The sequence below is a fragment of the Calonectris borealis genome, chromosome Z (genome assembly GCF_964195595.1).
Source record: "Calonectris borealis chromosome Z, bCalBor7.hap1.2, whole genome shotgun sequence".
NCBI lineage: Eukaryota > Metazoa > Chordata > Aves > Procellariiformes > Procellariidae > Calonectris > Calonectris borealis.
Window position 1 is genome coordinate 84,408,672 of NC_134352.1, and position 287,476 is coordinate 84,696,147.

The 287,476-nt window shown below is 45.3% G+C and overlaps 6 protein-coding genes and 1 long non-coding RNA gene across 10 annotated transcripts in view; 4 read left to right on the plus strand and 3 right to left on the minus strand.

The window, feature by feature from the left end:
* Positions 1 to 2,828: 2,828 nt before the first annotated feature.
* LOC142076065 (3-ketoacyl-CoA thiolase, mitochondrial-like) lies at positions 2,829 to 20,596 on the minus strand. 2 transcript variants are annotated; one of them, XM_075138432.1, is made up of 10 exons: positions 20,536 to 20,596; positions 16,043 to 16,209; positions 13,880 to 14,008; positions 12,348 to 12,464; positions 10,756 to 10,903; positions 8,608 to 8,783; positions 7,499 to 7,628; positions 5,204 to 5,274; positions 4,413 to 4,567; positions 2,829 to 3,492 (listed from the first exon to the last, which is right to left on the minus strand). In XM_075138432.1, the coding sequence occupies exons 1-10, from the start codon at positions 20,549 to 20,551 to the stop codon at positions 3,408 to 3,410; spliced, it is 1,194 nt and encodes a 397-aa protein (XP_074994533.1). In that variant the 5' UTR covers positions 20,552 to 20,596; the 3' UTR covers positions 2,829 to 3,407. The 2 variants fall into 2 exon arrangements, with proteins under 2 accessions (XP_074994533.1, XP_074994535.1); XM_075138434.1 differs by lacking the exon at positions 20,536 to 20,596 and adding an exon at positions 20,437 to 20,492.
* Positions 20,597 to 21,155: 559 nt separating this feature from the next.
* Positions 21,156 to 25,164, plus strand: LOC142076081 (uncharacterized). Its single transcript, XR_012671108.1, has 4 exons — positions 21,156 to 21,282; positions 22,781 to 22,815; positions 24,608 to 24,744; positions 24,862 to 25,164. It is a non-coding gene; the product is annotated as an uncharacterized LOC142076081 (long non-coding RNA).
* A 1,028-nt stretch (positions 25,165 to 26,192) lies between these two features.
* LOC142075843 (unconventional myosin-Vb-like) lies at positions 26,193 to 141,946 on the minus strand. The gene is made up of 40 exons (XM_075137826.1): positions 141,941 to 141,946; positions 141,367 to 141,510; positions 137,887 to 138,058; positions 135,476 to 135,620; positions 119,613 to 119,769; positions 116,876 to 117,019; positions 115,912 to 115,993; positions 111,728 to 111,835; positions 109,462 to 109,571; positions 107,655 to 107,920; positions 102,818 to 102,899; positions 101,123 to 101,263; positions 95,188 to 95,310; positions 93,835 to 93,918; positions 88,409 to 88,558; positions 87,639 to 87,736; positions 83,101 to 83,187; positions 74,414 to 74,525; positions 72,960 to 73,171; positions 70,217 to 70,373; positions 67,753 to 67,992; positions 62,653 to 62,892; positions 57,875 to 57,959; positions 57,227 to 57,375; positions 56,384 to 56,503; positions 55,140 to 55,277; positions 52,481 to 52,543; positions 47,783 to 48,034; positions 46,869 to 46,966; positions 40,135 to 40,212; positions 37,290 to 37,488; positions 36,347 to 36,440; positions 35,004 to 35,147; positions 33,726 to 33,877; positions 33,296 to 33,385; positions 31,130 to 31,280; positions 29,681 to 29,966; positions 28,312 to 28,486; positions 27,268 to 27,348; positions 26,193 to 26,494 (listed from the first exon to the last, which is right to left on the minus strand). Exons 1-40 carry the CDS (start codon positions 141,944 to 141,946, stop codon positions 26,342 to 26,344), a joined length of 5,568 nt encoding a protein of 1,855 aa, XP_074993927.1. The 3' UTR covers positions 26,193 to 26,341.
* A 33,158-nt stretch (positions 141,947 to 175,104) lies between these two features.
* On the minus strand, positions 175,105 to 194,583 carry LOC142075260 (cilia- and flagella-associated protein 53-like). Of its 2 annotated transcripts, none has more exons than XM_075136379.1 (8): positions 194,407 to 194,582; positions 193,528 to 193,757; positions 191,017 to 191,190; positions 184,094 to 184,397; positions 180,463 to 180,681; positions 179,158 to 179,374; positions 178,545 to 178,647; positions 175,105 to 175,990 (listed from the first exon to the last, which is right to left on the minus strand). In XM_075136379.1, exons 1-8 carry the CDS (start codon positions 194,467 to 194,469, stop codon positions 175,975 to 175,977), a joined length of 1,326 nt encoding a protein of 441 aa, XP_074992480.1. In that variant the 5' UTR covers positions 194,470 to 194,582; the 3' UTR covers positions 175,105 to 175,974. The 2 variants fall into 2 exon arrangements, with proteins under 2 accessions (XP_074992480.1, XP_074992479.1); XM_075136378.1 differs by lacking the exon at positions 175,105 to 175,990 and adding an exon at positions 176,483 to 177,070 and having other exon boundaries at positions 194,407 to 194,583.
* A 6,458-nt stretch (positions 194,584 to 201,041) lies between these two features.
* On the plus strand, positions 201,042 to 221,957 carry LOC142075258 (tetraspanin-36-like). The gene is made up of 7 exons (XM_075136375.1): positions 201,042 to 202,370; positions 217,386 to 217,577; positions 218,427 to 218,501; positions 218,973 to 219,068; positions 219,646 to 219,798; positions 220,527 to 220,610; positions 221,854 to 221,957. Exons 1-7 carry the CDS (start codon positions 202,311 to 202,313, stop codon positions 221,938 to 221,940), a joined length of 747 nt encoding a protein of 248 aa, XP_074992476.1. The 5' UTR covers positions 201,042 to 202,310; the 3' UTR covers positions 221,941 to 221,957.
* Positions 221,958 to 224,735: 2,778 nt separating this feature from the next.
* Positions 224,736 to 243,588, plus strand: LOC142075416 (SKA complex subunit 1-like). 2 transcript variants are annotated; one of them, XM_075136694.1, is made up of 8 exons: positions 224,736 to 224,823; positions 225,773 to 225,897; positions 226,630 to 226,721; positions 230,245 to 230,382; positions 235,232 to 235,401; positions 239,999 to 241,144; positions 241,569 to 241,697; positions 242,825 to 243,588. In XM_075136694.1, exons 1-6 carry the CDS (start codon positions 224,736 to 224,738, stop codon positions 240,145 to 240,147), a joined length of 762 nt encoding a protein of 253 aa, XP_074992795.1. In that variant the 3' UTR covers positions 240,148 to 241,144; positions 241,569 to 241,697; positions 242,825 to 243,588. The 2 variants fall into 2 exon arrangements, with proteins under 2 accessions (XP_074992795.1, XP_074992794.1); XM_075136693.1 differs by lacking the exons at positions 241,569 to 241,697; positions 242,825 to 243,588 and adding an exon at positions 230,105 to 230,155 and having other exon boundaries at positions 224,759 to 224,823; positions 239,999 to 241,508.
* An 18,351-nt stretch (positions 243,589 to 261,939) lies between these two features.
* Positions 261,940 to 287,476, plus strand: part of LOC142075253 (mitogen-activated protein kinase 4-like) — a 43,719-nt gene continuing 18,182 nt past the window's right edge. Inside the window, exons 1-2 of the mRNA XM_075136355.1 lie at positions 261,940 to 262,034; positions 283,502 to 284,927. Of these exons, the coding sequence (XP_074992456.1) occupies positions 284,382 to 284,927 (546 nt within the window). The 5' untranslated portion in view covers positions 261,940 to 262,034; positions 283,502 to 284,381. The remainder of the gene's footprint in view (positions 262,035 to 283,501; positions 284,928 to 287,476) is intronic.

Genomic DNA, 287,476 nt, shown 5'->3' on the forward strand with positions numbered 1-287,476 from the left:
GAAGGTTAACCTAGCATGCACTTACAAGAAAAGCTGTGCTACTACATGGAGGACAAATGCCTTTGTAATAGAGTGAGAGCTGCAGGGTGTTTAAAACGCACCACCCAGTGGTAGAAAGCTACATCTACATTTATGAGTAAACACCGCACAGCTTTACACGGGCAATGAATACTTTCCACAAGTGCTTTCTTTTCTCACACGTTTCAAGAAAGACAAAATCAACATTTTCATTGTACTGTATAACGGAGACTACTCACACAAAAATAAAGAATACACCTGAGCCTAAAAAGAAAGAAGGAAGTATGCACTTGGTACAATCAATGTATGTAATTATGCCTTAAAATCTAACACATTTCTTCCATATCCTCTGCTCCTTCCAGGACACTGTTAAATTGCCCTAATCCCGATTGCTCTCAGCAGAGATGCCTTCATTTCCCAAAGGCAGAAACACAGTTCTACCATTGTTATATCTGGAAACCGGAGAACTTTGGAATGATGTACAAGGATCAGATACTACTGCTGTTATTCTGTAATAAATGATTGGACTTGCTAGTAAAGACAGGCTCAGACCAAATCCTCAAGGCTAGGCACCCCTACATATTGTGGAAGATTGGCTCAGGAATCTAATGTCAATGCTTGTGCTCATCTTTAATAATAACGTGGTAAGAAAAAGCCAATATTCTTAAGCGCAGCAAACTGTGTGTGTGCACGACCTAGCACAGGACCTGGTTTTGCACTTCTGGGAATACCACGCTCTAGGCTTAAAAGTGAAATCAGGAGCTACAGAAGAGGAATGCAGCATGTTCCCCCCAAACCCAGAGCATCCATGCACCTTGCAGAAGAAGGGCTTGTCACTGACAACTCGATGACCGGTAGCCGACACAGAGCAATTGCCAAGGGTCTCAACCATTTAATTCAACGGTTTAATTGACACAAAGGACCCCTTTTGGCAGCAGTCTAACAAAGCAGCCACGTTTCAAATGGGCAACAGAGAGCAGAAGCACGTGTTTGGACAATCCACACATAACTCACCCTAACTAGAACACCTAGGTTGGTTTTAAACCTAAAGAAGGGATTGCATTCTCCCTAACCAAACTGAACTTGTCCTTTAGAGGGAGTGTTTATACCACCAGGCACTGCAACCTGAGACCACAGACAGGCAAAAAGAAAGAAATTAAATTTACTCCCAAAACAAGAGCATTTTCCCTTACTGCCCCTGAAAGCAGACCCCGAACTTTAAGACCTGGAAGTTGTGGAAGAAGTTGCAGGTACTAGAAGTGCAATACAGTAAGTCCCAGTAACTTCATGGGAAAGGATTTCACTGTTTCACTTTAGTGTGACAAAGCCCCTCATCAGAGGCTCTTACAGGAAATGAACAGGGTAAAAATGAAATTATATGGGAATAAGCAGTTGGCTAACACAGCAAAGAAAGGTTACTAGCAGGATGTACAATCATCTGTGCTGATAACATCTTCATAAGTTATCTGGAAAATGAGGTGGGCATCATGATGCATTTTGCAGAAAATACACAATTATTCAGGATGACCAAATTCAATTCTCAGCTAGAATTACACGTGGATTTCAAAAAAATGAGTGATAAAAGGGGGAAACGAAACATTATGTGCAAAATAAAGTGCATGAAGGGGATTATTCTTTACTGTACCTATACAGTGATGAGCTCTGAAAGAACTGTTACTACACAGGGATGAGATCTTGGAAAAACTGCGGCCAGTTCTCTGAAAATAAGAGTTCGGTGATTACCCACAGTCACGAAGGAAGAGGGAATTAGTTATTGGTTATTATGGAAGGAACTAAGAATAGAAAACATCCTACTTTATAAAATCCACGTGGCAACTGTATCTTGAACAGAAAACCCCCAGAAACCCTAACTTACTAAGATACAGTAGAACAAGAAAAACCGATACTGTGTTAGATGAACATCGGGTTTGCTGCTTCATGGCAGCTGGGTTTTTCTGAATCCATATAAACAGCGCTAAATATTTCTACAGTCATTAAAGACACTGCATGCATAAATACCCCAGGAATGGTAATCAGCATACTTCAACTGTTATCCACCAGTTGTAACAATACTTGCCTTGACCTGAATTTCTTGCTAGGCTAGGCAGTCAGGTTTTGAATAACCTCCCATCTCACAATCGTCACAGGTCATGCCAGTGGAGTGGCAAGAAGGAGTTGTAGATAAGCAATATTTTGACAGTGGACAGAGGATGAGAAACAGTAAAGGCTGAAGTCTTTGCTACTATTTTAGTCTATGTAGCACAGTACAGGCTATGGAGAAGTGCGTGCTGCCTCTGACATGGATCCAACTAACCGAGTATCTAATGTCGACATCTACATCAGAGCAAGCTGCAAGTTGCTCTTGACAGTAGAGCGAGCGTAGAGGACTTAAGTGAGTACAGTCAACGGAGATCTCGTTTCATCCAAATGTCATGTACACTATGTCAAATGATTCATAACTTCAAATCCACTGCCTGTGCAAGGCAAGACAACTTGCTCAGGTGTGCACTTCTCAAATTAGCTAAGAACAGCCCCACATTAAGCGACCCAAGAGATACAGATGATACTGCCAGAGGAAGTTAAGAAATGAGTTGCTGTACGTAAGCAGTTACCACGCAGCAACACAGTTAGATGCAACTACCCCCCTTCTGGCAGATTTGCTAGAGTTCTCTGGAAAGTACCTAGTAAACACCAGTTACTTCTCAGCCAGGAAAAACAGTCTCTCCAAAAACAAACAGTGACTTACCAAAAGTAACAATTCTCACAGTGATTTACTTTTAAAATAAACAAACAAACAAACGAACACCAAGCCCTTTTTTCTGTTACATTTATTGTTCTTTTGGGAGGCACAATGGAAATTTCAGCTTTCGCTCGTTTTCTTTTCCCTTGCAAAACAGCAGGGTACAGGTTATAGCCATCAATCTGCAATCAGTATATACTTCAGAAGGTCTCCAATTAAATTTTCACATCTCCTGATGATATAAGAGGCACGTGTGCCAGACAGCAGCAGTAGCTGAAATAAGAATAGTTTAAGCAATACTTGCTTAAAAAGCTGCACTGACTGCTATTTTAAGGCAGGTTTGGTGAAAGTTTGACAGGCAATTTCCTCAGGAAATGAAAAGAATTTTGCCTACAGAAATACATTAACTTGGATTCAAAAGAGGCTTTTAGAAAATACTTCATCAGTATGAAATTATATTGATATTACACGTCCTTTAGTTAGAAAGACATTAATGAATCTTTTTGTTCAGAATTCAGACTTCTAAGCTATTCCTTTACCTTGCAGAAATGGCACAAAACGAAGGCAGGTAGTGATGCTTATTGTCACAAAAGGCAGAAGTTTCTCAGGGAATTAGTAATTCGGGCAACACTGCAGTCTCCATAACCTCTCAGGCTGTGTTCTCAATGATAAGAGCAATACCTTGTCCACCGCCAATGCAAGCTGACCCAACCGCATATTTCCCACCACGCCGCCTGTACAGAAAAAGTAACAGTGAAAATTATTTACATTTATGAAACCATAGTACTGTTGTCCTGATTTTATGAAAGGAAACTAGCTATCAACTAGGTACTACTAAAGATGATGTTTTAGAATGTGTATGTTCTTCTTTTTCTAGAAAAGTATCATGAAGCCTCAACTGATGTTGAAATATTTCTGTAGAAAAACAAGGAGTTGCAGGTCTGAGTCTTTCATCATCTAAAAGATGGTAGTTATATTGTTTTTAGGAATACAAAATGGCAACGAATGACATTACGGGATACTTGTGGTTTCAACACATAATAAAAATGGCACAAGTAAAATATAATTTTATTGCCAAGGTAGTTTTCAAAAGCTAAGTTTTCTACAGCTACACTCCAAGAAACAGTTTTCCGCAAGGTGCTAATTAACTGAGGCTTTATGGTTGAACACTAATACAGTGTTGCAAGTACAAGCAAAAAGATACAGTGATCTCTGCCCTGAGGGGAAAAAAAAAAAGCAAAATTCAGAATAAAATGGTGCTACGCATATCAAGCAAGCCAAAAGAATCAAAATTTCTGAAAATGGACTAAAGAAGGTGATGACAAAGCCTTTTAAAAAGACCCTGTTAAGAAAAGGCTCAAAGGCCATTTCAATAAAGGAAACCTTCCCACTGACTACTGAGGGCTTGGATCGGATCTAGACGAAGCAAAAAATCCCGTAATGACAACAGAATGGAATAAGAGGCAAGCTGCAGGACCTGGGCTACAGCACAAAGGTAACAAATTTGTACAGAAAGCGATACACTTTAGCGTGGAGAGTTTTAAGTCAGCAGACTGGAAGATTTTAGTCACACAGTATCCATACTAAAAATCTTTTGCAGGCGTAAATACATCAGCATTGCATTCACAAAAGCAGGTATTGGCGACGTACGTACCTTAACTCATGAACCAGATGAGCTGTGATCCGTGACCCTGAAGCACCCAAAGGATGACCTACAGCGATGGCACCTCCGTTGACATTGGTTTTTTCAGGGTCAAGGCCCAAAACTTTCTCGACAGCTAGATACTGAGGTGCAAATGCCTCATTCACCTAAAACATCAGAGAAACAATACAATTGTTCACGTCTGACTTTCCAGACAAGCTTTCAGCAGCATGTGTGCACACAAGATTAAATGAGGTGTGCTTCTTCTCCAGGTCATTTTGATTGAGAAAAATATTAAACATTGTGTTTAGAAATGTGTACTCAGACAACATACCAATTGTCAGGCCAACCCAATGTAAATTCAAATCCTTCTGGCACATGTGATATAAAGCAAGTATGTAGTATATTTTATAAAAAAAAAAGGAGAGGTATATTCTGATGCAATGTGTTCATGAAGAGCCTAATCTCTGACAAAAAATGGCCTTGTTCACAAATGGAGACATGTGAGTAACTTAAAACATTAACAGTCCAGCCACAGAGCAAAACCTCATGTCACATGAGGATTTTTTTCCCCATGGAATGCTACCATGCCATTTTCAATTTCAATGTGCCTGAGATTTTTGTGATGACCGTGCAACTGTGTGGTAGAAACTAGATGGATAGAGGGCAGGCAGGTGAGCTAAGACAGGTGGGCTCCAGACATGCAGAACACCTACCTTGTGATGACGGGCCACACGTACGAGTGGAATGTTTCTGCTAAAAAGATCAGGAATAACCTCACTGTTCATGTTAAAACTCCTTACCTCTACCAAATCCATGTCCTTCAGGGTCAATCCTGCTTTCTTCAGAACCTCGGTAATTGCAGGTACAGGGCCTATTTGGAAATTGTATGCAGGTTAGTTAAATAAAAAATAAATAAATAAAGGCTTATAAACATGTTATACATAGGAGAGCTTCATAAAGCCTCATCAGATCCCCTCCCATGAGCCTCTGTGCAGCCAATGAATTCTGGCTATGGCACTCACCTGCTTTATTAGGTGGTAAGAGAACTCCTAAATCTCCAAACTCAACACACTGCCAGGGAAAGTTAGGAGTGTCACTACTGCTGCACAGCTATGTTGGTAAACACACGCATAGCTTTCAAGTCAAGAGAACTGACAGTCCCCAGCCAAATAAAACAACATCATGACAGTTTTGAGGCATCTTCCTTCCCAGTACTCTTAGTTCAGCTTATTTTTTCCTCACAACTTGCAGCCTCCAGGTATACAAAACAGAAAAAGGCAGGCTGTTCTAGAGTTTGCTGGTCATGTGTTTGGTTATGGGTATTGTTGTTTTAATATAATTAGAAAATCTTCTAGTCAAAAAACCTAACAATAAAATGTTCCTTTGGACCCAGGTCCCAGCCAGCTGAGGACAGTAAGATTTTTTTTGAGACTATTATGGGACAGTTTGGCAATAAAACTGTTCTCTGGAAGAAAGCTGACGTCTACGACCTAGTATAATCCACTAACGGAGATTAATCTCAAAGCACAGCTACCTAAGGAAAGAGACACTCAAAGAGAATTTGAAAGGGCTAATTAGATATGTGCTTGTAGGAAAAAAATATTGAGATGTTAGATGGCAGATGATCATTAGACAAAAAAAAAATATATCCTAAAAGGTTAACAATCCTAAATGCTATCTCACTACCAAAAAATGGTGTTGAAAACTCATAGCTCAAAGAATAAAAAACATAAAAATAAGTAAATTACCAAAGAGACAGAAAAATTAAAAGAAGGGCCCAGTTCAAAGCTCAGTGGATGATTAGAAAGCCTCAGGCAGCTTAAAACTAGACTCTAAATGCATCTCATTATGGACGGATTTTAGTATGCCTGTTACGCGTGAGAGTAATGGGAGGGTCTCATGTGGATAATACAAAGACCATTAATGACAGCCCAGCCAAGTAGACTTTTCCCCCCCCTCTCTCTCTTTTTTAAAATAATGAATCCTCTCACTAGACATTGTGAGGCAGGACTCCCTATCACTATCAGTATGTGAAAGGGCGGTTGCTCAGTCTGAGCTCCTGTTCTCAGATCTGTTGCTGTCATGTCGATGAATCTCATCTGGTCTTTTTGAGTTGCTGGGGACAAGCTGTGGTGTTAAGGAGTTAGGATACTAACTGTTTCTCCATATGATTTATGAAGTTTTTAAACAAGCTAAAAGAGTTGCCTGACTTAGAAAGAATGGGCTAGTTTAGAAAGGACAATGACAGCATGAAGTCTAGCGAAAGAAACCCTCCCTCTACATTTGCTTTGAAGGTTGTGTTAGTCAGATAGTCTGATCAAGAAAAGAAATCTGACAATGCTTCATTTGCATTTCTACTGACACATGGAACCAGTCAACAATGACCTCCCTGAAAAAAATGGCAGAAAGGAAAAGCGATGCTGGGATACAAAGCTGTCTACAAACTAAAAGAAGGGAAAAATCCTGGGGTGTCTGGATTGGCTTTGAGGGTTTGTTTGCGTTAACAGCTACTTGATTAGGAAGCATAAAATATGGGACTAACAAAAAAAGAGAAGTTTTTGGTTTGCCAAAATAATACCTGAACAGATGTGTATCCTGGAATCCAATCTTAGCTTGAGCAGCTGAGTAACTGGGTACACCTAGCCAGTACTCCTTCAGCAAGAGGTGAGGAGGATAACTCATAGTTACACATTTAATAATGGGATTTAAAGCTTACAGGAAACTAAAGTGAATTTCAGGAGAAAACTGGTTTTAAAAAAATTGAGAGAGTACCTATTTTCTTGACTTACTAACAGAGCGAGTAAAAAAGGAGGAAAAAAAGATGCCCGGGGGACTATAGTTCAGTGCTAATGCTATAGGTCAGGCACCGCACATACCCGTTCAGCCAAACTGAGGAGTCAGTCAGTCCCTCTGCATAAGAGGGATGGGCTGATGCCGTGGAATGGACAGGCTCTCTGTAGTTAGCCACACAAATCTCTTCAGAGCTACCAGGCTCAGCACACGGCAGCCTCCCTTTCTTTCCTTTAGAATGCCCAACACAAGAATACTTTAATGCTGCTCGATGCTATAAAATAACGTGCTTTATTGCAACTTACCAATGCCCATTATGGAAGGGTCACAGCCAGCTGAGTGATAGGCTACCACTCTTGCCAGAGGAGTAAGACTGTGCTTTTTAAGTGCTGATTCACTGGCAATGATGATTGCACCAGCTCCATCACACACCCCCTTGCAATAAGAGAGAAAAGCCTTCTTAGTGCGGAAAATACAAACAAACAAAACCCCTCCACACTTTAAACTAAATATGCCCCTCAAAAAAAGCTTGAATCCAAGACACTATTATTAACGTTTACCAGACAATTGTATTGGTGTTTATTCAAAACAACAAACCGCAATCTTTCACTATTCTGTGGACTGTGAAAGGATGTTAAATGTAGATGTCTAATTAATTTCAATGTTTTAGGAAAGTAAAATATGTTTTTGCCACTTTAAGTCTCCCTTACACTGGAAACATCATTCTGTAGACTTGCAAGGACACTACTAATATTGGATAATGTATGTACTATTAATTATAAAAGATACTTTACAGACACCCATACTTACTGTGGCTATGATGTATTTTAGGCAGGAATTCAGATTATATGATCACAGTGGTCCTTCTGGCCCAAAGAACATTAATCAATTGATAAAGATAATGACTGTAAGAGGAACAGTCCGTAATGACATGCTGCTAAGCACCCAGTCTACTCTGGGTAAGAGCAAAATGTGGTTTGGACTACAGAGGATACTAATTGTGGTACAAAGATGAGCAGCAGCAGCATGCCCACTAATATAATGCACAATTTGTAAAGCAAATGCTCAGTAATCATTGCCCCCAAAAGAAAGCAGAATGGCTGATTCTACACAGCCACTGCAGATATCAACTGCATAATTCGAGGCTGTTGAGGAAGCGTCAACGCCTCACTAAAAGAACAGTGACAATCCACAGAACCGTATTTTAGGACGTAGGAGCAGACTGAAGGATCCCCTGCCATCTTGGGGCTGGAACAGTCAACCAGGGATATTCAACTGCAGAATTAGAAATCATTTTCGTCAGCAGACACCGCTGACAGCCAAAGGTTGCTCAGTGAGACATAAATACAGTGACAATAAATTTGGAGAACCTTAGAGGTGACACTTTCACAACCCAAGGCTTTGACGTACTCACTGAAGCATTCCCAGCAGTCACCGTTCCATCCTTTTTAAAGATAGACGGGAGTTTTGCCAATTGTTCCAGAGTGGTCTGGGGTTTCGGGTGCTCGTCCTTTTGCATACTTTCTTTCCCCTTTTTCGTTTTCACTTCAATTGGTGCCATCTCAGCATTAAAGTAACCAGCATCATGAGCTGCAACCACAAAAAGGAAAATAAAAGGACTCTGATAAAAATATCAAGATGATTGTGCAGCATGACCAATAATCCTATTTTCATGTGCACCCAACTTTTGCTCTACTTTAACCAAGAGTTCAGGGACAGTACTGTTTATGCTTTTTTTTGTTTAAATAGGCTGGTTGGTATTTTATTGTTTGTTTGTTTTTTTAGAAATTGGGCAAAAACTCTATAAATACATTCTCAAACTTCTCCAAAGAAAGTCTCAAATATTAAAGTGTTATTTCACCTTTAAATAACTGAACTCTTGTTTTTTTTTTTAAGCACTAGATTTATTTTTGGTACACATCCCCCTGTATTGTTGCTTTATTCTACAGCTCTGTCACTTATCAGAGGGCCAAGAAGCTGTAAATCTCACTGAGAGAGGAATGTGAAAAAAATCCTGAGCCACATTTTCTCTGTTGATAACCAGCATAAGCTGTTGTTCATCAATTACAATCCTGTTCAAGCTACTCCTCCACAGCATCTCGCAGTCCAGTTATGATCTTAGAATGGGATTCAGCTGCCTAAACAACCTGAGACAATTCAAGGCATCGTAGGTATCTAAGATGCCCATAAGAGTATCTGGCCACATCACCTAAGATTACATTAGACGCCAATATTCAGGCAACTAAACGCTACCTTTTGTGTCCACAACGTTGATCTGAACATACAGATTTAAAAACAAAACAACCCCTATCTCCCAAAACGGAACCAAGACTCCCAGTCTATTCAAATTATTCCACAAATGCAACTGTAAGGGATTTAAAACTAAGACACTGAAATTGCCATATCTGATGGTTTTCAGCTACCTCTGAACTTTCTCAAAAAATTCTACAAAATCTTTTTCTTTCCTGTTAGCCACAAGACTCTCTTTTTTGTGTGGAATAAGATGAACTGGTCATAACAAGCAGAAATAAAAACAGCAAGGCAAAAACCCAGAAAACAAGAAAGAAGCAAAAGTCTTTTCAGGGGCACAGTTTTTAGCAAAGGTTCCAGGAATGGCAGGAGTTAGCTAACAAGACCAGCAGGGAACGAAACACACAACTGAGAAAAGTTACAAAAAGCACTGCTACACCCATTGAAAAAAAATACAAAATCTTCCTTCAAGAGTAGCCACTGTTAAAAAGCACCATCATTAGAATCTAAAAGTATGCTTAGATCTCTGCTTCTTATGTTCACCTTTGGGTTGCAATGTATGTTGAAGCCCCAGGACGACCACTACACGTTGTACTGACTTTTGGCCTACCACCCTGTTCACACTATCAATCGATTTCACAGTAACCCAATGCCTCTGAGTTACGGCTTTGGCCACGTAAACCATCCAGAGAACAGTTTAAACGCAGGTCCTGAACAAATATCCCCCTCTTCAGATTCCATCTGCTCTAACTGTGCAAGGGTTGTAGAATAGCATATGATTTGCAAAAGGAAGAAAAAGGATTTAGATCAATTATAGCACATGCTGGCACGCAAGGAGGATGTGAGTCGCTGTGGGAGAGGACTGTTCTGCAGTGAAGTGGAAAGAACGGAGAGGAATCAGGCATGCCTGGGACAATGCTGCTCTGCTGCAGGGAAGACAAGGTCAAGGTATCCCACCAAAGGGGCACCAACGAGCTACGTTCAGGAACATGAATCCTGTTCAGGCAGGAGGTGACGTGTGACAGGCCAACTGCTGCCTGAATGGCTACTGAATGTCCACTAGGAAGATGCAGCAAGCCAGTGGAAAGGGGCTCGTTACTTAATCTGCACAACACCTGACTCAGTATTTTCAAAGTCAAACCCCGCTAGGAGTGGCCTACTTGTATCACAGGGCAAACAAAAGCATGAATTACAGTGCAAACACCGAGATGCACAAGCTACACAAACTTAAAAATACTTTGAATCAATGCTAAAAACTGACTAGGTTTGAAACCAGTATCATATAAACACTTCCATTCCTAAATTTACTAACCAGCTTTGCATCTCTGTTGCGTTTTGAATGCGTATCGGTCACAGTCCTCTCGCGTGATGTTGTATTTTGCAGCCAGATTTTCAGCTGTAACTGCCATAGGTATTTTAACATGCGTATCTGTTAGACCTTCCCACAACGTGTCTTCCAACTGCATGGAACATTATGAAAAGAAAATTATACAGCACAGCAATATGAACATTTATTATTGACAGTTTCTAATTATTCAGCAGCCTGTTGGGAACTAACGTCTCTTTGTAAAATTAACTCCGGTTACCTACAGATACTTTATTTAAATTAGAACAAACACACTGCAAAACAGTATGCAAGTTCGTGTGTGTTATTTTAGTTAATCTATGTTGTGCTGTAGTGTGGTTCTTTCCACTCATACGTGGCCCTGAGAGGCTTGGGAAAAGCCTATGATTCTCAGCATTTCAGCATATTTCACTGCTGCATGAATTATTTATTAGAGACCTATGAAAAAACACACCTGTCTGTCTTCTTTCTGGTTACCAAGAAGGAAAGGTGAGGAACTGTGAAAAGGCACAGTAGCCTACTGATTCTTTGGCTCCTTCTCTGCTGTCAGGTAAAATCACCTTACTTGAGTCAAAGGTTTCTGTGGGTAAAACACCTCAGGTGAGAAAATACCCAAGTCTAACTTCACTTAACCTGATAAAGGCAAGCCCACTCAGCTCAGATGGGTTTTGTCATCTCTCTGTCACCAGTGAAGTTCTGCAAGATAAATCACGCATTCACCTGCAACTGCGTAATTATCTTCATGATAAGAACCCAGTGGCACCTATGGAGACTCAGTGTTATCAGCAACCTTGTGAAGGTTCTCTGCAGGAACTGAGGGTTAGCCACAGTGCCACGCAAGACTGACAGAACAGAGTCAAGCACACTTCATATTCACCACCTTCATAATGGAGAAACATCGTAGAAAAAACAAAGGGCTGAAACACTGAAATATCCTAATTCAGCATTTTGATGTTGGTTATGACCCACTGAAAAAATGGTAATTATCAGAGCAGGACTGGATCCTGCTGCAAATTTCCCACAGTATTCACTAAGGATATATCTTCAGAAGAAAATGTAAAAATAATTTGTCAATGGATTTAATTTCAATTTACCATTTTTAAAATTGAGAGATGCTTACAACTTGGAGGTATACATGTTCTTTACCAGTCTATTTACCATTGCTAGCCTTGCTAGCTTTACCTAAACTGTGTATGCCTCTATTTCACAGCCCCCGACATCAGAAAATTTTTTATATTATACACAGTACTTTGATGGGATGTATCAAGTGAACTAAGTGTTATGTCTAAGAGTTTATTGATATGTTCAACATGGAACAGGAGTTCAAATACAGTTTCGGAAAAGTCAGAAAACTGGCATGCTTAACAAAATTGCCTGAACCTACTGTTTTGGTAATGTCTGAATACTGGATAAACGCTTTGAACAACTAAACCCAGACCTAATCGCCAATAATTTCATTTGCAAGGATATAGTGTCTACAGGCCCGATACTTTACATTGCTCTGTAAACATCACTTTATACACAGGAGAGAAAAAAAAAGTAAAAAAAAAGTACTAGACCTTGAGTTCTGCTCCTAATCTGGTCCCAAATCGAATGTTTCGAACTGCATAAGGAGCCTGGCTCATATTTTCAGCTCCAGCACACAGAACAACTTCTGAATCATTAAGGCAAATTTCCTGTTAACAGAAAAAGAAAACAGATCTAGGATTTAGTTTGCTGTTTTTGTAAGAGAATAACAACTGTTTTAGAAAAAGACCTCGTCACCTACAAAGCCACGCACAGAGAATGAATTCATGCTTAGCCATGTGTATGTTTACGAAGGGTTTACCCTTCTATGAAGATTGGGGTCTCTCTTTCATTACTTGTTCCTTCTTCTTCCTTTCAGCAAGGAATGATTATATCAATGAAGGAGGAAGAGAATATGTGTGCACACGTATGACAGGACTGATGAACAAAGCCATTACATATCTGCATGCTTGTGTCGTTAGGTTCTGTCCTGGTTTCGGCTGGGATCCCAGCCGAAACCAGGACAGGTTCACGGATGGGTTTTTTTTTTGAGCTGCCAGTCTTCTCAAAAGGAACACAAATTAAACCTCAAAGCCTGAAACTAGACCTTACAGTTCTAAAAAAAATGGGACATCATTTTAGAAAACATTAGCCAGGTAAGCTGCCAAAAGAAACCCCCAAAACGCACTAATTCATCATTGGCAAAGCATACAGAACCTAAAAGCCCTAGTTCCTAAACGCACCACCAGACCACTCAAAAATTCTGCTTCCTTAAAACGATTCACTCAGTTGGACAGTTAAGGTTATTTGTGTACTGGAATGGAAGCAGATGAAATCATCTTGGTATGTATTTGAGATGACTAGTTAATAATTACTATGACTGATTTGTAGTGATACGTGCTGAGATGCTTCCTATAGTTACCGAAAACTTTGCGTACATTTAAGCAGCTCAGAATAGAATCTGCAGCTTTGTTGTGTGCCAGAGAAATACAGAAACCTTAGCTGCATTGATGAAATGCCTTCTTTGGAAAAGACCTAACAACCATACTTTGGATATATGTGGTCAAATTCTCCAACAGATTTTTTCAGTGTAGACCAACGTGTGTATAGCCTTTGCCGAAAGCACTAGAAAAAACAGTCAGATGGATATTATTGTAAACACGTAACCTTAACTCTACATTGTCTTCCACATTTTTTCCTCAGAGGATCAGACCTAAAATAATTCTCTAGCCAATGGGAACTTTTTTAAAAAAATAAAACAACTATGTGGTTGCTCAAATATTCATAAACTATTGCACAGCTGAGCTCTGTTTCACTGGCTAACGAACACTTGTTGCATTCCTTCTATTAAACTCAAAATAGCTGCAGTGATGATTTTTAAAACCAACCACAAAATATGGCACTGTGGAGGCTGAACTCCTGCACAAAACCACACAGGACAATAGGAAGTCTCTACCAGTGGTACCTAAAAATCCACGTTAAGACTCATCCCGAACACAAAGTACATGTTTCTACACCCGTCTCTTCTCTCACGTTAACAGTCTGATAAAGGTTACAACTAATACAGAAAAAAAGAGCTTTGTACCTGACATCCACTGGCAATGGACTGGAAACCAGAGCCACAAAGTCTGTTGACAGTGAGGGCTGGAACTGGGACGGGAACTCCCACACGTAAACCAACATGTCTTGCAATATAAATCGCATCTGCGGCGCTCTGCAGACAGAACGAATAGGAGGTTTTGTTACACTCTCATTTCTCTGGAAAGTAAAAGTCTTGATGAAAAGCCGGAATGGTGTAACTGCATCACTGATAGAAGACAGTGTACGTTCAACAGAAATCCTACTAGTCATAAGGAGCACTTTGATTTACTTCAAAAAGACACCATCCTACATGACCAAAAAGGGACAATATCTTAACGTGTATTTTAAAGAAACTGTGTGTCGCAAAAGCTAGACATCAAGTCAAAAATGGTACTGCAGATGTTAAGAAGGAAGTCAGCAACTTAGTAGTCTTATGTCTTCCCTTATTTTCAAAACAGCATGCACACAACAGACTGATGTAAGACCAGATCCTGACTGGCAAGCAGCAATTACTTCAAGGTAAATTAAAATTGCTCGGACTAATAGGGGAAGGCCCCCAGAAACCAGACAGCGTGGAAAATGCGGAGATGACATTGCTGCTTCATATCCACTTGGTGAAATTTCATAACTGTGATGTTCTAATTGGACACTGGCCTGTTCTAACAATGAAATCTCATTCCTCCAAGGCTTTCCAAAGACGGTTCTATCACATTTCTATTTGAAAAGCAAAGTACTGCACACAGAGCAGTTTGCTTCAGAACCCACTCCTTTAATAAACCAGGCTCCAACATGAGATGAAATAAAAACGATTAGGCTTCTGCATTTCAACTACTGAGTCAGCAGATGATGGTGAGCACAGGTACAGAATAAAAAATTATAACAGCACTGCTATAGGTTTGTAATGGATCTTTTCCAGAGAGAACACCTATGCTCTTGGGGATCATGCCCTAAGCTAATATGTATTATAAAGACAAAGTTCTGTGCACAATCCTACTTGTCAATGCAAGTTTGGAAAAAAAAAATTAATCAAGCCAATTCTGCTGAAGAAGGGAAGTTTAAAATGGTCATACATTCATAGTTATTTAAACTTATTCATATAATAGTTAAAAGGAATCCAGGACTAAATAAAAGAAAATCTATTGGGATGGGGAATTATGATGCAAAGGAAGAGAAAATGTAATTTCAACATGAAAAGACTTTTTTTTTTATTAGGAGAATGCTATTTTTTATGTGAAAGCATTACAAAAGATTTGGATGCAGCAATTTTTTTTTCCAGGCCACAAACAGTTCTTACAAAACATAAAAAGTTGAATAAAAAAAGCTGAGATGGTAGCTGTAGGAGACAGAATAATCAAAAGCTACTCTTTTGGCTGAAAATCCTTAAGAAGGAATACTACACGTTTGTTCACTTATCATGAACATTCTCAGGTATTTGTTTCTTCTGCACCCTTGAAACACTCAGTGCAAAATAAGACTGCCTACCCTTAATAACAGTGAAGTCAGAATACAACACAAAACCAAACCAGAAATGCTCTTTGCTCTCTTGCCTAAAACAAAGACCCTAATCTAGATACGTGGATAACTGCAGTTTTGCAATGCTGCTGCCCTGCATACAATAGCATCCACACCACAAGCTCTTTGGAAAAGATACGCTTGTCCAAATGTCTCTGCCAATCAAGGCATGTATTCCTTCAGCTCAAAGTAAACTTATATTCACTCAAAAAAAATTCTATTTAGAAAACTCAAGGGAAATGGGCTCATATCAGTTACAGTCTCCAGAAAGAAAGGGATTTATGCAATTCAGTGAAAACTCACTGATCATTGAGTTCCACAGCTCAAGTCATTAAAACAGGAAAAATGTACCAGGGATTAACAACTTGCCATTTAATGAATCCACATTTTTTAGAAGATCAGCTTGCCTTAGCTTAAACTACCTTTGGTACTAAAAAAAGAAAGCTAAGCCTTGCTCCCAATAATACCACAAATCATGCAGGGTATGTCCCTTAAACATGAACAGGAAACACTACACTAGAAAGGCTACTTACCCATTTCATTTCCACCCCTTTGGTTTATTCTTGGCTGCAAAGCAGAGGTAACTATCTATAGGACCACACCAAAAGAGACGACTGAAATAAGCACTGACCAGCAAATTTTCCATGCTACCAACCTGCATGACGCTGCCGACAATGACGCTGTCAATGATCTCAGGAGAGACCTTGCCAGCAGCCAACGCAGCTCGAGCAGCGTGTTCTGTCAGATCGGTGGCTGTGAAGTCCTTCAGCAAACCTCCATAGGTCCCGAAAGGAGTTCGCTTCGCTGCGACAACGAATACACCTGCAACAGAAGCGAGAATTATCCAGGGGTGCAGAGTCTAACAAACAGAAAACCACCGAGTCAGCCTCAACTGGGTAACATCCTAAATTCACAAGAGGCTTTGTAAATAAATATAGACAACGTGAAGCCACGCAGTTCAAGATAAATAAGCTACAGGATATAGCAATACTTTAGACTGGGAAGGTACGTAGAATTAATGGTCAGAAAGAAAAGCTGGGAAGATTCCAGAAATACATCTTTTCCTCAAAGAGGTTTGAAAAAAACAGCTAGTTGGGTACCAGGCAGACAAAGGAGGCTGCCGCAGCACATCAGACATTACTGCTAAAAGCATGAAAGTAACATCCATGAAATCCCTCAGTGGACACCTGTGAAATAATCAGACGAGGAACAGTTCTTTTGAGAAACAAAGAGGCCATTCCCTCATCCTAGAAAAAGCAGCTGATTTTTGGCTTATATTCTGAAACAGTTTTCAGAAAGAATGAAAAATAAAAAGGATAAAGCAAAACAAAAAAACTTTTTTATTTGCATTTTAACTTTGATTCCTTTAACTTAAGAGGAAAAAACATTCCCTAATCAAAAACTTCATGATATTTCCAGAACTATATAGGTCACCTAAACTGCATCAGCATCAGTCTTTCAGTCTCTGAGAAGAAACTCCAGTTTTCAACAGACAGGAGAGCGTGTGCAAGCGCATGAGTACAAATGCACGGGCCAGCAGTAGTCTATATGAACTTCAGCCTGGGAGAAGCTGCCTCTGAACCAAACCCAACCTCTGCTGACTGCGTGTCCCAGCGGCGCTCTGCTTCTGCGGGCAGGAACAAGCGGCAGGCAGCCCGTGAACTTTCCCCCAGTTGAACAACCGAGCTCGCACACCCCTTTTCTACAGCTGCCATGAAGCACCCACAGCTATTTTAAGTAACGCTAGAAGGATATATACAGGTGTAAGAATGAAGGCAAATGAAAACGCCTGTTCGTTAAGCTGCTCATGAACGCTGTTTCCAGGCCTTCTGTTAGAGGCCGTGTGATCCATCCTCTTTGGCTGGTTTGTCAGAGGGAGGGTGCTCCTCTGTCTCTCATGTATTTGGATCCCAGACTACGTGATTTACAGAAAAGGACTTTCCAAACTGGTGAAGGTCAAGCTTGCTCCACTGACAGGGACTTGAATACAACGTTGGGATCTGAAACAGTTAATGAATATGCTCAGAAGATCATCTGGGAAATACCCTGAAGTAGACTAAGCAAGAATTGCGGCTTCAAGGACAGGGGTGAATGCTAAAACCAACGTGGCTTTCAAAGCCATGAAGATCGCAAAACAGAGTAACACCTTTCTCGGGTACTCAGAAGACCCTACAAGTCTTTGCTAAGCGCACTACTGCTGCTCCCTTAAAACGTAGTGCTGACATGGTAACTATTCAAAAACTGTGAGAAGCAGAATTTATTCTCTCAAAGGAATAAATAGCTGCTAACTATTACACATCCAAACAGCCCACTCTTCAGGTTTTTAAGTGGAGAGTCACTAAAAATATGTATCTCAAGAGGCCTCTGTAGATTCCGAGGTCTGAAAAGTACCAAAGCTGGTACTGCGGGGAAGGTCCTGTACCCAGGCTTGGAAGAAATGCTCGGAACTGACCCCTTGTGTACACACAGTGTATGCTATATTGGTCATTGCTTTCCACTCTTCATTTAATCATCATTCAACTGATACCAGCAAGTAATTCAATTTAATCCAAAACAATTCTTAAACCATTGACTGAAAATTTTTTACTTTGGTTGTACATATTTTTTCGAAAAAAAGCTGAAAACTACTAACAGACACAACATGTGAACCCCTACAAGTTTTTTTAACAAAGGTGAGGATGCTTTAACTGATTCATGTTTATGGAAAACGGGTGTGTTCAACACAGGCACTTTAGGAGTAGTTCCTGGACTTTCTAAGTATTCAGGTGACAGATTTAAATTTACACCAGTAGTTTTCATTTAACTATCCAAAATGTATTGTATTAACAATAATTTATTGAATGTGAAGTTTGAGTCTTCATTAAATGTTAACAACGCTTGTAAAAAAAAGACCCTTAGCTCTTTTAAGGGTGATCTCATGTTCCTAAGCTTACTTTCCCTGCAGAAAGCAGGCCTTGACGCTCACCTTGCCACCATTCCTCCTGCCACTGATTCCTGTCCCTCCATCTCCTCCAAAACTGTGCCAGCACAGCTGGTTGCAAGGTTTTGCTGCAGACCAGCTCAGGGACCTGACCAAGCTAAAAGAACTTGTTCTCCTCCCTTCTGGCCAGGTTGTGGTTATCCACATTATTTGCTGAATCAACACCACGTTGCCTTACAAACAAACAGTCCAGGAGTGAGGATGGAACTTTGCCCCTAAACCTTCCTTTCACAATAATTACAACATCTCTTTCACAGAGGCTGCTCACTGCTGCCCACTTCTTCACACCAGCACCGCGGGGCCAACGCGTAAACCAGAGCAGATCGCACCACTGCGGTAGCTGAAGACCTAACCCAGAGTGGGCGGAAAATGAGTGGCTAATTTTCATTTGGATCCGTCCTGTGGCTGAGTTCACCTTCTGGCTGCTCAATAAAACAGTAATTCCAGACTAAGAGAGAAGGCTGGACTGAACCAGGTTGGGAAGAAGAAGCAGCACAACCCGTGTTGTGTTATGCTGAATTAAACTGACCACAGAGCCATTCCCCTAAGGGTGTATTACTCCAGAGCCTGCCTAACTTTGCTTGACTGGAGAGACGTCTACAAACGCTACTCTCTCCACAAAACTTCAGGAGGGGCAACAAGAGGTGACTGAAGTTCTGACAGAAAGGACTCCATGGCCTTTGTCAGCTCTTCCTAAGTCCTCATTAATGTTCTACATTACCATGACAAGACTTCCAGAGCCTCTGCAATTTTCCAAGGTGATAAACATTGGATGTTTAACTTTTGGGGCTAGAAAGCAAAGGTCACTTTGAATCCTTATCAAACACTCAATACAAGACACCTTTTAATCTGGTTTTGTCAGCCACTTGCTGCCAAACGGGGAGCTACTATTATAGGTCTGAAACATTCTCTAACCCTCCAACATTTCTCAAATGCGCTTGGTATGAAATGATTTCTTTGTCAGATTCTATTTTGAAGGCCTAAAAACCAATCATTAACCTCAAAAAAAAATTAAGGAGCAAGAACAGTGTATGAAAAATATTGTTGCAAGAGATGAGAGAAGATTCTGAAACAGACACAGAAAACAAACATCAAACAAGTATGGGCAAAGCTGCTCTCTGTATTATCCAGTTCAGTAGAGCAATACAGAATTACTGCAACACTGACTAGACAGGCTTTCAGCACTGAAACCTCAAACCATGACTTACACATATGTTATTATTTAGGTACAGTCTGCCAAGTAGCAAAGCACTGCCTAATAGATAAAAAGCCCTATTTCAATAAATTTCAATTTTGTTTTTAAACAAGATCAGGTACTAAAGGGCATATTTATCTCATTTTAAGAGGCACAAAATTTAAACCATGTAAAGGATAAAGTACTTCCATACACAAAACACTTTTAGGAACTGTTGGCACTTACAAACCGAGTTTATCCTGCACTGTTACTGCTAACACAGGCAGGGGCTGGACGTGACAAAAGAAACTTTCAGTCACTGCCACTTCAAGTGTCACTGCACACAGACGTGGCCCGTTATGGCACATATATACACACCCTTTGCTATAGGTTTGTCTGTACCATAACTGGCTTAAGCACCGCAGAAAGTCAAACACGGTATATTCTGGTGTGCAAAGGGTTTGCAAACCAGTGCTCGAAACAGAAAGGCTTGCGACTGACACCGCGTACCCCTTCTCCACCCTCTGCACCTAACGCAGTTCAGTGTTTTTTGAAAGGTCGCGTTTATTTCCAGCTGTTTATGGCACGGATGCTGACACAGCACGGACAAGGCAGCGGGGAGGAAAATCCCCCCGGAGGGACAGGAACGGCTTCAGAGGCTCCATTTTGGATTTTCTGACGGACAACGCGAGCTGCCGCCGGGTTATGGGCCCCTACAACCGGGCCGCCCTTTCGGCCAGGGCAGGGCCTGCCCCGGCGAGGCCCACTCCCGCCACCCCGGGCAGGACAGCGGCGGCACGGCCGGTCACCTTTCCCTCAGACCCGGCCCAGCCTCCCTGCCAGACCGGTCCGCCCTCAGGGAGCCTGCCCGGGCCCCGCTCCCCCCCTCAGGGACCGTCGGCCACTCAACTCCCGCTGAAGAGCCAGGGACCCGCTATTCCCCACACGGCGGCGGGGAGCCGCCCGCCCCGCCGCGGGCTGACAGGAGCCTCACCCCGCAGGAGCGCCATAGCCGCGCCGCTCCCCTCCGCTCCGCCGTCTGCCGCGCCTGCGCCTGCCGCGCCGCACATTCGCCACGCTGGGGGCGGGGGCGGGGGGGGGGGGGGGGGGGGCAGGCATGCACAAGCGGCACTTTTACATTCATTTAAAATTTCATTTTTTTAATTTCACTTCTACTGGATTTGATTTCTCCCTCCTCGCCGTCCACGTCCCTCGCCCCGCGCCTGGAAAGGGCGGCGCGGGCTTTGGCGAATCGGCGGCGGAGGAAACGGCGAGAGGGCTGCGCGGACCGCGCGGCGTTGCCCCGGCAACGGCGGCCGCGGCGGAGGCAGGCCCCGAGCGGCGGCGGGCGAACCGGGCCTGCTCCGTCCCGCCCGGCCCGGCCCGGCCCGTGGCCGCCCCGCCGCGGTCCGTGATGAGTAGCCACTGCGCAAGCCGAGTTCCGCGGGACCGGTGAGGAAACTTGTGCTGGGGAAGGTACCTGAGACCCGCGGGCGGCGGACAGGGGCGGCCGCGGGAGCCCTGAGGGCAGCTGCCCTCCCTCACGGGGCGAAGTCACCCCTCGTCTGGGCTTTTAATGGAGGTTTGTAGCGCTGAGCTGCTGCGCAGTCCAGAGCCCGCCCAGCGCTGCCCTTATTTCCAGGCTTTATCCTTTCTGGAGCTGCATGGAGACGTCCCCTGTGCGCAGGGGGTCCATAAAAACCACCTTTCAAAGTTCTGGTGGTTGAAAATGCATGCTGAGGTATGATTTATGTGCATAAGATCTTTAGTGGAACTATTCAGACCGTCAGGCAGAAGATGGGAGGATCAGTAAAAATATTTCGCGGACAAATAAAAATTGCCAAATGTCTTCATTGATGCAATTTAAGTTGCATCTTTATAATTAGCAAATTATAAATTTTCTAGAAGAAAAAAATGTTTTTCTGTGAACAATCCCATTCTTGATTAAAAAAAAAAATCTTTCAACTGCTTTCCCTACAAACTCCAATGATTTCATGAATCTAGAGAAGAGCAAATGTACAGCCACACAAAACTTTGTCTTTAATAAAAGTAGAGGATTTTACTGTATTTGCTCTCTCTGCCATTGACTTACCTTATCTCATCTAACCACAGGCACAGGGGCTAGCACTGCATCTCCATTCATTTGCAAAGGCATTCAAAGCCTTAAGATTCCAAGCTCAATTGGTTTCTAATTAGCTCACAATATTTAAGCACCTCTGAAATTAAGTTATAATTTCTAAAGCTTTCAAAGTCTTAAGTAAAAGACTGTTAATTTGTGTTCATAAAGTACGTTGTAATTTTTAAATAGAAATATTTCCAATATACAGAAGCAAATATTGAAAGGTGTATTTTTTACATTCCCATTCTTGACCAAAAGTCACAATTTCTTCAAAAGTGTTTATTTCACAAATTTTTTTATCCACAGCTGAATATTACAGTGACTATTACAAGCAATTTCCTATAAACAAAGGTGTAGTTTACAGATTTGTTCAAAATGGAAAAATATTTTATAAGCAGTAGTATTTCATCTACAGTATTCACTCCTGTATATCATTCAACTTCAAGAGCAGCTATACTTTCTGCCTGTTAAGGTAATGAGACTTCACCTCCCCCCCCCCCCCCCCCCCCCCCCACCCAAACAAAATAGACATTGCACTGTAGTAGCACATTTTTTGATAATTTGATTTTTTTTTTCCTAATTTCAACTTAACTTGAAAGTTTTTGTCCTCTGGCATTTATATTTTTATATAAATTGTATACTCGTTGGGGAATATGTCCTCCAGATTGTTTTACTTAACATCTACATTACTAGAACTTGTTTCAGGAGGAAAAAAAAAAATCAATTTAGTTCATTTTAATTAGGTTATATTTATATGCAATAGCAAAATGCTAATTTTTCCATTAAATACAGTTTTATTCCTTTACTGTTGAAAATTGAGGAAAACAACCTGTTGTTTCAAGTGCATCTTTGTCACTTGTATCTTTTGCGAATCACACAAATGCAGGCTCATACCTTGCAAAGACTTTAGGTAGTGTTGCGATTTCAGCGTTTAAGTTACAGTATCAGGAAAGGTAGCCACTAGGTATGCTTAAACTCTGCAACACGCCCACATTTTGTTACTGCTTCACTCATATGAGAAGTCCTTTTAGACACAGTGGATTAAGGTGTACGAGCAAAAAATGTTTATGATGTAGGATTGAATAAATTCAGTCTTAAGGTCTAACGTTCTTTTCTACAGTCAACTACTACAACAGCTTTACCAGCTTTTGATAAGTAACCTCAGCTACAAAATGCCAATAAAAGAAAAAAGAAGAAAAAAAATCAAAACAAGTTTTTTGGTGAAAATGAAGTGTGTACGTTGTTCTGGATGCTTTTTGTAGGTCAGACAGCACATGCCTGAACTCACGTTTGAAGTGGTGGTTTCACAGTCGTGGTGGTTTGTGTGGTTTGGTTTTTTGGGGGTTTCATTTTTAAGTTTTGTTTTGTTTTTTTTTTTTTTATTCCCAATAGTGCTTTTCTGAGATAAATTATACATGCAAAAATCAGTATGGGTCAGTATTGTTTTCTTTCCTAGGAACTTCAAAGTGTTTTTGCAGACCTCAGAGTGAGATTTTATAAGCAGACTTATAAATCCACAGAAAACTTTTTATGACAGAACAATAAAAATATTCCCACATTTTAACGCTTGTTTCAGAGAAACAGCAGTTGAGAAGTCAGTTACCTTAGTAACAGCTAAAGGCACACAGTGGGAAAAATGTTCAACTTAATAACCAATATTTAAAAATAAAGACAGATCTGGAAAACAGCCAGCTTTCTCAAAGCCATGCTTTGTGTTAAATTTGCTTTTTAAAGAACTAAGTGCCAATCTGAGGAAAGAAAGGCATGCTTGAGCACAGCAATTTAAGAAAATTAACATTTAAAAACAAATTTAAAAAATTGCTAACAGAAAAGATAACATATTAAAGGTATTTCATAGAGTTCTCTTCCAGATGGATTTTAATGGATAAACTACATTATCACAGCTCAAGACATTAAGTCCCAGTTCCCATCTACATGTACAAAAAGATTTTAAAGAAAATCTCTTTGTTGTACATGTAAATTACGATCCTGAAAATGCCAGTGAAAGACCATTAACCACATCTTGTAATTGTGATCAGCAACAAAACCTTTGACGGAAGAGGATTCTGCACCAACCTGTCATTTCGTCTGAACGATAAACATTGGTTTAATCAATCTGTTAGGAATTGTACTCTGAATAATTTACATCAGAGAGAGGTAGAGACCTGAAGAGCCTGAGAGGAAACTGCTGGCCTAAGACAAATTCTGAGAAATAGCTCTTTGTTAAAACTGCCTTACAGACTGAATTCTGCTTTGAATTATTTTTTATTTTCTAAACTGTGATGACTACTATAATGCAGAAAAAAGGGATAAGATACAATTAAAAAAATTAAATTCAGAGCACTGCAAAAACATTCATTTGCAAAATGTGGAAAGAGGTAGGTACAATAAATAAAAATATTGTAGATGAGCAAGTGACAGAAGAGCGTGAGCTTGCTGGGCACAGGCAGCAAAATGGTGGCGTTATCCTTACTGTATATGAAAGGGAGATGAAGGCACTACTGAATATACGCAGTAGATGCAAATGCTCAAGGACTGTAGTTTGGAGGTAGTGCTGGTACTATACAGGCAATAAATTTTCTTCTATAATTAGTTGGGTGATGGTTAGAGGAAAAGATAACTTCTCCCTAGGGAATGGCCTTAAGTCTGTCCTTCACTGGTAACAGCCGTAGTGAACCATAGTCCATTTGAAAACAAGGTATCTACCCACTGGCATAGACCAATATAATTCTTCACAGCACTCAACTTTTTCTTTAAAAATGTGCTTTTGGATAGTAATATACATATATAGTACATACAGGACTATTACAGTTTGTATATACATAGATTATATACATGATGTTTAAATCAAAACATACTCCTTATCTAATAAGGTGACTGCAGCATGATGGGATTTAGTGTATCTTTAAGAGACTTCACATTCTATTTTAATCCTCTGAGCAGACAGGGTACCTGATCATAAATTTGCTGTTTGGATATGATTTACACCAACTAGAAGTAGTCAGATGCAGAGAGGGTTTTTTTTGAAAGCTCTTGATCATCGTGGAATTTCTGAGACTTCAGGAACCGCAACCACAAAAGCTGGTAAGTTAAGATCTACTTAGACAAGACCATTACGGAAGCGGAAAGGCCAAAATGCTCACAGTGCTGGGATGAGCGGGGCTTTCACTGCTGCCAAACATCCTCGCCGCACTTTGGCAGGCTGAGCTACCGCAGCAGCATCGCCACTCGGAACAGTTCTGCAGACCGATCACCACCAGGATCGTGGCACAGCATCACTCGGTCTCGGGAACCTGCCTTTTCCCTTCCTCAGCAAGGAGAGCGGCTGAGAAAAATCAATGACTGCTTTTGTAAGTAGCTGGCCCCTTTCAACGTCTACCTGGTGAGGTCAGAGGCTTGGTTTGTTTTAATTTATAAGTTAGGTAAAAAAAAATCCTAACAGAATTTGAATTGATTGCAATTATTCATTTGAGGTTGTAGACAGTTCGTGTTCACTCTTAAAGAAATGGCTTACATTACTAACACTGTCTTACATTTTTTTGTGTTGAAACATTTCATTGCTTATCCATTCCCTTTTGTTTTAAAACTTTTTTTTTTTAAAGTATTCTTCATTTATCTAAGCCCTGTATTTGCATAACTGGTAAAATTTCAGGTCGCTATTGAACTGAATAGAATTTTTCCATGGACTGCTATGGCTAGGACTAACCCACTGAACATAAGTAGGGCTGGGGACCCAAATATTAAACTGGGTTGCCTTAGCATGTCTTATCTATGCATGAGATTCTGATACAGGCCATGGGAGAGGCCCAAGAACCTCGACAGCCACTGCACAGAAGTTTTTGACTTTTAAAAGCACAGGGAAAGCCACCAGTAGGGATCAGGATGATGCTCATCTATACTAGAAGCGGGAGGCCTCAGGCAGTCCCTTGTCTCGAGATTATTTCACTAGGACAAAACCTTTGCAAGTCACTAATGTAAATTTGGTAATGGAAGAAAGTCCAAACTGCCAATTTATTTGAATTCCCATGAAGCAGATGCACTGGATGTAGTTAGGAGGAGCAACAGCATTTTTCAAACATAGAATTTGTGACAAATTCCACGTCAGTGGAAACAAGCAGCCGTTACCTTAACCGGCGTGATAAATATGTATTGCATCTTCTGCAATTTACTTTCTGAACTCACTATCATGACAGTTACTAGCAAGAACAAGAGGCAGAATTGCATGTCCCGTTATTAATACATACAAACCCACCTAGCTATTAGACAAATTACACGTCCTTCAAGGCAGCATAAGTGTCTCAGATTTTGTTTTTGATTTAACTGTCATTTCTTCATAGACACCTATGAAGATCAAAGTAAGTTGTCTCCCACTCACCATTCTTCTTTGTTAGTGGCTTTTGGAGATGATTATGGGCTTTGAACTACGTCAACATAAAAATCAAGCAGTAAAAAATAAATCTACATTTCAAGTATCCTTATTCTGAGCTGCAAATTACCAAAAAAATCACATACAGATCAGTCTCTTTTTACTGTACAGTTTAGCATCCATTTATTACTGTGTATTGGTTCTTCCATAAACCTGTTTGGTCCATATTTAAAGAGCTCCTTAATTTCCTTTCATGATTTTTCTTTCTTCGCTGGAGGTCTCTGGGTAGGAGAGGTGGGCTTAATTATATTTTCTTCAGACTTTATTAAGAAATTCCAAGTTGAGAGAAGCAGGGAGATGAATCGAGTCCATGGTTATGGAGGATGGGTTGAACGGAAACAAAACTGGGAACATGTGCTTGAAGTCTAACAGCAGCTGCGGAGGGTCATTTCGCTCTTGCAAGTGCGTCTATGAGGTGTGGGGGAAAAAAACATTTAGTATCAGTTATGGCCTTTTCTTTGCATTTGTCATGTTTAACAAAGGTTTCAGACTGTACACAATTTTAGAGATACTGCAAAAAAGAGCAAGAATTATTTTGTTCTCTATTGCAGCAGCCTTCCTCTGAGCAAATATTTACAGGAACTTCTACACAGACTGCTGCAGAAGAACCTGGCTATGTTTTCTACATGACCACGAAGCAAGACGCAAGACTTGGAAACAACATGACCCTCTTGCACAGCAAAAGCAGCACTGCATGATACCAGCAGACCACTTTTGATTCAGCCGCTCAGCGATGGAGATATATTCTAGGAGTGGCTGAACACGTTTCTGTTTCCATTTCCTGCCTCCTTCTTGCAAGCATTAAAAGAAGTTTGGTTTTCTTTTATTTATTTTTCCCTTAGTTACCAACTTGTCATGGTTAAACCACGACACTGCCGTGTATCTCAGAAGTAACTCCATTCCACCGATGCTTCGCTGACTCCTGCAAGCTTACTTCTGAGTTGTGTTGCTATTAAAGAGTGTTGCATTAACTGAGCTGGGAACTTAGGTGCTTATTGCTCTTTGTGATTAACAGCCTGGTTATCCCTGCAGCTGTATGTTGCAAGTAAGCGTGCACACGCAGAGCACTAAATTCAGGACAACGTGCAGCAGCACGCCTATTACAAAATGCCTGAGTTAGTAATGATTTAATACAGATGTCATTAGTACCATCTCCTGTACTTTACAGCCCTTTAATTTACCTGTATGTCTCGTATGAAAGCTACTGTCACACGTTCTTCAAACTCATTCACAGGAGTGTAGAGATTAAGTATCTTTACAATCTGTTGAAAACAAAATAGGATTACAGACAGTCAGGAGAAGCCAAACTTTTCCAGAATGCAAAGCGCCACTAACATTTTGTTTTGATATGGCCATAACAAGTCTCCTATGACACTACCGAGAAGCAGAAGTAGCACAAGTATCATCCTGGTGTTCCTTTGTCTGCTGTAAGGTACGGTAAGCACCTATAGACCTGTCAAAGTCACTTATGGCAACATCTGTAAATTGGGAATAGACTTGAACATCAGATTTATACAGGGACTCCACTTGGCTGGCACATGGTGACATGGGTGACCACTTCCCAGTACTTCTGATGTCACCTCTACAACACTTCTCATGCTACCTCACTCCTGCTCCTCCCTTACCACCCCTCAAGAACACGTTATAGACAGGGAGATAGAGATACAGGAGAAAGGATCCCCAAGAATCACTGGAGATCAGCTCACACCTCTCACTTCTCCCTTGCTATGACGTTATCAAATTACGGCCAGGCAATCCAGCAGCAAAGAATGTGAGTTTATATCCTCCTGGAGTGGAGTCTCAAAGTTTAAGGTCAGATCCAGCGAGCCTAGCTGGAGAGTTCTCAACAACCCGCCCCAAATACGAGTCCTTGCTGGGCATCCTGCAGACCTCGCCAGGTTAGACCCTGGCAAAAGACAACAGGTGGGTTTAAAATCCCGTATAAGTCAGACGACTTATACCATGAACTCCTCAGGGCTGGTTTCATCTTTGAACATCTCTGCTGGAGCTCCAGCGCCATCAGCAGCACTGTAAGAGAGGAGCCGCCGCAACGACCACCTCTGACGGGTCAATACCAAACGTCAGTCCTGAAAAGGACAAGTTGTCCCCACCGCGTGAATGGCATGCTGAGTCTGGGCAGTGAAGAGCTGGCACCGGGAGACCACCCCTTCCCACTCCTTTAATTATCAGTACCCTCTGGTGTAAATCTCTGCCCTGCTCCCTACCTGCTGCGTCGTGAGCGACGTGCACAAGGAGCAGATGGCCTCGGCATCTTCCGAGGTTTTCTTTTTCAGCTGCAGAAGCTGTGCCGCCTGAATCAAGGGCTCCAAAGTTTGTGCCGCTCCACTCTGCTGCAGATTCTTCCCACGCAGCCATTCCTCCAGCTGGCTTATGTTAAACCTGGGTAAGCAGCCAAGATAAGACGTGAGCTGAGAGCTAAGAGATAAGACGTAGCATCTCAAAAATCCTCTATGAGACTTGAAGTATGTTGCAGTGCTGGTATATGTGGCTTTTTGTGATGCGTATTTGTGATACACATGGCAAGAGAAAACCAGAACAAAGCCTAATGCTCAACAACTCAAAGCAAAATTTATTGTCCATGTACCTTAGAAATAGATGAGCCATGTTAACAGCTGAACTGCACAAGGAACGTGCTTTTCTACGGCATTCAGATAAGTTCAAAGTTTCAAAAGTCAATTAAAATTAAGCTTTTAACAAGCTTTTAAATGCTAACAAAATCCTGCAAGGTACCCAAGTACCTTTGAAAATATCTACACAAAAAATGCCTTTGCCTGGGCCCACTCCCAGGCTCAAGGGGAACACGCAAAGGATCCACCACGGGAAGGGAAGAGGGTAGCAAAAGGAAGGTTTAAATCATTTACACCGACAAGTAAGTTCATCGATTTATGCCAGGGCTGATAAACATTCATGACCCCTTTCTGGCAGGTTTGCACTAGCTGCCATTTCAAATTTCAATCCTTATTACAACACTATGCTAAGACAGCGATAGGACACGCGGGCCCCTGATCCCAGCCCAGCAGACATCCGTGCTGCCGCTTGCCTGCAGCTCACGAGAGGCCAGAGGCACTTCACACAGCAACAGGGGCTTGTCTTCAAGATCCACCTGCAGAATCGGAGCCTTTGACGCTACAACACTTGTTACGTTAAAACCAGCAGACGTGGCAGCAGGAGGGAATCATGGAGACTCCTCCATCCCAATATGTAATCCATCCTACATCACCTGGTGTAATCTTTCGGCTGTGCCGCCTTCCCTTCGCTCAGGCTGGGTGAGGAAAGGCCGGGGAAAGCCCACCCCAGAGATGATTACTGTAACACGCATTTAATTCACAAGTGGCACAGCAAACTGCATCGCACAGGCATTACAGGCTTAGTTTTAACTGCCACTGCATCGGACGCCTGCTGAATCCAAACAGTTTCTCCCCTTACTTACACCGCTGCGTTTTATTTTCCTATTTTCCGTAAATTTATTCCTATTTTCCTATTTCCACAAATAGATTAAATTTCCATAAAAGCTTATAAAATTAACAAAACTTCCTTAAGCAGGTACATTCGCGCCCCAAGCCTGTGTCCCACCTTAGCTGCATGCCCGTGCTCCACGAGCAGACATCCTTCCTCAGCAAGAGGTTGTTCAGGGCGACCGCGTTGATCATGTAGAAGAGCTGCTTGAAGACCTGTTGCACGATCTCTGGGTCCAGACCCTGGTCACACACGATGCTGTGGAACGTGTTCAGCTGGCGAATGATTGCGTCTAAGCTGTAGGAGCTGTCACCATCTGCCATGCTGGAGGAGCGATTCCTGTAGCCCATCGGTTTGACACCAGAAAGCCCTTGGATACTCTCATTTTCCAACACCGCAGACACTGAAAAAGGGGGGGAAAATGAGCCAAAAAAGCCTGCATCCACCTATTAGTCATTAGTGGTAAGAAACGCTCCTTCATGAGTGGTCATAAACATGCAGCAGTGTTAAAGCGATGCAATGCGATGGATGTTGGGAAGTCTGAAAAGGAGGACAGATCCATGAACTGCTAGTTTATTGTGATAATATGCAATAGTTGATGCATATAGAATATCTGTAAGATCACACTTTTTTTTCACTCAGTGTTACTACACAGAAATCACTTACCATGCTGCAGAAACTGGGAACACCTCTCCTTCGAGCTGTAATCAATTCTCCCTCTATACCCACCACAGAGCCTTGAATTCTACAGTTAAAGTGAGTGATTGGCTCAAAGGATTGGGAGAAATGAAAGTAGATTAAAAGTAATAAAATTCTTACAGCCTGAGTAACTGATAAAGGAACAGGACAACCTTCTGCAAGGAGCAGGAGGTACATGCAGCGATGGTAGGAGGTGATGCCATCGGATACAGCCAGAATTTGTGCAATGACATTTGGAGGGTAAAGGGAAAGAGTCCCAGATACAGAGGAGTCCAGGCTGGGAGCTGAGGGAAAACACCAGCAGCTAGAAAATATAAATCACTGAGAACAGCCCCTCAATTAGCTTAGCAAGGAGGAGGACAGATTTAGCTGAGGAGGTAACTCTTCTCATACTGACTCACCCTTGCAAAACAAGGTCTTTATTAGTCTCTTTTTCCTCTTCCCAATTCTCTCCTCCCTCATAATGCACATTTCCACCCATAAAAAGCTTAACCATGAACCTGGTCTGGAGGGGAACGCTGTTCCTACGGACCCACCAGCACCACCTCCCTCTGTCACTACCTCCCCAACAGAAAGGAAGGAGGTATCTTGTATCACGGGGGAAAAAAACCTCATCCCTATTAGTTTCTATCACGGGGGAAAATGAAAACTCATCCAAGGTCTCCCTCCCTAACTCCAGGTCACTGCTAACACAAGGACCTGCTCCAAACCAAGACTTATTTTTGCAACATATGCCTCTCTACCAACTGCAGGCTTTTCCTTTGGGGAGAAGTCATGCTAGCACCATACAAAGGTCTAGAAAACACTCAGAGTAGAAAATGACAGCAAAAAAATACCTTCCTAAAAGCTAACGTGCCGTGAACTTACCAATCATGGGCTGGAGTATGCCCTCCGCTATCCTAATGAGCTGCTGGTAGATCTGGATGGAGAGGTGGCTCAGCACCTGGCGGTACTCGGTCAGGTCAAAGTTCCTCAGACAGTGCTCGTTCTGCTTAGGCGTGTTTTGTGTCATGAAACCCTGAACAGGAGGAGATTAAAACACCTGGTTTCATTATTCCACCTATTTATAATCTTGTAAAATCACTGTATTAAAAAAAGCAAACCACTTAGAGTACAATATATCCAGATATGGTACCAAAGTACATTTTTACTCTCTTATAGAAAAGATCAAGACTCATAAATCACCTTTGATTTACTCAGCCATTTGTTCATGAATTATTACTAGGGGGTTGCTTTATGAAGAAAAGCATCATTAAGCACTAAGTTTTCCATTTTAGCATTAGCAAGGAGTAACATTTGTATTAATTGCTATATATGAACTAGAAAATGACATTTCAGTCCCCAAGAAACTTTTTTTAGTTATTTGTTTATCCCTGTGAGTTGCAATTATTTATGAGAAACCAAATATTTTGAGGTTAAGATATTAGAAAATGGGAAAAAAATTATGACAACGACATGCTATATGCTCTGACAATGTTTTAAACTGATCTGAAGTTCAGAAATCTCTCCAAGTAACTGAATTTATTCCCTGCCTTTTGCTGAAGCAGCAGCTGATCTCTGATCCTGCAAATGGATGCTATAAGCCCCTGAGTTCTGGGCTCAGACATTAATGCCAGTTTCGCTGGCAGAAGCAAATGTGATCTAACTTAATTTTGTAATTAACACAGACGTTTTAATTGCCTGTTCATACAGTCTTACCAATTTGGTGTCAAAATGAGAACTATGCAACTTTTTTTGTTGTTTGCTGACTAGCAAAATGTAAAAATACAACATGTACAATTTGAGTTGACTTCAGAATTTCTCATTTTTCCTGACTAATGAAAAAGCGTCGTGCTCTTTGCACTGCAAGATTGCATTTAATTTGGGTTTTTCTTTTAAACCGGTTTTCTTAAAAATAGGTTGGATTTCAAAGTAAAGATAACAGTATTTTGGAAACTGCTCAGAATGATTTTTCCACTCTGTTTTTTGAGCCAAATTATCAACTGAATTTGCAAATAGCTGGTTCATTTAACACAGTAAATCATGGCAAAGAATGTGAAATCTAAGTTTGGGGTTTTTTTTTTTACCCTGCTGGTTTTCTGGGGAGGATTTTCTTTAAATGTAATGTTGTTATCCGAGCAGAAGAGGGCAAATAGGAGCATAACTATTAGTAAGTATTATCTAAATTATTATTCTTTTAATTTAGATCTTGGAAGTCCAACACTGAGGTTTTACACACCAGTCATTGGTTTGTGAAAGACCTGAATAGTTAATTTGATTCCATGAAAATTTTTTTATTTATTCTTAAAGCTTGATTGCCTAATATATCTAACACAAATCAAGACTAAATAAGAAACAACATAATTTGGCTCTGTTGAAAATTTTAATACCCAGAACATATGGCTATAAGGATGGCAGCATGTAATGTACTAAGAGCACTGTGATGATCTGATTTTTGTCGGAAGGGATCAGCTATAACAAAACTTATTTCAACTTATGAAATATTACTGAAGTGGCAAGAAATGAATTTCCTTTCTAAATCTTACATTATGATCATGCATTTTTACTCTCAAAGCGTGGTTATTTTGAACTAGTTGAACAGAACAAGGAAAGAAAAAATCAGCAGAAATGTTCAGAAAAAAATTGCAAGATTTAGAAGTTTTCCCCTCTCTAAAAATGATAGTTAATGAAAAGCTGCAGGACCTACTAAAACAGGGGAACAGCCTTCAAAACAGCCTACCAGAAGCACATCCCCTGTTCAGACAAATCAAAGTGCATGGTTGGCTATGAAATTAAAAAGATTCTGGGTATTAGTCAGACAATGTTGTGTGTTACGTTGTAAGGGTCCTGGTTTCAGCTCTCAAATGTCTCGTCTCGGTGCAATGCCCCATGAACCTCTATTGGAGCTGCCTCACATTATATCCAGATAAACAAAGGAGGAACGTCAGAGATGACCCTGTGTCGTAGCGAGAGGGAAGCCACCAGACCCCGGAGACCTGAAGACCCTTCCTGGAGGAATGCCAACATGCTCAAGATCAGCGCCAAGTTTCTTACCGCATCTCCGCTGTACTGCTTTAAACAGTGCAGGAGGCGACAAGTATTCGCCAGCCAAAACGACGTCATCTGAAAATCATCGTTGTGTTTCTGGAGGAGCAAAATGAAAGCATGTCAGACCCCTCCTTTGGTGGGGGAAGCTGGCATAGCAAGACAAAGTGATTTAGAGTTTCCCCACCTAGATCAGGATGCTCTCTCTCTGCAGATGGGCAGTATTAGTCATTTGTTCCCTGTAAACATTTTTTTTTTAATCTGTAAATGCAAACGATTTTATTGCTAAGATCATAATTCTCCTTGTTTTTCTAAAAAGGGAAGCTATAAGAGTGATTAGGTTGAAAATCACTACGAGTGCTGAATATCACACACTTTGACGTGGTTATAACCATCTTACACCATCTCAACCCCAGGGCAAGAGAAAATGGACACCTACCTTCAGCACTTTCTTAATGCCATTGATGGTGGAGGTGAGCAAGGAGTGCACTTTCTGGTCATCGTTGATGTAATCCGCGTGTCTGATGCACATGTAGAGGATGTAGGCGGGAAGGCAGGGAACAGTAGCAGACACTGCCTGGGGCTTGAGATCTAGAAGGTTTGGTTTGATTTTTTTTTTTTTTTTTAAAAAAAAACGCTCTTAAAATTCACCAACTGCCAGGTGAAACAGGGAACACCACAGCTGGAGACATACCCAGGCAAATCCCTCTTCCCCCAGCCCTGGGGAAAGCTGAGATTTTGGCAACTTGCATCCCTCTCTGCAGCGTGGACACAGAACCAGAGGTCCAACTGCAGGACAGACGGACCTGCTGGAGCCAGCCAAAGAAGAAAAGCTAAAGCAGCAGGGCTTGAGAGGGTAGCACAATCTGCACTGAAGTTTGTGACACTGTGACATTATCCTTTAGGGATGCACAGATGTGCACAGGTGGCACTAGATCTTCTTTTCCATGTAAAAACCTACTCAAGCAGCACACGAATAACCTTAGAAAAGCTCCCTGAAGCTTTCAGGAATACCTCCTGCAGGTTATAAACCCCCTCTCTGAATTCACAACTCAGTAAATCACTCTCTCCCTCAATACACTGAATCCTAATGGTAGCTGCAGGAATCTGCAGCCTCTAAAGGAAGAGCCTGTCTGATTAGGGGAACTTCAAAGACCACAGCAATGGGCTAGTACTGCTCTTTTTAGATTCCCACTGGGCTCTGGGGTTAAGAGAGTGATAGTAAATACTAACACTTAGCCAGGGAAGCATGACTTCTCTAACAGCATTGAATAAGGGGATGCTGGCAGCAATTCTGATCAGACCTTCCAGCGTAAGAGAGCTCACAAGTTTATTATCTGTTATCTGTTATTACCTCATAAATCAAATTACCTTTGTTCCATTACTGTGCAAAATCCCTAGGGTCTATCCCTTGCTATCCCCTCCCCATCTATCACCACATCGTATCAAGCTCAGCAAGCTACTGCCTGCTCTAAAAACTGCAGCCTCCTTTCTGCATTTTCCATTTTTTGCTCACCCTAAAGAACTATATCGATGCTGGTCTATCTTCTTAGTGCTGCGCTGCTTTACCTACCAAAACTGCTGTCACCATAAACGTGCAGCCCCAGGAGGGATTAATTTGAGAAGATCTATTTATCTGTCCTGAGATCCCAAGTCTACAAACTCTTCCAGGCAAGAGAAGAAGCAGCCAGGCACAAGAGCAGAGCAAGTTCCTCACCTGTAATGAGGTTTCGGATGAGGAGTGGCTCATCCTCTTTATAATATTCCAACATGCCCTGAAAATCTTTCTCCTTTCTCTGGACAGCAACTTGCATGTTACGCTCGTGCCGCCTCCTCTCCGCCGGTACCATGGTTTGGGATGCTGTGAAGAGAAAAGAGCGAGAAAGGTGGTATCTGGTGATCGAGAACTATTCATGTCCTCTGTTGGCTTTAGAGGAGACACCAGGTCAAAGAATTATATACTAAGTTTCAATATGTCATCAGCTTTGACAGACTTATAAAAATATAAAGAACCAGGTCTTGAATTACCAGTCAGCAGTAGTTCTGACTCTGAATGAAACAGAGTGCAAAAGTTAGACCTAAAGAGGAAAAGATGAAGTCATCTTTTTTTTTTTCCCAAGGAACCACAGGCTAGAAGAGGTAGTAACCCTACGGGAAGCTTTTTAGTGTATCATTTTCACACAGGGGAAAAAAATAGCCAGGCAATGGAAAAATACCTAAGCATCACATCTTCTGGCTGGCTATAAAGCTGAAGAACCGCGGTGGCACACCGTTGAGCATTGTGCTTCCACAAAAGTTTAATAAAACAGAAGAGACCGCCATGCAAGTACTGCAGCAAAGAGCAGCCTGCTGCATGCAGATTACACTGACGGAGACCAGCTGTGCTAGCCGTGGAAACCTTCCAGTTATTCAGCTTAATTTCACTTAATGCCTACTTTTCAGAAATTAGCTCATGAGAACAAGGTTATGTGATTAATCACGGCATCTCCAGAGAATGGGAAGCTCCTTCTATATAACACAGATGTCACATTTGAGGTTTTTTTTCTGATCAAGCAGAATATACATACATATTTTAATCCTACATGGTTTTAATTCCCTTCAAAATTGCTAGAACAGAGCAGTTGCCTGCTAGCCGCTGGTCTCTCTATATCTCTGTTTGAGTCACAGCATTGACAGCAACAAAAGCAAAAAGGTTTCTTAAATGCCCTCCGAACCCTGGCAAATCACACGTCAGACCAACGCCTCCAGCAAGCACTCGCCCTCTATCACTTCATGGACCTTCTTCCAAGTTTACCATGTTCAACCACATTAACAAGCTACAGCAGCGCAACTGTACTTGCTCAAAGGCAGCCGAAGCATGACCCAGGAGCTTCATTTGGACTTTCGGTTCCCTGCTGTGACGCAACGATGAGCTCAGGGCTAGTTCAGCGTGCCAGAATGAGCAAAATCTTACTTTAATAGAAAGAAAAAAAGAAAAACCTGCAGCTCTCCGAGGCCGGCTAAAGGAGTGAAACCAGAGTGCTGTTCCCCCACCCCAATGTCTACCAACAGCCAAGTCACCTTCAAAATCTTGGACCTTCTTCATGTAAATCTTCAGCTGCTTCTTCAGCTTCTTTTCATTCTTTTCCAACTTCTCTAGCAATTCTTTAAGATCCTGAAAAACAGAAGATGCATTGGGTTAAAAAAAAAACCAAACCCAAGAACAACTCATTTGGGGTGAGTTTGAGGCTGAAGTCACTTGGCCAGAAGCTCACAGCCTGCACCACTACCGCACAGTGTGAGCATCTTGGTAGAAGAACCACTGTGTTATTTCTGGGTCGCTCAGAGAGACCCTTACCTACACCGCCATGACTGTGGATGTTGTGCGCCTGCTTCTAGAAGTAGTCTACAGCAGGCAATACTCAGAACACGCCACCCAAAGCATTTTTACTCCTGGTTGTTAATCATATTTAAGCAGTTCCAACGCTATTTAGATACTGGAGTTGAGAAAGGCAAGCAGCCCTCACCTCAACTGAGGAGGGGCCAGTGTTCACTCCAGACCTTGCAACACAGATACAGGAGGTGAGAAAGGAAAAATTTATTATCAGCCAGGCCAGCTTTTCAGAGTGGCAACTGCCCTCCACACTCCCAATAAATGCAAGTAAAAAGAAAGGATTGTGTTATCTTTGTGCATAATTACAGAGTATAGGGATCCCCAGCGACTTCAGCGATCTCGTTTGGTAGGCAGTGCCACAAAGTAGGCAGGCTTAAAAAAAAAAAAAAATTAAAAAATAAAGTATCTAGGAAGTCACAAGAGTCATACAGCCAATGAACAACAGTTCAAGGCCAAGTAATAATGCTCCCAAATGCACCAGTGGGAGATGTTGAAGGATCTTGCAGAGTTTAGGAGGAGTAGAAGACACCCCAGTGCCTTCTCTTCGCCTTCACATTTCCTATCTCCTTTCTCTCAAGCTGTCTTTTTTTTCCCTCTTCCTTAGGCTGTGTTTTCAGTACAGCCTCTTACCAGATTTTCATTGGTGAGACGTGTAATTTCTTGCTGAAGTCCAAACTCCACCTGAGCCTCCGGAGACAGCTGCAGGGTCTGCAGGAAAGCCTGCTGCTGTTTCTCCATCTCTTCTTTCATTGCATCCACCTCGTTTTTCAGAGCTTCTACCTCCTCCTCATGCTCCCTTCTCTGATCCTGGAGCTGTGCTTCCAGTAACCTGAGAAAAGAACCACACCGATCAGCCTATGATCTTAGCCTCGTGGCAGTAACCTGTTTGAGTTTAGATCCTTCAAAGTCAGCCAACTTGGGAGATGTTCCTTGTCAACATCCCTATAAAACTGACACACACAAAGGGGTGCTACAGCTAGTAGTGCCACATTAGTCTGTCATCTGTTATACTGCAGATTAAACATTCTTGAAATTAGAGCCATAAGATCAGAAGTTTGGGGTTTCTTTAAATAAAAGAAAGGGGCGGGGGGGGGGAATCCAAGAGCTCCCTTTTTTCTGCAACTGTATCACAAATTTGGATTCCTTTAGTCTTCCTATTAGCAAAAAGGAAATGCATGGCAAGAAAGCAGTGCAAATCAACACCTGCGGGTTTTCCAAAAGCTCAGCTTGAAGTCACCAAAACCAGACCTTCTCCCACGTTCAAATGGGTACGCGACTTTTTCCTCCAATAATTTGTCCTGCCACCCTCTCCTGCCCCTCTTTCCCCTACACCAGGTCTCCTTCCAGCCCTGCCCTGAGCCTGTGCCCAAGGACAACCCCGGGGGCGAAAAGCTGAGCTAAAAGGTTACTAAGGCATTTAGTTAAAGCATTATGCAGCCATTTGCTAAACCAGAATGCCTTCGTTAATCCAGTGGAAGAATGATTCGTCGCCCCTGTACACACCCGTGCTGATGGGGATGCTGACAAACCTAGCGAGTGACACGGTAATTGATTTTTAAGGGTATTGCCTACCCTCTGCTAGATGGAAATCTCCTCGTTCATCCACCAGCTCTTTCAAGACGACCGAAATAAGTGACTCCAGAAGGTATAAGGACTCTGAGGAAGGGGCGTCAAGCCAGAAACGGCAAAGTATTGGTCCCAGACTACACAGGGCGATGGTGGCAAAGAGGAGAACGACCCACGGGGTTACCCAAGCCCATGTCCTTGCTCATGGATGTGTTCTCCTGGGCAGAGCTACGGACAGCCGCACACCCGGCTCAGGGTCTTCATCTCTTCTGGCATCGGATGCAAACGGCAATCCCCAAAGGTGAGGAAGACTCTGGTGTTGATAGCTCAGCATTTACCCAGGACATGCACAGACACGGAGCTGTGGCAGTGGGGAAAAAGCTACAACTCTTTCGGGTCCACTGGGAAATTAATGGAGATTCACGCCTGTGAACTGCTTCCCTGCAGGAACAATTAAGCATGGGGTTTTTTTTTGTTGTTTTGGTGGGGTTTTTTGTTTTGTTTTGTTTTTTTAAGGATTGCATAAAAGAACACATGCTTTCAATGGAAGATTTCTGCATGAAAAGCATTAATCATTCTCCAGTTTGGTTTTTTGTTGTTGTTGTTTTTAGAAGATCTAAACAACCCAATCTGTACTCCCATTTTCCAGCAAAAGATAGAAAAAGATATTTTCCAACTATAGAAACACGGGCAATAACACACGCAGCCTCGGAATCATGTTGTCAGGAGTTATATTCTTAATAGGCTTGGAAAATACAGGCCCACCATGAAGTAAGTATTAAGCACTTAATTTTCATCTTATTTCTTCACGTGGGTTCAGATTAACCATGAGTCGCCCTCAGAAAAACATGCTCCTTCTACAAACGTGGGTTCCTACACTGCTTTGAAAAACAAATGAATCATCCCTGGTATTTTTCCTGTTATTGTCTGGTTTTACTCTGATCCCGCTAGATGTGACCGCTTTAAGACTACTTTATGCAAAAGATTATTTTAACTTTTCCTCTCTATAGTGCCCTTCATCAGCTCATTTCATGTATTTTATAAAAAACATATATATTGGAGCCTCATAACCACCCTGCAGGAGAGCAGAGACCAATTAACATTTAATAATCAGCTCTTCCAAGCACCAGGTTGAACCAGGAGAAGAATCCAGGAGTCCTTCTGCCTTGCTTTAATCTCCATTTGTGTTTCTAAACATTCGTTAGCTTGGAGATGAGAGATCATCACAGAATCACCAGCATCCCCAGGAGGTATGGAGGTTGCAGGTACTGCCCTGGTGTGTCCCGCTGGGACATTTGCCCACCAGTCCAGGACATGGGGAGAGCTGTGGAAGGATGGCACTGTGTGTCCACCACTCACCTTCCTCCTTATACCTATAGGCAATGCATGGATGGAAGTGCACAACCCCTGGGAGCATGCAAAGCAGACGGCATCGCAATACAAGTACACGGACTCCACTTCTGACACATCAAGGATGGGGAGAAAACGCTTTAGGGGAGGTGCTATATCTTAGTACAAATTCAGGAAAAAACATCTAAAATGGTTTTTTTGAGCTTCCTGGAGATTACAGCTTCCCAACACCTTTATCACACAATTTCCCATTAATGTAACATAATTCTTACTGAATCACAGCTCAGGCATTAGTGACAACAGCCACCATCAGCAATGCCCAATTAGAATTGCAACGACTCCTCTGAAAATTAGAGGAGGGTCTCGATCCCTCCAGTTTGGATATCCCACCCTCCAGCTGCTCCCAGAGAGGACAACAGGTCCTATAGAGGACAACAGGTCCTATAGAGGACAACAGGTCCTATAGAGGACAACAGGACAACAGCAGAGAAAGAGGAAGAAACAAAAGGGCAAGCGAAAGGGGGAGAGGAAGCGGTGGGGAGAACAGAAAGTGTTTGACCTGGCAACTTGCTTTAAACCTTGATAAGCCAAGCCGAGCTCTCCATCTTCATTGAGATACCCCCAGTCCTCAGTCTTGCTAGAAATAAAGGACAGAAAAAGGAAACAAGAGGACAGAGAAAGACAAAAGGTCAATTGCAATAGAATGGGAAAAGGTGCAGAACCCTTATTAATTTTATTTTTTTAAAGCACACTTTCATTACATTGTATTTCCTTTCCCACCATGGTGAAGGAGAACCATGCCCTGGTCGTGCCTCCTATGACACTCCTGACTAGTGGAGCTTCTCCTCCCTCCCCAGCTGTGAAACGTGTCCTTGTGAAGCCCTTTCCTCTCCGACCCACCGCAGCCAACACGGGAACCCAAAATCATTCAAGTTGGAAGGAATCATCGCAGATCACCCCGTCCAACCTCCTGGCAGGTTATCATCATTCCTGAGATGTTACTGTTTTTACCAAAAAGCTCAACTCCTGGAGGTCAGAGCCGGAGTTTTCATTTCTGTACAGCTAAATGGTTTCCCATACGATTGTAAGGAAAAGCTGGCAAGCCCAGGCCACACCAGCTAGCTCAAACCCCCGTTAAAACCTTATGCTTAAAAACCAGGGAGGAGAGACAAGGACCATGAGGGATAAATGAGAGAGCAGAAGTCAGCACGAGGGGTAAGGAAGAGCTGTCCGAACACAGCTGGTGTAAAATGAAAAGCACAGAGTGGTCCTTAGCAGCTCCCAACAGGCTTCCCTGTTTCCCCTGCCCCAAAAATTAACTACTTTTGAGCCGGAACAGCCCACGTGCACTTCCAACCCACAGCACAAACATAACCCTACCTCACTGTTTATTGCATACTGATAGCTTGGAACAGCTCACTCCTCTTCCAGACCTTCTGCACTCTAGCACATCTCACTAACAAGACATTTTTAAGACAAGTTTCTTCATTTCCTTCCTTCTGCAGCAACTGCCACTGGTCTAAAATAAAATCTCTTCCTTCTACTTCAGTTGAGGATCTCCTCCATCACCACGTCAAACAACATCAGCCTTTTCTCAGAGCAACCTTCGGTCCAAACACCCCCTGGATGTTTGTTTCCTTACACCCATATGAGATCAAATCTCCTCTGTATCCATTCAGGCAGAAAAATGCCCAGAAAAGTTTCATCTCACTTTAATACTAGAAGTTTCCTTTTAACAGTTGATTTGTTTTCTTTTGAGTTATAAAAGGCAGGAAACTCATTTGTCTTCTTTAATGAGGTGTTGAACACATTACAAATGAGTGATGTAAGCTGGTCAACCTGACCAGGAACACTTGCTACAGCGAAATTTTACTTGGCTTTGATGAGAGTTAGAAAACAGTTTTTCTTTTTGGAAATAATAATTAAAAAAAAAAAAACCAACAAAAAATATCACCTAATATATCATTAAACTTTCAGAGAAAAAAGAACCAAGCCTGTATGCATCTCCTATTATGAAAAGAGGAGTAGCAGGCATTCCCCAGCAAGGAAAGCTCTGCATATTTAAGTGGAAAAGCACAAATATTCACACAAGGAAAGCAGTGAGAACTGTGGTGTTGCAGCACTACCACGAAAGGACTCAAGAGATGTCTCACCGCTGCAGACAGCTTGTACGTCCTTTCCATCTTGGTGTACCAGCATGGCGTTTCTCAAAAGTAGCAAACATTTCAGACATTAACATTTGGAAAATTCATCTGTTAAAGCCATATGTATGAATTTAGATTAAAACCTTATTTTTTTACCCATATGTAGCAGGCTTCCAAAAGGGTCTGTAGGCTGACAGATACAGGGAGGTTTATTGGTCTGATATGGGTCAATTTGTTAGTAAGGTCTTTTTTTTGGTTCAGAGAATCTTAACAGAACATGTACTTCAGCACTGAAAACCAAGGAAAAAAGCAGGAAGGGTCCTCACTATCTATTACGTGTCAGTAACCTGGGAGATCTCACACGATGAGCAGCATTTTTAAGATAGACATTTTCCTGGATAACCTCCTTTGAAAAAAAGCTTTCCTTCCTTTCTTAATCATATGCATTGTGGTAAATGAGGAAAGCAGCTCAAGGGGGTGCCATTATACTAAGATAAAACTGCCCTGGGAAATAAGCATTCAGCCCAAGTGCATCAACACGGCACTGGCTCAGAAATCTCTGAGCTTCCCTTCTCCCAGAAGTTCATATTAACCAAGACATTAAAAGTCAATAGGGGTCCTTTCTAACTAATTAGATTAATTAGTATGTGCCAAAATACTTAAAGCACGGCCAGCAGGTCTAGGGAGGTGATTCTACCCTTCTGCTCTGATGAGACCCCACCTGCAGTGCTATGTCCAGCTCGGGGGTCCTCAGCACAGGAGAGACATGGACCTGTTGGAGAGGGTCCAGAGGAGGGATCAAAAATGATCAAGGTGATGGAACACCTCTGCTATGAGGAAAGGCTGAGAGAGTCGGGGTTGTTCAGCCTGGAGAAGAGAAGGCTCCGGGGAGACCTTATTGCGGCCTTTCAGTACTTAAAGGGGAGCTTAGAAGAAAGATGGGGACAGACTTTTTAGTAGGGCCTGTTGCGACAGGACAAGGGGGAATGGTTTTAAACTAAAAGAGGGGAGATTCAGACTAGACAGAAGAAGAAATTGTTTACAATGAGGGTGGTGAAACCCTGGCACAGGTTGCCCAGAGAGGTGGTAGATGCCCCATGCCTGGACACATTCAAGGCCAGGTTGGACGGGGCTCTGAGCAACCTGATCTAGTTGAAGATGTCCCTGCCCAAGGCAGGGGGGTTGGACTAGATGAGCTTTAAAGGTCCCTTCCAACCCAAACCGTTCTGTGATTCTAAAATAATTTCCTAAAGTGCTAGGTAAATCCTTCTCTCAAACAAGTCTGAAATGAGATGAAAGGACATGATTCACAAAACCTCATTTCTCCTTTATGCTTATCTTGGAGATATGGGTCTGGAGGAGCAGCTGGTGACCTGCAGGGGCAAACCGCTGTCATGAAAGGGAGAGAAATTCCTGCCCAAACACCTCCCTCCCCTCCTCCAAATAGCTTAAAGGAGGTGCACATATACCAAACCCCAGAGATGTTAATTTTAGCGTCTTCAGATAATTATCATCTCTTAATAAAGAAGGGGCATTTCATTTTCAGAGATATCTGCTTTTTTTTTTTTTTAATTAAATGGAAAACTAATGCACATCACAGATTAGATGTACGACAGAGTGGGAAGCAGTGATAAGAGACACATTGGAGAGTGGTAAGCAGAGATATGAACCCTTTCCATGTGATGGCCTCTTCCAGCCGCAAAAGCATCCTCCACATGAAGCCAGCGTCAGCCCTTCACTTCGCACTGCAGCTGGAGGTGGGACTTACCCAGCAGCAAAAAAAAAAAAAAAAAAAGAAAAAAAAAGCCATGTACTCTACAGAAATCACTTGGAAGTTATCACAGAAGTTAATTTCAAAGCCTAAGTCTGATCTGCTTTGAACTGCCAGGTTATTATCTCTAATATCATCACCTAGTCTTTTGTTGGCTCTACGTTTCCACCAAGGTCAAACAGGCTTGAAAGAAAGATCCCAAGAACTTAACAGGGAACAAAGAGCCTACTTAGGTTTACATTCAGTTACTGAAGCAGAAAATTAGCTGGAAACTAACTTGATGCTTTTCCCTTTAGCAGTTGAAAGTCAGCAAGAGAAGGGGAAAAAAAAAAGTTGAGTTCACTGCATTTATAAGGGGCTGCTTTTAATTCAAACTTCCCCTTGACCTGGCATCAAAGAGCTTTCCCTCGAGAGCGGCGTGGAGAAAGAGAATTGCTACGTGAGCAGGGTTAGCAGCACCTGGAAGATGTTCCTGTTTTCTTCCTGCTGTATTTAAAAGTCCTGGATTATACAGACATAGAGTGAATAAAAGGTCTGTCTTCCAGCCATGCTCCATCCCCAGCCTGAATAGCTAAGACAGGATGGCTTTGAGCCAGGAGTGACCCATGGGTGGACCAAGGCTTTTTACCACATCGGTCAGACTGACCGATGGAAGAGCATCCACCTCGGTTAGAAACCGCCAACAGAATCAGAGGTATTGGGGTAAAGAGAAATGGGAGTGCTCCCTGCAGCGCAGGTGGGAGAAAAAGTGGCTCTTGCTTACTAATCCCACTTCAGAATTGCAATCCCACCAGAAAAGCTTTCCATGAAAATATTTATTGATCAAGATTAGAAAGAGAAAGCAGTTTTATTTCTCACGCTGACACACTTCGGTACAGAGCTGCATAAGTACGAATGCAAATTTGTGCTGGGGGGAGGAAATGTTAATTTATATCAACAAATACAATAATCCATGCTCCCCAAGCATTTGTTTTCATCTGTTTTATTGCCATCGACTCCAGCAGTTTATAAACCAACACAATATACAAACACATGCACAGGGAACCATGTAACGGGGAAGCTGGTGGTGATTAACGAGCCATTGGATAAATCACCGCAGAAAATCAGGGTGATAGTACATAGAGCTACTGCTACTGCAGTACAAGAGCCAAGCTCCAGCCAAGCTTCATATGAGAGGTATACAAGAGAGGAAACAGGAAAATGAGCCTGGAGACTACAGATTTCCCCTCCTAAATCTCAAAAGGCCAAAAAACACCAAGGCCTGATCACATGAACTTCTTAAATTGCAGTTCACCTGCGCAATGGCAAGGAAAAAGATCTGCATACTGTGGAAAATAAGATCATTGCAGCATTTTTGATGATTTCTCTGCGTGATTCCATCCTCACTGCAGAAGCTGTTAAGTCTGGAAACCAGAACAGCTGAAGAAGGACCAGAGTCTCCCGGCAGGTTGAGTGAAAGTGGACAACATCACTCCAGGGTGACCAAATACCGATGACTACTGGGGACCAGTGATAGAACCTGGTCAGACGCGTGCCCTATGAAAGCAGCAACTCTTATTTTGACTCCAACTCCTTCACCAACACCTGAACACAAACCAACCATCCCTACACATGCACACCGGAAAATGCAGGTTAGGGAAGAGTTAACTCTGTGCCTGACAATGGGATTTTGCATCTCATACCAGTGCCCATAACTCCAGGAGAAAGTCGGAAGGAAATAAGAGAATATCCACAGAATTCATTAAGTGACCAAAAAAACACAGCTTGCAGTAGGAAGCACACTGAGCCCCACTGATTTACCGACAAAAAGGTGATGTTTAAATCAATCTCCTCACCTCTACTGCAGAAGGGGCAGGAATTTCATCAGCAAGTTCACTTCAGGAAAGCAAATATTCAATAGCAACAAACTGAAAAACAAACACTGGTCCTGATCCAGCCAGACATGATGCCCAGGTAAGAAACCAGTATCATGAGCGTCCTGGACCCCAACACTCCCCACTCCTCCAGGTCCCCATGCCAAAATGAAAGCTGGCAGTACTGGTGTGGGCAGAGCCTCAGGGTCCAGCCATCAAGGTTTTAAGCTATGTTTAAATGCAATGCATGTGGAACCCAGTCCTTCCATCAAGCCCATCTCTGTACTCACACCGGGTAACTGGAGACATCTCCACAGATTCTCCTAGGACTTTCCCAAGAAGTAAAATAGATGCAAATTCAGAAAATCCAGTCCATACTCTGGCAGGAATTTGGGGGACATACAGCATGGCTACGATGACCAAAGTTGACCGCACAGCTATATATACATTGAATTTTTGCACATCAATCCGGGCACATGGATTTCCCATTGCACCTTTTTGGCATCCAGTTCTGAAAGCATTAAGCAACTCTTCACAATTTTTCACATGCACTTAAAGATAGTGTGTCTTTGCTCATATTCACACAAGTATGAATAAAATCCTAATTAAATCATGGTCTTTCCCAGTCTGGACTGCTAACAACCTTCTGCAACCAGTTTATAAAGTGTCAAAGTATACTGTGTTATTAAAAGCCATTAATCCACAATAGTTAGGCCTTCTGACTACCTTGCTGAACACAAATTATTCGGGAAAAAGCCTCAAACGTCTCTATTTGTCAAGAGAAACGGAGATAAACATTCAATTTCCTTGCAATAAAATATTTACTTACTTTACATATTATCTTGCTGTTTAATCCATGTAATTTTGTGTTCTTGCAAGATACTACTTTTTTATTTGATGTCCTCCTGAATAGCTGCAAGGATTGATTTAATGCCTCGCAATATAAGCCCATTGTTACTGTAAGGACAGACACATGTTCACAATATTAACCCTTGCTATGGGAAACCTGTAATCAAACGAATGTTCCCGACTCTCAGGTCAGATGCAAGAAAACCAATAACGTGTGTTGCCAGAGAATACAGCATGTGTTCGTTAGCTCAGTTCACCATCATAGGCTTTTGCCTCTGGGAAAACAAGAGGGGAACCGTGCTCTCTTCCCAGCATAGCATGAGGACTTACTTGAAATAAGTAACTCTTAAATATATCCCAAATACTAGTCTTGCTACTGTTTATGTACTGGAATCAAAGTCAAAATCCAGTTTTGCTTACTTCCATGTTGGCTTTCCTACCTGCTCAGTATCTCCTCTCCCTTGGGGACACACTGCCCCAAAGATGAGGGCTCCTCACCCATTACAAGACCTGCATCTTTCGTCCCATCTTTATGGTCCATCCTTGACCCAAGGTCCAGAACACAATTCAGAAGCTGGTAAACTCTCTAAAACATGTTGTTAATTTTGGTCTGGATCCCATCTCTCACACTTTGGTCAGCCCCTCCTGCTGCTGGAAAAATTTGGACCACACTTACCGGTTCGTCTCGCACATCCCCTGGTAGGCTTCAATCGCGTCCTCCTGATCAATGTGCTTGTCACTGTTCGGCCAGCTGGCATTGGTGGTGATGCTTTCCTAAATTCAACATGCAAAACACAGCAGCATGACATCCTACATATCTCCTCCTGTCTTTCAAAGTTCCTGATACCAAACAACTCCCAACCATCGTTAATACAGCTTCCTCAGGGCATCCATCAGACTGGAGAGTTTCTATGAATTCATACGCATGCAAACAGACAGCAGCAGAGATTATGAGATGGAAGGAAGACGCACGGACCTGGGAGGGAGATAAGGGGTGTGTGTGGTCTGAAATACAAAACATACCAAAATCTCAAGGAATGATAAGGCACGTGAATTAAAAAGCCCACGTGAGAGTTTTCAGAAAATGTACTCTTCCATCAGAACAGGCTCTAAACAAAAAGAGCCCTCAAACGACTGTGATGGGACAGGCTCTGCTTCTTGCCTACAAGCCATTAGGAACACATTACAGCTGCACCAGCATCAAGTGAGCAGAATCTGGTCCAGAAGTTCTTTCTCCCCCATCCCATTTCCTTGCAGAATAAGCCTGTTGTCACAAAACACCACCAGGAACCATCTCAGACCGCCACACCTTGGTGCAGGGCTGGAGAAGTTGTTCCTTGGTGTGGGCTGGCTAGACCTCACCAGGTCTGGGGTCAAGCACCTTAACAGCAGTATAGACCACCACGGGACATATAGTCCTGGGCTGTCTGAAATCATGTCATGGACTCTATCTTATCCATAGGCAGAACCTCCTATAACCTTCCCCATGCCATCCTGCCACCCAGAGCCTACCAAAGCAAAAATGGCATCGCTCGGGCAAGCAGTGAATTTTCAACAACGGAATAGGAAAAGGAAAGGAAAATCCATTACCCTCTCAATTACCATGTTTTTGCCTGCCTCTTTTTGCTGGGCTGCCTTCATAATCTGCGTCCTCAGGATGAGCACCTCTTCCTTCCGCACTTCCAACTCCTCGTTGGCCGATTTCAGCTGATTCAGTAAGAGGTTATAACTGTCCTGAGTATCGTTGGATGAGTTGTTCAGGGTTGCTCTGTCTGCGATAGCCTTCCTCAGCTCATTAAGTTCATTTTTCAGCTTCTTGTTCTCCGACTCCAGTTCTTGCCTCTGGAAAATATCAAGTCATTAACCAGTTTAGATAAAGGATGAGGCGCTGCAAGAGAGTTTATCTGAGACGCTTCTAAGGTAACTCAATTACCGATGATCACAGCCAAACAATCAATTCATGCCAGGATCTGGATTTTGCTGCCCGTCCGGCCATGCACAGCTCAGAAGAGATCTTTGCTGTAATCAGTAGTCTGTTGCCATTTAATAACAACGCTACAGGGTGACACAGGGGAGATTTTTTTATTTGTTGACATTATATTTAAACACAAAAGCAATCCATTAGAGAAGCCAAACACGTTTGTTTCTTCTCCACCCCTTTTCCTTCTCAATCAAGAAATCACCACAAACCCCACAATGTTTAGCTCATCTTTCATATTCATTAGATAAGCTGGAAGATGCTGATTTACATGACCCTTCATCACGGCAGACATCCCATTAGGTGAACTACGGCTGTGTTAATTCCCGCTACAGCTTCTTTTCTCGTAGATTTTGTAATTCCCCTACCCCGGTGCAACATTTGCAGTTGGATGATTTTCTTGCCCTGACGTCTCATCAGCTGCTGGCATTTGACAGGCAGGGGCAAGACAGTACAAGTTTGACGCCAACTGCTTCTCCTGAATAACGATGTATGAGCATCGCCGTATTTGCTGAGACATCTGAAGGGCTTATTTACTTTTGCATGACAGTAGAAGACGGAAGAATAAAACTCTGGCAGCTAAGACAGTCTTTATTTCAGTAGTTCACCATGAAGCTTTGTTTGCAGGTGGTAACACCACATTTGGCAGCTCTTTGCCAGCACCCAAAACCCACCTGGAGCATCCCAGCTAGGTCAAGAGCAGCTTTGCTCCTGTGGATGGTGCAGTCCTTGCTATGGGTCACAGACAGGGAGGGAGCCAGACTCCTGGGGTCCTGCTCACAGCCCAAATCCCAACAATTCACCTTCTCTTTGCTCCAGAGCTGCCATCACCAGCTGCTGCATGGTGGCACCCAGGACTGCTCCCTCCTGTGCCCATGCACCCAGGCCTCTCGGACAACGCCAAAACCCAGCAGGATCCACATGCAACTACTGCATGGCAAAAACCGAGACATCTGTGAGGGAGCTGACAAAGTCTGGTGTCTGGCTGATTTGGGATCAGCTCTTTCCTAGGGACCGACCCCCCATCCATGTGGATTCTCTAGCGTCTACAATAGCACAAGCTCTTTCCCCACTGAGATCCAGGTGCTTCCCTCTCCCCACTACCTTTTGAGCCTTTCCGCAGCTTTGTTGCACGATCCCTCTTATCTATGGGATATCTGCTTCATTATCAGCTTTGGCTGAGGCGAGCTAACAAATCTGAAAATGGCTGGGGGGGATGGGAGCAATTTATACAGTGTGTAGCAAGCACAGCTGTGTAAACCACGTTTCTATAGGAAACGGGTGTTATAATTACAAATCCTTACAAATTATAAATAGCATGCATTATCACAGCAGAGGTGTGAACAGAATAGCTGATCTGGCATCTGGACATACTCCTAGCTGAACAAACACCATCAGTAACAGAGCATAGTCAGGTACTTTATACCATCTGTCATAAAAAAAAAAAAGAGGATAAAAAATGCATTTGATCCAGCAATTCCTCCACATGCACATTAACCACAGCTCAGCAGAGGGAGCGTATGAGCCACTGGCTTTTCTGTAACTGTTTTTTAAAACAAGAGTTTGAAAAGCGTGCACGTGGTGGAGAATCGATACCAAACTGGGTTTAACTCTTCTTGCTATGCGGCTAAGGCATCGGCCTGCTCTCCGCTCTTTTCTGATCATGCTCAGGGACAGGTGAAGGGTAAGAAGAAAGCGGTTAAGTGTTTTTCTACACAAATGGCTCTTCTGCGATTTTTGTTATTTGCTGGATAAGACCCCTGCTTTTCTTATTATTCCCCTTTTTTGCCTCCTCCTTTTTTTTTTTCTCTCCTTTTCTTCCCCCTGCCCCACCTTTTTTTTTTTTTTTAAAAGGGTAAGCCGCACTTGTAACTCCAGGAACTGGTTGTATCAAGCTGTGCTCTGGTTAGAAATGAAGCCAGAAAGATCAGGAAAGAAAGTTATAACCGACAACCCCGCTCCAAGAGTTCATACTCTGGACTCCTTTCAGAGCTTACAATTAAATTAATTTCCTACTTCTTAGTGGATTTTGGGCATGCAGCAATGTTAAAGTATCTATAGACATGGAGGAGACACCTATCGTCCCCTGCCCGTACACCCTTTTTGCACCAGCATCAGTGATGGCAGAACAGAAGCTAAAATAAACTGCTCTGAATATGGAAAGGGAGATTTCTACTTGCACTGTGAGAAATGCTCTTTCTTCTGCATGGTCCAATAGTGCTAATTTATTTGAAAAGTTATACAGTCAGAACATCCTGAACTTGAACTCACACTTGTCCCACACGTACAGTATTATGGAGGTGTGAAAGGGGTACCCGAGCACTAACAGTGATGGAAATAGCCTTGCTTTTTAGGAAGGGGCTTATATAGCAGTGCTGGGTGAAGTATGAGCCTGTGTAAATCAGAGGTTACCACTGCCATGCCAGGAATTTGCCCTCTCTTCTATTTCTGGTACTCGATAGGAAAAGAAAAGAAAATCCTCTAGAAGCTCATTTTATGATGAGCTTCCAAGTCTAAGGGATGAAAGAAACATCCCAGCTATGTGAAGAGCATGAAATCAAATTATGCACTGTGCTCCTGCTAGGAACACAAAGTCAGGGCAAGGACTCTTTGGTGCTTTCATTCCCACTCGCACTTTTCCCAGCCTGAAAAAACAAGTCGGAGAATACACTTTTAACTGGGGAACTTTTTGTTGTACAGGCACGACTCAGGGACACATCTCCCACCAGGGAGATATTTCACATACCTCCAGCCCTGCATCATGGCTAACCTAACCACCACGGCTGGGCATATTTTGGGACAGCATCTACTGAAAACTCTATTTATCCATTACAAAGGACACGTAATTTATGCCTGCTGTAAATATATCAGTGTTAGCCCAAGTTTCTCACATCTCTTTGCAGCGTTACAAAAAGTAACAACCAACCCTTACCCAAATGAGCCTCCCTAAGGAAGGACTGTGCCTCGCTTGCTTCCCTCCATCAAAATCTGCACCAAGAGCAGGCTCCCCACCAAAAGCTAATCCCAAGGCAAATCCCTGCTATCGTGGGTGCTGTGACAGTACAGGACAATTACACCGAGACACGAAGCTGGATGACAGTAGACACGTATGAAGCAGCAGACCATGTGCTGGTTGCAAAAACCAACGGCCATCCACTAACACCCACACTTTATATTCTCCCGCTCGAGGGGCTGTGCGTGCCAAAACCATCTTGAATGGGACCCAAAAGTGAAGACTCAGGTCGCAAAGAACTGAACAAGACCCAGAAACATCCTTAACCCCCAACAAAACCTGCTCTTCAGCAATAACCATATTTATTACACTTACCCAAACTGATATTTGTATGCATTATTTCAAAATAATGCATATACTTATAAATATATTTACATTCGCACTGTTTATTTTATTTATACTCATATTTATCCAAACCATACCCTGCCATTCATGACCTTATCCAAGCATCTCTTGCCCCACCCAGTGCAACACGTGGTGTAGGTCTGCACTACCAAAAAACAAAAAAAAACCCACTCCTACAAAGCCTGTCCCAGAAACTAGTTTTCTAAGGATGAGCAGGACACAAGAATCGGCCCAACAGTCAAGACCAGAAGTATTTGGGTACAGTTAGAGCAGGAGGACACAACTCACACAAGCCGCAATAGGAGCCCAGCAGGTTTCAGTCGCTCTGTATGTCGTAGGGAGAAAATGACGGAAGCAGAACTGAAAGGATATAGAGTTTAGGGACAAGAGGAATTGCAGGCTAGAGCAATAGCTGGGAAGACATGTGACAACTATGGTCCACCAGCACTGCTGCTGGGAGATGGAGGCTGTTACTACAATCCATGCAGATTTTTTTGGTTTTGACTTGACTGGCACCTTGGGAACGCAAGGAAAGCAGAAAAGTAGCAGAGTTGGAGCATGGAACAAGAAACACATTGGGCTTCAGCTGCAAGAACTCACACCTACTGCAGAGCAAACCGCTGAGACCTGCAGTGTCACACCAAAGGAAACCCAAGAAAGTCCCAGTTGGAATATGTGGGAAAAAGCACCCTTCACCATAAGTGGGCTTGTCACCGCCATGGAAGACTCAAATAGGTAGATCAGAGCAGAACAGATGTTGCCCCAGAGAGAAAGATCTATAAGCCCACCCTATGCCCAGGAGCTGATGGAGAGCTACAGCTTTCAAACTGCTATCTCTAATAGTCAGAACCGATTACAGGAGGTTTTGGGTCATTGCCACGTTCAGACAATTTGTTTGGGCTATTGGAGCCATGCAATAGGATACAGCACTAAGTAGGAGCTCCTTACCCACCTTCAGACTGTTGTATGCAAAATCTTCATGGTCCGAAGTCACTTCAGTCTTCATTTCAATTACCTGCATGGATTAAAGAGATAAATTAATATTTAAAAGCAGCCAGAAGAACCCGCACGTGGCACAGGATGGCTAGGCATGCCTCCATCAACAGCCAGCCCTGCTGCAGCTCAACCATAACAATGTTATTAATTGCCATTAGACGGAGTCCCAGCAACACGTAGCGGGGTAGGGTCCGCTTCAGGAGAAAATGGTTTAATCTGTCATTAATATCTTGACAACTGTGGCTCACTGCAGCTTTCGAACAATGACAGTCATTAGGGGAATAATCTTCAATATAGTGGTTGCAAAGTAGGTTTTTAATCTGCCTCTGCAGCAAGGATGAGAGGCTGGGGAAGTTTATTATTTCATGTGTTTCCTGCAAATTGCTAGAGGTGATCAGTAAGAATATCTGGTGAAGCAAGTAAATAATTACTGTTGATGATTTTGTTGAGTCTCTTACTGCATTTGTCCACAGACACATAGATCTCACGCCGGAAGGAAATTAACAAAATAATTCCCAAACAAAGCAACAACAGCCCCAGAAATTTCAATTATGAAACCAAGAATGATGGCATCTGCTCAGCATTTTATATAAGAGCATCTTTACTGCTTCACGACACCATGCACGCAGCACTGCTGTTTCATGGCGGGCATTGCCTCCCACACTCTGGCCTCTGAACAAGCCACAAAGCCTCAGTTACAAATGGCAGGGTGAAATGTATACAAGACATCTGCTATTAAAAGCCCCCCATGCTAAACATCAGCTCATCAGCAGCTAGAAAGCTGTATTTTCAGATTCCAGTTGCAATTCTGGATGGACTCCTGTCTCTTAAGTTACCACTATGTCATCAGTAATCTTGATTTTTTAATTTTTTTTTTTTTAAAATTACTTCCAAGCAAACAACCCAGACTGTAGGAAGACATTTTTTCACAAGGAAGAAAGAATATATCAAAGGAATATCCCTGCCCTAGAGATAGAAATCCTGCAATAGAAAGGAAGAACCCATTCTTCTAACAGCTACCTTGCTATTTCTGATTTACTATACCATTTTTTAAGCTACATTCCTATATGATCATTACTGGGGGGAAAAAACAACCAAACCAACCACACAGATTATAACAATACCGAACTGAGGACGCAAGCCTGACATGTCTGTGAAGTGCTTATCAGCTCACGCCACACACTGCTGGATGGGGCTGAAGCCAGGACTGCAAAGAAGGACTTGAATAACCCAAATCAACCAAAAGACATGTGGAGATGTGGGGTACCAGGGCCTTTCTCTTCATGGCTCCTGAGCACTGACATGCCTCTAGGTTTGATTCAGCCAAAAGGTGGTATCTGTGTCCGTAAGGCTGCAGCACCACATCCATCTGCAATCCTCCAAATAGATTTATAGAATCGTTTGTTGGAAAAGGTTGGAAAAGACCTTTAAGATCATCGAGTCCAACCGTTAACCTAGCACTGCCAAGTCCACCACTACACCATGTCCCTAAGCACCACATCTACACGTCTTTTAAATACCTCCAGGGATGGTGACTCCACCACTTCCCTGGGCAGCCTGTTCCAAGGCCTGACCACTCTTTCAGTAATGAAATTTCTCCTAATGTCCAATCTAAACCTCCCCTGGCGCAACTTGAGGCCATTTTCTCTTGTCCTATCGCTAGTTACTTGGCAGAAGAGACCGACCCCCACCTCGCTACAACCTCCTTCCAGGTAGTTGTAGAGCGCGATGAGGTCTCCCCTCAGCCTCCTCCAGACTAAACCACCCCAGTTCCCTCAGCCGCTCCTCATCAGACTTGTGCTCCAGACCCTTCACCAGCTTCGTTGTCCTTCTCTGGACACGCTCCAGCACCTCCATGTCCTTCTTGGAGTGAGGGGCCCAAAACTGAACACAGGATTCGAGGTGCGGCCTCACCAGTGCCCAGTACAGGGGCACGATCACCTCCCTGCTCCTGCTGGCCACACTAGTTCTGATACAGGCCAGGATGCCGTTGGCCTTCTTGGCCACCTGGGCACACTGCCGGCTCATGTTCAGCCGGCTGTCAACCAGCACCCCCAGGTCCTTTTCCTCTGGGCAGCTTTCCAGCCGCTCTTCCCCAAGCCTGTAGCGTTGCCTGGGGTTGTTGTGGCCGAAGTGCAGGACCCGGCCCTTGGCCTTGTTGAACCTCATACATTGGCCTCGGCCCATCGACCCAGCCTGTCCAGGTCCCTCTGCAGAGCCTTCCTGCCCTCACGTTCCCCTTCTTCGTTCTGACCTTCACTAACAGAACTCAGTCCACACTTCTAATTTCTCAGAAGAGAAGGAAACAGGATCAATGCAGGCAGAATAAAATGTGCCAAAATTGATTCTAGATTTCATTGCTTTCAAGATACTTAAGATACTGTCCTAAATCTGTTATAACCAGTTTATTAAAAAAATATAATTAAAACAAAAAATCAGTTCTCCTGTCCAATTGTCCTTAGCTGCCAAAAAAGCTTCTCTCAGCTGGATTTGCTGCTTCTTAACTTGAACTTGTCACTCTCAAACCTCAATTCCTACATTGCGTGTCCTCAGGCAATCAAGGAAGGCCAGTTACCAACATGAAATATTAGTATCAATGAAAAGACATATCTTACCTGGGATTTCTTGCTCTCTTGCTCCTTTTTTTCCAGCTGGATTTGCAGCTTCTTCCTCTCCTGCTCGAGCTCCCTCACTCGCTTCTGTAGCTTTAGGAAGAGGGTCATGTCCATGGCAGCTTTCTCCATCCCAACCTCCTGGAGAAGAACAGGGAAAAAGGAGAAGACCTCAGTCAAGTTTTATAACCACACACAGTGCCAGATACGCCCTGACCCCATCAGCACCAACCCCAGCAACAGCCAGTAACAGGAGCATCCCAAGAAAGGCACGTTCTTTCAAAGACCAAACCCCTATTTTAAGCACCTATTTTAAATGTCAATAAACAGTTGACTCATTTTAATAAATCATTGAATGTTTAACAGCCCAACAGATAAGCGGGCTGATTTGGGCCACAGCTAAGAACATTAAAAATGCCCTACTGAGGCCCTTCTAGCCAAGTATTTATTAGTTGTTTTTTAATTGGCTTCACCTGGAATATTTTATATTAAAGCCTGGCCAATACTGATTCCTTTGACTTCAGCAAATGCTCTCAGAGCAGTTCAGAAATATTAAAGCAATGTAACACAGCAGCCAGCAAAGGGAAGTGGGGGTTTCTGCAGGCATGTTACGTGGGACACAAAATATGGTCCTGCCAGTGGGGTGACAGATCCTAGGAACATTCATCATCCACACATGCTCTCGAGTCATGAAAGTGGAGTTTGAAAAGCAGCCTATTCTAGCAAACGTAAGCAAAACACATTTCCCTTTTCCATGTGATTCTTGATAGCCAGGGAATAATTTATGCTGCTCTTTTCTGTATTAAGAGACTGCTGATTACAGGGGCTGTGCTGGCCAGCAAACCATCCGTGAAGATGCATTGGAATGAAAATGCTCGGGGCGAAGGGGTAATGAACTCTGGTATCCTTGCGGAGAAGGATCAGTGCTAGGAATAACTACATGTAACAACACCGACCGCTTTGATGAATTTTCATCAGTCTTTAAGCTGTCCAAAAGACAACGCTTTATTATTTTAGAGCCCTATTTAAGCCTGATGCCACAAACAAGTAAGCATTTGCCATAGCACCGCAACCCTGCAATCCCTCTCACACAATTAACGATGTATTTCTGTAGCACGAAATCAATTTAATCCGTCACACCTTATAATCCAACCTGCGTTCCTCCTATGTGCTCCAAGACCCACGTCAATCATCCCTGCAGAGCAGGGCTCTCCCTCCTCCCCCCGAGCCTGCCCGACTTACTGTACCTCCACTTGTTGTATTACACCCTCGGTGTCTCCTATCTCAGAGGTTGATATGGATGGATAATTGGAATCGGACTCCAAACTGCTCTGGTTGGATGGGTTTCTTCTGTGCCCCGGTGCTTGCTGCCAAGGAGCAATGCAGATACGTAATACATTCAGTGTTTATGGAAGGATTCCTCACAAAACATTGTTTCTTAGAGAAAATCTGTGTCTATATATTAAGGTTACCTTTACAAAAGGCTTGACTGTCACCTTATAGTGAATTCCATTTTCTAGTTCTTATGCCCTACCATAACATTCATATTAACACAAGGGAATAGTTTAAAATGTGAAGGGATACAGAAGCTCAGTTGAAAAATTCTGCACCCTCTGGGGCTCCCTTTAAACGCTCAGCCTTCCACCTAATCCAGCAGCACTCTAACTATTATCTAATTTCCAACAGTTCTTTTAAGACTTTAGCAAGGGTGAACCTAAAAACTTTGCCTTTGAAATTCTGAAGCCACGTTGTTGGGATTTTTTGGGGGTTTTTTTTTTGTTTTTTAATCCAACACCTACACATGAACATCACTGAAACAAAAAGCAAAACAAGAAGCACGAACGAGCTTTTGCTGAGATTCACAGATATCTCTAAGTAGTTAACTGAGAAGCGTGAAAGATCAGGTTCCTTTTTCAAGGCACATATACGGTTTGGCTTCAGTGCAGAAGTTCAGTCTTAGAAATATCAAGCACAAACTGCACAATAATGTAACTTCTATTAAGTGTTTTGGGGATGAGTGAGCCACGTTATCCAGTCACCAACATCGTGTCCAGGACACAACAGAACAGGGATAATTTCAATTTCATTACCTTTACAATAGTCATTTCATCCCGCAAGTTGTCATATCTCTGCTCCAGCCTCGAATACTCTTTTACCAGATTCTGATAACGAGACCTCTCTTCTTCCAGCTCTTTCTTCATCTGGATATTTTCCTCAACCGTGTTTAGTGCAAATTCATCTTTAAAATAAGGAAAAAAGAAAAAAAAAAAAAAAAGAGAAAAGAAATTATGAATTCATCTTCAAAGTGAACTTGTAAATATGTGCAATAACAATGACTAATTAACAAAATGTTCTCTGCCAAGAACCTTTAAAATACATATAAGCATTCTCTAATATTTAGAGACTATTATAATCTAGATCTATCTCCTCGCCATTTGGAACAGCTGGAGTTGTTTTTCCTCGGAGAACAGCGTCGTCTGCCATTTGAGTTAAAGCAAGATCTCCAGCCCCTGCAAAACCATGAGATCTGTTATGCTCAACTCAGCTGTGCCAGCTCCAGCTCCCACGGGCCAGCCATAAATCCACTTGAGAAAAGACCAGCACAGTATGGAAATACATTCATTTGCAGAATATTGCACAGTTAAGTAGTGGTACTCGCTGCATTTAAAGACTTCTCTGCCTCCTTCCCACCACCAGATTTGGCATAGGAGCAAATCAACAGCAGCATTTTTTCTTACCTTCAGATTGACACAGGATCCTGCTGTTAAGCTCCTCTTTTTCCTGCTTCAGGAGAGCATTTTCTTCTTCCAAGTCGGATATGCGCTACGAAACAAGGCAGAGAATTACTGCTTGCTGCAGGTCAGACCCTCTGCAGAGGGATTACATTTCACCTGGCTGGAGACAGTAAGCTTTGTTCGGGCTTTCTTTGCTGTTTAAAAGATCTATCCCCTTGTGCTTTGCCAGTTATCCTTTGTACATCAGGAGTTGAAGCGTAAGAGAACCACACTGCAACAACAGAGACTAATTTTTCTTTTCCTGAGTGCATTTCTCCCTTAAATTAATGTTTTTAGCAGAATCTTATAAAATACTGAGCAGCTGGACTTAGCGACCATGATCTGCAGGAGTGAAACTCCTACAAGTGATCAGGTCATCAAACCAGAGTTTTATTTCCATACCTAATGGGCTTCATTGCCATCTTCCAGTCATAGCACTGACTGCTGTTGGGGGGAAAAAAAAATCTGATTGTTTCAGGCAATGTGGCACTTTAGTAGTTAAGAGGGACACAGTTAATGTGCGCACCATGGAAGACTAATACGAGATAATTCAGGCTTTTTTAACTTCATGTAATAAGATCATAGTCAATTTAAAGTGACTTCACACTGCTGCAGAACCTCTAGCACAGTGATGCACAGTGTGTACAGAGCCTTTGGTAATACAACAGGAACATATATAGGAATTAACACCAATAAGTGCCTGGCAAAAATTATTGAAAACAGAAACTAAATCCTGCAAAACAGTATTTTTTTTTTTAACTACCTCTATTACAAATGAAGGGAAGCAAGGCCACTTGTCACAACAATAAGGCTGGACTGGCGCTGACAGCAACCTATCCTGTAATTTTGTTCATCCTCAGGAATTTTGATGCATTCAACAGCGTTATCTCAAAACACAAAACCAACACGTTATCAAGTGAAATATGCTGCTACGGTTAAGCAGGATGGTTCTGCTGCTGTCACGTAGGAGAACAAACGGACACATCATCCCAGTGTAACGTCATTCCTTGTGCCTGCTCCATCGCATCCTGCAGCCACAGTTTAGAACACAGCTACACACAGCAGAAGGATCTCCAGATGCCAAAGATAAACAACACTGTACACACCATCATAAAAGTTTTCAGTGCCCAAGAATAATAATTTTGCTGTCACCACTCTATAAAATTTATAGGCAGCCCAGCTGGCATGCACTCCTAGCACAGACTTCAGTCTTCCACACAAGCATCCTCAGGTCAAGGTATTTTATCAACTACTGCATATGCCAAATACATACTAATGGGAGGGTAAAAGCACAATGAATATTTTACTATAAGTCACAACTGAAGCCATCACATCCTGTGCACAGAAATTGGAAGTTCCCACTACCCCTCGCTCTCCAATCCGTTCATTTACTCCAGCTGTCTGCATAAATACCATCTCCTGCATCTCTAGATATAGTAGGAAAGCTGGACACTGGAAATAAAACTAGAAAGGGAAGAAAACACAATTTAAGGCATGCAGAGCTACTGGTTTTTTAATGCTCTGAACTGAGCTGTGATTTTAACATTCTGTACCAAAACCAACTACATTCCTTCATTTGTATATCACTTCAAATAAATATCATGGCAGACCATTAGATCAGCACTAGCGTCTTCAAATTAGGAAGAATTCTTAAAAAAAACCTGAAGAGCCACAAGAGTGATAGAAGGGAAAGAAAATCTGCACTGCAATGGGACAGCGAGGAACTCAACTCATTTATCCCATCAGAGAAAAGATTAGGGGTGATGGGATTATTTCACTAGTGCTCTTTAATGGGCACTGATAATGAACTCTTCTGTCCAGAAAACGAAGTTATAGCAGTTGGAAAACAAAACTAGAGAAAAATTGTGAGTAATTTCTCTCCCACTGTGCTGGGGAGATATTTTAGAACTGAAAGACTTGGTAGAATCTGCAACAATTATTCCCAGGTTTAAAAATTTCTAATCCAGATTGGATAAAGATATTTTTAAGATATGATCTTAAGCGATTGAGGCTTGTTTATCTCATTCCTGTTTCCATATGAAATAGAAACAAGCTGGAATTCAACATTTGTGTTTACAGAAACCCCATGGGAATGAAAACAGTCCATTAAACACAGGTAGAGGTAAGCGGAACAGGTGACACAACAGCCAAGCAGCACAAACTCCATCTCTGGTACCTTTTGTACCTCGTGCTCATCTTTCTTTAGGAAACATCTTTGAAGGTGCTTCAAATGCAACAGCACCTGCTTTGAAGGATTTCTATGGAAAATGTTGAGCAGCGAGCACTCGTGACAGCTTCAGCCCTTATTTAAGTGTTACACTGGAACCACCTGCTCATGAGATCTGGCCCCAGTCCTCCCCTAATCTTGTGAGGAAAGGATGATGGCATTTAGGATTTTCCTAATAAAAGTCCTGGCCAGGCTTTGAATCATCCTACCTCACCAAGTGAGAAGATTAGGTGCTACCGAAAACCCTAAGAAGAGCTGTTGGCACTCATCCAGATCTCATGTTTTAAACTTTATCACTAAATGGAATAAGAGCTATTCTAAAATTAAGGAGTTGGAGAGAAAAGCTATAAGGAATAGATTAAAATTTTTTCAGTAACAAAATCATAACTAATATGGATTTGCAGAAGCTGCAGCCCCAGCTCAAGTCGATAAAATTAAGGCTGTCAGTCTCACTCAGAAGTGTCTGATGACTTGGGGTATCATCTCCAGAGCGAGCGCTGGATCCCACCACAACCACGGTGCAGTCTTGCTGTTGAAGGCGAAAAGTGCTTCTCACTCCTGAATTCAGTTTCACAACGCTCCCCACACTTTTGGTAGTTATTAGAACTACTCAAAAATCTCTATCAGAATTTTTCTCGGAAAGTGTTTTGGCTAAACAAATGCTTCCAGGAAGGAAATAGGTCTTCTCTGTCTTCCTACTGACGAGGAACTGAAGGGAGCAATTGAAAGCCAATGTCAGAAATGGGAGCCTGCACTGCTCCGTAGAAATGTTATGTTTTATAATTAAACCATTTATTGTCATGGTAAAGTACATAGTATTTGTTCTGCTGTAGGCACTTCTACAACAAGGGAAAGCTTTTGCTTTGTTTTCATGCTTTTTGAAAGCATTTCTTCGGTCATTAAATCAACCTTTCTTCTGAGTGCTCGAAGGGGATTTGCAATCAAGAACAAAGAGAAGCAGTTTTTCCCCAGCTGCATCACCTTCAAAATAAAGCATCCTTTCAGGCTCTAAAAGCTTGTACTGCAGACAGCTAATGAACTGAGCCCTGTGCCAAAAAGGATCATCTAATTTGGTGCTGGAGAAAAGAAAATCACTGACTCCATACGTCCCTGTGTGGGTGCAATACATGTGCAAAGAGCAGAGTAACTGCTTTTCTGACTGCTCTTGGTCCAGCCAAGAGACAACACACATACAGGCTGAATGCCCTTGTGAGAACACACCCAAAAATGCATTTCAGCTGTGCCAGTTGTTCAGATTAAGTTGTCCTGACCACACAGTCCCCACAGCTTCTCACCCAAACCCACCATCTGAGGGCTTACCCCCAAGGGGAGGTTGGCCAGGGCAGGTGCTGCTGAGTGAAGTGCCCTAGAAGAGTCCCGCCTGGGCACTCTTTCACCATAATTAAAAACACAGCTAATCCCAGATCTCTTTTTATCCCCAAAATCGACTCATCTTCAGGTTGCCACACAAAAAGTGCTATTCTAGATTAACAGCTGCAAAATAGCTTTTTCTATGCAACGCATTAAGCAGAAAAGCCCTAAGTTCTTTCCAATAGCAGGATCAAAGAAACCACTTCAACCACCAGTGCAGAAGAAGAAAGATCACAGATTTAACCTGAGCAGTCATAAGCATTCGCAGCAGGAAACTGAATCCATACCTTAGTGCCTTAGGTTATGAGCATAGGCGTGAAGGTTATTCAGAATGAACCGGACCAAAGAAATTCAGTGTAAAATGTCCAGTTTTACTATTTGCAAAAAACCTCTACACTCTGAAGTCTCTTTCTCCCATTAGAACGCTTTCTTGTACAATGGTGGCAGCGTTGGGCCACCTTCACCTCAAGAGATTCAGAAAGCTCAGGAGTTTGCATGAAGGAGGGGAAGAAAATAAAAAAAGTTTAGTCCACATCACAGCTCCAAACCCTATAAAGGCTTGTAACAACCAGCCTAGCTGGTGTTGGAGCAGTGCCTCTGCTTGGGGGGGATGAGTTGGTCCCCACACAGGTCGTACTCTGCACATAGCTACACCACCAGCCACTATGACCAGCTGCAACGGCCATGGCCTGCGTGGCAGAAACCGAACCCTCATGTCCCATACCCAGAGACTGTGCTGAGGAAGGACATCTTCCTAATATTCACAGCATCTATGACAGCCTTCTCCAATATTTTGCATTACACGCCATGAGGAATCACTGTATATACACGAAGCTCTGGCATATCCACGGTTGTTAAGTGCTCTTATTTCAGGGTCTGGGTTTGGGGAGTTTCTTCATGGTTGGTAGTGCAAAAGGCATGGAGATGTGGCATCCTCCTGACACGAGGCAGTCGCTGCTCCTGCAGGGACGTCCACCTGCCCTTGCTGCCCCATGACCTAGTTAAAAGGCAAATTCTAGGGGCATTCAGTTACAAAAAGAAAAAAAATTATAATTAAAGAAGAGAAATTAAGTCTTTCCCCTTCAGACTTGTGAAGAGCGAGCTTTCACCACTACACAACACGAGACGTGACAAATACACGTACCTTTCTCAGTAGGTCTTTCTCCTTAACGTAGCTGTCTTCCACGACCTTCCTCTCACCATGTGCTTTTTCAAGCTCCAGCCGGAGGTGCTCCATCTCTTCTTGCAAGCTGACAAGCTGGTTGCCATCACCCCGGTGGCTCTGCTGATATTGCACCAGTTCCTTCTTCAGCTTTTCCACCTCGGAGGAGTGGGCAGACGTGAGTGTAGAGAGCTGCTCATTCAGAAGTTTGTATTCCTTGTTCTGCAGCCAACGTCCCAAAAAGAAGAAAATAAAGACCGTAAGCAAGATCAGTGCATCCACTGATGCACTACAAAAGTAACCATCAAAAATCCTTGAGCATGGTAACAAACTTCCAATAACCAACATTTCCACACATATGCTAATAAAGCTCATAAAGCTAAAAACAATTTCAAAACTGTCACAAAAGCTCAATAATATTTTGGTAATGATTATACAAGCATTTGTTAAAATTGATGTTACACTTGAAGCAAAGGCAAACAACATGTGATAGCACTGGCAACCAAACCAAAAAACCTACACTTTTATTACAGCTTCCAGACGATGTTGCTTAATGCAATTGGCTTGCAATTTTTTTGGTTTGCAGTATTGGATTTGCGGTTTATCCTTTTATTCCTGACTCCTATGCCTGCAGGAGCCTGGGGTGACAATGCACTGTAGTGTAATTGCAGCCTTGAGCACAAAGAGTTCCCTAAACCCCAGCTTTAAGTCACATGCCAGCTCAATCGTCTTTTTATTCACTCAGATTTTCTCTTTTAAAGCACTTAGCAATGATTTACTCCCAAGTTTTGAGACCTGAAAATTCAGCTGCTTTGATTTTTGTGGTTCAAATCAAAGTCAATGGGAACTACGCTGTGACTAATAAAACATCATTATTAGCCAGCCCCAGAAACGACAATGAATTCACAACAGACCAAGAGCTTCAGTAAAGAGCCTACCATGTAGCTTTGCTAACATTAGGTAGATAATCACGACAGCAAAAGAACCATTTTGAAATTTAAAATGTAGTCTGTTTTTTAAAGTTTCCTTTTTGAAAGCTTTCAATACAGCTTTAAAGACCTGGGTTCATATCACTCACTATACAAAAGATTCAAAAAGCTTTTCTTTCTTAAATGGGACTTTGGTGGATATTTCACTTGAGCATCGGAAATACCAGTTTCGGTCTCTCCTGGTCTTGCTGGAAAATATTTGGCAAGAGACTCGTCCAGACCAGATGCGTGTCCTGGTAATCTGCAACTTAGCCTTTTGCTGTTTCTCAGAGCTTTAGTCACCTCACACCAGCTCATGAGAAACTGCTCCTTCCACCCAAAAGTTTTTAATTAATGTGGAGGTTAAGAAAAGCTTGAGGTGAACAAGCCAGAAGACAAAAGTCTTAAAAGACACAAATGTAAAGACACAAATTAAAAAAAGTCAATGGACTACAGAAGTCCTGATATACAATTTTTGACTGGTCAGGATAAGCAGTAAAGGCGCAAAGTCACAGATCCCGAGCTGCAAATTCTTCCTTGAAGAAGGAATTTCTTACTTGACCAGAGTCAAGTAAGCAAGAAAAAAAAAATTCAATGCAAAGAAGTATGATTGATGTCTGTAATAGGGTCAAAGGCTCCCATTAGCTCCTGTACAACAGAGTTTTCAAAGAACCTTACAGCCTGGAAAAGAAAAAAACCCATGAAAGTAGAGAATTTTATCTTTAGGTCTACACAGGTTCTTCTAGACCCGACAGACCCCTGTACAAATGCATGATGAGTTGGTGGATACTGAAATCCCCACACTTCGGATTAGTCTCTTTTAGATTCCTAATGTGGCTCATAGGATCATTTCTTCTACCATCGCTCTGGTCATCCTTCAGGCCCCTCTCTAGGTGACCTCCCAAAGCACCCCTCTCTCGCTGCAGTCTCAGCGCTCCGAAGCAAGATTAACATGTCTCAAATGGAAAAACAAGTAATTGAGGGACATTAACACCTTTTCCTTTGCTCCCTTGTCATGAATTATTAGTGAACATCAAAATTCAGCGTTCGCGTGGTATTAAGGAATTAACATTTCTGCATGACCAAAGCCATTTCCAGAGAGATACATTTGGAGAGAAAAGCTTTGCCTATGGAGAACGGCAATAATGACTCTAGTTCACTAATCACTGCTGCTTCCCCCACCTGTAAAGGCTCCCCCAGTCTCTGCTCATTCTCCAACACGCAACGTTTTATGGCTTTGTGTCCCAAGGTCTATGTATACGATTTTACATATCAGCCAACTGAGACTTCAATCCAGATATAAGATAAATGCACAGGAATGCTTTTTCTTGTTGTTATCTACTAGAGACATGAGAGAGCATTTACTGTCTCATAGCAAAACGGCCGGTCCCCACTGCAATCAGATATTGCTCAACAGACCCCGTTAAACTTGAACTTGCTTTATTTTAAATCATTACCCAGCCCAGCAGAGCTGTGACAGTCCCAATTTCAACCCAGGCTCTGTGCACCAATCTAGAGTTTATTTTGCTACCAGTGGCAGAGACTACAACTTCATCACTACTGTTACCCAAACTAGTTTTATTCACAATAAATGCTCACAGAGATACTGCCGCTTGCAGAGACAGCGTAGGGAGCTTGCTGAGTCTAAATATTGGCTGCACGAACACATAATTCTAAATTAGGTAACAGCCTTAAAGGTGTCTCAGGCAGCTACAACATACACGTTTAAAAAACCTCACTGAACTGAAAAGAACCAAAAAAAAAAAAAAAGAAGAAAGTGGTCCAATGTGGATAGAAAAAAGTAGTCCAGTGAGGATATTTCACGCAAAACATATTTAAAACTTCCTTGTGTGTGCAAAAAATCCCTCACATGATTTAGACACTGAATTAAATAGGCCCAGTTATGGATGCTAGAGCATGTGAGCTGAGGCTGACATACAATAATAGGTTTTAATGTTTTCAGAGAACGATTTTCTTTTCCTCAGGGGCACACGGAGTATTGCATCTCTCTATTCATGCATGAACTAAAGTAGCAGAAATAGAAACATTTTCTTCCACGGCTAGTCAGAAAACAATGCAACTGCAGCTCTCTAGGTTACCTGCAAATTTTTTTTTCCTCTTAAAAGGTTAATTGGCATTTTAAAAGGTCGTGTTTATAGATTAGCAAGGACTGCCATCAAGATACTTCAGGGAAAATATGATGCAAAAAACTCGCTGCTGCCAGAAAAAATCCAGTGCACTGAAAAGAAAGTCCACTGGAATGGTGCTTATTAACACATCCAAAGCACGCCAGAGAAACCTGTCAGTCCTGAAATGGTGGTTAAAATTAGCTCGCTGGACAGACTACCACGAATAATACAGAGCAGCAATTCTTTCCTGCAAAAGTTACACAGAAAGCAAAGTAACTCCTTCAAAACGGTCTGCGCAGAGACCAAGGGAGATCAAGACAAGCTCCAGCGCGTTATTTAAGTAGGCTCCAGCCTACTTAAAAGCTCTCCATGTCTCCCTTCCCTAAAGCAGACCTTTCTGCTGCTTTCATAATCCACGACAGGAAAGCCAACATTAACCAAAGATTTTTTTTTCTTTATTGTTCCACCCCCCCACTTTTCCTAGCAGTAAATGGCAAGGAATTAAAAAAAAAAAAAAAAATTAATACTGCTGCTCCACCGCCAAGTCCAGCGGCTCAGCAGACCTAACACAGACATTCATGCTCATTGCGTGAGTTCAGCCCAAATACATGGACCTGAAATGACTCATCCTCATTAATTCCATCAAATACCCTCCAGATGAAGGGTCACATCAAACAGGTTTCTGATATATAAATATATAGAAAACCTTATGCCTACCTGTTTTCCATTCCTAAGCTACAGTTTTTCTGCAAAATCTAAGTATGCAAGAAGGCATTTGAAAATTAAACACCGCGGTTTAAAAGTCAGACTGTACTGCGGTGCATGCTTTGCAGCCAATTAATACAGCAACAAAAGCGGCCAGCAGTAATGCAAATCCCTGGGTGTCTTGGCTCTGCAGTATCTGAGCCAAGGCAGAGTCATTTCTCATCTTCTTCACGGCAGGACCTCTCGTGTCATACAGGGATGGGAGAGATTTAAGGCTGCAAGGAAACCGCATGTCATCTATAACGGTTCCTGACAACATCCCAAACAGAATGATAAACTGCAATTAATAACTGGTACTACAAAAAAGCAGGTATCCTGACTTACAGGGAATGTTTCTCCTGCCTGTAAAAGGACAGTTTAAGGCTATAGGTGGATCCGCATTTCCCCGTTGAGATTAGTGGACACAACTGGGTCTACTCAGTATTTCTTCTACTCCTCCCTGAAGTCCTTGTACAGCATTGGAAGCAACACAGAGGGTATTTATCAGATTACTCGCATTAGTAGGTGGGAGAAGCCTCCTTCTATACATGTGTAATCAAACAACTATTTTGCAGCTCGTTAATGACACATGGCATTTCATGAAGACTCCTCTGTGATCAAGTAGTCACAGGAAGACCATCAAGCCATCCACACAAGCACCTATCACTTACATCTCACCCCTCATCATGGCTCTTACTTCTGAACAGTTGTTACATCCAGTAACACAAACATGCTCAAACTACTTTGCAAAGTGAGTATTTATCCAATTTACCTTTTACCTTTCAGGTAACGTGACTCACAAGACATACGGTTCAGTACAGCAGACTGTGGCAGAGGCTCTGCATCCTTAGTGCTTGCAAAGCAGAAAGTGTAATGGCCAAAGCCTGTTTGACATAGGGTTCTCACATGGAGCTGGCTTGGGTTTTCAAGCAACAGCTCTCAAAATTGCCATTTCATCTTCCTCCTCCAAGCCCTTCTGGGCAGTTCTTACAACAATTACAATGCAGCTTTTGCAGCTTACTGAGCAAGCTCTTCAGACAGCAAGGTGGAGACCTAAGTGCATTTGCACTTCCACGGTGGTGTCCCACATTACAAGTGTCTGGCCAGCAGCAGAAGGCTGCTGCCACCACCATGACAGCCTTCCCAGATGCCATGGGAAGATAAAAACTTTCCCAGAAAGGACAGCAAGAAGGCAAAGCAGAAGCAGGACCACACTTGTCCCAGCACTGCTCAGGACGCACCTGCTCATCGATCTTCCTTTGAAGCTGGACCACCTTGTTCTCCATGCCAATATTGAGCTTCTTCAGGTGCTGCGCTGAGCGGGCCTCGATCTTCAGTGCCTTCAGCTCCTGCCTGGCCTTCATGCGCCGGTAGTAGCACTGCAGGACGATGGTGGCACCCCTGACCCGGCGGAAGCGAGTGCGGGCCAGCCAGCCACGGGCGTACTTCTGGAGGATGGTGGCTTTGTGCTCCGCAAGGATCTACAAAACATGGGCAGAAACAGGACAATCAAGGGAGAAAAGTCACCCACAGAGGTGGCAGCAGCCTTGGTTTGGCTGCAACGTGGCACTCGACACTTCCCGATCTGCCTTCGAAAGGGCTTCTCCTCCAAGCAGGAGTGTCCTGGTAGGTCCAGGGGGTGATGGCTGGAGACAGGGGCTGTTATTTTGCATCCTCTTTTATAGACGGGAAGGGGGGGGTTTCTTCGGTCACTGTACTCAACTGAAGCAGGCAGGGCACATCCAGTCCTCTTAGTGCTGCGCTCTAAAAAGAGGCAACATCTGCTTGGCCAGTGAAACAAGAGAGGATATGGTCCTGAGTTGGTGACTAGGAGACTCAATGGGGACAGGAGACATCTGGGCTGACATACTTCATGGAATAGAACATACATTCCACCTCGGAATAATACTCAGATCCACAAGATCCATAGCTAGCAGAACAAACAGCCATTAACAGACACACCAACACTTAGCAATAAACTTACTGTCCCTTCAGCATCAAATATAACTCACAGCAGAACAGGTTTTTATGGTCTTTTTTTTTTCCCCTGTGTTCTGCCCCTGCATTATGATAATTTATACTGCGGATAAATGCTGTCCTGGTGGGATTTCTTATCATATAAGGATAACCTTCAAATAAAACCTTTCACTACAGTCTGCAGCCAGTTCTCTTGCATGATTCAATTTTTAGAAACTTGTATCTGGTTTTGTGAAACTTCTGGCACTTTTGCATTGGATTTCTCCCCAAAAATTTACAGCAATCTTTTCAGTAAGTAGCAGTTCAATTCCTTCCTCTAAAACTGAAGGCTGATATATTAGAGATACAACCAGCATGCTGTTAATAACTTTCTTACGTTGATCTATGCTGCAGTATTATGAGGAAAGAAATACCAGGAGAATTTAAAGATTACAAGACACTTTGCTGTTATTAGTTCGGGATAAGTTGTATCAGAAACGGTACCATATCAGCTTCTCACAAATCTTTTGTTTCACCCTAAGGCGTTCTTCGCACTTGCAAATTTTAATTCAGAATAAAAGGATTGTGCAAACTTAGAATGAGTAGGAGTTACCCTGAAATGAGCTTTGTCTGTCTCCACCCTTGGCACTCTTACCAGTGGAGAAAGCTGGGGGTCCCCAAAGAGCTAGAAGAAGCTCTACTGCATTGCCTTGGGGAGCATTGGGCATGCCCTGACCCCATTAAGCATCACCTGCAGCCCTGCATCTGTTGTTGAACATGCACTTGAACCAACACCTATATCCAACACCTATATCCAGGTGCTCCAGCAATTAAGGATGTTCAGATTTGAGAGTCCTGACCTTCCGCCAACTTCTACACCTTGTTAAGATTTTGAATCTCAGAGCGTTTAAATGCTGGACTAACTGCCTCCGGAGGCTTCTGATTTAAAAAAATAGATGCTGAAAAAGCAGTGGCAGCACAAATTCCTGATCACCAGCATCCAGCTGCTCTGTTTCAGAGGACAGCCCTGATCTCTCTGGTGGGTCACCAGGTGTCCAGGTAATCTCCATCATCTCCAGGAGCAGTCTCTCCTCTCCTAGCTCATCGAGCCTCTGACTTCTTAGAGTACTGCCATGGCCACCCATTAGACATAAATTTAGGTGACTACCAAAGTAAGGCTGGGTCTGAAGACTGTTTCCCCAAAGCTGTTCTCAGTTTCCTGACAGACAATTTCTCACTGTATCACTTGCTGTTATCAAACCTTTACTTCCTTGCTTTCAGCTCCTGGTTTAACACAGAAAGCTAATGGAGAGAACTAATTAAAGAGGGATTTATATCAATAAATGACTTGGTGCCTTCCATGACAGACCCTACTGGTCTTCCTACCATACTGGAAATGGCACCTGCAGCACGGCTCAGACACAAATTCGGTTTGCCAGGGAGGTTTTTGCAGAGCATGGGTTAGATCAAGTGACATTTCCAGATTTCCACAACGCCTTCTGGCATCCAAATGACTAACTTGGTTTAGCTGCTCCACTGCGGTGCCGCTGCCAAAGTAATTTTTGCTTGCACAGCTTTAAATGGCAATGCTTGCCATCACCGTGTGCTCTCCAGAAACAGCAGAGGCAGTCAGCTTCTTAAAACATCAAAATGGCCACAATAAATACGTCATCGTGTTATGCCAGCAGAGATAAGTATAAAGGCTCTTCCTACTCATTTCTAATGCAAAGACACACCGTGGAGTCATACCTTGTGATAAATCCTCCTGACAAACATGCCCCGAGCAAAAGCCTGAATGGTGATGGTTGCGTTGCGGACCCTCTGGAAAGCTCGGAGGATCCTCAGCATTCGATACTGCTTCTGGAAAATAATGGCAGCTCTCGTCCTCCTCAGGTGCTCGGCAAGCCTGCAAAGCACAAGAAAAAGGTTAGCAGTAAAACTGAACTCCCCTTTTTTTTGTCATAGTAAGTTTTAAACAGGGCAGAGAGAAAAATCTTTTGGACAAAAGTGGCTTGATGGTATTCAAGAAAGACCATTCCAGCAGTAGGGCTAAGGAAAGAGCAGCTGATAGCATGTCTCCATTAGAATAATGGGAACACGTATGCAATCAGAGAGCATCCATGGCACCCAGGAGAACTAGAACCAGGAATCAATACAACTCATTATTCCTAAACAGCAGTAAAAACAAGTATTTTCCAGCTTTTCCCTTGGTTTGAAATCTCTGCCTTAGGTACTTGAGCCAATCAACGCCCAGGTTGGCTCCATCGCTTCCCTAACTACAAAAAGCAAGCGTCGCACAGGGTATCTACCAACTCGGTGAAAACGGCTGCAAATTGATTTGACATTTAAACCGGTGTGCACTGGTTTGGCAACATTCATGAGCAGAGCCCCAAGCAATTCACAGAGAGTAAATAATGAGGGATGTGGTCAACTCGGAGCCATGTTGCTCCCATTCTCCAACTGAATTCACGTTCATTTTGCTGTTACACAGGTTAATAGATGCCCATAAAACCTCCATTTAACTCGATAATTAGCTTGCTTTGCTGAATTTATGATTCGTTTCTTGCTCTCAGCATGAAGCATTATACAGATAGTTGGTCCACTTCTTTATTTTGTGAAAAGCACATCAAAACTAAAAGAGCCATATTGGATTGGCTTATATATTCTCTTAGTCAAGGCCAACAGTTTCTCATTAGGACCCACTGAACCAGAGCTTATTAAAGAGGACAAGGGATGGTCCATTTCCAAAACCACAAGGAAGCAGTTATTCAGATGATATGACATCCCTATGAAATCAGCACAAAGACGTGAACTGAAAAATCACGTTGAAGAAACACTGCACATCTGCTTCCAGCCTCTCTTTTAGCTCATACCCTGTCACTTCGGCATCACCAGGGATTCCTCCTCCCCTCCATCGAGAGATGGTTGGCTGATGCAAAAGTAAATATAGAGTCCAAGTCCGGAGGTGTGCATGGAGAGCCCACTGGAGAGGCTACAGTTAATCACCAACTCCCCCTTTTTCTTAACCTTCCTCTTAGTGCTTAGATCTCACTCGTCTTGTCTTCAAGTGAGCTGTAAGACTGCCGAGAGCCTAGAGAAGTACATGGACCTCTGGGGACAAGAAAAATCTGTGCTCAGTTTTAAATAAAAGTCACCAAACTGCCCAGCTTTGCTCATTTGAGACCTCCTCATCCCTGGATTCTCCAAGAGGCCAATCCCTTTCACAAGAGCAAATAATAGCACAAATTCAGTTAGCATCTCTGATGTTCTTCCAACATACAGTGTGATTTAGAGGAAATCCTTGAAAGGAACATGGAAGTTCTTCACCCTTGGTTGCTTCAGTAATTGATAGAAATCAACATTTATCCAGCAATCAGGAACGAAGTGACTGTGCAGGAGCCTTGTAGCAGTCAGGCAGCATCTCGTGTTGCCCAAGTGCAAGCAGAGTTAATTGGGCTGCAGATTAGGCAGCAGCACTTCTGATGGGCAGATGCTAACTCGGAGCCAGGGAGAACATTGCTGCTCAAAACCAAACAACATAGCTAACACACCTCAGCCTCTCTAAGCAGAAAACAAGAAGGGAAACAAAGCTGAAAGGACCCAAATCTACTCCTTGTTCCTATCTGCAAAGTGTCTGAAGCCAGCTTAGCTAGAGCAGGAGAATAGCAGCGTTTGACGTGAATAAGGGGCACAAGATGCAAGGTGACCTGTGTGTTGGGATGCTATTACATTGCTTTACTGCTCCCTCACACCCATCCCACATCTGCTACCAGCAACCTACTCTCCAGTGCAGCATTATCTACAGAAACCCCAGCAAGCCACCGACACGGGGAAGCTTGAGGTTCCTGCACACAGAGTTAAACATTGAGCTCTATTATTCTGTACTGTAAATAGCCCCACTGCCAGTGATTTTGAGCGATTTTTCTCATTACAAAGGATACAGTAAATCAATTCTGAGAACTCCCCTTGGATACCGAGGAGGTACAAATCTGGTCTCTGCAGAAGAGGAGTGCATACCAACTAGCAAAGTGCTCACTGGCTGATCCAAACGCCCTTTGCCAGAGGTAGTCCCAGAAAAATATTAGTTCTGTGAAACCCTTTCACCTAAATATCTCAGAGTACTTTAGTCATCTGATTACAGCCTAGCTGCCTATGCTCTAACCCTGGCCCAGCACCTAGAAATTAAATCAATACAGATATGAAATAGAATAGAGACAAAGACTTTTGATCTCTTCCCCTGAATAAAGGTGGAGAGAGGTCCTGATATGAGCACAGAAACGTTCACTGTAGTGGTACCCACGTGCACAAAACAGCCTTGTTTTCACAGGGCTGAAAGCCAACACCTCATGCAGAGCATTTTCAACGTTTCTCCTATGAAACCCCCAAGTATAAGGTCTACAGGATGGAATGGATTGAGAATACAAGTGCCCAGAAGTGTGTTCCCACTTGACCTCCCAGCTAGCCCTTCCTCGGAGGGCTTCCTAGGACCCACCTCCGCGCCAAGCGACCACGCGTGTAGCGCTGGATGACAACTGCAGCTTGTCTCAGCCTTTTGTACTTGACCCTCTGCAGCCAGCCCCGCACCGTCTTCTGAATCATGATTGTGGCAGCTCTGAACTTATCTGCTCGCAGTTTCTCCAGATATGCCACCTGGCCTGCACGGAAAAAGATCTTGGTACGTCCAAACTGGAACTTGTCTGGATCCTTTTCAAAAGCATAAAGGAAACTAAATTTAATTCAGGCAAACATTTTTTTTTCTTTTCTTCAGTCTATGTTGCTCAGTAGATACCGATTTAAAAAACCACTTTGAATCAAATTTATCAGCTGAGCTTACATCTCTTCTTAACTAGGTGATGAAGATATTATTAGACTCCAAACTACTTGAGTGTCTATATACCCATTGAGGAATGCAGCACTAGGATTCAGTCTTAACTTTCCATTATTTATAGAAATTTTGAATGTTTTTTGGTTGGTTAATTGGGTTTTTTTTTGTTGTTTTTGGCGTTTTTGGGGTTTTTTTTGTTGTTGTTGTTGTTGGTTTAAGTTAAATAGAGCAATGCCACGCCAGCGAACGTCAAGAAAGTATTTCTTTCTTGAAAAGATTAAGGCTTACATCTGCAAAGTCACACATGCACTGCAAATGGCTCTGCAGCTAAGACAAACACTTGGTGCATAAGGAAAACAGCTTTTGCAGAGAGGAATTGAGTAAATTCCTCAAAATCCCACGAGGAAAACAAGCATTAAAAATTAAAACCTGGCTAAGATGCTGTGCACGTTCTGGGCTCCTCAACAGCAAGAAACCCTTGTGTGCACACTTGCAATTTAAAAATAATGCACGTGAGTCTGACTAGTAAGGTTTTGGTAAGGAGGGGGTGGCAAAGACTTCTTATTTGCTTATACATATAAGGGGGAAAAGTCCCAATCTATAGGATGCTTTTTCTACGTGTTAGTGGCTATTAAAAGTCTCCCACACATCAAAACAGGGCAATTATTGCATTTTTCTCTTACTCATTTGTGCAAAGAGACATTTAACGATGGGGTGACGGAACCGACTTTGACTAAGGTTCATGGTGTTGTACACAGCGTCGAAAGCTGGACCTCTAAAATGTGCTCCAGCTACGGCTAGCCAAAACGCAGGAGGGGTTGGAGGGATGAGTTTTCTGGAGATGGCCAGTTGTTCATCTACAGCCGGTGATAAGAAACTCTGGACTTCACCAGCACTGAAATGGCACGTTTAGCTTGACTGCAATCAAAAGATCCCATGTTACGCTTGCTCTCGCTACCTCCTTGCGAGACTATCTCATTCTGGAAAAAGCCCCAGGCTGCCTAGGCTGAATAAGCACCTGCATGAGCAGCAGGTGAAGGAGGAGCAGGAAGAGCAATTCAGATCATATCATGAGCTTCCGTGCTGTAAAAATCATTGCCAAAGATTTGGTTCCAGCTCACCTTAATGAGGTCTTCCAACAGGGTCTGACAGATCTGCTTCTTGTCATTCTTAGAGAGGTCTCTCTTTTTCATAAGAACACGATACCTATTGAAAAAGTCATGGTAGGACCACCTGAAAGCAAAGCATAGACAGGATTAGTCTGCATGCTGGGCATTATTTCCTTAAAATAAAGCATTTAGAGTCATAAACGAGTCAAAATATGAAACTCTCATACTGAGGGATCTCTCGCCACTACCCTCAGCATGGCTTGAAGCCATCTGAAAGGAGCTAGGTCACCCCAAACCTGACCTCCAGTCTCAGCCTGCCCCTGCCCCTGAATGACCTTATCAGTGCATTTCTAGCCTGGAACAGAAAGGCCATGGATCACCTTATTTTCATTCCGCCTGATGTCCTTCCCAAGCTGCTGCGTTTTACCACTCAAATGCAACAACGCTGTTCCCTTCGGAAAGGATATGCTAATTTTGAAGAGCTGGATCTCCTGATTTGGCCAAAAAAATTTTAAAAAGCAATCTTGGTAAGGTGATAAGAGAATGAATCAAATAAAAACTCTTCCTTATTTTGCTTTTCCAAACTGTTGAATATTAATTTGAATCAATTAATTCACTAATCACTCCATGTTGAGGTCTATGGCTGAGACCCTTAAAACAAACACAAAATCTTTGGACTCTGAAAAGACAAAGCAGCCACTTGGAAGACGCCTCACTGTCACCAGCAGTGAAGTTTCCAAACACGCAACACTAATTGAAGGAATTAGAGCACTGTAGCTTACTGCTAGGAAATACCGTCTCCTGCCGCCGCTGTTAGATGTAGAGCCTGCGGACTGGATCCTGAAATTGGTTCGGCATCTGCCAAGTTTCAGCCTTCTCCAAATTAACACAGTGAGTTATGGACCCCTCAAAACCTGAGTTTTTAATTAAAATACTAGGCATTTCCAGCACTGTCAAGTACAGCCACCATTATTTCAAAAAAAAATGCATAACAAACATCAGAGAAAGATGAGAGAGAATTGCAGAGATTCTGATTTCTGCCCTCACTCAATGAAACCATCCGTGAGCCTGGCCCTCACCCGCACGGATGTTCTGGCAGAGCACAGGAGTACCAAAACGAGAATACACGCACTGTATGAATAGCGGCCATACACAAACCTCTTCTTCTCAGCCCAGCAGCCCCATGCACGCTTTATTTTTGTGTTATTACACCCAATTCTTCCTATTTTTCCACTTCCAGAGATTAAGAGAGGAGGGAAGAATGGCAAAATAAATTGCAAAGGGCCAGAGCAATGCATGTGATGGGTCCTTACACTCGGCCAGTTCGCAGTGGTGGGGCTGGGTGAGACATCACACCGCCTGAGCACCTCCCACGCTCAAGGCTGCCATCTCTATAAAATACTTCATCTCTAATGAAACTTGTTGAAGGCTGGAAGCTGGGATATTTGGCAAGATAGGCATACCAGAAATATAACACCTACTTCAAAATACACAACAAACACAGTTTCACATCAGTTGAGAAAATGCAGCAGGGGAGGAAAGCCAGTTTAACTAAAAGCAATACTATAATTAAAAGAACAGAGTAGAAGAAAATATTTACCATGAGAAGAAAGGTAGAAAAACCAAAAAAAAAGAAAGTACTGCTAAGGACTGGGAATTGCCACGCAATTCCTGCATGGACATACTGCACCCTGGGCACCTTTTGCAAAGAATATGGGAATGACAAAAACTAGAGAGAGTCCTTAATGTTGTTCCTGAAGCAAAAGCTAAGATCCTGAAAACAGGAGTAAGAAGGAATTGTGATGAGAGGATTTCCCACACTCAGACTGCTCAGAGTAGCTCTGGAGTAGCCAGATTTAGTGAACATTTCATCTTTATCTACATGAACTAGTCCTGGGGCTGGACAGCCAGGGCTGCCCACCCTCAAATGACCAAAAGTACTGGATTATCACTAAAAAAAAAGATATGCTATGGGGAGCTCTCTCTAGGGTAAGGTACACCAAAACTGAACATAAAGATTATGCAAGACTACGGGCTTATGTCACGTAGGGTTTAAGCCTACACTTGCTTCCTCTTTGCCTTCTAAATGCCTCCGCTTTATATAATTATATTTCACATTTTGTACCCGCACCTTAATCCTTTTGCTTTTTGCAAATAAAACCCGTTTTCATTTAAAGCACATCTGAGGCTTTACGCAGCTCCAAATCAAACCTGATTGGAGAAGCAGAGCACGCAGCGCCCGAGGCACACAGCCAAACGCGTGATGCAGGAGACCTGGCTCAGGTATTACTCAAGCCAGGAAGAACGTTGTGGGGGGTGGAGAAAAGAGAAGGAGGGAGTATTCCCATTAACCTGCCAGAGTCAGTTTAGGGGCTGATATTATTAACTGCTGCTATTTGGAGGAAGAAATCATCCTGCGGGTGCCACCCGGGCTCCTCAGGCAAAGAGCAGATGGCGAAGAGGCAACACGCGTAACTGAGGGCACGGGCCCAAGCTGGGCAGACAGCAGCAAAATCCATCATCTTCCTGCACTGAGACAGAGATGGAGATCCCGCAGCTGCTTTCAAACAAGAGTCAGACACCTGCAGAAATTCCTTAAAAATAGATCATAAGTCACTACATAAAAGGTCTTTCTTCAGAGCCTGTCGCTCTCATTTCACATGGTAATAAAAACTGATTTCCACTTGTTTCCACTTGAGTCCATCTTTAACACAGATAACTCACTTTTTAGGATTAAGTCTCACATGAAATATTGGAAGTGGCAGGGAATAAGCTCACTGATCGCTGTCAGGGTGTTTTGCTGGGCTGGTGGCATCCGTAGTCCTCTATCCACATCTCCCAGAGGTTCACAGCCAAATGCTGCACCTCCGCAGCACACCACCGCTTCACCCTTGCTGCAGCGAGGCCACTCTCATCATCCTCGCTGATTTAGCAGGAGATGACAGTCCTGAGATCACACTGCTTGTATTATTGTCCACAGAATATCAAGACAAAAGCTCTGCCACGCCGGGGCTCAGCTGGTCCATCAGGAGCTTCACCGGAATATCTTGCAGTCCCAGTTCACAAGCAAAAGAAAGCTGTAGGGGTTCATAGGTGATGTTACAGGATCGCCCCAAGAGAAAGGAACAATTAAAGCACTCAGGTTTAATGTAACATGCCTGGTTAAACCACTTCAGGTTCAAAACAGTATAAAATTACCTTTCAATTACGTGCTTCGAGAGAAACAAACATGATGCCCCAAACCTACAAGGGAGATCTCTCTGGTGCAGAAATACTGAAGCTCAACGCTTTTTTTTTTGTTCTTCTGCACATGTATGTTTGGTGGTTTTTTTTTTTTTTTAGGTTCAACATCTGCATCTTCAACAGAGAAAAGCTAAAAAAGAGAAAACTTATTTCCCTCCTGCCAGACCACAAAGCGATTCCCAGCACGAGGAAAAAAAGACGTGCCATGTTACCCCACAGCTTAGCAAGCCAGGACAGATTATGGGAAGGTTATACCTCAGTTCAACTTGTTGACAGGTATTAAATTAAAAGCAGAGCTTGGGTTTTCAGAATGCTGCCATACAACATGGGCACACCTCATTGCTAGGAGCTGAAAACCACCAAGCGTCACTAAATAAGTACAATTCCTTATAATTATCAAGTTATAAGATCCAGACAGGTGGCACAGATGAAGAGCTGTAACCAGGAGGATTTTTGTACCTGCACAACTGAGAAGGAGGGAGAATGAGGCATGAAGGACTGGACAGATATTACTCAAACTTTTCCAAGGGAAAAAGAAAAAAAAAAAATCATCTTAGGGCTGAGATCAAGCAACCAACCTCAAACATCAAAATTTTGCTTTGAAGTCAGCACAGGTCACTAAAGGGAAGAGGCAATAAAAGGAATGCAAGGACACTGGAAAATAACTTATGCCTGTGAAAAAACCCTCCTTGGGCTTGAGCAGCAAGGAGGATAGGACTTGCTCAAGGACTTGGCCAGGAGCAGGAAACCTGGTCAACCCAGCGATTTCTTAGTCATCTACAGGAATTAGACAGAGGGAATAAGCCATAACAAACACCACAAATTAAGCCTTGTATCTGTGGCTTAAAAAACAAGATTTGGATGCTTTACACAAAACTACAACCGGGTGCAAAGCAAAGGGGCTGCTCCTGCCCGAAATCACGGGGCTACGAACCCGAGAGCAGCCCTCGTGCTGCAGAGCCAGCTGGATTTATTACAACCTCGCAATTAAAGGGAGGGCTCGAGTAAGAAACTGGGGGTGAAATTCTGACTCCTGAGGAAGCCTCCGAAAAGCATCTCTCCAAGCAGTCAGCAATTGCCCAAAATATCTCCAACCTATTGTCTTAGGGTGATTACAGCAATGCTATTTCAGCAGCACTGAATGAAGAGCTGAAAGGAGGAGTGTAATGAGAGCTTGATGCTTTTATGACTTAACTGTAATATGGTTTCTTTCGGTGGCCTAAAATTACTGAATGCAGAATCTTACCATTAAGGGTAAATAAATTCATCGCCCCCCATCACCCAAGACCATTCCAGCGACCGTCTGCTGAGCAAATCCAGCTTCATGTGAGAAATCCTGCCAGCACCACGTGGTACTGTCCCCTGAAGGGATCCATATTTTAAGCAGTAAGGAGCTGGACTATATTGATTTTTCTATAGGAGCTGAAGCCTGTTTGGGGGCACGCAGGTTGAATATTCGAGCCAAGATTTGACATGAAATTATTTTAGAAACTGCGGTTCAGGAAGAAAATTTCTCTTGCCTTGTTTACTGCAGCAGAACAGATTTGCCTTTCAATTAGCTCTAAAACATGCAGGCTGGCATGGCTTGAAATTATCTGGAATATATTCAAAGAGCAGAATGGGGCGGGAAAAAAACCCCTTTATTTACATATTACCTTTGTTGAGAGCGGGCAAACAGAACTGCTGGTAGCCAAAGTCATTTATAGGTTTTGTCTCCCTGAAATGACTGCAAAACAGCTAAAGGCACATTATAAAAAAAAATTATTTTATATGCAAGGATGCCCATGATACATTTCAATTATGAATGTTTAATGTTTATAGAGTTTAGCAGCTGTGATTTCATACCAAACTGACACAAAGATGCTGCATCTGACAGTCAGATCCAGCGACCAGAGGAAGCAGCCAAATGCCAAAGATACTTGAACAATAAATTTCATACATAACAACTACAAGAAGAGTATTTTGCAGAGACTGCAACGACAACATTATTTAGAGCGACTGCATGGTGGGAGACCACTGCTGTTGTACCTCTGACTGGAAACCACCAGAACCAGCAAGAAGAAAAATGTAGAGTTTTGAGAAAATGAAAGTTAAAAACTTGTTTTAAAGAGTATTTTGTTATTAATGGAGATCTGCACCAATTAATTCTCTACAGACTAATCTTTATGTAGCCAGTTTCTATAAAGAAGATGAATGGTTTTATAGTACAGAGACATCTTCCATGCTTTACCGACGAAAGTTGGTGATAGATTTACTATCTACACATCTAAGACAGTCCATTCATCACAGTCATTTATGTACATACTAACTAATACATTTCTTAACTGCTGCGTAACGTTTCAAACCCAATGATACATTTTCAATTTACTTGAGATAGTGGCAGACTGCAGCATACCATGAAGTGATAAAATAAAGCCAGGCATACCCAAAGCAGGGAGCACAAGGCTTCATCTTTCAGTGGGAATGTATCATGTCTTACATGGGTTGAAGAACACTAAAAACTATATTAAAACTTCCCCCCCCCCGCCCCTTAAAGGAAGCGGGTAAAAAAATTATCGAAGCCTCAAAACATTCAATTCTTCAATTCATAAAGTAACCGTGATGGAGAAGCATAAAATAATGGCAGAAGGTAGCTTTATCCAGAAGTCTCTGGCCCAAAGCCACATCACTCTCAGAAGTTACTCCTGTGACAGCATGCTGGAAAATATTCAGATCTAAATACTACAGGATGAAAATAAATGTTTTCTCCTGTTTCTGTAATAAAACTTCTCTTGAAAGAAAACATTTTGAAAATTCCCTCTTGCTCGAAAGGTAAATTGCTTACACCCAAGTGAAAGAAAACTCACAAAGATCAAGTTTTGCATGATTATTTTAAGTGGTTTAAATTTATAGCTTTCACACAGGGTTTAAATTTAAAGCAATGACCCTCCTTTTTGGGTCACCCTTAATCAACCATTATAAACCAACTTATCTCAAAATATAAAGAAATATGGAGGAATAATCAATGCTCACTGTGACGAAAGCTGCGACAGATCTCATGGATGTAAAAACCCAGAAAGAACTAAAACGTCTATTACATTTCCTACAAAGTAAGATCCTGTGGAAGCAGCTTTTGCCAAGCTGGTTTATAAAGCCAATTCAAATATAGAGATTATTCACAATCTTTCAATGACATTGCCTGACGCCTGGGTCTGGCTTTTCAAGACTAGAATTTTATGACCAAGGAGGGTGAAGAATTACCAAAACCCAAAGCGAGCATCTTATTTCGCACAGAATTGTTGCTGTATACAATTATCTTCTAGAAACATTAAAATAAACAAAAATCTGCCCCTGAAGCATCCCAAACACTGACGTGGAGAAGGTCATTCTGAAAGGCTGAAATAGCTATTTGCACCCTTTTTTTTCCCTAGAGGAAGAACAAAAGCTGACAAGTTGCGGCAATGGAAGAGTTTTGTATTCTTAGTGTCCTGGGAAAAAAGACCTCATATCCAAAAGCATGCAAGCAGAGCTGAAAGCATCGCTTTTGAGTTTTTCAGGATTGAGTGGTCTTCACACCGATCAATTATTTGCCGTAAATAGATCGTGGCTGGTCTCCAGGTGCTGCAGTGGTTTCTCCCCTCTGTTCCCTCTTCCCCAGTTACTAATTATGCATTGATTTTAGTGCCATAGGGTCTAAGCTGCAGCGTGAAGTGAGCAGAGATGGAAAGACGCTACAAAATTATGAATGTAGAGGAACAGGGTACCCCTGCAGCTATGCTTAAGACCAGTAGCAAAATCCATGGGCAACCCTCTAGTCAGAGTTCCCCAAACCTCCCCTGGGACCCACAACTGCAGAGCCAGGAGCACCCCCTACACTGGGGAGCACGACCACTTGCTTAGTGAGCATAAAACTGCCTTTCTGTGGCCTCTTCCACATGAAGCCAGAGCTGTTTCACTGCTCTAGGGCTTTCAGTGCAAGAGGACAGACAGATGGATTTGGCCCTGCAGCTACTTTAACAAAGATGATAATAAAAGACCCGACCCATAGGCTGGTTTTTAGTTCTCCTCTGTGGCTTAGAGATCATGTAATTTAGGAGCAACTTTTTAACAGTTACATCCACAAATGCCTTGAAGACTTCAGAGACAGGAGCCAAAGGTGGTGCTGGGTCTTCTAATAGGAAGACCCAAATCTCCATTCACCTCTCTGCCACACTCCCATGCTGGCAGAGGAGAGAGAGAAATTTGTTTCTAGGAATCTTTTTTTTTTTTTCTTTTTTTCCTTTTTTCCTTCTTAAGGAGTTGAGCTCAGCCGGCCAGGGAGATGCCCATCACCAGTTTTTGCCTGTCCATGGAGATCACTGGCCGGCAGAGGTTTCACGAGGGTTAGGTGCAGCAGAGCCATCTCATATCAACGCACGGAAGCTGCCATCAGTTGTCAGAGGCTCTTTGCAGCTTTGCAGGAGATGAGAGTAACTGATAGGCAGCACAATCCTCCCCAAAAACCGGGACAGGGAGTTTCTCATCACGCTTAGCCGACTCTTTACTGAGCATATTTATAACTCCATTGTTCCATATAAAAAGGCTGATGGCTATGCTGACATTAACACAAAGCTGCTTGGCACTAAAAAGCAGTTGATGCATTTTTAGAATTATTTGCCCTTGTCATCTTCAGGGCTTATTTATAGTTTATGTTTTCTGATTTATTAGGCCCTAAAAACCTCTTTTGAATTTTGTATCACAATCGGCAAGAGCCACACCACCCATAACCTTTCCTTTTTAAGATGCAAGAGTTTGAAGCCTAGTGTGCTTTGTATGTGCAGTGTGAAAGTGTGCAATAATAATTTACAACCCTTATTTTCTTTCTCTGCGAGTATAATCAAAAATTTTTCGGCTGAAATGACTATTTGTCATGGTTTAACCCCAGCTGGCAACTAAGCAGGTGCCTGAAGCCAGAAAAAAAAAGGAAACAAACCGTATAGTGCAAGGAGCTTTTGTATGGGAAGAAGTCCTCTAGAGCAACACTTGCTCCCAGGCAAGCTGGATGCAGAGGATATAGAGACATTATTTTGTTACTAGCTGTCCACCTCCATGTGGGATCAAAGCTAGATTCCTTTATCTGCCACGCACCAGCATTTTCAGAGATTTCACCACATCAAATTACTACTCAGGACCAAACCAAAAGCACCAGCTGAAACGCTGGACACGACACAACACACCCTCCAACAGCCTCACTTTGCAGCTCATCGCTTGATAACAAACCTCTGAAATTTGAGGAATCCAGGAGCTAATGTGGGTTTTACAAAATGAAAAAAAAAATAGAAAGGGAAAAAATCTATCCTGGATATAAACCAACCTAAATAAACCCAATTGTCCTGAAAACACTGGTGTTTTCTTCTCCCTCCCTTGCTCCAGATAATGAACTTGCTGAGTAAAGCACGCCAGCAGCACAACGGCACGGCAAATCCCCAGCACAGTACCTGGACGGGAAGCCAGCTGCACTGATGCGGATGGTCTCCAGCACTCCACAAGCTCTCAGCTGCTGCACCGCTCTCTTCGGATCAAATCTGCAATTATATTTAGGATAGAGATTAAGACAATAAGAAGGAACCCACATCAACAACCCACCTGATAGCGACACTTTTGGGGACAGGAATTAGTTTCCGATTTGTGGAAAAAAAGCTCTGCTCTCATCATTAGTATAGGGGCTGAAGAAAACCATACATCCATGGATAGCTTTTGTCCATAGCCATTCCCTTGCAAACCTCAGTATAACCACAAATCCCATGCTTGGGAACAGGCTGCAGAGACGTCACATCTTTTCTCTCCACGTCACAAGACGTTGTGCTTTTCAAGTGCAACGGACCTTGCTATTGCCAAGCAGAGCTCCTGGGACACGACGACAATCTGTTGCAATTAGTCTTCACAGCCATAACCTACCCAGCTATGTAAAGCAACACAATTACAATAAAGAAGGGAACAGGCTACCCCATCACAAACTGCCTGATGAACCAGACAGCATTACTTTTGCAGCTGTAAGGGCAACAACATATTTCCAGAAAGAAATCCCATTCAACAGCAAAACAAACCTGATATATTAAATTCCATACCAAAAGCGAGCAATTAACAGGTCCCACAGGTTTGCAGACCGTTAAGTTTACCAAGAACAGTGGCGCTTATGTTCCAGACTAAGGGCTTTGGTACGTGCCATGTGGAAATTCAAGGTATTTCTGCTCTCAGCTGTCTGCACTCCTCCTTCTAGCAGGCATTACCCCTTACCACTGGCATCTCATTTCCATCAGCAATTTGTGCTGAAAAACTTTGTGCCAACTTCTAGCTGAATACTTGGGCAGTGCTCTCTCTGGCTCCTGGCATGAACCCACTTTCAGAGCAGTCTATCTTTGCACAGAGTGCAGGTACCAGCATCCCCCACAACTTCTCCCTTCTTCTACCCCTGACATCAAATGCACAAGGAGGTCCCAGCTCTCCAGCTCAAGACACTGGACCCTGGAAGAGGTCATTGGATCAAGCTTGGACTTGTAAGATGTAGGTGTCCATAGCTGTGTTAGATTTCCAGAACAAGGGTGAAGAACAAAAGCTTCTCAGGTACCTGCTCGTCCCTTCCTGAAAGCCCGAAGTATTTACACCTGCAGGTCAAGATTACATTAATAATTCTGCTTGGCCTCTGCTGTGCAAAAGCAGCATAAGAAATAGGCCCCCCGCTACTTCGTGCATTTTTAAATTCCCCAGACCTGTCAAGTCTACAGCAAGTTATTCACTACAACACCACAAACACGATTCCAGGTGGAAAATCAGTCTTGGCTGTCACTCGCTTCGAGGAAGAATCCACAAGGCTACAATTTCCACAACAATAAATAATAAACAGGACTGGTGGACGGACGGGGAAGCTTCAGTCCTGGAAGATCCCAGGGCAACGTATATTGTACACGAGGGGAACTTTCTGCAATACGGCCAAGCCCTGCTCAGTGGGGGAAAAATACAGTAACCAGAGAGGCTGCAGTGATTTATCAGCATCAAAAGCCAGCGCCCTCTCTAGCGACAACTCCAGCTACGGGCTGAGACTGAAATAAAGAGCTTAAAAGTGGGACAATACACATTATTATGAACTCCTTTTCCTTGCCATGGCAGGTAGAGGCACCTAGCAGGTTGCTTTTGGCCTGGAAACTCATGTAAGAGATCACAAACCCTTGCTGAAACAGAATTTGGAAGGAGAATTGTCAAAGGTACAAGCTGAAGTCAGGCATTCCCCTCACACCTCTCTCTTTGAAGTCTTCTCCATGAGGGATCAACCTCAGACACAGCGAATATCACTGTGTGGTGCTAACGCTTCCTCCAGGCTGGAAATCTGACACCTCTCACCTCCCTAAGAAACAAACCTTAAATTTGATGTAAAGTAGGAATGAGAGTAATGCAGGTTACAAGAGACCTTAGAAGGTCTCTAGTCCAACCTCCTATGTTCAAAAGCTGGGGCAGCTATGGGGGCAGAGCCATAGCTCAGGGCTTTATCGAGTCAAGGGCTGAAAACCTCCAAAGACGGAGGTTGCACAACCTCTCTGGGCAGCCTGCTCCACTGATAGACTGTCCTTATGGAGAAAAAAAATGTTTCCTTATCTCCAATCTGAACCTCTCACATCAATTTGTGGCCATTGACTCCTGTCCTCCCACCACACACTGCTGTGAAGAGCACAGCTTCGTCCTCTTGGTAGCTCCTGTAAGTACTGGAAGGCTGCTACTAGACCCCTTCTCTTCTCCAGGCTAAACATCTCATTCTAGCAAAAATGTAATGCTCTTGCGAGCTGAACAATGTTACATTTTAGGAAGAGAAAAAGGTCCGTGTTTTTTCACTGAACAACGAACATAACACCAAGTGTTTTGCTTACTACAAGATACCACTTCAATGCTAACCCAGGGCAGTGCCACTGATGTTTCACTTCACTAATGCCTCCTGGCACTGTGTATTTTTCAGCAAAAAAAATGCCTCTGAAATGCAGACTCCTTTACAGCCATCCCAGTATTCTCCAAACCCGAGTTTTACATATAAGCAAATAGACTTTATTCAAGCCATGCTAAGGATACAAATTCCTCAAGCTGGTGGCAGCAAGATCAATATTGACCAAGATTCCCAGATCACAATTTCAATTAAGCAATCCATGATAGGTGAGGAGGGAGATAACCTCTTGCAGAGGAACTCCCAGTACAAGTCACCTGAACCAGTGCTTTCTGGCTTCCAGATGGGGATGCAACACCACCAGCCCAACCAAAAGCACCCTCCTGTCGTTTCCAGCCCATGGTGACTCCTGCAACGCCGCCGACTGCAGACACCTGCACTCTGCTGCTCCAGAACCATTACTGTGTCTGGTTTTGTTTGCCCTTTGTTCCCAAAATCCCGAGCTTTGACAACTCTGATATTCGCCAGATGGGGAGCATCGCATCGGACCGAGTCATCACTCAGACTGCGAGCAGACACAAGCAGAATTATCCTCCTAGTATTTCCTATCCATAACATCTTAGAAGTACAACTGAGTTCATTTAGATAATTGCTACACCTTGACAACCAGGAGCTTACACATTTATAAAACGATATTAGCTGCATCCTGAGCATCACATGAAAAACTGAATTGCAAAGTTAAAGGCAAAGAAGTGAAGATGGATGGGCTGAAAGTAGAGCCAAGTGGGGACATGGAGCCTTGGAAACACCCTTTGGAAAGGTGAAGCCATTTCACCATGCAGAGCATCTACCACATTTCCACCACAGAAAGTTAGAAAATACTTTTGTACTTTATCTAAAGAAAGCAATCAAACAAAAAGCATAATGCTGAATTTCATTTCAATGGACAACCTCTGCAATAGGCAACAAGAGATCAAGGCCCTGAGCATCTCCAGTACCTACAGAATAGTACATGAAATAGCTATAACAAACCACAGAAACTTCTGTCCCAGCACAGACAGCCAACATAGCCTTCTCCAGAGCTGTTAACTACTCACCTAAAGAATCAGTTAAATATAAGCCAGTTCCTGAATGTCTTCTAATCATCAATACTGTTCACTTTGCTCTTTGCAGGGGGAGAAGAGCCAAGCTGGGGAAGCTTTCTGGTGCATACATAGCCACCAGCATATCAAGATCGAGGGTGAACCTGTTTACGGATGCTTCGTCCTCCTTTGCAGGACTCTGTTGGAGCCGTCTCTGCACTCCGAGGTGGCACCGTGCTCACCAGGAGCACTCAGACCGCATCGGATCAGCTGGAGGGCAATACCTCCCTGCTTACAGGTCACAATAACAACTCTGCTTTCTTAAATGTCACCACCTGCAGTTTATGCCAGGTGACATTTAGGAGACATCACAACAAGATCTATGAGGTCCCTGCCAACTGATGGCCAAGCTTTTTTGGAGTTAAAGGGAACAAAATTGGGCACAAATACGTTATCCAAGGCTAACAGCTATTCGCTCACAACGTTCACAGCTTGTGAAACACCTCTGAACTACAGAGAAAGATCAAGACTGGCTTTTTGCTTCAGCTGTTCACTCACCTCGAAACCCTGCCTGAAGTTGATACAAGTCACATCTTTACTTTTTTCACATTTATTTTGGAAGCACCAAGACATTTTTGTTCATTTTACAAGCCATTTTGCAAGCACACTACTTGTCTCCACTTTTTTATATCTTTCTCTGCTACTTTTCACTGTTTAGCACCATAACCATTTAAATCAAAGCAATTCTAAGATGAAATTGTACAAAGACCCTATTATTGCAAATCAAGGATGCTCAGTGTTAGCCGAGTATATCTACGAATTACTAGGACGTACATTACTCTTCCTTTCAGGGGCACAGAAACCACATAATGAAACCCAAGAGAAGTGACTCCAGCAAACTACAGGGACCTTCCAATTACGGGAACAGCATCACAAGAGGGGCAATCTCTTTAGCAAGAGGAAAAGTCCAAAGCACACTCTGTTGCCGTAATGCTGAATACATTTGCTCATCTGAAAGCCCACTTACTTAAAGGGGAGCTTCTCGTCGTTCGGCTTGATGCAACGCACGTAGTGCGGGGTGGTGGCGTTCAGAGTCTCCATGAGCAAATGCAGCGAGTTGCGGAACTGAAAGAGAAAACCACTCGTTTTGAGGAGGGATGAAGGTGCTGTACCATGCAACCCAAGTTGGCAGGCGCTGCGGGGAGCCACCTGCGGTGCCAGCCTCTGGATGTGACCTAGCATGAACCTCCCCATCAGCCCAGCACGTGCAGAAGCAATTCAGAGAAGACACTGGTGGGTTGAAGGCTTCCAGCTTAATGAGGTACAGGAGCAACAAGCGTTTGCTTGGGACTTTACTCAGTTGGGTCTTGAAAAAAGGGTGGAGACAGCACAACCTTTCTGGGCCCCTGTTGCACTGCTTGACTGTCCACGGAGTGGGGGGGGAAATGCTCTTTTTCTCAAGTTGTTTCAATTTATGAGCACTGTAAATACATCGGGATACAGTCCAGTGAATCCCAGAGCGGCCTCCACCCTCCTTACACGATGTCTCAACTCCTTCCAGTCATGACTACTTGAGCCTGCTCTTCCAGAGACACTGCTAGAACGCGTCCAAAACGCAACAGCCAAACTGTTCCCATCCTCAACACGGGTCACAGGAAGGTCTCCTTCCCCCCCCAACCGTTTTTTATTTACCTCTGCTTCAAACTGAAGAAACGAGATCTGAACTGAAAAAATGCATCTGGATTCCCCTGCCCCGATTCCCCTGCTGTCGACTGACCCGCTCAAATCATACGTTACCTGGTGCCCCACCGTTTTCTTGTGCTCCTTATTGGCAGCTTTGATCACTGGTCTGGCAGAACGGACGCTGATTTTGGATGTTCCCTTTCCCACGGAAGTGGTGGGTGCAGCATCCTTCTCATCTTGGAATAAGTCTGCTACCATTTGATACTAAAATGAAAGACAACGCCTGAGCACTTCTGGCCCTGCTCTTTGCTGAATGAACCCACCCAAGTTGCATTGCTCCGTTCACTTTTTACCCGTCTCAAACCAGGAAGGGGAAAAAGGGCAACAAAGTGAAAGCAAGAAGCGTTACCCACATAAACCACGTCAGCAGGACCATTGGCCGTTCTGTTTGGTAGTTCATCAAACCTTGAAATGTGCACGTTAAATCAAACAAGCGAAAAAAAGAGGATGGCTAGCTGAAAGGCTGCATCACTGACATGTTGTCCAAGGCACAAAACCTCCTGAACGTGAAGTGACTCTTGCTCCCAGGCTTCATTTCAAGCTACTCATTCAGTCCTGATGGCAGCAAGGATGCTGCCCGCATAGCGTATCCCCCAGGAGCGGGGTCTCCAGATGAGGACAGGCAGCAGCCCACTCCCACCACGGTTCCAGAGGCACCCCTGCTTTTCCAAACAACTAAGAGACACCAGCACTTCCTCACTAATTACCTGCATTTCAGCGTGAACAAGCAAGGCGACAGCAGGACTGCCATTCTGCAACCCTGAAGGCATCACATTTAGCTCCTCAAATCCCTGAAGTCTGGGGCTTCTGGGAAGCCAGCAGCAACATTTCCACTTCATAAATGGGAGAACAAGTGAGCTGGCAAATGCAGTTAATGTTATTTTTTTTTAAGGGGCAGGATCTTCAAATTTGCATTAGGCTGGAGAACATGTATACTAAGTAAGTCACAATAAATCTGGTCTTTTTAGCAGAGCTGTTAAATTTCCACATCTCGAATCCAGCTATGCACCCACACTGGTTTCCGCTACAGCTGTGCTTACATTCAAACAGTAAATTCTTAAATGTAAAAAACCCCACTGTCACCAGGAGGGATTTCACTTATCACCAAGCTGCGCTGGACTCCAGCCCGGTGGCACTGCCAAAGCACCCGTGACGCCGCCCCAGCAGCACGCAGACCACCGCCAACACCCGCTCTGGAGCATCCGTGGGAGAGGGCACCAGTGTCACGCTCCCCTTGTCTGTACCGTGTCATGCCCAACACGTCCACGCAAAAACACCGACACGAGGCAGCGGTGCACTGCACAGCGCTCTTCCCTCCATCCCAGGCTCCTCCAAAAGCTGAGATTGGGTGTATTTCCAATAAGATCCTCCTCCGAAAGCCAAGCTTGGGTGTATTTCCAATAAGATCCCAAGAAGAGCACAGGGATTTACCACTTTATAGACATTAACGGACAGCCCCATGCCGTAAAGGGCTGCCTGGCTCTCTGCCACATCCCTGGACTGAGACAGGAATATTTCCAGTCCTGGTCCCATAGGCTGTTCTCACAGCTTGCTAGCACAGCAGCCTAAATACCTCTGTGGAAAGGAAACTGTTTGCATTATATTAGCAAGTTGCTTGCAGGCTCCAAGACAACACCAGCTAAGGATCCGCTTCATACTCACAGCTTTTATTTTTATCTCTGCAGCTCACTCAACTCCTACCAGAATAAAGGCTCGCACCTCCTTTGCCTAACCCTCTATCCCAAAAAAAGACATCCTGACAGCTGTTGTGCTTTGATGACATGTCACTATCTTGGGTGCTTTGCCGCCTGCAAACACGGGATGTTTGGGTGGCACATGCTTGATGCTGGAAGACATCCAACACGGGCTCCGCTTTACTATCTCACACTGGACAATGTGGTAAAACACTCGGCTGTAATTTCAGGTTTCAAAATATCTTCTCGATGCATAGCTGGGAGTGCCATCGATCCCTCCATCTGCTTGCTATTGATAACAGCAGTGCTTGCTCCTGTGCAAACTTTCAACCAGAATCTCAGAGGTGAGCTTTCAGCTTGCATAATGCAACACTGGTGCAGCTAGGATCGTCTTTAGCAGCCCAGGATCTATTCCATGATGCTGGGGGATAAGAAGGACAGACCCCTCCTTCCCAACTGACAAAGTCAAAATCATTGGTGCATTATTTGTAACTCTAAAGAACTGGAATATAATATCTTTCATCATGCCCATATGCTTTCGATCAGTATTCAACTCAGTTTCCTTAATTCAAAGAACATCAACTCCCAGCTGTTTTAGCTGACCAGCACTAACAAAACTAATTAGCTGTTTTACAAAGTCTCTTTCACCATCTTGTGGACAGCAGTAATTGCATTCTAATTAGCAGAAGGCAATTCTGCCTTGGTGGGAGTGCTTCATCAGTGATGCACTTGCTGACGGAGAGGTGTTTTAAGTCCTTGCCCTGTTAAATTGACAGCATTCCCCCCTTGCCCTGTGTATCGCCTCAGTGGGAATACCAAGAGGAATGCAGTGAATGCTGTGTGCAGGCCTGATCCCGAGTACAGGACAAAGTCCTCGCAGTGCAGCCTTTTGCAGCACAAATTTAAGTTTTAGTCAAAGTAGCACATTTGAGTGGCAGACTCAGCATTGCCACTGCTGCTCTTTTTGGTTCAGAGAAACCGGGTTGCTTTTTACAGCAAAAGAAAAAAAAATTTATTTTTGTTTATACCCATAGAGGTCACATGGCAGGTGAGAGGCAAAAAAAAAAAGTCAAGAAAACTGAATCTGTCAGCCAACAGGGCTAGTGAAAGCAAGAGCAGAAGATCAGGTTTTGGAGGCTTTGCAGGAGGAGGGTGAGGATGTTCTTCCCAAGGGAAGCGCTGCTCTTCCTCCTGGGACAGCACGGCATCGGCACAGGCTGACCACAGCCACCGCTTCCACGTTGTTAAAGAAATGGCTCAAAGGCAGAAGTTTATCAAACTATCACCCAAAGATTCTCACAGCCAAGTGCATTTGAGAGTGTTTTAAGCTGGATCACAAACAAAGATTTTGGTGTTGCCTACAGAGCCACCACCGTGAAGGTCCTAACACCTGATCCCAAGGAGCATTAGCTTACTTTGCAGGCCAAGTAAGCCCAAATCTTTGGTCCTGAGGCATACACATTAATGGCTTACGAAACTCCGTATTTTAAGGCCAAGCAAACCAGTTGCAAGGTGCAGGGTTTGGTTTTTTTTGCTGTTAAACTAAAGCCCAGCCCGCTCTGATATTATATTATGGTCCTTATATACGAGAGAGAGAGAGGAGAAGGTGATGCTGTTAATAAACCCGTTTCTGCATTTTTTAAATTTCTTAAGGAATGAGTTGCAGGTGGCACCATCCTCCCCACTCTACAACACACTACTCCGATGAGTTACAGCTCTCCTCTGCACCTACTTCGCAGCAGCTACGGGGAGAAGTCAAACAGAAACCCCTATCAGACACGGCCAGTTCTGCAGCACTACCTCCAACAGCAACTTCAGCACTGTCTAAATAATTCAGCATACAGCATCAATTATTCCTGCAGGTTACCTGGTGTTTCTAATAAGCTCTAATCATGGCCAGTTTTTACCCCAAGAAAGCTGTGAGCTTCCCAAACACACAGAGATCTTGATTTGGGCGTTATTAAAGCCCAGCTTCACAGTTATTAGACTCGCAACTACCCCCGTGGATGAGAAAACTGCACATCTTCCATCTTCACGTGAATTCTATGCCGAGACGCAGGGCAAGCCACTGGCAACGCTCAATTAATTTCCCATTCTCATCTCTCTTACTTTGGCAAGAACCAACTCCTGCTTAAAATGCTCCTAAAAATAATACTTCCTCCCTTCCCCCCTCATCATTTGAGTGGCATTTGGAAGGTGGCATTACCCAGCCGCAAACCCAAGGGAGGATGGCACAAAGAGGAAAAATCTGGACACGCGACACATCTCCTTGCAATATGCAGGGGAGATTCAAAATTTGTAATGCAAAAAAAAAAATGCAAGTTAACAAGCTGGCCCGTGCTGGGGGAAGCTTGGAAATCATTTGGAGAAAAGCAGATATATTCCTTCCCTACACCACACACCAAGTCTGGTGGAAACAATGGTGCCGCAGAGTCATGCAGTCTCAATTTTGGCTGCTGGCTGATGTGTCAGACTTTGCAGGGCTGGATTTTTACACTAACTTCTTAATAAGAGAGCTGCCCCGGGAAGGGTAAAGGCCATTTAAAGTCTCAACTAATTAAATGACAATGAAAGACTCAAGGTTGCAGGGGGAATTTTTGGTCTAGTTTTAAACAACAAGAACTTGAAATGCCCTAAAAGTCTGCATCATTGACACTTTTAACCCAAGCCACCCAAGTGCAGACGCATGCTCATGGAGAAGAAGAGTCAGTATAAAACCAGCTCCGTTCACACATGCAAGTGGGAAGTCTCCAACTTGAAGCCCACTTGCCAAGTGCTCGTTTACTGCAGGCACGACCCACGCTGAAGCCTGCAGAGCCCCACAGCTACTGCTCTTCTGCTTCCAACAGCCCACTGAGTTCACAGCCCTCAGGACTAGCAGATACTTTAAGCCACAGGTGCCAAAAAGCTCTTTACCAGGAGAGTTGGTATTCGAGGTCAGTCAATACGTCTCTGGCACTCGATGCAATGAGGTGTCAACAAGTTGTTTGTACAATACTCGGGAGAAGAAAGGTACATGGCACGAAATCTTGTAATACAGAAGCGAAAGCAAGCATGATCATCAATATGTATTAATTTGTTAATGTTACGTATTGGCAGAAGTGTAAAATAGCTCTACAGCAGCTGGAATGTCTCAGAGTTACATCAGATTTCCAGCATTGTATATTAACCTTATTTTTTGCATACTAATTATTAAAGTCATTAAAAGTTGCAGGGCCAAGTATGATGGACTACAGCTAAGGGGAACAGCCATTTTCATACAGAAGGGTGGTAGGGTCAGCAACACTACTCACAATATACAAACCACGCTGCTGACAGTGGTTTTTAATCCCAGGATCACCTGTGGCTCCACATGCTTTTGAAAACACCTTCAGTGCCAGGTGATGGGTGGGGAGCTCCGAGCAAGAGTTAAGTGGGATTTACACAGCCCCATAACTGGCTGTTCCCGATTTTTGCTCTCAGTGACCAAAAAAAATGAAGAGGATCAACCGGTTTGGAAAGGATTTTTCTGATGCTTTCTGATGCACCTCAACAGGACACCAACTCCAGGGTGGAGGAGAGCAGAGGACCATGCACATCCACACCTCAATGCAACCATAGCCCCCAGCAGCCTCATCCCTCTTCTCCCCACACCCCATTTATTTCCCTTTTTTGCTGCTGTTCACATGGCTGCCTCCAACCACTTTTGCATACACGACGTGCTGTGGCATGGGACAGGAACACAAGCATGAAGCTCACACTTTGGAAAGTGGTGGTGCTGATTATCTCCCGACTCACTGCTTTTACCTTGCTGGCTTTCAGGATGTTGATCTGTTCCTCATACACAGTGTCCCTGTTCTTCTCCAGAAATCCCTCACTCTGGTATTCCACCTAGCGGGAGACAAAGGAAGAAGCCCAAAGGGTAAAGTCCAACCGCACAGGGACAAGGTGCTGTGTCCCACCCCACCCCTACTGTTGGAGCTCACCTGAAAAACCTGAGAGAGAGAAGGAGGGGAACAACTGGAATTTAAAGGTCACTTTTTATTAAAGAAAGTGAACCTGAATGAAAGCAAAATCCTTAACACAAACACAAATTGTTTCTTTCATTAAACTGCTCTGTATGGGACCCAACCACACTTCCATGGAAACCAGGGGTAAAAATGCAAGGATCATCAGTCCCTCTACATGCTCTTTTGTTCACTCCTGAAATCCTTGTAAGCTAAGCAATAAACCTCAAAAGATCTCCTGACTACATCTCTGGTAGGTCTCTTGGTTTTGAGACTGCAGAGGGTTGGGGAGCACTGGAAGAGTTTTGAGAGGACAGATGAAAATTTTATTTTTTACATTTGAAGTTGGCTGAAATAACTGGTCACAAAGCAGACAGGCAAAGCTTGCAAAGGAACAACATTTGTGAAGGACACACGTGCAAAATCACATGCCTATGGAAAGGCAAGTATCAACCTTTGCCATGAAAAGTGCCGCTCGCATCCGGAGCAAACCTGGTTAGGAGAAGCACCTGTACGGGATCGCAGCACCCGCATGTTGTCTGGCTCCTCGGACACATCCCCCCCCCAGGTTGGCATTACATTTTCTTTCTAACAAACGTGTGTTTTGGGTAACTGCAAGCTTTTAAGATTCTTATTTGCTGTGAGTGACGCCTGTCACATCAGGGTTTCAATGAAGCTGGAGCCCATGGACGACACCCTACAGCACCAGACACTGGGATTTAGAACCCACAGTTGGCATCCTCTCCCTCAAAAGGGTGGGATCAGCTCAGGATCACCTCTCACGTGCTCCTCCCCACCATGCCGTGCTGATGCTTGGAGCTCCAACTCTTCAAAAATAATCCCCTTTTCCAATATATTTTCAGTGAAGCTGCCCTTACAGAAATTCGTTTCACCGCAGCTTTAAGAAAGAGGATTTTTCTCAGCTCTAGAAAGCACAACTGTTTAAAGCTTAGCGCAATAGTTTGGAGGCTGAAGTCCTCCAAGCTGATCTAGATCTGCCCAACCGAGATTACTGCCAACCAGGCATCCCTATCACCAAAAGGCAGCTCGCTGGCGCTATAAACTAATTTTCCTTCAAATGGCTCTTCTTTCCCTCCATACATTTCCCATTTCTGTGTTGAAGTCTCAGCGCACGCAACAGGCGCCCGGTTACCTTATCGGCAAAGTGGAGGACGATGAAGGAGGTGTTGGACATGCGGGGCTTCTGGAAGTGCTGGCTGCTGGCGTGCCGGTCGTACAGCTTCTGCGCCCAGTTCTGGTCGGTGCCTTTGGGAACCTGGATGGGGAGAAAATGGACCTAAAAGTTGTGGTAAAGCATGCGAAGGAGGTGCAGGGAGGTTTTGGAGGAACCCTGCTTGTGGGCTTCCTGTAGTCCACATGGGCTAGAGGAATATTTGAGAAACAAAGTCCACCCCCAAGTTCTAGGGCCGTGTGCCATTTTATTTTCATGTATATTCTTGATAAACACTCTAAAATTTTGTTCCCAGTGAAAAACACCTGAATGCTGGTTCTGCTCCAACAGCCAGAACAGCTCTTGCAGGAAAAAAAATTAATTAAAGCAGTATTTTTTGCAATTAAGTTACATTAATTGCTCAGGCACCAACATTACTTTTTTAATGCAGTTTTTGGTGACCAAATAGTTTTACAAACTGCCACCTGAGACAACAATCAGGAGATTCTATTTAATGTAAAATAATAATGATAATAAAATGATAATTTTAAAATATTAAAATAATAATAAAATTATAACTCTTAAGAAACCTCTGCCTCTCAGCAGGCTTGGGGTGGGGTCACTTGGATCCCAAACACAGGATGCATTAACCCCAATTGCACACAGGGCTGGGACTTCAGACGCACATACCTGTCCTACTGCAGTCAAATGATTCCCATGTCCCCCTCCCACACATCCAACCCCCTGTGCCACGAATCTCCTGGATGCCAAACCCTCCTTCTGCATCCTATTTCCACCGAAATCAGGGTGCAAGTCTTACACAGACCTTGCAAGGATTCGGCTATGGTACACCAAGATATCAAGTGTTGCCTAAGACACTGCTTTGGTCGGATGGGGCAGAGAATGGAGAAATCCTAAACAACTGCGACAACTAAAAAAAAACCTCACAGCACCACCTGTGCAGCAAGGGAATGGGCCACTTTTCACAAATCAGCAGTTACAAGGAGGGAGTGAGCTTACCTTCCTACCCAGCACCTGCAATTTTTACCCACTAAACCATTGTAAACTTAAGTTAATGCGATATATTGCCAAGATCAGGGAATAAAAAATACATTGGTTTTGTCTTACTATTTTGTAAGAAGCACATATAGCTGTATAGCAGCACATGACAGTATGTTGTAACTTCTGACACTCTCATGATTACAATTCCCATAAAGACTCAATTCTTTAGGGTATATTTAGGTTCCTTTCTGCTTACCGGCCAAAACCCCCAAAAGCTTTCCAAAAGAGATAAGGGTGTACAAGGAAACCAGCATGGCTGTAAATATCTGTTACTTTGGACTTCTCCAGCGAAACAAGTTTGCCACAAAGCAAAATTCTTGAAAACCAAAGGAAACAAGGAAGTTGTTGCACTTGAAGGCTGGGGACCACAGCTGATGGGGTTCATCCCCATCCCTCCTGCCTGCCCAGCAGGGATGGGAAAGGCATGGGCTGGTGGACGTCCATCACCGCCAACAGGACAGCAACGGTTGCACATACACACACACCTGTAATTTTTAACAAAAAATGGCTGACCGGATTATTTAGGTTAGAAAAAGAGAAGAGTCAGAAGAAAAGTGTTAGGCAATATTTAAAATTAGATGGGACAAAGCCTAGAAACCACAAACCAATTGTGCAGCGTCAGGGAAAGCTCTGGATCATCCATCAGGTCTTTACACAGACCTTTATATGAAAAGTGACAGAGGAAATAGGGGCAGCAAACAGTAAGAAGGAAAACTTGAGACAGATGAGGAATATTTCTTTATGCTTCTCTGAAACAGCCTTTGATCTCACGGCAGCAAGCCAAAACCCACCAGAAGGGTTGTGGACATGGGGATGCGCTGCTCCTGCCCACTCCCGTTAACTGGAAGAAGCGGCCGAATTAAATGCAGCAGCCGCTCACATAAGCCATGCTATCCCAAAAATATTTTATATTTTACTGTTGTAAGCGTAGCCAATTATGGATACACGTAGAAATAATATAGATTATATATAAATATTAAAAGGCATTTATTTATGCAATTATATACATATTTTATTCATGCAAGATAGACATGCATATTGAAACTATGGAGTTACATAAATGCAGATGGGTTTCTTTTTTTACATATAAATATGAAATATAACTGATGAAAAAACTCTCTCTGGAGCAATCATTAGGTGTCTCCTGTTTGGGACCAAGCCGCGGGCGCGGGGCAGAAGCACCGCAGCCACCTGAGCTGCCTGATGCTGCAGAGAGCAGATTTACCCTGCACCAGCTCTCTTCTAGGCCATCCACTTTGCTGAAAATCCTGCTTATCTCAGAATTTAACTTCAAAGGCGTCGCTCCTGCCTCCCAGAAAGAGGGTTTCGCTGTACTCGCACCACTCCCTGCTCATCGTTGGGCAGCCTGGGTATTTTTAGCTGCTTGAGAAGCACCTGATTAGGGACCAGCTCCTGGAGATAAAAACTAACAGAGCCATTATCTGTACTATTAGAACAGCTTTTTGTATTGGCTTGACAGTTGAAGGCCTTTAGAGCCAGTGAGAGTTATTTAGAGACTATCTCATCAGTCCAAGATTTTTTTAGGGGATGGGGAAGGGGAAAGTCAGCTGCCTTGGAAGTATTGTATGGAAATCTCTAAACAGGAAAAACCTTAGACTAGTAATTTCACAAGGTCACTGCTTCTGCTCATCTGCCCTCACTGTCCCTCTGCCCATCACTCTGCACAAAATCGGTCGGGCAGCATAATCCCGGCCAGGGTCACCTCCCATCTCCATACACTGTCCTCTGAGCTGCCAGGAGCTACTGCAACCGAAATCAAACCTACCCAGCGCAGCCAGGGTCAGCCCCTAGGCTTGAGTCTACTGCTTTTGTATCAGAAGCGTCTCAGGGTCAAGAATCCACTACGACCACCAGACAGCCGAGGAGATGTTTGGAGCTGTTTGGACTAAAGGGTGAGATTCCCTCCACCATCACCTCCAACAGAAGGACAGTTAATTGGATAAGCAATGAAGGTCCATTCAAACCTATGATCTAAAAGTCAACCTTCAAAACACAGTAGGAGCTATTTAAATTTTTATTTCTTTTCTCCTCATCACTCCAATATATGTTAAAGCCTGAAAAGAGTTGGGCTTCCTCCACGCTCCAGGGGCAAGTTCCAATGCAAATGGTATGGCTGACATGAAAGTCATAAAAGCTGACAGCATAACATAGGCAAGGTTATTCTACCGTCATATTAGGCGGTCCGCCCAAAAGGAAAGCCCAGAGGTCCAACCTGGTCTGCTCGTGGAGCAGAAATCCTCCCAGACAGGATGACGTGACACAGGAAGGCAATGTGCCGATTTCTGATGTTCAAAAAAACTAACAAAACCAGCCAAGGACGACACATTTGCTCAGATACCCAAGTTCACAGAGATGCAGAGAGACAAGTGGGATTGAAAACCAGTTTGCTAGAAAGCAGGCTTTAGTATTTCTGGCACTTGACAGAATGACACGGGAAAGGTTAAAGAGCATCTTTTGAACAGCGTTAGAAAATGCATTTGGCACATTAACAGCATAACACGATGGCACCGTTCCATAAAACACAAAAAACGGATCCACAAGAGAGTTTGAGAACATGAGGGAGTTTGCGGGTTGGCTAGACACATCCCCCTTTGGCAGCCTCACGGTCACATTGCTCCTCAGCAGAAAGAATTTCACTAAGATCCATAATAAATCTTGGACAATAATGCCGTGATTGACACATCAACTCTTTCAACCACCCTGTTCTAGACCAAACCCTTTTAGATGCACTTCACACTAAAAGAAAATTTTTTTCATTAATTTTTGCATTCCCACTCCCATCCCAACAGCATAGGCAAAAGCAAGAAAGCAGCCAGGCAGCAGGACACCTTACAGAGAAACCTGGATATCCACAGCAACTTCAGACTGTACTCCCAAATGACACTTGGGAAGTGTATGGAAGATATGCAGCATTCACACAGAGCAAGAAGGTTCAGCCTGAAAATCAGCTTTGATAAAGAGACATGACTGCATTTCTTAGAGAATTTTCCATTTCCTCTGATGATAATTGAAGTCCCTTGAAAAATCAACCCCAGGCAGCTCCTCCTCTCCAGAGCACTGAAGCTGCTCTTCACATGTTCCCTCCAACCACAAAGCCTTCAAAGTCTTCCTAGGAAGTCTGCTGTCCCCTCTGCCAAAGTCATTCCCTCTACAACACGGCCAACCATACACTAAAGTCACCCCAGACATCCAAGCAAGTCTTCTACATGCCCTCCCAACTTCCCACGACTGGATTTTCAGAAGACAGCCTCCCTCTTCTGATGGGCTCTACATTGGCCTCCTTGCTTTCCTCAAGGGCTCTGCTCTTATCCTAGATTATTTCCCACCACAACTGTTGGCCTTACGGGTGACTCCCTCCACATTTCACAGCTCACCAGCAGGGAGATTCTCCTGGATGCCCTTCTCCCCTTTCCCTCCTCTTCAGGCTCATCAGTTTGTGCTACAGCACTTTAATGCTGCGCCTGTCGCAGTGGCCTTGGTTTCTGGCCAATGCCATTTCTGTGCGTGGGACATTAACTCTTGCTCTTCCTCTGGTATCGTTTTAGGCCAAAGCAAAATAAAGAGGTCCTAAAAGCTCCAGATCCGGGCAGGTGACAGTCCAATGCAGGAAATGGGGAAAAGGCCCTTTGAGGACTCCAAGGTCACTTAGCAGAGGACATAAGGTCACAGTCCTGTGGAGATTATAAGGCTTCCTGGGCAGACCAGGGACGTAACTGGAGGTTGGACCAAATGACCTCCAGAAGCCCCCTCCAACCTTAATAATTCTACAACAGCTTCCAACTCCTAAGACCTCAAAGCTGTTTAAAAACCCCCAAACCCAAACATATCCTAAAGCCCTCTTTTTTCAGAGGCAGGGGTTTTATCGTTTGCTTTCACGAGACAGGTTTAGTCTTTAAAACTCCAGTCTCAAATCGAGAGCCCTCTCTTTCATTGCCGATTCCCATTTCAACCCTGTCTGGTCCCCTTCTTCTCTCAAACGGTGACAAGACTCTCATTACGCGCCAAAGGTCTATGACCTTCATTAGCCGAACTGCTTTAGCATGTACCCAACCACCCCCTCCCCAACCTCACATTAAAGATTAAAAAAAAATCCATTCTGTGAAGCGAGAACATTACTGACAAACCCTCTGCATTTGCGCTACCGTTTCATTATGTTGCCAGGACCCCCTCGATGCCATTTCAAGTCCCAGAGTATATTTATCCACCGTTGTACATTGCAAGATGACTTGCAATTACCCTATTGTGGCCCCGCACCCGCCACGGCTGGCTCCCCCCGAGAGGTGAAACGCTGCTGTCAGTGATGCGGGGGTGAAGGTTTCCATTCATAAACCAGTGCTTTCAGTTGACAGGCTTGGCTGAAATTTTCATAAAGCGGGAGAACGCTTGCAGGTTAGTATAAAAGAGTGATTAGAAGGCCCATAATAAGGGCCTGTGACTAATGACAGCATTCCCCATTGACAGGTAAATACCCAGATAATTGGCATTTGATGTGGGGGAATAGATCTTGCATTTCATTTTTTTGATCCAAAAAAGCATGGATGAAAAAAGTAGTACCAGGCAGATCTACGGCAAAGTTGGCCATATTCCTGCTGTTGCATAGGAATCGCTCCATCTAATGCAATGTCACCAGCAGCAACCAGTGCCAGGTGCTTCGGGTTCTGAATGGTCCTAAAGCAAAGCAAATGCCAACAGCCTACTCTAGCCATGAAGACACCCCAGCAATGCATGTGAAAGGAGATGTTTATCCTCTTGCAAGCTACTGCAGGTTAAAGCCCATTCTCTAACCTTTTATAAAAATAAAGATGCCAGCGAAAAGGTGGGTGGTCCTCTTTACCTTGCACTCTTCATCCAGTAGGTCCAAGATACCAAGTTTTGCCTCTATAAGGTCTATGCAGGGCTGGTTATCGTAGAAGTCTATGAGAGTCCAAGGGATTCCCTCCTTCATGTACTCTTCTTGTTCCAGCTTAAACACGTGCTGAGTGGAAAAACAGCAGAATTACTGACTCTGACCCCAGCCAGCACAGCGCCTGCCCCTTCCCCGTTCACCCGCTCGTCCCCACTGGAGTAGAGTATTCCCTCAGCACATGCAGAAGCCGTAGAAGGTGCCCTCATGTACAACGTTGTACGGGCTCTGCCATTTACACAATCTAGCTTCTGGGAAGGAAAAGAAAAGCTTTACACTAGGAAACCACGCGGGGGGAAAAAAAGGCTTTGAATGACTTTCACTAGAAAATGACTGAAGCTGTCATTACATCTAGGTGAAAGCCATATATTGAAATGGCAATAACATATATATCTCTTGGGCTGAGAAAAATCCCTGTCTCCTTTAGCGCAGTGCTCATTAAACTAGTGACCCGCAGCAGGTTCACAAGCTGGGAGCCAAGCCAGGGCTGAGCACGTGTGCCCCCATCTGCGAGCAGAGCTTCACAAAGAGCACCCATCGTCCTAGAAGAGATCAGCAGCAGTATCTGACTGACTCAGGAACATTTCTATTGTAGAGTCTTATTACAAAAAAGAAACAAAAAATCACCAATCTTTGCATAGTTTATATACCTCAGACCTCTGCCCAAGCAGATAAATTGTCTCTGGCTATTTCTGAGATACTCTAAGCATATTAAAAAATGATTTTTCAAATGCACTTTTTTCTTCAAAGATAGCTTTTTAAAATCTCTTCAAACATGTCATCTCGGAGTTTGAATTTATAAGCTTCAGAAGTGATAGCTGGACATACTAAGATACGAATAGTGCAAATACAACCCATAATTTACTTTTCATTTTTAGCAGCACTGATCTGATGCATTAGATATACTGCAAATGTTCATGTCCACGCATATGACATGGTTTCAAAGTGCCAAACCACTCCGCAGCACTTAGCTGCTCAAATTTAAGAAGTTTTCCCTTGTATTCTGAAACTAATAGTAATTTTTTCCCTGCTCACAACAAAAGCAGAACACGATCCCTTACTGGTTTCATTTCCAGTGCAGGTAAGCGCTTGTATCTAATAAAATAAAAGAATCTCAGGTTTTTGTGAGGCACGTCCAAGTGAAAAATGGGGAGTGTGTCCAACCCTGCTATTTAACACAGAGTTTTCGTTGCAGAGGTTTAAGCCACACTTAATGGGCAGATTTCCACTCATGCTTTGGTCTCGCACTGGAAATCAGGACTCAGCACAAGACCATCCAGGTTTCGGTTTAGAATTGAAACTACACCAAAAAAAAAAATTGGCAAACTTTCTACTTATTTGAAACCATCAGTGAACGTTTGCATAAACTATTTGCAAACCTGCTTCCAAGTATCAAGCTTATCAATCAACCAAGCAACGTTTTCAACTTGATGTCAATATTTAGTGCAATTGCAATGCACAATTCATTGCCCGGGAGAGATGGTATCCCAAGGACTACATTCATGCTGACCATGCGATCTGGCCAGGCTGCAGGTAAATGCCGTTAAGCAGAAGCCAGACATACAATAATCCCGCCTTGATACGTTTTCTGCTAAGTTTTATGGAACACTTCCAAGCTGACCTTACCGAGTTGAACTGCTGCTGGAGCTTTTCGTTGGCATAGTTGATACAAAACTGTTCAAAGCTATTCACTTCAAAAGTTTCAAACCTGCAAAGCAATGAATAAATCAGCATTAAGCACTGCTTCATCTCAAAATCTACTTTTCTCTGTAATGGTGTCATCTGCATGACAGGGAACACCAGTTATTCAACCGTCTCTTCACGTTCCTCCTATCCCAGATTTACACTTTATTCCTCATTCCCCAAAACATCTCTCTTTCCTTGCCACAACTCAAGGGATTCAAGAGGTCTCTTCTGCTACGCACAAATGCGATATTTGGTATGACTGTAGCTTCCTGCCCATCAGCCAGTAGTGCTGAGACGAGAAACATAACAGCCTTTCTTGGGGAAAAATACTATGAAATATTAAGTCCAAATATATTCACTGCAAAGGTGATGGAGAAACAGTAGCTGCTGTCTTAAAAGACCCAACACAGTATTTTTAATGCAATTCAATAGAGCAGAAAAAGAAGGTATTAAATTCATAATTATAGCCCTGTGCATAATTGTGCATCCCTGATAGCACAAAAATTAGATACATGTGAGCAAGTGGGTTCTTGGAGGCAACGGTAGAAATGGTGCTTTCAGCTCCAATTCCAACACGCTCCTTCGAGGGAGTTTGGTGTTGGTCTCGGTGATCCCCCTCTTCATCAGGGCTTCAAAAGCTCCCCTTGCACAAACGCTATCCCACCCCTCCACGGGCCATTGGCCAACTCCAAAATGAGCTCAAAACTGGCTTCCTAGTCACAATTAGAAAAGAAAAAATATGCAGTTTTAATAACACAAACTACAGGCAAGCAGGAGAAAGACAGCAGAGCCCCCGAGGTGGTCGAGGCTGAAGCATGTGGAGCCCAGGAACAGGCAGAGGGAGCCGGGCTTGCTCTTAAAAGGAAAAAAAAAGGACATTTTTCAGCTACCACAGGGAATTATGTTATTTATATTTCTATTTTCAAGGCACAGTTGGAGGAAGGAGAAAAAAAGTCTTTGACACATGACTGTAAGGATTAAACTAAGGGAAGAAGTGGCAAAGCTCCCTGTGCTTAATGAATAAGCTGCCGTAATGACAAATGTGCAGTGAAATAACTGCTCAGGTAATAGGTGCTGTAGGAGCTGGCAGAACAGTCTTAAAGCACTAAACAAATGGAAGTCCTTTTTTTCCCCTAAAATCAGTATTTCCAGTACTTTCTGAGGATTACCCGGCCATTATCCACATGATGCAGCTATTCCCCAGGTATTGCCAGGTGGCAATGCGCTCACCATAGAAAATGCCTCAGCCCTCAGGAAAAGGCAATGGAAAAGGAAAATGGAAAATGGGAGAAAGGAGCCGCTTTTGCGCTTTTATCAGCCCCACAGCCCTCGAGGAAACCCAGGACCAGCTCTCTCTCTGCCTGACCCGGGCTGGCATTGCCCTCGAGCTGGTGCAGCCCATGCCGAACAGAGGATGCTCAATCCCTCCCCATCCCAGGAACTGAGCTTTGCAATCTTTAATGCAACAAAATCCAGTGCCTGGGACCAACGAATGTTTGTATTAAACACGTGGCCAGAGCCTCAATGATGAACATGTCCTTGAAGAGCTCCTGATGCGCTTGATCTTGGTCGCATGGCCGTTGCACCGAGCAGATCAGCACCATCAGCTCTTGCAACTAAAGGGACTTGAGTTTCCCAGGACTCCTTGGAGATACCAACTCCTGCAGGTTCACGATCAGAACAATGGGGCAATAAAAGATTTAATTAAAATGGAGATGGAGAAGCACAGTGAGCTAGGTGGAAAAACACAATGAGAGCAGGGGTACAAGAGGAAAGATATCAGAGTGGAAACTCTTTTTCCACTTCAGAGACACCAGATGTGATTTATGAACCTCTCAGCGAGTGTCGACCAGGGGCAGAGCAGCTGTACAACATCAACTCCAAGGGAGATTTCATGAAGTCGCTAATTAAGGGACTCTGCCAGCACAATTTGCTAATTGACAGAGCAGTTTGGTCGCCAGCTCCTTGCCAGGAAGTCCTGCCCACACAAAGGGACTGCACTAAGACGACATCCTAATGGGAAAAGCAAACCAATGGCTGTTTTGTTTTTATTCATTTCAGTACCTATATTCTGGTGCAAAAAACAAACGCATTCACCACTCCAACCCATCACCGTGGCTCCTGGGAAGGCACGTCCCAGCTTAGGGACAGCTCCTGTGAGTGGACATTGGGGAGCAAATGCTGCATTTTGGCTTTTCTCCTGTTCCCTATTCTGCTGCACGACAGGTATCTCCTAAACCTGCTGCAGCACCAGTGTTTATACTAAAGTATTTAAAGTTCATAAGTAAGTCCAGCATACAGCCGGCCGCCTGGGTGTTCACAGTTCACTTCACATGGCAAACAGAGTAAAAACAGGCCGTCCCGGCTGAGTCCAGGAATGCCACATGAATCTACTCTTCAGATGGACTGCGGTATTGCTGCTATAGCAAATGATTCACTTTCAATAAATACATAAAGGTTTTTAATGCTGCACCCTCTCACCCCAATACTAACAGAGAATTAAGGATGCAGGGTCGAGCATTAGAGAATTAGGAGACAAACCCTACAGCCTCTGCACCCTTGGTTTGGGCCCCTAGAAATCCCACCCATGGGGACGGTCCTCCCCCAGGAGCCCCAGGACAGAGGTGCTCCTGGGATGTCAGGGACGTGCGGTGGAGGCTGCGTGCAGGCTCCCTGCCTTTTAAGCTTAATAATCCCCCTCCCAGAGGAAAAGGAAAAACAACAGACATTTGGAAAAAAAAAAATTCCAACATTTGGCAGAATGTGTTAAAGTTCCCAAATAACCTGAGTTTAGGGAACCAAACCACTTTCAAGGACTTGCAGAGACTCAGGCTGCCAGCACCCAAAGTCCCTGCATTGTTAATTACTCAGCATTTAGACAGCAATACCCCCTTCTGAAGGGGATTTATGGTCTCACACACAAGTGTTACGGCCCAGAGTGCAGACACTCATCCCTGCAAACCTGCCTGTTTCAATAGGACCTGCAGCTCGCTGTGGGAAAAAAAAGCCTGCTGTACTCTGTGGTGACACCAGTGCTGTAAAAAGCATCAGCTGGCCAACATGCTGGATGTGATGCACAGAAGACCTGCAGCTAAGGGAGGATTTTCTTCCACACTAACAGGTTTTCAAGCCCAGCTTAATCTTTCATGAGCATTATCCTCAAATCTCCTTTTATTCAGATTTCTGAAAGACCGCATCTGATTTTGTAACTCAGATGTCCAGCTTTCTGTATTGACCCACTACTGCCCACAAAGCTCCATCTCAAAGCCTTATTTCTCATATTCCAGCCTGCAGAAATCTCTATTTGTAGGGACACTGATGGGAAACAGCTTTTCCATCTCATACAGTCTTTGAACCAGACAGTGCCAATCCCATCTGGTTAAGATCTTCCAGGTCCTGTGCTATATATATCTAGGAAAGCCCAGACACTTTCAAACCTCTGACAGCAACCTCACCACCTCAAACCATCCCATTAAAGTCTCAAACCAAAGAGGACTGTACTCTTAGCATACTTGGTTCAAGTGTTTCTGTAGACCTTGCTGTACGGTCGCTGATGGAGAAGAGCAGGCAATGGGCTACACCGATGCTCCAGCACTGACTTCTGGCATCCCTTCTGCTGCCGTGGCTGTCCAGCAGATGTTAAAATCAACATCCCAAACACCAGTAGCTGTAGAAACCCCATGGGAGGTTTTATAAACAAGACCCAATTCCAGTAACTGTATAGGTATTATATCCATAAAAGCTTTCTGCAGCTGACCCAGAACAACTTCAGCAGGATTTCATTCTAAACTTCAGGTTCACCTAGATCTGACAGACCTTACAAGGAGTCTGCCATTACATGAGATTTGGGATTGAGCAAGCACAGCGACTGCACTGGGTCAGGGACTGGTTCCTGGAGCAGCTACAACTTGTCCATCCCACCTTCCCCTCCGAAACAGGAGCAACTAAGTACCTTAATATATTAAAGGGAGCACAGCAGGGTCACTGCCATCCCACTTCCTTGTCCTTGGTCCCGAAGAGACAGAAAAGGGATGGTGTTGAAAGAAGGGAGAGGAAAACAAACGCAGAAGACCTCTTTCCTTTTCCCACAACTGACATAACCCCCCTCCTTTCTCCTCTATCTCCTGCTTCTTTGCAGCACTTCAGCTAAAATGAACTCTTCACATACAACTCTTGCATCCCTCTTCTACCAGCGCTCAAGTGCCAGGACGACAGACCAGACAGTAACTGTCCAAATTTAAAGCGGCTCGTTGCCCCTGAGGTTGCAGGCTGCAAGCCTTACTCTTGGTTATGCCAGAGCTTTTTGCACCTTACCCCCCCACCACAGGTTCCCAAAGTCCTCTGAAAGCTCTCGTTGCACAAGGGTCCTGCAGCAGCGGTTTCACAGCTGAAGAGGCAAAGTAGCTTCCTCAAACCTCACAGCAACCCCAGGCAGAGCCAGCGCAGTCTTTGTTCTCCACATCTGCACCTTTACCCTTAGCTCATCTTTAAGCTTGATGCTTTAAACAGGACAGAAATCCCGAATGGGAACAGCATGGGAGGTAAATCCCAAAAGCCAGCACTCAAGCAGATCTCCATGCACTGTTTTGGGGTCAGGGCTGCAACAATCTAAAGGAGGCTCAAAACTGCAAACCACACACCATGACTGCGCTTTTCTGCATCCCTTTTTATTATTCCCACCCCCTGCCACAAGCCAAGGTCAAGCATGCATGGTCAGAAGGGCAAGACAAATTAGAAAAGACTAATTTACAGCTTTAGAAGCAGAAAGCATGCCTACCCGTAGATATCGAGCACACCGATGAAGGAGTGCTGCTTGACAGTGGTGTGCAGGGCCTTGTTGATGTGCTGCACGATCCAGTTGAAGAGCTGGGCATAGATGTGCTTGGCCAGGGCATTCCTGGCATTCACCACTTGCTGCACGGACATGTTCTTCACGTAGGTCTCGGCCGTGGTGACGAGTTTGCGATGGCAAAGCCAGTGCTGCATCTGGCTGTGCTCCACGCCCAGCAAGCCGCAGAAGTTGTTCAAGTGCTCGTCCTCACTCTGGGGGTAACAAGAAGCAAAGTCAGCAGGTTGGTAACACTCCAGAACTGGAGTTTTAACAGCGGGTTCCCAGATCAGTGCAAGAAATTAGCAGCATTTCATAACTATATGGGGAAATACTGTGTTTCTCTGTGGTTGATAGGAAACAGAAAAGTGATGAGCACTCATCCAGTTGGGCTAGTCTTCACGGACATGGATGAAACGGCTCACACAGAGCTCTAAATGGTGGTAGACCCTATGGCTTTCCTCTGCTCTGGCTATCCTTAAGCTCTTGAACTTAAAAGCAGATTTCCACGGTGACTGCCAACAGGAAAGAGCACTCTCCACTTTACTCCTCCTTGAGCTGCAGCTATATGCTCCTTCAGAGCAACCTTGACTAAGCCTCAAGTTAAAGCTCAGGGAATGCCGTTACAGCGTGCCTCTTACAAACCAACCCCATTTTGAATAACAGTTGCAAAATGCGCGTTACCAGAGGGGTTGTTTTTTGCATAATCAATAAAATGAAATGTGAACTTCATTTTCCCCTAGTGCACTGTATTTTTTTCCCCCCTCAAACTAAGACAAGGCAGTTCTGAGCCTCCATTATGCTAAGATAGTGGGCACTGCCTTTTAGACAATGAGAAATAAGTTCCTCTTTCCTCAGTGCAATAATACATATCTAAAGGAAGTAAATTGTTTCCAGTTAGATACATGCTCGTACAGGAGCTGGATGGGTTTGGGGATGGAGAGAAAAATGCATTTTAAAAGACCTCTAGGATGCTTTTTTGCTCTGATATCTTTTTGACCATGGATTCCAAGTCATAACAGGATTGATTTAATAACATGCAATTACATCTGAAGGTAATTAAACAACATGAACTCCATTCCAGATCTCAACGTTGTTGGAGCAGATCACTTCTACATATCCATGTTGCCAAATATCAAGCAAATTACCCCCAGCATCCAACTAATCGCACACCACATCATCTCAAGGGTACCACTAGAAGTGTATGCAGAACCCACTTTAATACTTTAATTAGGAACAAACGACCCAGTCTGGGATGCAATGATAATTGACAGGATAGTATTTTCCATCTAGTCATTTTTTTTTCCCCTCCCCTGAACAAACACAGAAACAGAAAAACCCCCACAAAGGCATCTTTAGTCTTATTTATTCTTGCTAATTAACTGTGCAGCGCTCCTTTGAATACTGGATGGCCACATTACAAGCAGCAGCCTCATGGCTTTGCCTGTAGCATCACACCTTCTGTTCCCCCGATACTCTGTGCACCAAGTCTTTTAAGAAAGCAGGAAGAGTTAAAGATGGGTTGGGACTTAAGGTGGTAAGCGACCTTTGAATCATCTCACTTATGGGCTGGCTAGAGAGGAGAAATAATACACTATGTTCCAGGAAAAACAAAGCAACCAGAAAACCATGTGTTTTCAAAAAAAGCAAAGAAAACTAGGAGGAAAAGGGTTTCTACCAAAGCTGTGAAGCTCAACACGTCCAACGAGGCCCGATTTATAAGCATACAAAGCTCTCACGCTTGCTGGTGACCTACCGATACGCTACAGGCATCGCCATCTCGTTCCGCTTGGATTTCCAAGTTCCCTAGGTGCAGAATGGCAGCAATTATCCTAAAAATGGTCGTCTGATGAGACTCCTTCACTCCTACGGGAACAATTGATAGCTGATTTTCACAACAGAAAACAAACTGCAATTTTCAGTTTATTTGAAAACGCTTGCGGTGTTTGATTTCCTTCCTGGGCTGTTGGTTTTCAGAGTTATCAGACCTCTCCCAATAAACTCACCATAAACTCTCAGTAAAGTCATCACTCAAAAATGACAGCTGAGACAGCAAGAGGAGCTCCTCATGTTATTTCTTTACCCCTAACGATTGCATCAAAGCAATTTTATCACAGATGGGTTTAATACTATTGTGAACATGCACGAAACCAAGGATGCTACTCCACAATGATCAAACGGGATCAGAGCTATAGGGGCTCTGCGGCTTTTATAGAACAAGGAGTTACTTCTCTGCGATCATAGCCCAACAGCGATATCTCCCTGACAATTGAAGCACAGCAGTTACAACCTATTGCCAGTGTCCCACAAACAGAAGAGAAAATAAAAGCCGTGCACATGATGCACAACGCCTCCAGACTGGTGCTACAGCAAGTCACCAGGGAGGTGACGTGAAGCTCTGTCTTACGGTCCCCAGTGTCTCAACAGGAGCTACGTGTTGTGGGTCTTCACTGGGGTGTAAGATGTTATTGCTTTATGTATTTTTTTCTGGCAGGCTTTTGCAGGCATTCCCAGCAGGAGCTTTGCTCAGCAGCAGCCTGCACGCAGCTTTCTTGCCAATTCTTGCATTTTTACATCCCAACTGGGTTTTTTGTGCCCCTTTTGTGTTCAGTGCTGGTGTCCTAATTATCCACCCAAGGTCTGAGACATCACCTGCTGGTTTTTGAATTATCAAGAGCTTCCCTTTCTCTCTCTCGGGACTTTTCTGTTATCAGCACAGTCAGAAATGTTTCAAGGTTACTAAAAGGAGCAATGCTCTGCTGTTACTTGGCACTCTTAATTGGAGTTAAGCCTGGCTAGGGTGGCGATTTGCAGATAAACCTGACTTCTCCTTGTTACACACAAAAAGGCAAGACTAGAAAGTGTAGTAGCAATTTCACCAGGCCCTGAACAGAAGCAGACAGAGCTGGGAAACACTGAAGGCAGAGGAACCATGTGAAGAGCAGGAAAACATCATCAAATTGGCAGTGGAGGAAGATGCCCGCACAGTGCTTCCTAGGGACCAGCAAGGAGACAGGAGGTCTCTTTGGGGGGGGCAGAGAAGGGGACCAAAGCGAGACTGCACATGGCAAGGGGATGGGGAGAGAGTTCCCTGGGGACTACAGTCCCGTGGGCAAGTTTGGAGCAACCAGTGGAGTCATATTTTTTTGAGTAGTTAACAGAAGTCACACAAGCCAGACAAGAGGAGGGTAAAGACACGACCCCGCTGTCACCCCAAAAAAAAAAAGAGATCAAGCCCATGTAAAACACAGAGAGGACAAATTTTGGGGAAACATTTGCAGTTATAACACTTGAAATGAGTCCCCATGCTCACTGCTGGCACAGCGCAGTGGCTGTGATACAGCTGCTCAGGGGAATTTCACAGCTGGCTGCCAACTGCATCACGAAACATATGAAATGCAATGGAGAGACACTGAGACTTACCGAGATTTACAAACTTGGTTTCAGATAAGTATTAATAAACTCTGGGAAAGTTTTCCCCTGCAAAAATTGTTTTTCCTTTCAAACAGTCACTGCTGCAGGGAGGCTATGGCACTGTGTAACTGCAGCGTGCACGGGTTGTTGCAGCGGCAGATTTTGCAGCTGGCCATGCAAACGTGGACTCTGCAAGCAGGGATGTACTCAGCTCCTCGGTACAATACTGTGATGGTCCGAGAAGTGACATCACCCTCAACTCAAACACAGATTGAACTGCAGAGTAATAGCTCTTTTCCTGCTTTTAAATAGGGTAAAAAAAAAAAAAAAAGGGCAAGTCAAAGTTGCAGCAGAGCTTCAACGCCAGAATGGTTTATTTTGGTTTCTCTTAAATTCAGTGTCCTCTCTCCATTTCACTGTCGCTTTGCAGATAGCCGCAAGAAACACTGTAGCTTATACTAAAGAACAAGGTAAAGCCAACTAGGTCAATAGGAAGATGGATTTATACCTCTTAGTGTTACAGGAGAGCCATATAATTCAGGCAAAATACCGAAAAACGTTTGCAAGAGACTTCTGCTGGGAAGCCTCCAAGCAGAGCAACTCCTTACCAAGCAGCGTGAAGGCGTGCCTAGTTTTCTCAAAGTCATCAGCATCATCCACGCCATCGATAGACGTGTCACCTCCCTGAGAAGTGTAGAAAAAGTCTTCGGCACATGCTAGGAGAGAAGAAACAGAAGAAATGCATCAGCAAGCAGTAGCTTTCCGGAGCGTGCACTGGGATGCTCCCTGTCACCCATTCTCCCCGTCCCCGAAGGGCACCCATCTCCTTTAAGCTATGGTTTACTTAGAAATGGATGAAATATAACCTTGACAAGTGACTGTAACTGCTTCTTGCAGCGATGAAACCCCTTCCCCATGCAAAGCAAGTTCAACCAGGGCAGAGCTATGGTATATTCGGGATTCGAATAGCTGCTCTACCGCACAGGTGCATATTACTTCAAATATTGAGGTTACTACTTCCAATTTTTTTTATCCTGTTTTACATACCCATGACCGATTCAGACATTTTAACACTTTTCCCACATAACACCTTAAACCTAGGGAGCAAAGGGAATGGAGAAACGCTCGCACTGCCAGCATTACACCATTTAAGCATCTATGCTTTAGCAAAATTATTTCAGGACAATGCAAAGCTAAATCCTATGGAGACCAAGAGGCATTTCAAATGCAGATACAACAAGAAGAGATCGCAGGATTTATACCCACTTCAAAAAGCTTCACATGCAATTGCCCTTCCTTAAAACAAGGGCTTATTTGAGGCCAAAACTATCAAGATATGTGCCCAGGCTGAGTCCTGGCAATGCGGGAGCAGGCTTGGCCCCGGGCAGGACTGGGGGGAGCCCAGGAGGTGGACAGCCTCCCCATCCCACCCAGAAACAGTTCTCGGCACCGGCTTCAATTTGTTTCAAACCGGGTAGGAGGGACTCGCCAAGAAAAGCTCAGAAAGATCATTAACACGCACAAACATATTTCCCAAGTATCATGAAAAGAATGAGAAAAACAGCCTACTGTGTGTTCCACATCGGCCTGCTGGTAACCTTTAAAATCACTGCAATCTGCAATTTTTTGACTCGCATTGCCACCAGAAGGTCCCCAGCCCTCCCGCAGGCTTTTGCATTAGCTGTACTTTCAGGCTGTAAAAAAAAAATTTAATTCTTTTTGGCCCTGGGACCCGGCGGTTTCAGTAACTCTGCTCGTCGCTGGAGCATCGGGAACAAGGGGCAGAAAACGCTGATTGGGGTCAGAGAGCCGATGTCCGTCCCGGTCCCCCTAGCACAGCAGGAGGTCACGCAGCCCACGATGGAGCACATCGCATTAACAGCCTGACGTTGCTGCATGTTACCCTGCAAGATGCATCCATGCGTTCTATGCAGTGGTTGATGGGACCGGGACATAAGCCTCCAATTTTAACCATCCACATTGGAATTTGCTTCTGCCTCAAGTCATCTCTGTTCTAACCAACTCCAATATTTATATTTCAGTATCAATGATTTTAATAACCACATAAACCCTTTGATTTACTATACACAAATAAAGCATATTCTTGCTTTGCACCATTGCCCAGACATCATTAAGTTAGACACCACACTTCAAAAGGCACTGCGTTGCACACTGACTCCCATATTTTGAGTCAAGTATTTTACTTTCTAGTTTAAAATCAAGCCTTTAGGATTGCTCTGACTAAAGAGCCAACACTTACTGGTTTGCTCTGCTGGGCTCACATAAGTTTAAAAACTCTCCTAGTTTTCCAGCATTTTGCAATATAAAAGAGAGTAACAACAATTCTTTGTATGTGCAAGACCCAAAGGAGAAGCAACAGCTCCTGCTTTTGATATGGAAAAATAGACATCCTCCCTTCTGCTTAATAAAAAGGTGGATTTTTACATCAAGATACCCCTTGTTTTGTATAAGCCTTGGGAAGAAAAGGTTGATGGGTAGGTAAGGCACAGCTCCCATGAGGAGATAAGTTCGAGTTTTGACCAGTCATCTTGAGATACAGGCTAGTAAATCTGATGCAAAGTTGGTAATGAAAAAATCCCTTGAAAGAAAGAAAGGAAAATAAGGGAATTGTGTACACCTGCACTCACAGAAAACTGCCCAGCACTAGTAATTCAACAGGTCAGGGAAGAGCCTGGTTCACCCCAACAAAAGCAGCTCACGGTGCCCACGTCCCCGTCCCCCAGAAGCCATCCCTGCTGAGCGCGTGAGCAGCGCCGCGTCTGCCAGCTACGAAAATGTTTCAGGGAGGTATTTTGAAGCTATTGCAAGGTGACAGTGCAGGAAACACCAAAGACACACACCTTTAATTTCGGAGAGAATCACTTCTTTTTCCGCTGTTGCATTTTACCCAAATGCACACGCACCAGGCTGTGCAGATACCTGCGCACGCTGCGATACAGCAAATGCACAAGCGCCACAGAAAAGTGCAGCTGGAGACTGACATGCACTGACAACATAAAATTTTCATTAGAAATGACCCGAGAAGGTTTCCCTCTGGGCTAGCGGCCCTGGCACCCACCAGCTCCTACGCTGCCAGCTGTTGCCATTACACATCCTCCCTTGAGACACTGAAGTCGAGAGCCACAGTCACAACAGCACACAGATGTCCTGGGTGATGCACCAGGAGAGCAGGCAGCTCTCAGCCTTCAGTACTACCAGTCATCACAAACACAGACGATGCTTTCAGAGCACCGTGTTGAAAAAGACTGAGATTTCCTCTGATCCACACGTTCCCAAGAAGAGAAAGGTGGTTTCACAGCCAGAGCTCTGCAATATCAACTTGTCTCCCAGACTGGCTTGAAATAATTTATTTCTGAATTTTAAGATGCCACCGGACAACATCATTACTCAGGGTATCTTTGCAAAAATGAAGCGCATAACCCAGTGACAGAAAACCTTGAAAGTGATGTTCTCTAGGGTCGTGTGAGCATGCAACGGGACCGAACACGGGCTCTTTGACGGTAGCTGGGAAGCCACTGTCAGAGGAACATCATTTTGGGACCCTTAGAGACCAAAAGGAGCCCCAGGTTCACCACAAGCCCTGACCTTCGGAGCCAGCTTTCACACTACGGCTGGTGCACAGTGATCACGCAAAACCTTCACCTCCCACCCAGGTGTCCTGGGACAGACATTAAGGTTACACCTAGACAGTCTCAGAAGTTATCTCATGCCTTAGCAAACTCATGAATGTGGCTGTCTGTTCGGTGCCACCGGGCAGAGTATGGACTACAGCTGGGTAATGCACTGAGGTTTACTGGTGAGAAGAGGACGAGTACAGCAGTGTTCCCATTTCAGCACCAGCATGCAGTAAGTGCGGCCAATGTGCCTACGGTGACCCAAAGAGTCGTTTACACAAGCCAGAATTACCCAGAAACCAAAAGCCTCTCTCTCAATCTACCACTTCACTGTAGCCACAATGGAAACCTCTGTGAGGCTCTGCAGCAGCGAGATGCTCTGCGTTGGGATCACAACCTGCCTTCCTTGCTATTTTAAATACTTAAAAGCATGTTTTAAGCCTCACTTCTCTTTTTAAGCAACGGCAAACATTCAAGATCAAAAATTAATTACACCACATCTCCGCACCCCCTGCTGCAAGTGAAAAACCTCTTATTCAGGTGTCTTACAGACGTTCTGCTGCAAATACTGGGAAAAAACCCAGCTCGGGATACATCCCAGGAGTTAAAAATATAATGGATTCAAAGGACAGAACTGCTCCTGCCAAGACTCTGGTCAGATCAATCCATGCTCAGACTTCATTTAAAAGACAGATCTTTCTGCAAGTTTCATACAATATTAACACATGACCTCCCTGCATCAGCTGGCATCTACCATGGCATGTGGTTCACTGTGGTTCTGCACGCAGTTTCTACAAAATACACAGACTTCTTCCACCATGGCTAACCTCCAGCAACAGCTCCTACCCACCAGCAGCGCTTGCAGGAGCCTAACAGCACCGACCACTGCAACACAAACTGCATGCATTTTATGCAGCAAGCCGCTGCACGGCAGAGGTGACGAGGGCTGGTGTCTCATCCAAGGTACCACATCCCTGGAGATGGCATGAGCAAATTGTGCACCACTGTGCAGAAGCAGCCTTTCAAACTCATCTCCCCTTACCTCCTCCCACTGAGCAGGCACACATGACCTCATCAATGACCTGCATTTCTAACCCCACAGTGTTTTCCTGTTGCCATCAAACTCAGGCAGCAGCCATGGAGGTAGAATTACTTACTTAGCCCAAGGTCTTTGAATTCTGGAAGACTCGCTGAGGCACAAAGCTGATAGAAGATGTGGTAGTTGCGCTCGTCCTCCGCCTACAGAGAAAAATGCCGAGTTAACAGAGGTAAGAAGAGGTTACAGCAGTGCTCCCACCCTCAGCCCGGTGCCACCCTGACCCCATCCGCCTGCTTCCCACCATCAAGACCTCCTCGGTGCCACCAAGAAGATGGGGACCTTGTGACACCTGGGAAAAAGGAGCCTTGCCCTTACCAAAGTACATTGCCCATCTTGGAAAGGAAATAAATAACTTTATATTACCTTCTACACCTCATCCCTCTCTGGGATAATTGGGCTAAGTTAGCTAGCAAGAACCACGTTGCAAACTGACAGCAACATTAAAAGAGGTGGCCTACACTCGTGGCTTCCCAACATTGTTTGGTTTTAGGATTTTTGTAGTTGGGTTTGTTTTGTAAGGACAAAAGTTTTGCACGTGCTTCTGAGGTAGATATCAAGCACAAACCAAGAAAGCTTGTCCTGAGCCCTGCACAAGAAACCCACGGGACGTGCCATGGCAGGCACGACAGCCTCCTCAGCCCTTCTCCTGCCTCCCATCCATCTTCAAAATTTAAGGCTATTGCCTACAATTTATTCTTCCTGGCTTTTTATGAGCTTCAGTAAAAATCTCAGCAGCTGCCCAGAGAAAGGCTTTCCATCCCTGCCCAGCAGCCAGGCCCCTCCTCAGGGCTCCAGCCTCAGGCAGATGGAGGGAACAATCAGGGGCCAACAAACAAGTCTCCCAGGTACATATTCCTCCAGAATAAGGTCACCAGGTTGGGATTATCAAGGACAACTGCAAAAGACTGAGCCTGAAAGACACGTGTGGAAGCCGTGTCCACCAGGAAAGCTACCTTTAAAGTAATTTTTTTAATCCAAAGAGAAGACCTAGACTGTTAAATTCCTGGAGCACAGCACCTCACCTGGAATACAACTCGTGATTTTTCCAACAGATACGTCCTCATGTTGGCACCAATGATGTGGTATCTTTTATCAAAGCCGATCTGAATGTATTTCCCAAAGCGACTGCTGTTGTCATTCCTTGTTGTTTTAGCATTTCCAATTGCCTGCATAAAACAAAATTAAAAATTAAATTAAAAATTAATGTTTAAAATTATTTAAAGATTTAAATTTGTAATCAGTGTTACATAAACAGTCATGGGAGGATTTGAGGAAAACCCCTTCCCAGATGCAGAAGGCAGAGCAACAACGTGACTTTAGGGAGGACTCCACTGAAAATGTGGCATCTCCAGAATTTTTATGGAAGAAAAAAACATATAAACTGAAATGAGTATTTGTACAGTAAATAGATCATCCTACATCCCAACAGCTACAGCACTCCCGTTTTGTCTTATAGGATGTCCACACCTTTGTTCACAAACAGTCAACACTGGCAGCTTTCCTGAAGGGCACGTGGGCAATGAAGCCCTGCAAGAGGGAGGGAACCAGCTGCAATCTGTCTCCAGATGTTTGCGCTTCGGTCCACGGATTTGGTGACACGGCCAGAGCCCCTCCGTGCCTCTGCAGAACCTACCTGTCACCTCCCGGGCGGGTGATGCTGCCACATGCAATGGCAGAAGGGAGAGGAGAGAATCCAGCCCACGTACAAACATCAGGGGTGCAGCACTGCAAACACGTGAATGCATCAAGCAGCCAAAGAAGCAACTCACGGTGATACAAGAACGCTGGAGAAAGTCAATATTCCCATTCATGGCTACACCAGCCTTATTTTCTACCACCATTCCCCTGTCCTGAGATGATGAGCCTCAAGCAAGCACAGCAGAAGCCATGAAAGGGAATGGACATATACAGGAAAGAGCCCTCGGGTACCTCTCGAAGGCTGGCTGCCTTTCCCAGGCTTCTCCTTGCAGACCACCTCAGCAAGCCCTGCCCCTGCCCCATCCATCCACCACCTCTGCTAGCTAATGCACCTCCTTCTCCCAAAGCCCATTTATTTATCCCTTTTACTGCAGCTCACCCATCCCCACCGCTTACAGCGCTCCCAGATCCACAGCCCCCACTTCCCACCTCCAGTCCCCTAGCACACATCCCCGACCCTACGTAAAAGCAGCAGGGCAAAGGCAGAGCACACGCTCTCCATTTCTGCCCAGAGCCCAACACCCACCCCCCAGGGAAAGAAGAGGTTCACAAACTGCTGTAGCAAACACTACAACTAGGATATTTTACAATCCAGAATTACCATCATCACCTTATCTTCAATTCCTTGTCTATAAAGTAGAGATACCTGCCCCAGGGACATACATCCCATACATCAAACACAGCGCACCTCATTGCTAAGGGCTATTTCACCACACACACATCCCTCTACTCCATCTTCACACTTTAACTTTGGGTTTTTTGCAAACCAGGCAGTTCTCTTACGGTTTTTGCGTGGGCAACATTCTCAGCAATTTCCAATAAAGACAGACAGGTTCCCTGGCCCCAGCACTTAGAAATAACATCCAGAACTGAACACAGGCAAGAAAATTAGAGCAATAAAATTATGGGGTGATATAAAAGAATAGCATGCACTATGAATTTTTCCTTAGATGCTTTTAAGTGTTCCCAGGTATTGCAGCTACATTTCACAGAGGCACAGGAGATGGGTGAGGAAAAGAGTAAACCAGTGTGAAGCCCACGCTGCGGCACATCACCACACATCCTCTGCCCGCACGGATTTTGTTACTGCTTATCTGCACCATCACTTATTTTGTCATTCCAGCTTGCACCCCACATAGGGCAGCAAGATGCTAGACCACGTGTGCTGATGTGGGGTTGGTTTTCATCCTGGATCAGCCACCGTGTCTATTAGCCAATTTGGCCACGAGGCACTGCGGTGGGAAGCCACCCTGCAAATTAAGCCAAGCCTAAGGTTAAATGCAGGACAGCGCTATGCCCCCCTACAGCAGCACTGCTAGCTCCTGCCTTTAAAAGAAAGTCACATGTCTGAAGTGCTTAATTGACTTTAGAAAAGCCCAAATCTTGTCTTCAATGCTGACTTGGATATTTTGCAAATGAAGGCACTCTGACTCCAAAATCTGTTTGGAAAATGGGACTTAGGCACTCAGACATTTATTTTCACCATCATGGTGCAATGAAACGAAGCAGCTTTCCCTTTTTTTTATATTTGTAAACTGAAATTTTTTCTGTTAGAGCAGGGATTTCCCTATAATGGGACTTGCTATTCCCCTATATGATTGATAGGAACAGAAAATTAACAAAAATAAAACTACACCGAAATACCACAAATAGATTAAGTAATCCCTTTCTCTTCTATTTCATACCTATACAATTAAAGAAGATGATTAGGAGGTACCATGCAGTGGCAAGAGGAGGAGAAAGATGAAGACGATAAAACACCAACAGTGCCAGCAGCACCGCTCAGGCTCTCCGCTCCGGAGCCCCGATCAAAGCCCAGCTCCTGGAGCCGAGCTGAGGATGCACAGGCTCAGCTTCAAGACCATCAGACAGAGGAGTGACTGGGGTGGGCTAAATGGAGGCTATCAGCATATTTCTGTATTCTCAGACCAGCTCAGGGTTGCTGGGAGGCTGCAAATCAGGTCTGGCTCACAAGCCCCTACGGCTCTCGCTGTTTTAGTGACTTCTGGAGAGACACAGTGATGACTGCAAGCAGGACAAAGGAAATGATGCAGCTTTTACCTCCATAATTGGGCTCGACGCGAGGACTTTGGCTTCGATATTGGTCTCGCTGGCAGAACCGCCGACGGTTGCAAAGAAGCGCATGGCGTATTTGGCAGAGACCGTCTTTCCAGCACCTGACTCCCCGCTCACGATGATGGACTGGTTCTTCTCATCCCTGTTGCAGCAGAGAATAAAAGCTTTTGTAAGTTAATCCATTTTCTTGTTAATAGTTCATTCACGTCAAGCAACAATCTTCCATCTTCATGTCTCCGTCTCCCTCACCTTGTTACCTAGATTATGGATGCTGGATTTATTCTGGATTCTACCAAAGCATCCGTGAATAATACACAATTGTGATACATCTCAGCTAAAACATAAAGGACACACTGAACACCTCTAGAACATCTCCAAGGGCTGCTTGCAGAGACAGCAGGAGATGAACCCCTGCATGAAGCGCTGCTTCTTTCTTCACCCCGGGAGCACGTAGCCCAGTGTTGGGAAGCCCATTCCTTATGTGCCACAATAACAAGCCTCAGCTGCATTTGTCTGGAGAACTATTAACAGGCATTGGCTGAATATCAGCTTCTAATATTATATATTTTATTTTTCCCTCTTTCACTCTAGCATTTGAGATTTTGCTCAACAAAACATGGGCAATTAGTTGTGAAAATTGCTCGAGTAGCCTATTGCTGAGCTATTAAAACACAGATACCCAGAAAGGTTCCTCTATGCTCAAAATACATTAAAAATACTGATTTTGTGAAATCAAGCACCCTAAAATTAGGAAGTAGCAGAAGTCATCTGATTCTCTATGCAATTATACAAACACCAGTATTTTCACACATATCCCAACATCTGGTTAAAACTTAGACAACAATAATACAAAGCATGTCTCTGACATCAGACTCACACCATCTATTCATCCCCAAATCCTGCCAAATTGTATGTTACTGCTCCAAAGCGCAAAGGTACTTCTGGGACCAGCGGGTAAGAAAAAGAGGATAAAGAGTTTAAAAGCAATTCCTGGTAGACATCACTAAGTAAAGTTTGTTCAGCTCCTGAAGCTTTGCAAAACAAAGTAGTTTTTAAGAAGGACTTGCTCATTAACAGAAGGATCAGGCAGCCTTACCCTCTCTAAGCACACACTAAATTTGCTTACAAAAGGATACAGGTGTACCAGCACAGGATAACAAAATTCAAGCAAATACACACCGGACCTTTTTATCTGCACGTATGAAAATGCTTGGCAGGAGTGGGAAGCATTATCCTGGCACTGAGGGGCTGATGCAGACCCTTCTCCAGCTGTGATGGGAGCAGATGCCACTGCCCCATCCCTGGGCTGGTGCTGGGTCATGGGAGCAGCTCTGCCTATGCCGTCAGAGCTAGGGCAAACCACCAGATACCTCCAGGGTACGGGACTTTGCATGGGGAAGCGTCACCTCCTGTAGCTTTTGAGCCTTGCATGAAGCACGCGACTCATCCAAATGCCTTTTTCTACTTGTAAAATTAATCGTTCATACAAAAAAAACTTACACAAGTCATCGTGGCTATATTACAATACCCAGTTCTTCCCACCACGGGTGCGCAACACAGTACCCACTAGATACATCCCAATAATTAATCAGTTCAATGTGCTTGAGCTGCAAGGCAGAGAAAGGGCCAAGGCAGTAAGAGGAGCTCATTTTCAGAACTACATCCCTCTAGGCAAAGATCTGCCGGCACCGGGAACAAGTGCCTCTGCTGCAGTGGGATCCGCTCCCCAGGGCGTCACTGGCACACGGCAAAGCCAGCACCTCTGCAATTTGGCCGTGGACATTGGGAAGGAGAGAGTTTTCACTGCAAGATTCAATATAAGCTCTTAAAATATCAGAGCCATTGGGGTAAACTATAAGTATTTAATTACGTGTGTTTTTAAATAAGATCAAATTCAACTTCCTGGACTCTGCCCAGCTTTCATGAATCACAGCTGAATGCAGGCACACAAAACCCTACATACAAGCACAAAAAATTTACACCTTGCAGTTCTCTTGACATCAGGAAACACCATAAAAATACATTTCAATTTAAGATACTCAGTTTAAGTTTACACCAGCGAGAGACAAGAACAGAGGCTAAATGATTGCCATATACTCTTGCACTTCCAACAAAAACACAAACACACTGCAACACCACACCATTACTTTCCTCCACTGTCAGGCACGTACGTCTTAATTCCTTCTAGGCTCAAGATAATGGGTTTGGAAAACAACCTCAGTCAAGTCAAACATGTAACGTTTTGGTGCAAACCACAACTTTCCAACACTTCCAGCAGGAGAGGACTGGCAAGTTAATTTTGGGCCGCATTTATATTTTTCAGGGATTGATTCATAAAGCACACCTTAACCCATCCCCTGGCCAGCTCCACCGCTCTCCTGGGCATCCACAGCAGCATGGCAAGAGGAATCTCCAACCACTCCAGCTATCAGGCAGTTAATGCCGAAATACCAGCCGCGAACCGAGCACAACCTCACCCAGGCAGCCGAAAACCCAGAGCCGGTGATCCCGGTGACTCACCCTGGGTGAGGACAGCCTGCACATCTAAGTGAGGACTTGCTAAGTCACGGCTGCGTGCCCTCCGCACGTCTTGGCAAAGCCACCGCGACTCTCCCGCAGGCGGCCAGCTGGCAGGATCCAGGCACGGGGCTGCCAACATGCCAGTCTCACACCTTTAGACTTCCATGGGTGTGCGATAAAGCTCTTTGTAGCAGGAGCCACCAGACACATGAACCCAATGGAGAAAAACCACTGCCAGCTCCAAAGTGAGGAAGGAAGACTAAGCACCGAAGAGTAGTATGCTGGATAAGCCCATAGCAGCAGTTCCCGGGACAGGTGATGGCAGTGATTTATCACTGTTTATCTCCAATTAAAGTAGGTGAGAAGTTTCACGTCTGCTTTGATCATCTTCACAGACAACCACTTGCTGAGCTCCACCCATGAATGTCCCACATTGGCCATCAGTAGGATGCAACGCATAAAAGTCATGTCAGCTACAAAAGAAGGGGCAGGCAGAGGTTTTGCAAGCATGGATGAATGGACTTATCCTTCATCAGAGGTGAGGGAGAAGCAGATGAAAGAGGCGACAACCGAGATCTCTGCCCGCAAGCGCTGGCCCTGCAAAAAGAGCTCTGCAAATACAAAGGTGGCTTGGCTTAGAGCTGCACTCGTGTAAAAGTTACTTGAGAATTATTGCCTCTTACCTTTTTCAGCGTGACAGCTACTGCCCTGCACATTTCAGGAAACATTCCCCCCTCCCCCCTTTTTTTCCTTTAAGCCAGAAGATGAAAACTACACCAGTCTGGGAGAGACTCTTCAGCTGAATGAAGCCAATAAAGCTCAAAAAAAAAGGAATTATGTATTACTTGGCATCCAGTCAGCATTCCTACAAGGTAATATTTTGTAACCTGGTTTTTTTCTATCTAAGATTCATAATTAAGACCTCTCATTACCAATTTTGACATCTTTCATAACTTCTCCACACTTGGGGTGTGCCTGGCTGGAGGAAGCAGAGACCAACCCACCGGGGAGCCCATCCAAGGAGCTCCCCAGCCCCACAGTCTCCGCCGGCTTCAGGTCCCATCACAAACTGCCATTTACGTCGCATCCCAAGTGGTTTTTCCATCCCTCTAGCTTGTGTTTTTAAAAGTACCATCATTCTCAAAAAAACATTGAACCTAGTGATAAAAACCACAGCCAACACCATTTATTGCTATTGCAGCCGCTCTGCCAGGTCACATTTTTCCAGTGTTTCTCAAGGATTTGCCCTAACAGCTGACGTGCTGCTACATGAAACGGGCCAGGTGGGTTCTCCATGGCGCAAGAAAACTTCTGGAGTTGTATTATATTAATAAAACAAAATAAAAAAGAAAGCTGCTGGCTTCCAAGCAAGACAGCAAGGCCACTCAAGCTGCTGCACTTGCAGTAATGTATCTTTTCTGTTGTTGTTTTTTTGGTGGAAAATGCACGTTCAGACATTTCTTTTCCAACTTCAGGAATAAAAGCCTTCAGGAATAAAGGCTACAGAGACCTTCCCTGCTTTGGTGTACAAGTTAACCAACTGCTGGTGCCAGCAGGGAAAGACAGATGAACCCCATGGAGCGGCTGGTAGCAAACAGGCTGCTCAGTGAGCAAAAATGGTTAAAACCAGGCAGGACTTGTTTGTATTCAGCATGGAATAAAAAATACTGAAATGTTTGGCCATTGTGCAGGTGCAGTATGCAGCACGGCTGCTTGAAATACAGTCAATTTTGGCAGCATCAGCACAGAAGAAAATTATTATGGAAATAAAGCCTGGATAAAATAAAATGTTATGGGAGAATACTGGCTCTGCTGCAGCATGGCAATGCTGTCACATCTCCTCCCGGGGCTTATGTGGACTTCGGGCCTGCCACCATGGCTTGTTAAGCTGCTACGATGTGCATCAGTGCTCCTCTCCCCATGGCAAACAGCTCACGCGATGCACACGTGCCAGCACAGAACATGCTCACGCTCGTCCAGCAACGCAGGGCATGCAACGGGGATTAGGCTTCAACGATGGCCGAAGATCCTGTTCCCACCACATGCCACTGCTACAGCTCAAAACTAGGTATAAGGCACTTAGAGGTGCAACTCCCCAACCTTCACCCCCGTGGGTCTGCAGTACTTTTGTTTCTTCGCTTAGAGCAGCTTTCCAAGATGACCCACAGCCTGGAAAACTAATACCATGATCTCAGCTACAACCTCCATCCATCAGAGACGCTTACAAAACCATCAAGGCACAGAAGTCCAACCAGAAGAAAGTCCAGGATTATTTCTTCCATGCAAGGGGCAACAGCACCTCCAAAGTTGAGGTGCTGCAAGTGTCGGTGGCATCTGATACAGCCCATGGACTGCCGTCTGTCTGTGCAATCCGAGTGTTTTGCTTCACTTTGCTATTTCAATGCACCCTCTTCAAGCCGCAATACCTGTTTATAAGCTGCTATGCAGGTGAGTAACACATCTCTTTTTTTGCAGTCACTGCCATGTTATGAGCAATACTCATCAAGACTCTCACCCTTGGCCACACACACAGCAAGAGATGGGCAAGGCATCCAGCCCAGCAAAACGAGTAAGGCAGTCACTGGAGTTCTCACAAAACGTGAAAAATATCATAGAATCACAGAACGGTTTGGGTTGGAAGGGACCTTTGAAGGTCATCTAGTCCAACCCCCCTTCAAGGAGCAGGGACATCTTCAACTAGACCAGGTTTCTCAGAGCCCCGTCCAACCTGACCTTGAATGTTTCCAGGGATGGGGCATCTACCACCTCTCTGGGCAACCTGTGCCAGGGTTTCACCACCCTCAGCGTAAAACATTTCTTCCTCATATCTAGTCCGAAAGTCTAGTAGATACCAGACTTTTTATTAAGGCAACATCTAAAGGTGCTGCCCGAGGCAAAAAAAAGTCACTCATCTACGAAGAGAAAGGGCACTTCAAACATGCGCTGATTAGGACTAGCTGCTAATTACCAGCCTTTGCATCAAGGAAACTGATTTCCCTGCTTGTTTAAGCAAGTCAGTCCTTCACCTGCAGCAATGCAGAGAATACTGCTACCCTCGGAGTGCCCCCAAAGCCTGAGAAAGGTGTATAGAAATGTCCAAACTTCAAGCCCACCCAGGCTGACACAGCTCTCCAACTGTACTGAGAGCTGCACCCATTTTGGTTGCGTCAGAGCAATCAGAGGTGAGACACTGCTCAGTGTTTCCATATGCAGTTCTCAGCCTATGAACGTCACTGTAATATACGATTCCCCATCAATTTACCTGGTTAAGTCAGGGCTGAACATCCCCGCAAACTCCTGGCTGCAGGAAAGGGGATGGTCAAGCCATGGCAATAGCAAAGGGGTTGAACCCAAGGACAGTGACGGTTCCAACCACCCCTCTGTGTGTCAAGAAGAGATAGGGGACATCTCAGTGCACACGTGTACATCCAAGATGCTTAGCCTTCACTGCTTGAAAGCAGGAATATTTGAAAACAAATATACCCCAAATGTTCGCCAGATCTAAGATACAGTCACAATTTTTCCAAAATCAGCTTTCTTTAAAGCAGTAATCTAAAGCCACGAGAAAGGACCTAGAACCTACAGGACTTGTTTTCATAGTCATCTCTCCAGAAAACCATCACTGGCACCAGCAGCTTAAGCAAACCACTGCACAACTTCATCTTGATCTCCACAGTGAGAGCAAAACCAGTTGCACTAGAAACATGGCTCCTCTGAGAAGGAAAAATATCCGAAGCAAACAAAGGCAGAGCCAGACATCGTGAATAATTATCAGGGGTCACTCCAGCAGTAATCCCCGATCCGACGCTAATTCTCTGTGTCGTGGAACAAGTCAATGAGTCTCTCTGCATTTCCACCATGGAAATCATATTTAACCTACTTCTTTCAGGATGCTCGGAGGATTAGTGTTCATAAAGCAATCTGAAGATTAAAAATGCTTCAAGTACTGTAGTTTGAATTTAGCCTGACCACAGCGAGAACACCCATAAAGCCCCGACCCACAACAGGCTCTAATACGCTTCTGTATTGACAGCGCTGCGCAGGCTAAAAATGAGCGTAGCTATTACATTGCATTGTTAGCAATATATAAAAATGCAATAATTTAATTACCATTGGATTGCATCCCCTCAAGTGCTAATGACAGCAATGAAAAACTGAGACCATCTAACTCTGCCTTCAAATGAATAAACAGAATTTGCACACTGTGAAGATAAAAATCAGTGTGTTGCAGCGTTATAACATGGAGAAGAGCCGCCTCTGAAAGGGCCTCCAAAGCCAGGAATCGTTCCCATTTCAGTGGGATAACTGGAATTTAGAGCACCATCACTGCTGAGAGCAGCAGCAGCATGTTTTACCTGTTGGCTTTAATTTGGGTTTTTAGAATACCACGCCTGGCATCATCGGTCAACACAAATATGAAAACACAACTTTGGGGTAGTCAGACTTTTCCCTCAGAGAAACCCAAGAAGATATTATTTAGCATCTGGCTGAACAAGAGTGTTTAAGGGCATGCTTTCTGTTTGCATTATCAAACACCTGCTGCAAACACATGTTTTATGCCGCAGCTGCTGAAGCCAGCAGCAACATAAGGCCTTTTTTTCAAGTGCTAGATATTCATCTAGGTCTTTTTTACACTGTATCTTTCATAAATAGCATGGATTACCCTATACAATTTTTCTTTCTTCTTTTTTTTTTTTTTTGGAGGTAGAGAACTCTTTTTATACAGCGGCTTATACTGATAGGGAAGGAGAATGTATTTTTTCACCATCAACCTACACCCACATGGGCCAGACAACAGCTCCAAAATACATTTTGGCCAGAACCACCCCAGAGCTGCTGTAGCCTTTCCCCATCCTGGTACCATCGCAACTCTAAAGATAACGTTGCACCTTAATGCAACAAACTAGAGAAAGAAAACGGCAATATCCCATTTCAGCAATGCCAAAGCCTGGTGTAACATCACTCAGCTGCTGCGAGTGTCCCTGGGGGATGTTAGATCATGCACAGACCATCCAGGGTCTTACTTGAGAAGATGCATCAGGGATAATGTACCCTCCGGGGTCCATCCAGCGCACCTTCGGAGCCGATTTTCTCACACACACCTGGGTTTTAGCAAGAAGCCAAAGAGAAAATATGGGCTTGAATCTCTCAGTTCCTGGGAAAAAGCCTGAAAATACCAGTTTGGTCTTGAACGGGAAAGGATGAGCATGCAGCACGATGCTCAAAGAACAGGTAACGTGCAAATTAACCTTATCTTCTGCAGCGGTCACCAGCAGCACAAAGCGTTACCTTCCCTCTGCTCGACACTATTTAACACGCGTATCAATCTGATGTTTCTTACGCTGAGATCAAACACCACAGTGCAAATTAAGATGTCTTTGCAGAGGTCAGAGCACTTTTATGTGACGCTCCAGCAAACCATTTACTCCTCCTGCGAGAGCGGTGGGAGTCCCACTGGTCCCAGCTCATTAAGGTACTTTCTCCCCGGACTGCTTTGTGCAGCCGGCTGGAAATGCCCCTTCAATAGCAAAGAAAATCCTGCGTACTCAAAGTTTCTGCAAAATGCTGAGCCGTTTCCAGTCTTTCCACCAATTCCTGAGGGCAGGCTAGAAGGATGACCTTCTCCCAGGAATTTATGCTTTGCATACCCCATTGGGGAAGAACACGAGCTCCGCGGCCACGCTAAAACAAGGTCAGCAATTCTTTTGTGCGCTGTTTCTAACGAGAGCAAAACACGCACCCGGCAAATTTTATTAGCTCTCTGGCACCCTGATGCTCTTTGCTGCCTGGGGTCGTACTACAGAGCATCCCTGGCTCCAACCCAAGCCACCCGCAAGCAGCAGCCAGCCCTGGTAGAGCACTGCAGCCCTGCAGACGGAGGAGGCTTCGTACTGCGTCTTCCCAAAAAGGAACACATAGGGACAAGAATCACGCCAGCTTTCTGCTCCCCAAGCTTGCATGATGCTACCCCAGCAGGGAGCGGGAGGACAAATCAGATGTTCTTCCACCCCGCGGCAGTCCCAGAAAGAAGGTCCTTCATCACCTTGACCATCATGAGCCACCGATGTTTGTAAAACTTCTACACTACCATCTAATTAATTACAATTGATATACATTAGGAAAATCCCAGAAAAAGATTTTCAGAAATCAATGGGACCATTGACTTTTGGGCATGCACTCCGAGTTCTCCATCTCCAGAACTTCAGTGAGCATGTGGGATGGCAAGCAGTGACTGGGAGGTGGAAATCACAAGTCTTTGTGCTCCGATGTAATTATGATGCTCGTAAACACTGTTTTGAATGTTTAATGATATTTGGTGTTACAGCTTTCACACCTCAGAGCTCGAACAGTACTCCTGCATCGCAGCAGTAATTACGTGTCTGATATAGCCTATTACGACTCCTTTCAAGTCAGTGGTATTTCACACACACAGTCATTACTCTTAGTCAGGCACTGACCTTTCTGTACCTTAAGCTCTCCCATGCCAGTGCTGTCCCATTATGAGTATTTATGGTTTTTCTGTAAGGGATGTCTCATTTACGATTAAAGCTGCTAGCAAATAGCATCCTTCTCATTCCAAATTGCCAAAAAGAAGAAAAAAAGAATCATTTAGTTGGCCACTTATCCTCAGAGCATCTCTGTCCTCTCCCATAGCAGGGCAAGTAAGACTGGAGGGTCTCTCCTCCAGTCCTTGGGAAACATTACCTGGAGTCTCTCCCATTTTTTTTTTTCTTTATGTCACCTCTGGAGAAGTTGCATCCAGCTGATTTAGCAAACCCTGAGGTCTAACACCAGCACCAGCATGTTTATGGGATAGCTCTTCCCTCCTCCCTATCCCACTTTTAACTCTAAATAGAAGAGATCCCTCTTCGTTTCTCCCCTTCCTAAATTCAAGGCTATTGAGTGTTTTTTCTTCTGACCCTTTTTTTTAGACTGGAGCTTTAGTTTTGAGATGGTACCTGCTGCAAAGTCCTGCTGAGCTGCAGCACAGATCAGCCCCGCAGCTCGCTGCAAACCCCCGACCCAGCCTCATTCACCAGGAGACTTAAACCCTTCCCTGCCTTTAATATAACACAGCATTCAGCCTTATTTATTGTGCCAGTCTGATTCCTCTCGCATCTCTGTCAGGGGTTAATCTCTCTTTTAACTCCTACCCACTCTCTCATTGTATGGTTTTAAATCCTCTTGTAAAGCTTGAAATTTGAAGTGCTATTAACAGACATCCCCCACTGTGCCCATACCCCTCCCCGCCTCTATTAGGTGATGGGCAGGGTCGATGCTGCAATTTCTGCTCTCTTCCAGCTCCAGCATTGCACCCCACAGCAGAAAAGAGAGTGGTCGTGGGCATGCACAACCCCCCCAGCACCTGTATCTCTGCAACACACAGATCATCCATGTTGCCTGTTGGTGTAGGCAAGCAGGGATTCTTACACTTTGACGTACGCTTTTGACAATGCAATGCAAGGCTTGGGTGCACCAACTTCCAACAAAAATGAAAAGCCACTACTAAATAGAGTTACCCGTCTGCAGTCCAGGTGCTCGAGCATTTAGTGCCAGAAACAGCATGCCAGCAGCAGGGCTGAAAAGGGAAGACATGCTATTTCTATATAACTTATCATTTAGGAATCACACAGTAGATGCTGACCCTGGTTTGAATTGCAGACACCAGGGGTTATCGGGTACCCACCGAGCTGCAGGCGAGACCAGCAGCCCAGATACACTGAAGCTGAACTCATCCACTAAATCACTCCTGCATTTCTTATTTTGTTTCTTCTGCAAGAACTATCAACGCCACTGGTAGGAGATCCTCACACTGGGAAGGAGGAAACTCCAGTCTAATCAACAGGTCACCAGAACACTTGTTTTTCCACTGACGTTGCAAGGATCAGTTAAGGTCTGCAGAGCGCTTTCATGCTCCTGGCAGGAGAACGTTAAAATGTTCTGCATTTCCAATTTAGCAGAGTTATACAGGCATCCAATCAAGATATTTTTGTCTGACCACATGCAACAGCTTTGCAGACATCATGCATCTGTGAAAGCATCAGCCCAATGGGTGCACACACAAATAAAGAGCATGGCACTTCACCCAGTCTACACACTTCTTGGGAGGCTTTGGCAAGTCTTTTATTACCCGAGATCTTTTTCACTGTAAGATTTGAACATTGCACTTATTTTGTGGTTATTAGGTGACATGTCATGCTAATTAAGAGGTCCACATATGTGATATAATGTTGCTATTGTGGCAAGATCCAGATGTGCTAACTGGAAAACACACAGAATATACAGCAAGGCGTTTACGATGCTTTCGCCACTTGATTTATGATTTGAGTACAAACCACCTTGCTACTTGTCCCCCATTTTTGAAAGACGTTTGACAACCTTTGGAGGGCCCATTCTCCTGCCCCCTTGCCCACAGCAATGCTATTCACACCACATACCTCTATCACCTAGTGCTGTTCGATTTTGCATTTTATTAAGTATAATGCATGATTTTTTTTTTTTTTTAATAAAAAAGGCATTTAAGAATGCCTAAAAGAAATTTAAGTTCCTTAAGTTAAGAAACCTTACTTGGACTAGCAAGTCCTGGCCTTGCCCAGAGCGAACCCAACAGCACAAAAGGAAGATATAGGGGCCAAAGATAGAAAAGTCACACAAATATATTCACTACTATAGCACACCACAGTAATTTTCCTAATAGACTCAGCTCAGCATCTGGATAAAACACAGTGACCACACCGTCAAGCCGAGCTGGCCGAGGATAGCTGGGGAGAAGAAAAATGGGGCTGCAGACACAAAGGGGAACATCTAACCTTTAACTAAAGCCCTTAAAGGCTGGGAAGGGGAAGCTGTCACCGTGCAAACTTCGGTCACCTCCACGGAGCTGGCAACAACTGATGGGTCATATTCATCGAGAGGAACGTGGGTCGGGGCGAGTAGTGAGAAACAACCCCTGCTCCTGCGTGGAAAGCTGCTAGTCAGGCTGACTTCAGCAGAAATAAAGTTTCAAGGGGAATTTTTGCCAGACTCCAGGCTTCTGCCCAAAGCGATGACACACAAGGAAATTAGAGCCACCGCCGGGATTTGGGCACACAAGGGATCTTTTGTTCCTCTAAGAAAAGCAAGAAGCAATCAGTACCGGTAGCTATGCTGGCTCTCTGAGGGATCCTGGATGTTCCCTCAAAGCTTTTACTGCGCTTTCAGGAGTGCAAAAGCCTTCTGCAGCACCCAAAGGTGTGAAAGGCACCAACATCCAATGCACCTCACCAGGTAGTATCAGGAGGGTGGAGAGCAAGACCAGAGGAGGAGATGGTTGCATTGCTGGTTGCGTTGCCCTGCAGATAATATGTGTCCCAAAGCACAAATTGCTTTGAACCATGAAGCCTCAGCTATTAGCAATCACTAAACGATCCATCCTTCCACCAACCCAACACTTGACTCCACCGCCTCCGGTAGCAGCACTTGGAGCAAATTAACTCCATGCTGCGTATTTTGCCTCAAACAATATTGTTTCAATGAACCGAGCGCGCTTAGTTTCACACTGGATATGCAAGGAGTTTCTAAAGAGCTGGTCACCGGAAAAATTAGAGGCTGTCACATATGAATTTTAATCACTTGCCTTTTTTAAGCTGTTTTACATGCTGCAAAGCATCTTCTTCGGAAGAAGCTTTCATTTAAAGGGGAGTTTTAACACATGCCCTCATCATGATAAGTGTTCAGATGCTTTGTGAAATATTTTGTTCCAAAAAAAAGGATCAGATGGTGTCATATACCCTCTGCAGACCCTTGCCCAGCCCACCCACAGCTTTTTTTCCTTCTCTCCGTCCCCCCCCGCCTTTTTTTTCCCCTTTTAAATTAGCATTTCCTGATGACAGGGCAACACTAGACACAGGATCCAGCAGAGCTTTACAGCCACCTGTGAAGATGCCTCCAGTCCCATCTCATGGGCAGGCAAGAAAGCACAGGACTTCTTCACTAACACCTGTACACCAGCAAATGTCTAAGTTCTGCCCCAGCACCCTGCCTCTATATGGCAGTGGTATACTAGAAGCCCAGAGAATTAAAAGTCTAATTGCCTCCAATTTTTCTAATTTAACAGAGAATCTTAGATTTTGTGCCCTTTTTCCTTGCCATCCACTCAATCCCATTCAGGCACCTCCACTGCATCTTCCCCCAGTGTGCTCTGGGCCACTAATAAGGTTAAACTATATATATATCTCTATATATATTTATTTATTTATTACATACATACATTATGTAATATTATATATTTTATATAATATATATTATATATGTGTGTATATTTATACATATACATCTCTCTCTCTCCTGCACTGGAAAAGAGCTATTCAAGGTGACTTCATGGCTCCCGATTATGTTCCTTGCTCTGTTTGTCCTACAAAACCATGACACACCTTGCAGCATTCCTTATCCAGGTCTTCAAGAAAAGAATGAAAAGTTTGCCCTCGGAGGACCGCTGCAACTTGAAATCCCACAGGCAAGGGAGAAGCTGGCACCATCAGCCCACTCACACACTCGCTCCAAGTTTGCACTATTTGCCTGTGGCCCCAAAAATGTCTCAAGCACCATTTCAGCAATGCTTTTTTTTTGAAGGGTTTAATTACTCCAGTGCAGTGTCTGATCTCAAGGAAGCAGTTTAATGAGAGTCAGCTAATCAAGTTCTGCTCTGCCATACAAACTGCATGAATATTATCCCATGGACATATATAAAAGTACGAAAATGAAGAAGCTGCTCATGGCAAAACACGGAGATGACACTCCACCAAACACCGGACAAACTCACGCAGCAATGACTGCTCGGTGGTTCCAGCAAGTTATTTACTCAGCACCTTTTTGCTCAGTGATGTTGCAAATAACATCAGCTGTTGCCAAGCTGTTTCCAAGAGAAAGCTTGTTTTACCTGTTTGATTTTCTTACTCACATCGAGGACACTCTCATTGAAAGAAAACCAGAGAAATTAAAACAAAATGCACATCTGCATTATTCTTCTCACTTCTCTATGATGTGATTTTCATTTAATTTGTTTTTAGAAAGAACAATTCCTTTTTTTAAAAAATATGTAAGCCTATATATGCATATACATACACAAGCACACACTTATATAGATCAATAAAGAAAGAAACCCAGAAGGCTAGCCAGAGATTGGTTTCCTGCTCTCAGTCACGTTGCAAGTTTGACCTTCTGAGATTGCAAGTTTGAATTTTATTCCTGGTCTATAGGACGCACCAGACATGAGGCAATTGTTTAAAAGCGAAGACACTGCAAAACAAGTGATGGTTTTGCATCAGTTTAGGTTTAACACGCTCACAGACCTCCACCCTGATGGCTGAGCTGCCCAGGTACCTGTGTCCCACCATGCTCACATGCGCCTCCATGGCCTAAAGCAGAGCTTCAGATAGGAGGCATCTGGCAGAAGCAGTAATTCACTAAAAAAAAAAAAAAGGCAAAAAAAAGTCCTGTCCAACGCACTACATCCATCACCCATGAGACCTTGAGCTCCCAGCTCAAGAAGCAGCTCCACTCTCCTTGCAGCACTGCAGAAGGAAAAGCCTGGATCAAACTACGGAGAACACAACATCCACCCAGAAGCTTTCAGATTTAAAATCTAGTGTGCTACATTTTAAGGCACAGGCAGATTCCTATAATCCACATTACAATCTCCTCTCAGCCCCATTTGAATCCCTCTTGTGTACCCAAGCCTGCAATTACCGTAATACCAGCCCAAGACAGAAAGCACCAGAGCAGCGCTGAACAGCATCTTGTTTAAGAGCTTTGAAGGTGGTTATTTCCATGTCCCCTTGCAAAGAGAGCACTCCTAGCCATCCAGAGACGGCAGTTATCAATTATAGGTAGCTGTCAAAAGTAGATTTAGTCTGATAAGGAGGAGCATCTCCGACTACGGCTGTCAGTTAGGCCACTGCCTACAAAATACACAGGGATGTGGGAAACCACCAAGTCTTCCCTAGCACAGACTTCAGCAGAAAAGCAAGCAGTTGCCTTATATTTTAGCCACATGCGCAGGAAAATCCATGCATCCTGTCCACGTTGGTCAGCAAACCCTGACATCTTCTACAAAAAACCATGCAGCTTGCTGCTCAGCCTGGATTCATGTAACAAGGACACAGCCCTAAGCCTTCCTCTTTCTCTAGACAGCTCCCCAAATTTCTAAATTCTTCCCAAAGCGGTTTTGCCCAAAGCACAAGAACTTGCAGGAGGTCTGAACTGCAGGTTAGAGTCAGCTCGGGTACAACCCATCTGATCTCCACCCATGGCAGTGCTCCTCCAGATGCACTTCTGGATTGAACTCTGGCTCATCTTTGATTAGAAAGGCATCCTAACTCACCACTTACAGCCAAGACGCAGCAGAAAACAGGCCGAAACCCTTGGTAAATGATTCAGTGCTTACTCTTGCTATTAAAAGCCAGGGCTGTATAAAAATCACAGCTCATCCACACGCAAATCTAAACACACTGTGCGAGTCCAGACAACTATAATAAAATGATCCCCAGTGCAACAACTTTCAGCTTCCTCTCAAATTCTCCTTTAGATCATGGCTTATTTGATAAGAACAAAATCCTGCATCTGTCCTCAGCAACACAACAAACACAGAAATAAAGTAAAACTCACACCACATTCATCTGGTGAAGACACCGCTTTGAAGGACCCACAAATATCTCCAGATATTCACCAGAGTTACCTCCTAACTCAAAATCACCGTGTCTCAACGAAGAGGACCAACAGTAGCTTCTGCGCTTAGTCTGATTATCTCACCAAATTATCTGAAATGCCGTTTCCTCCAAGCTATTAAACATGACATTTACAGAGTGTTTTGAATTTCTTCCAGGAAACTCATCCAAGCAGCAGCAGCAGAAAGATCCCCATCTGAATCACAGTTGCACCGAACCCATGAGTTCCTGGGGACCACAGAGATCCCCATTAGCCCAGCCTGCCCGGCAGTCTCAGCAGCTGATAATGGGGTCAAACCAGTAAGCAGAATTAATTAGAAATACCTGACCTCAGAGAGATTTCAGTGTGAAGCAGTTCTGCACCATGCAAGGGAGGCTGCTGCATCTCACAGAAGAGGGACAGAGCTACAGCACCCGTGGGTGAAGATGGCCACCATGATGGGGAGATACCATACCAACTCAGGGATATCAAGGCATGATAGAAGACACCGTGTTGTCAGCAGAGATGAAAAACTGGAATTTTCACACTCTTTTCCATGACTTGACTTTAATTGCATACTTGCAATATTTAATTGGATATTTGCCTGCTTTTGATCCAACCCTGTTGACTGAGCGCCCACTCACCTGGCCATCTGCTTATAGGCTTCCTCTGCCACCGCAAAGATGTGAGGATCCATATCCCCCATGTTTTGGCCACTGTACGCGTAGATGACATCTTGTTCGTAGATTGGCAGCTGCTCATATGGATTAATGGCAACAAGTACAATACCTTAGAACAGATAAATAGATATATTACAAACCAAGCAGAGTTAATAACAGGCTTTTCAGGGCTTGCATTAGTTGTTTCGATCAATTTTTTTAAATACAATGCTTGGAGAAAAAAAAAAAAGGATGAGAAGGGAATGGGGAAGGACTCCTAATTCTTATCTCAGGATCTCCTCCAAAGTGCTATATTTTGATAGCAAGGCAATAAGCTCTCGTACAGCTACAGAGGAGGCATACGGAACTGGTGAGAAGAGCAAAAATATAATTATCTTCATTGTGTGAAGCCAGACTTTGCAGGAGGAGCGAGAATAAGAGCTAAACACTGCCTGAGCCATCACTCCAGAAAAGTAATTCCTATGCAACCAAAGCTCTGCTAGACCCAAACAAATATCCTGGATTTTCCCCTGGCTTAAATTCCAAGTAAAAGCTCTAACAAAGAATGTACTCAAATCAAAATGAAATGCATAAATCACAGGAAAGGAATGCCAGAGCCTGCATTAAAGCTTTAATGTCTCTTTCCTCTCCAGCTCTAGGAACACCGTGCCTGCCCAGAGGAGGCTGTGAGCCCAGGAATTAATGAGAGGCAAAGCCACGTGTGGTGCTCACGTGTGCTCAAGGGAGTTGGTCTGCACCCCGGAAAACTGAAGCACTGACAAGTTCCACCTCCGAAGTACCTTCAGGTTTTGCAGGTTTAAATTGTTATCGTAAGGAGCTCAGAGAGCACGTGGCTGGCGGGAGCGGGTGCTCTGCTCCCAGCCCTGCCAATTCAGGGCTCAGGCACGCTCAAATTACAGCAAAGCACAGGAACTCTCAGCCTGCAAACACCAGGATACGGTGACTTAAGCCATAACGAAAGGCAAAGGTCAACTAAGTCACATTACCTGCCTCCGCAGGATATTAACCCAACACCTTCACCTCATCGCGCCCTCTCCTATCCGTTTGCATCTTGGCTCTGTTAGGGTCACACATCTCTTTCCCTTAGTGACCAAAAACATGCCTGCAGCCACGACACACACTGAGCTGAAGGGCAGTAGTTGCCTCAGCACTGGCTGCCAGATAAGCCCTTTTCTCCCCTCCTAAACTACGTTGTAACTAGAGCACAGGGTACGTTGCACCCACACAGCGTTTGTAGCTAGACCTACGCTTGCTAAGCCCAAACAGCCAAGCCTAAACCCATGCATCTTCATTAGCACGATGTCGTGCTCAAGTTTATTATAAACCCTCACAAGAAGCTGCACTAATGAAAACTCACTGATTTTGGATGAAAGCAAGCTTGCATCTGATCGGGAGCACACATGCAGCTGCAAAAGGCTGCAAGTTATGCCAATAGTCTAACATTACCAAGCATTAAATATTTAGAGGAAAGTCACCACTACTACCAGCCACTGAGGCCACGTATTTCAAGGGCATTACTCTAAAGAAAAGTCCCCTCCTGACAAGCATTTCCTCAGCAAAAGTTGCAACACTTAATCATAGCTGTACATACCAGCCTTAACCCTGCCTCACAAATAATCCCATGCGTTTCACTGTAATCTTGCAACTCAACACTTCGAGAATCGTTAGTCTGCATCACTGCTAGCGAGGTCATCTTGAGTGCCAGCAAGAGGGTCCAACATTCAATATTCTCCAATGTAACTGAATAAAAATGGCTGAATTGCCTTCTTCCTTTGTTTTTAGGTTGCAGTTTGTTGCTATCCATTCACAGGTAACTGCTGTCTTGAATGGTTTTGGCAGGCCACCCTTCCCGGGAATGACAAAGACAAGTTCACATCTGCCCTCCTTCTGCTTTGAATTTAAGAGTTCGATGACACCCAAAGTTATCAAGAAAAGGAAGGAAACAAGCGTGCAGCAAGTTTTTTTGGCAGTCTTTCAGGAGGAAAACCCGCTACGAACATTTCTCAGTTGGATCACATCTTTCTGGTACACTGCTGTTCCCCAAAGGTTTGCTAGGTCCTACTTTTCTCCCCACAGACCACCAAGCACATGCAAAGTTGGCCTCAAACTCATCTGACAAGACGTTCCCACCAAGAGCTACATGCATGGACCATGAGCTCAGGAAGTTCACAGTGCACCAACCCTCAAAAACCACCTCCAATTTTACAACCTAAAGCTTGTTGGCACATACTCGTGTCTCCCACCCACCCCAAATTCACAGCCCCCGGACCTTCCTCACGCCACAGCCTCTGGCTTGTGGTCTCCAGGGGTTTCTATGTGGACTATGCTCTAACCCATTCCTTTTCAGGAGCTGAACGTGTGGCCTGGACACTCACCACAGTACGTGTAGATGTGGTTGGACTCGAGGAACCTGACTTTGAGGTTGTGGAGGACCGCGGGCTCATGCAGGTAGCTCAGGGCTGTCAGGTCATTCTCTCCCACCAGGATATCCGGATTGCGCAGGAAAGGCAGCTCATTTCCTTGGAGGTCAATAGGATATTCGTAGAGCTGAAGAGATGCACATGAGGAATGTGAGAACACAAAAACCAACAGCTCCTTTAATGTCTTATAACCCAAGGATAACTTCAGCTTGATACAGTCAATACTTGCACCTCCTGCTCTAACCAGAATGAAAGCCCCTTTATGCTGAATGCTATAGGGACCTGGATCATCCTGCTTTCCCACACTGCCAGGAGACAGGACATCCCCCTGGTAAATGGCTTTGCGCTGTCCAACAGATGGTCCTGAGGGACACAGATAGTCCACAAGCACCAACCTGAGCATACCTGAGTTTTTTTCAGGCCAGCCTTGGGGCAAATAGCCTTCAGCCAGCTCTGAGCAGTCACAGGTACCATACAGAAAACCACAGATTCATCTGATCTAAGCATCTTCATGCTCCTTGAATAGCAGCCTCATTTCAAACTCATTTCATTCAGACCATATTCTTCCCATCAGAGCAATTTCTCAACTCATTTTTAATTCAAGTTACTTTTATACTCAAAACCTTATACCCTTTCAGGCAGAGAAGGACATGGAGAAGCACAGAGTCCCTGCTGCTTCAATATCTGAAGAGCCAGGTTACGCCGTTGAAACATACGGCTGCCCATATGCTAACTATTTTTGGCTCATCCCCAAATGAACAGCAGAGCCACCAACTAAAGAAAAAGTGTATTTTTTTTTCCTTAACCGGGGGGAGGGGAATAGTTGCCTGTGATGTCACTTCCCACAGGGTGTCTCAGGAAGGGGTCCTGATGCTCAGCTCCCAGCAGAAAGGAGGAATCCCAGTTTGCAATCAGAAGGGAACCACAACCATTGCATTGGCACTGGATCGCAAACAGCACCATAAAAGTCAACCCAAGTGCACAAGGACAGGCTCACACAGCAGATCTGACAACTTCAGGCTTGTTTTATACTCCAATTCCACATTGCCAATGCCAATTTTCAAGAGTTTGCACTCAGTCTCACATCTTAATGGCAAACACACCAGGGATCCCTTGTGGTATTTAAAAAACAGCTCTTCATTCAGAAGGAGTACTCTTGCATACAGAGTACAGCCAGAAACCGCAAAATCCATGAAAATTCACTTAAAGCACAAGGACAAAAGAGAAGCACTAAACAGTTGGGTAATGCATGTTGGCTGTCAGGAACAAAAGGCTTTCGACAGCTTCAAAACCCCCGAAGACATGTATGCTCAGTATCTCCATCTGATGCACACGTGCGCTGTTCCCCTTCGCTAAAGCTTTTCAGCCCAACGTGACTTGGGTCCAGGCAGGGTTTCACACAGAAGAGCATCAAACAGGGGGCTCTGGGAGCACCCGCAGTAAGCAGCGGATTCTTGCACAACCCCAAAATGAGATGCTCCTGTGTTTGACCATGACAGAGACATGCTTATTAAACTACCGTCTACAACACCTAGTAATCCTTTAATCTCCTTGTACTTTAATGTTGCTAGCCCCAAACTCAGCTGTACAAAAAGGTTAGACCTTGCAGGACTTTTTTAGCCCCTTTGATTTCCAAGAAAATACCCAGATTAAAGAGAAGAAAAAAAAAAATTTCCCTCTCACCCCCCAAGTACTAAAACTGCTGAAGATCTCAACCAGAAAAGAATGGAGTTTGCAGCACTCAGCAATGGCTGCAACAAGGGGCATCCTCACCTGGCATCGGATGCCACCAGGAGGCAGTGACAAGCAGCTGCATGGAATGGCAGGAACGCACCCAACATAAGCATCATGCTTGCATCATGAGCATGAAGCATCAGGTCATTAGAGAAAAGATATGCTCAAAGGATGATTGATATGACTTGAAATAGAGAATGATGGACGCAGGATGGAATCCAGGAGGTCCAGCCACAGGCCTACCGGGCAGGGAGCCCACCAAGAAGCAAGAGGCAGTGACTTATGGTCCTACAAGAACATGCCTGGTGCTTCCAAGGGACAGTGAGGTGGCATCCGTGCACCTCCTCATCCAGAAGTATCACCACAGAGGGAGAAAAGCATCTCCAAGAGTACCATCATCTGTCCTTCATCCCCCCTCAGAAAGCTGCCCTATGCTGGAAGAGCAAATTGGGGAGGACAACAAGCGCAGCCGGGGCTGACCCTGGCAGAGCCAACAGCACCATGCACTGGGTGCAGATTTCAATGCCAATGACTTTCTTTGCAAACCTGGCACATTGACATACTACAAATGGCCCGCACTTGCACTGCTCTGAAAGAAGAATTGTTTTGATGAACAGCCTAATCAAGCGTGTCTCATTCCTGTTCTCCATCTTTCCATTAAGCAATAGGGTGAAAATATTCCCCGCAGTATGGAAACGGTTGGCTGGCAGGGGAGATGAATTTCCCACCCTCCTCGGAGCATTTTCAATTTGGAGAAAGTGGCTTCTATTAACTCTTTTAAGCAACAGAGCAGATCACGCTATAGATAATTAAGGAAACCCTATCTGCTCAATGAAGAAAGCTGGTTTAGGAGGAATTCTTCATGAAAAATATATTTTTTCTTCCTGCTACACCAGGCACCACACGTGGGAAAGGCACCTTATGGTGGGTACATAGCACGGTTGCTCCCTTCCCATAAACCACCCAAATTTTGCAGCTGATGCAAATGCCATGGTTAACTTCATCTGCAATCCCCCACTGTTACCCAATGTCCCACCCCACAAGCTTTTTGTGCGGGACAGAAAGCAGCTGCTCTTCTCCAGCCTCTGTCCTGCTTTGGGAATGATTTATCACTGGCTGCACACACACCGTGAGCCTGGGCTGTTCGTGCATTTAAAAGCAGCACTTGCTAAAAAAGGTCTACATTTACATGAGTTTCTCATTTTTGTCTTTTAGAGCTTTTTTATTCAAAAAAAAGGAGAAAAAAGGGTTTTACGTAAGATTATACTTAAAGAGAAAAACTAAGGCACAAAGAAAGCTGTTGCACAGCAGTCACTTCTGCGGTCTATGCAGTTTTTCCATCGGTACCCAAGTTTGAGTAGATGCCACCAGCCACGCTCTTTCCAATTTGTTCAGCAGCAAAAACCATAAACTGATATTTCTAACATACTGCTGCTATAAAAAAACCCCTCATTCTGATATCACAGACTATTACAACTTTGCCAGAGGATGAAAAGAGATGAGAGGGGTCAAGAGCTTTTCTCGCAACCTACTTTAATGCAAGTGGCTGGGGAGGGAGCGCGCAGGGAAAAGCTGGAAGTGCTAAGGCAATAAAACACATTTAAAAATAATTCCTAAAAAATATGAGATGGCTCAGGCTTCTTCACACGTTAATTTGAAACTTTAAATTACTGAAAAGAATAACGACTTTCAAAAGCTTACAGTTTCATCTTCAAGTTTCAGATGGAGGCTTTTATCTCCCTCTTTGTAATCCTTGATAATTTCTGCCGATCTCCAAACTTCATCAGGGTCAGGAATCCAAACCCTAGTGTACTGGGAGGGGGGGGGGAGGAAAGAAAGAAAAAACTTAAACACAAGGAAACCTCAGGAAATTAAATCAGAAATAAATTAATTCATTATGGACACAATCCCACACTCATTGTAAAGTCAGTGCAGCTAAGCCATTTATTTCAGTCCAAAAGAAAAAAAAAAATCTACTTTTAGGGTTTGGGGTAAATTATAGACCAGAAGTCTGATTTTCAATCACATTTTCAATCAGGCTTCTCCTGGACGAGGTGTACGCTGACTTGTTACCAATCTAATGAAGCGGGGTACAGACCCAAGGTAAATGTGAAATTTAATTTCCCTGGAAAAAAAATCCCAGCCTTCTAGAAGCTTTTACGAAATAACGCAATTCCCACCCACCCCCCCAGCAGACTGTACACCAAAGCATAATTCTTTTGCACAAAACAACAATACGTTGCTCCCCACAGAACAAGCCCTAACCCAAACCCACCGCCATGGAGCTAAGCAGGCAATAGAAGACACCAAAGCCAAGCGAACCTGCAAACAGGCTTCAAGGCTCCAGAAAAATGCTTAGATGCAACATTTAACCTTTATCTCCAAAGTTTGGGCCACCTATATGCCTCCGAGAGGAAATCCCAAAGGTGGACCCGTACAAAGTGTCCACGAAGGGACAAAATCCAAGAGCGAGCAGCACCGTTCATGCATAACGAGATTATGGCGTTACTCAGAGCCACAACACCTCCTGCTAATGAGATTTAATTTGCTTTTATGATGCAGAGATAAATACTCCGCCCAGGCTGCATAAAAGCATCCCCCTGTGCTGAGCAAGTAACTGCCCCTGTGCTGAGACCTCCAGCACTTGCTCTTAGGACTTGGGACAAACACATTGCAGACCCAGCAGTAACACTGCAACCTCCATGCATGGGTTTCCCTCACCCTCTACATCCACCTTTCCTTTTGCCAATGCCAATTTCCCTGCTTACGGGGCTGCCAGGACAAGGTCCTGAGAACAAGGAACCCAAAATTGCTCCATCCTTGCAAGGGGTCACCTTGAATCAGGCTTTTTTTGCTGGACACAGTCCCATAATGCCAGCTTGATGCTGGACTCAGCCAGCCAACACAGAGCCAACAGGAGCCCTTCAACAATCACTTATTTATTGGCATTTTTGGGGGCATGTCTCTCCCCAACTCTTCCTGTTGATTGAAATAAGAGCTATATAAAATTATTCTTACACAAAATACAAGGAGTTGGGGGAAACGACAGCAAATCCAAGCGACACCAGAACTGTAGAACCAAAGATGGCTTTGTCCCTCATCTTAAAACCAAACCCCTGACACACATTGGCCAAATAACACTCGGAGCGACCCAAGAGTTAAAGCAGCAGCAGCCGTCTAACAGCCTGCTCTGCAGCTGAAGAGCAATAGATTTTTATATGTATCGTGTGTAATTATTTTTAGAGTTGCTCAATAGCTACAGCAGCAGGAACCCTGGATGTTAATGGAGCTAAACAAATATATTGCCAGAACAGCAGTTTTATCAGAGAGGAGAAAAAAAATAAAATAAATAAATAGACTTTTCTCAGCACACCACCTCTAGCACCCCACAAGCCTTCAGTGCTTTCCCTGCCACGAGGAAGGGAGGCTGCCACGGGGAAGGGGCCGGTTTGGGACCCCCAGCCCAATCTCCCTGACCCCTCCAGCAAGCAGCATTGCAAGAGATGTAACATCCCTGCTGCATGGCCCATCTTTGGTCAGACCACGAAACAAGGAGCTGCTGGCAATACATCACTCGGCTTTCCTCACCAGCTGCACCTCGCCCCAGTTTCTCCAGGCTCCAACATTATGGGAAGGGCTTTATGGACCATTGCTGCAGCTCTCACCCCTCCTGCAAAATGCCCTGCCTGCCTTTTCATTCCCACCATTGCAGTTTCATCCAGTGCCAGCTCTCTCCTGGCAGAGAAGAGATCAAACACGCTCTAGAAATACCCAAAATAGCCGGGGATCAGGATGTACTGGGATCAAGGCAACCTCAAAAACAAGACATTGCTGGTCTTGGCTGGAGTCCTGCAAATTCTCCACCTGCGCACGGGGCTAGGCTGAGCCATGGACCTGCCTGGACAGATGGATACAGAGAGGGGCACGTTGACCCCAAAGCAACCCAAAAAACCACAGCGGTGCTTGTGCACGCTTTGGTGGATGAAATTTGGGTCCACCTCCATCAGCAGTAAGAGGTCACATCAGCCCCTCTCAGCAATACATCGCCAGGAACCATCCAAGACCCAGGTGAGATGTGGGAAGCACTGGCAGAGAGTAGCAGCTCTCGGCATCCACTGACCAGGGATGGGACTTACAACCTGGTGGTGGAAGACTTCATGTCCATCAGCCACCCTGACCACAAAACTACAGAATTTTAATAATAAAACTGATTTTCCAAGACTCTGTGTATACACACACTTGCAAGTACAGAAGGCAATAAGACATGGGTTTTTGCAAGGTCTCAAGAGCCCCGGGGGTAACTCGTTCCCCGGCTGGAGATCCCAAATGCAATCGCTGCTCCAGCACAAGCACTCCCCGCACCGAGCGCTTCCCACCCCGCTAAATAGCTGCAGGCTGTTAGAACAGGCTGTATGAATGCATTTCCCCAAGCATCTATAATGCTGTCCTCTCGTGCGTGCATACATATATGTGTCCAAAAAGGGGACCACCATTTTTTTTCTTGTGCATTTTCACCGTCCTCCCCTCCTTGCTGTGCTCCAGCAAGTGCTCAGCCCTCCAGGCAGGGCAGGCTGCTACACAGACCCTTTCGCCCATAAATCCCAAGTATGTCAAACCATACAGTGCTGAAATAAAAGCACTTTGTCATTCTTAGATCTTTATAAGGCGAGCTTTAATTAAAACCCACCGAGGCTTGGAGGCAGCCTATGGTGGGGGCATGCTGGAGCACCACGTTCACATCGCCTGCCTTCCTTGCCTACGACTTCTGCAACCTGCTCCCCCCAAAGCAACTTCATACACCGTACGTTTGCCAATTAAATTCATATAGATGAGAGCCACCAGGTCACCAAAACCATGCCCCCAGGCAGGTACCCACCCAGGCAGGAGGAGAGCATCTCTGTGTACCTCTACTTCCATAATCTCACCTCTAGCACAATTATTCCACTTTATACGTCATGTCCTGCTATCGCTAGCTTTAACAACCTCTTGATCTTCTGGAGGAGCTTGTTATGAAGGGAAAGGGCAGGCGGGTCTGTCTCAAAGCACTGGGACCAGAGGATTAGCCTGACTTCAGGCTCAGGAGACACAACCCTGGGCAGATCACTCAACCTCCCGACACTCCAGTGTCACCATCCAGGAGAGCAGAAAGAAAAGTGTTTCTTTAATCTTCGAGTATGCCTTTGAACAAGGTGTTAGCATTAATCAGCAATAGCTCCACATGCTCAGCCTCTCAACAAAAAAAAAAAAAATAAATAAAATCTGTTTTGTTTGTTTTTTTTTTAAACCAGATTCCCAATAAACCAAAGTGATTTGGCGCTCTCGGAGCCTCTTGCATTATTCCACCCAGATTAAGCAGAAGCTTAATAAATTCAATCCCCACCTCCTGATTTGATTTAGCTTTTAGCAGGCTGCCATTACGGATGCAGATAAAACCAACATTGAATTAGAAGAGGCAGGTTTTGCTTTGCTGTTTGAAAGCCCCCAGTGCCGGCCAAAGGCGCACCCAGCAAACCATCCTCAAACTCCTGGCGATGCGCTCGGTGGATGCTCCAGCGCAGCAGGAAGGGATGCTGGTCTGCACAGAAGGAGTTACACCAACAGTGTGGACAGAGTATAATCTTCCATTAAATTAAGAGTATAATTTTCCATTAAATTAAACTGAGATAGCTAATTTTTAAGCATTTTTTTTTCTTAGCCTGGGCTGTTTGGTGGTTGCAACAGTTTTCATGGCAAGCTGGAAGTCAGGAAATCCATCTTTTTTTATTATTGTTTTTTAATCCCCCGGGTTATTTCAGGAATGGCAATACTCACAGCTGACCCCGGGAAGTTTTCATTGCTCCTGGGTCAAGCACGTTTTTCCAGGGGCATCCTTCCAACAGGACTGCAACCAGAGGGAGGGCATGGCAGAAGACCTACAATACTGGCGATACAATAGCATCGACTGCCTAGCAATTAGGAGTTCAGTAATGAAGATTAAGATATAGTATCTCACGACCAAGGTTCTTCCACACAGGTTAAGAAAAACTTATGAAAGGGCTTTAGCAGAAACCAGACACAGTGATGCGCACCTTAGAAAAATGAGAGGTGAACATACAAATGTCAACTAAGAACAAGGGGGAGACTGGGACAAATATCTGTATATTTTCCTTCATAAAGCAAGCACGTTTCTACTCTTCCCCCCTTGCAGTGGGCTTATTGCCAACCTCGTTCTATATTGTTCAAAGAAATAATGTGGTCCAGTATAACTGGATGCTCTTGAAGAGAACAAAAACACATAAGAAAAAACAGCATGAGCTTCAGTCCTGGCTTCCCAAGAATATTTACATTTATATATACAGCATGTGAATGGTTAAGCAGCTTACCTTGAAACAGTCCAATAACTACCCTGCAGCTCTCACAAGCCATCCATTACTAAAATTAAAGTTTGTTTTTCCCAAGTAAAAAGAGCAAAATACAAGCTCTATCTTAAATTAAAAGAGGTCATACCAGACAGCACAACTCAGGGTTTGGATATCATTTTCCTTTTCCCAATTTTTTTTAAACCACTATCCAAGGTAACTCCACAGAGTTAATTTAAAGAGGCTCTTGCAGCAAAAAAACCAGGGAACTCTCCTTGCAGCCACAGCATCCCCTTCCAGCTCTACACTAAAGCAAACGAACTTGTCTTCATTAATTTGCACTGGGCATGCAGTCCTGGGCTGAACTCGGGTCACCGCTGTATTTTGGCCCGTCTACTGGCATTATACCTACCACAGCAGGATCCCACGTCCCCTTAATTAACAGGTGGTTATTTATGGAGTTATTTAGCTGTGCTAAATGCACTTGTGCAAACCACCACACTTGCCAGTGCTGGGAAGAGCCACTCGATGGGTGCTGTCAGCAGGAGGGCATGGAAAGGCACCGGCTGCAGGACTCTCCTGGGTGCCTTGCAGCCTTAAAAATCCTTTCTGCCCCACTGGCAATGGCTCAGGAGGAAAAAAAAAAAAAAATCTGCTTCACCCATGACAGCAAGGCACAGGCGAGGCGCTTCGGCAGCAGGACAAAAACCTCTCTGTTAAGGGACTTGTGGATCATTAACTTTATTATTATTATTTACAATATTGAACATCAGGGCAGATGGCAAACTGTAATCCTCCCTTTCCCATCCTCTGAATGAGATTTTCATCCCAGGAGTGATTTCTCCCCTGCCTGGCAGACAAGCAAAGCCCATATTTAGGTCAGAGCTCCCCAAGCTGTGCCGTGACTCCAGGACCCGCTGACCCCTGCATCTCACCCCAGCCTGGCTCATCCGTTTGCTGCCGGGTACCACCGGCCAGCAAACCCTCACGAGAGTCAGGAGGGGATGGCAGTGGGTTTCACAGCTTGGTACAGAGCAGACAGGGATGCTCTGGTGCTGCACACCCCTCCACTGCCGAATTTCTGCAGCACCAGCACCTGTTTGGGACACTATGCAAGAGCCCCGCAACAGCCCAGCCTGGCCAGAGAGCATCCACCCACAGCAAGGACCTCTAATAGGAAAAGACCCCTTCTTCACCATAAAAACCCAAAAAGGCTGAAAGGAGAAGTCGTGACTGGCAAAACAACATTTCAACACACAGCAAGGGACACACATGACCCCAATATCATGCTCAAGGGGTAGGGCAAAAAAAATGAAGTTGTGTTTTACTTGTTAAAACACAAAAAACATCATTTTGAGCTACAGAATGCAAATGTTAACTTGCTGAGAGTGTTAAATGCAAAGGGAAAGACAGTGGCACGCTGCAGAAGCATCTCTAACTTCTCAACATGAGAATGAGCAGCTTGTGCGTTTCCCAGGGCTGATAAAAATGCACAAACCCAAACAGCCGAGCGAAGGCAGGCGAGCATAATCTACACCGTGCCTCAATTCCCGATCCTCCTCGTGCTATCAGCGTGGAGACGGACCCAGGGAAAGCACACAAATGCACACCCAGACCATGCCCCCATGAAGGCAGGGCTCCTAAATTTTGGGGAGCATCTCTGTTCATCCCAGAGAGCTGCAGGGGTCGCTGGATTTGAGCTAGCAAAGCACGTGCTTTGCCGATGCCTCCTAGGTACGGGGATATTTTCCTCCCCTCCAAAGAGCTGTCATGCTGATGGATGGCTCCACGTCTCCCACCAGCACTAAATCTGCTCTATTTCTCTTTGCTGAATTTTATTCCCCTGCCCAAATTAATTCAGAAGGTGATTTGCATAAAGCGTCACAGCAGCTGAGCAGTACTCAGCTGCTTGGACAAGCAGTGTCTGCAGCATTTATCCACTGGCTTGTTAGCAGTATTTCTAACGGAGGGGGTTTTAAAAGGCTTTGGTTCATCATTGCGCTGTACTCATCTCACCGACAGCAGAGGTAGAACTGGCACTGAGCAGAGCAGGGCTGCAGGCAAGCCCCCACACCAAGCGTACCCCCAGGGTTTCCATCCTGAAGGTTTTGCTTTAATTAAACATGATTTTCAGGATGATTTCCAGGACTAATCAATAGTTTCACATGTAACTAACAGCCAACTCGTGTTTTCCCATCCTCTCCCCTACCATTTCTTCCGCAGCGTCTCAGCAATGCTCATTACCGCAGGTTCAATTAAGACTGACAGGTTCAGTGCCAAGGTCTCGGGCGCACATGCAGCCCTGCTCTCACCGCAGCAATGGGCTGAAATGCAAAATCCCTCTTGCAACAAGTCACTAGATGCTGCAAAACCAGGTAGAGGCCCAGGTGCTTTGGGACAATACAAACAAACCATTCTGTCTTAATCTGGGGGGAAAAGCAGTCCCTCCTGGGCTGGGGAGCAATCCCCTTGTAGGCTGCAAGACTGGGATTTGCTCTGGGCAGTGCAACAACTCTTGTCTTTTTACTTTGCTCCTCTACTCTTTAAGAAACAATAAAACCAAACCTCTCTGCCAGGGTCAACAAGACTTCACCCACAGGGGATGTGCATTATCGCCTGCATCGCCGCTAACGAACCATCTCAGAGCAGCCCAAGATATTACAGGAGGAGGGCTGTGCTCATTTAATTGGAGATGGCAACACTCAGGGTCTCGCCGCCCATCTCCTTCTGCAGCAGTGCCTTTCCAGCCTTGCATCAGGTTGAGCACAGAAGTCCTTCACCTTTAGTTGCTCTGAGGCAGCACTAGTGAAGGCTGAGAGCTGGCAGTGGGACAGGCAGGGTGCTGCGAGGATGCAGCCAGGAGCCTGATGAAATCATGGGGTACAAGGCAGGGCTGCCCCGCTGGAAGCCTAAGCCCGGATTTAAAGCACGTGCTCCACTGGAAGATCTGCTACAAACCCTGGCAAAACCCCTCCACAACTTAATATTCACCAACAGACGCCAGCCACCGTTCTGCTGGGTGGGAGACCTTTCTCCAGGTCCTGTCCCATCGAGCACCAGGAGTAGGGGATCACCATCCCCATGAGCCACAGAAAGCGCCAAATTTCTCTTCTATCAGGCCTGGCTCAGCTCTACAAGATGCTCACCGTCACTATCCAGTCTCAGCCACATTGCCAGAAAGAAGGATGCTCTGCAAACCCCCTAAATCATTGCAGCATCCCTGGGGAAGCACAAAAAGTCTGGTGCTAAAGCCAACCCAGATAAACACGCACTTGACTTGCGGCTCCTCCTGGAAAAGTTGCAGGCATCAGGGCAGCAGTTTGGAGCAGGGGGGATTCAACACCCCCTTCCCATGCATCTCTCCTGGGTCCAGCACCCATGGGATGCTCCACAGCCACATTCCAGCACCACCCACCCGACCCAGCTCCTCCAGTGCTCATTACCTCTTCTACCAAGCCATTGATTAAAAAATTGCCACATTGCAGAGGATCAAGAAAAAATCCTTGACCCAAAGGGGAATCAGGATGACACCCATGGTCCTAACTCAGCCATGCAGCCAGGTTTTTTTTTATTCCAGTAAGAGTTACTGGGGTTTTACTGACTTGGTTTTTCGCTTTTTTAATTAAAAACCCCATGCAGGGGTCAAGTGTCTCTGTAGCATGACTTCTACCTGTCATATTGCACAAGTTAAATCCTTCCAGGCTACTTTCTGCAAATCCCTGTTGATTGGCATTAATTACCCTTCTCTTGCCTAATTCTCAATTAATCAAAACCTTGAGCAGTGCTGTGGTGTAATCTTGTCTTTGCGGTCCCATTTTCCATCTAAACTCCACGTAAGCACCTTGATGAACACAGGCTGGATCCAAAACATGCTCAATATACACCATATACATTTGATTATTAATAAAGTAGTTTAAAAGTGGCCTTTGGGGTTTAATTAAGTAGCTAAAAATGGCCTTTCACCCCAGGTTTTCACAATCCTCTATCTATAACGTAGCCTCGTGATGCTTTAGGGAAACTCATAAGCATATTCCTTCCCCAGTGCAGTGACCACCCTCCAATTAAATGATTTTATATTAAAATGATCCTGGGAGGAGCCGGGCTCAGCAGCACAGGGCAGGGCAGCCCCAGCCACAGGACACACCGGGAATTTCAGCTGGAGAAGTTCAAAACAGCCGCTGCTTCTAGGCTGTAATTGCAATAACACAGGTGGCATTCACAGTGTCACAAGCATCTTCCGAAATTCAGGGTACACGCCACCTCGCCCGCCGCTCGAGCGCTCAGCCATCCTCCCCACTGGGCACTGCTGCGCCCAAACAGCACCACCAAAATCTACCTTTAATTGCAGAGCAACCTCTCCCCCAGACTGGATTTTCAACCTTATTAGAAAGAAGTAATTGGATTAATCAACCTGTATAGTTACCCCTCACCTCTCCAGAACTCAGGCATTAAAAACCCTCTTGGAGCATCACTCCGTGCATGCTTAATTCAAAGGGGTTTTGACCTATAGTTGTATTTATGGGGCATTTCTTCAGCCCTTTCTAACCAGAAGGGTGTGATGGAAAGGCACCCAGGCCACCTTTGCATCTTTTTCATTGCTACGCAACTGAAGAAAAACAAATTGATTACCGAGGATTTAAGTAAGCAACGTTTTACTGGTTATAATTTTAAAATTCCAGCAATAAGGTTTGTTAGCAAGGAGACATTAGGCGCCAGTGGTCAACAGGCAAAGCTGGAATAAATAAGTTTAATTAAAATATTTGAAGTGATGAACAAATATTCATATACCCCTATTTGGTTAGGAATGGGGGGGCAAAGAAAGGGTCTCCTGCAGGGAAGGACTGCTCTTGCATTTTCATTTCATTGCAGTAATTTCCAGGTCTTTAGGAATGCGACTTGTGCTCAGCTCCGCTTCTCCCAGGACTGTCCATGTGCCAGACCTCGGATGCACACTTGTATGATGCATTACTCTATATTAACGTATATTTTTTGTCTCTTCTCCCCAGTGAGACAAAGACAATAAGCAAAATTTTGCAATCGCTAAGCTGAAATTGGTTCAAAATACATCTCCGAGGAAACTCAAACAAAAAACGGTTTCCTTTTTAACATATAAAATGGAAGGTACAGTATGGCTATGCAGTCAGCTACGTTTTCCTCCTTATTTCCTTGTAACTTCAGCTGTCCAGCTAAAATACTGAGATTTCGGCTTTCTAGATCTCCCAGCACTTGTATCCTGCAGCCTCTTATTTATATCACACAGCAGCTCCCTGGAAAACCATCCCCTAAATCCCATACACAATTTCCTCTAATAAATGTGGGGGAGAAGAAAGCTTAAATAAGGAAGGATGGAGGAAAAGACCATCTCCATCAACCCCTGAATTTTGAATAGCAGGAGGAGATTTGGGAGACGATGCCGTTCGCAAAACAGTGTTGTGTTCTGCAGGAAGGGCTCAATGAAGGAGATCAAAATGCTGAAGACTGCCCAAGTAGAGGAAGGGTTGCAAGAAGTGGAATTGCACCCACTTAAAATAAAAAATAAAATTAAATAAAATATAGAAAATAACCACACCACCAAATGCATCTTTTTTAGCCTTCACCTTCTGGTTTGAATTTCTCCCCTGACTTGGCAACGACCCTGTGCGTTAGGCGAATCCAAGGTTATCTCTTCCCCTCGGAAGGGCGGATGCCCCAGCAGCACACAAACACACGCTCCCACGCAGATCAAACACAGCTCTCATGAAACATCGAAGTGTCCACACAGCAAAACGCCCCAAACAGAAGGAGAAGAAAATAATAATAAAAAAAAAGAGCTATCACAGCCACCAGGTGCTACTTCTTCCTTCCCTGTCCCCACAACAAAGCCACTCTCTCGCGTGTCTCTTGGATCGACGCACAGAACATCCATATCCCAACAGGAGATGTATTTACTCATTTAAACATCTCTCCCCATGTTAGAGGAGCATTTCTTTATTCCTCCCAAGCAGTTACACGCTACCCCTGGGCACAGGCAGCAGGTGCAGAGTTTCAATACAGGCAAGGCTCAGCAGCATCACATCGTCCCGCAAAACTAGTTAAACCTACTCTTACCATCCAAAGTGTGGAGGGGAAAGGATTATTAATTAGAAAAGCAGCAAAACAAATGAAAATACACCCTGAAGTTATAGCGGTTTAAGAGTGAAGACAACTCCTGAGAGATGGAGAGTGGCTCACTCAAGTTAGGGCAAAACCATAACTCAAATCCATCTCTTCAAAAATTGCATTGCGACTTTTTTCTCTCTCCTCTAGGGAATGACTTCATGCGTCGCTAGGTAGATGAATAAAACAAGGGGGGAAAAAAATTAAATTGAAAAAACATTATGTTACCCCTGTTTATTTTGCTGTGAAAGCGAAGCTTTTAGAAACTCTGCTGCCAGCTCCCAGCTCGTATAAGCCCAAAAGTTTCTGCCCTTTCTGACAAAATATTCAGTCCCAAGACCCGAGTTCCTGCAAACCCCACGGGCCGGTGGCTGGATTGGGACACCTGAACTTGTGCAGCTACCTTCAGCCACCACCATGGGCAAACTGGCGCACATGAAACCCCAGATAACCCACAGCATCACTCACATTATGGGTTAGTCCCGCAGGATCTCCAAAGGCATCAAGGGGGAATTAGTGGTTGTGCACATCCATGCATGCAGCAGTGATTTAGGACCCTGCTCAGAAGGGGATGGGATCTACAAAAAGCAGAGAGATGCTGAAGCAACACACGTCCCTTCATAGCTGCTCTTTCTTCCAGCTGCCTACCCTTTCATCTTCCCCTTGGGCTAGAAGGTCTTTTCCCCTGTCCCCACAGGAGAAATTGCTGCAAACTTTTAAAAAAAAAAGTACTTTTAGGTGCTTGCTTAAGGAAAAAAAAAAAAAAAAAGAAATTCCTGTTTGGATCACCATATCTGGCCATCATTTATAGCCACCCAGCCTGTGAAGCAACATATCAATTGTATCGGTCCTGGGAAATGCCAAATTCCACAGTATGTTGGGGCTGCCCACACGCGGTGGGAAGTCAGGCAATCGTGGGGGGCAAGGCGTGCTCCTCCTCACTGCCGCGGCCCCCAAACCCCCTCTCCAGCCTTCTCAAACCTCACGTGTAGATCAGCAGAGACTTCTCTGCCTAATAGCTGGCATGCAACGAGTCCAAATTCGTATTTTAGTAACCGTTTCCAAAGTCTTTAGCATCCCTGCCTTGACAATAGCTGCTTAATAGGACTCGTTTCAAGTTCCACAGCAATTAGTCTTTGAAATCCCATTGCCTTTCACAGCGTGGTGCATCCACACCAGCTCCCTCCCAGCAGCTAATGGGAAAACAGGCTGCTGCAAGCCAAACGGCTGTCAACTCCACAGGTTGCAAGAAAAGAGAGCACACTCATCCACCTCCTCCTCAACAGCAACACTGAATTTAGAGAAATCCCTCAATATTTTGTAGTTCACAGACGTTTCTTGTTAAGCTATTGCTTGTGAGGTGCCCACCAGCATCTTCAAGTGCGTGACATGTCCGAAATTTGGACAGAAATTAAACGATTTGCTGGATAAAGGCTCCTCATCCCCTAAAGTTCTCAACATAAATGGGGATGTTCAACAGTTGAGCCGGAAGCAGTCACACCAACCTAAATAAAACCTCAAGCAATGTTCAGGGCATGCAACATGATGCAGCAGGCTGTAATGTTTCTTTCCCCAGTCTATGAAATCTCTTGCGTATAATTCTTAGTAGGAGTTTTCTTCAACTGCCTAAACCTTGCGCTTTCAAGCTCTGTCCCCTCACATACCTGGTGCTAAATGCTGCACAAGTGCTGGAGCATTAAGGAAATGGCAGGGCAGGAGATGGCCTTGCAGGAACTCCCCTTTGCAGGGGATTTGGCATCGTTTGAAAGCCAAGGGCACAGGCACATGATGGCATCAGACAAGGGACCACAGCTCCACAGGCTTCAGCAGCATGGCCAGCACTGCATAGGTGCTCAGGAGAGATCCCATCAAGGGCCGATATATATTTTTGGTGCCCATAAATAAACTAAATAGAGGTCCTTTTTGGAGGGACCAGCAGACGGTGCTCTTCCATATATGCTGAGTATAAATGACTCCTCCATTCTTGGTCAATTAGTACTTTAGATTAAAGAGATGTTGCTGGTATTATCCCCAAGCCAAATGTGACCCACAGAGCTGAATTCCCAGAGCTTAAGAAACGCAAAGCGAAAACTCCCAGAGCAACCTTAGCCCTGCTTCACACCACGACTGCAAAGGTTCAAGGTATTTTAACCTTCAACTCAGACAGTTAAAGGCACTTTCTAACTTACTGCCCCAAATCAAGCCAGTTTTTCAGACAGGTACCACAGGCACCTCTTGCCCATAGAAGTATCTTGTGCTGTGATCCCATCACCTGACCTACTGAGAAGCGAATTCTGTTTGTTACGAACAAGCATCAAGCATGACCACGGGATTAAACTGAAATTCATTATCTGAACTTCAGTTATTCTCCATACATGTCAAAACTGCCTGGAGGAACTGAAAAGGGTTCCCCCACCCTGGCTGGGTGTGGTTGAGGAGACAAGGATCACTTCTTTTCTAGCACTCACATCACACAGAAGTCATGCTTTCCCAGGTGACATCAGAAATAACCCAAGTATTATTGCACTTGGAGCACAATTACAAGCCTTTACTCAAGCAAGAGGTATTTAATGTGGAATTTCAGCTAAACTCAGGACAGTCCTTAAGTAGAAATTCTGAGAAAAACGTTATTTTTTTTTTTTTTTTTTTTTAATAAAATGAAGCCACAAGAGTAGGAATCAGAATTTGGAGTGAATTTTTCATGAGCTTACCATGTCAGAAGAGCCATAGTTCAAGCTTTCAGCTTTTCAGACCACCTCAGGAGGGTGGAGATAAGACCCACTTTAGTAAACAAATGGTACATTCAGAAATACTTTAGTAAGAGCAGAGACTGGAATGGGAGAGGTGCAGGTCCTATCAGAGCACCAGCGAGATGGATTCAACAGCAGAAATGCAAATATTTGCTTTCCCCTCCTCTCCCCTGTCCTCCCTGTATTGTATTTGCAAAACGGGGTCATTTCCACATGCAAAGCTAAAGGACGTCCCCAGCATTAACTGCACCATGCTGGAAAGCCACATGCCAAGCAACCCCGCAAAGAAAAACCAGCTCTGCAAAACCTAGCCCAATGCCCAGGGGACCTGCTGGTCACCTCTTCTTGCTTTTTCCTTGATGCTTTCAATCATTCCGCTACACAGCTGGTGCAGAAGTCCCCGTATTGCCACGCTCCCTCCGTTGCTGCCACTTCCAGCCATGGGAACGTGGATCTGAGCTGCAAGCTAATGCATTTTGGAGAAGCCACCTCAGTTGAAACACAGTGTTGCCCAAGTCTTTGCAAGGTCTGCAAAGATAGCGCTGATGGCCACAGCAATGCAGGAGCAGGGGGCAACGGGGCTGTCACCAATGGGCACAGCACAGCTACAAACTGAGCTCATTTTGGCTGCCAGCACCGACGTCCCAGCAAGAAACCTCAAGGGACTGGTTTTCACAACAGCTCTTTTCATAGGAAAGCAGCTTAACCTGTTTAAAGGGTATTTTAGCCTGCTCTCAGAGGAGGTTTTCCCTCCATCGGCTGCCACCAAAGCACTGTCAAAAGGCTGGGCTTCGTTTGAAAAGAAACAACCAAACATCAGCATCCCCCACTGCCGGTTTCCCAGCCGGCTGGGAAAGCTCATGAGCTGGGATTTCCTTGCTCTTCCGACACTTCGGAACTCCCAACAGGAGTTGCATGCACAGGAGAAAGCCCGCATCTCGTTTTGCACTGACACTGGCGAAAACAAGTTGCAAATCTCTCCCCATCAGGAAATAAAAGGATAGGGGCTGCTCCAGTAGCTAGACAACTACCACAGTTAAATTTTATTATCCTTCCTAACATGTGCTATATCACTACAGTAAATTTATCCCCAGCGTCATACTCTCACCTGCAGAAATCAAACGCAAGCAGCATCGCCAGTAACTGTTTAAATCCCCAAACTTCCCCAAAGTGGGAAGTTTTGCGAGCGCATGGAAGTGATGTGCAATAGAAGTAGAGGTCAGCAACCACTAATCCCATACAGGGGAGCTCAGGGCTCTAATTTGGGAGGCTCACAGCACCCTCATGGAGGGTAGAAGCCCTCAGCGAGGCTCGTGCCTGGTGGGAAGGATGCTGCTCCAGTGGGCAGCTGCAGGACATCACCACCAGCATCAGCAACATCTGGTTCTTGAAGGGACACATCAAGATTTCACATGTCGCTCCTCCCCAACAAATATTCAAGGCTGGCGTAGTGGCTAAAGGTCACTACCATATTTTCACACCTGCTTTGGCTGCCCATATCCAGTGCACTCAAGAAAATGTTTGTGGGACGAAGGAGGCCCCATCCCCTCCCTCAATGCAGGTTTATTACCGGAGCACAAGACCTACACATGCTTCTCTGGTGGCTTAAGCTTTTCTTAAGCTCTGCCTGGAAATTAAGGGTGAAAAAAGCCAAGTCTCCATTTTTAACTGGCCTGCTTCCATAAAACAACTTAAACATCCTTAATACAACCCCACTGAACCATCTAACGTGAATCCCCTGGATGGGTGCTATGACTCCCAAGAGACTCCTCCAAGACTGAATCACGGGCGCTGGACAACTGTGTTAATGCGGCAGCCAACTTTTAAAGCAGGTAAATTATGTGCAAAACCTAAGAGACAAGGGTCAGAGCTGTTTATGGGGTGAAAGCAGGTAAGGCCCGACTAGGGCCTCTTCCATCTCTTGGGGTGTTTCAAAAGCTACTCAGCTTTCAAATTATGAGCCGTGATTCAGATCTGCATTCATCTCCAGCACGTCCAGCTGCTGGGCTGGCTCTTTCAGGCCTCGGCCACTGCATTTTGCTCTGTCCTGACTTGCCAAATTACACAGGTTTTGTGTGAGCAGGAGGAGTGGAGCCAAGTCCTTCCAAAACAGCCTCTTCCTTCCCAGACAAATGAACTATATTGAAGCTTAGCCTGACTGCAGGACAGGTTTGTCCAGATCCCAGATGTATTTTACCTCTTCCCAATTTTCCAGCTCCTTCCCAAGCACGTGAGAGCAGGCAGACAGGCATCAGCATCACCGGTGCTTGCAGAAGCAGCAAGACCACCTTCCTGCCCGACCGGGTACCATCATCACTCCTGAGTCACCCAAAGATCACACGAGCTCTCAGCGTCACGCACGACTTCAATCAGGGCTTCAACATCCGCTGCTAATGCTTCAGAAATTCCACTTGAGTATTTCATGAGGCACAACCGTAATCTGCAGGTTCAGAGCCCCCATGAATACCTCAGTGACCAATTCACCAAACACCCAGAGGTATATGTGAAGGAAATGGATTTATTTAGCCAGAGCTACGTATCTTCCAGCTATCACTGCAACAGCATGTAAAAGCAGCATTTACCAGCAGAGATGCACCCAAAAAACTGTCAGTGTACTGGCTTCAAAGTTTAAAGGCAGAAGAAGTAAGACTTTAACATGGGGAAGGTGTTAACCTGCTTGGTAAAGATGCCTGAGGCTTGTTATGATAACGTGGGTCGTAAAAGAATGTAATTTGGGGAACTACTTGGAAAACAAGAGTTTAGTGTTTTGGGGGGGGGTGTGTTTGTTTGTTTATTTTGGTTTTTTTTTTGTTTGTTTGTTTTTTTTACTGTGGAAGACACAGCAATGGAGTACACAGCTACAGGCAAAAATAGAGCATTAAAAAACACCTATAGCTGAATGATCATTCAAAAGGTTTTTTTCAAAAATAACAATAAAATGTCAAAAACTTGAACACCCTTCCAGAAACTAGCAGCGGTTCCAGCACACCCCTAGCGTGGAGTTTTTGCCCCAAAACACTGCCCATGCAGCACAGCGCATCTTCCCATCTTCAGGTGGGCTCTAACATTGCTCCATCACATTGGACATTCACATCAGCATGGCAAATTGCAAGATACAGAGTTTAGCTCCAATATGAAATTAAGACAGAAGTTTTGTTGCTATACTCTGGAAGGATTACAAAGCTATTTTTAATAAGGGGTTACAAGAAGTTTTAAGGAGACTAAGTTGGTTTTGCGCAGCTTATATGGCTGCAAATATAAATCCTTGCACAAATAAACAGCCACAAGTTGCTTGACAGAACTTGCAGCGCTGAAAATTATGCAGTTACTACTTGAAGAACGCTTTCTTTTGTTGTCTTTGAAGAAAAGGTTTATATACTACAAATTTAAGCATCAGATTTGGCTTTCTCACAGTTTTGCAACATCATAGTGCTACACCTCTGCAATTTCGGTTGCCATTTTGGCCAGAAACCCCAAACAACACTGGAACAAGGATAATCTGTGCATAAGGTTTGTAATACAAAGAAAACACAGAAACCTGGCTTTACAGATTAATATTCTTCTGTCTTTGTGTACTTAAGGTGTACTTCATCGGGTGGACACCTTCCTGAGCTGGGATAATCAAAGCAGACTCCCACATCAGGTTCCCAATCCCCAGCCAACACTGGTCACCAACAGCTGGACCAGAGCTACACCGCATTGGACCACAGCTCCCCAACACCCTCCAGCCATCCCCAGTGCCCAAGGGAGCATCACTTTTGGGATGCCTAGGGATGGTCATCTCCAGATAACACAGATTTGTTGAAAACCAGTTACTGCCAGCATTTTCTTTTTCTGAAGAAGGAAAAAAAAAAAAAGAGAGAGAGAAAGAAAGAAGGAAAGCAAACCCATCGTGAACCTGGGAAAGGGTCAGCACAATAAAATACAATTTTAAAATTATAAATAATAATTAATTATTTCTACCCTGTGAATGTTTCTCCCTCCCCCACCATATCGCTCAACCTCTATTGTCTGAAAAGTGTTTATCTGAAAGTGGGTCATGTCTCCCAGCATTACTAAATCTTCCCAAATTTCCCCTGATTAGTCAAACACGATATCCTCTCTGACATCCGAGTGATTGAGGTAGCGTGTAATGCCATTTTTCCCCTGAATGAGCCACATCAAAGATGGTTATAAGCCGAGAGATGGGATGCCAGATAAAATAGTCACCAACAGATTGTCCCCAAAATATTACCGAGGAAAATTAAATTGCTTTGTTGGAAGGTTTTTCCTTTAGAAACGTTCAGCCTTTACTACTGAACACAGTGAGACAAGAAACTGCCTTCAGAGTTGCTAACTAAACCTCACTAACTTATGAACTGCGTGGTCCGGTAGTTAAAAACACTTCTGCAGACTACAGTCCTGGGGATTTTCTATCAGCCTCAACATCCAGTCTGCTCTTCCCACAGGGACACCAAAAACCATCATGCTGCAGATTACCGACAGCCTAAATTTGGGCAATACCTCACAAATGATTGAATATTAAAGCAGAGTCATCTGAGACTAAAAAGAAAAAGGAGAAAAAACAGTAAACCTGCTACTCAAAAAAGAAAATACCATTTAAAATTGGGATATAACAGCAGGTAATCGCTCAGGCATACTTTATATCCAAAGGGTTCAGAAATACCATCCTTTGGAGCAGGAGCATACCAGGATCCCGGCAGGATGCTCAGCCAGGACGAGCGCTGCCCCATGGAATGGAGCTGGGGCTGAGTTCTCTCCTTGCAGGAAAAGAGTTGGAGCTCCTAAATACTTATCAGGTCAGCGATTAGATGAGATCCGGGCAAAGTTTAGCAAGGAACAGCAGAGTTTGCATTCTGCTGATTTACTTCACGTGACCTTCCAGTGCTGAAACTTTGTACCAGAGCAAAGACTGCCAGGAGACAGCACCTTTTTCAGTCAAAAAATGAAAAGAAATTAAAAACAATTAAAAAAATAAATTCAAAAGAACAGAAAATATTGAAAGCTTGAAGAGTCTACAGACTTTCTGGCATTGCCAAATAGAATATTCTATTTCTGAGAATAGAATAGACTTTTTTTTAAATATGGATTTCTGCACCACACAGTTCCTCGGACAAAGAGGGGCCCCAGGAGGCTGCATCTGGGTGAGATTAGCAGTTTTTCTGCTCAGTGCTGGACTTTGGGACGCAAAAGTCGGTGCAGCAGTGCTTGGGGAGGAAAAGCCTGCTCGCAGCTCGCTCTTTGGGGGCTGCAAGGAGTTGCGCAGCCTGAAGCGGCCTCAGCCATCCCACCTTCTACAGCATGGAGTGTCAGGTGCTAAAAGGCAAATTCAAACAGGTTTCATTCCTAAAGATGATTTAAACCCACCTTGAGGGTTGAGCAAATGGTATTTCAGGTTTCTCAAAGCACTGCTCGTGTCTATCTGGCATCATGGGGATGGTCCCTGCGCTCCCAGGCCGGGGAGGTATTTCCCTAAAAATAAGCGGGTGCGAGCACAGCCATCACTCACCGAAACAGCAGCAGGGAGGGCAAAGCATGAAAGGACGAAGATTAGCTCTGACAGCCTTGACTCCGAGTTTATTTTGGCACGCCAAGAGCGCACGAGGCTTCAAAGCTGCTCCCGGCGAGCAGGCGAGGGGCCGGGCAGCAGAAATCACCCCCAGGGCGGCGGCAGCATTGCAAGGTTGAAATCCACAGCCGTTCCTGCCACCAGCTGTACCCAAAGCACCAGCCCTTTAACCTTGAGCATCAATATTTTCTAGAATTCAGATTTACATGCTTAAGACACCTAGGTTTTTATCCTTCCTTCTCCTTCCTCTTTTTTTTTTTTTTAAAAAAAAAAAAAGTATTTTATTTAAGAGCTCTGCCTCCATCCTCCACAGCAAGGCAGACGATGCATAAGCATTCATCTCACCACTCTGCACAGGGAGGAACAAGTTATCACCTTGCTGGGGCAGGATCCAAACGAAGCCTTTAGAAAGGAAAAGAAAAAAGAAAACAAGCAGAAGGAAAGCAGAGCAAGAGATTTCAAACCTGGTATTTCTAGGGTCTACAGAAGCAAGCCACGACCTTCCCATCTCTCTGGCCAGGGTCTTTATAACGCCCAGGGCCATAAAAGACATGCTGCGGGAGAGGCAAGGGCAGGTCTGGCTCAAAAGCAGAGACTTTCACGCAGGGACCTCGGTCCTTTGAAATCCATCCAGCCACAAACAATACATCCCCAGCTGCACTTCAGCTGCCATGGCCAGACAGGAGAGGAAAAGCAAATTGCATCTCTGCAACGCCAGAATCTGGGGGAGAAAACCCCAATATTCAGAGTAGGGAAGTCCCTGAGAGCAGCTCTCCACCAGCCCCCAGACAAGATATTTCACACCCCATGCAGACATGGCTTCCAGAAGAGCTTTTTAGTGGTGTTAAAAGGTCTTGCTTCAGCCAAAACATGCCTTGTTGGTACTATTAGGTACCAGATAGTAGTGCAGATGTTCATGGTCAATCCCAGTAGAAAAGTAATTTCTTACAAGGCCAGGAGGAGACAGGAAAGCAAGGCGACAGCATGGTGACATGAGACACTGATCAAGCACTGGATGAGTGGCACTTGGCCTTTCATTTCCTTCATTATTTTATTTCTGACCACTGAATGTGGTGGTGAAGGTAGGCATCAGCCAGGCAAGAAACGGGCACTCCACGGCCACAGGAAAGGCTGGTGAGAGCCGCACCGGTATTCACACATCCACTTCTCATTGAGGTCTGGATCTATAGCAGGACTTTCCTCTCCTGCACCACCACCTTGTCTCTAAAACAGGACACATGATCCTATCAGGAGATGTGGTACCAATCCAAGACCACAGCAGTCCAGTACTGTCACATGAAAGCCACCTCCAGCTCTCCATCTTCACCCCACCAGGAGATTAAGTGTCCTTGATGGAGACCCACACCATCCCCAAAGCACTCAGTGGGTACCACTCCTCCACCCCAGCTGGACAACACATTCACTACCCAAAAAACAGGGATACCCGCAGCACCCATGTTATCAAAGTAATTAAGAAGCATAAATCCAAGAGGGAGTTACTCAGCTTAATTAGATTGAAAATTATAGCTTCCATCATCTCGGTATCTTTGCGTCCGCCCGCTGCCTTAAGATACGCTTACGCCGACTTTCTGCTCGCTTGGGGCGTAGCACCAAGGCCCGGCTTCGTGGCAGGCACAGGGATCAAATATTTTTTTTTTTTTTTTTTTTCTTTTTAAACAGTTTTCGACACTCATTTGCTAAGACACATGTCAGCGGCCCCGGCTGCCTGCTCATGTCCAGCCTGCTCAGGGATTTGGCAGCTGGAGGTTTGCTTGAGCCACCTGAAACCATCCCTGTGGGACTTTCAGAAAAAAACAGACATTCCCATCACTGTCCCCCATGATTTTTAAAAGCCATCTTTAAATATATTAAGCGTCTTTTTTCTTTGAAGAGTGGTGACTCGCCAGGACACATCCCCGAGATGTAACATGTCATTTTGGGAAGTAGTGGCCGTGATTCACCCACAACACATCCTGCTCCCAACAGCCCTGTAAGTGGTGGTTAGCACATCCTACCAGCACCTCGCACCTCAGCGGGACTATCATAAGGCAGCCTGGGCGATGACTCACGGGAAGGGTGAAGGTATAGATTAGCTGGGTTTAAGCACTGACTCTGCACCTCGGTGGAGCCACCAAGGGAAACGTGTCTCTTCGTGGAGCCCACCAGCCCCGCAGGCCTGCCCATGGTTGAGCAGGATGGGAAGCAGTCACGAGCTGAAAGGCTTGGTCAACCTCAAGCATGGAGACTTGTTCTCAGGGAAGAGCTAAGCCAAAGGCACATGGCAAACGGAGATTCAAGGGCAGAAGGATGAACGAGAGCCAACAGGAACATCCAACAGGCAGGATGGACAGGTGGACACAGCACAGATCTATTGAGAAGCCAAGCCACGTTAGCACCAAACACCTGGAGCACACCAACACCGAGCACCCAGACAACACAAAACCACCCCACTGGTACCACCACCAATGCCCATATGGGAACATGAAACATGGACTGAAGGAGGTGGCGATGGCCATGCATTAAGGAGGAGATGGCCTCAGTATCCTACAACCTGCCCTGCACCATAAATAGAGTGGGGGAAGGCAGCAAGACGTGTTACTCGGCATCATTGGTGATCTGCTGTAATTGCCAGAGCAGGGTCTGAAAGTCCTAACAGCACCACCGACTTCATACGGACAAGCACAGGGAACTAAAAACCAGTACTAAAATACTGCTTGTGGAGAAGAAAATAAATAAATATTTTTTTAAAAAATCAAATGCAATTTGGTTAAAAGTGGTGAAGGATGGTGGCATGGCAGGTTGGGAACACATGCTGCTGGAGGAGCTGCATCACCATCCCACCACCAAGCCACAGGTTTGGGGCCATACCCTGCAGTTAAGGACTTATATTCCTTATAGTAAGGTCTTATAGACCTATGTTGCTTATAGTTCTTGTAGCCCTATAGTCCAAGCCTTTGACACGTTTAACCCATTCCCACAGCTCACAGGTTTCAGTCGGCTGGAGAAGACTTTGAACATGGACAAATCAATGACAAAAGGAGAGCACAGCTGGAGAAAAGGTCACATTTCCAGGCTGCAGGCTCTCCCCTGTAGGGATGTTCCTCTCCAAACCCTCTGGATACCACAGGAAAGGCAAAGAGCAGAAATACCAAATCCTTAATAGCCTCATTAGTAAAACTGATGAGTTTACCATGACCTGGGCATCACATTAAACAGTGTTCAAATGAGGAAGGCTAAGTGAAGCCCATCACCCACCGACCCATGACCCTTCCCAGTCCTGCTACCATCTCTGGACAGGTCTCTATCATTTCTGGAGGACCAGGCTAAGCCAAAACCCAACCCAACTCCACAGATGTGTCTTGCAGCACGCCAGGAACATATGAGGGCAATTGCTTTACACAACCAACTCAAGACACAGAAAGCTCACACGGAATTTTTTCAGTTTTGCTAAATAGCAAATTCTTCACTAAAATGTTTTGCAGACATTTCGGGTATCTGCCAAAGCTTGAGGTTTTGCTGCAATAAAAGCAGTCATTTTCCTGACCTGAATTGTAGTTCATGCTGATATTCCTTTAACCACTGTAAAATGCCTCTGTTTGCAGAACGGGTCAAAGAGCAGACAATAACGCCACAAAAAACCCAACTCAGGGACTCACTTACACTACCTGCTATTTATTACACTGCCGACTAACTCAGAAGGTCCAAAATCCACCTCCACACTAAAGTTAGGCTGCTCTTGTGGTTTCCTTCGCGGACAACTATCACAGTAAGGGTACACTACTCCTTTTTTGGCCAGAGCTACAAACTGTGTAAATTAAAAGTCCAACATGCCTAGAACTGCACTGCACTACAGCAAAGTGACATCAGCTTCAAACATATATATAAAAAAAAAATACAGATACTAACATAAATAGCTTGCTTTCTTGGTCATCAGAAGGGATGCACACATTCACATTCAGGGTCATTATTTTCTACACCTGGTTATTGGCAGCAGAGAAGAATAACGAAGCAAAAATCCTCCCTTGTAAATACATTCCTCAACAGCAGCCAGGCTGCTGGTGACAAATACCCTCGGTTAAACTCCTTCCTCAGGGCAGAAAAGGGTAGGACCGGCTCATCCCATCCCACAAGACCGGCACAAGCCACGTGCTGCCTCGGGCTCCGGACCCGCTGCCATCCCCAGGTTTCCATTCCTTCAGCCTGGAGTTAACCCAGCAAATTGCTGCAACTTGGGCTTGTGTGCATTGGCATTTCCCCTTACAATTTCACACCCGTAAAACAGTATCAGGGCAGGAATTCTTAAAAATAAGTTTTAAAAAAGGTGAGTTGACTAATCACAACCACCACAAGGGCATAAAGCAGGAATCAAGCTAATTAAGCCCTGCTAGAGTCATTCCCAGGGCTGTGCCCCAGCACCTGCACTGAGCTCCATGTTCCTTAGCTCAGTGGCTCTTGTCTAACCCCAGCACAGGTGCTGTTAAACACACAACTGAGATGAACAATTGCACAAAGAGAAAAGAAAACGCAGTTATTTTTGCAGCGCAAAGCCCCCGGCGTGGCATACCCTGCAGCGGGACATGCATCCACACAGCGCCGGGGCGAACTCCGGCCATCTCCTGCCCGCCGAGGGAGGGAAATGCCCACAAAGCCACCAGCACCCATCTCTCACCTTCCCTGCACCTACTCAAGGCCATATAACCAGTGGGCTGAATGGTATTTAAACACCCAAGTTTGGCTCTGCTTTTATCCCTTCCATGCTGTCCCAGGGAAGCCAAGGAGGTCCCCAAGCTGCTGAAGAGGTGGCCGTGCCCTTGGCACGGTCCCCAGCTGCAGAGACCAGGCTGGGGCAATCATATTTTACATTTCAATGATTTTCTCTCTGGGACTGCAGCTAATAATGAGGCAGGATTGGGAGGAGACTGGGGATGCCAATGGATCTGGCTCCTTCAGCAAGACAGCCCCATCTTTAAATAAAAATCCCAGCATGGCCTCCGAGCTCTCCCTGCCCTTTGTGGCATGACCCAGACATGTTCTCATAATCTAAAAATAAAGAAGAAAAAAAAACCAAAACCTTCAAGTATAACTTGCTTTTCCTAACAGCAGCTGCAAATGGCAGAGGCAGGAGTTCAGGAGCTCTGCAGCAGAGGACCCGTGGATGTCCTGGGATTGAACCCCAAGCTTTCCCTGTCCCCCACACTTATTCCCAGAAATTTTTTCTACGCAATACACAGAAAATCTTCTCTCTCCTTCCCAGCTGCTCCTCAATCCGAAACCAGCACACAGGCACCCGCTAAGGATGAATCCTCCCCAAGCCTTGAAGGATAAATCATTTTCAGAAAGGTTTTAAGCCAGAAGGTTTATGCCAATTCATCGACTCAATCAGTGTGTGATCACACTGGCAATATTTATTCGCTTTTGAAAAATTTCTCCCCATGGTCAGAAACCACCAATTCATTCCAGCTACTTTATTTAATACAGCAACTTTAAGTGAAAACCAGAGAGTTTTCTATACCCAGCACTAGCCATTAGAAGAGGATTTTTGAATGCATTAAGTTCTATCATCTATTAAAAAATACTTGGCAAATAACGGTCACTTTGCACAATAGGAAGGAAAAAAAATTTAAAAAAAGAAATAAATACCCTGGTTTCTTACTCATCCAGGCTTGCAAACCTTCTGAAGAGCGTATCTCGAGCTGCACAACACCCCAGGAGGAGAAAGGCACAGCTTATTCCCCAGCCTGGCAGAAGCACTATTTTGCATGAGGTTCAGAGGCTATGCTTAAATTAACAATTAACATATTTTAAGAAGTACCTTTACAGGAGCAGAACATCCAGAAGCAAAAGCAATTATATTTGTTTTAGTAGTATGAAGAGCTTCACCTTACAATAACGAAGACTAGCCATGCAAACAAGTCTAATCTCCAGTTTAATGCTGCAAATCAAACCGTTGCTAGAGATGGCATCTGCCAGGAGCCATGTCCTCCCTCCATCCTGCCCAGCACCCAGCTCCGAAGAGCAGAGCGTCCCAGTTATCTCATTACAGAGTAATGCTGGCATCTGCACAGGCTTAGGGGATTGGGCTGCAGTTACCTTGGCTGTAGTTTAGCTGCATCAGCAACAGGTTTCTTTGGAGGGCTCTGGCTGGAGAGAAGGAAAGAGCATTGCATGCAGGGAGCTACCTTTGCCTCCTGCTTCAGCTAAATAGGGTTTGAGAAACTCCCCTGCCCAGCTGCAACCAGTTTGGCCGGGCAGCACTGCAGCTGGGCACGTCCCACCACTGCCACACTCCAGCAGGAACCCCAGGGACATGGCAGGAGCAGGACCAGCCCCAGGCAGCCTTAGAAAGACGTTTGCACGGGGTAACTGGGCAATACACAGGTTAGGCAAAGCTGCACCAGTTCTCCATCTGGAAAAGGTCTTTTGCAAATGGGAGTCCTCGATGTCCCTGCCTCCCCTACTCCTCTCACACGCACTGGTGCCAGGGGCTCCAGGACCAGGTCTTCACCCTTTACCATACAGCTACCATTCTGCTACCATGCAAGTCGCACTAAATTCATGTTTGTTTCTGCAACAAAATAAAATCCACAGCCAGATAATCCTAAAGTCCCCAAGTACCGCATCAGGAGGGAGAAGAGTATTATAATGGTCTCTCCATAACTATTTACCCAAGCGGAGTCCTACATGCTTGAAGGTTGATGCAGTTTTGGAGCTACTCACGTACTCATCATTAGGCACAGCTGTTAATTATCTTGTTTGATGGGGGCTATTAAATACCAGTCATCCCTGCTCTTAAAGGGGCATAGGAGAGACATCACATAGAGAGGACCTCCACCATCAACTTACAGCTGCTGGTGTTTCCAGGATGGGTTCCTCTCCAGTTTAAGTGCTCCTCAGGACAGCACTGAGTCTAACACAGCAAATTCATCAGCATGGCTTAACAAGTATGAACTTAAGCACCAAGAAAATACTACATGTCCCACAAGGTCCCAGGAGATCTTCTACAAGCATCAAGTGGAAATTAAGGGCTCTCTACACAACACATAGCAGCTCCCATTACAGCCCAGCAGGAAGGAGAGGTGGGAGGACCTGAGAAGTCCCACTCAGCTGCTCCGAAGCAGCTCCCCATCAGTTTCTCTCATCCTGGTTCAACCAGGAGGAGGAAGGACTCCACGGGAGGTACGGTTGTGGCTGTGCTAATGCAACACTGCGCATCAGATCAATAGGCTTTTAGCAAGACAGCTGTATTGATTCCAGTGAGCTGGATCGTCCGCCTTCCTTCCCTCAAAAAGCCTCATCCCCATCCTGCCGACAAGGTTATCCAGAAGGCCCCACCTCTGCGCTTGTAAAGTCATCTCCTGAACCGTAACACCCCACTGAAGCTCTCCTGTGCTTTTACCCCCCTGATCGCTCCCATGTTACTCTGTTAACGCATCTTCTGGTAGCCACGCACAGAGGGTGCATCAACGCCCAACTGCGCGGGGCAGGGCAGCCCTCCGCAGCAGGTTGTCTTCTCCCCACCACGCTTTCACAGGCCTCTACCATATATGAGCTGTAAGTGCCCAGCAGAGCTACAGGCCACGGGGCCAAACACCCGCATCCGCACAGAGGTGATGTGTAAGCGAGCACCAGGACCCTCCTTAATGCTTTCCAAGAGCAGGCTAGAGCGCAACACATCTGCTTCATCTTGGGGACCTCCATCAGCAACCCTCAGGCTCAGCATCTTAAGGCTGTTGGGTTTGTTGTGGTTTTTAAAGCCTTCTTTGTTCTTTTTCTTTTATACTCAAAGTCACAGGAAACATTTTCCTGCTGCTTCAAAGCCCAGAGCTGGCACACAGGCCCCACGCAGAAGACGACCCAGCAGGACAGCCCTAAATTTCACTACAACGCCAGCGCTCAGCCCCACAGATGGGGTTCAAGGCACCATCAGTAGTCCCATCACCTACCACACCACCTGTGTCCCTAAAATGTCCCCGCAAGACAGACGGACACCAGCAGAAGGGCCAGCACTGAAGCACCAGCTCTCATCAAGAATCTTTATTGTTATTAAAAATAAATTAAAAATTAATGACATGCACAGATTGTCACCAAGTCCCCATCACTCCCCAAGCGCCTCATCAAAAAGTCCCTATACAGCAGTGGGATCACAAGCAATTATACCCATTCAACAGATGAACAGGAGTATAAACCTAATCAAGTCAGCATAAAAACACAGCACAGGTTAATTACCCAATCATCAAGTTAAGAATCAATTAACCTGGTTGTTATAACCAGCCCATAGATACGGATAACACAGCGCTTGCAGCCAGCCTCCCTCCCGCCCAGGGATGCTCGCCATTGCATCCATGCACTTGCCCGATGCGACGCTGCGGTCGGCACGTCAGAGCCGTTTAGCCACAGCTGTCCTTGTCCTCCTCTTCAGATTTTCCAAGGGAAAAAGATTTTCCAAACCTGAGACTTTGCTTTTGAAGCACTCCTGAGAAAGATGGAGGTCAGCCTGCTCACGGACAGCCCTGCTCAATCCAGCGGGGTTTCTTAAATTCACATAGGTTCAAAGGAGGAGCCGCCAGATTCACACTTCATCTTGCATCCGTTTGATATCAACAGCCAAAAAAATAAGTGGCAACCCCCAATATTACATAAAAGCTGTTCGCAAAATGAGTGACAGAAGCAGAAATCTGCAGGCAAAGTTAAGCCCAGGATACTGACATGGAGACAAAAAGTGGTTCCTTGAGAGGGCTGGTGCCAATCTGGCAACGTCTCCACACTGACCATGGTCACAGGAAGAATTTAAAACACTAAAATTCTCATTATTACAGTAGATGATGCTGGCACTTCACAGTCTTTCAGCAAAAACCATTCTGAAGCCAACCACTTTTCTCGATGAGCCCCTGCCTAGCGTAATTGATGGCTTTTACTAAGCAGATTTCCTGGATCCTGGCTGCTCGCAGCACTCCCGGGTAGCCTCGGGAAGATGCGGAGCGCAGGGAGAGGACTCTCTCCCTATCAGTTATCGCTCCGTACCGGGTGGATCTCCCACTGCGTGCGAGGAGCTCTTTCATCACGCCAAGTCAATCAGCAAAGATCTCTCCGGACACAAACCTCTCTGGGAAGGGGGCAGAAACCCCCAACCCACACGGGGTGCATCCCCAACCCGCTTTGGCCAAAGAGTGGGAATACCCTGCACCCTGCCTGAGTATCCCACAGCCACAAAATAATTAAAAAACAAAAAAAAAAGGCAAAAAAAAAAAAAAGCGCTATCTTGTCTAGATCCCAGGCTCCGCTTAAAAATCAGCACCTGAGCTTCCCGTTGTCACAACAGCCACTTTTTAGGAGCAAATCTGGGTTTCTCTCTGGGAAGCGACGGGGAGGGCGGCTGGCTGCCACCCCGCTGCCACACCGAGCGCCGGCCCGGCGGTGCGTAGCGCCCTGCGAGGCCATCAGCCATGTTACCTTCCCGGCTGCCATGAGGAAGCGGGTGCGTTTGGCCGTACCCCTGCCAAGGGATTACATTCGGGAGTTGCAGAAAGAAAAGGAAACTGGGCACCTTGGGAGCATTTCGGTTAGTTACGGCAGTTGTAAGGACTGGTTTTTTCCCTTTCCCTCCACACTGGTGTCTTAGAAATATGAGGGAAAAAAAATTATTCTGTGAGGATTTTGGGAAGCTGAGCGTGTTTTAGCCGCTCAGGTGACGGACCCCACGAAGGACGAGGCCAACGCCGCCACAACCGCGACCCACGGGCGAAGTTCACCCTTCCCTGCAGAAAACCAGCCACGCTGTTCACCCGGGCGGGTGAAATCCCGGGAGGGGCCGCTCACCCCCCGGGGGGGCCCGACCCCACTCCCGAGGCAGGCCAGTACCCGCGGGGGGGGGCGATACGCGGGCGGGGGGTTCCCGCCGCTCCCCGGGCACCTGAGGGCGGGAAAGTTGCGGGTCCCCTCCACGACTGGGAAACAACCGCCCCCAAAATACAAGGAAGACCCCCCCCCACACACACACACACACACACGCCCCGCTCACCTTGGTGTAGAGCTGCGCGGTGGACATGGCCGGGGCAGGCGGTGCTAGGCGCGGGGCATGGGGGCGGCAGGCAGCGAGCGGCGCCGCCGGACCGACCGCCGGACCGACCGACCTTTACACCCGCCGCCGCCGGCCGGGGCGCGGGGAAGGGAAGGGAGCGGCGCGGAGGAGGAGGGAGAAGGAGGAGGCGGCAGCAGCGCTGCTCCGCCTCCGCCGCGCCCCGCTCAGGTATGAGGCGGTGCCGCTGGGCTCGGCTCGGCTCAGCTCGACTCGGTTCGGATCGGCTCGGCTGGGTTCGGTTCGGCTCGGCTCGGTTCAGTTCAGTTCGGCTCGGCTCGGCTCTCCCGCCCCGCGGCACCGAGCGCCCTCCGGCCGCTCTCCCCGCCGGGCTCGGCGGGGGGAGCAGCGCTTTCCCTCACTGCCTGCGTCGGCTTTTATTATTTTTTTTTAAAAAAGCCCTTTTTTATTGATTTTTTTTCCTTCCCTATACCGGTCCCGGCCGCTTCCCCGGGGGCCCTCCCGGCTTTGGCCCCCAGCCCCGGGCAGGGTCCTCCCGGCAGCGGGGCAAAGCCGGCGGCGGGCGGGAACCGCCTCCCTGCCTTCACTTGCGGCGCTGAAACGCACCGTATTTGTTGGGTTTGGGTTTTTTTTTTCCCTTTTGTTCTTCTTCCTCCTTTCCCACGGAAAAAGAGTAATTAAGCCCCAAGCGGGTGCCCCTCGGTGGTTTCAGGCCCTGCCATCCCCACCGGCCCCTGAGCCGTTGGGGATCACTCGTATATCGGGGTGCAATGAATGGCTTTAACGGGGAGTCCTTTGCCAGGACACGCCTGTGCCTGGGACGAGCAGCGTTGCCCACATGCGCCCACTGGAAACGCATTCAAGGAACGCACCAGGGACGGGTTTTTCCCCCTCTTCTCCTGCCTGGAGGTGGGTTTGGGTTCCCAGCAGCAGCACGGCAGGCACTGCTGGCGTGCCACGCCATCCTACACCCATGTCAGGAGTTGTTTCTTGGGCAGAAACAGCCAAAAATTGTCTCCAGCTTGTCAGTCGGTAGCCGCGCTGCCTCCCTCCATCCCCTGGGAGCACCCTGTGCTTCGATTCATGCTTATAAAGCACTTTTTGAGCCTGAAAAGGATCATGCAAATGCAAAGTACTCCCAACTAATCACTATTGCTATTCATTATCATTCAAGGTATTTTGCATATTAACTAAGCAGGCAGAAAATGTGCTCAGCAGGGCTTATTTGTTGCCACAGTTGTTTACTCCGTAGGTGGGGATCCCTCCTCCCGTGGTTTCAGGCTGTTCCGCTCACGGAGCACCCACAGCCTTTCTCTAAAAGTGATCGCTGGTGGCATTTCACCCTCTGCTCCTCGTCCCTTGCGGGGTGAAACTCCCCCCTTTGGCATCTTTTCCCTACAAGCCTGATAGGGAGCAGCACTGATTTGGTGGGAGGACAGCCAGCATCGCAGATATCTCTCTTTTCCAGCTCTGATGGCCTTGGTGAATCCAAATAAATTGCAGGTGGCTCTGGGGGAAGTTTGGGAAGGAGTGAAGAAGGGGAGAAAAACCTGCACCCTGTTTAGAAATTACCCTGGGTAACACATTTGACAGCGTAATCTCTGCAAAGCCTCCAAGATAGCTTTGTCAGGCAAACAAAACTTGCTCTTCTCCTTTTATTAAATCATCTGCAGAAACAAAATGTGAAGTACCAGCACAAAGGTTTCAGTGAAGCCTGGGTAGCAGTGATAGCCCAGAGGCAAAGCACAGCCGCTCCCATGAAATACCAGCTGGTGCCATGTGTTTTGATTTTCCATCAAATTTATTATAATCTAAAACTTTAATTAAAGTTAGAAAATAAAAACTCCAAAATACATACAAAATCCCTGAAGTGTGTCCTAGGTGCTGACTTGCTGGAAATTGTCTCCTTCAGGAGACAGAAGCTTCTTTCCATTGGGGAATCAAAACTTGTGTTGATCATAATATTTAATAAGCACGGGCTCTTAAACAGCATTTTATGGTACCACCTCTTACATTCACGTCAAAGGCGCTTAGAGGTGAAAATGAACCAAATACCAGTTTTTTTCCCCTCTAAGCAGAGCCAGTGGCTTCCTTGCAAGTACAGGATGGATGTTGGAGATGTGTGTGCTCCCCCAGATGCTCACAGCTCCCAGCCTTGTTCCCATGTAGCAATGACACATGGAGACCCCAGGGACAGATGGATGGTTGGACGGAGGATGGCAGGGAGCGGTGAGGAGCTCTGGAGGCTGCTGGGACTGGCACTGGAGGTTAGGATCGGAGTTACCTGCTCTGCAACAGGCACCCCGTCATTCCACATCAGCTTTGGGGGTTTATTTTAGGTAGAGGAGTGAAGTTTGCCGTTGAATTCAGATGGGCAGGAGAAACCAGCGTTTCTGCAGTGAAATCCCCTGACCCCCAAACTACAGTTACAGCGTTGAATTTCAATGCACAAGCAGTACACTAACACCAGTAACCCCACCCTGAAATCCTCCGTGGAAATACTTTGGAGCAGGATCTACTGCTGAGAGCGCGGGGGGCCGGGGTAAAATGAGAGCTGAGTCGACCTTATTCTTCAAAATTAGGGGCAATATCTGCACAGTTCAAAGTACTTTAATCTCTCTGCGTGTGTATTAAGGTTTGCAGGGAAAGGTTTGTGCTTTCGCTGGATGTCTCTTGTACGTGACACAGTAGCAGGTAATGCAAAAATATGGAGCATCAATTTTGACAGCTCCAAATGTCATCAGGACAGAGTTGACTGTTGCTAAATACAACCCCAGGTCCTGAATTTTTGCATGCGGAGTTGTCCCAAAGACCTCAAAGCTGGACCTCCCTCCTCCTGGGCCATGCAGAAGTCACCACGTGCTATGTCTGGGCACGACCCTCGGGTCTGGCTGGGACTGCAGTGTCACCGTACCCTGGGCATGGTTGCTGTTTCTGCAGTAAGTGTTCCTACCTGTGATAAAGTAATGAAAAATTAATCAAGGTGTTAAAGCAATGAATAATTAACAAAGAAGGATTTTCCTGCAAATAAAACTGATTCTGTCCAAAGCGGGAGGTAGCTTTGCAGTGAGCCTCCAGCCTCAAAGGCGCTCCCACAGCCCCGGGAGCCTGCAGCCCAGCCCGAGGGAGCAGGGACCAAGCCAGCACCATGCGACAGGGCACCAGGAACCGCTCCCCAGCTCAACGCCTCGTGCGTGGCCAAAAGCATTACCATGGGAAGTCCTGGGGTCAGCATAAAATCCCTTAGGAGCAGATGGGTGGGTGCAGAAAAGTCTTGAAGCCTTGGCAAGTGCCGGGGGTTCAAACCTTGGAGCGGGTCTGGGAAGATGTGATGGGGGACAAACCATTCCCAGCTCTGCCACAGGCAAGTCACCAACACACTCTACACCTGAAAAATGTAATAAAAAATACAGGAAAGCATATTTTGCAAAGCTGTAGTACCTGTATAAATGAAAAGGATGTCACTGCCTGGTTTTTAAATGCCAGTGGTTTCATCTCCAGGTTGCTCACAGCCCTGGTGCAGGGGGAGGTCACCCAGCCATGGACCAGGCTGCTTCACTTATCAGCGGTGTCGCTGCGCTCTCGGTTTAACAGATGGTTTGGCTCCAGGATCCCTCAAACACTCAGGGGAAATACCACAATTAAGGAAACTCTTCAGTCTTTGACACAGAAAATCATTCTTACTTAGGGGCACGGAGAGGATGTTCTAAAAGAGTCTGCTGACCCACCCAGCTGCTCAGCAGCCTGGTATGAGCTTTATCTGTTCTTCTAGACCGACCTGAAGTCTACAAAGCACTCAGCAGCGAAGGGGTCAGCTCCAGCAAGATGTTCATTGACCACCAGTTTTCTCTCAGAAGAGTTTGGTTGCCCGTTTTCCCATGGGAATTCATTTCTGCTGAAGGCAAACCTCTTCCAGTCTGATCTTTTATTTTTGTGCAGACTTCATGTTCATTGCAGAGGAGTTTTGCCTCCAGGAGCAGGAGCTCAGACACTTTATAAATGCTTGATAGCTCTGACCACCTCTTCTGAGTTATTATTTTATTAAAAAAAGATTTATTATGGTTCTGGATGGCTCAAATTCACTGAACTCACCAACGTGGTATTTTTTGTCGCTCATATTGGGTGTACCTGACGACAGCGTCGCAGCCTTTAATAACACGCTTTAATTAATCCTGGAATTCTGAATGTGCTATTATGTTCACTTTTCAAAGAGGGGTCACAGTAGTACAGAAAAATCTACATTGCTTGTGCAGGGCCACAGCAGGATTCTGTGGCAGACCAGGAAATTAATCTCTTAATCTCTCTGCCAATTCGACCCAGCGCTGAGAGCGGAAACCTATGACTACCTGAGCTCTCTGCACTGACGAAACTATTTCCATTACCTGGGACAGCCTTTCCCACCTGCAAAATAGGAGGAGCGGCTCTGAAGTCCTCTGTATGGCTTTGGAAACGGCTGCTGAAAAGCACTGTGCAAGGGTTAGACATCCCAACTAACCACCCACCTCTCCCGGTTTGCAATGTTTTCACGTTTATGAACGTTTCCTTTCTTGATGTCTGTAGGAGACAGACCCTGTTTGGATACAAGCGATTCAAGGAACAAGACGTGAAGAGGCTCCGCTCTGCTCTGTCCGGTCACCTGTCTGGATGGTGCGAACTTGTCCCTCTTCCATCTGCTGCCTCAGGAAGCTGCTCTGAGAAGTTTTGTCTGTAAGCAAGGATAAAACCCCACCACGCTCGGTGCTGTGCCCCTCAGCAGGGCAACATCTTAGGGCCAGGTTCTTCCACCATTTACACCCATAATTAGCTAGGTTGCTCTGCTAAGATCGCTGATGCTGTTTCAGATTAATATTTCTCTACCTGGCCTTTTGCAAACAGCTGTGCGGCTTTCTCCACAGACAAAAAGCGTTTGTCAGCTTGGTGTCTGCTTTAAACCAAGAAGATGAGGCGACCGTGCAGGCAGTTTATTCCCGATTCATTCCAAGAGGCCTGGGAGCTGGGGCTCCTGGGCTCTGATCCCAGCCATTTATCAGCTTCTCCGTGCATCTGTTCACGCTCCCCCACAACAAAAACACAGGAGTCCTGGTACTCGCCAACAGGGAGCCAAACACTGAAAGAGGAAGGTAAGGAGGAGGAGGAAGGTAGAGGAAGTGCTTAGTGAGAGATGGAAGTTGGAGAAGAAAAGGGTGGAAAAGCAGGGGCTGGAGGAAAGATGGTAGAGCTGAAAAGCTGAAGGAGGAGAGAGAGAAACATCTGCAGATAAGCAGCAGCAAATGCTGAAATGGAAAAATGTGAGAAAGAAGATAAAGCATTTCCGAATGCTGCAAGGTCTGTGAGCAAGAAAGGGTATGAGGTTATAAATGGATTCCTCACTTCCCTCCCCGGAAAAGCACAGAGGAAAAACTAACGAATTGCATACCAGGGAGCTGGTCGAGGGCAGCGCCGTGGGGAGAAGCAGGATTGCTCCCACCTGTCCTCCTCGTGTCACCCGCTGCTCCTCCTGCATAAAGGGCAATCTGGACATTAACGTGGGGGGCTGAGAGAGCAGTGAGGAGGTGTCCCTTCTCCCCACTGCCAAAACCCTTTCGAGACCTTCTTGCTGACATCTGGCCATTTTTTGTATTGCTCTGTCTTAAAATACTCTTGGTGCTCCGCCCCTCCCCATTCTGTGTGTTCAGACATTGGCAATCCAAGGCAGTCCAAAGAGGCAGAGTTGCCATCAAAATGATCATAATAACCCTTTTTGCAAGAAAAGGATGACTTCAGTCCTGCACAATTAAATCTGTCCAAGCAGAGGTCTCGCAGACTAGCTTTGGGACTCTCATATTCCACAGATCATTCAATAGCTATCAGAATATAGGCAAAGCAATACCAGCTCTTTACCGTCTAGCCCATAGTAAAATAGCTTCATAGTTTTACATTTAACAAGGAAAATGAAGATGTGTCACCAAGTGCTTTTTGTCTAAATACAAAAAAGGTTTTGCAAATATTTGCAGTTTGAAAAGCATTTTAATAAAAGTTTGCTGAAACTCTTCTACAAAGTTTTCTTTGTACAGATTTTAAAGAACGCCTGCATATCATTCATGTCATAATAATACATAACTATACTGCAGAGAACATACAAGTATTCTTGTATTAAAATGTCAAACACTTTGATTTGGATCAGTCATTTTGTCCAAGAAAATCTAATAGGGAAAAAATAACCTTTAAAAATACTATGTTTCTTGTGTTTGCGAGTTAAATATTTTGAGCACCACAGCGGAGAGGAGTCTGCTAACTCGAATCAGTTATAAACACCCTTAGAAAATGTTTTTTAAGGCAACCAAGTGAGCTAAAAAATCATTGTAAATTATCTTCTTGAGAGTTAGACATTAGTTTTCTTCTCAAAGGGTGGCTCTTTGCTAGTTTCTCACAAGGCCTTGACAGAATATCCTGTACCCTTTCTTGGTAAGCTCGCGCTGCTGCTAAACCCGATTCATATTCTCGCTGCTTCTCTTCTTCCTCAGCATCACGGGCCTGTTGTCGATAGGCAATTTGAGCCCTGAGTTGCTCTTGGTATTCTTTTGCTTCTTTTACTTTTCTGGAAATGACGTATGAATAGCTTATTTATGAAGTGTGGGTAAAAAAAAAGCAACTTTTTTTTTTACTATTGTTATTATTTAATCTGTTAGCATTCAACCTTAGAGCAAAGAACTGCTCAAAACTCCTTTTAGGTGTTAAGAATAACTACCACTCTTTTAACCAAATGCTACATGCTAACCTTAGGTTCTGCGGAGAATGAACTGCGTTCTGTTGTACGTTATAAAGCAGATTGCAAAATCAGTGCTTAAAAAAAAAAAATTTAAAAAAAAAAAGCAAGAACAAGCCCTTGTAATCAGCATGCCTTCCCTGCCCCTCACAGCGACAGTGAGAGGACAGGGAACGAGAGCGTCAGGTCTCAGTCCTTTGCTAGCTCAGGCTCACTGCTGCACAGCCTGACAGCCCATCTCCACTCCCTCGTTCTGAAGATAACAAGTGACTGCCAACGGGGGAGGCAGGGTGCAGGCTCCTGCTGCGGCGTTGGTATTCTAGGAAATGGCTGTCAGAAGAAATCGGTTCTTCCGTTCTACCTCGAGACTCATATATTACTTTCACTACCCTCTGGAGCAGCCGTGGAAGTCTACCTACATGCTCAGGCACACAGACACTTAAAAAGCCAACAGTCTAGTCAAGACTTTTGCGCTAACGCAACACAGTTGAACCACGCAGCACTGACTGACACCATGGAATGCCATCTTCGCTAAGTGAAGCGTATCCAAATGAAGCCCAGCCTGTTTCCCTCAGACGGGCGAGATTTCTGCCATATCCAGGAGATTGTTACCAATAAAGCCATCCGAGAACACAACAGATACTGGCTCTGGAAGGAGCCACTCGGATACCTCCCACGGACAAGTGCGGAGAAAGGGCAAGAGTACGAAAGGGAAACTGAGTAAGTGAAATAAGGCCCTTTGCCCTAGGCTTTGCATGACACCCAGAGGAACATTTCAGCTACTGCGTGTAACTACATCCTCACCCTGAGGTAAGGAGAACCCCGTGCAGCTGGGTTATGTGCAACAGTCTGGTGTTTTAACTGTATGATTGTTTAAGGGATGTGTGTGGGTGGAGTTTAGCAATAAGCCTGAACGCACTGGTTCTCCTAGGTAAGTAACAAACTAACCTTTCATTAATCCTCCTCCCCAAACCTCTGCCACTCGTAGTAACAGCTCAGAGTATGAGGGGATGTAGTTACTAAACAGGACCCATGTAAGTCACGTGATGGTCCAAAAAGACCAAAACAAGGATATGTAATGAAACACCATTATTTGTATGATGAGATCAGAATTAGTGATTTAATACCAACTGCAGTATAACAGGGCAGCTATTGAGCTGATAGGCTGCATGGTGGCAGAGCCTCTCTGAACAGAAGAAAGCCCACCCAGTGCTCTTAGAGTTATCTGAAAATGAGAATTAGCCTACTCACAAGTTTAAAAGATTGATCTGCAATTAAATGAACCGATGGCATAAAAGGAAAATACCTTGCATATTTTTCTTCTTCTAGACGCTTAAGTTCTGTGATTGCTTCAGCTAATAACTTCCTCTCTTGAGCGAGTTCTTCCTGCTCCTTTGCATTTCTCTGCACTGAAAAAAAAAAACAAAACAAAAAACATCTTCTAAAAGATAACAGCACTGCTAAGCTTGAAGGGACAGTGAGACTCTATTCAAGCCAAGTACTCTAAATAGCAAGCCTGAGTTCTGTTGCTTCTGCAGAGGCACAGAAACAATGGCAAGTGTATTCTCAGCTTATTTGTTTTTCATCTGCTCAGAATAGAAAAGATTTCACATTCAGAACTTCATAATAATAACAACAACATAATTAATAATAATGACTCCTTGCTTATGCAATCCTTTCTGTACTAGGCTTTGCTCTGGTGATAGCAATGGGAAATTAGTGTAAGGAATGCCTGAAGGAGTGAAGTTTCAGAAGCAGATTGAGAGACAGTAGCATTGCTGTCCACTCAGCCATACAGCCTGTGCATGCTGGGCCAGATGGTCTTCCCAAAAGCCGCGTGCTGTACTCCCTCTGCCTTTGCCAAGGCTTGCATTCCTGCGGTAGGTTTGGTGCACAGACGGCAAGTTGTTATTACTTACACTTCTCCTCCATCTGCAGTTGTCTTGTATCCAGGACATCTTTCAGTAGCTGCTTTCTAGCCTCCTTTTCTAAGCGCATTCGCTCAGCCTTCTTGGCCCAAACCTTTGCCATTTCTTCTTTGAGGAGCTTGTCCGCTTCCTTTTCTCGCTGTTTCTCTTCCTCCAGCTGTTGAGCCAGGTGTGCCAGGTAAGTCTGTTGCTCCTTGAACAGTTCTTGCTGCAAACACACAGACATCTGCAATCTGAGTAAATGAGTTCAAAGAAGCCTTTCAAAAGAGAAGTGGTGGTTTGCGACCAATGTGGGAACCAGGATCCTAGAGCTCCATCCCAAACCCTGCCATGGAAAAGAACTGCAGGATCTTCTTCCTGGCCAGTCGACAGTGCCTGGACAACAGCATAAGAGCAGAACAAATACAGAGTGATCCCTTCCCCATAGCAGCTCAGCTGTCTACGACACAGACATTTTACAAACTTTCCCCAGCTGACCAGGCTACTTCACCATCACCTGCATTAGAAGCCTTGGGATCCAATAAAGAGAATAAGAAATATTTCCTCCTCTCATTTTGTGCCAAGGTCTAACAGTTTATACAACTTACCTAACCTACTCGAGCTTCTAAATACCTTGAGCAGAGTAATGAATGCAGCTCCCTGCTCTCTCTTAAAGTTACCTTGAGACCCGTTTTCACCCTGAAGTTGTACCATCTACTTGTTTTAAATTTAGGAAGTGACAGACACATCCATGGTTTCATGGCATCCCCAAAATATTTAACGTGAGGTTTTGCATCTATATATCCAGCTATTAAAGATTTAAAACCATTTCTTAGTATTAACGAATTATAATAAGTTAAATATTTACTTTCCTCTGCAGTTCCAAATATTTAATAAATCAGGTCCATGAAACAAAAAATATTTTTCTAATCTCCATTACGTCCACGCAGTATAAGGATGAAAAAGCTCAGGTGATTTATACACAATGAAATCAGCACGGAGGGACAAGATTCCAGGATTTTCTGAGAGCCCCCTTCTTTTGTCTAGCCTGGTAGCCTTGCTGATTGCAAAGCATGCTTTAAAGTACTCTCTGTTTTAACAGATTTTAACAGGTTTTAACAGATATTGGGCTTCTTCAGAGAAATGAAGTGCTGGCAGGAGGAGAAGCAACAGGCTATGCAACAAAAGAATCAACTTGTTCAGAGAAAAGGGCTTGTGTCTGATCGCATTTATACTGTGCGGTTCACTAAGGGCCACAAAATTAGTCTAGATGAGGCATTGCCCCACAACTTCACAATGAACACCTCTAGCCCTTACTTTTCTTTTTGTTTTCTCCTCAGTGTCTTCCTGGGGTTCCTGAAGAGATTTTTCTAAGATCTTCATCTCTAGGGCAAGTTCACCTTGTTTTTCTTCATTAAGACGATTCTTCTTGTCCTGTGCTGCACTGAGCAACATATCCCTGCATTCCTTCTGTTTCTGTAGTTTCTCCATCTGAAGTTGTTCATTTTCTAGCTTAAGCAGTTGCTGCTGTTCTTCCTACAACGGTAAAGATAGCCAGCTTGTAAAATAACTTCAAACTAAGTGATGGCTAGAATTAAACATTGAAGAGCAAAGATAAATATTTAAAGCCTTTCTTGCTGACATTAGAAAATTAGTGTCATCCATTAGACCTGTTAAAGCATGAACATTTTAGCATAGCATTCATCAGAATTCAGGATTTTTTCCTTTAATTATCACATTGCCTTCAATACCAAAACACTGGCATGCCTGATGTACTCCAAATATTTCAAGCGGATAGACAGTCATCTCTTTAGAGAAATCAGTATCATTGCAGCATGTATGATCTGTATCCAAGTCTTCACACACAGCCATAACCACTAACCAGTAACAAAGCCATGTGTTCCTCCTGTTTCTGCATATATTATCTGTCCTGTGTCTGTGCTGGATGTTCAGAGCACTGCATCTCTAGTGGACATAAGGTTGCACAAAGTAATTGTATCCTTATATTCTGATGGGCAGTTACTGAATTTCCATGGCTTCAAACCATTCCACTTTATATTGGAAAGAACAGGAAAATGGACAGTAAAGCTGAGTTCTTAAGAAACAAACAATGAAAAATAGCAAACGTATATTCAAGATCAAACAGGTATATGTATATTCAAGATTATTTAGTCAAAAGAAAAAAAAAAAGCCCAAGGCAGCATCAATAAAGTAACTTAGCATAATTCCTGAACATCCTGCATTTGAATAAGTTTACAAGCACTTATAGTCATAAAACAGTGTGTGGCCACCATTAGCTTATCTACAGGTCTCAGAAACAATGCCTCAGCTATTTTAAAGACACAGAGTTTTTTGTTAACCTGTTTTTAAATTAAATGTCTCTTTTGTAATGTCAATAAATATTCTAACATGCATCAGCAGGTTTGCCATAAACAACGTGTCTAGTCTTCCCCATACGGAAGTACAAGTTGCACCTCCTAAGGAACATAACTTGTTATGCTGGACATAAAGCATGCGCTGACTCTTCCAGTGTTTCAAGCCCAAAGCTGACTTTGCTATCTTCCTGAATGGCCAAATTCACTTTCAGAAGCTGGTAAAACAGCTTTGAAACTCAGTATGTATTATTCGAACCACTAAGTAATCCAAAAAACTTTGAACAGTAAAGAAGGAAAGAAGGTGGAAATAGTTAGCAGCCTACTGGGCAAGCTGGCACATGTCTTAGGCTGAATTCTGACGTCAGTGAAGTTGCATGAGAGTAGCTAAGGGTGGCATCCACGGTGCTTACTCTGTGAAAGTTTATACGATGGGGTAACACAACGTTGGAAATGTACAAAGAAGTTGTTACCAACCATCCATCTGCAAGCCAGGACCAAAATACTATGGCAGAAACTCGTCTAGCACTTGTGAGACTACAGCCAGAATAACATGATTTCCATCACCTCAAGATATCACAATCCTTTAAGGGAGAGAAAAGACAGAGGGGGAGGAAGGCAGTTAATGTAGGTAACAGCTAATGAAAAAGCTAATGCAAAAATTGCTGTCTCTGTTTTGTCATCCAGCCTGAAATATCTTGATGCGCACGTATGGTCTACCGTGGCAAAGGTGCACGTTTTGCTTCCCTAAATAATCTATTTCCATTGCAACAACCAGAAGAAACCGTTATACACAGAGACACTTAGCTGTCCATAGCGTGACCTTCACCCAGATGAAACCCCTGATCATTACAGGCTACCAACTCTGTACTGAAAAACTTGTAACGAGGCCATCTGTCACATCCCTCTTCTGCTGAAAAAGGATTACATCCCATTTTCAATACAGAAACTCTCCTTTATCAACCCTTTGAAGAAAGCTTTTTTTCAGAGACTAAACCACTTTACCAGAAATTTATCTCCTTGACAGACCCCAAGGTAGCTGTCTTCAGGGGAAGCTACAAAGTCTTCTATTCTAATAGCATTTTTCTGAAAAGGCCAGTTAAGTAGAAGTGTTCTTTGCCTGGGAGGTTTGGCAGTGCCTTAAAAGTTGTTACAAGAAAATAATTTTATTCTGCATGTTTTTAAATAAGTGAAACATTACAGTCTAGCTTTGAATAAGGACTCCACTGTTTTACAGCCAGGATTTTCAGAGCTTTAGATTCATTATTGTCATTATTTTTAAAAAGTAGTGGAGTATATATCTTGCCAACATCAGCTTCCAGTGCCTAACAGAGTACCCTGAGTCATCATTCAATTGCTACACGTAAATAGCTGCAAAATGAAGACTGAGTCTGAACTAAATAGTCTCCCATAACTCATGAAGTCAACACAGAATGCTGTGAACTAGAGCCCCACTAAAGCCAGCACAACTACAGGAAGCCTTCACTGGAGAGACATGAGGAAAAAAGAGGGTAGTGGCCAAACAGTTGGGCCAAGGTAGCCAAATGCCTCCCGTGATGTGTCGCCTAACAGCAGCCAGCACTAATAGGTGAGAGAGCTTAGGCACTGCTTGCTAATTTGTCAAAAAAAAAAACAACAAAAGGATGTAGATTCTGAAATTCAGACAGCTGGGGCTTAAGCAGTTGGGATTTTTTATATAAATGTGTCTCCTCATGTATGTGTCAGGGTCCTGAGTGCAACAACAGGCTCTGCAACCTCCCTGCAGGGGCCTGGCTGCCTGTGCTCGCAGCCAGCCCCGACGTGAGCCTTGGGTCAGAGAGCTGGGAAAGAGCGGTGTGAGAAAGGGCTGAGAGGAGCTTGGGAGCTGCAGTTGGGCTCAGTCTCTCGCCCTTGGCGCCTACGTGAGCTATGCTGCAGGTACGCCTGTGCCTGAGGTCGATCCTGATCCAGACCTGCTGACTTGACTTGCTGGCTTCACCTTGGACTGCACCACTACAGACCTGCCGGGCAGTTTGGACTGTAGATGACCCCGGTTACTGTCAGCAGACCTGCTCTGCTCCGTTCCTTTGGCTACTGCGGGACTCTTGTTGGGGAGGACAGCGTACTTGCCTGCCCTGCTGTCACCTTTGGCTCCTGGCTCGCCTTTCCTTCTCGGAGCAGCACACTCTTGCTGCTTCGTCCCAGGGCACTTACCGTGATGATTAAACATATGTATCGTGGTCTAAGATCTGGTGGTACAGGTTACAGCTGGGACACAAGACTCTCTAGCTATCCCGCAGGAAACTGGAAATCAGAAAATTGCAAAGATGTCTGGCAAAAGCTTAAAAACATTTCCATTTCCCACAAAGGCTCTGAGAGGCTTTGAATGCTAAAATCCTTTACAATGCTAAGTTTCAAAAAATGTAATTCCCTCTGTCACAGCTCTGGAAAAGAGGCTTAGCATAATAGGGCAGTCTCAGATACTAATGGAATCAGTGAAGATACAAATAAGGTATGGATTAATCTAAATGTCTAGTAAGCCTATCATTAGGAGGACCTTATACACAACCCTGAATTGAGAATGATATGGAAATTACCAGCAATTGAGCCTCTTCTTCCTTCAGCCGCTTCACCTCTTCTTTGTGAGCACTGAGCACCGCTACCTGGGCACTCAGCACATTCAGGATTTCCTGATTCTGTTCTGCTGATTTCTGCATCTCCACCGCCTCTCGCTTTTCCTTAGCCAAGCTATCCTCTTTCCAAAGCTCTGCAAACATCAGCTCCTCCTTCTTCTGTTGCTTTTTCAATTCCTCCTTCAGAGCTACCTGGGCCAGCCGGTCTTCACGCAATTCCTTCTGATGCTTCTTCATCCGCTGTACACGAAGCTCCTCGCATTGTTCTCTGAAAGACAACATAAAAGTTTAAAAAAAAAGTCTCAAAATAATAAGCAAGTCTGGGGGTGTGTCATGGATGGAGGCTCCCAGCTTATAACTACTCAGAGGACTACAGCTCAGAATGCCAAATTCTACACTTGGTCTGACACTTGACTCCTTGTGAGGCCTAAGGAATCACAGAGAGCCTGATTTGTTGGAGATTTTGACCTTCATCAGTTGAAGAGCAGGTCCTATATTTGTATTTGTAAAAATAATATATATACACATGCACAATATATAAATATTTTATATATACACGGTGTGTTTTATATATGTAGTTGGAACACGCATTGTGTGCAGTTTTTTATATACATAATTTTTTTTAATATATAAAACACATGCATACTACGCTTGTTCAAACATGTAGGCTGCTCTTTATTCAAATGAAAACTTAGAATAGGTTTACTAGTCACTTGAAACCTCATTCGTATTCAGAAAATACTCAGAGAGCAGAAATTTAGGTTACACAACTGAAGAGAAACCACTAGAAATTTATTAATTTTTAATGAAGTTTAGTGGGATAATTCAGAAAAGTTGCAATAAGAGTCCGTAGAAGCTAGAAAGTCAAACAAGTAATGCAGCTTTCAATTTTCATTTACTCACTGCAACTGAGTTGCATATAAACAGGTATTTATCTTCAGTTGAAGAACACACAACTATTTACAGATTCTGCTTTTATTTTTGCAAACACAGTACTGTTGAGATCAACATATGCTCAAACAATATTTAATTTGAACAATATACAAGCATTTTAATTCTGATCTATAATCAGTATACAGATTTTCATAAAATCAAAATGTGAAACTAGCAGACAATGGTGAAGATCTACAAGCATTAAGGATCTGTAAGCTCTAAGGATTTGTGATAAATACACATAAATGCTGTGAAGTAAAAAGATATCTCACATTTTCATGCGGAATAAAACCATCTTCTACAGATTATTGCAATGCTATTTAGGAATTCATAGCAGACATCGTAAGATATCATTGACTGAATCTTGAACCACTGCATAACAGCAGTAGTTACCTGCACAATGTGAAATACTATTACTTTATACCATGTTTAGCTGGCAATTCTGTGTAGCAAAAATATTAAATATTCATCAAGCAATTATCTCATAGTACTATCATTCTCCACATCAGGATAGTTATTTAAATTTCATAACTACAGCAGTGAAACAAAATCTGAATGAATTCCATTGCCTAATTTTTTTTTTTTTTTTTTTTTGCTTAAAAGCAAAATTAAGTTTGCCAGCACTAAAGATAGATATTTGATGGTTTGCTTTTTCAGGCTCTACTAAGAATCTGTCTTTGCAAAGTCTTCACTTTTCTAAATGATTCCTAAGTCCAATAGCTGCTGTCTCCATCTAAACGTCTATACTCCCTGACCTGGGTTTCGTGTATAGAATTAATAGGAGCGTTATTCTCTGTCTGGGGCCACGGGTTCACACCTCAACGGAGGCTACAGAAACGATGCAAATTTGGCCTCTCCCTGAGGTCAATGGATATATCCGCTGTCAGTCAGGCAAACTGGGAAAGAGTTTAGCAACACAAGATGTGACTGGTGGTCTCTACTCATTTCTGCCCTAAAACTAGTAAGATTATGCTCTAGAATACTGCTTCTTTACTTGACACTGCTCCTTCGTCACCTCCCGCTCACCTCCTGCTAACAAGCACAGAATGAGTGCAGCTTCTGGTATCGTTAATATGTGGCTGAGGCAATTACTAGCGTGTAATAATTATGTGTTGGCTTACAAGATCTTCCAAAGCTTTACCAATAAAACTCCATGCTAAGCTAGCCTAATAAAAATTACTTAGGGCTTACAAACCGCAAAGAGCATTTCCCCGAATAGCCCTCCTCCAGTTCAGAACCGGCTGAACAAGCTGCTGACAGACGGAAAAAGTGACAGTGCCGAAAGCCAGCCTGACCCTGTTCTCAGTGCCACAGCGAGAGCCATCCAACCAGTCAAACTTACAGTGGAGCGGTGCAGAATCAGAGCTGTGTCTGCGGAGGGGGAAGATTGCTACACCTCGCTCTCCCTTGGTGCTGCAGGAGTGAGATACAGCCAAAGAACAAAGAATGCTTGCCCTGTAATTTCATGCAGAAGCAGAGGTCTCTCTATGTTTTCTTCTTGTCAGCATTCACTGTTTGCTGCCTCACATTTCAGCTGCAAGCTTCTGGGGCCAAGGTCATCTCCCTCTTCATCCTCTACTCGTAAAGCACCTAATGCCATGGAGGCAGTGGTGAAAGGTGCTAAGCACTATACACAAACGATAAAAGGGAAAGCAGTGCCATGAAAACAAAATTCTCATTTTACTTGATATCCAGAAGGCATTTCTAACCTCTTAACTGTTCCTGACTGAGAAGAAACAACAGTAATCTGCCAAGTCCCCTTTCATCAACATCAAGTCTCCGTGAGATAAAACCTCCCACACGTAGCACTTTTCTCCCTCAATCCTAGGACACACCACATCCTCTCACCAAATGTTGCATTCTTCCCCGAAAGCTGGGCTTGTATCCTCTTCAGGAGAAACTGTCCCTGGAATGAGGAACCATCCTCAGCTCAGGTCTTCAGAAGAGAAGGGTGAGGAAATACAGGAATGAAGGAGCCGGCTAGTGGAAAGGGATGGCTGTTTTACCTCCTTGTATGAGACGGAAACCTTCTGATCGCTCATTCACTGGTTGTCCCAACAACGAAAGCAGAGAGCAGCACAGCGATGTGCGTGCCGTGAGCCACGGCACACTCCAAGAGGCGCCCCTGCCTTCAAGTAGGTCAACAAACATACTACATCATCGCCCGTTTTCTTACGTTTTAACACCGGGATCTATCTTCTAAGTCCTGGGTAGGAGTTAGTGATGATTAAAGACTACAATACTAATTAGTATTCATGAAAAACATATTTCTCAAATGTTCTGAGGGAAACATGCCATTATTAAGATTTGAAATCTTACACCATTAGAAAGAACTGTATTACCTTAACACAATGGGTTCAAAGTTCTCTCAGCAGTGAAGGAATAAAGAAGTAGTTATTCTTTTTCGTGATTATAAACTAATCTGAATTTAATTGAATTCCCAGAGGGGAAGAGAAGTTAAATAAAAGTTTGGCATGGTTAGAATTTTAATAGAAAATAACACTGTAATTCCTTGATTTCATCAAAATAATTCCTTCAAAGCAGCTCTTACAGCAACCTATAAACATCTGCTCCCCCAGATGGCTGTTTTTCTTCCTCACTTTGCTATCCTAAGCTTCTTAACATTAAAATTGTGCCTGTATGTAGCCACTTCCCACAGATAGAAACTGCATTTATTCTCCCTCCTGTCCCCCACCCCAGTTATTTATTCATTTTATGGCTGCAGTACAAAGTTGCTGTGATAACAACATTCTCTGTATGGATGCTTCTGATGTTATCCCAGGAAAGAGGATGTAATATGTGTTTTATGCAAATTTTAAGACATTGCAATTTTCTTTAAAGATACCAATGCTGAAGATGCCCTCGGGCTAAAACTGGCTGAATATCTTCTCATACAAGTTGTAGCCCTTCATGAAAATGAATTCCAGCGGGACTCTAGTGGTCCAAGGACTGCGCCCTCTGTCACCTTACGACAAAGGACTCCTCCTGGCTAATATCGCCACTGAGAAGCTGTTAAGTCTGTACCCTCAGGCTACAGTTCCAAACCAGCCCACAAGGCTGATAAAAGAACTGCCTTTTAGTACTCTGGAATAATGTACTGGAGCGCTGTACACTATAGGTGCTCCTATACCTCAGGTTTGAGAACCTATACCTGCAAAAGAGTGGAGCGCCTTGCTTAAAGTTAAAAGAAATACAAAGAAGTTGTATTAGGTTTCAGAAAGACATTCAAAATAGTTGTAAATTCACAGGCAAAGAGAAACAGAAAATTATGTGTACATCCGCCTGTTACTGAAATGACCTCCCGGGCCTCCTCTGGGTGTGCCCTAGAGCAACAGTCTCCAAAGTGGGGTGCGCAAGACAATCCATTGGCATGCGGGAAGAAAATATTTTTTTGTACCATTAATAAATTACATTCAAAATAAAAATTGTCTTTATTTCATCTTTGCCTCACCCTCTTTTAATTTCTATTTTTGCATATGTTTTATAACATACATAATACACCGGTACAGTAGTACAAGTATATAACATATAAATAAGTAAACATATTGGGGGTGAGTACTAAAATTTTTTTTTACTGATAGGGGTCCGTAATCAAAAAGGTTTGGAGACCACTGCCCTAGAGAGCAGGTTGTGACACAATTACAGATTTCTGGTTGTGGATCTTCAATAAATGTTGGTTTCCTGAGCAGCAAAGCCAGCTCCCAGATCTTTGCATGGACCAGGATGGTTTAGGAGGAAGAGTAACAGCTAACAGTGGGGGAAAAACAGATTTGGGGCTACTTAAAGAATACAAATACATGCAGGTTCAGATATTAGAAGTTACTAATCTAATCAGAATCGATCACCACAGTAGAGACTTCTTTTCTCATTGGAAAAGGACAGAGAAGAAAAGAGTTTAAAATATTACTATGCATGTACATGAAGAAAGATATCTGTCTTTCGAAGGAGAGATCGACAGACAAGGTGAACTGTTGTCAGCTGGTGTTATTAAAGTTTTGGTTTTTTATAGGGACCTTAATTTAAAAGTAGAAAGAGACAGAGCTAGAGGAACCGAGGGAGGAACTGACTATGGAAATGTATTTTCACTACATCAGGACACTCAAGAGAAGGACTCTGTGCACTGTAGGGTGAAGATTTATTTGCAAAGATACTCAAAGATCGCCACTCACAACAGCTGTGAAGAAAGATCATTTCACTGCCTCTAAATCCTCTGAAAAACCACAGCCAGTAGAATGCCATCAGTAAAGCTCCAGCAACACTTTTTATGGGATACTGTGTGGTATGAACATTGCTTAGATCCAAAAGCAGACTGGGAAGGGTAGAAGGATGATGGGAACGATCCCATGAGACTGAGTGAACCATGTATCAATAGGGTTGGGAAGAAAGAGGACCTGAGACATTAAGACAGGCAACTGCAGCATGGAAGTCCAAGTATGTATCGCCAGATGATGAGGTTCACTGGTGGGATTCATTTTGCAATTAAAATATCTAAAATTAGGCATCTAAACAGGAATCTACATGTGCGCTAAATTCCGATTCTAATCAATGGGAACCTAATCAATGCAGTCAGTGGAGGCTAGGGTGCAGTTCAACTGGCAGACCAGTATATGCCTACTTTAGGATGACATTAGGTTCCTTTAACTGTCCTGATCTCAATGAAGATCTACTGAGTAGAACACGATTTCAGATTCCCAGTGAATATAAAGATACCAACACTTGGACACCTATCTTTAGGTGTCTAAATCACAAGCTGAATCCCTTCTCCTTGGCGTGTAAGACAAGCTACAAGTACAAAATAAAAGGCACTCCAGCAGCATCTCCTCTAAACAATTTTAAACATGAATTTCAACCGCTTTGTATGGGCAGAGGACAAACTAGGAATTGTAAATTGTGAGGGCCATATTTTAAAGCCAGCATGTGAATTTAAAAGTGCATACCCTGCCTTAGCACCTGTCTCAGTCAATAAACCCCACATTTAAGAAACCAACATTTATCTGTGAAATTAGTTAATTAGCGTTTATGCACAAGTGAAAGCAAGTGTTGATTTTTATCCCCAGCCTCTGCACACTGAGAAGCAGGTGTTGTGGATTTCCATAGCCCTGTGGGAGACTGGGAAGAGACACTTCAAATGATTACAATTAAATTACATTAATATTATTTTTCATCCCTTCCCCAGAAAACGAGATTTCCAAGAATTGAACAAGTCATTTCATGCCAAGGCCTCAGGGCCTGATAAGCACCTGCAAATTTTAATGACTTCAAAAGACGCTGCCAAGCTCAGCATCCAGGAAGACTTGGCACAGAACTTCAGGTTGCATTAAAACCTTAGCTTCAGCTGGTACTCTTGAAAAGTATGCAATAAATAAAAACACTGTCTTTTTGGACAATTTTAACTTTTCAAGGATCTTCGACATATTAGCTTAATAAGCATTATTTAGGCCAAATTAACCTTCTGTGAACCCTTTTCACTCCAATAGTATAAAGCTGAAATAGAAGTATGCACCAGAACAAGAAATTACAAAAACAGCTGACTTGGCAGGTCGAAGTGCAGGGATGCTCACACAGGACAAGGAGATTTGCACCGCACTTGGAAGAACGTTTTCATGGTATCTCAACACTTAAATCCAATAATGGAGACGGTGCAGTTCTCTGTACCTGTTGCCTTCATCTCTATTAATGAAAATTTTTCTCACACACTTTATCGAGCATTACAGCATTGCAAATTTGGATCCCTGGTCTTTAGAGGCTGCACCCCTTCATCGAAAGTCAGAAAAAGATTATACTCTGCCCCACTGCATGCAACATAGCTAAGCCCTTTCAACTTCTGGCAAACCACCTTAATTTTTTTTATTTTATCATTTCAATCACATTCATCTTTCCTTTCTCGGTTTATTATTGTCACCTTCTTCTTAAATTCCCTCTTTGTATTTACTTAGTTCTATTTTAAAAGATACCTGAATTGCTGCTCTCGTTTTTCAGCCACCAGTTGTTGCCTTTCTTTTTCTCTCTTCTCTCTCAGTAATTTTGCTCGCTCCCTCATTTTCTCTTGTTTCTCCAGTACCGTTTCTTCAAGTGACTCCATCTCAGCAAAGTACCTACTTTCCTCTGCCTCCAGAAGCTCACGAAGCCTGCAATGAAAACATTTAAAGAAAAGCTAAAACAATACTTCTGTTGAACGATAAAGTTCTAGATTATTTGTTATGAGTGCAAAATGGGTACTGGGCTCCTTTCAACACTTCTTGCAAACGCCAGAGAATGGACCATCCAAGAAACACCACATTTTAACTCGGGGATCACTCCTGTTGTGCCCATGGAGGGGATCTTACAGCACAACATGAGTGATTCTGTCCTGACACAATTTAACCTCCTTATCGTACAAACCCATATCCAATGCTGCTTTACAACTTCAGTCCCCCATTAAACAAATTCTTCTAATTTCCAGGCTACATTTGTCACCAACTGATATCTATTTGATCTTGTACTATTGTTATCCTTCAGTGTAATCCCTCCCTGGTATTTACCACCCTTCTCTACTCATCTATAATTGTATCTTCTCTCAAACTACCTTTTGTTATGTTAGCATCACTCCGTAAACTACTTTATCCTGAAAGATCTTTGATGAGAAAATTATGTCAAATTGGCAATTTTTAAACATACCACCATTTAGCTCTCCTAGCAGTAAGAAACCTGGGGCGAAGGAATCCAGAAACTCACTAATTCCAGCCCGAACGCCACAGTGGCCTCTGGGAAATCACTCTCACTTTTATGCAATGGTACGGCCCTGCTACTGCATGAGCAATAGTGCTATGGGCCTACGCTGGCACTGCTGGTGGGAGTTCAGCAGCAAAGCCAAGGACTGACTAATTCTGGAAACTGAATTGCACTCTCTTCACCGCGAGAGTGAACTGAGTACTGAGCCGAGTCTCCCTGCAAAGACAGCATGGGAATCTTAAGCAGCTAATAAGAACAAACCCCATGAAGTTCAACAAAAATCCTGCACCTGGGGAGGAATAACCCACGCAGGCGGCCGTCTGGCTGGGAAGTGGCTCTGCAGAAAAGGACCTGGGGGTCCTGGCAGACAAGCTGAACGTAAGCCAGCAATGCACCCTTGCGGCAAAGGCGGCCAACAGCATCTTGGGCTGCATGAGGAAGAGCACTGCCAGCAGGTCAAGGGAGGTGATCCTTCCTCTCAGCACTGATGAGACCTCATCTGGAGTGCTGGGTCCGGTTCTGGGCTCCCCAGCACAAGAAAAATACAGACTTAGTGGAGCGAGCTCAGTGAAGGGCCACTAAGATGATTAAGGGACTGGAGCATCTCTCCTGTAAGGAGAATCTCTCCTAAAGATCTCTTGCACCTGAGAGAGCTGGGACTGTTCAGCCTGGAGAGGAGGAGGTTCAGGGGGATCTTACCAATGTATATAAATACCTGGAGGGAGGGAATGCAGAAAAGGGAGACAGCTTCTTCTCAGTAGTGCCCAGTGACAGGACAAGAGGCAATGGGCACAAATTAAAACATGTGAAATTCCACCTGAACACAAGAAAAGACTTTTTTTTTTTTTTTTTTTTTTTTTTTACTGTGAGGGTGGTCAAATACTGGAACAGGTCGCCCACAGAGATGGTGGAGTCTCCATGTGTGGAGATAAGGAAAACTCGGCAGAGTCCTGGGCAACCTGCTCTAGGTGACCCTGCTTGAGCAAGGGTCTTGAACTAGATGATATCAGGAGGTTCCTTCCAACCTCAGTGATTCTGTGCAATTGGTGTACAATTCCTGTCGTATGAAGACACATCAGACCAGGATACCAAACAGATGACTTGCACAGCTCCAAAGTCACTTTAAATAAAAGCGTAACTGAGCAATTAAACCATATGATTTTTTTCTAAGATCAGCCCAGCACAATTCTGTTCTTTACAAGACAGTAATATGCCTCATCTTTACTATTTTTGACAGACTTCTGACAAATTTTCATTTCTTTCAACTGCCTGTGCTGCAAAGTATTACTTGTAGGACCTAAACATTAACTTAATGAGGTTGCAACAAAACCCTCAGTTACACCCAACAATTAGAGCTTCTGACACTTTTATAAAGTACTCTTCATTCTCTTTAAAAATCAAGCCATGAAACTGCTATAATATTAGTTTTATCTTGCATTTGGCAGATAAAGCTCTAAATGCCACCTAAACTGCTCTAGTTACTGTGTTTGAATACTTATCTCTAGTGATTGGCTCAGTGATTAGTACTAATTACAAGAGCCCAAAGGCTACTGTTTGCTCTACATTGCTGCTTGACCGCCAATTAAGCACACCTATGCTTTCTGTTACGATGAATAACGAATACCATACCACATGCACAATGTAACGTACAGAGCTGAGCTCAGCTGAGTGTTTTTCCCATAATCATTCCTCTAAGCATACAATTTAGTTGAAAATAGTAGGGCAGATATTGGTATTAGCTACTTGTTTGCTACCTCTCTCGTCTCTCATCAATCCCTGCCCGATACTCCTGCATTGTCGCATCCACCTTTCTCTGCACAACGCTGTGCAGCCATTTTTGTTCGTTGCGTTGCTGCCACTCATAGACCTTGCGATACTGGTTGTACAGCTTTAAGAAATCAGCATTTTCAAGAAGTTCCTTTTCTTTCTGTCTGCGGGCCAAGACAAAATTGTCACTTTTTTGTTCTTTAGGAGGCTTGGCTCTCTGTAAGAGAAAGCATATGTCAGTGGTGAAAATATAATCAGTTATTCTGTTGTTTTTTTTTTTCAGTTGAATTCATGACCAAATAAGTACATAACACCGAATTATGAGAGTTCAGGGTAATTAGGTGTAAATCCCGACAAGCCTTGACTTGAAGAGCACACCACCGGTACAAGAATATAAAATGGCTTCAGGTGCCGGCACTTGCCTGTGGCCCAGGCTATGGTTTACATCTTACCCTGTTCATCCGAGAGGGTGGTTATGGTCAGCTCTACACATACTCAACAAACGTCCTCATCCGAGGCAAGCTCCACCCGCCTCCCTCTCCGGCACAGCTCCCCGGCGCTCCGAGCGCCTCCTCACGCACTGCCGCAGCCCACCGCGCACAGGCCGGGTACCCCCAAAGGGGCGACCTCGCCCCGCACGGGTACAGTCGGACCGGCTCCCCCAGGGCCCCGCAGCGGATGGCAGCGGGTCCTCCCAAGGCCCTCAGCCCGCACAGCACCGGGCTCCCCCGAGAACTCCACCCCGCACCGCTCCCGCCTCCTCTCAGAGGGCCCTGCCCCAGCCGGCACCGGGGGTGCCCGCCCCAAGGACCCCGCGCCACCAGGGAGCGGAGCGGACTCCACCCGCGCTGGCCGCGGTCCCTCACCAGCGCCAAGGAGTGCGGGACGGGCCCGGTCACCTCCCGGCGCCACGGCCGCTGCGCCTCCATAGCCGCGGCCGCGCCAGGGACGCGCCGCCCGTTGCCATGGCAAAGCAAGCGCCGGAAGTGACCTCATGACGGCGGCGACGCGCGCACGGAAACTCCGTCCGGCGCAAGCGCAGAAGGGAAGTACGGGGGCCGTCGCGCGGTGTTGCGCATGCGCAGTCTGCCGCGAGGGCGGGGGGGGGAGTGTCATGGCGCCGTGAGGCGGGCGTGCCCCCGGCCCGGGCCCGGGCCCGCACCCGCACCCGCACCCGCACCCGGACCCGCTGTGCCGCCGCTCCCGGGCCGCAGCCACCGCGGGGCAGCCGTGCGGGTGCTGAGCCGAGGGGCCGCAGGTCCTCCGAGGGTGACGGAGCATACAGGGCCCCGCAGAGCCCAGGCCCTGGTGCCCCTCGCTAGCCTAACGTTACCTCGCCGTGGGAGCAGAGGCCGGCACAGATGGGTACAAGAGTGAAAAGGTTTTGAGTTAATAAGCGCACTAAAGGAAGATCCGAGTTTAATGGAGGGAATGGGTTCCCTGTGCCCGCAGGTTGATGGGCGCTGTGGGAACCCCGCAGGCCCCTGGTAGAGGCCTCCCGTGGTACAAGCCCTGCCGATGGACAGGCTCCGGAGCTGCCCGGGGTGGAGGAGAACGGGAAATAAAACATCGGCTGTGGATCCGCGATTGCTTCAAGTTCATTGCCCCCAAAGAAGTCACAAGAAAAAGCTTCTTGTTGAAGCTCTGAAGCCCAGGAACAGAGATACTGCCAAGAACTTTGGTTTCTTGCAGATAATCGGGACTTGGCCAATAACAAGTTGAAAAAATGATCCAAAGAAAGCTCGATGTTTAAAATTGACTGTAAAGCTTGTTCTCATTCCATTGCAATTTGCAGTGCAATTACCTCGTGTATCAGTGATGGGATGTTTGCACGATCCGACAAAGCTGTATGATACACAGCATTTACACCATGGAGTATGTGTTATGCCACTGCGGTAGTGCTTGAACTGGAATCCCTTGAGTTTATTTATTAATAATTTTATTATTATATCATCCTACTGTGACATAGTCTTTGAGATGTTTGGGAGAGGGAAACAACTTCACTGCTGAGAACCGTTCCTTTTCCCCCTGAAAACTCTCGTATTTAAGTGTTGGGAGGGCTGAATCTCTTGGTATAGTACAGTTTTGCCTAATATTTTATGGGTTGTTTAATGGGAAATGTTGCCTTAGTCGTAACATCTATGTAAAATCACAGATCAATTTTATGTATACTAAATAAAAATAGACAGTATACAAATGTGCAGCACTTCCATCTGTTTGAAATCTAAAAAAATACAGGAGGTGCGTTGGTCCTCCAATCCCCCTATTTATGTTTTTTGTGAAGTCCCTCCACCAGCTTTGAAAAGAATTCCTCCTGAAAAAGCTAATTTTAGTCCAAAGGCATGACGAATGTCTTGTGACTTTGAGCTTATTTTACATTAACCTTAGATGAAAAAACAGATTCTCCTTAACTTATATGCCAAAGGGGATCCTGGTCGCTGCGTTATTCCCCAGGGTTTCCTTACTGGGGGAATATATATATATAGGATATATATAGCATATGGACTGTCCTGGGTTTGCTGGCTTGGATTCTCCTTCCCAAAAACTCTCTCTAAGGAACAGCCAGGGAGGTTTCTAGGAAAAAGCCCCACTGGACACTCAGGTGTCAACAAAAGTCAGAGTTTAGATGCGGGCTGAGGTTTCAAGGCGCTTTAAGTGGAAGTGCAGCCAGCCGCAAAAAGGGATGGAGTGGCCTCTCCCTTCTGTCCCCGTTCAGACAGATCAGCACAGAGATAGAGCTCACGTAGCTAAACCCTAATAACGGGATGACGTGGCTCCTCAGGCTTGATCTGCCTTGGCCCAGCGGCAGGAACGCTAACGTGGGCATGAGGGAAGGGCTGGGAATGAGTGGAGGGAAGGACGGCACCACGTGGTGAGTTAAAGCAACTCGGCAAACCAGAGCCATTTTGCAAGAGCAAAATCTGTGGTGGGAAAACCCGGCAAGGACAGTAGGGCCTTTCTGCTCTTCGAGGATGTGTAAGAAGTTGATTGATATCAACTGATGAACAATTCCCCCTTTTTTTTTGTACACAAGAACCCTCTTACTTCTTCTTCCAGAAGAAAAATTAACTCATTTTAAGGGAACCAAAGTCATCCCCACCCCTCATAAAAGAGTAAACTTCTCCTACAGCGGCTGCCTATTCCTTTTGTGTGGGCTTGTGGTGGCTGCGTGGGGCAGCACTTGGGCACACCAGCTCACCTCCTTCTACAGGATCAAAAGTCCTTCTCCCCCCAGAGATGCCCTGGGCTTCCCGGGCTGGGGCTCTGAGAAGTTGCCAGTTCCTCTCTGGTTCTGAACTCCCCCGGGGTTTCCTCACCGGTCACGCTCCAGATCACCTCAGGTTCCTCTGGTCATGCTCCCTTCCAATCCTTCCTGCCAGCGCCTTCAGGCCATCTTCAAAATACTTGCTTGGGGAAATTATGACTCCTGGTTTTTATGTCTTTTGGGTACTTTTATTCATGTTTTGGAAGGATTTGCTGTTTGCTCAGAACCACATGACTGGCTGAGTCAGGAATAGGAATAGGAGAGTCACACAAACATGCCTCCCTTGACATGCTTCGCATGAGTAGCAGAGCTCAGAACTTATACTAATGTACGTTAAAAATACAAATTAAAAATAAATCCTTTTCTTTCAGCCGCGTGTCACAGCCGGTACCTGCCGGCCGGCACCGCGTGTCTTGCTGCAGAGCCCCAGCTGCGGCAGGAATGTGCGGTTTCCCCCGAGAAAGCAGCCTCACATCTTGACTCTAATCTCTCACCTTCGTGATTAATTTGAATTTGTGCTGGGCACAAGAGCCTCGTAGTCCTGCAGATCTTTCATCGTGCAGCTGTAAGCAGCGTTGACTATCAGCATTCTTTGGGGTTATCTGTAATAAAGCACGTGTTTCTGTTGCAGCCGTCTCTCTCCCCGTGGAACTGCATGGCAGCAAGGTGCAAGCTTCTAGTGTGGGTGTATCGTTTGGAGATGAGTAATTCTTAATGTTTAATCAACTCTGAGCTTTGTCTGAGAGCTGAGAAATTTTGAGTTGGAGCCCAGGAGTCGCTGGTCAGCTTTCAAATATTAGGAGCTGAAAAGAGACCCGTGAACTTCCTGAGTGAATAAAGGAGCCAGCTGATGGGATGGTCTACGTCTGGCCTTGGTGGTATCGGGTCATGCTTGGTCGTTGTGGTTTTAATGTAGAAGTGCAAAGATCAGAGTCCTTCCACGACCACGACTGAGCCAGGTGCCATCAGCCAAATGCTCTTTTTTACCCCCGACCCGCACAGTGGAAGGGAGGGGGAGAGAAGATCAGCTGCTCTCCTCTCTCCACGCCCACGGGTGAGTAGAGGAGACGTTACTCTCCTTTCTTTCCCTCAACCTTGAAAGAGCAAAGAATAACCACAAGCTCGAAGGAGGGGTGAATCATCCCAGCATGAAAAGATCATCGTGAACACGGACAGCGTGTCTTAGGGCTGTCCCAGAGCATATTTACACAGTTTGGTGGATCCGGCCATTAAAACTGCACTTACTTCTGAAAAGCTGCCTGTGGTCCTTCCCTACCTGCCTGCCCCAAGAGCTGACCCGCCAGTGCCCTGCTCAGCAAACTTCTCCTCCTTCTCCTCCCTGCATGCTCCAGGTTTCACTGAGATCTGTCCTCCTGCCCGGGCTTGCCGGTACCCAGTGCTGCCAGTATTCCTGTCCTTCTAGGGCTACTGGTTTAAGTCCTGTGCTGGACACAGCCCCAAAGCCTCGTCTGGTTTTAGGTGCCAACCTTTCATTGCTGCCGCTGGGATCCAGAAACCAAAACATCTTTGAGTTGCTTTAGCCGTATCTTGTAATGAAATACCACAGAAGAGCTAACCGGGCATCTTTCAGGGTTTCATCACCGACGTCCTGCCCCGCTGTCCTCGGTCACCACGTCAGCAAGTGGGGTAAGACCGGTGGTGTGAGCAAAATTCCCCTCCCACCAAATCGGGGTTGATGGAGCAGAGCGGAGCGTGAGGCTTGAAATCGCTGCAGTCACAGCTTCGGGGTGGGTGCAGCGTTGTCTGTAGTAGCTGCTCAGCAGAGCACGGAAGGATGGTGGAAATCAAATTCCGTATCTAGTGCCATGGCAAGGTCTGAGCCGCAAACCCTCGCGTGTGAGCGCTCCAGCTGCCGTGGCGGGCTCTCCGATGGCGTGGGATGGAGACCACGTAGAGTCCTTGCCTTCCTAATTAAACTCTCTGCGGGAACAATTTCCCTACTGTAAAAATGAGAAAATGTGAATATTTGTTGCTGAGAAACACATTTTTTCATGACTGGGACAAGAATTGAGTGTGTAACCCAGCTGGAGTATTTAAAGAGGAACTGAAAGTATTTGAGTTTTGACTTTTTCAAACTTCACTTTTTGCTAATTTTGTGATCTCCATAAAAGATTATTTCATTGTTTTTAGCTAAAAAGCTATTTCTGCTAGCTGTAAACTTTCCTTCCCATTATTTTTACAGGAGTCTTTTCATGAGATCCAAATGATTCTGAGAATTAGATCATGTACTATGAAAGGTGCTTCTGCGTCATCCTCACGTGCCAATCACAGGAGACTGATTTTCTGTCCCCGTTGCGCTGCTGGTCACCAAAACGTCCGGCGCAATTGGCAGCTGGCCCAGCGGAAAGCAGGAATAAAGGGTTAGAGTCAAGGGGAGAATAAGGAAAGGACAGGTTATGCTGACGTTTTATAAATTGATGGTTCTCAAATGAACTTTGTGTGATGGACTTCATCCTAGAGGATTCAAAAAGTGTTTCCAGCCATCTCAGAGCTGTTTGTAATGGGGGTTTTGGGAGGGAGGCGAGGTGCTGGCAGGCTGAGAAAGAGGGAATATAGGCTCCATTAAAAAAAAAAAAAAAAGGGAAGGGCTTGGAAATTACAAGCCAATTAACTTCAGTTCCTGAAAAACAACATCAAAGAGACCACGGAATAATTGGGAAATCATTCGTAAGCAACTAAGAAGAAAATACGGAGGTGAATACCAGCCAACGTAGATTTGTCAAGGACGAATGGTTTCACTTTAATCTCATTTCCTTCTCTGATGGGTAACAGGCCTTGTGGGGAGAGCAGCAATAAATACCACATGATAAGGCTTTTAACACCTCCCCACACCCCACAGCAGCTTCATCCCCACTGCCCGTCGGGAGCGACCCCCAGCCTGGGGACAGTCCCCCACAGTTTGCTGTCACCTGGGCTTCTGCACCCGCCTCTCGTGGGTTTTAATTTCAGTGATAACCTGGAGGAGAGAAGAGAGAATTTAAATCCGGAGAGCATGTGGAGGTGGCAAGGGCTAGGACTGGGGTAGGGACGGAGTTTCCAAATAACCTTGAGGATTTCGAGGAAAGGGCTGAAAAATGGGATGTGGCACAGAAAGGACGAGGGCAGGGTCGCCCACCCGGGCAGGAATAATCGGAAGAAGCGGATGGGGAACAGCTGGCTCGGAAGCGGTTCCTTCGGCAGAAATAGATCTGCAGCAATAGATGATCACAAGCTGGAATTGTCAGCAATGCCACGGTGCTGCAGAAGAAGCCAGAGGGGTTCGGCATCCTCTTCGGCACAGCTAAACCCTCGGGGAACATGCTCCCCATTTTTAGGCACTTCAAGAAAAATGAGGTTTAATGAGAGAGAATCGGTTCTGGAAAATACCAGAGCTGACAAGTCGTTTAGTCCAGCAGGAAGAAAACTAAAAAGAGATATTTTCAGATACATGGTCTGATATGCAGAAGGGAAATTTTATCTTTACGTCATTGATGCCTGGTGGATAAGAGAAAAAGTAAAGATCCTTTTCCTACCAAACGTTACAGCTTCCAGTGCAAACCGCTGAGCTTACATGTTGCAAAACATGCAATAAATATTGTTGTTTTCCCAACATATTTCCTAAACCAATTTCAGACTGAAACCCAACAAACCCACCCAATTCATCCGGGGCAAAAGGTCCCAAGGCAGAGAGCAGCCTCCTTTAGGCTATCTTTCTGTTATCGTGTTAGAGACTTGTAATTTCCTTTTTTCCCCATTCATTTCCAAAGTCGACTGTGAAATTTCCAGCTTACTGCTTTTTTAAAATCCCATGTTCAACAGGAATCTCTTGATTTTAAGACTAATTTGGTGGAGAATAGTGCAGAATATCATAACCGACGCTGTCTGCGATGGTTGGGATTCATCTCTACAGGCACATCCTTGTTCTGGCAAGTTACTTTCTAGACCACTTTTAATAAAAGATCAGCCATCGTTGATTTTAGTAACATTTTGCTTTGAAAGTAACAGCATCCAGGTGGTAACATTTTGATTAACAACTCTATTTCATTCTCATTGTGAAACTACCTTTATTTTATTTTTAAATAAAATAGAGAACTAACAAGCGACAGAAATGGAAACAATATTTTGGTATTAAAAAAAGATGGGGTTTGGTTGGCAAGGTGGTTTCTTTGGTGATTTGTTTTTTTATTCCTTTCATTTCAAATGAAACTTCAGAATTTGCCCTTTCATTCTCATTCAAAGCATTTCCCCCAGATTACCAGTCATTCCTACAAAATTAGAAAGATAAATGGTTTCCAGGTGATTTCTTTTCTTCATTAACACCTCAGCCTGCCACGCTGCAAGTAAAAGTGAAAATGCTGATTTTTTTTAAATTAAGAAATACTCCACAACGATACACTCTGTGAATATTTACTGCTGAAATAGAAATTATCACGGCAAAGACAGGCTTCTGGCAGGAGGAGTTCTGTCAGCACTGGCATCGAGTCTGACTTTGCGCTAATCTTTACTCTTAAAGGAATTTAATTTTGGAGATCGGCTTCCCCCCACTTTCTGCGTGGGGATTTCTGTGATTTCTGCAGCTGGCACAGGCCCTTTCAAAGCAGCAGCGGCTTTGCCTGGCTTAAATTCATGGGCTGAGAGCGGAGACTGTCCGTGATCTCCCTTTCCATGATTTCCCGCTGGAAACCTACTTCAGCACAACCCTCCAAAATCCGTATCACCCGAAGGAAACTGGATCACATCTATTTTTGCCAGAAAGGGGCAAAGACGGGAAATTTGTTATCGCTGCATCCTGCATCCGAGCAGAGAGTTGGGTTCAGCTCAGTTCAGGCTGCCGGAGGTCTTCTTTGCAAAACAACCCCCTGCCCGTCGGTCCTGCCCCTTCGGCTTGTTTTTAAAAGCAGGAGGCTCGACTGATGGAAATAAAGCAAAGTTTGCAGCCCTCTGCAGTCACCAAATTCAAATCCCTCTCCCTGCGGCTGCTCAGCCTCACATTTCAGTGGTTAGGACATACCGGTGAGTGTCCAAGCCCGCGCTGTAGCTGTATTCCCGCTATTCGTGGTGCGTGGGATTCAAAAGGTGGGCGTGAGACTGTGCCAAACCAGAGGGGTTGGATGAAGAGAGACACTGAGCTGTGGGTTAGCGATCCTGGAAGGCAGATTTGATGGAAACCTTTTAAGCGCAGTGAGAGCTTTTCACAAAATTTCAGTTTAACTAAGCTTGAAAGTTGCAGAAGTAAAAAAAAAAAAAAAAAAACCCAACAAAAAAACCACACCGAAGTCAAGAAAGAATTTGCTTTGACATTTGTTCCCGGCGCTCCCCAACCTCCTGCCTGGCAAACTGCCTTGTTGGCCACGGGAAAACACTGACCGCCTCTCCGTGGGTGGGAAGGGACGGGGCGGGCGGGCCGCGGGGCGGCTCCGGGGCGGGTCCGGGGGGCGGCCCCACGCGGGACCCAAAACCGGTCCCTGCTCACCCATCTCAGAGCTGCTCCCTCTGCCCCACGACATGGACTGTGGCGTGATCACCTCCAAGACCGTGCTGCTGCTGCTGAGCCTCGCCTTCTGGGTACCGCCACGGGGTGCTGGGACCCGGGGGTGCGGGGGGGGATGCGGACCCGGACCCGCGTGGTTTAGGTAGGGGTTAGCTGTCCCGGGTGTGATGAAGGGCTCTGGCAGAGGGAGGCGGTGCTGTGTTTGAGTTAACTGGGGTTTCTGGAGTTAATCGGGCATTTAGTTTACTGGTGTGCAGGGGACTCTTCTTGATTTCTATAGATAACCCTACGTAGATATTTTGTAAAGAACAAGAAGTTTTGGGTTTTTAAGTTTCTGAGGAAAAAAAATAGTGTTGGAGTTCAGGGTTTTTTTGCGGGGTGTTTTTAATGTAGTCATGTTTTTTAGTAGTGTTTTTAAAAGCATGTCATTAAAGCAATCTACAAGCTAATTTAGTGACTGGAAACAAATGGAGCTGTTTGGCTGCAGAGGGGTGAGGGCGTTACACAGGGGCTGCCCTCCCAGTTTGGGGTGAGGAGTGTTTGGGGGAAGAAAACAGCTGAGAACTTTGTTCTGACTATGTTTTGGTACAATTACACCTTTCCAAACGGACGGGGCTCTGAGTTGAAGATGTCCCTGCTCATGGCAGGGGGGTTGGACTAGATGATCTTTAAAGGTCCCTTCCAACCCAAACTATTCAATGATTCTATGATTTCCTCAATAATTACTTACAAGAAATTAAAAAAAAAAAAAAGAGGGTGGGGTTTTGTACTTTATAGCTTAATCTCTGTTTGGGGGGGCTCGGCGTTGGAAGCTCATGGCACGGCCGCCTCGTGACAGTGACAGCAGGGCCTGGGGTAGGTGGCCGCTCAGAAGAGGCGGTGATTATTCTGGTAACCAGTCCTGAGCTTTTCTCCTGCGTGGGAAGTTGGCGTAATCCCCCCCGTCATCACCAGGGATTGCGTACTGCCCTTGGAGAAGGGGGCCCACTTAAACCCCGTGTGTTTCGGTAGCATGATTTGGGTGTTCACATTTGCTTTGTAGCACTTGAGTATTTCCAAAACAGCGTTTTACACAGGATGCTTTCAACGTGCCGGTGGCAGCCCGGGTTAGGGCTCAGCACAGCGGCACCCCCCTGCTCTGCTCTTCCCCCATGGCCTGGCTGAGCGGGGCTGGGTAATGGGGAAGCCAGAGGACTTTCCTGAAGCAAGGAAGAATTAAAGAGAAGAACCAGAGGCTTTCCAAAGAGAGAAGCTAGATGAAAAGAAAAGAGAAAAAAAAAAAAAAGGAAATACTGCTTGAATTAAACCTTGAGGTGTCGTGGGGTGTTGTGCCCCGTTTTGTAAATACGGGACTTGCCGCTGGTTGTGGCGAGGAGCTTGGCCCCTTCCAGTCCCGTGCCCCCTTTAGAGGGGCTCAGCGCAATGTAGTGCTGCTGTGTTCCAGGTAACTCTGGTGCGGCTAGCCTGAAGAGCGCAGGAGGCCGTGTCTGCTGCTGCGCCTCACGTAACGTGATCTTACCGTGTATGTTTGTCATGTGGAGGTTTTTTTGAAATACCTGCAGAGAAACATCGGAGCATCCCCCTGTGTGTGTGTGGAAATCCCCTGAGCTTCAGCTCAGGTGTGCCTCAGATCAGCATCATTGCTTGGCTTTTTTAAAATCAAACAATAGCCTTATGTCCTCCTAGAATTGTCTCTGGTACCTTTTCTTCTGCTGTAGGGGAACTCTTTAATCGTGATTGAAGCTATTAGATCATCTGGATCCATGGGTGATCAGTAATTATCCTTCTGCATGTCTGTAGCCTCTGAATTTGGGGTGACCCAGACCAACCCTTTCTTTTTTTATCCTATGAAGAGCAATGCAGCCCCAAAGCCAGTGGCATTTAGACGCTGCCGCCTCCATTAAGTGTGGTAATCGCATTCCTGCAGCAGAACTGCAGAACCTGGAATTCAGGTTTTAGGAGGGTGGGGAAGGAGGAACTGACACTTTTATGCTCTTTCAGAACATTTCTAACAGTTGGGGCTTTACCAGATTTACAAGGCTCCAGATCATTATCAAAACACAAGATTTGCAAAGAGCATTAGACGACTTCTCTAAGGAGTAATTCGTGCTCAGGCATTGTGTGCTGCAAATCTTGCCCAGCTTGGAAATGATTATGGAAAATAATTCACCACCTTCATATTCAGCAGCTGGTGCAGTTACGGTGTTTTGACAAAGGTTATTGCTTAGAAATGTCCTAAAAAGGCAATGAATCCTCTTTTGGATCTCTGATCGTTATTGTTGTGCAGGAGTAAAGAAAGACAGATTTTCCAGAAGGACAAATAGGGGCTTCCTAAATGAGGTGAAAAAGCAAGTTCTCTCTTACCCACCGGGCTCAGCATCGTATCTGCAGGTCATCCTGCTACGGGGATGAGACTGGGGGGCTGTAGGTGTGCAGAAGCCCCACAAACAAGGCATTGATTGAAGCTGTTTTAACTACACAATTACCAAGGGTGGTGCTTCAAGCTGTAGGAGATCTGCCCACCTCCCAATTTTGCTTTTTAGCACCTACTAATTAGGTCCAAGTGCGTGGTTATTTTGGTAAATGGGTGTTGGCCTGTTCTAGGTGAAGATGGGATGCTGGTTTAACTCGGGTAACTTAAAAGAGGGAGAGGAAGGGTCGGAAGAGACTCTGATGTTCTTGGCAATGTCTCGTGAGGGGACTTGGCTGGGTGGGATGTGATGATGCTCCTTGAAGGAGAGAGGTGAAATGCTGGGGTTCACTTGCTGGTCCAAGGGAAGAAACTGGGAATCTTAAAACTAGATGGAAGTTTCACGCTGTATAATGTGATCTGCACACCCTCCCAGGTTGCTTTTCTTCTAACCCCCCCTTCTTTAATCCCAAAGCTGCTAAATCCAGCCATTAACACCTTGTACCTGCTCGCTTTCTTCAGCTTTGTTGTCACTAAACAGACCTCTGTTTCCAGAGAGGACTTGGCATCCACCAGGATTCCTGGGGACTTCATCGCCAAAAGGCTACCTTATGTGTTGCTGCAGTGAAAATCCTGTTTGCCCAGGTTTCCCATTTGCTTTCTGTCAGAGGTGGGTACATCCCCAGCCTTGCTTCACCTGACAGCAGAGAGAAGGATCGAGATAAGTTATTGCCTGGGTGGTTTTAGCAGGACCGGTGGATTAGAGAGAGCAGAACTTGATCTGTTGACAGCAACAGGACTTCTCCAAGGAGGAGAAGCCCAGGAGAGTGAGATCCCAGCACTGGTCCCTGGTAGGGTGTGCTTTACCTGCGAGTGATGAAGCCAGACTCGGATTTCCCCAGCCGATCCTGGCTCCCTCTGCGCCCGCAGGTGCTCGGGGTGTGTCTGAGCTGGTCACAGGTCATTCAGGAGCTTTATTGCCTCTTCAGAAAACCCAGCTGCGTTCTGCCTCTTTGCTAAGGAGAGGTGTGAACTACAGTTTCTGGGTTGGGATTTGACTCCAGATGGTTGCAAGGGTCGTCCATTGACTGGAGAATAGAGAGAGGCCTTGCCTTCCCACCTGGTCCCAGGCGAGAATGTCCCAGCACTGCAAAGCTCATGGTGGCTGCCTGGCCCCCATCTCCCTTCTCCACCCTACATCAGGTGGTTTTTGCAAATAGCTCTGGATTTGTGACCTGGGAGTTTCCAGTGAGCATGAATCAAATGTGTTTTGGGGTATCAGTGTCATCTCTGCTTTGAGGAGATACTCGGGCCGGTCTGGGCTGTTTGGTCTGTGCTTAATCTATCATCTCCTTTGCCCTTGGTGCATCCAAGACCAAAAGCTACTTGTTTTCAACCTTACAGAGGTTTGCTGAGTGATGTGAGAGGGTGCACTGGAAGCTCAAGCAATCACAATATTGCTGTGGCATTGCTTTTAAATAATTTTGAGTAATTGTGAGGGATAAACGTATCTGTAAAAAAAGTTCCTGCATTTGCGAGTGGTTTGAAATCACTCATGCCGGTGATGGGCAGTTTGGGAATGCGTACTCTGACGCCTCAGTCTGAGAGAAATCAGATGGATACTTAAATAAATTAAAAACCCCAATGAGGAGGAGATTTTTTTTAATCCCTAGATGGAATTGAAAATGTAGTGAATAGCAAAGGTTATGTTGGAGACTATTGGTGCTAGAAACACATTTATTTTTAAGGATGGAGGTATTCTCCAAAGAGTCATTAGAGGTCTGGGTGTCAGCAGCCCTGTGACCTGTTTCTCACCTTTCCTCCATCTGTTCTTAGGCAAATCCTTAATCCTGCCTGTAGCTGCCCGCTGTGCGTGACAGCGGGGAACAGGCAGCTCTGCTGGGTTTTAATGCCGTGTGTGATACTTGACAGGAAGATGGACGAGCTGTGGAAGCTCTCCTCCCCGCTCCTCGTCAGGGAAACGATGCTGATCGGCCGCGGGGTCAGTCTGACTCACAGCAGCGTCTGTGGTGGAAAAAGCTGCTTAACCAAGAGCTTTATTTTTTTTTTTTTTAGCACATCCAGCAAGTAAAGCTGTGGTCATTCATCCACTTCGGAAAGGGCTCGGGTCAGGCTTCCCTCCTGGGCTCCTTCTTTCTAACTCTCAGATGGAGCCATGGTACTGGCTGGGGTCCCCAGGACCCACGGGGCGATGAGCCGGGGAGGGCTGGGGATGTCCTGACCCAGCGTGAGGAGTGGGAAGTAGTGGGTTTGTTTCTAGCTCTGCTGTGAACTCGTTGCTGAACCGTGGGGGGAAAAACAGCCGTGTGAGCCGGAGTGGCCACTGGACGGGGCTGATGCCAGGGCTTAGTACTAGACCTGGGCACTTTGGTGTGATCCACCTGAGTGAGCCTTGAAAGGGCAAAGTTCCTCCTTATTTTAAACTCCTCTGCCCAAAATCAGGAAGCAGAACTTAACTGACTTTCAGGAAAATGCGCTTTGCTGTATGCGTAGCGGCCTCACGGACAAAATTAAAACTAAGATGTTGGTGCTGTGTGGTCAGGAAAGGGGAAGCGTTCAGATGGCGATGCAGATAGTGTGAGTGACTTCACCCTTTCCTGTGCGCTTCTGGGGAACAAGCTTTGTCTGACTGTCCCCAGCGGTCCCTGAGGCTGTGAAAAGGCTCCTGTTGGATGGCCAGGCAATGGATCTGGTCCTAAACGCACTTTGGCCTCCTCGTGAATCTCATCGTTTGCAGGTCTCCGAAACCAGAGGCTGTAGAAGTGCCTCTGATAACTGCAGCTGCTCAAGAGGTCCCATTTTGTTTCCCCCCTGCAAGAAGTTCAGAACCTGAGGACACTTTATCCAGGGGGAATAGAAAGCGGCTCTTTCCTGTAGTTGATGTATGAACCGGGCATTTCCTTTATTTCCCCCAAAAGCGTGGCACCACCAAGCTGCGTTTGCTTTACCGTGGAGCTGGCAGGATCCCTTTGCATCAGGAGAATCCCAACCTGCGCTTTTCCTTATGGGAAGAGGCACACAACTGCCCCTGCTCCCCACGTCCCTTCCCTTTCAGCTGGGTGACAAGCAATATTTCAGGGCAGATTAGAGGCATCTGCCCCGTTACCAGCTCTGAGAAGTTTCCCCAGGCTTTAGGGTTAGCTCCACTGTGGTTTAGGTGCACTTCTTTGCTGTCCGGTTTGTAACTCGTGAGGTGGAAGTCGCAGGATCCCGTGGCTGAGCCAGGAACAGCTTATTAAAGAACTAGGGTGGTTCTGAAGGCAAATATTGAACTAGAGGGTGTTTTGTGTCTGAACCAGCTGTTCAGATGTGAAACGGCTTGGCAGCGGCTGATAAATCCATCCACACTCAGCTGAAGTTACACTCGCAGCCCTGCAGTCTGTGTCTGTATTGGGGGAGAATAAGAGCGAAAGGGGTGGTTGGTGCTGCTTTCTCCTAATAGTGGTCCTGTTGTCCTCGGAGGTGCGTGATGTTCTGTGGTTTTGATTAGCAGCAGCACACTGACCCCAAGGCAGAGGTTTGAGCATTAGAAGTCAGAGGATTTGGGGCAGGTTGCTTTGCTTTGCAGTGGTGTGCAGTGTCTCCACGAGGACATCCCACCAGTTAAGCTTCGTGCTGGCTTTTAGGGATGGGAAAATAACCCCGGAGTTAGGCTCGGGGAGCAGAAGACATGCTTGGACAACTCTAAGGAGAACATTTATTTAATATAACTTGAAAACAAACCCACTGAAACCAGAATCCCCTCTTGAGTGTGTGGGTTTGCAGCATGTAAAAACTGCAAGTAGATGTTGGTTTAGTTTTCTTTTTTCCCCTGAAAGAGACCCACAGGTTCTCAGAGCCTTTTGGCTGCTACTTATTGTTTTCATTTGAGGAAGAAAAGGAAAAAGCAAGCGCTTCCCACCATACCCACTGAGCAGCCCTGCGGTATGTTTTGAAAGGCAAGCTGAAACATGTCCCGTAGTTGTACATCGCAGCTGAATATTTAGATATAATGTGCTTTGAAGAGTCTCCCATGGCTTTCTATAAGTAGGTCCCACCTCTGTACCTCACACGAGGAGACTGTGGTTTAAAGGTTAAAATTTTAAAATTGTGGCTAATGACTGGCACGAGATCAGTGGTAAGCCTCTCCTGGGGCTGTTGGTGCTGCTGGCAATCGAGGACAGCTTGGTAGGGGCTCACAGCTTTGGTGCTTTTTGCTCCAATCCAAAGCCAACTTGCTGAGTTCAGTATTTTTTATTATTTTGCAAATCAATGTTTTCACAACTTGAGAGTCTGAGGGAACACAGAAATATATGCGCTAGGTTTTTAAATTGCTGATTGCTTTTTTTTCCAGTAGAAAACAGTGGAGAAAGACTTAAAGCTATTGGCTTCCAAGGCCTCAGGAAGTAAAGGACCTGTAGGACAGTGAGGAGCAGAGCAAAGCCGTGCGTGTCCTGGAAAGCAGCTTGGCAGAAAAGGCTCCGGGGGTCCTGGTGGACACCAAGCTGACCCTGAGCCACCAATGTGCCCTTGCTGCAAGAAGGCAGAGGGCACCCAGAGGCACAGGCTGCCCAGAAAGGTGTTGGAGTCTCCATCCTTGGAGATATTCAAAAGCCATCTGGATGTGGTCCTGGGCAACCAGCTCTAGGTGGCCCTGCTTCAGCAGACGGTTGGACCAGATGATCTCCAGAGGTTCCTTCCCACCCCAACCCTTCTGTGTTTCTGTGACCTCTTACTGCACCGGTGCGTGGTCCGGCAGTGGTTGGGAGCTATGTGTGGCCAGGAGCTGCAACACGTGGTGGGTACATCCCCTCCATAGCAGTTGTTGCCTGCGTGGCCATCTGATGGGCATGCTGGAGCCTGCCTGCTGCTCTGTGCCGCGGGTGGAGGGTCACACGCTGTCCTGGATGAAGCCAGCTCACACAAGTGCAGCAATCATTGATTTATCATTCAGAGAAATGAATAGCATAAGCAGTGTGGGAAATAGTAGCTGAAGCCAGGAGGTCTCTCCCAGCTGGTGGAGTTTTAAACCTGGGACAGGAAAAGGGAGAGGAGTCTGGGCAAGTGGGATGGGAATTGCTGAGCTAGGGTTGTCCTCATTGCTGGGGAAAAAAAGGCTCTGCCTCGGGCCAAGGGAGACTGTCATGTCTGGGGAGCTGTGTGGTCCGTATGGGCTAAGTGGGGTTTTAAACAGGAGCTGTAAAGTCGTTAAAGCAAGCATAAAATGAAGAAGGCTTTCTCGGAAGTGCTCAGTGCCTTTGTTTTCCCCTGAAGTCACTAGAAAACCTGTTTACTCCATGGAAATGGAGTAACGAGCAGCTAGGGAGGGCTTGAAAATCTGGTGGCAAATGGGAAGAATAGAACTTGTAGTACAGTAAAGCAGTTACAGAAAGAGTAATTCCCCTTGCCATGCATGCTGGCTGTTGGGTAATAAAATAAATTATTTATGGAGGAAATGTTGTGCAAACCCTTTTGAGCAGAGGATTTACCTGTCAAGGTAAATCAAAAACCTTCTTTGTACACAAAAAAAACCCAAACCCAAAGACAAGGAGTATCTTCTGCGTTACGGAAGGGTTGTGCAGCTGTTATTGAGGCCAGTGTTGCTGGGGCTTGATTCTAGATATGGGGGGCATGGGGACAGCACCGTAGTGGCAAACACTTGGCAAATTAATAATTGAAGATGATAACCTAATCTGTTCTCTGGCAAATTAAAATTGCTGAAAAGGTGATAGCATCCTAGTGAATGTAGTTGTTGGATGTGAAGGCAAAACATCAGTATTGTATTGGGTGAGGTGCTCTGACTTAAATCACTGCTATGCAAAGATACTGATGAAAAAAAGTGGTTTTCAAGCCTTAAAATTAACTAATCCGTGAGCTGATTGTCTAATGAAGAACTAGAAGGGAATGGTCCTGAAAGTGTTTGTGGATATCGGTAGTTCTTTCAGTATGTGTTTGTACTAGTTTGCTGCAGAAAACAACTACTATTACTCTTTAAAGATAAAGAGTATTATTTACCATATCTTTGCCCATAAAAAGTTAATGATACGGGAAAAAGTCAAATCAGTCCCAGTTTTGTGCTGTGGCTTATATTAGTGCTGGCCCTAGGAAGGTCCTGTCTGATGTGGGAGAAATGCCTTTAAGTCTCATTGTCTCAGATCTTTTATTGTATAGAGGATGCATCTTGCTGAACACACTTGTTTGATGAATTTGCAATTTACCCTGTTCTTACAGCTTTTCCTTTTAACACTATAGCTTTGTTACTCTGTATTTAACTGACCAGCCTTTTAAAAAGAAAATCCTATACTGGTCCACATTAACAGACCAAATGATGAAATCAACTCTCTGAAATGGGAGGATGTTGGGAAAAACCTTCAAAAAAACCCCACAAAACCTCAAAACGACAAACACTGCCGTTTAATTTCATAACTAGTGATTTGGCTCTTCTACTGTATTGTATTTAGGTTTGGTGGGAGGAGGAAAGAAGCCTATGCTAATAAATGCAGATGAACACAAACCTCTGTTCCCAGCCATCACGTAAGGTCAACTTATTAAAACAAAGAAGGGAAGGTGGAAAACTATCTGTTCTGCCTGACCGATAGATGCAAATTTTGTATTTTTTCTTTTTTCAGAGCAGTTGTATAGAGGGAGGTTTAAGGGGCCCCTTCTACGGCTGATAAAGTGTCGTGAAGTATTTGCATGGCCATAAGTCTCTCTCTAGAAGGGCAGGGGCTCATAGTCATCAGCATATAAAAAAATTCCTCTTCTGACAGTGGGACACAAGGTAAAAATCTTGCTGTGCTTTTAAAAAAACATATAAAATCTACTATTTTCCAACAGCTGTCCTGTTCTGCGTCAGTGAGATAGCCCGGGCTCCTCATAGCCATCCAGCCCTATCCCCTTCTGTTTCATGGGCAAGAGTGAATATTCACGGTGCTGCATGTGCGTTATGTGGCTGGAGAGAGTTCCAGCTTGTTATATACGTTCCTGCAGCAAAGCACCACCGTATACCTGCCTCCCTGGCTCAGCTGGCTGGGCTAAGTATGGAAGAGGTGGGTGAAGTCAGCTGGGTGAGTAACCCTGCCCAGGTCCTGCTTAGGAAAACCCGGTTGTAACGGCTTTTGCTTTCTTTTTGCTCAACCCCTGCGAGGAGTTCATTGTTCGCACTCAAGCACTTTAAGATCTCTGCTTTCTGTCAGGGGCACAGGATATGAAAAAGCAAGTAATTCTGGCGTTAGGTCCTTGAACGATGCGAGTTGTGGTGGGTGAGACAGCAGAGACGGTCACAGCTCTGTCGCTCAGCTGTGAAAAGGGGCTTTCTTGCAAAATTTCCATTTACTTCATCCCTTCAGCTTGTCTTACGGGTATCAGCAGCTTTGTAAAGAAATACCAGCAGCGTTTCAGTGAGTCAGCTGGGGATGTTTGGGGAGGAAGGAGTACTGTTAGGATGTTCTGCTTGCCAGCAGTGCGGTGCTTGCTTGGCAGATCACAGCAACGTGCAGGCAGCGATGCAGCCCCAGGACCAGGTGAACAGGTTCTCCCGTATCAGCCTTGCATCACTCCTTGGCTGCCTGCGCTGGGGTTTGTGCCAGCTGCTTTGGGCCAAGCCTCTCCGTGCATCGCGTGATCCTATTCTGCGCTGAATTTTTCTGAAAGTAAACTTCCAAGCAGGAGACTAAAAAAATTGTGAAGAACAATAACAATTTCTAGTATTAATTTCTCAGAATAATCCTGGGAACCTTGTATATATTTTTAGATGTGTTTGAGAAGGTGTTTGGCTAATCATGAAGAAGGAATTACTTGATCTCTTCCTCCTCAAAAGTAATTGCTTAAACTGGCCTTTGTATTTGTGAAAGATTTTTTTTTTTGAGATCCAACAGAAACCTGTTTAATCAGGTGTACTTTACACTTTTTACTCTTGACTTAAGGTCTATCTTCAGCAGTGCAAAGGACATTCCTTGTTGTACTTCTCTTCTAGAGAATTTTCATTGTAGATCTAGGAATGGGCTGAAGGTTTTGCAATGTTAGGGGAAAATCCCTTCACCGGGATTTGAACTTGCCTTAAGAACTGGGAAGGCTTAAGGGGAGAGCTCAGATTTATGTTCCAAAATATTTTTAATCTTCACTTTCAAAGTTTGCCTCTGGGACTCATCTGCAAAAATAAAACGGGGAACCTGAAATGCCTTCCGCTCCTGAGTGACCCTGCTCTTCAGGCTTCGAAGTCTTCACTTTGAACTAAAAAGCATGAGTGAAGTTGTGGCTGTATCTCAGTTTGTGGGGAAAAAATGTGAACTTCCTTTAAGCTAGCTCTTTACCCAAAGTCTTTTATTTTTACCTCGTTACGCTTCCTTTTTCTGCTTGGAAGCAGAAGTTCAGAAATTATAATAGATTTCTTACTGGCTGTGTTTTTTCTCTGACCAGAACCCAGGCAATCCTGAATGTTGCAATAAAACCTGCTGTGATAGTGCCAGTCTGTATTTGCATTGATAAAGTTTGGGCAAGAATCTCCTTGAACTCAACGCTGGACCTTCTGATGTTGGCTTGCTGTCGTGGAGCTTTGCTAGTCCTGGCTGTATAGGACTTCTGTGAATTGGCTTCACAATGTGTTTTTGAATTTGTGCCCTTTACTAGCAACAAGGTTTTTCTTAGCTTCCCACAGTTGGTCCATCTTTAGCATTTCCTGTGTGTGCTTCCTTTGCGTTGTGTTAAGCACGCTGAAAATAAGTAGAAAACCGGGCTTAAAGTGAAGAGGAGAGATGAAGAAAGTGTCTGTCTAAACCGCTTGCAGAAGTATAATGGAAACATTGGAGGATTCTTTTGTATAAAACATCCAATAGGAAGATTAAATTATGAAGCAGACTGTCTTTAGAAGTACAGAACTGGCAAAGGCTGGGACTGGAGTTACGCAAAAGAGTAGGGCTGTATGTTCTCTGAATATGACAAACGATTAACTTTGCACTTTGCACATTAACTTTTACACATTAACTAAGTCACAAGGCTGTTTCGTTGTGCATGTTTTGACATGACATTGCTGCTGAATGCAGATGACTCATTTACTTGCCAAAAACAGGGGTTATGCTTTATTTGTACCCTGGTTATTCAGTCTGTGCTGCCTTTCCTGCGGTAAAGTCACCCCTACTCCGTTTCCACAGGGGCTGCCTTCCTCCATCACAAACCTTTCGGAGGGTCTCACAGTCCTTCTGTTTTTTTTCTTGGGGCTGTGGGCACTCAGCGGTTGATGACAGCTGTGATGGGACATCCTGACCTGGGCGCTGAGCTGTTCCAAAGGCTGATGGCCTCAGGAAAAACGTTCTCATTAGTGGCTGTGCCCAGATGCAAACGTCTGGTTTAAAAATGCACGTGCAGGAGGCTGCGTGCTGCTAGTGGCCGGCTCCACCTTTGGTTTGGGGTGACTGCCTGGGAGTACTTTCTCCAGCCTGGAATTTGTAAAGCCATAACTCAGCTCTGTGTTAGGTTTGTGGTAATGGCAGCAGCAGAGAGACCAAGGAGGTGATTTGGGGGTACAAGCACAGTGGCCGAGAGCATCACCATGTTCTGTCTGTATTTGTGATGGAGGATTTTAACTTGGTGCATGCTGGGGAGTCATGGTGCACCTGCCTGAAATTTCCCAAAAACCTGAGAAACCAGAATACCGTTACTCTCTAGCCACACCCATCTTTACCAGGAAGGCTTCAAAATGCAGCAACAAATGCAGTCAGGGGTTACAGTCGGGATGGGAAGATGGACAATAACTACAGCACTATTCATTTAATGCTTCTAGCCACGCACAGTGCTAAATAGGGAGAAGTTTTTAAGTCAACCTAGAGCATTACACTGTTCCTGCTGAGGTCACTTGGATGTTTTCCACGGCCTCCATGGGAGCAGGGGCCAAACTCTGAACCGTTTTAGGAACCATATGAGCTGCTTTCCGAGCTGGTGCTGGGCCAGCTGAGCAGAGCACTTCTGTGGTTAATAAAAGCTCCTGCATCCCATCTTGAATCTTGTGTCCTGAGTGACCGTGATCTGACTCAGAATTCACGATGCTGTGTTCATTAAATTTGGGATAGTAACACTGCACAAAAACTATGAAGGACTGAGCAAAAAGTTACAAACTAGGCGGACAGTATATCTTTGCAGGAAGATGCACTGTTTTCCCCTGCAAACCTCTAAAGCCTTCCAGAGGGAGCTCACCTGGAGGAAGGGTACAGAAAGCTCCATCGCTTTGGCTTTGCTGTAAGGAGTTGGTTTTGCTTCTGGTTGTTCTAGGGATGGCAGTGGGAAGCACAGGTGTCCTCACGGGTGTCTCTGAATCTCCCAAGTTTCTCTACTGTTCTAAAAATCAACAAGTAGAGACTTGGCTAAAACTGACACTTTTAGGAAGATGCTACTGTTTTGTGTTTTGGTTTTGTTTTTTTTTTTTTTTCCTTAGAAATGTTTTAACTTGAATGAGTTCTCTCTATCCGGGTAACTTTTTTAGGCTCATTTTTTAGCATCTGTTTCAAATAAAATACATCTTTTCGTCCAGCAAATGGAAAAGTGGCTTTTTCTTTCTTCCAGATGAGGAACACTGAATGAAGATATTTCTTTTATGAGAAATTAAAAAACAAAAACAAAAAACTAATTCTATTGTGGAATTACAATACAAATAGAGATTACCTTAAAACACTTTACAAACTCTGTCTTAAACCTGGGAGCAGAGCTGCTTGTACTGGAGTGTTTTAAGCCTGGAAAAACCCCTTGAAAGTTCCTAGTAATTCTGTGTTGTTTTCACTGGGCTTGGGGCCAAGATGGCCAGTCGCGGCACTCGATAGTCCTAGAAAATATTAGAAATAAAGGATATATTGGGCAAATCCTATCATCGCATTTTCTCCATGATGATGGATAGTTAGCCCAGGAGCGTCGCTTCCTTCTCCGTGGCTGCCCTTGCCCAGATGATGCTGTTTCAGAATGGAGAATGGGTGGAGAATCCAGCTCTCCAGGCCAGAAATATGGGATGCACTTTTTGAGTCATATGCCTCGCTCTTTTTGTGCAATCAAAGGCAAGGCAGGATGGAGGTGCAACGTCCCCAGCCCCACCTTGAGTGCTGCTACCACTCCAGGGACTTTTCCTGTCCCACTTTCAGTACAGGAGCATTGGAGGAGGAAGAGGGGAGGTTTCTCACGGTGGTGAAGTGAGAAGGCAATGATGCCCTCTGAGCTATTGTGGTCTCATCCTTTCCCTGCATCCTTAAAAAGGGGTGGGAGGAAGAAGCCCTGGTCGCTGTATGCCTGCAGACAGGGAAATAGGAAAGAGATTTTTCCTTAATGAGAGGAAAAGTTAAAGGAAGTTTTAGGAACTGCTTTAATCATTAGCACTGCCTGAAAACCCAATGCATGTGGAGAAGAAAAAAAATCTCTTGAATTGGTGATCCTATTCCTTTTCCTGATATCTGGCTTTGTAGAGGACCTGCCGTATCTGAGCCCCAACACAGCAGGATCTTGCATGACGTGTGCTAATGTCTCTGAGGGTTAGTTTGATCCTGGTTTCATCACTTGGTGCATCTGATCCCGGTAATTTTGAGGTACAGGCAGCGTCCAGGAATGCGACAGTGGTGTGGGATGAGAGGTGTCTAAAATGAAGGATGTCCCCTGCACTTGGAGGTAATTGAAGGGCAGGCACCGGACCTGGCTGGAGGGGAAGGAGCCAAACATGGTAAAGGAATTAGCAAGTCCTAGCTCCAGTGTGAGGAGTGTTTGATTTTAATTAAAATGTACAGCAATGGGGGAAGTAATGAACTGCTCATAAGCTGTGTGATGAAATCCAGCTGTAGTCTATTGAAAACAAACAGACTAGTTTCTCTCGAGTTTCCAGAACGTGAGTACGGACAGTGCTTCATTTTTACAGGCATCTTCTTGTGCTGCAGGATTATAGAGGGTAGATGAGCTGTTGTAACTCCTGAGAGAATTTGTTTATGCCATTGGTGAGGCATTGGCAGGGCATTGCTGAGTCTGTCAGTGTTATTTCCAGGGCTGTACCCAGTTCTGCGAATAAAAGCCTTCGGTCTCCAGGGCTGCTCGCGAGGCATCTGTCACTGGTACACTGTATCTTGGCCTCAATCAGCAAAACATCCTTTTGGAGGAGAGTTTATTTTAGAGGATGCAGAAGTCTGTTTCCTCCAGGAAAAGGAGGGACTGTGTTTTGCTGAGATCAAGAACATTTGTGCCCGTCTTAGTGGTTAATGCTCTTGTGAGAGTGGAAAGGATGAGTTTTTCTCAAAAAAAAAAAAAAAACAACAGGGGAGCCCAAAACCACCAACCCACCCCTGTGGTGATCATCTTAAAAGTTGATCCCTTCAAATGCAGTGTTGGGTAGAACGTAGGTAATCTTGGGTATAAAGTGTGAACTTGGCCTTCTGCAGAGACACTGGCTGATGCACATCGATAGACTCGTGTTTCAGCTCGGCTAAAGTGGTGCTTCATTAGTAGAGGAGTGATTCATGGGAAGCGAATTTTGTCTTTGTGCTAAAGTTTGAATGGGTAGCTAGTTTCAGATGCAGCATTTTTTTTTCTAGATCTTTGCATACTGTAGTCATTACTTCTAAAGTTGAAATGTTAATTGCACTGTTACAAAAAGGCCCATATTTACTTTCCTGGGCAGATGCTTAATAAATAACTGCTAATAACTTACTTTATTGCATTTCAGGCAGCAGCAGCTGGTCTCAGCTATGTTGGGGCATATGTCATTAACACCTACAAGAGCTACGACAACTTCCTGCAGGACAAGTATGCTCTGTTGCCAGCCGTGATCATTATTTGTGTTGCTGTGGTAATGTTCATCATTGGGTTGATCGGCTGCTGTGCCACCTTCCGGGAGTCTCGAGTTGGTCTAGGGCTGGTGAGTGTTGCACGTTCTTGCGTGCCCTCTTCTTCACCCTGTTGCATGGTATAAGTGCTACACTAGACCTTCTCAGGATGCACAGAAAGTAAAATATTATTTTGAAATATACTGCTGAAGCACTGCTCCATCATGGGAGTTATGTGCTGCTGTGACGCACTGATTGATGGTGAGTGAGGTGCAGGCTAAATTATTAGTTGCACTGCCTTGTACAGACAAATACCACAGTCATGGGCAGTTTGATGGCTCTGCCTCAGCTAGCTTGCTGGAGATAAGTGTGGAGAGTAGCAAGTTTGGGGAAGAAGGGTGATGGTGAGGGAACAGGAGGAGATATGAATTTCCAAAGCTGGGGGGGGGGAACCAAACATATTTTTCTGCTAACTGTTGTTCTCTGAATCCTGAAAGTATGCCCCCACTTCTTCTAGAATTATTTTTAAAAACCCAGAAGGGTTCAAGCTGAGTAACTTCAGGCCCCCAGCTCATGCCTTGAAGGCAATATGACCTCAGCAAGCAGTGCCCAACGTACCTAACTAAGCTGCTGGTTTATTTGTGCGGTGTCCTTTTCGACAGCCACCTTGTGAAGTGTTTCATAGGCTTTTCACGGAGATCAAATCACGGCAGTGTTCAGGAGACTGCCCAGATTGGGCACAGATCCTGTGGAACCACAGTCATAGTCCCAGCCATGCACAGTAATCTCCTATTCTAAATTATTTTCTGGAAACTATTTTGATTGGAGAGGCAGCAACAAATAACGATAATTTACCACTATAAATTAATGTGATGGGTAATGTGCAATTGAATTCGAGTGCTGTGGAATTCTTCCTTACAGTCTCTCTCTTTTAATTTCAGTTCTTGGCCATTATCCTGGTTATCTTCATTGCAGAAGTATCTGCTTTTGTCCTGGGATTTGTTTACAGGGAAAAGGTAAGCAAAGAATTAGCATCTCTGTACTAACCTAAAAGTAAAGAATAGATTTTGTGTTGTTAGAGCATTCCAATATACCCAGTTTTCTTGCACTTCATCCCCTACCCTGCAATCTGCAGAGCAAGTGGGAACAGAGATGTCACCATCCAGTATGTGATTCAGTCTTTGTTGGGAACATGGTGAATACATGAAGTACCTGGGAGGCATCGCAACAATCTCTAAGTTGAATTAAAGAGTTGTTGATGCTCACAAAAGAGGGCTCTTCCATCAGGGAAGGCAAGCTTCTATCCAGGAACATGATTCTGGTTAAGTGCTACCTGCATTTTATTTAAAACATCACTTGATTTTTTTTTTTTTTTTTTTTCCTCCTGACGTAGTTGAGATACAGATTTTTTGCAGTTTCTACTAGATAAAATTCTTAGCTCTCATGTTAAAACAATATGGGCTTTTTTTTTTCCCCTCTCTAAATAGGTAAAAACTGACGTGCAAGGCACAATGCACTCAGTCTTTGAGAAGTATGATGGGAAAAATCCAGAGTCTGCTGTTGTGGATTACTTGCAAGAACAGGTAAGAAAACATTTAAATTGTCCTGAAAATTATTTAGAAAAGACCAGTTGGGTCCTAAACAAGGAAATTGGGCTGGAAAGGGAGAGGGAAAAGGGTCAGTATGGTCGTATCCTGGAACTCAGCTCTGCAGTAGTGTTTAGCATCTGATTCTCCAAGGCAATTGAGGGTGCTCCCCACTTTGCAGAGTGGGCATTTTCAGGCTCCTGGTGTGAAGTTCGTGCAAATGAATCATCTCGTTGACACAAGTGGCCTTTGGATCAGACCAAATGAGTACATATGAATAACTGCTGCTGAGAATCCTGTACCATAAAATAGAAAGATGACAGAAGACTCTATCCTGCAACCTGTCACTTTAATATTAGAGCTTTCACAAAGAATAAACTAATAAGGAGGTAATAGTGTATGAAGGGAAGTTGATCTATTATATCTACTACTGTTTTCCTGAAATACTGCTACTTGTAAATCCGCTGCATACTGCGGGCAGCTCTTGCCCAGTATGCGTAAGAGGTTCAACTCAACATTAGCATTCGGGTTCATATATATTCATACATCCCTTTGACTATCCTGTGTTTGGCAGCTTCATTGTTGTGGGGTAAAGAACTACAGTGACTGGACAACCACACAGTGGTTTAATTCCACCGGTAACAACAGCGTCCCTCTGAGCTGCTGCAGGCAAGATATGAAGAACTGCACAGGGCGTCTGGATCAGCCACAGGAACTCAATACGCGGGTGAGGATCAAGGGCACAGTTTCACAGCTGGGCCACGATCATTCTCGGCCAGCCAGAACCAATGAGGAAAGCACTTTAGACAGGGTTTAGGGATAACTTCATCCAATTCTTCTCAGCAATTTGTCCCCCAAACTCTTTTCTCCCCAGGGTTTTCCTCTATCTAATTTCCTTCTCACATTATTCTATAAAAGCTCCTAGATGATGGAGGGGCACCAGTCTGAATGTTCGGTCTTGTCTGTCTGCTGGTAACAGTCCTCCATTTCGTGTTGCTACAGGAGCAATACGACAAGGCCAGAGCGCTAGCTGTGGGCACGTAGTTGTTCAAACGGATCTGGGGTAGGGGAGGAGACTCTTCTAGGATTGACCGTGAATCTGGAGAATTGCATACCAGGTTCTTCAGTCTGGGGTACAAGCCCATAAATTGCCTTTTATAGTTACCATTGCTGGTCTTCCTGGCTCTGAGTTTTGGGCACTTCTTTAAGTGACCTGAGCCGGAGGAGATTCTGAGAAGCAGCAAATGTCAGTGCCCCTCCCCAGGCAAGAGGTGAATGACAAGCTATTGGGTCTGGAAGACAAGAATGGAAACCCTCAGGTCTGCCGTGGTTGGTTAGACAGGCCCTACAAGGTCCTGCTTCCTTTTAAGTGTCGGGGAGGGAAAGAAAAAACAAAAAAACATCCAGCTGAATTATGTCTTTTGATTTGGTTTTCACCCATCTCTTTCGTGGCAGGGCTGTGCAGAGGAGCTGGAGTCTGGGCTGCAAAGCGTGATCAGCTATGCCATGCTTGTAATCCTGGGGTTTGCCATTGTGAAGGTAAATGTTTTATCTCTTCTCTCATGGAAAATAATACTGTTTTCTTCTTTAAGCGGCCTCTAAACCACTCATTCACGACAAATACAAAAAGCTGGGTGTGCTTGAAAGGCCTAGATCTAGAATTCTTTATTAAAAAAAAAACAGATTTGCTATATTTAACTGGGATTTAAAAAATTGCTGATCAAAGTTTGTTTTTTACATATTAACCCAATGAATAGTCCTGTGCTTAGAGACCTGGAATCCAAATGGACTAGACATATGACTAGGAATGAAAACAGTGGGGCTATTTATAGACTTATAAGGTTGAATTAAATGAAATGTGAAACCAGATCATCTTGTGGGTGAAAACTAGATTTGAAAAGCCCTGACGTAAAAGTCCTCGCAGTTGGCACATCACAAAGTTGCATAGGCGTTTCTTGGAAGATTTGACCCATAAATTTTAGCCTGGTGGTTTGTCATTGTTCCCTGTACCTGTTCTCCGAGATTAGTAACCTGTTCCTCGTTGACAGAGATTTGAACCATTTAATAACACCAAAGTGTTTTTCCCTTGAGTATCTGCTCTCTATAAAAGCAGCTGTAAGGTGAGCCCGTGCAGAACACTTACTGTTTAACATCCCACTCCTGAACTCAATGCAGAAGCCAAAATCTGTCCAGATGTCATCCCAGGACTGGCGCTTGACTTAATTGAACTTCCCTTTTATTAATTTTGGCCTAGCAGAGAGGTGATGGTTTACAGCATTTGATCTCATGGGCTTAAATGGCTCAGCGACGTCGTTTCCATCATTTCCCTTCCTTCTGTAAAAGTGATGAGTTTTACACTCCCATTATCTGTCCCGTTGCTATTTGTGACGCACCGTCCCACTGGGATCTCTCCTGTGATAATCTAAAGATTGCCTTAGCATATTCTGCATACTTTATACGCTTAAATATTTTACAGAACCCGTTTTAAGTCCAGAATAATCCCATGCTTTCACTGAAATTTTTCCCACAGTAAGATAAGGAATTAATGTGGATGTGTAAATTAATGGGAGAAACCAGGGAGGAAAAAGTTGAGCTGGAACTATTATTGGAAATTGATATGCAAAAAAATCACTTTCTGTAGATGTATTTTCTAAGTGTTTTTTAATATGGAAAGAATGTCCTTGCTACGATGAAAAAGTTTAATGAACATATAGGTGTTGGGTCTGATGACTGAAACAAAATACAGCAGAATTACATGTATCTCTCTCTCTCTCTTTTTCAGTTCTTTGGCATGCTGAGTGTCTGCGTGCTTACTTGCAAGAGAGAAGACAGTGGATATCAGCCTCTTTACTCAGGGGTGTTTACTTAATAAAATGCAAAGATCGCTTTTTTTGTTGCTTCCTGATGATAAAATAGACACGTAAAGATGCATGCTAAAGGACAATTTATGACCTTCTTGCTACATATTTTATTTTATGTACTTGAAACAAAGAACATTGTGTATTGACTTGGGAAAGTTTCTTGCGGGTGATGTAAAATGGCGATTTCGATATTCCGTGCCCTACAGTGACATACCCTGATCTTGCATACCCCAGCTTTCTGTAAGGTTGTCGTAGAATCAGATTTGTGACTTTAGATAGCACCAGACCGTGTAATAGACAGAAGAATCTTTCTTCTGCCGTTCTTTCCTCTACCCTTAAAACATGCAGAAGAAATGTTATTTTTAATCACTAAACTGATTGAGACCGCAGGAGGGGTTTCAGTTGTCTGCACAAACATCAGATGATTCCCATGGAACATTAAACAGCAAAAGAAACTTTCCAATGCCAGGTTCAAATATTCTTCATAAGCACAGGGAGTTAGAATGCGTTTTCTCTAGATCTGATGGTGTTTCTATTTTTTTTTTTTTTTTCCTCCTTCTTATGGTCATATGCTGTAATTCAGTTTACTGCAGAGGTTGTTAGTGCAAGACAACCCCGTGTTTAAAGTCTAGAACAGACATTTGAGTTGTTTTTTGAAGCAGCTAGCAAATGTGAACAATCCCAGGTTAGGAGGGGACGTGTGTTTTGAGCTTTTGGGCTCAGGACATCTCTCTTTGGCTTGGGTTTTTTTGTCTTTTTTTTTAAAATTATTATTATTTGACATTAAAAATTGCTTATGAAGCAGTGCTTTTGAAATTTTTTTTTCTCATTTTACTGATGCTTTTATGGCTTGTCTAAAAGACAGACTATGTCTCCCCGCTTAATGTGGAGTTACTGAGATGGATACAGGCTGGAAGATGGGAGTCGCAGGACACGTTGGCTCGGTGTGGTTGTGTAGACAGGACTGCTGGAGGGGTTAGTGCAGCCGTCCCTGCGCCGCTGAAGGTGTGACGGCTTTTCACCGCTGTTAAGACGATGCATTCCTGTACCCAGCAATTTCAATAACCTGTTGCCTGGCGGCGTCATGCATCTCCTTGTTTGATAGTTTTCCTTTCTCCTTAAAGGCCTGCTGAATGCGGTCACTTCTTGGATTGCATCACTGCTTTAAAAATGGTCCTTCCTTAACACATTTGTATGTTAATCTGTTTCTCAGTTCTTCAGAGGTTTTTTGGTTGTTTTTTAGAGCTGTGATGTGGGGAGGGAGGGAACTCCAAGCTATCCTTTATTAGGGAATTGTGGAAAAGCAACAGTGCACTTGCTTATTTTTTTCTTTGGAGAGATAAGCACTCTATCCTTAGCAATTAACCTTTGTATCTGTAGCTAATTAGAAGAAGAGGAGTTTGGGGTAAATGTAAGCTCTTTATTTATCGTGTCCGTCCCCAAGAAAAAAGCAATGGGCGTTGATGATGTTCTCTAGGAGACATACCAGTATGAGTATGTACATGTTGAAAAGTGACAATTTTTAAGGGCTTTGTCTCCTGTGGAATGCCGAAATAAACTTAATTTATATAACCAATTAATAAATACTGTGAGGGTTTTTTTTTATTAGTGGAATCCCTGGGGGGCAGCCCTCTGGGACTCTAGAAGCGGAGCGGGAAGCCTGTCCCCTCAGCACTGCCGCCTCCCGCCCTTCCCGCCTTTCCCGGCAGCGGCCGCGACGGCGCCTCCCGCGCATGCGCCGCGCAGGCGCCTGCGCTCTTCAACGGCCGCCCGAGCGCGGCGGGTTTGAACCGACGCTGCCGCCGAGAGCCGGGGGGGCCGGCTGGGGTCCTCCCGCGGGGAGCCGCCTTCCTCCTCACCGCCCCGAGCCGGCTCCGGTCCTCGTCAACGGTGAGAGCGGGGCGCTGGGGGAGGAAATACTCGTGTTGGGTCAGGACGTGAGGCAAAAGGGAGGGCGGGGGCTGTCCGCGGGTTGTAACGGCTTCTCCTAAGGTATGGAAGGCGTGGAAATCAGCAGATCTCTAATAACTAATTTAGCAAGCGTGCTAGTTCATGATATTTTAAAACTAAGAGCAAAATAAAAGCTTCGTTTTCAGGTGCGAGGTAACCACCAGAGGGAGCCGTGTGAGCGCTGTAAGTACAAGGACTGGCAGACAATAGTGTTAAATGGAGGCTTGTTACTCTGCGATTGGGGAAGATGCGTTTCGGCAACGTTTTCTTATCAATTATTTTCTGTAATAGAGTTAATAAGTATACTTACACAAGAGTAATCGATATATAATGCTACTTTTTGTGTCTCCATACTCTGCTACCAAGCAAGTGCATATTTTCTTTTGTTTAATTACTGGTCTTTTAAAAAATTTAAAAAATCTCTTTAAATATTGATCATCTCATCCAAGCTCTCTGAGAGAGCCTTATAGCAGTTCTTGACGTAAACCAGATATTTCTTGTTTATTGCAGTAAATTTCTAACTCCTTTAGTAGTGAACCCCTTAATATAATAAAGACTTACCCAGTTTCATGAGGAATCGTTGTACCGATATTACACTGTGTTTATCTCCAGAGTTCAGGGAAATTGATTTGTCTTGTCTTATGCCAGTCACTTTGTACTTTCTCTCCTGTTTTCAGCTTAGTAAAATAAGAGGTAGTTACTCCATTTATTGATTCATTTAAGTTCCCTTTGCTTCTTTGACACATCAGGGTCCTTTTTAAAATTCTGCTTGTGTGCTTAGTGTTTGCACCTTAGGTCTTTCTTAAATTACTGCATTCTTTTTTATTTCCCCTCAGCATGATAATAGAGGAATATGGCATCCTCAGACCTGGAAGACTTATGCTTTCACATCAACATGAAGATTTCAAATATTAAAAAGTCTCTTCAATTAAGAAACATAGGTAAAAGAAATTAAGAGAGGGTTTTGGTTTGCACCTCCTTGCAGCAAATGGGAATGCTCTAATTAGACAAGGAACATAATATGAAATGGAAATCAAGTAAAATACAGAGAACAACAACAAAAAAAGTGAGCAAGGATGGCAGAAAGGGAGCATTATCAGGGAACCAGGTGCCAAGCAGATAACATGAGCTAAGTGAAAATATGTTCCTCTGAGGGACTTGGAGACTGGTGGTTATGCACCCTATATTCTATATATTGGGGGGGAAATCTCCACATGGGAGAAGAAAAAAATATCTTGGCGAGTAAATTAAGCCTATTTACAAAAATGTGCAAAGGCATGGATGGAGGTTTATACAGGTGTCTTGATCTAGCATTCCAGGAGTGCCTGGCTGTGATGTAAACATGCAGTGGGTAGTAAACTTATTTAAACTGAGGTACTGAAATTGATCTGAATGTTCTAGGTTCATCTCTTACCCTTTGCTAGGCACGAATAGACATTACACAGGATCATTGGAAGGTTGGTTGGGAGGGTCATCTGGTCATCTAGACTAACCTCCTGTTTGAAGAGGAACTATAACTGTTTCCAAAGAGGACAGTAGCTTTCTAGCTCCCCTAAACAGAGGGAGATCATGAAGGAGAAAGCCAGGCTGTGTTTAAAAGCTGTGTCCTCCACCTGCAACCTACAGTGGTAGTGGGTATAGCTTAGTGCTTTCCAGCATCGTGCTGGAGAGGGACCTTTATTCCTGCAGCAGCTTTGAACCCTGTTGTCTGTATGGAGTAGGAGGTTGACTGTTTGACCAGTGAGTATTGCTGCTTCTCTTGGGAAGATATGATGGTTGGGGAGCGTAGAGTTAGTAGATAATCACTGCTTGTGGAGGCAAGGAAAATGGGATTTTAGTTTTGTGTTGAAGGTGTTTTGGCTTTTTGGCTTAATGTTCTTTCTTTGACAGGTCAAGAACCATCCCTCAAATCTATGCTCTGTAAAATAGGACATGAGATGGTTCTCTTGCATGATCTCCTGAATAAAATGGAAATGGAAGTTCAACAGCAAGAAAAACTGAAAAATTTGCTAAAAGTAATCTTTTTTCCTGCTCCTAAGATACTGAAAGATTCAAAGGAATCTTTGATAAGTATATAATTGTTCTTTTCTATCTGATATGTTTGGATGCATGAGGCTGCTTATAAGTGGAACTGGGACTTGGAAGCTTACTGATGGCTTATTAAGCAGCTCTCCAGCATGGTGACATTAAACCTTGAAAAATAAAATTTTTATATGTTGAACGCATGTCTTTATCATAATAGATACTGTGATCTAAAAAGCAGTTCTATTTTTACATCCTTGCAATAGCTATGAAAACGATTTCATTAGAATATTTATCTGTTGTTTTAGCGTGTGTTTGCAGTGCCTTCATGTGTTAAGTTGCTTTCATGTGTTAAGTCTTTTGTGAAAGTGTTGTTTGGGGAATGTAGATGAGTTTCCTGTAGTATCTCTTCATCACCACCACCGTTCCCCTGCCCAGACCTGCTAGGGTGTATTGTTAAAGATTTACTTCTTGGCCACTCAAATTTCTCTGACACTTTGAGGGCAAGGACAGACAAGCTTATGTTTTCTCACTCTTAGCTTTGTTTTTCTGAGCTTTGCTAGTTGCTCTTGGGGAAATTGGGAGGTAAAGAGGTAAAAGGATGGGGAGAGAGCAAAGAACACCTCTTAAGTTAGAAAATTATTTTAGCATTGCCCTAATAATAAACTAATTTTACTTGCTTGACATTAAGTTTCAGATTTCTGATAGTCTAACATTAATTTCAGGATCTCCAGAAGTCTGCTGAGAGAGATCAAAATGAAGCACAGCATCTCCGTAAAAATATTCCTCCCCATCTGCCTAAACCAACTCAGAGCTGGTATGTGGTACATGCGTATGGAGGTATTGGGCTGCTCCTGGCAGCGTCCCGTTACAGCATTGTACAGCTCTACTCCTTTTACTGTATATTAACTGTGAACTTGTGTGAGCTAAGGTGGTTATACGTATTGATTCTGGAGTTTGCTCTTGACTGATCACTACCAGGCTTGTGCTAGCACCCTAGTAACAAATCCCTCAGGTAAAACCTATAAAATACCAAGTTGTTCAGATGGAAGCTTCCAGTGGCAGGTGTGCCATTGCAGTAGAAAGCTAGTTCTTCCATAAATCTGAGCATTCCTTGCTTTAGAATTGCAAACACACTGATTTGATAGCTGCAGTGCTGAAGGATTGAAGGGTGGGTTAGTGATCCAAATGCTGGGTCACTAGAACTGAAGTTCAACACTACCCTTCCAAATATTATTTAAAAAAAAAATAAAAAAATCCTCTAACTCAATCACCTTTCTGTGGGGATTTGAATTATGGTTGTCGCATTTTAATTCTCCTTTCCCTACAGCAGCCTGGCATTTATTTTAGCTAGCAATGACATCCACCTGCCTTTGAGAGGGCTATACTAAGAAGCTGTTCAGAATATTGTAGCTCAAGTGAGAGAATGAGACACAAGTATGTGAAACAATATCTATTATTCAAAAGGCTTCTAAGACACTATAACTCTCACTAGGTTTCTCACAGTGGTCAGCTTTTTCTCTGGCCTGTTGGAATTGCTTTTTATTGTTGAGTGATGTTAGCGTATGCCAGGTGGGGGTATCTTCTAGATTCTAACATCTGGAGATCCCAGAACTTGTTTTGACCCTTGTAGCTTGTTGGAAGGCTATGCATCAGTCTATTTGAATTCAGTGCTTCCAATATGTGCCCTGAATCTATCAGCTTTACCTGGTCTTGCTCCTAATGCCAGACAAGCCTCAGGCTGAAAACATTACAAGTGTATTCCAGCAAAGTAAAAGGTTAAGGATGTGGAAACAAGGTTACAGAAGAGAAAAATGAACTGTAATTTTAGATAGTGTGTAGCAATATTCTCATCTGTGTAGGTACTGCTTGTATTGAAACTTGGACTAGTCTTACCTGGTAAAGAGATGACTTGTACAGAAGCTTTTTTCTGAATGCTACCCTTTAGATATGAACCCTCAATTTAGGAAACAGCCTCCTAAAATGTGTCTAGAGATGTCTTGTTCCTTTTCTATTTCCTTTTCGATTTAGATGTTGCGGAATTTATTTTTTTTGTGTGTGAAAGAATGGAAGTTCTTCAGAAATTATCACTGGGGTTCTGCCTTCTTTTCATAACTTACTTTCTTAATTTAGGAAAAACCTTTACCTTAACTTTACGTTAGCTCCTGGGAATTGTTTACATGCAAATGAGGTTTGTTTAGTGATTGTATTACCTCTGATATCAGAAAGATTCTTTAGGATGTTGGTTTCCCTTCCAATCTTGTCCTGCTTTTGATCAAGAAGTTAATTGTGATACAAGTTTAGATGTTCTTTCCCTTTCTAAACAGAAGCACACATGTAAAACTAAGCAAGTTTTTCTAATAATTTTCTACAGATTGTGCTCTGCCAGCTATCTACAATCTACAGATTGTGCTCTGTCGCTGTCCGACAGACCACAATTGGTCAGAACCCATCTGTATCGGTGTAAATGGGTCTTCAGTCCTCTTCCCCAAACCTTCACCTGTTGACCCTCTTCATTTCTGTTCCTCTATGTCCCAAAATGCTTGGGGAGCTGAGTACTAATTGTCTGTTGAGTGAATATGATGAGATAAATAATGCAGAAAGCAGAGTGAGCACTTGAACACTGGTGAGACAGGCCTTCAAATCTCAGAAAGAATGAAAATGCCCACACAGACAAATTGAACAATTCATGGCTGTAGCTATTGTTTCTCTCCTGTGTTCTTGGTTTTGATGTTCTTATTTACTGGAGGAATCTCACTGAAATAAAAAGCAAGTTCAATGTATCTAAGCCCTTTGTGTTCCAGATGTTTATTGAGAGAGCAGTTTCTCACTACACCAAACCCAGATTTTGAATACAAGCTTCAGTTCTTTCTCTTCATGGTGCAGGTCAGCAGGGAAGCTGTATGTGTACTATCTCATTGCAGCATTGCACAGGCTGGGTAGTGGGTAGGAACCCAAAGCAGAAGTACCTGCGGGTGGGGAATCATCTAGAAAAGATAAGAGGTTTGTTGCAGTGAGGAGGATGGCAGGAGATTGGAGTGAAGTACAGGAGGAGTTAAGTTTTGAGACGCAAATTTCACCTCCTTTGGTCCTTGTGTTTATCTTTCTATTCCAAACCCACCTCCAACACCACCAAAAATCTCCACCCTTCCCTTTCACTATTTTTTGCTGACATTCCCTGTGACTAGTGCTAGCTCCAGGGTGCCAGGATGAGTTTTGTGCAGGGCCTCACCTTGTTTTTCAGATGTTTACATCTGAATTAGTTTAACTGTTGGTGTCCTGGATTTCAGAAGGGCTCTGTGTTGTGGCACGGCAGGGAGCAGAGCTTCCCCCTGCCACTGTGTCACGGACCAGACAGTTTGGGAGTCCAGCAGGTGGCACTCGCTGTCCTCCACGCTGCAATCCCTGGGAAATGGGGCACTGGGTTTGGGGGTGTCACATCAAGTGACACATCAAATCCCGGCCCTCAGGTCAGCAGAGGCACTGCTGTGCTGCTCACAGACTGTAGGGCCCCATGTCAAACAAAGATCCCCTCTTGTGGGAAGGTGAGATCGAAGTAGAGGATCTGGTTTTTGTGACAGGTCAGCTCCGTACTGCTTTAGTTACTGTTGTGCCTCACAGCCCAGTAATGTCCTTGTACTCAGGTGACAGTGAATTTGGCCAAATGCGTCCTCTTTGCTGTCTTCCTACTGATAAGTAGGAGAGCAGCTAGGTGGGTGGCTGGCAAATAGTTCGGCATTTGAGGCTCTAAGCCGAGGGTTTGGAGGAAGAGTGAATTTATAAAAATGATGCTGTAATAATCACTCAAAGCAGGAAATTCCTTGGCTTTTGGGATCTTGCCTTTAAAAAAAAAAAAAAAATCCCAGCCTGCTGGATGGTGTTGAATTTCTTTGCTGCAAAAGATTAATGGATGAGTCAGGCTTCCCAAGGTTTGAACTTCTTTCAAAGAGCTGTGAAGTATTTCAAATCTGCCTGTTAGGCTGCAGCTCTGTGCTGTGGTTCATCTGATAAAAAGCGAGGCCTCATGTTCTGTGAAATGTAATGGTACATTGAATTCTTAACTGCTCTGTGCTGCATTTGGACTGCTTCCAATTCACCTGCTAGCAGCCTCTCTAGCAGAGAAATGAAGAGCTATAATGAAGTCAGCTAAAGTATGCAATTTGAAATGGAGTAGGCTTTCTTTATTTATTTTTCTTTCAGGAAAGATCGTGAATTGTGTTCATCCAGCCTAACAGATGGGTTGGAACTTAGGTCTGTAAGTAAGCAGACTTGATAAAATAATGGTATTCTCCTTACTACTTATCTGCTATTTATACACTTAATATTCATTCATTTTACAGCATCACTGGGCTAACTGTGAAATGTGAAGAACAAACAAAAGTTGTAGAACCTGAACGTGCAAAGAAACCTACAAAAGAGCCGAGACTTATTAAAGAAGCACCCTTAATAACTGTAGAAGAATTTGAAAGTGTTCCTGCGTAAGTAAGCATGGCTTTTCTTAGACCCTGTCATGCCAATCTGGGTGGCAAACTAGGTTTGGGAAAGGGAGCTCTTGCAGAACTGAGACTGACAGAGATGTTTTGAAATTTTAAATGTTCCACAGGATGAAACATCACGGTGATAGCTCCAAATAGTTTATATGCAATACTGGCAAACCTGAAAATGAAATGAATAGAGCTAATTAGGTTCTTTTTTTATGTATATGTTGGGAAGATCAGAACTAATGAGTTAAAACCCAAACCTCTTATCTCAAAAGTCACTTTAATTGTATGAACAGAAATATATTAGCTAATAGATGGGTTCTCTTCTTGTTTTGAGAACTGACATTTAAAAAAAAAAGATGGAAGGTATGGTTACACTTAAAAGGAAAAATAATTATAAATGTGCTTTTTATTTGACCCGACTATTGGTTTCTGAAATCTTCAAGTCTTGACTTATCAATCTGTTTTGAGACAGGAAAAGAAATCAGACTTGTTAAAAGCAAAAAACACCTCCCACTGAAATATCCCAAATTTCTGGAATGGAAAGCTGTGGGTTTTTTCCCCTACCAACAGGACCTGATTAACAGATATCCTTGAAGTCTGTCATGTAGGAATAACTTTTCTTAAAAGACATTTTTGGGACAATGACAAATATTTCTGCAAAAACGAGAAAATTCTGTTGATGCCTAAGGCTAAATTGTTATCTAGACTCTAGATTCAGTGTGTTCCCTGACAACACTTTTTTCAATAAGAATTTTTTTTTTTTGAGTCTGTGTTTTACTTGAGGTTTTCAAATCATCTTTCCAATAGCTTTCAAAATTTTCAGGTGAGCGATGTCCATTTTCTTCCACTAAATTGCTCAATCCAAAAAATGAAGGAGCCTGAATGTTGAGCTAATAATAAAGGACTCTTCTGGTTGCTTCTTAAAAGTGCATGCACCTGGTATTTTTATTCTACAGGTCATCCCTAGTGTTGGTGGATTTACTCCCTTAGGTACTTCTCTCCTGAAAAAATTTTGGAAAGATAAAGCTGGAGCATGGGAATTTTTGGTCTTTATCTCTGCTAAGGCAAGAGAAGTAGACATAGACCATTCCAGCCAAATGTTGTTTTAACCTCCAGTTAAAGCTAACGATCTTCCCTGATAACCCCTTAAAGTGTTTCATTATCCTTGAAAGTGGAAGGTTTTCCACTGCTGTTTGCAGGTGGGGAGAATGGGGACAGAGGCCAGCTGGATACTCTTATATTAACTGCTGGTTTATAGAAAGGTTGCATCTTAGACTATGCTTGTGGGGCTATAGAAATATTTTTCTTCAGATGGGAAAAGCACATTTGTTCTGTGGAGGAAGATTCACATGAATTTAAATAGATCTATTAATCTACCAGTTTTTCCTGTTGTCTGGCAGTGTTGTAATACAAGATTGGGGGAGTCCACTAAGCTTGCAATTTCACATACTATTTAATCAGATCTAAGCAGCAAATGTTTGTGACCCAAATTTTCTCACACCTAATACATTTTCCTAGAAGAATGAGAATTAGGTTCATATCCCAATTCTCCAGGTCAGCACTGGTTCTGATGTAGGATCTCTTTCTATCTGCTGGCAACAGTAACAAGGGATACTACTGCATTTTTATGGAGCTCTGGTCCCGGCGCCGCGTGGCTGTGCTAGTACAGGACTGTGCCTATGCGAAGCCTGTCTGAGGGACTTAATAAGGCATAACTGTGCATACGCATCACATATGTCTCTAAATCCCTTACCAGCTGGGTATCGTGGGTTTTGAATCAGCCAAGAGTCTTATTTGTCTCTCCCTTCCTACCACAGCTGTGGTAGATTGTGATTGAAAAATCTAGGTGGTTTTCACCCCCTTTGTGCTGAAAATGAAGGAGAATCTATCCCTAACATCATTAGGGCACTAAAAGGGATATACAGTCTTCAGTAGCTTCATATTTTTAGAACTTTGCAGCAGGTGTTTAACAAAGGTGCATGCTGTGTTAAGGCACAGGTATGGAGCACCTTGATCTGATAGAATACTCTTGCACAGTTAGAAACTCACAAATTACCTTAGCCTTCAAATCTGTTGAAGAAAGACACTTTCTGGAGGAAGAAAAAGGAAGTTGCACAGATGTCTCAGTTAACTTTGAATTCAAGGCAAAAGAAAATGCTTGCTTTATTCTGTCTCTAAAATTCTTACTGCTTAAGATATTTTTAGAATCTGCACATTCATTATAACTCTGAAGTCTCAGAAGATGGTAATTTGGGCGAACGTATGTTTCTTTTAGCCGAAGCGTTTTTGAGGGAGCAGGGTTGGCCATTAGGAGATTTATCTCTTTTCGAGTGGTATATATGTGATATGTTGTTGTTGTTATTATCTTTGAAGAACATAGCATTGTGCTTTGGTTTTCATACCTATAGAAAAAAATGCTTTGAAAAGGGCTTCTGTGGATTATAAAAAGAAATTGGGTCACTCGTTTTTTTGTTTTTTGGGAGGTTTTTTTGGTGTTTTTTTTTTTTAAAGAAAAAAGTTCTGAATGGTTTTACTTTTGGTGTAGTGAAGCAGACTAAAGTTATTTTAAATCTAAATTAAATGGTTGAATTTGGTACTTCTCAGCTTTGTATTTTTATGTTAGTGTACGTATGGACTGAAATAAATGTCAGCATTTATGGATTTGCTAGCCATGGCTGGATAGAAACATGAGAATACTGTGGAACAGCTGGAGTTTTTATGTTTACAGTCATGCACAGCAGAAAAATTCCAGTTGCTTTTGACAGAATTTAGTTTCAGATTAAGGTGCCTACATTTAAGTGTCTGTGACACGGGTGTCTCCACGCTCACCGACTGCCCCCACTCCCACTCTTATCACTGAATGTCTTGTCAGTATAATCGGTGAAACCAGAAAACAGCTCTGCTGCCTGGCTGCTAATGGCATACTGCAGTCGCCTAAGCAGAATTCTCTGGTGCCGTTGGAGATATTTTAGCATGTACTGCCAGATCTTTAGTTCCTGAATTTTCTGTAAACCCCAGCACATCTGCTAGCCCCGTATAAGCATCTTGGATGCCTGAGGGCCTCTCAAAGAGCGCAGTTCTGAGGTTTAGGCAACTGAATCCCTCCTGCGTTTGGATGAGCTGAGGTGTTCTCTTGGCTTTATTAAGTGTATTCACTGTATGTCTATTGATAGTGGGAGCATAGGAACTTAAATATAGGTATTTTATACCTCTGGCCTTAATCTTCATAGCTCTGCGCATTCCCCTGTGACTTTTTAAATAGGCTAAGGGATGCAGATAGAGCAATAAATAGCAGTTAATGTATACAGGCAAAGCCCTTCTATGGTTATAGGCTGGGTTACTCGTTTATGCCAAGTGTGACTGCATTTCAGGGGTGGTAGTGCTGCTTTTATTTGAAAAGATGTTATGTGTGTGCCAAGTAGAGCATTTTTATAAAAATGGCTTTTATATAAAAGCCATTTTATATAGCTTTTTATAAAAACTCCAACTTTGAATCTGGGTTAATCAAAATATTAATAAAGTTGAAAACTGGCTACAAATAACTTAGTAGCAATTCAGTCTGAAATTAGAGCAATTGCTTTGATTTCAGGAGTTTTTACACACCCCGTGCAGACCTGTCTCCCCGGCAGGGACTGGCTATTATTAAAATCTACACCATGCACTTATTTTTAGTCAGCAATTGTAGAATGCCCACCTACATTCTGGTTTGGAATATTGAATTTGTAACTGATTAGCTATTTATGCTTTAAATTTTTTGTACGTTTTCCAAAGATTGAGTTTTTCCATTCAGATTAAAATGAGGGAAGAATTTCCTGTTCGTTGATCTTTTCAGTCTTATTGTCCTCCAGCTTTTAGCCGCCTGATGTCCTGACCTAAAGAACCCCATTCATTCTTAAAATGAATTGTAACGCTTTTCTCAATTCCACACATCTGCAAACTGATACTGAACCAAATGCAAACAGCCACGTTTGGTTTGTTGTAACAACTGAATGGCGATCACGGGATAATTCAAGTTGCAAGGTTGCCCTGGTTTTTACTGCAGTGTTTTCCGGGGTTTTGCTTTGTATTTAGCTTACTGCTTGTCATATGAGTTTCAGAGTTCATTTTTATATAATGGCTTCTCAGTTCGTAGCATGTTTCCTTTTCCTTGAATGCATGCTGAATAGTCTTTACTTGCAAATATTCCAGTGCTCTAATATTTCCACATCGCTTTGTTTTTATCTTCTGTGCTTCCTGTACCTCTAGGCTGTTATCAACAGATCTTATTGTTTTAGTACTAGTTTTATGAAATGCTCTGAAAGTTCAGAAGCGGATGTTGGTAGTGCAGAACTGTGTCTGTATAGCTCAGTAGGCTGGACAATAAAATACAGAAAAGAACACAAAACTGATATTTCTTCAAAAAAACCAAAGGAATGGCTGTAAGATCAAACACAGATTATTTATGATTATAATATGAACCAAACTGTACTCTCAGGCAGAAACATTTAATTCCAGTTTTGGGTCATGTTATGTTTTCTGCAAGGTTGCTTGATTTTTTTGCATTTGTAGTTTAAGTGGTATGCTATAAAGCAACCTTTATTCCATTTTGAAAAGCTCTTTACAGCTTAAGCACTGGATATTTTTTACTTCTTAATTTAGCTTTCTAATGTTTCATCTTTCTGGCTTTTCAACATGATTAAACAATCAAGGAAATGAACAAAATTAACTACTATGTTTATTCATTAACACAAAGCAGAAGAAACCACCTCTAACTAGGAATAGCATGTTCAATTATGGCTGATGAAAGAGAAAAATAAACACGGAACTTCATTTGTGACTTTCTGATTTTTATTTTTATTTGTAGGTATATGAAAGGTCGTTTAACATATAATCAGGTTAATGCAGTTGTTAAAGATATGAACAAGGCTGTGGTGGGCAAGTACAAGATCCTGCATCAGCCTTTGAAATCTATGAATGCAGCAGCCAGAAACCTCTACCACAGGTTCCTGGAAGAAGAAACTAAGGATACAAAAGGTATTTTTTTTTCCTTTGTTAGTACCAAACTTATAGCATTTGGATATTGCAGCACAAGTATAAAAATACTGGACAAGATATTGAATGACTAATGACAGCACATGCTTTTCATGTTAAAGTGTAACTTATAGCATCTCATTCTCAGAAAATAGTCCATCCAAGTACTCTGGTAGTTGGTGGAATGATTTAACCTGTGGGAATGTTTAAAACCATCAGTCCTGAAAAATTTTAGAAAACCTGCTATTGCTTATTCTCAGGTGGCAAACAGGAAAAAGAAGAAAAAAAAAAAAATCTGTAGACTTAGCAGGGCTTTCCCTCCCTTCCCAGCATGGGGTGCCACAGTCTAAATCAGATTTGGCCCTGAAGAATTCCTATCCACTACAGGGGCGAACGACGCTTCGACAGTCTGGAGCAATGAAAGTTCTGGTTCTCCCTTGGTATAAGGGGAGGAGAACAGAAATGAGATTCATCTCCAGATCAGATCCCAGGCCATAAGGAATATAAATGTTATATTACTATACAGAACTGGGTAGTCAGTATAAAATCCAGTCACCTCTTCTGGATAAAGTCCTATAGTGTAGCAACAAGAGTTATTGTTGTGACTGAAGAGTTTTCCCATAACTGATTTGGTTACTTTTTATATGTTTTCACTGAAAACATGTCACTTTCACGGTGTGTTGTAGCAAAAACTTTGAGTGCACAAAGATTTAATTTGGAATCATTACAAGTTCTGGAAACTCCTAGTTTGATAACCAAACTGCATAAACTGCATTTTCAGTTTTTAAGCTGGAATGGACAATGAACTATTAAAAATTTGTTCTGAAGTTGAGAAATCTGGGTAATGAGTCATGCTGCAGTGGCTTTGTGGAAGAGACAGGACTGTCTGATAACCTTAAGAAGTTTTCTCCTCCTAAAAGCATAGAGGGAGTGAAAAAGCACCAAAATGTCTCTCAGTTTAAAAGCAAGTTGTACTTACAGGTTAGTTTTCTCCAAAGATATGTGGCACATAAATCTAATATAAAATCTCCTTTTTGACATTCCTTTCCTTTTGAGAATAAGTACGTAATTATTCCTAGAGGGGTGTACGGCACATATCAAGCTTGGCAATGTCCTTAGAATGCCCTCATGTTTCCAAGTTCAGACATAAAGCGTGGAGCAAACTCTTCTGTCTCACAGAAAGAGAGCTCTTTTTCTGACAGCGCCTTATCGCCTGCCTCTCGATTTTTGCCCTGGACAGAACACAAGAACATTCTGCCCTAAGCGTGTTCACTGGGTACTCAGGAGTCACCTTATGACAAACTATGACATTTTCTTCCTTCCTTTGGATTTGTCGCTGATCAAGACTCTCAATATTTATGGTATGGTGATAATCATCACTAACTTCTAGATTCTAAATGCATCTCTTCTGTAGGGAAGGAATTCTGATATGATGGACATGCCTGGCCCTTTATTTTGAGACCTATAGGATAAACATGTCATATGAAAGTCAGTGTTGTAAAGGACTTTGATAAAAACAAGCTAAAGGCTTGCAGCTAGACTACTTCACGGGACTGGCTTCTGATTTGGGCTCGGATGGTTTGTTTTTTTTCTAGACAAGTTCTGCTTCAGTCTAACAATGGCTCATAGTAATCTGGGATTTCTTAAAATACTTGCTTCATCATTTTTAACTTACAGTATCTTTTTGGTTTAACTGTTACTGTCCTCAGGACAATAGTAAGGAGTTTGAGCCCATGGCTATAGAGGAGGCTATAGGCTACACACTAGAAGGACCCTCCTAGGCCTGGAATGCTGCTTGTGATCCGCGGCAGCCTCAGCTGCAATGAAGGAGCCATTCTAGCAAATTGAGAAAGCTACAACTAGTCTGAGATAATTTTCTACCAGAAAGTTGTTGGGTTTTTTTAAGCCTGGAAAAATGAGGTTTTTAATTTCTTCAAGTACCTGAGAGACAGTCTTTATTTTCTTGTTTATGGCAGAAAGTTCAGTTAGGAAACTAGGACATTCAGCATCTGAGAGAGTGTGTGTGGTAGGTTTTTTGTTTTGTTTTTGTTTGTTGTGACTAATCATCTAGAAAGTCTAGAGAAAAAGGTCTGGCAGGCTGTCAGATGGTTCTTATCTGACCAGCACAAAATGATTAAATGTCTTTATCCATTGCATTTTTCAGGATGAGGTGGTGCATTCATTGATTTGTTTGCTTAAATTTCTGCTGTGAGTGTCTCTGCTTAGGATTCCCACAGTTTCGCAGGCTGGGCTGATTGCCAACTGACCTCTTCCTCTGATTTCAAGATGAGAAAAGATGCTGCCTGGTTTATCAGGGTAACTTCCCAGCCGGTAACGTGATTCAGTTAGTTTAGCTAGTTATTTAGTGCATGGACCTACAGCTTCCAACCAAACCACCACCCTCTATCCAGCCCTGGTTTCTTCATAAAAAAGATCCTGCTGTGCCGAATGTTGCTGCCCTGAATTTTGGGCAAATATAAGAAGAAATCGTATTCTGCACTGATTCAGGACATTCTGATGCTCCCCCACATGTAATAGACTGTGAAACCAGTATGCAGATTATTCCTGGGTTCCTAACACCATTTACGTATTACTGGAAATGGCAAATGGTCTCTATCCAACTGTAGTTATATTTTAAGCAGTTATGCAGGTTTTTTCTTTTCCTAGTAAACAAACTTTCCACTTCTCATCTGTATGCAAATTTGGCAGTGTTGCAAGCTCTGTTGAGATTTCAGCATAGTTCCCATCTGGGGGAAGACCTCCAGCTTTTGACAGTTATTGTCTCTGGAAGATTCTACTTCCTATTAGACATCTGTGTCACCAACCCTCAAAAACACGATCTGTTATTCTTCAGCTCTGAGCAATGTTTTGGGGAACCCTGTGCCTATAGGCAGCACTCTGGGACCTTAGTTCTAATGGCTGCCACCTCCTTGGATGCTCCTTTAGAGTAGTGTGTGTGTCCTCTTAGATCACTCTTAAGATGAATTTGAAGATGAAATGTTTACATAAAAACATAGATTTGCCTGTGTAAACCTACATTGTACTTGTTTGATAAATAAATAAAAGCTTTCCTGTCAGCTTCAGCTTTCCAGCTAGCATCGGTTAAACTGGAAGGACTCTCCAGTAACTTAATAGAAAGAAGAGATGCTCCATCTTATCCAAGATGCTGCTGCCTCTCCCTTACTTTAAGGGTAAAAGGAAGAGGGAGAATGCTATCCTCTTTTTCCAAAGAAAAAACACCCCTAGCCTTGTGACAGAAGAATATGTTATTTCCTTCTACTTATTCTTCTTAGAGACAATTGGACATTTCTTCCTTATACCTTAATTAGCATGTTCCTGGTTTCAGATTGCTTTTCATTCTTACAGTTTTGTGAAGATGCGTGTTTAAAACCTTATGCCATGTTACAGGAAGTATTAAATGTACCGTCATCTTACTAGATCTATAATTATCTCCTATCTGAGCAGTGTAAAAGACTGAACAGGAAATCACAGCTAGTGAATATAGCTATGGAGTGTTTAGAATAACTCCTTCCTTCCTCATGTCTTCTATTAGCTTGTGGGGACTTTTTCTTGGGGTTCTGTTGCAGGCTTTTTAAATGCTTTAACTCCAGTCAAGGCCTTGGTTTCTTACAAGCACTTGATAATAAGAATTTCCTTTAGAAGTAGTTAATCAACTACAAGAAGGGATGGGCTGCCAGCTCTCATGCAGGACCTTTCTATGCCATTTTCTTAGAGAGACACACGGAGGATGCCTTTCCATGTGGTTAGTCTTTTTCTTGCATTTTCTTAATCAACAAACAATTATTCTTTTCCAAATCTGATGGCAGTCAAGGGAATGGTGGGCTGCATAGCTCTGACATATGCAGGGCTCCTTCCTTTTGTTTGCAAAGGCCAATTCCAGAACTTGAGTGCCTGCTGAAGGAATGTCATCAGGCCACAGCTTATTTCAGATATTGCAAAGCAGTTACTTGGGATTCAAATTATGCTGCTACTCAACTGTGTTCCATGATTGAAACACTGAAGTGTGATGCCTTTCTCTGTGAAGCTGTGCTATCATCTTTAAGCAGATCCTGAGCATCTCTTTGGTTTTGCTCAGGTCAGTGCTTTGGATGTCACTAAGAGCAGAACACCTATAGGCAAGGCCTCAAAGAGAAGTTTGCTGTTAGGCGTCAAGGCTCTTCAAGGTGTGCTGTCAATTGACTTTCTACTATCCCCATCTCTGGCACATCTGTGGAACGTCTCGGATCTGGCCCTGGGTGGTGTTTTGGACTGCTACAGGCTTTATACCCTGTAGAGGAGCATGGATGGTTTGAGAGAGGTTAGTAGATACAGCTGACAACAGACAGAGCTCGCTGAATGGGGCCTGTGGACAATGCAGGGTAGTTGAACTTAGTGGGAAGGTTGGCAATTGTTCTCTCTGGTGACAAATTTAGAAAGTAGAACAAAGTTCCTGAGATAATGTGAGGCCATCATACTGCTGATAGTATTTTTTCATCAGCGTGTGGAATTGTTAAGAGGAGGTTGTATTGTTACTTGTGAAATGTTAAGTGTATCCTACAACATAGTCATTTCTATAGCAAAGTCATTATTTGTTTTCCAGGTGAATTTTTTATTGTGGAGGCTGATATCAAAGAGTTCACTCAACTGAAAGTGGATAAGCGCTTCCACGGGATCCTCAATATCCTGCGCCACTGCCAGAGAGTGAGAGAAGTTCGTGGCTCGAGACTTGTCCGCTATGTCATCTGCTAATGAGCTTTCCATATTCTGCTTACCCAAGATACAGAAGGCAGAAGTATTTTGAGATGCAGAGAGATTTTGTTGTCTGCAGAGAGATCCTATGTGTGGGCATTCCTATTCAGCTCTCTTGTTTTCTCAAAGGCAGTAGTGGGGACCAAGAAGTATTTTTCAGACATCTGTCCTAAATTAGGAGTGGCAATATCAAATGGCCTTGAAGTATTTGAGTTTTGTTTTGAAAACTTGAGAGGAACTACTGTCTTTTGGTAAATTACAAATGCAAACCAGATAGGCAATTGGCGCACCTGTGGTCACAGGTGGTTTTAATCACATTTTCAGGTCAGCACTTGGAAGTTAAATTCTCTGCATGTTAATAATGTTCCTTTTGTGTTTGAGTTGGAGACTGTGTTTAAGACTCTGTAGCTACTCAAAGGAAGCAATTGATTGTTGGGTTTTTTTTTTAATCCCTCAAACCAATTTCCAGATTTCCTTTTCTTAATCTTTTTCTTCTTGTCCTAATTGTGTGTTTTGGAGTTTCCTGCATTGCTTGAACAGGAAGATCTGAGGTGGTTTAAACATTTCCAGACTAATGATCGGTAGTTCTGTTAGCCATGTGGTTTTCATACTTCATCATGCAGCCAGATTTTTCCCTCAGACCAAGCCATTAGACTGAAACAGTAGAGCAGTGGGTTTTTTTAAGTGAAAATGTTGACTTTCACTTTGAAAATACTGGTCAAACTCATCACAGTTTTTATTATAAAAGGTTGCTTTCAAATGACCTATTAGTGTAGTAAGTTCCAGAGTAGAATTATTGTGATAAATATCAACTCTGCAAGTAATCAAAACTGTTTTGATAAGAAAAGCTATCTTTTTCTTCTGTGAGCCTGTATCTGCTGTTATCCTAACATCTAACCTGAAATACCTTCTCTTGTACTCTGTCAGTCTTAAGATGACAATTTAATGAGCAAAAGACCCTGAATGAACTTTGAATTTTCTCAATAAAGAGATCCTGGTGAGTGCTATATAATCCTAGATTCTCTTTTTTTTTGTGTGTGGGATGGTTGGTTTTGGGGGTTTTTTTTTTTGTCTTTTGCTCTGGGATGTTGAGATCCAAGCTGAGGTCTCTACTCTACATAGTATTGGAATATATTTTATGTTCAGATAAACACACAGCATAGGAGGAAGTGCAAAATCAGTTTCCGTAGGTGTTAGCTGAGTCCATCTGGTCTTTGCAAAGCTTATTTTATATTAAATAAAGTGTAGAGGTTCATGGATCATCAGGTCCTTTGTTTTTGTTTTTTGTTTTGCCCAGCTTCATGTACTCGTAAGAGTCTTTCAAGATTCAGGTCTTGCAACATTCTATTTAATAAAAAGAAATCTCCTCATAATGCAGTTGCACTGGCCTTTTATTTCATGCTTGGTTTTGACATTTCCAGGTGACTTGCTCCAGACTGTCCAGCAGCCTAACTTCTGTTTTCTTCTGCTCTCCTCCGATCATCTGACTCATCAGCTCTCCAGCCTGCACCAGGAGGAGATCCCGTTGCATGGGTGTCCCTGGAGGGGAGGTTGGTCTGTTGGATGTGGGGCTATTTCAGTATTTACAGCATGTTGACTTTTCTTCCTCTGCAATTTACTTTGTGATTATGTGGTTTTAACTTTAAAAGTGTGGGGAAGAAGCAAAAAGAGCTGCAAATGGACCCCGAAGAACCATGTCCAAGTGAACACTTTGTAAGGTCTCAGTATATGGGACAGTTATGGCAGGCTTAAAAAGGAACTTGTTGATGGGCAAACGAGACTGAGAGGTGTCTAATGTTTCAATTATTATCATCAGAGAAAGATGAGAGACCCTTTCTTAACGATTGTTTCAAAGTTGCTGTTCTCAAAAGGTTTGATTCCTCGCTGTTCAAATGAGCAAGACTTTGGATCGTGGAAGTCCTGTGGTAGCTGTGTAGCACTAGGGAGAGGAAACACGCAGCTGCGGCACCTCTGCGGGACCTTTTGGCCGGGCACAGAATCTCCTCTAGCAGATTTAAAGGCTGGTGTAGAGGGAGAGTAACAGAAATCGGGCAAGCTTGCAGCGACTGTGCCCTCTGACAGCTGGTGCAATGGCAAACTGTAGCCAAAGACTAACCTGTGCTTCCAAAATGGCCGAGCATTGCTTGTGCCAGCATGCAGTGTGATTGTGCTCACCGCAGCCCGATGGCTGCTTGTTGCCAACAGGCTTTTTTTTATAATTAGGTTGAGGCTGGGGTCCTAGAGATTGCCTTCTGCTGGATATTAAAAAACAAAACCTGATAGTATACAACATAACCTTGATTTTGGCTAATCACAGTAAAGTCCTGATAGTTTTGCAAAAGTTGTTTTGTTTTTTTTTTTTCCTGTTGACGTATCATCACTATGGTGGTTTTTTGGGGTTTTTTTGTCTGGTTTTTTTTTTTCTTAGTACTTGTTTTGGTCTGTGTAAGCTTGGTTGCAGCATGAATGTTTTTTTCCTGCCTGTAATTCCTTTTAATGCTTTGTTGTGGGGATTGCAGTTTATAATTAATTAGATGTTGGTTAACAGCTTTCAGTCTGTTACTATGGAGTTTTTAATTTTCTAAACTATTTTCCCTCGGGCAGATTCTCACAAATGTGCTCATTATTTTAATACCCTATCCTAACATTGTGTTTTCTTCCTTTTACTTCTCACGAGGAGGTCTAGCCATGGATTGTGGTCACTTACCGTACCCTTCCACCTTTCTTCCTCAAAAAGTTCACACTGACTTGCAAGCTGGAAAATTGTAATGCCCTGGTGTCCCCAGAGCTCAGCGAGTTCCTGTCTCTCCTCTTGAATGAGTTTTTGGGGTTTCCAAAGTGTTTTGGGGACAAAATGTTCATCTCCAGGAGTTGCCTCAAAAGATGACTATCTTCTGCGGTATGTTTACTTATTTCTCTTTGGCTAGTGCTCACCATATCTTTTATCAGCATACAATTGGCAATAGCGCTAGATACCAGTAAGTGCTTCTGACAGTCCTTCCAGATGGTGTAATGTAATACTCCTCCAAAATATAGCTAACTTGCAGCTTTCCGGTGCTAACCTGCGCTCTTCCAAATGTCAGCGCTTCTGATGTTTCAGCTTCTGAAAACAAGGAAATAAAACTGAGGTCACACAAATTTCATTACCTGATATACGAGAAAAGAATCATGGTCTTCCCGCAGCCTTAATCTGTTCTTCTCAGGACATGGCTTGGTTTGTACTTTCACACCCATTGCTCTCTACCCCCTGGACACAGGGGGAGCCGTAAGGAACAGCGTAAGGAAGAGGAGAAGCGGTTGATGAGTATGTATTTGGTGAGCAAAGTTACCTCCCCGGGCTGGTCTAGACAAAACATGGAGCTTAACGTTTGTGATAATCTGATCTGATGTGGTAAATGTCTTGGGCAGAGGCGGAAAGAAACGTCTGTTAAATTTGGCCTTGACGGTCAGAAATCAAACCGAACCCTATTGCCCTGTGCGCGGTGGGTGGGTTTGAGGATGGGAAAGATGCCGTTCGACAGGGAGAGAGCAACATTGCGCAAGCCTGGCAGGAACAGGACTGATGAACGGCCCGACCGTGCTGCTCGGAAGAAGAAAGCCAGCGACACGCAGGGTCCCAGGGGAGTTGGGTTTTGTGCCTGTCGGGGACCCACGCATGCATCTAAAAAGCTGAGACAAAGGGAAGTTGCTTTTTAAAATGCTCTTTGTTCCTGTTGCTTTGCTGTTTTGTTGGTTTAAAAAATGCATTTTTTTTGTTCTCCTTAACTCCTCTTTTGAAGAGGCACTGATGGAAATAATTATCTGTTGAAATCAATGCTCAAAGCGCTCTTACCCGTGAGTATTTAGCTCGGTGTTTAGCTGCGTGTTATTTCAGGAGGCAGTGATTTCCATCTGTGAGAGCACATGTTCCCTTTCATAGTGCCCACGAGGAGGAAGAGAAAACGAGTGTTTCATGTCATTCACGCTGGATCTTCGCTTATAGGGAGTTAATACTGAGCAAAGCTGGTAAATAACTGTGTAAGGGGATACTGGGTAAAGAAGACAGTTGATATCAAGGACTTTGACACAAGTCTCTGAGTTGAGAAAGGTCTCTCTCCCATCCACACTTTTATCAAGTCATCCTCTAAATTGTTCTCTTAATTTAAAAAAAAATTAAAACATGAAAAAAATTTTAAAAACTTTTCTCTAGGACGGTACTTACTATGGCTCAAGGGACTAAATAGTCTTGCTGTACCATCATAATTGCAATCACTCGATAAATAGGCAAATCTGCTTGCCTTCCCCTGCCCCATACGTGTGTGTGTACGAGCTTGCCCTCATCAGAGGAGCAGCAGGGCTTTTTGTTACAAAACCGTTCAGCTACCTACAGAGAAATCCTGTGCTGAGGACCAGCACGGAAAAGCAGGAAACCTTAACTTAAATAATTATTTTTAATTTTTTAAAGTTTTGCATTTATAGGGCTTTTTTTTCCTTGAGTGCTTGATCCTTACTGGACAAGACCCCTTAAGACATGTTGACTGCAGCCAAAAACAAGAGCTGGGTTAAATTTGGAACCGTGTAGGTGATAACCAGGAGAATATATATTTAAGCAGCTACAAAACTTAATATCCTCATAATTACGCTTACCATTTTCCACAGTAAAGTACAAAAACTAAATGGTCCTTTTTTATTAAATGGTTGATTTTTTTTTTTAATCTAACTTGAGTCACGGGGAATTTCCTGGGAATTGGGATGCAATTAAAATGCAGAAAAACTTGTTTAAATGAAACCACTTTAAACATGCTAGGGTTTATGTATAGGCAGAAGCACTTAATAGACAGAAACATGGAAGAAGTTTATTCCTACATGTGTTGCTTTCAACGCTGAATAAAAACCAGTATTTTGGAAAGCTGTGATCGAAACCAATTAAGTGTATTTGTACTTTGATGTATTAGGTAGTAGCATCTGCTTCCTTGTCTTGAGAACTGCACTAGGAAAATAGGTTTTCCCATTTCCTCAATTCTTCATGGATTTACTGAATGCAAATAAACTAGTGGAATATCATAGCGGTGAATAGCAATGTGATGGCTTTAAATTTTTTTCAATTCCAGTTTAGTAGTGCTTATTTAATTGATGTGAGATTAATAAGTGATGATAAGTCCAGGCCTTTAAGTCAGCCTTTGTGAGCTGGAGCTGCCTCGACTCTCCTGGCAATATTTTAAAGCTGTTTCATGCTCAGAAAAAGTCTTGTGGATTGATTCCATTGAAAAAGTTTGCCTTTTTCACTTTTTTAATTATTATTTTTTAATTTCAAGGGGAATTTGCTCACAGGAGCAGCTCAGCCCCCGTTCCCACGTATCTCTTCACACTGGCCAGCCTCGTCTCACTCCTCCCTGCTGACGCAGCTTCTCCTGCCATGTGCTGAGCAGCATTTCAATTATGAATTAATGTTTTATGTTTGTTATTTATGCCGAAATAATTAAATTTCCCTGTAGCCCAAGCAGGCCAGGAGTCAGACGAGCTTCTTCATAGAGACGAGCTGTGCTGGCTTAAAAGATTTGCTGGCGTAATGGTTGCTACCTGTATGCTCATTCCTTAATAGAAACCGCAGTGCTAATCATTAATAATTCAGCTGTGGCTCAGCAAATCAGATTAACCTTTGGGAACGCACCGAGGTTGCTTTTCTGTGCAGCCTTCCTTTTCAAAGTAGAAAAATGATTCATTTATAGCAGGGAAGAGACCTGCAACTTGCTTCTGGATGGTTCATTTTGGGGAGACGGCCATAAGTGTGACTTTTCAAGTCAGTTGCTGTGCGAGTCTGAGATTTATTCAAACTATTCAAATGTTTGATCTTAATAATACATATTTTCCTGGGTTTTTTTTTAATAGTGTGAGGTTTTAGATGATGCTTTCAGCCATGCCAGAGCACCTCTGTCTTGAGCTGCGTGGGGATGTCAGGAAGACTTGCAGAGTTCCTGCAATTGCATGATACCTGCTACGGGAGCGTACGGGTGTTAAATCTCTGTCCAATATCTCCTTGCTTACATCTCACCTTCGTCTCTCCAGGGAGAGAGACCTCATCTCTGGACATCCCTTTCTTCTCTTCTCAGTTACAGCTGGATGCAATGAATTATCCGGAACTTCAGTGTGCTGCGTTGGTGTATTTTTGTTAAAATCCGATTTGCAGACAATCCTGCTTCCCTAGCTCGCGAGTCTAATGTTGCCTCACCTTCTCCTCGTGCCGTGTTCTGGGACGATGATAGACAGAGATATCCACGGGAAGGAGAAATCGGGGGCAGGCTGGGAATGAGCCGGCCAGCAGCGGTATGTCGGAGGAGCACAGGTTAAAGTAGGAATCAATTACGTGTGGCTATTGCAAAGCAAGCCAATTAAAAAAATATATATAATGGTTTACCAAATGGGAACTCTATGTTAGAAATGGAAAGCAGTCAACGTATTCATTACAGGTGGGGGCTTGGCTTGGACCTTTTCTCTGTGAGGTCTTGGTTGCATCTTAGGACAAATTAAAGAGAAGCCAGAAGATGGAAGTGAGGATGGCTAAAAAGGTTTGATGCAAGGGAAGAGAAAGGAATTTGGGTTACTTAATGTAGAAAGAGCTGATTCAAGGGGAGACAACATTGTGTTTGAAGCAGCTGTTATGCTGACCCCACTGTGGGGAGAGATGGGCTGGGGTGGGAGGAGGGACAAGAAGGATAAACTGAAGCCACCTCTGGGGATTTCCAACCTCGATGTTTGCAGAGCCCAAAACCTCGCAGCGAAGCTGTGGGCCCTTAACGATGGGTTCAGGTTTGCCCTCGTGGAGTTTGAGGATGGTAAAACACAGGAAGGTGCTACGGAAGGATGATGCACAACCACTGGAGGTTGTTGGCCATGGTCTAGGCTGCACCAAGCCTCGAAGAAATCATCATCCATCCTCTCAGTCCTGTAACTTCATAATCTGCCAGTTCAGACCCACTCTTCCTTGAATGGGCTTGTTCCTCCCTTGTAGTGGCAGCCGCTCTCCAGACGTCCTGCCCTTCCCTCTGCAAGATCTCAGGAATAATCGCAAAGGGAGAAAAAGACCCATTAACCTTTCCCGTCTGTCTCTTCTCTGTGTAATCCAGTTGGTGTTTGTCTTGATGGTGATAATTACTCAGAAGTATGTAATTGCAAGACAAATGTTTAATTAAGAGTGGGTTTAGCGCTAGTCTCTTGTCTTCTTCCATCTGGAAAGAGCGTGGTTGTGTTGGTCGTCTTGGCAGCCTGGATCGAAGGTCTGTCGGCCTGATTCTGCACCCTTGCAAACAAGTAACGAAATAAATTAAATTAAAATACTAATGGGACCCTTCGTTCCCTGCTGCTGCCATGTGAGCTTCTAATTCCTAAATAATACTTTGCCCAAAGTCCACATCTTCTGATGACACCCGCTGTGGATAAACCAGGTTTGCCTTCAAATGAGTCCATAATTCAGGACAGTGTCCTCTATCCGGTCCCTAATTCAGGATAGTGTCCTCTATCCAGTCAGAGCTCCAGGTGCCTTGTAACGAAAATGGGGGGGGAAAAACCTGCTTTTCTAGGTGATGCCTCCAGATGAGCTTAAATCAAAATTACACTCAGCATTTTCTAGCTCTTTAGCAATGCCCAGTAATGTATTCCTGCTATATCCTAGAAGTCAGGAGGTTTTTAAAACCCAAAAAAAACTTACACAGGGTGCAAAGGCTCCTCATTTAAATGTGTCCAAGTAAATGGGCTGTAAATTATCAGCCCGTGCAGCCTCCCAGGAAGACTCAACAAAGTGAAGGTGACCCCATAACCTGGCTGCATGGGGAATTAGCATTAAAAATATTCTTCCTCTCATCGTTCGTGGGTGCGGTGGGGGTCTGGGGCAGAGCCGCCTCCCTGCCTCACAATAACTGCAGCAAGCATCAGCTGCCGAAGTAATTTAAATATGTTTTTTCCCTCTGGGAAATCACACTGATCTCAAAAGGGTTTTTTAATTAAATAATGTGCTGACTGTTACAAGCTGGAAATATGTTGATTTTTGTGTTTATTCTTTGCAGCAGCGTTTCCTTCTGGTTGTCGCTCAGTTGCTTAAGGAGAGAAAGGCTCAGGATTGCTCCCCGCCGGGAAACAGCCCCGGAGGATGCAATATATGGGAATACATGTATGAGCAGCTGGGGAAGTGCTGACCCTACCGCTGAGTTGCTGTAGGGTCTTGTCGCAGGGTGCATCCCAAACCCCACACTGGGGCTCTCCTGGTGAACAGCCCCACCGAGCTCCTCGCTTCACCCCTCCCAGCAACTGGGAAACTTGGAAATTGCTGGAGTTTCAGCATTGCTTTCCCCTGCTGATAATGAAGTGGGTAATTAGGCAGAACGGCGGCAATTTCACTGATTCTTTAAAGCCCCATGAATGTAAAAAAAAAAAAGGGCCTGTTTTTCCCAGCGCTGGTGCATCCCGGCTCTGAACCCCCTGCTCCCGCTCAGCAGCGCCGAGTGTGAATAATCCGGCAGCCGCACGCCGGTGCTTTGGGCCTGGGGCTGGGAGATGCCATGGCAACATCTCAGACAGGAGCTGGTTGCGTATGAATGTATATGCACACGCCAATTAAAATTTAAACAGCCTCCGATGCGAAGAGCGAGCGGGACCCCTGGTTTATTAATAACGTATAAGAGCATCGAAGGGATGTCTTGTTCCGGTACGTGCCTGGCTCCGGGGCTCCTCCATCCCTGCCTGGCCCCACGCCTGCTTGTCCCTCCCTCCTGGAGGGGTTTAGAGGTTTTGAGATACTTTGGCTGCTCCATCACCTGCAGTGACGTGCTCGTGGGGCTGCCTCCTGCTTTGGGATGGGCTGAGCTCTCTGTTAAGCACCTGCACGAGATCCTCAGCGTTTCCCACCCCCAAATTGTCACAAATGACTTGAAGTTATTGTATTTTGTGCTGGGGTTCTCTTGTGGTTATGCCTTAATGTCTGGAGTGGTTCCTAAGCATGGATTAGTGTTATTATCCCTATTGTACAAAAGGAAAATGAGTCGTCAGGGCATTAAAGTACTTCCCAAGACCACACTGTGAGCTGACAGTTAAGATTGCAATGCAAAGGAAGTGCTTCATTCCTGGCCACCACCTCCCCACGCTCCCCCGAGCTCTCATCTTGCAAATCCCCTTCCGAGGAGCAATGCTTTTTGCTCATTGACTTCCCAAGCTCCATGTTAAATCTGCTTGGCTTCACCTTTGCCCCTTCGACTTGGGAAGTCCAGATCTTTCCACCTCAACAGAAAGAAACCTCTCCCAATATCCATCTTAAATCCAGCACAGCTGAGAAAAACCTCCTGTCCTTGTGCCTGGCCTTGGGAGCTGCTTGGTGCCAGCTCTGGCCCCGTGTTTTGCCCTCTTCTCTAAGCTGGTCCTGCTTTCCTTCCCTGTTCCGGCATCTCCTCGGCCGGGAGGAGCGGCTGCCAGAAACTGGCAGGAATCTGCCTCCCCATTTGCTCCACGGGGTTTGGTGACCTACCCCCATTAGTAGGTCCAACTGTTACAGACTAAACTCGTGGTCCTTCAGGACATCAGGCTGAAAGTTGTGACTCTTCCACCGGCATCGCTCGGTTAGCGATGGTTTGCATCTTTTAATTTGGGTCCTTATCTGAGCACATAGGATGTGCATTTTCTGTGATTCTGGGGTTTCCTCTGTGTTGGGACGCTTCTCCTGGTTATGGTTGATTGGGGCTTTGAGATGTCTGTGCCCAGAAGCAGGGAAGAAATGGGCAATTTTTCCAGAGCACCGTCTCTGTGGCTCCCCACCTCCGAATCCCGTGCAGATGATGCTGCAGGAGCCCTTCCCCGCATGAAGCCACGCGCACCCATGTTTCTCCCACCTGCACTTCAGATTTGCTCCCTTGCATGTTTTTTTCCAGCCCCGTGACCAGATTATTTATTAACCTTGGGAAGCTCACTGGAAACCGAGAACGTAGGAGAGATGCTCTACAAAATAACATCAAAAGCATCAGAAAACACGGTAAAACACCCTTTCGTTTAAAGCTGGAAGCACGCTGTGGGGAGGTGGCAGGGAATGCAAAGCTGCTGGGTTTTGCAGAGCCGACTTTCGGAGCAAATCAAGATTAAAACGTAGGTTTTTGAAGGCTTTGCTCAGCTTGCCACTCCTGTGATGGTAGTGCAGCTTTTTTGATGCCGGTTTCAATCTTTCCCTTCATCTGCCTTCAGTTGGGATATTTTCATCCGGTCAAAGCTGAGGTCCCAGCTTTTCGGTAGCGCAGGGAGAAGCCGGGCTGCCTTGCATGAAGGATGGGGAGCCCATGCAGGGACATCTTCCCTTGGTGGCTGGGGAAGATATTTCCTATTTTTTCCAGCTCCACAAAATACCACTTTGAGGCACAAAGAGCACGGAGGGAGGTGACAGAGGGACCATAAGATGGCTTGAGCAGCATCTCTTGTCCTTTGCTTTCTGCTGGTTTTACCTCCTAAGACCTAACTCTGGTGTGGGGTGATAGAAAAGCTCTACCAAACTTCTCACCCCAAAAGCACCAGCGAGGGAACGGGCTGAAATGCTGGTTCCTCTCTGCACCCACGTCTGGGGGACGATGCCTGGAAAGGGACCTGGGCGGTGGTGGCAGCTCTGGCTGCAGGGGGGTTTCTTGCAAAGGTGCTTCAGAGATGGTGAATCATAACTTATTCCTATTTGCTGAACTCAGATGCAGGCAAGCGAATCCCCAATGACCAGAAAAAGGGTGCTTAGAAGTCTCCAGCCCAACCAATTTATTTGCTTAACCGGGCTGATGGGACGCACCGTTGCACCAAACTTCACCCAGGTCCAGCCACTGAAGGGTCTTTCTTGCTCAGTTTGGCCACCAAATCCTCCATGCTCTGACTCAAAAGCGTGTCCTGGGCTTCCGGGCCCTCAGCCCCTCTGGTTTTCTGGCTCTGTACACATGCTCACAGCAGCCATCAGAAATCTGGTCTGTATTTTCAAGAGACTTCTTCATTCTTCTAAAGCCTTGATTATTTTGCTCTGGCTCTTCTTGCTGGGCCTGACATCACTTGAATGGCTCACTTATCTGAAGTAGCTTGATTAATGACAGAGCCCAGACACAAAGCTCCTCAGCCTTTTCAAGTCATCTTTTCCATGGGAGCATTTATAGTCTTTTATTCTCTTTTGCTGCGGCCAAGCTTTTGTCTCAGCTGTTAGGTGGGAGCGTACAACCCACAAACACATAGACAATGTACAAACGGGACATGGAGTTCCTCAGCTGATGAGACAAAATTTCCCTGGCTGAAAACATCAAATTACAGATTAATCTGTTGCACATATCCTACGGGTCTCCTGTGAAATCCTGCAGCACCTTCTTCCTCCTCCTCCTCCAGGTGCCTTGTCGTTGACGCTGGTGGGCTTTAGTGACAGCGATGCCAAGGTTTGACGCTTGAGGTCTTCTGTACCTTCTGCAGGTTGTCCTGCCTTTTCAGTTGGGGTTTCCAGCTTCATTTTTCTTTTCCTCTGTTTCAGTATGACCTTCAGCATTGCCTTTCCTGCGCTGTCCTGCCTCTCCTCCCCAGCCCGCGTCTGTGCCACGACAGGGCAGGTTTCCAGAAAACGTCTTGGTAATGCCAACCAGCTCTTCGGTGGAGGAAAGGAGTTAGGATGAGCTGGCTTGACTCCACATGCCGGCGGTGAATATCGTTCAGATGGAAGTTTTCAGTCCATATCATGCAAAAAAAAAGGCCGTGCCTTGCTTGGGGGCTGGTGGGGGCTGCGGGAGCAGCAGGTCATGCACTTGGGTTGAGGTGCACCTCTGGATGTGTGGAGGGAGCTGGGGTCACCTCGAACTTCCTGAGATGAGACCTCAAGCAGAGGCTAGCAGGTGGAGGGGGCAGCTGATCCAGAGCTTCCCTGGGTTTGAGTGAAACCCGTTCCTGGCCTCTGAGCTCACACCAGGCATCACAGAAAGGAAGCTGGAGGAATAAAGTCCTCTGGGTGGGTGTGAGGGCTGGTCAATGCCAGAGGACAGGCTTCCAGAGCTGCTGCTGGAGCTGGAATGGAGGAGGCTGGGCGCGAGATGCTGCATGCACACTGCCGCACTTCACCCCACGCCTCGGGGAAGAGAAATTGCCCTAGAAAATTGTCTCCTTTTTTACGATAAGTAATGCTGTTGTTTTTTCACCCGGTGCTGATAGAGGACGATGTTGATTTTTCTCCACCCAGCCATCTGTTAGGGAATTAATCTACAAGGCAGCCACAAGAATCCTGCTCAGGGCCACCGTGATTCAGCCCAGAGCAGGTTTTGCCTCTGGCCTGGCAGAGGTCAAGCATCATCTGCTGCCGCTACCCTGCCCGGGCTCCACTTGCCGTCAAAGGACTTGCCGTAGAAGCTGTCTGACAGCTGGAGTCTTCTCCAGTCCAAAGGCACCGGTGGGCACCGGTGGCCCAGCTGGTTATTCTGGTTTTGTTCTTCAGCTGGAAACGTCTTCCCCATCTTGCAAGCTTGGGAAGACCAGGGAGGTCAAACCAGCACTGGAAACACCTTCAGGGCTCTGCAGGACCGTGTGAGCCGAGGCTGATGCTTCCTTCAACTCACATAAAAGCAGCCCTGGCTGGCCCAAACCCTTTCCTGGTGATGAACAACGGTGTGCATCACGAAACAGATGTCACAGTGAAATCACATAGTCCTTGCCTTTTCCTGGGGGCCACCGGGAAGAAAAACATGGTCATGGGAGCCGCAGGCTGAGGGGTAGAGTCCTAAGCTCTGCTTTCCACCTCGGCATGGTGAAACCTTTGCCTTCCAGGCACAAAAGCAGTGGCTGGAGCCCAGCGGGAGAAGGCAGCGGGGAGATGCGTGCAGGGGGAGTGAGCAGTTCCCTCCCCGTCCCTTTCGGACAACATCTCCAGCAAAATCCAACCTGGGGAAATTGGGAGGAAGGGGGTGACGGGGACAGCTGGGGACTCTCAGCTACCCTGCGCTCCCCCATGTACAATGCCTGATTTCGGGGCTCAACGCCTATCTGCACACCTCCAGCGACAGCCAGGGCTGGCCAGACTTGTCCAGTGCCATATGGCTGGAGGAGACCCGGCTGGCGGGGAAGATCAAGCTCACAGCTCTGTCATCATTAGCACCTCGTCAGCAGCCAAATCTTCCCTCGCGGTGGTGACCTGGAGCCTGTGATGCCGGGTCCCGGTGCCGCTGGCTGCCACACACCAGCAAGCCGCAGCATTGCTTCCCGCATCCCATCCTCGGGCTGCCCACGGGCTGTTGCTGGAGGTGAATCTGGAGCTGAAACCTGGAGCATCGCAGCCGGTGTGCGATAACACGGGTGCTGTCAGAGGGAGGGTTTAAGCAATCTTGGGCTAAATGAGTGTCTTTTGAGCTATTCTTCCCCAAACAGCCATGCTGCCGTCATGAGCACATCAGATGCAGGGTACTTTGCATCTTCTCATCTTTGCGTCTTGGGTTGGAAGAGAGCAGCTCAGCATCACTGCCAACCTTGCCCTGCTGAACTCCTAGCTAAGAGCCTCTAAAAAAGGCACAGTAGTATTAATTAAAAGCTCATTTCCCAAACTACCTTGGGCATTACCTTGAATGTGATCCCCGCGCAACATCCCAGCCATGCATTGGGCCAGGAGACATTTCTGCAGGGAGGTTGTTGTCAGCGTCTGCTCCTCGACCCCTTCCCATTCCCAGCTTTGGAGGGTTTTGGTTTGAGTTGTAAATTCAAGTTGACTCCCTGTTAAAAGGCTAACTCAGTTAAACACTGCTCGGCTTCAGGTTGTCATGGGATCCGAGAGGTTGGACAGTTTGCACCACTTCCAAAACACCATTTTAAGCTTAAAAACACTATTTACAATTAGAACAGCAATGTGGGGAAATGGCCAGTCTTGGGGAAAAAAAATTATCTTGCTGTGCACTTGGCGTCGGTTATTTCTCACGGAAGTATTCCCAAGACGTTGGATCTAAAATACAAAGGGCTGGATGATGCCTCAGCTGGGTTGTTCTCGGAGGAGATAGCATCTCCTGGCGCAGACAGCGCAGCTTTCCCAAACCAGGCTGCTTAAGGTCATTTGAGAACTTCACTTGCACATGTTCAAACAGCTCCTTCATTATCATCCATCTATCCCTCCCTCCTCGCCCAGTCCCTTGGATACCCACTGCGGCTGGTGCAAAGCCATCCCACTTAATTGGGACCTCAGGGAAGCTGTTCCCATTCTGAAGCCTGCTCTGCTTTAATTAATGGATAAAATAATCTATGAATCGGAAGACCTTGACTAACTCCCATTTTTATTCCCCTTCTGCTTCCCAAGCTTCTCCTGGGTAATTTGGAGCAATGCTTTGTGAAGGTCCATGCAGAATATAACCTGGCTGCTTGTTTTCTGCAGGCTCAGTCCTGCAAACGAGCAGGAATGCAAATGCTGGGAGCTGGTAAAACACTTAAATACCCACGTGAGCAGGTGAATTGTTCCTGGGGTAGCTCCTTTGCTTAAAGCCAAGCCTGGATCCAAATGCTGCAAGACATTTGTTCCAAAGGGTGGGGAATCAGCAGTTTTGAGGTGATGCTGTTTAATCTGGGCATTGTCTGTATTTGGAATGCTGGGGACACTCGTGGCAAAAGAAAGGCTTCTAGAAAGAAAAACAGAGTTTGGAAATAATTCTATCGGTTTTCTTTCTTGTGGCTGGATTTCTGCTACAGGTGCAAAATGCTTAGAGCAATCAGGAATGCAGCTGATGGGTACCAGTCTCCAAAATTGCCTTGCAGCGCTGTAGACCCTGCGTGGTCCCTTCCCGCTGTGCCTGGGCTTCCCTCGCCCATTGTGGCTTCAGTAGCCATGGCTAAACCAGCAACATCAGGGGTTATGGGCAGGTGGAGACTCTGCTTTTAATTAGCATCTTTATTAATGATCGAGACGCCAGGATAAATGGCTTGTGTGGTAAGCGGGGAAGGATGCTGGGCAGGGAAAGGGAGGTGATGCTGTGGTATGCGGGAGCTCCTTCTGCTCGGGCACATCGATGCCAGCGCTAATTGTTCATGACAAACTGACTCTGGGGTGGGAGAGAGACTGGGAAGCACCGTGGCAAAATTTGGGCTCTCTGAGGCCATCCCTGGAGCCCCCCAGCACATCCAGCTGGGAGTTGTGTCATCTCCTCGGGGATCTCCTCCTGCCATTGCTCTGGCAGGCGCCTCCGCTGCCGGGTGCGAGGTTCACGGTCTGTAAAGGCTGGCTATAGTGTACGTGAAAAATAATAGCAGGAGGCGGAAAATGGTGGAAAATGTGGGTGTGCAGAGAATGATGGCTCTAACGGCATCCCCCCGTATCGGGGAGTTGTGAGAAGCTCATTCCTAAGGATTTACAAAGGTGGCTGCCTATGACATGAGAGAGACTTCATGTTTTTTCTTTGCTTTGGCAGTTTTAGGTCAGTTTAATAAGAGAGAAGACAAAAGGAAACCTTCAAGGAAGTTGATGCCAAATTGGTGACAGTTTGGGAAATCAAAAGCTTTGCTCTCGACTAGTTTTGTTGCCAGTGAGACGGAAGGAGCAGGCTGGGATGCCTCGCAGCCGGCGAGCGGCAGCCGTCGCTGCTCTTGCCCCGGTTTGGTGGGTGGGTGCTCTGACACCAGCGTTAAATCAAATGTGATGTGGGAAGATGGAGGAAGAAGTGAATAAACAGTGTTATTTCAGGATGCAAGGAGGGTGCTGAGGCCTGGTGCAGCTGTGGCGGGGTAGGGACAGAGGAGGGGAGCGGCAGGGACAGGATCTGCGGGCACAAGGCGGCAAGCAAGCATCGGCCTCTTTATTTGCAATAAATAGAAAGTAAAGGGGTTGTGCTGCTGACATCGCTTTCATTACATGGACTCATCCCCAGGAGCTTGATGCCTGGGCATCATCTGCTCAGCCGCTTGATTATTCTTCAAACTGGCCGCTCTGTGCTGTCCTCTGCCACGTTATTCAGCCCTGGATTCAGTGCGGCTCCGAAGTATCTCAGACCTTTCCTATTCCATTTAATTCTCCATTCCTCGCAGAGCACTGGAAGAGCTGGCAGGGGCTGGGGGTAATACTTCACTTGTGCCTGATAGATTTTGTACTCTGACATTTCCTCCCTTGAAGCATTCCCTTTTTGAAGAGGCAGACTCTGTTTCCTTAGCAGACAACTCACCAGCGTGTCTTGGCTGATGTTCTGGTGTCCAGCAACGGTCTGTGCCCAAAGCCAGGGTCTCGCTGCTGCTGCGGGCAGGGCGAGGTGGGCAAAACAGGCAATTTTGTACACGAGAATAAAGCTGAGCCAGGGCTGCAGCAGCGGCTTTTTCCTTCTGAGAGATATAAACTCAAACCCTTGGCCTGTCTTTGGTGTTTTAAAGGTAAGGAAAAAAGAGGAAGGTGTGGTGCCTGTGCCAAAGAGCTTGCGTTCGTGTTTTTGATGTCCCCGGTCGTAGCAGGAAGGGGAAGGGCACCGTGCACCGATGGCGGTGTTGGAGCGTCACGCCATGATGGGTACAGGCAGCCGCTGGAGGACGAGCTGGCTTCACTCCACCGATGTGTCTCCACCAGCCAGACTCACCTGCTTTGTAGACACCGACATTTACGTATCTACTTGATTTATGACACTTTGGGGAGAAATCAGTGCGTGCATGGAGGAGCGAACGGCGCACATGGTGACTTAGAGTGGTTTAATTTCCCTAGCTTGACACTCGCAGCACTTTCCTGTCCTGCTGCTTTTAATTTCCACTTTATTTCTCTACATTAATACTACTCCGGGGCAACTGATCACACACACGCCTGGGGAATTCATCTTTTCCTGATGGCATCAGTGCAAATGCAGAGTAATTTCAGTGGAGCCAGTGGAGCTGCCGGGGCTAATGTGGCCAGACCGCGCTCGAGCCGTGCCTTACCCTGGTGTTTATACCACCACCAAAGCTGCACCGGAGCTCTGCTAAGCGGTGCACCTCTTAATAACAGGAGGGAAAAAATCCTATGCATTATTAAGTGGCCTTTTTTTTCCTGCCCGCAGACCAACTAGCGTGTGCTGAATCTAGGAATATAAACTGATCTTTACAAAGGCAAACTTAGTTTGAATAGGAAACATGGACATGGGAGAATAGCTCTGGCCCAGCCATTAATCAGCCTCTCTTTTTTTTGGTATTTTGTATGTCCTTTTTCTGCACAGGAGGTTAGGAAGTCAAGGAGATTTTAAAATATTTTATATTGTCTTTTCTTTTTTCAGCCTCTGTTTAGAGAGCTATTCCCTTAGTATAGTTTTGGGTTTGGGTGACAGCTAAGTGCCATACCCGGCTCTCTGGGTAGCTCTGCGTGGCTGCTCAGCTGGGCTGAAACACCAGGGGTTTGGGTTCATCCACCCTGGCTGAGCAGACCAAGTGGCACCTTGGATGAGAAGCAGGAGGGAGACAGTCTCTCAGGTGTGTTTGCTACCCTGGGACCTGTACAGAGCCTCTCTGGATGAGCACTCCACTAATTATCTCAATCTGCTGACAAAGGGGTCCAGCCTGGACGAGGTCATTCTCCGTGAAGTCCTGGCTGTCCTAACTCTGTAGCACCACAGCTCTCTTTGGTCTGCTCCGCCATTTGTGCGCTTCTCCTGGAAAGCTGGGATTTGTTTACTATGCACCAATTTATTTTATTTTCAGTATAAAATACAAAAAGTACGTGGGTTATAGCAACATAATTTGCAGCCTGCTGATTAATAATACAGCTGACGGAATGAAATTGGGCTGCAAGCTCAAAGTGCTGAGGAAAGCTAAAATTTGGTGAGCAGCGTGTACGTGTGGGGTAGGCAGTCTGCAGCCTGGAGAGAAGAGAAGGCTGCCGAGACAAGAAACACTGTTTTCTTTTTTGCTGCCTCACACACAAAACCCAATTCTGTTAAATCCCCTTCGCCCTACCCCACCATACAACCTTCCATCCTTGGAGATGGTCAAAACTCAACTGGAAAACTCTGCAAGGAACCTGATCTGAGGAGACACGCTCCAAGCGGCGGGGGGCTGAACTAGGTGACTCCGGAGGTCCCTTCCCACATAAATTATCCGGCAGTTCCCCACAAGCACATGAGAGCAATTGTAAGATGGGAAATTCTTATAACACACAGCAATTCCTAACAGTATTCCCCACCTATGTAGAGAGAAGGCAACCTACAAGGTGTTGATGAATAAAAACATGATTTTTTTTTTTTTCATGGGTCCTGAGATGCCCCCAAAGCCCAGCAGCCAGGCTTAGCACCTCTGGAAATGTGGCCACTTTTACACCGGTTCTTCATTTTATGGAATTTGTTATGAAAAAAGAGTCTTTATTCTCTGCTGATTGTGTATGGGCCTGTGAAAGCATTAACGATTCATCCCAAGGTGTGCTACTGCAGGTCACTAATAAACAGGGCAACTACTGACACTTTGCATTTTGTTCCAAGGGCTGATAAAATATCAGGGATGTGTCTGGAAAAGGCTGCGTTACATGTGTCAAAAAGGATGTACGGTAGTACATACGGTAATGTATGGTATCCAGCGGGAAACGACAGCGCCGGGCTGACTTGTTTCACTTCACTGACATTGCCGAGTTCAGATCTGGCAGGGGATTTCTGAAACTCGTTCGTGCTGTAGACACTCAGGTCCTGTTTATTTCGGTAACTAATGATTTAACTTCCTAAATATGTTGGATAAGTCCTGTAACTGGACACAGAATAATATTATGCAAGACAAACATTTTGCAGTGGGTGTAACGGCATCATTATGCAACTGGGGTGAAATCTACACCTGGACAGGGAATAACCCCCCCAGTACAGTCTGAATGTCACCCCTGTGGGTTTCAGCTTCTTTGCCTGCAGAAGGGGTGAATTTCAGGCTCTGAGTAAAATGCTGCACATGCTATGATTAGACAATAAAAATGTCCTCTCTCTCAATGAAAATAAGAAGCGTTGGAAAAAGAGACAGCAGAGAAAAGCACCCTCTTCCTGAAGGCATCCGATAGTCCAAGCCTGCAGCGGGAAGGCTGAATTGCCGGGTTTCAGGCAGGACTAATGCTACGCCTTTCCTTACCTGTGCTTTCAGCTGTCTCACACAAGGAAGGGAGAGAGCTTGGATTAAAAACCACATTTATGGCAGGGTGAAAAAAAGAGATTTTTACAGTTCCAGTTATTGGCACATGCTTTAGGCAACAGCACTGCCTGCTTTGATCAACTGCACCGGGTCCCTCCTCACCAATCACCAGGAAATTGATGTAAACACTCAGGCAGGTTTTTGAGAGCTTTGCTTCTCCCCGCTTAAAAAGAGACACAATTCCTCGTGCATGAAGATGCAGCACAGGCCCATGATTATCTATTCAGGCTCCATAGTATTTAATTAAGTCACTTATCATGTTATCATCCCGTCTCTCTTCATCCTGCTTGGAAACACGCAGCCTTGCACCCACCTCATTCCAGAGAGCAGCAGCTCTTGGCTCTGTGTAATGGCACCGTTACACACCCACCGGTGCCAAAACCTGCAATTTATGGTGTACAGTTTGAGTTGCACCAGCACCACATACCGTAAATATGGTATTTTCATTTATTACGCTTGGCAGCTTCATGACGACGACGAGCTAACTATAGCTGCCTGGAGTTACTGCCGTTTAATCACCCCGTTTGAACGGAGGCCCCTTTATCTCGTTAGTTTGGGGACCGATCCTGCCAAGCTGCGGCGCTTGTTGCTAGGGTGGTGTGAGAGCCGCTCCACAACGCCATTCACAGCGCTGCCAGAGTTTGTTGTTCACGCGGCGCCGCTCCGGGGACGACCGCCAAGGTCCTGTGAGATGCTGAGCGCTGCCCTGGTTTTCTGAAGCGCCAGCAATATCCAGCCTCTTCACCAAAACCAACCCCGTATCAACCAAATCAGCGACCACCCTTTAAAAGAAAATATAAATGTGTATGTGCGTGGGCATATACTTATTGCTTAATTGCAAGAGGGAGATCGCTGGCCTACTTGTTAAAACAAGTGTACGAGTGCCACAAACCAAAGGGTTCGAGCTGCAGAAGAAAAGTCCTCAAATCCCCGGCTTGCTCCCAGCCAGCGCGGATGCAGAGCGTGCTCCCACAGCACAGGGTTTGTCTGCTTCAGCCTCACCCCACGGCCGGGGTGGTAATTTATTTTCTGTTCCCATACGGCACTCGAGCTGAGCAGAGCTGACAGCCGCTCCGGTGGTGGAAACCTCTCCGCTGAACGCCGGGCCAGGGCCACCGAGTCAGGGCTGGGGGTATCACCGCACGGTTCGCTGTAATAAAACCTTGAAGCAAGATGCTGGCCAACAGTCACCTTTGAGAACATCTTTGCCCAAATGCCCCCATTTTCCGCCATCGAGCTCTTCTCCGGAGGGCCCCAGGACGCCCTTCGTTGTCCCTGGCTGTGTGGTTTGTCACCTGCGTCAACCGGGGGAATAACCTCCACACTTGGCTTTGAAAGGCACTGGGGAGCGGCACCTAAACTCACGGTGATGTGGAGCACACGGAATCAGTTTCCCTGGGAGGTTTTAACAGTAACTGTTAATGCTCCTATTCCTCTTCCTTTTTTTCCTCTTGTGTTCACAGGCATAAACACCAATTCAACACCTTCCTGCTCATGGGGTAATCGGATGGGAACATTCACTTTAATCTTGGACAGTGAAACAGTGGAGTGGTCTTGTTACAGATTACTATACCACCAAAAATTGTTTATACACCTTCATTTCCTCCTGCATAATTCCCTGGGAGTTTAATTTACCGGACCATTTTCTCTTTTTTTTTTTTTTCACCGTTTCCCCTGCAGAAGACGAGGGAGGCTCAGTTCCTCCAGCTCTAACAAAGCAGCACGCTTGTCTGGAGGGGATCAATAACTATCGAACTATCGCGCTTCCTCCACTTAGACTGTTGAAGCCGCTTCCTTTAATTGTTCTTTCACACTGTAAATACAGCGTATGGTGAATTTTTTTCCATTAGGGCTGCTCAGCGGGTCATGCCACCCGGGGATGGAAAGACCTCAGCTACCTGTAATAGCTCTCAGCCCCTTGGGGCAGTACCCAAAACCCGTTACACCTTTCTCCTCGGGAAAGGCCCTGCTTCAGCGGGGACAGACCCGGGGAGCAGACAGACACAGGGACACTGCTGTGCTCCAGGGCTCCCTGGGGCCAAACCAGGCCCCGGCATGGTCTCACAGGCTGCCGGGACGCTGGCTTGGTGCAGACCTGGAAACGCACACGTTAATACCGATAAGCAAATACACGTTGGCTACTGGGGGGGAAAGGGCAGAAAGCCCAGCCAGGATTGTCTCAGGGTTCACCTCAGGCCCACCACCCCCCGCTGAGAGGGACGCCTTGAGGTGAGGGGCCAGGCGGGATCCCCCCCTCGGCGGCTCCTCACAGGGACTATGGCGGGAACCAGATCCCCTCAGGCGGCTCCTCACAGGGGCTGGCCGGGGCGGCGGGGAACACCGGATCCCCTCGGGCGGCTCCTCCCGGGGTAGCCGGGGGGACCGGATCCCTCAGGCGGCTCCTCCCGGGGACGGTGAGGGGGGACCGGATCCCCTCGGGCGGCTCCTCCCGGGGACGGTGAGGGGGGACCGGATCCCCTCGGGCGGCTCCTCCCGGGGACGGTGAGGGAGGACCGGATCCCCTCGGGCGGCTCCTCCCGGGAACGGCAGGGGGTAGCCGAGGGGGACCGGATCCCCTCGGGCGGCTCCTCCCGGGGACGGTGAGGGGGGACCGGATCCCCTCGGGCGGCTCCTCACCGGGGATCGCCCCCTCCCCTGCCCCTCCCCCGGCAGGTGGCCCCCGCGCGGCGGCTGAGGCCGGTGGGTGACGTCAGCGGCGGGGGCGGGCGCGCGGTGCCGGTGCGCCGAGCCGAGCCGAGCCGGGCCGGGCCGGGCCGGGCCATGGCGGAGCGGTGCTGAGCGGAGCGGCCCCGGTAAGTGCGACGCCCCGCCGCCCCCCTTGTCCGCGCCGCGCTCCGGTCGCTGCTCCCGCTTCCCCCCCGCCGCGCCGGTGCTGCGGGCTGAGCCCGCCGGGGGCCGGTGGTGAGGGGATTTGCGGGGGGAAGCGGTGCGGGGTGAGCCGGACGGAGGGCGGCTGTTACGGCGGGGCTTGGTGAGAGGGTTCGCGGCCAGGGCGCCCGCTCCTGCCCCGTGCGGGTCCGGACCCCGGGGCCGGTAGCGGGGAGCCCGCCGGGACCCGCCTGGGGAGCCGTCCCTGGAAGCGCCCGGCGGTGTCGGTGTCGCCTCGCCTTTCCCCGGGGCTCAGCGCGGCCCCGGGCCTGCCGGAGACCCCCTCCTTGGAGCGGTGGGCTTAAAACCCATAAGACGCCTGCAGCGCCGGTTTGCTGCCCGAGAGGACGAGCGAATATGTATGCATTCGCCTCTCTCCGGTTTTATACGTGCTTTATGTGTATAAACGTGCTTTATGTGTATAGACACACAGACTTGTGGGCTTGCACAACTAAATCTGCGCACAGCTGAGCTGCTGTCAGCGTGCCCGGCAGGTCCCTGGCCCCCTTCCCCGTGTCCTGAGAGGGAAACCTGCTTCTCTCCCTCTTCCCCCACCCCCAAGGCAGGCTGTGTTTGCTCTCAGTCTTATTTATTTAATCCTAGCCTGAAACAGACTCTCGGGTCTGAGAGCGTGCGCTGGAGATGGCAGGTGGCAACGGTCCAGGCTTTAATGGCATCAAACGTGCTCAATGTGCGCTGAACGTGTGTCTGGCTGCCGCGCCGGGAGCCACGGCGCCTCGGGAAGATTCATCCTGGGTGCTGTAGTGTAAGTACCAGAAAGGGGGGGAAAAACCTGACCCCCACGTCCCAGCGGCTCTGACAGGCTGTCCCCCCCTCCAGCTGCATCCTCCAGCCCCGAGGCGTGGGGCGGGTTAGGTGTCAGGGGTGTCCCCCCCCCCCCGGGGTCCGATGTGCATCCAGAGCTCAGCCTTTTCTGGGTGTTGGAGGTGTTTGGGTACCTCTGCTACCTGTCCCTCGAGTCTGACTTGTGCCTGCGTGCTTGGGGGATGTCGTGGCCGGAGAAGGTGATGTGGAGTATCAAGGGTTTCTCTTGATGAAGCAGGTGGCTTGGCTTTGGAGAGGTAATGCTTGGATACTGCTGAGAGGGGTTTTGGTCCCTGCATTCAGCTCTGTGTTGCTTGCTCCTCGCTGTTAATTAGGCACGTCTAATCCTACCTGGCGCTGGGAACTTCCCAGGAAACGCAGAGTGCTTTTCCCTCTCCCGGTCTCAGCAGGAGCACAGCCTCCTGCAGAACGAGGCCTGGGGATAGTGACATCCTTTTCACCACCTTGGACGTGATCAAGGGATGCAACTGAGACTCAGATTTGCAGGGCACTTTCCTCCTTTTGGATGGACAGACGTCCATCAGGTTGAAGGTGACAAAGAAGCCCTGCGGAGGCGTGTGTGCGAAGGGAGACCAGGACTGTAGCGAGGATATCGCAGGAGCTGGGGCTGGAGTTGCACATAATATTTTGAGGATAAATCTCACACCCAGCAGGTGAGCATCAGTGTTCCCTCTCCCTGCAAAAGAGGAAAGGGTAAATGGACGTGATAACCCACGTACCATCAATTCGCCTGTGCTTGGGAGAACCACCACTGTCAGCCTCTGCCTGGCCTTGGAGCCAAAGCAGAGAAAAATCAGGCTCACCGCAGTCCTTTCCCTCCTCAAGCTGAGCCCAGCCTGTAAGTGAGCACCGATAAGGGCTGAAATCCCAATCAAATAACCCGTGTTCAGAAAGGATGCTGAACTGCAAGCATCTCGGCCAACCTCAAGCTCTCCAGGTTGAGTGCTTCATGCAGATGGTCTCTGTTTATCTCTTCTTTATACCTAGAACAGAGACATGAAGACTTGCCTCCAGGTGCTGGAGTAGCTTCTCATCCTGCTTCTGCCTCCTGCGTGCTGGGCAACTCAGCAAGGTAAAATCGCCAGAATTGGCATTATGAGATGAAATTACTTCTCAATTTTCAACTGCAGCTCGCTTGCAGTTGAAGCTGTTTTGGTGGATGCGATTCGTTTGCCCTCGCTTGAGCATCTAACAGTGTCTGGTCTGAGCTGCCTCCCACCAAATGGAGGGGACAGGCACCTCCCGAACGGGATTCGTTTTGCCCTGCGGTAAATCTCAGACGCAGGGCAGGAAAATGCCTTCAGGGTGCTGGTTCTGACTTGGATATCTGAATTTGAGAGGTCTAAATTTAAGTGAGATGAATCTCACCCAATGCTTGCAAACCTTGGTTTTTAGTCCTTTCGCCTTGATCTTTCCTTTTTTAGCGTGACCCTGTTGTTCTCCTACCACTCAGGCCTTTTTTGAGGCATAAATAACGCATCTGAAACTTTCCACATCCCCAGGTGGGAGGTGTTGCAGAAATGCAACTGCAGGAAAGCATTTGCAGCTCATCCTCCTGCAGGGAAGCATTTGCAGCTCATCCTCCTGCAGGGAAGCGTTTGCAACTCATCCTCCTGCAGACACAGAAGTCTGGGTTAAAAACCAGCCTGTTAATTTTGTTTTAATAGCTCTAAGCAATGGTGAGACCCCCATCCTCACTCCCACCTTCCTCCCATACCTCGTGCCAGCATTTAATTGCTCTCATTCTGGGGAGATGCTATCTCATTTCAAGGTTGAACTTATCTAGCTTTGACTTGCAGAGGGTGATGTTGTTGTGCCCTTGTCACAAAGGTGACTTGTCACTCCCAGCTCCTTGGCCCCAGTGATCGAGTCACCTCTTCACCAGCTCTTTGGGAGGTTGAAGTATTTGAGGTGCTATAACCTCACGCTGAAAGGCTCCTGCTCCGTCATGTATGGTTTTTGTGGCCACCTTTGGGATTTTGCTGGTGTGGCAGCGTCATCCAGGTGCCAGTCTGGATGCAGCTGTGACCTTGGCAATGACGTATGTTGGTGTGAGCTTGCTTTCCGACTTCTAATGGACGTGTTTCCCATTGCACCTTCAAGGACCACCTCCTTTTGCTCTGGCTTTGCTCTGGCGGCATATGCAGAAGAAATGCCCCACACTCATCCCAAATTCTTTTCTGGCTTGGGCAGAGTTCCCTTTTGTGGCCTCACATATTACTTTGCCACACGAAAACATGGTCTGTTGGACTGTGACCTCCACCGAGGTGATTTGGTTCTCCATGCAACTGTGTCATCAACCAACCATCCATTAGTTACTGCTTTTTTTTGTGTTACAGGTTTATATTTAATATAATTCCCCAGAAGGAATCACAGATGAGACTGAACAGCGACAAAAATCCCTGAGGACTGTGCTTGGGTGCTGGCTTCCCTCCCTGATCTCGCCCCGTCAACAGCCACGCTTGGGGCTCTGCTGGCACACACCTAATGTGTGTGGGGTTTGTTTCACCTGGTGTGAGATTTATCCTCAAAATATTACGTGCTTTGGAGAAATTTGAGCAAACGCTGTGTTGAGGCAGTTGCCTGCGTCATGCAGCGCTGTTGGCTGTCAAAGAAAAAATAATTCTTTTAAATAGACCTAATTCCAGGAAACTCAGCTGGCTAATTGGAATTGTATTTTTAGTCTCCAGTTCGTGTGTTTACCTGAAATTTCTGTCCCGCTGTTCTAGCCAGAGCTGACCCCAGGTTGCCTGCTGCTCCTGCCTTTCACCTTTTGTCCTTTCTTAAAATACTGCAACTATACAAAGTTTCCCTGTGTTTCACCGGTTGATTTTAAAATGCTTTATTTTAGCAGACGTTTGGCAATACTGAAATCTCTGTCATTAAGGGGTTTTAAGGCAGGTTATACAGGAGGTTGTTGCGAAAGACCCTGCTTTTGCACAATGGGGTGCACGTGGTTAATCTGTAGACGGAGTTTTTCTCGTCCTCTTTAGTAACTGTTTTATCCCATCCCCAGCATCCCATCGGCAGCGCAGTACGCGCGTCCAGTTTTAGTGATGGTACCTAATAGTGAATCTAGCAGCTATGTAATTCTCTGTTCCTAGCATGCTTAAGAAGTGCCTTACTTTACAATTAATTCTGTTGGCTGTTCAGATTTAATGGATTCCTTTAGAGGTCCTCATCAGTCACCGACCCTGGACATTTCTTTTTCAGTGCCATTTCTTTTTCCTCTTCCTTTTCTGTGCCTCTTAGAAAGATTGTGTTTCCATGCATTTTCCACATCTCATTTTTGCCAGAATAGTTTTTGCTTGATTTAACTCTTGCTGCTTTTCTGCATTTGTAACTTTTGGGGTCTTCGGTAAATGCTTTAAGCGAGTCCCGTACTCTGTGATGTTAACAATTGCTTTTGGGTTTGTAAAATCTGCCGTTTTAAATTTAGACACTGCTGCCATTATTTTGGGCTCATAGTTTCTCTGACTAGCACAGAAACAGAAAGAACCTATAATGGAAGAGGACTTGCATTGGACATGGCAGTTCATTTTGGCTTCATCCTTGTCACGTAGCTCCGCTGCTGCTCCATGGGCAATTAACTCTGAAACGTGAGCTACTCCACGTGCCACCAGCGGCTTTCCATCCGGAAGGCTTATCGGTGTGTGCCTTGGGTTTGGTTTGGTTTGGTATTGATTATTCATTAGTTGTTTGCATTGTGGTATTTTTATTTGCCTCTCTGGGTGTATGTATGTGGTGGCAAGATGTTGTCCTCCTTGTACCGGTGCAGCTGAATGCATAGAAGAGAGCGAAATTCGGTGCTTGTGGCCTGCGAACGCCTGGCAAATGGTCTTTGAGACCACTGCAGAACAAAATTACATGCTTCATGCTGTTTGAATTATTTTTGCACGTTTAACCACCAAATCTCTTCATTTGTGCCCCGCTGTCTTCATACTCCTCTCCTAACTGGTGGCTGCACCTTTCAAACCTCACCAGCTGCGCTTCCCAGGCAGGCGCGATGCCGACCGGCGCAGCCCAAGCTTAGCCCCGGGAAGCCACTGTGTGTTCCCCGTGATCCGTGCTAGGGCGAGGTTAAACAGTGGTCTGCTTCGAGGGCTTTCCAGGCAGAATTGCACGCAAGGATTTACAGGAGCTGATTTCAGCCCTGCTGAAAGGTGCCAGGGTGACCTTGCGGGCACTCCCTGCCCGTGGGGCTGGGTCAGGAGCGGGACAAGCTCCCAAATCTCCCTACTGACAACGTCCCCTGGCTCGGAGGCTGAAGAGGGAATTAGCGCTGCTTGTTCCTGCAACACTTTGCATCCAAGCTAAGCTTGTCTTTAAAAAGCAGCCGGCGTGGTTGTGCTTGGAACAAGCAGCTCAGTTTCTATATTATACACAACAGTCATCTCTGTAGGAAGCTGGCCAGCCCACGCCGCTGCAGCAGCCCAGTGCTACATGGTTCTTAGCATGCTTATCCTCGGGGCATTCCTGGGAGGAAGGAAAGGAGCGGGGGAACTTGAGGAAGAAGCTTTCCGGAGCGCTGATGTGAGCATCGCCAGTGGTGTGAGAAGCGGTGCCTGGGTACGTGCGTGTCCGTCAGGTCACTGGCAGGGATGCTCGGGCGTCGTTCTGGCTGCACAGCCGCTCTGCAGCGGGGAGAGCAGTCCCCTCCTGGAAACCGGTGTGGATCCCCCACATGCAGGTGGGAAACCTGCATCCTGCCCTTGTGCCCCTAGTCTTGCATCTGCTTTTGCACCCTTAGTGCCTTCCTCACCAGCCGTGACCCGCCGCGGCTGAAAAGTTACCCTCCGCTGCCCGAGCTGTTGTCTTACTCCCAGTCTGAGTGATGGGAGACTTTCTGAGTCCATGTGATTTCCGAGGGAACTGCCTCAGCTGTGTCTCAGCTTCATGTTAGGATCCCTCTGGATTCAGGGAAGAACAAACAACCCCCCTGGCTGATACCCGTCGGTGTCCATCTGTCCCAGCTGCTCAGATTGTTTGCACAAGTCAGTTCTTGGCTACACCTGATTTTACAACACTATTAATTACATGGTAACTGATACACCTGCAACAATTAGCTATGTAAACTAAGATAAAAAGCCTAATCAAATTTCATGTTTCAGAGTACAGGCTGCTTCCCTCTGGAGGCTTCCTAAGCCTTCCTCCCCAGATCTCTTCCTAAAGGGAACTGTCAGATCATCTCTGGACCCTGAGAGAGGCTTGTTCCTATGTGTGAGTGAAGCGGGGCAGGGGGAATGCAGCGTATCAGTTACGGAAGCCTGAGCCTTTCTGTAAAGAGTTGTTCCCCCTTTCCCGTCTCTCACTTTCGTGGCTGTGATGCTGCCGGTCCTTCTGGAAGGAGCTGGGGGTATCCCCAGCCCCAAGTGCGGGCTCCTGGTCTGGGGGTTTATGGAGGAGAGGAGGCAGAAGAAAACGCAGGCTGGATCGTGTTTGCGAGCAAGGTGGAATATCATCCCACCAAAGTAAACTTGTTGTGGGGAAGAATTGCCTGGTTTGACCTGCTCGGTGCCGCTCCGGGACGAGCGCACGGACGAGCGGCCAGGCAGGTCCGCTGGAGGCAAGGAACCAGCGGCCGCGCGTGCCTCCGAGCAGGTCCCAGCCATCGCTCCCAGCAATTAATCTCCGCTTCAGGAGGTTTTCCAGTGTGCCTGATGCAAAACACAAGCCAGGGCGCAGCCTGCATCATGAACCGCAGGGTGTAGAGGTGACTTGTTCCTTTTTTATTCCCAGGGAACCGGAACGTGCTGCTGTCCCACAGCCTGCTCCGCACGCCGGGCACGCTGCTGCTTGGTGCCTGCATCCTGGGGACCCAGCATTAAATCCTCCCAGGCTGTTCCCGAAGGACCTGGGGGGATGCCCCGTCCTCGGCACCCCAGCAAACCAGGCTGGCCGTGCCACGCCTGCCATCACAGCACCGGTTGTACCCGGCCCCTCGCTGGGGCTGTGTGCTCCATTAACTCCCCCTGCCCCGTCCTGTGAAATACGGAAAGTTTTGAACTATTAGAAAGTGCCTTTGGGTAAAGGTAAATTAAACCCTGGCCTGCTGGGAGGAGGCAGGGCTGGGAACGTGTGAATGTGGAAATAGGTCCCGGCTTAAAATGACTTCAAGGACAGAGGGTAGATGCTAGGCTTCTCTGATTCAGCTGGGACTGGTTCCAATTAAAATGGGATCAAGGAGAATGGGAAGAGAAAAAAAAAAAAGTTGTTTCTTTGCATTTCTGTCAGTATTGCAGCTTGAAACATTGGGACTGATTGCATCTCTTTTACAAGCAATGAGTCTGACCCGGAGAGTATTTCAGATAATTTCTTTTAAGAATTACAATTCTTTTGCTCTCTGGGAATTCTGCTTTCTCCCTGTTTTTTTTTTTTTAATTCGAGGTTGTATCTACTTAAGAAAGCCTTTCCTCAGAGCCTGAAATGAGCAGGCCAGCCTTAGTTTCCTTCCACGTATCTCCCAGGCTGAGCATGGTCAGAGATGCCATAAATTAGAAATAATTCTGTGCTTTTAGTAAGGCAGTAAGCACGGAGCAGACTGCTGCTGTTTCTGTGAAGGTAGGCAAGGCTTGTCGTCTTGCTAAGGAAAGTTGGGAAGGGGAAATGGGTGGCCAGGGAGCTGGCAGGGTTTAAGGGGGAGCCAAAAAGGGAAGCCTCAAGAAGCAGAAAAAAATGCTTGCAGGGTAGAAAGGGGCAGCTCTCGTTGCTCCCAGAGCTGGTGCTAGGTTGAAGGGGATGCTGCAGGACTGGGGCCAGATATGCATACAGCTGTGCCAGCAACGGCAGCTGGCACGTGTTCCTCGCTCCTGCATGCCTGTGCCACCGTTTGCTAAACTTCATGAGATAAGTTTTAATGCAAAGTTGAAATTTCTCTCTTTTTCCTGTGTTTGCTTTACACCTGAGGTCAGTTTTGGGTTCTTTGGTAACAGAGGCGAACAAGGAAATGTGAAATTTGATGAGACTCTTTTAGGAAAATAAGGCTTGAGTCGTAACCGGTGGCTGTGAAGGGATTGTGATGTGCACGGTGTCATCGCTGAGTCATCTCCTTTCTCGCTTGAATAAGGGGCAGGGAAATCTCAAAGGACATCTTGATGGGCTTTACATTTGCCAAACCATGTCAGTGGTTGATGTTACTGACTTTTCAACTTGTCTCACATTCCAGCTTCACCTGAGTCCTATCTGCTCTTGTTGTTAGAGGGAGGCTCATTCTGCTTATTTAAAAAGAAAACAAAAATTGTGAGAGTAACGAGGTGGCCGCACCCGCTCCCAAAATACCTGCTTGATTTTCGGCACAACAGACGTCCGTACCATCTGCGTGCCTTTTCGGTGCTGAGTTTTGCCCGGGGTTAGCGATTGCATCGCTGCATCCCCTGACGTTAAGGCAGGTGAGCAGGCAGAACAGCTCAGCGCAAGCGACATCAGATTTCTGGTAAATACCGACTGATTAACAAAGTGTAAATGCTTTGCTGAACTGGGTGAGGGTGGAGGAGACACAAGCAAGATTGTTAGTGGTGCTCGTCGGGTTGGTAGAAAGAAGTTTGATCACGGTGCTTGAAGGGCCTCATTATCTTGTGTGTTTGGAGAGCGCGGTGGCTATTCTGCATTTGGGAAATGCTTTCACAATCTTTGTCTCCTTAGAAATGCCACAATCTCGTCTGTTAGAAAGATGAGTCTAGAGATGAAAAAAAAAAAGTCTCTGAGCTGGAAAGCTAATTGCTGTCTGCTCTTCAAACGCAGCAAAATGGGCAGAGTGCGTTTTGGAAAAAAGGAAGAAATTTGACGGAAATTCCGATTATAATACTTGCAAGATGTTTTCAGTATGCAAAAATGTTGTGTGTTTCAGCAGATCCCAGGAACAGTCGCAGGATTAATGCAGTAGCTGAACAATTAGGGAAAATCTGTGATGGCAAAGTTTGGAAAACTTCTCCTTTTTCCCTACGGAGGAGCGTGGGTTAATACTTTTGCTTATCTCACCCATTTCATTTTACCGGTTCCGTGAGACTGAGGAGGGCAGACAGTCCTGCAGAGCCTGGGAAGGGTATGGGGATGCTGCTTTAACTCAGGACTTCGGCCTTTGGGGATGCAGGATGCCCGTTCCCTGTGGAGTCTCCAAATCTCCCTGTGATTTAGGTTTACATCCTGAAATATAAGCTCATCTCCTGCGCTGGCCTCTTTTATCTGAATAAATCTCATGTGCCTGCTACTACTCAGACAGAAAAAATAATTTTTATTGCTGTAATATGTTAGTCAGCTTTGCTTTATCCCAGCAAAGTACTGTAAGATCTGCAAAATGCTTTAGAAACATAAGCATTTTTTGAGCAACAAATATTGTGATGGAAAAAAAAGTAAGTCTCTGAGATTTGAGTCTTGCAAACCAAACCACTCAGCCAGGTTTTCTTGGCGCGATTCCTTTTGCAAAATGGGTATCTGACTGCCCACTGGAGCCAAAAGTGAAGAAATGGATTAAGGCTGTGAAATTGCTCCATCCTGATCACTCTTTTAGGGCCCTGTGCAGAGCAGAAGGGATGTTTCAGGGCAATATTTGGCTAAATGCTGGACACTGGTGCTCCAGAGCTCAAGCTGGTGCAGAGGACCTTAATTGCATTGCTCTCAACGAAGCATAGGGCAGGCTGACGCCCTAGTCCTACATTTAAAGCATCAGATTTGAAAACAGAGCAAACCAGCCCAGACCTTCAGCAGCCTCCCAGTTTGCTGTCTCACTCCCTCCTCCTTTCTGGGCACCCAGGTCTTGATGGGGAGCAGGATCGTGCCCAGTGTAGCAGGCAGCGATAGCCAGGCAGCGGGCAGGCAATGCTCCACTTGTGCTCCTGTGAGGTGCTGTTTGGGCTTTGCTACATACGTTCACCTCCTGTTTGCATCTTTTTTTCAACAAAAGTGTGGTGGTGGAACATTTCTCCTCCTGAGTAGCGGTCAACTTGGACATGAAGTGCTGGGCCATGTCTGAGAAGTACAAGCCCCGCTTGGGATGGAGCAGATCTTCCCAGCGTTCTGGAGGACTACGGTGCATGGTTGCACCCTCTCAATTTTCTCATCCTGATTAAGACTCCTTCTGGCATGAAGAATATCAACTTTATAACTGTCTTAATTGCATCTTAGGGCAGCAGCCTGGGTGGTGTGTCCCAAAACAGATGGGGTGCCCCCATGGGAGCCCGTGGTGGAGCAAACCCAGCAGAACTGAGCCTGCTCCTTGTTGCAGAGGAGCTGGGTACAAGAGCTGGAGGACTGGCTGGATCTGTTTCCTCCCTCACCATGACCCCACTAAAATTTAAGGGTAGAAGTGGGAGGAAGGGAAGAGAATTTGCTATTTAAGGCTTAATTCATTTTTAACGTCAGGCGTTAGCTGGAGTTTGTGCAAACCACTGGCAAGGCCATTAAAGTGACTTTTTAATGGGTTATTTTTGTTGCTTCACCAGGGTGGGAGCTAAAGATCCCAGGCTGTGAGCTGCCTGGGGTAGAGGCCGTCCTTTTGCTGTGCTGCTCTGATGCTTAATCCCTAATTGAGTTTTATTCACGAGCCCTGGCTGAGTCATAACGAGAGAGAAGGCGCAGAGATGTGGCTGGATAGAACACGGGGAGCAAAATGTCCGGGATTCAGTCCTCAAGGCTCCAGCTTGGATCCATCCTGGAAAAGAAGATTAAAGGACTTTGGACAGTCCAGTGTCCAGCTTATTTTGAAGTTGCTGGGTGTTTTGCAGGAGTAAGCTCCAGGGCCAAAAAGCAACGAAAAAACCGGATTCTCTGAGAGTTCCTCAGAAATCCTGAGGATAGTTAGGAGAAAATGAGAGCGAGTACATGAGCGCTGGGTTTTCTGAGCAAGAGTGCAAGGACTGTAAAGCAGACCCGTCCCTTTGAGCGCTGGGCAAACGCCTGTCTGTCCGCACCTCGGTGAACTGCCACCCCTGCTCTCTGCGAGGGACATAGCTGCTGCATCCCACGTGGTGATGGATGCCGCGATGATGATGAAGTCTAATTTCAGACTTGGTTGGGGGACACCTTCCCAGGCACGTGCCCTGTCTGCCGCTGGGGAGAGGACTTGGGTCTTGTCACCTCCGTAGGGCTGCGGGGTGGGGGAGTGCAGGTGCCCTGAGGGCACCAGGCACGAACCCCAGCACGTTCATCCCAGGTCATCGTGGCCTCACGTTTTCCTCTCTTAGCAGAGTTGCTCATTCCCTCCATTTCACGACACAGCATTGGAGGAATGCAAGCTCAGGTCCAGCTGAATTAATTTCTTGTGTAACTCGGCCAAGAGAAACCAGGGATGAATCTGTTTTTCTCTGCGACATTTATTCATTCAGCTACTGCCTGCATTAACGCACCTTTGTTGCCTTGCAATCTCTCTCCACCTAGGTTATTTAGAGGAATGCTTTCTAAAAATAGCTGCCTGGTTTGATGTCTTTCCGGTATTATTCTGTGTAGCACTAAAAACCTGCCTAGAAAGGCTGTCCGGTTCATTGACGTTGCCTTAAAATGCAGTTAATCCATGTAATCTCTTTATAGTAGTAGGTGATTATACTGAGAGCAAGCTTTAGCAGTGGTCCAGCAAAGCTTTTTATTCCCCATCTATTATCTGGATGGCTAAAAGTCACTGTGAGTGCGTTTTGGTTTTGTTCCGGCTGTTTTAGAACCAGGACTTAACATTTTTGTTTTAAATCTCTAGAAAATCTCCCGCGTTATTTTTGATGATGCCAGCACATTTCTTCCACTGTAACTGGCTTTCAGCTTTGCCGGCTGCTGGCATCCCATGACTACGCACCGCGGTCTCCCAAAATCATGAGACTGGAAAGCATTAAAACAGCAGAGACCTTTTTCCCTAGAGTAGAAGAGGGGAAGCTTTGACATGTGAAGTTGTGAGTGTGGGATTTCTGGTCTCCAGCATCTGTTTGCAGGTGTGGGACCTTGTCACCCTGCTCTTTAGGGAGTCAGACCAAGGAAAGGGCTGAAGTTTCAGATGCTGGGTCCTCATCGTTGGGAAGGACCTGCCTTGCTCCCCGGGCAGAGGGGATGTATGGAGGCAGGCGGGCTGGATGTGTGGGTCAGGCTGGGGGGGCTGCCCTTTTGATTGTGCTGGGAGATAACGCGGGGCGGAGGTGTGCACCACGGAAACCTGACCATGAGCGAGGGCTTGTGTCTGTAGGAGTGGTGAAGCAGTTTAGGCTTGAAACGCGGCTCAAGCCTGCCCTCAAAGAGGAACATCTTCCAGGAGATGTTGCTGCCTCAATCGCCGTACACTTGGATCAAGGACTGACTCTTCAACAGTGGCCAAATATCACAGAGCTTATGGTGAAATGCCATGTCCGGACAGTCTCCTGGATGTTCATTAATTCTCCTTGAGGTTTGAACAGCCTGTGCTGTTTATGCTGGGTTGCAGGTCACGTTCTCTGCGTACTCGGTCTGGCCGTGTTCAGCGGCCATGCCCCTCTGTCCGGCAGCCCCGGCGCCTTGGGGAGCATCGGTTTGGCAAAGGCTGCCATCGCCCTCCCAGAGCTTTGTTTGTAGATGGATGTCGCTCCTCTCAAGGACGATGGAGGCGAGAACACGCGGCTGGAGGTACAGCCCAAGTCTCCAGAGGTGCTGCCTGGGAGGAGAGAGGGGCATCGGGGAGCTATTTCTGGCTGGGGCACTGGGCAAGTCTCCGCACCGTTTCCTCTCTCGGTCGCGGGGGTAGCATCTCTCCTGTGGGCTGCAGCAGCGTGGGGCCATCGCTGCGGGACTGCAGTGGGAGGAGTGGGGGTGGAAACCTTTTACAAAGTGGTTTCTGCAGATAAATGCAGGTTTTTTTTCCTCTCCCTAAAGCCCGTCTTCATTGTTTTCCCAAGCTGAGCATGCAGATCTGCAAGCAGTCCAGCCCTGTCCCCCAAAATAAACTGGATGAGATTTGTCAGTGAGCAGAAGGATTAAGAGGGAGGTTACAGACCAGCTCTGAGACACAAGTGCAAGCACTTTTGCGAGATCTCAGTGCAGTGTTTTGAGAGGACATCAGGCTCTCTGCTCGCAGAGGTACCTCTCGGGGCCCGTGGAGGGTAGGGGCGAGTCGAAAGAGTCGCTCTGCCATCTCTCTGCCTGCTGGCAAATGCTGCACATACCTCCTTTGGGGCAAATTCCTCATGCGGGCTCCTCAGTCACAGTAAAAAAAAAAAACCTCTAGGGCTGTTTCTGTATTTTTTTTTAATTATTTTTTTAATAACTGTCCTGCTTTTGCTTATCTTGGTCCAGCCCCTCCAGTGATAACACAGGCAAAGTCCTGACTCGCGGCATCCTGGGGAGCAAAGGCCCAGCTCTCCGACGAAGCACCGGCAGAGAGCGGATCTTCTCATCTCTTTTTTTAGAAGAAAAGACTGTAGGTGCCAAACCAAAAGGGCAAAGTGATTTGCCCCGATGAGGTATCATGTTTCCACTCTGATTTATGGCTAGGGGAGAGGCTTCTGAGTCATCCATTCTAGGAATTACTTTATTTAAGTAACGGAAATAATTCTGCTGGTTTTAAATCAATGTGTTGTCAGCCATTAAAAGCCCGTGCGGCATGAAAACCGCGGCTGGCAGGACTAGGGCTGAAGAGGGAGCAGGATGGAGGCTACAGGTGCAAGCAAAATATGCCGGCTATGATATATGTCTGTCTGTCACGCACAGTTTGGCACAGGCAGATGCCTTCATAGAGACGGAGCTGGGCTTTTCCAGCTTAATACCGTGTCAAACAAATGTATTTAGGCTGGTGGGAGAGGGCGCATTGGCTGCGGGGCGCATGGACTGAACCGTGTTTGTTCAAGGCAGTGTCTGGTTGCTGTCTGGCTGCAGACAGCCGAGCCCAGAGCGGTTTCATGTGCTGGGTCCCACTGGGAAACGAGACCTTTCCCCACGTCTCGCCTGTGTTCAGCCACTCGCAGCCCCCTGCCACGGCTGATTTACCAAAACCGGCTGTCTGGCGGGGGGCAGCCGGGTGGCTTTCCTGCACTGCTTCAAATCTCTGCGAGTGTCAGCAAGTTCTTCATTGTTTTCTGTTCTTTCCGTGAACTAATGAGCGTTGTCTGATTTTTCTTTTTTTTTTTTTTTTTTTTTCCTGAGTGTAATTTGGCCCGGCCACAAGTGCCCTAGCCGTTAAGGAGGAAAATTCCTATTTTCCTGCAAGAGGTTTGGGCAGTAGAGGTGGCTTTGTAGCGCTGAATGATGCTGCCCCGCTCGCTTACAGTACAGTGGTATGCATGCAAAAATTGTGTGTGTGTGTTACTACTGTTCAAACCAGGATTCTGGGGTCATTTTTATGCTGCTTCCATTTGGTTTTGCCTTCTCCGTCTGGCTTTTCCCACAGGCTTACGGAGATTCACCTTCCTTCTGGGTGCCTTCTGGCCTTTTGCTGGTGGCAGCTCTGCTCATCTCCTTTTCAATGGGTTTCTGTTTGGATCCTGGTATTAAAGGCATCTGACAAATACCATTTTGGGGGGAATAGGTATACGATCCACTCCTGAGCAGGTTGCATGGCTGTTGTTTGGTACAGCCGGGTTGTCAGGGCATGATAGATCCCAAAGGAAAAAAACTCTTCATGAAAAACAGGTTGCTTTGGATCACCCAGGGTACCTGATGTGCTGTGCATCGGCAACTGCAGCGAAGCTGGGAGGATAAAACCCATATGCAGAAACCCGGAGTGTGCTCATCGACTTGACTGTAGTAATCTGACTCTTTGCTATAAGCAGCTCTGGCGTAAGAGGGTCTGATTCTGCCCGGGGGGAGGGCTCTGCTAGTGATAATTAGCAAGAGCGTCACTCAGGGGAGCTCACAACAGCAAGTCCTCTGACTTTGCAGCTTGCTTTTAGACAGGTCCAAGTGCTTGCCAGTGTCTGTGCACAGGCTTGTGATGCTTTCAGGGGTACCGGGACGGGGTGTCACTGGTGGAGGTCCCAGCACCAAGGTAGCTGAGGACACACAGCATGAGAGCATTGCTTGTTCTTCAGCATCCTTTGAAGGCTGAGCTGTTCTTGTCGCTAGCTGTATTCATTATGAGGTTTGAGGAACAGCTCGTCCCCTGAGATCAGACTGATTTTGTTGGGGTGGGTTCTTGCCCCCCATTTTCCTGTTTCCCTGGGATCCCATCTGGTAGATCTGGTCTCCTGATGTCCTTGCTTCTCCCGGGGTGCCCGCTGTGGGGCTGGTGAAGAGCACAGCCCGTAGGTATCGGGGCGTGTGGAGGGTCTCAGGACAGGCAGGGCACGGGCCCCCCCAACTCTGTGATAGAAACCTCGTACTCCTGGGAGGTGCAGGAGGTTGCAAAGCAGGGAACCAGATCCTGTAGTTTATAGCTTGAGCTGCAGGAGGGAAGGGAAGAGGCTGTTTGCCAAGACAAGAGCAGAAGCGTTGCCTTTACCTGCGTTCAGCCCTGAAGAGTGACTCTCCCCGGGGCTCTCTGCGGGATGTTCCTGCAGAACTGAGCACCAGGAGCCTATGTTTATTGATGGGAAGGACTAATTAAGTTTCAGCCTTGAAGCAGTCGCTGGCCTGGGAGCTAAGAGCTACAGGAGACTTGCCCGTATTTCCCTTTGCTTCAGTAACTCCGTTACTGTGACTAAAGCTTGGAGAGATTTCCTAAAGACATGCGAGTTCCTCACGGGAGCGGTGGGCACCGAATTCCCTGGTCTCGGTCCGCCGCGCCTTCTGCCACGGGGTCTCTGCTGCTCGGCTCCTCCGGGTCGGAGATGCGCTCCACCGTGCGCGGTGGGGGTGCTGCTGCTGCGGCGCAGGGGGCGGTGAGGCAGAGATAAAGGATGTTTGAAAGGCTTTTGCTGAAGCGGGGAGGGATGCTGGAGCGAGGAGAGGGAATGAAAAAATTAATCTCATCATGCGCCTGCCAGATCTGCCTGATACAGGAATCAATAAGCTAAGCCCGTGCGATGAACGCAGCCCCTGCTAGACCCCTCCCGCTTTGCAGCATAGCGTTTAATCTTGGGCCCAGTTGAAAGGGCTGTTGAGACGGAATGGTTTGCAGGATCTGGCCCTTTACAAGGTGTTCAAGTGAGAGATTGCTGTTATCCTCCTTTAATTAGCACCTGTGGTGCTCTGTTAATAATAGACATCTTGTTACAACACTTGAGCTTTAATGAAGTCATCCAGCTAGAGAGATCGCCGCCGCTTGGAGCGAGTTCGGTGAAAAGGAAAAGCTCATCACAACCTCGCGGTCGGGTCTTGTGCTGGGAAATGCTGGGAGCCTGTTGGGAGACGGAAACGGAGAGCCCGTGTGAGGGCACCCAGAGCCCCCCCCGAGCCCATGCAAGGGCACCCAGAGCCCCCTGAGCCTTCGGAGGAGTGAAGGAAGCAGAAGCAGCAGCAACACGAGGGCAAATGCTTTCCTTGCACAGAGTGGTATGGGAGAGAGAGGGAAAGAATGAAAGAATAAAAGAAAATTTCTTAATTCCCTCATCCTTGCATTGTATGGCGCAAGGGGTCCCAATTATAAAATCGCAGGGGTGATACACTGCAAACAGTGAAACGGATATGCTACCCTCAGTGAAAAAGCGAGTGAGAGGTAAATTGAAACTGTAAAATATGTTTCATGTTCATAAAGAAAGAACATGTCTCTACTTTTCCTGCATTGTTCTTATATGCCCAATGTTTCTTGGGAATTCGATCATATAATTCTCTGTATAAGCAACTGCATCCCTTCCTTGGTCGCCTCTCCGTGCCCAGGAGACTGGAGGGCGGGCTGGTGGGAGCATGGGCTCTGCAGAGCATCACGGGAGCTCCTGACCCTTCCCTCTGGCCGAGCTGCAGGTTTGAATGATGACTTTGACCTTAAACGTACTTATTAAACCGACAGGGTTTATGGTGTGCAGACCAGGAGAATTTTCCAACAGAGAAAATTTTTTGTATATGCTTTCTGAAGGTACCCCAAAGCTTTCCTAGCTTTAAAACTAGGGTAGATAGGAGGTGGGAAAGGGGATAGGAATAAAGCTAGCACTCAAATCTTAAGTTAAAACTATTGTCCCTTTGTGTTTTACCATCTTCCAGCACCCCAGCAAAACCCTGTCGAGCACACGAGCAAAAGATTGGGGTGACTCCATGGGTATAAACAAGTCAGATGTATTCTCCCTGCACATCGTCTTGGTGTAACCGCAAGTTTTATCACTCTCTGCTCCTGACCCTCTCTTGTGCTTACAGAGGACTTGTTTGTTGGCTGTATTCTGCTGCAGTTTGCCCTGAAGCTCCCACTGAATTCAGCTTTTCAAGTGGGTGCCAGATCCTGGCCTCATCAGCTGAAAATCCCCTAGGACTCTGGTTCATAGTTTCATGAAAATAGACCATGTTTTCCGTCATCTGCAGCCAAATAGCATCGCTGCTGGTTTTATGACTGCTGTTGGTCTCGGCAGCTATTTTCATTAGGCCATTGAAATAATAGTTTTTCATTGCAACAGACTTGGAGAACCAAGAAGAGAGGAAAAACCGGGATTGCTGATGATGAGGCTGGCATCTGGAAACTCCCCCTTGGTTAGCTGCAGTACTGCCCCAGGATCCAGCCCTTTGTTGGAAATGCACATTTAAATAGTCAGATGGTTGTTACCCTGCTGCAGTTTCCAGGCATCAGCTGCTCGGATAACTCGGGAGCAGCACCCAGACTGCGTGCATGCTTTACTTCATTTCTTTAGTGCGTCTAATGAAATAACCGGTCAGAAGTGATGTCTGATTTGGATAATGGAAAGCACTGGAAAAATAACTCCTGTAGCCTTTCAGGGAAGGCTGGTCAGCCTGATCCTTTGGGTTTTCTGTTGTCTCGGTTGGAGAAGGCAGAGATAAGAAGGACAAACGGAGATTGTGGTCGGTCCCACGGGAGCGTGTTGCCTGCTGGTCCCTCGACCGCGGTGCATCTCCCTGTATTCACCAGCAGCTTTTCCCTGGGTGGTTCAGTGAGAGGGACCCAACCACGAGAGCGATGACAGGAGCACGGCTTGCCATCCTTTTAGGGGTGATTCTGCCTCGGCCCCTCTAATTGCAGAAGATGCTGCAGGGTCATCGCTCAGCTGGGGACTGAGATGTAGCCAGGAGCACCGCGAAGGCCATCGCTTTGCTCGTGAGATGAAATAGGGCTCTTCAGTCTTCCCTTTCAGTCTTATGCATCGCATTTTCCCTTTCAGTGCTTCTAGAACTGTACTAATTACTAATAATTAAGCCGACGAGGCAAAACTTGTTTTCCTTCCATTGCATCTAGAGTAAGCCAAGAAGCTCAGCGTGGGAGCTAGCACTGTGTCCCATCCAGCCCTACCTGGTCTCAGCAAACCCTGTGGCGTTTGGCTCAGAGTGCCAAAAAGCTGAGAAATGCTTTCTGGGTGGTGGGGCTAAGAGGTGAGCTACAGAGGTGGATCTCAAACCCAGCGTGGCACCTTGTTGAAGCATATTGACCCAAACGCTATTTCACAGACTTCCCTTTGCCAGTAGGAAATTTTTGCTATTTTTCTTGGGTTTTCTTGGGTCTCAGACATCCAGGAGACCCGTGCAGGGACCGAGGTCTTCAGCACAGGCTTGGGAAACTCAGGTTAGTCACCGCAAGTGGAAGAGCTCCAGTTTTGCTGCAGCCAGATGTACCTCTTGCAGCCCCCTGGTTGCTCATCAGGTCCCAGCCTGTCCTTAAACCTTCCCCTGGTCCCCAGACCCCCCACTGCTTTCTTGGGGTTTAAGCAACGTGTGCTCCCTTTCCACAGCCACGCAGCTGGGTTGCAACGCAGGGGTAACCTTCCCGCACAGGGTGCTCTTTCCTGCTGTCCTTGCAGAGCCTCGGGATTTATTTACCTTCCTTTTCCCCTTCATTCCTTGTTTCTCATCTGTTTTTTTCCCTCCTGTGACTAGGGACCAAGGCACCTCTCTGGCTTGCCCTGCTTTCTAATAGGAAGAGCGGCTTTCTCTGTTCAATCCTTGTGTGCAAAAGCCAGCATTAGATAATTGCTGAATTGAAGAGAAGCTGTAATTATTTTTGCTTCCAACTACAGGAGCAAGCAGTGTTTGCCAAATTGCATGGTAACTGCTGGCAGATGCTCTTCGGAGGGTATCCCTGCCCTGCCTACATCCCTCTCCACCATCATATGGTCCATATGTCTTTATTTTAACTGTTAACTGGATCCCTCTTCAAATAGTTGCTCTGTGCTGGCCTGAAGCATTACGATTCTCTTCCACCTTTAATGCTTGATGGTTGCAAACTGAAACAAAGCTCAGCATTTGATGTTTTCCCTATCGTTACTCTGGGTAACTTCTGCCGGAGAGCAGGAGGGTACCGCTGGCGATGCCCGATGCGTGGGGAGTGCAGAGTGAAGGACCAGGCTGTGAACCCACTGCCGGGTTAATGGAGCAGCTCTGGAGATTAAGGGCTATAACAGAGGCATTAGTCTGGCATGGAGAACACAACGGGAACGGATCCATGGTAATTTTATTTTTTTCCTTCCCTTTGTGGCACTGGGACCAGTGTCTGATCTGGGATATCCCCATGCAAGGTCACAGCCCGTGTCATGCATCTGGCTGGTCCCTGCAGGTCTCCCTGGCTTCAGAAGGACCTGGTGGTCCCCTCGGCGGGTGGCATGGGGCGTTGGTCTGCACGTGGGCCTCATGGCAAAGAGGGGGTGCAGCAAAATGAGGTATCAGGGGGGTGTTTGGGAGCGGGGCAGGGGCTGGGCAGGAGAGGGTGTCCTTACTCCTCTGAAATTCATACATGTCAGCAGGTCGACCTGCATGGTAGGTTGAAAGCTTTGATGAGCTGATCATCTGGAAAAAAAAACCCCAGTCATTTCTGAACACTCTATGCCTTTTTTTCAGTTCTGTTTCTAAAGAATTAATTGCGGGTGAAAAATCACAGTGTTTTATCTAGAAAACTTGAAGTGCTTTGAGAGCTTTGAACCATCTTTTCCTAATTGGAGCATCTGCAAGAGGTGGTCCCTTGCCCATGGCCACCCCTGCGTGGTGACCTACCACTGGAAGATGACATTTTGTCAGGAAAACCCTCAAGATACTGGGATCCTCCATGCTTCTGGCTAAATCTGCGTCCTTGTCCCCAGCAGACGTTGGTATTTGCCCGTTATGCCATTGGCAGCAGTTGGGTGAGGGGTCTGCCGTGGTGCCAGCAGGTTCCTCTGCTGCTTTTCTTTTCTTTAAAAGCCAGTGAATCTTGCTAAGAGATTCCTCCATCACTCAGGGGAGCATGTGTTAGCACAGAGAGGCTTTGAAATATGGAGTTATGCTCCTGAGATGCTGCAACTCGCTGCTGTTGCTCACCTTGCTTGTGTTGGGTCCACGTTCATTTGTTCTAGCTTCTTAATGCCAAGGTTGTCATAAAGTCTTTCCATATTAATAGGGGGTGAAAAAACCACAACTTAAGTTTCATCATTCTTATTTTTATATATATATATATTTATCTATTCAGCTGTGCTTTCAAAGAGGACCATAGGACCCTATATCTATCTTGTAGCATGTCTTTGCGTGGAGGAGTTCTTGGGTCTGTGAAACCATGATCTCCTGGAAGAGAAGAGCAAAGCTGGGCGGCTGCAAGCTGGCTTATGCCTCTGAAGGGAGTAGCTGCCAAACTTGGACAGACGGGGGAAGTGTTTTCGCAGCATCTGGGCGTGGAGCACATCCTTACGAAGGACACGATGAGAGATGAAGTCAGCTCCTATTTTCCCACCGGGTCTTCCCACCCCTGCGTTCATCACCGGCAAAGCTGCCGGAGAAGCAGCGGGACGGCTGTCTCTGCCGAGCGGCTCTCGGCGGAGCCGGGCGTCTGAGCTGCAGTTGCAGGCGCTGCTGATGGATGGCAAATCCCCGCAGCTAACGACACGGCTCGTCCATCTCAATGAGGATGTTCTCCTCCTTCCCCCGGCACACTGGAGGAGAAACGAGCTGCGTCTTGTGCACCCCAGGCTGAGCAATGCTGGAGCATCTCTGTTTACAAATGCACTAAAATGGTGTGGTTTGCTGCATGAGGGAGGGGGTTGGCGGCTCCCCGCGACCCCAGGGACGGAGCCAGCGGCATCCCAGGCTGCTGCCGAGGTTTGCTGTGGGACCCTGAATTCAGGGGCAGACCCACCCTCGCAGCCGGTTTTTAAGGCTCTTTGCAAAACTGGCCAAGGTGGCATCACCTCGTTTGCCCAAGCAATTTTGGTCATTATAAGCTGAAAAACTCTGTGGCCCTATCTGCTCTCAGCTGCTCAGCAGGGAGGGTTCATACCCTTGCGGGCTGCTACCTTACTTTCCTTGTGATGCCATTTAAATGGGCAGTCGGAGACATCGTGCCCTGTTCAACCTTTGCCTTCTGCAAATTGCTCTGTAACGTTTTCAGACAGATTAAAATTAAAAAATAACAAAGGGGAAAGGAAGAGTTTTCTGTGTATTACAAATTGAAAAGGAAAAATTAACCATCTGAAAAATGCTGGTAATGATGCGTGCCTTTGGAGGGGATAACTAAAAGGTCACACTTTTGCTCATGGTTGACATTCAGCAAGCCATTACATAGGCAGGGCATAGGCAGCGCTGGTATCAAATGAATCCATCTCCTCTTTTCTTCCAGGAGCGGGACTGAGACCTGCTGCGGGATAACCGACCAGCGCAGCGCAGGGAACTCCTCCGGCAAGCTGTAAAGGTCAGATGGCACTTGGCTTCGCCAGCGAAAGACGTACAAGGGGAAGGTGTTGGAACTGCAAACGTGGAAACTTGCTGCACTGAATGTAGCCGATAAAGCGAGTTTTGGTCCGCAAAATATTTGCTGCTGTCAAGATTTCTATCTGCTGATGGGGAAAATGGGGTCGGCCCGTACTGAAAAGGGAGCGACGAGAAGGGCGAAAGTTTGCTGACGGTTGGGGAGCCCGGCCAGCACCTGGATGCGCTTCACTGGTGGGGAAAACGCTGTCAAAACTTGTGGGCAGGGAGGTTTTGGGGCAGCGGAGGGGCCATGGGGTTGCTCCGGGCTCTGCCCCACGGCGGGGCCGGCCGGCTGCCCTGGCACTGAGACGCCGGGGACGTGGGGCCGGGCGTCCGGCTGCACCGCCAGCTCCACGCTTCGGCATCATCTCGGGGACATCGGAAAAGGAGAACAAGAAGGTGGCTGAAAAATGTAGCAGCACTGATCTTTTAGTCTCAAGAAAAATAACCTTTCTGTTTTGCTAGAGATCTCTGGGCTGCGTTTATCCACACTGCTTGGAAAGTCTCTTCTACCCCTTGATTTCTCACCCAGTTTAAAACATTTTATTTGTGTGTGCGTGCTCGCATCTATTTTCACTGCATCTGCCTGTCATCTTGACGTGATGGGCTCAGGGCGAGACCCCCCCAAGCAGCTGTAAGTAATAATGAGGCGCTTGGTTTCAAATCACATTTGCAATCTAGAAGCCCTTCGACTCTCCCAGCTTTTCAAGTGACAAAGAGGAAAAAGCCGAAAGAGGACGGAGCCCACGATGGCAGAGAAGTGCGACTGTATCGCCAGCATGTACGGGTACGACCTGGGCTGTCGCTTCATTAATTTTCGCCCCTTGGGCTTTGGGGCCAACGGGCTGGTGCTGTCAGCCCTCGACAGCAAGAGCTGCCGCAAAGTGGCGGTGAAGAAGATCACCATCGGCGATGCGCGGAGCATGAAGCACGCTTTCCGGGAGATCAAAATCATCCGCCGCCTGGACCACGATAACATCGTGAAGGTGTACGAGGTGTTGGGGCCAAAGGGGGCCAACCTGCGCGGGGATTTTTTCAAGTTTAACATGGTGTACATCGTCCAGGAGTACATGGAGACGGACCTGGCGCGGCTGCTGGAGCAGGGGAAGCTCGCCGAGGAGCACGCCAAGCTCTTCATGTACCAGCTGCTGCGGGGGCTGAAGTACATCCACTCGGCCAACGTCCTCCACCGCGACCTCAAGCCGGCCAATATTTTCATCAGCACGGAGGACCTGGTGCTGAAGATTGGCGACTTTGGGCTGGCCAGAATCGTGGATCAGCATTACTCACACAAGGTAGGCAACGCCAAATTGCCGAGGTCGGTGCTCTCTCGGCTGGCACGGGGAGGCGTTGAACACGTGTAGGGTGAAGTGGTTGGACCATGGTGGATCTTCTCAGGAGAGACTGGTGCTTGAGCCTGTTTGGGCAGCTGTAAGCCCTGCTGGGGTGGTCGCTGGTGGTGGTTGCCCTCCCTGCCCCAAGCCAGGACGTGTTTCCCGGGCATAGCCTGTGGGTTGAGCTCTGCCAAGCGCGCCCCAGGGCTCTCCAGCGCTGCAAAGCAGCAAGCAGGGCACAGGAAGGGTTCAAGTGCCATTCAGGTGTCTTTCATTGCTTTATATCATATATATCAAATATATACTTACGTATTTTATTCCATCCCAGCAATGGACTGTGGGGAGGCATGTGTTTCCTCGCTTTACTTAAATGACTAAGCTCTGTGTTTCTTGCTTTGCTGCTTTTATAAAACACGAGCTGCCGTTCATCCCCACCGTGGAAGCACGTGGAAAGGGAACCCGGCTCGTCCACAGCCACTCTGCTAGTCTTTGTCCTCACTTCTGTGCCAACCTGCTTCTTAAAAACCCAGCTGTCAGAATTACACTTATTTAATTGTAGGGAAAGAGGAACGGGTCTTTGAGATACAGTCGTATTCTTTCGTCCGAGGTCAAGATCCAAATAGCATATAAAATTTTTTGCTCTTTGGTACGTACATACTGTATTATAATGCAATAATAATTGTGAGTGGCCGGGTGCAGCCCGAGGCAGCCTGGTGTACCCCACCGCTGCCCTGCTTGGGGCAGGGGATGCCCGGAGCCCTCCGGGCCCCCCAGCCTGGGCATCCCCTGCGATCTCATCCGTTGGTCCATGCACATCTTCTTGTGGCAGTCTGGCTGGCATGGGGAAGAAAAGAAAGGAGGAATGAAGCAAAGTGCAGGAAAACAAATACCTGCCCTTGAGTAGGGGAGACCCGTCCCTTCCTTGGGGAGGGTCTTTGGGACTGACTCAGTTTTCCTCTCCAGCTGCTGTCGCCAGCTTTTCTCTGTCTGCCCAAGGAGGCTGAAACTCCCCCAAAGTGGCACTTTCTAACAAGCAATCAGTGAGCCACGGGCTGTGGGCTCCTTCACGAAGGGTCGTATTCCCAGGCAGCTGCCAATCCCTGCAAAGTAATTTAAGGTACTGAAACAAGTGCTATATTCAAGCAAAAATGCAGCTATTAAAGGAACTGCATTTTTCCTCCAACAAATTTCATTCAGCATGGCAGTCTCTAGCAGCAAAACCCTCCCAGTGGGGTAGCCCTGGATGCTCTCTCTTGGGACAGGGAGCTGCAGAGGGACCTGGCATCCCACGACCACTGTGGCCGGGCTGTCCCCGGGCTTTCCTGTGCCCTCGCGAAAGGGAGGTTGGAGCTGGGAGCAGCTCAAGGTGGGAGCAGTGGCTGCGCTGACAGCGGGCAGTGTGGGAGGGAGGGAGGCAAGGAAAACGGGTGAGAAGTCTCCATAACACGCAGTCCTGATGCTAATGGATTTTGAAGGGAGTTGCAGATGTTTAATGCAGGTTGCCGGCCAGGCTGGAGTTTTTGAGCAGTGAAGGAGCGCAGTGGAGGTTTCATCAACTCGCGGATCCATGTGGTCCTGGGAGAAAGCAAAGTATCGCGTGGTCTGTGCCAGTAGACGTGATGCAGTCTGCAGCTGGATTCTGGTTAAAGTTACTATTTGGTTTTGTAAGATAAGATAAAATCTATTTTCTTGAGCTGGATGTTTGTGTGGATGAGGTCAGTGTCCCCCACGGACCCGCCGTTGCGCCTGGGTGAGGTTTAAATGCGCTTTGCATTTACCAATGGGTTTCTGCCCAGCGTGGCTCTGATTTGGGCACCGTGGCTTTGTGCGGGGAGGCAGGGAAGGGGAGAGGGGAAAGGATGGCGAAAAGATGATCTCGTGATCCTGAAGCTGAGCCCTGATCTATTCTGGTTTCGAGTCTGGGGTTTGGGGAGAAAGAAAGCCTGGGGAAAAGGAAGAAGGTTGCAAGGGACATCGGGGAGTGAGCACGGAGTCCTTGTCACTGCTGCCTCCTCCTCCCGTGCTCCCTTCCTCACCAGTTATTTATTACACAGCTCAGGAAGAGGCTCCTGGCTTTTAAGTGAGTAGGTTTTTGGTTTTTTAAAGAAGCCAGGTGCATTCGGATGCTTTTCCCAAGGGAGGGTAACTCCCAGAGAAAAACCCTGCAAACAAGGCAGCGCCACGTGAACGCAGAAAGTCACTGATTTAAGGAGCATCATCTTGTCAGAGACTGCAGGATCAGGGTAAGAGTCGTCTGTCCGTGTCTGCTGCAAAATTATTGTTATTTCTAAGCAATTCTCCATCATCTTAATAACAGCCAGTGCAGTGGGAAAGAGCTGTCAGAAGGGTGGCCAGGGCTGCGGCTTCATGGTAGGTCGTAACTTTGCAAGATGCCGTTGCATGAGCATCCTCCGATTCCTCCCAGGGATGGGAGGCTGGAGCATCAGTGCAAAAAAACGGCAGATCCCCACTGTGCAGAGACCTGGATACCGCTCCAGAGCAGAGCCGAA

What these genes read in the sequence shown, in the direction of transcription:
- LOC142076065 (XM_075138432.1), bottom strand. An exon ending in TTGTCGGCAGCGTCATGCAG is followed by an intron (nt 14,009 to 16,042) that starts GTTGGTAGCATG and finishes TTCTGTCTGCAG; the next exon opens with AGCGCCGCAGATGCGATTTA. An exon ending in CCATTGCCAGTGGATGTCAG is followed by an intron (nt 12,465 to 13,879) that starts GTACAAAGCTCT and finishes TTCTGTTAACAG; the next exon opens with GAAATTTGCCTTAATGATTC.
- LOC142075416 (XM_075136693.1), top strand. Translation starts at nt 224,778, where the DNA reads ATGAAGATTTCAAATATTAAAAAGTCTCTTCAATTAAGAAACATAG. An exon ending in TCTTCAATTAAGAAACATAG is followed by an intron (nt 224,824 to 225,772) that starts GTAAAAGAAATT and finishes TTTCTTTGACAG; the next exon opens with GTCAAGAACCATCCCTCAAA. An exon ending in GAATTTGAAAGTGTTCCTGC is followed by an intron (nt 230,383 to 235,231) that starts GTAAGTAAGCAT and finishes TTTTATTTGTAG; the next exon opens with GTATATGAAAGGTCGTTTAA.
- LOC142075260 (XM_075136378.1), bottom strand. Translation starts at nt 194,469, where the DNA reads ATGGAGGCGCAGCGGCCGTGGCGCCGGGAGGTGACCGGGCCCGTCCCG. An exon ending in AAACGAGAGCAGCAATTCAG is followed by an intron (nt 184,398 to 191,016) that starts GTATCTTTTAAA and finishes GTTGTCTTTCAG; the next exon opens with AGAACAATGCGAGGAGCTTC. An exon ending in GAAGAAGAAAAATATGCAAG is followed by an intron (nt 177,071 to 178,544) that starts GTATTTTCCTTT and finishes CGTCATTTCCAG; the next exon opens with AAAAGTAAAAGAAGCAAAAG.
- LOC142075258 (XM_075136375.1), top strand. Translation starts at nt 202,311, where the DNA reads ATGGACTGTGGCGTGATCACCTCCAAGACCGTGCTGCTGCTGCTGAGC. An exon ending in TGCTGAGCCTCGCCTTCTGG is followed by an intron (nt 202,371 to 217,385) that starts GTACCGCCACGG and finishes ATTGCATTTCAG; the next exon opens with GCAGCAGCAGCTGGTCTCAG. An exon ending in CACAGGAACTCAATACGCGG is followed by an intron (nt 219,799 to 220,526) that starts GTGAGGATCAAG and finishes CTTTCGTGGCAG; the next exon opens with GGCTGTGCAGAGGAGCTGGA.
- LOC142075843 (XM_075137826.1), bottom strand. An exon ending in CCACATCTACACGTACTGTG is followed by an intron (nt 135,621 to 137,886) that starts GTGAGTGTCCAG and finishes ATCTGTTCTAAG; the next exon opens with GTATTGTACTTGTTGCCATT. An exon ending in TCCTCCACTTTGCCGATAAG is followed by an intron (nt 93,919 to 95,187) that starts GTAACCGGGCGC and finishes GTCTCCCGCTAG; the next exon opens with GTGGAATACCAGAGTGAGGG.